We start from the raw sequence: 246,216 nt of genomic DNA on the forward strand, positions 1-246,216 counted from the left end.
AGGCTGCAGTCCTGCATGGCCCTTTAAAAAAAATACTATACTGGAAGCCTCCTCCTTTAATACTGATTCCAAGCAATTGTTATTTGTCCTTTCCATTCCATTCCTTGTAGTGGGCAATGATAGGGTTGTTCCTTCCTTCTCCACATTGAATCCTCCTTTTCTGTAACTGATTCCTCACCTCCAGCAGCTTGACCTTGGGCTTTGACCATCATTGATTGGTCAAACATTAGATATCTCACCTTAAACTGGGCCAATCAAATTTCTGTTTCCTGGGAATTTATAAGCTTTACCTAGGGAATGTGAAAGCTGTAGGTGGCTGACTGCTAAGCCTCAGAAGTGAGCTGGTTCTAGGGGAAGGTCTATAATTTTCTGTTGCTGAGGTTTGGGATTCTTTTCTGGGTCCCAACACTTACCTATCTTGAGGAGAGTGCCAATAAATATATATAACTCTCTCTTTTTTTTTTTTAAAACATCTTTATTGGAATATAATTGCTTTACAATGGTGTGTTAGTTTCTGGTTTAAAACAAAGTGAATCAGCTATACATATACATATATCCCCATATCTCCTCCCTCTTGCATCTCCCTCCCACCCTCCCTATCTCACCCCTCTAGGTGGTCACAAAGCACTGAGCTGATCTCCCTGTGCTATGCGGCTGCTTCCCACTAGCTATCTATTTTACATTTGGTAGTGTATAAAATATAACTTTCTTGATTAAGTTTTCTAATACTGGCTTATCTGCAATCAAAACAACCTTAATTCAATTCACAGTCTCCATGTGATAGAAGGCTCCTTGGAGGCAGGGCCGGATTTTCATTCATTCATCCATTTATTCACTGATCAAACATTTATTGGGGACTTCCCTGCTGGCGCAGTGGTTGAGAGTCCGCCTACCGATGCAGGGGACACAGGTTCATGCCCCGGTCCGGGAAGATCCCACATGCCGCGGAGCGGCTGGGCCCGTGAGCCATGGCCGCTGAGCCTGCGCGTCCGGAGCCTGTGCTCCGCAGCGGGAGAGGCCGCAACAGTGAGAGGCCTGCACACTGCAAAAAAAAAAAACAAGAAAACATTTATTGGGCACTTACTATGTTTCAGGCACTATGGTAGGTGCTGAGAACACCAAGAGGAATTAGACAATCCCCTGAATTCACGGAGCCTACTCTCTGTCTAGTTGGGGTATTAATGTCTTCAATCATTCATTCATTTAACAAGTAGTTCATTTATTCTAATGAATTAATCATCGCCAGCACTTATTGAATATTATGTGACAGGCCCTGGTACTAAATGCTTTTCTTATTTAATTCTCATAATTCTATGAGATATGTCCCAATTTACAGATGAAGGAACTGAGTCACAAAGAGGTTAGGCAGCTTTGCCAAAATCACAAAGCTTCTAAGTGCTGGAGGTGGGGCTCCAATCCTGTCTGACTACAGAGCTCTTGCTTCTAATCATTGTGTGACCTCACTCTCAAAATAAAGAATCCCAAAGCAATGTGACATATGCCTACACAGGTGTGTATAAGGTTCACAGAGAAGAAAGTGACTGATTTTGCCTAGAGGTTGGAGTTCAAGAAAGGTTTCACAGCTGAAGAGGTTTGAGCAATCTTGGAGGAAGAGAAGAATTGTAAGCCTGGTGCCTTGCACAGAACTTTGCACATGAACTCAGTAAAATGATGATAAGGCAGCTTATGCCTCTGGAAGGAGTTGTTTTCCTGTGTACATGGAGTCTGGGGTGTTTCCTACTGCCTTCTGAGGCATCCCTTTTGTGATTTAGCAATGGTGTGCAAGATCATCAGATCATTTATGTATTATATCATTCATGTTCACAAAAACTTTGTGAGGTAAGTAGTACAGGTATTAACTTCGTAAGATGCGTGAGGAAGCCAAGGTTGATGTTGCATAACTTGTACAAGACCACACATGGTGAGTAAGTGGCAGAACAAGACAAGGCCCTGGTGTCCTACCCTCTGGAGGGAGGGATTGCCTAGCAGGATTCCTTAATCTAGCCAGGCTCCTTAACTCTCACTCTCCAGTAAGGCATTGCTGTTTCCAGCCTCTATACCTAAGCTTCCAAAGGTTCCCTCTCCCAGGATCACCCACCCCTTCCTTCTCATTTCCATCTCTCCAAATACTGCTCATCCTTCAAGAGCAAGCTCATTCCACATCTTCCTCCCAGGCCTTCCCTAGCTTCATTCAGCTCACTGTCTAAGCCCCAGTTAAATCCGTTACCCGTGCTTCCAACCAGATTCCTGCCCTGAGAACTTCCTGTATAGAAAGTCTAGACTTGTCACTGTCAACCAGCCTTCCGCATCAGAACTCCTGTTGCCTAATCATTCCAGCCTTTGGTCAGCCTTTTATTGTTGTTTATTTATTTATTTAAACATTTTTATTGGAGTATAATTGCTTTACAATAGTGTCAGTTTCTGCTTTATAACAAAGCGAATCAGCTATACATATACATACCTCCCCGTATCTCCTCCCTCTTGGGTCTCCCTCCCACCCTCCCTATCCCACCCCTCTAGGTGGCACAGCCAGTATTCAAACCCAGACTGACTCCAGAGTCCATACTCTTAAACATGACACTAAATTCTTTTTTTTTTTTCTGTACGCGGGCCTCTCACTGTTGTGGCCTCTCCCGTTGGCGGAGCACAGGCTCCGGACGCGCAGGCTCAGCGGCCATGGCTCATGGGCCCAGCCGCGCCGCGGCATGTAGGATCCTCCCGGACCGGGGCACGAACCCGTGTCCCCTGCATCGGCAGGCGGACTCTCAACCACTGCGCCACCAGGGAAGCCCCGACACTAAATTCTTTATGGGTAACCAAAAGTTTCTTGCTACAATGTAAATCCATTTCTTCTCTTTCTAATAACTATGGGAATATAGAGCTAAAGAGATGAAAAATAATATGTATACATTATGCTCCTAATAGGAGCCAGGTATTGTGATAGGTGCAAAATGGCTTATTAATGTAATTCTTGCAATGAGTCTATGAAGCAGGAAGTATTAACTCCATTTTAAAGAATTTGGCTCCTAAAGTGGTTAAACACTCAAGGTTTAGATTCTGGTTACTGTCAGAGCTGGAACAACCAGGTTTCTTGTTTTTCAAGGAAGTGTTCTTAAAAGGAAGTTGTACAGAAAACCCTGATAGGGACAGATGTGAAGGGCAAAGAGACACCCGAATCATTACTTAAAATGTGTTAATGTATGATGCATATTGAAGAATGGTGAAGGAATGTCGAAAAAGGCTTACTATAAAAACCCACAGAAGAATTATCTAATTAAATTAAGGGCTGGGATTCAAACCCGACAACTTCCCGGGAGGCAAGGGTAGAGAGGGTGCCACCTGTCCAGAAGAGGGAACCCGCTCTAGAGACCTGGTCCCAGGTCCAAAGGTCGCTTCAGAAAACCCCCTTGACACCCGCGGGCCGTTTTATTCCATCCCGTCATTGGACAGGTAGGAGCCTGGGGTCCGCCTCCTCCTCCTCCAGATTGGTCAGCAGTCCTCAGGCTCACGACACTCCTGCGCGCCCCGCCTGGTCTCCAGCTCCCGGGCCCAGCCTACGGCGATCCGCTGCTTCGTGGGGGAGTGGGTCCCGCCCCCATGTGACGGCCCGGCAGGGAATTGGCGGCGGCGTGCAGCCATTTCCGGTTTCGGGGAGGTTGGAGGGGTGCGGAGGGGGACTTGGAGCCGCTGCCGCCTCGGCCGCCGCTTACGGATCCTGCCTTGCGCCTAGTGCTGCCGGGACGATGCGGACGGAGCCCGGAGGGTGCTGCTGCCGTCGCCCGGTGCGGGCGAACGACTGCGTGGCGAACGGGGAGGTGCGCAACGGGTACGTGAGGATCAGCGCCGCTACTGCCGCCGCCGCTGCCGGCCAGGTACTGTGGGACCAGGCGGCCGGGCCGGGCTGGGGGCGGTGGGCCGGGACCCCGCGGGCTGGCGCCCTTGCGGAGAGGCGGCGGGGCCGGGCGGGGTCGCGGTGACTGTCCGCGGGGCCGGGCGCGGCTCAGGTGTGTTGGTGGCAGTGTCCGGGCACTGACTGGGCCTGCCCCGGGCCGGAAGGCTCAAGGGCGGCGCTGGGGCTCCCCAGTCTCTCCGTGCCTGAGGTCTTCCTCACCTCTCCCCGGAGGTTGGGCTCTACTTCCTCTACCCGATCCCGCCAGAAGTGGGGTCTGCCCTCCAGGAGAGGCAGGGAGTGCCCCCTCGGACCCCAGGAGGATTCCCCCGAGCCTCCCTCCTGTGGCCTTCGGGTGGTTGCTTCCTCCTAGAGCTCTGAAGCCCTCCAGGGAAAACCACATTTAGGATCCTCAGGAGGCAAAGCAAGTTAGGAGGTGGTACCAGGCGGAAACACCCAGTCTTTTCCTACCACGTACCTACCCCCGTCTACAAGTAAGGCCTTGGACCACAAGTCTGGCAGTGAACCCGGTCCAGAGCCTAAAAAGCGTTACGGTCTTGGCCCGAGGTGAGACCCCCATCTCGGGCTCCAGGTTGAGTTAGGTGGTCCTGCTGACCCCTTGAGCAAGAGTGCTATCTCACAAGGGGATGGTTTAGCCTGGTGGTGACATGTGATGAGTCTGTACTAATTCACCAAGGCTGAATCACCAACCCAGTCCAGGCAGTTCCGAAATGTTTTGAAAAGTTCTGAATTCAAGGCAGTAATTATCATCAAGCTTCACGTTCTCTGGACTGACAGTTATTATGCTGAAATGTCTTTTTAACGATGAGCTGGTTAAAAAGATGCAAGGTCAGTGTTGGTGGAAGAGAGTGTTGAGACGTCTGCAGTTGACTTTGGTACTTATAAATCTCTTTAAGAAATTAAGGAAATCCTTTTTTTTTTTTTTTCACAAATAGTCCGTTCCCCACGGCAGGAAATGTGACTGTTGTAATTTGGCATTACCATAAATATCTGGCAGCCTTCTCCCTCGGTCAGTAGATAGGAGAGACAGGCCTGTTACTGTTTGGTGTGAAACAGAAAGTAAAGCATTTCTCCGGGTCAGGTTGAGATATTAAGACCACAAGAGTTGGGGGGAAATACATAGAAGAGACTTGACCTCCCCTGAAGTTGTAAGGTGTAAGGCAACATAATATACAGATTCAAAAAATTTGTTTTCATTTTTGAAGAAATAATTGTGTGAGACAGGAAGTGATAAGAATCAGCTCATTGTAAGCCATGGAAGAAGTTGTTTTCCCAGCAGTGTACATGGCTAATAAGACAAAATGGTTGTATAAATTGTAAAAGGGAAACCTCATGGTGGGAGTTAGAAAATACATTGCAGGCCAATGAGTGCGTTATGATTTTTAAGAGGGAGAAGGAAATCAAGAGCAAGGTGTCCACACGATAGAGGTGCTTTGTGTTTAAGTGCTCTTTTCATTTAACACACTTATGTTCTGAGTTAGTAGTAAATCAGATTTCTCCCTCCCATAATCCTGAACAGTTTAGCATTGGTGGGCATGACATTTCTTCAGAGATTGCTGACTGATAAGATGAAGAAATATCAAGTTGCTAGCATGAAATTTAAAAATCTGTATAACTGGAAAATCTGCCTGACTTTTTCTAATATATTTTAGTGAAAAAATTCACTCAAGCCACAACGGTGGCATTTGGAAGAATGGTCTGGTGGAATGCCCTAAAGAATGTTTAGGGGTGCAGTATCCCTTCTAGAAAACAATTTCTCGGGAGTCTTTTTAAAACAAAGACTTTAGGTATGTAGCTTTTACACTATAAGAGGACTATTGTCTGTGGGGTGTTTTTTTCCCCCCATTTCTTTTTCCTTAAGCAAAAGAAACTTCATAAGAGCAAGAGTATCTTTAAAATATTTTTTAAAGTTGTTTTTGTTTCGATTAAAGTGATGTGCTAGTGCTCCAAGCCCTGTGTATTTTTCCCCAGTTTCTGGGGGAAATATTGCCAATTATGCCGTAAAAATGCACATAAGATGTCAAGTGCACAGGCGTGTGTCTTGCCTTTTCTAAAATACAGTGTAACAGGGTTTTGTTTTGTTTTTTCTTAATAAACTTATTTATTTTTGGCTGCGTTGGGTCTTGGTTGCTGCACACAAGACTTCTTTAGTTGTGGCGAGCAGGGGCTACTCTTTGTTACCGTGCGCGGGCTTCTTATTGCCGTGGCTTCTCTTGTTGTGGAGCACCGGCTCTAGGCGGGCGGGCTTCAGTAGTTGTGGCTTGCGGGCTCTAGAGCGCAGGCTCAGTAGTTGTGGCACATGGGCTTAGTTGCTCTGTGGCATGTGGGATCTTCCTGGACCCATGTCCCCTGCACTGGCAGGCAGATTCTTAACCACTGTGCCACCAGGGAAGCCCTGTAACAGGGTTTTTAAACCCAGGATATAAGTTCATTTCCTCACATATACCACCATTTGCCTTTTAACGAACAGAAGAGAAGTTAGAAACTTCTAAGATCCCTCTACTTTCTCAGGAGTCTATATGCTTGCCTCTTTGTTGGATTTGGGTTTAGAGTTTGAGTAAATAGCTCCTGTGGTAGAAAGGATGTTATGAAACAATCAGACATTACTGTTTGGTTTTGTTTTCTGGTTTTTTTTTTTTTCCAAATTTTGTGTGTGTGTGTGTGGTAAAATACACATAACATAAAATTTACCATCTTAACCATTTTTTTTTCTTTCTTTTTTTTTTTTTTGCGGTACGCGGGCCTCTCACTGCTGGGGCCCCTCCCGCCGCGGAGCACAGGCTCTGGACGGGCAGGCTCAGCGGCCATGGCTCACGGGCCCAGCCGCTCCGCGGCATGTGGGATCCTCCCGGACCGGGGCACGAACCCGCGTCCCCTGCATCGTCAGGCGGACTCTCAACCACTGCGCCACCAGGGAAGCCCCATCTTAACCATTTTTAAGTGTACAATTCAGTGGAATTAAATACATTCATAATGTTGTGCAGCCATCAATACCATCCATCTCCATAACTCTTTTCATCGTGTAAAACTGAAACTCTGTACCCGTTAAACAGTATCTCTGCATTCTCCCCTCCTCCCAGTCCCTGGCAACTACCATTCTGCTTTCTGTCTCTAGGAATTTGACTACCGTAAGTACCTCATATAAGTAAAAGTACTTGTCTTTTTGTGACTGACTTTATTTCCTTTAGCATAACATCCTCATGGGTCATGCATGTTGTAGCATGTATCAGAATTTACCTCCTTTTTAAGGCTGAATAATATTCCATTGTATGTATATACCACATTTTGCTTAGCCATTCATGTGTCAGTGTACACTTAGGTTGCTTCCCTGTTTCAGTTGTTGTGAATAATGACACTATCAACATGGATGTACAAATATCTCTTAGACCATGAATTCTTTTGGGTATATACCTAGCAGTGGAACTGCTCGATCATGTGGTAATTGTATTTTTAATTTTTTGAGGTAACACCGTACTGTTTACACAGTGGCTGTACCATTTTACATTTCTATCAGTAGTGCACAAGGGTTGCAGTTTCTCTACAGTCTCACCAACAATTGTTCTTTTCTTTTTTTTTTTTTTGACAGTAGCTGTGAGATTATAGGGACAAAAAATATATGTATATAACTTCCTCTGCTGCTGGCATAGAGCTCCTAAAGCCTGTGTAGTTTCCTAAGTGATAAGAGCACTAGGAGCATCTTTTGTCCTAATGTTTCGTCTTTGGCCTCCAGTTTCTGACACAGAGCTCCTACATCCCTTGACATTTCTTAGACAATAGAAACATCTTCAGTTCTAATGAGCTGACTCTTGGTGGGCTCCTGGATGGGGTCACCAGAAAGACCAAGCCATGAATAGAAGCTTGGATTTCTCAGCCCCACCTCCCAGTTCTCCAGAGAGGGGAGAGAGGCTGGAAATGGAGTTAATGATCAATCATGCCTGCATGATGAAGCCTCCATAAAAGTCCCCAAAGTACTGGGTTTAGAGAGCTTCTGGGCTGCTGACAACGTGGAGATGCTGGGAGAGTGGCACAGCTGGAAGCTCTGTGACCCTCCCCACTTTCCCTGCCCTACATATCTCTTCCATCCAAGTGTTCATCTGGATCCTTTATAATAAACTGGTAAACAGTAAGTAAACAATTTTTCTGAGTTCTGTGAGCTGCTCTACGAAGAGAGAGTCCCAGGAACCTCTGGTTGGTCAGAAGCACAGGTGACAACCTGGACTTGAGATTGGCATCTGAAGTTGAGGTGGAGGCAGTCTTGTGGGACTGAGCCCTTACCTGTGGGATCTGCCGCTATCTCCAGGTAGATAGCGATAGAAGTAAGTTAAATTGTAGGACACCTACACTTGAAACTAACACCACGTTGTAAATTAACTATATACTTCAATTTTTAAAAAAAGGAAAAAACAATGTAGGACGCCCAGCTGATGTCACAGTATTGCTTAGTGGTGTGTACCCCCCACCTCCCAAACATCTGGTCAGAAGTGTTAGTGGCAAGGTAGTGTGAGAGTAAAGGAGAGACATCGCAGGAGAATTAGGTTTTTTCTTTACGGTAGCCATCCTTATGGGTGTAGACATTACTGTTTTTTAATGATGACGGTAGATAGAGTTTTCACAAGGAAGAGAAATGGTAGTTTTTCCTCCCTGCCATTCAGAGGAGTGAGAGAAGCGGGTCAGCCTTTCTTGAGGTAACAGGTGGCAATTAGTATTAAGGAAACAGAAAGAGAATTGGAAGCTTTGGCAGAATTAGAGCTAGAAGGAACCTTTAGGGGTTTATGTAATTCATTCCCTTTTCTATTTGTAGGACTTTATTAAAGCTAATCTTGATAGATGATTCTATCCTATTTTTAAAGACCTCTAGAGGCTTTGCAGGAAATTTTCTCAGCAGCGATTTGGAGTATTCAGTGATCTTAATTACCAAGAGTTTATTACTGTGGATTTAACATTTGATTAAATAAATGGCATATTTTGGTTGCACCTGAAATATAATACAGTTGGTTTCTACGTTTAAAGCCCCTTGTTAACATTACTTTCTTTTGGTCTTCCATTTCTTTAAAGAACTTTTGAGATTTGTTCACACATTTAACCTTCCTTAATTAGCTAACAAATATGGAAGAAAAAAATTATCTGCCTTGGAGAGAGTTTGGACCTAAGATTCTTCCCTTTAGGAATAGTTTTAATGAGATATTAGAAGAATGATAGCCTTCTAGCTGCCAGAATAAATAAGATTCTTAAGGAGGAATTGGGGTACAAGTTATGTTCTTATTTAAATGATAAGAAAAGTAGAAAGAACAAAGTGCTGGTTTTGCTTCTTATACTTAGAAGAAGGCAAATGAATAACTAATGAGCGGTGGTTTACTAAGTAGCGACTAGGCTTTTGTTTCCACTGAGAGGAAACATTACCTGGGAAAAGGAGAAGTTAGTTATGACAGAGGAACTGGAGGAGTAACTAGAATGGCCAGTATACCTGTTCAAGTTTTTCAGGGCCTGATGAGACATCCAAAGACCTCAAAGCTTTGCAAAAATAATGCTGTTAACTGTTTACAACTCGTGGGACTAGATTTTTGTTTCAAATGCTTTTTGTTCCAAGGGGAAGAACATTTCAAGTCTTACTAGTTGGATGTGAAAGATTCCAGAGTCATTTGAGGTACTCAAGAATTCTCTTTAATAAAAATTCTTGGGAAATGAGACCCGTGTTTAATATATAAACCACTGTATTCTTAATATAGTATTTTAGAACTTGGATATTCAGGGAATGCAGACTTGCCCACTTTTTAAGGTTGGACTAGGTGCCCCAGAAACTTCATAGTGTTCTGAACGAGTAGTTAATTGGTTGAGATTCAATCAGATTCCATTTTTCTTTTTCTTTTTTTTTTTTTTTTGCGGTACGCGGGCCTCTCACTGTCGCGGCCTCTCCCGCTGCAGAGCACAGGCTCCGGACGCACAGGCCCAGCGGCCATGGCTCACGGGCCCAGCCGCTCCGCGGCACGTGGGATCCTCCCAGACCGGGGCACGAACCCGCGTCCCCTACATCGGCAGGCGGACTCTCAACCACTGCGCCACCAGGGAAGCCCCAGATTCCATTTTTGAAAGAAAGAAGCAGTGTTTATTGGCAGAATAGGCAATTGAGAGGATGGGTAGAGGCTGTGTTTGCATTCTGAGTGGGTGTGTCTTATTTGATTAAATACATGGTTTGTGGCCTCTGAAAGCCAGTTGCCTTCTGAATAGCTTCTAAGAAGGCTTCTATAATATAATTTGTAATTTGTGACCCATTAAACCCATTAAGCAAGTAAGCCTTTTGCTCTTGACTGATTTAAGCTCAGAAAATTTAGCTTAACATTTGTTGTCTTTAAGACTACCTTCAAGACCCATTATGAAGGTTAAGGTGGCAATTTTTCCTTTTGTTTTAAAATAATTTTTGCTTCTGATTGTAGAAAAAATACATGTATACTCTAAGACCCTAAAGGATTGAGATAACCCCTGTGGTGGTGGGTCATTTTTATTTATTTTTATTATTATTATTTTTAGAAATATTTATTTATTTATTTGGCTACACCAGGTCTTAGTTGCAGCACGCGGGATCTTTCATTGCTGCGCAAGGGCTCTTCGTTGGCGGCGCAGGGGCTTCTCTCTAGTTGTGGTGCGCAGGCTCAGTAGTTGCGGTGTGCGGGTTTAGTTGCCCCACTGCGTGTGAGATCTTAGTTCCCCGACCAGGGATCGAACCTGCATCCCCTGCATTGGAAGGCAGATTCTTAACCAATGGACCACCAGGGAAGTCCCAGCTTTCTGATAATTTCTAAGTACAGTGAAATATGCAGTTATACTGAGACTATGGTTGTGATCCAGCCTTACTCCAAATAATACATATTGAGGTCGGGGAAAATATTCAACAATTTTTATGACTTGGAAAGCTTTAGAAACTACTGTACAGATGAAGTACTGACCTGTCAAATGTGGTGGTTTTGAATTATTCTAAATAAGCCTCTTGCTGCCTAATAAGTCAGCCCCTTCAGCAAACATCTGAGGTTTTACTGTTTGAATTGTGCCTGGTATGTAATAGGAACTCAGGAAATCTTAGTTGAAGGAATGAATGGGTGGTAGTTAAAGCCATGGGAATTGGTAAAGTAGATAGAAGAGGGCATTAAGCAAGAAGAGGAGGCACTAAGGATGTAATATTGGGGAATCAGTGTTCTTGTGAGAAGGCAAGCACAAACACACACCACTGCTGCAGAAGGTTGGTTGAGAAAGAACAGAAGTGTTGGCAAGTGGTGTGTGAAAGCCCAAGGAAACGGAGGGTGTTTCTTTTTTTTAAGAGAAATTATGTATTTAATTATTTATTTATTATTTATTTTTGGCTGTGTTGGGCCTTCATTGCTGTGCACAGTAGTTGTGGCACACAGGCTCAGTAGTTGTGGCTCAGGGGCTCTAGAGCGCAGGCTCAGTAGTTGTGGCTCACAGGCTTAGTAGCTCCGCGGTATGTGGGGTCTTCCCAGACCAGGGCTCAAACCTGTATCCCTTGCATTGGCAGGCAGATTCTTAACCGCCACGCCACCAGGGAAGCCCGAGGGTGTTTCTTTAAGCAGTGTAAGCAACATCTTGGTGGTCAGAAACCAAGAATAATAATGGTAATAGGTATCATTTACTGTGGCCAGGGCCTCTCCCAGCCTTTTAACCTATCTGATCTTCACAGGGCCCTTGGTAGGTGAATATTATCTCCATTTTACAAATAAGACTGAATTCCAAATCATTTAAATAACTGACCCAGTTAGGAAGTTAATAGAGCCTGGGTTGTATTCTTTATCTTACTCTATCATGTCACTGGATTTGGCAATTCAGAACTTACTGGTGATTTTTGAGGATTTTAAATTAGATATTAGGGATGACAGTAGATTTCATCTCTTGAGAGTTGATTATAGAGGCTGATCTTTTCTTGGAATTTTACTGAAATGTACTAGCCTCTCACTACTGCCTACCACACATACTAGAGAAAATAGTTTGGAGCTTCATGCCCATCACACAAGCTGTGCCACACTCTGAACATATATTTCCAGAAGTGTCTTCATTTTCTTGGCAGGCAAATTTTGAAAAGTTGGGAGTCCACATTTTTTCTTGCAATCAGGATAAGTTCCCGAATTTTTGTGGGTAAGTATCTCGTATGGAATGGACTAAGGAGTGCTTCCAAAGCCAGCTGTGAAAAAAACCTATATTTTGACATTACCATATTCCTACTGAAAACTCAAAAATGCAGACCTCCAAGTATATATGCATTGCAGGATTTCAGTCAGTGTCATCCTGTGCACTCTGGGCAGTGATGTTCTGCACAGGAGTTATTATTTTCACTTGCCACTCACAGCTCTGTAGCACTTCCCTATCTCTAGATAAGCATCAAGGTATGACAGACGGATGTAATAGGAGATTGGCGTACCAGTGCAGTTCTGCCACAAATTCCACGTCTTTTTCTGAGCTCTGTTCCACTTCTAACATGTTCTAGGCCTGTAACACCGTGCCCTCCTCTCTGGCTTTGTAGTTGACATGAACTGGAAAGGCAACCCAGTTTGCATCAGTCTCCCTTCTCTGGGAATACTCCCTTATACCAGGGGTGGGTCCCTGGTGGTCACATCTGTGCAATATGACCGATTTCCTGGGTCATAACTGACTGGCACAGCAGTAGGCACCTATGCCAAAATGAACCCAACAACCCTCTCTCGTGGGGATTTAAAATTTCAGTGGGGAGAGTTTGCCCTTAAGTAGACTAGCACCTGTGTTACACTCTTTACAATCGTTCATGTACTTGAAAGTTCTAAATTTTTTCGTTTTATAAAGAAGTATTTCTTGAAAATTTGCATACTTTCAATAAGATTTAAAATGAACAGATGTAGTGTTTCTCTTGTAAAGTCAACATACTTTACATACTATTTTATATGAAAATATAGGAGTTGGAAAAATACCATACTTGCAGAACATTAAATATGTTAATGTTTAAAGAAAATAAATTAAGAAATTAAATTAAAATATGAAGAAATATGAAATAAATGAAGAAATATGAAATATTTCTTAAATTATGAAGAAAATAAATTCAGTTGACCCTTGAACAACTCAGGTCTGAACTGCACCAGTTCACTTTTATGCAGATATTATTCAGTAGTAAATACTACAGTACTGCACAGTCTGTGGTTGGTTGAATCCGTGGATGTGGAGGAACCTTGGATACAGAGGGCCAACTATGAATTATACTGAGATTAACTGCAGCATTGTTCAAGGGTCAGCTTTATCTCCTGAAATTCTATAACCTGGAGATAAATACTGTAACATTTGGATATATATCCTGCCATGTATTTATATATGTGTGTGTGTGTGTGTGTATATATACAAATGTGAGAGGGAGTGGGTTACAATTTTACATAAAAGAGATCGTACTACATCTATTTTACAGTTTTTTTCTCTTAGTATCATGAATATAATCTATCATCAGTCAGTAGAGACAAACATCATTTTTTTACAATGTATTTTTAAAAACATTATTTACCTATTTATTTGGCTTTGTTGGGTCTTCATTGCGGCACACGGGGTCTTCGTTGCAGCATGCGGGATCCTTTGTTGTGGCATAGGCTTCTCTCTAGTTGTGGTGCACCGGCTCCAGAGTGTGCGGGCTCTCTAGTTGCAGCATGCAAGCTCAGTAGTTGTGGCATGGGCTTAGTTGCCCTGCGGCATGTGGGATCTTAGTTCCCCGACCAGGGATCGAACCCACGTCCCCTGCACTTGAAGGCGGATTTTTAACCACTGGACCACCAGGGAAGTCCCTACAATGTATTTTCTTTCTTTTAGTTGAATGAAAGATTCTGTAAATTCTACAGTGCTTTACAATTTTCAAAAGTTTCACACAGGGGAATTCCCTGGCAGTCCAATGGCTAAGACTCTGTGCTTTCACTGCTGAGGGCACGGGTTCAATTTTTGGTGTGGGAACTAAGATCCTGCAAACTGTGCAGCATGGCCAAAAAAAGAAAAAAGTTTCACACACATGATTTCATGTAATCCCATAATAACTCTTTTTCTCCTTACCCCTATATAGCCCCTCCCCCACAAACATCATTCTTTTAAAGGGTGCATAAATTCTATAGTACAGATACATAGCGTAATTTATTTAACCAATCCTCATGCATAATGTTTAGACTTTTCTCAGTATTTCTGATATATGAGCCCTTTGTACTTCTCTTAACACTTTTGGGTTTCTTTGTTAGGATAAATGCCTAGAAATGAGATTGCTCACTCAGAAGATGTGTGTGTTTGTGTGTGTGTGCGCGCGCATGTGTATAAAATCAGAATATCGTTTTGTAAAATAAAGGAGGTTTAAAGATTAAAATTTTTTTTCTGATTTCTAAAATGCAGTGAACCACCACTTAAGTGATCCAAACCGTATCTTTTTAAAAATTTTTTATTTTATTTATTTATTTATTATTATTATTTTTTTGCGGTACGTGGGCCTGTCACTGTTGTGGCCTCTCCCGTTGCGGAGCACAGGCTCCGGACGCGCAGTCTCAGTGGCCATGGCTCACGGGCCCAGCCGCTCCGCGGCATGTGGGATCTTCCCGGACCGGGGCACGAACCCGCGTCCCCTGCATCGGCAGGCGGACTCTCAACCACTGTGCCACCAGGGAAGCCCCAAACCGTATCTTTAAATGAATAAAACCACTATCTCAAAATATAATGTTACACAGAGTCAGCTTGGGTTCCTAAAATTCACAGGTGAAAATGTGTTACAAGTGTCAGTTTCCTCAAATTGATCTTTAAGACGATGCAGTTCCAGTTAAAATCCTACCCTCCAAGTGTTTTTCTCTTCTGTTTTTCTCCCTCCCTCTCTCTTATTCTTTCTTGACAAATTGATTCTAAAATGCATGTGCAAAAGCAAAGGGCCAAGAAGAGCCAAGGCAGTTTTGAAGAAAAATTAGATGGGAGTAGTCATCTTTATTAGATAATAAGACTTGCCATAAAACTACAGTTATTTAGGCAGTAGATTTTGATCAGATAGTATATAAATGGAGCAGAATAGAAAACCCAGAAAGAGTACACTATGAATATGGAATTTGATAGATAAGGGTGGTGGCATTTCAAATCAGTGGGGAATGGATTGCCTTTTTATTAAGTGGTGCTGAGACAAGTAGTATGGAAAAAAAAATAGATCCCAACTTCACACCACTCTGTAAAAATCAGTCCTAGGTTGTTAGATATTCATATGTGAACATCAAAAAATATAAAGCTATAGCATATAAAAGAAAATGTTTATGACCTTAGCATATAGAGTGATTACCCTAATGTCATCAAAGCACAACTTTTGCACACAATAGCATCAAAAAGAATTAAATGATTAGAAAAAATGCAATAGAAAAAGTGCAAGACTTGTACACTGAAAACTACAAAACATTTTGAAAGAAATCAAAAAAGATTTAAATAAATGCAAAGACATCCGACGTTCAGGGATTGAAAGACTTAATATTAAGATTAATCTACAAATTCAGTGCAACTCATTGAAATCCCAGTTGGTTTTTTTGGTGATATTTACAAGCTGATCCTAAAATTCATATGAAAATGTAAGGGACCCAGAATAGACCAAGTCTTGAAAAAGAAGAACAAAGTTGGAGATCAGTGGAATATAATTGAGAGTCCAGAAATAAACCCTTACATTTATGGTCAGTTGATTTTTTTTTACAAGAGTAGATAATTCAAGGGGGGGAAAGAATGACCTTTTTAAAAAAATGGTGTGGGGGGAACTGGACGTCCACATGTAAAAGAACTAGCTTGGATCCCTGCCTTATACCATATACAGAAAAATTACTCGAAATGGACCAAAGACCTAAATATAAGAGTTACAGCTATAAAATTCTTAGGAAAAAACATAGGTATAAACCTTTATAGACTTTGATCAGGCAGTGCTTTTTTGGCTATGACTCCAAAAGTATAAGCAACCAAAGAAAAAGTAGATAAATTGTACTAGATCAAAATTACAAGCTTGTATTTCAAAGGACACCATGAAGAAAGTGAAATGACAATCCACAGAATGAGAAAATGTTTGAAAATCATATAGCAGATAAGAAACTTGTTATCTGGAATGTATAAAGCACTCTTATAACTCAACAATAAAAAGACAACCCAAGGAAGTTCCCTGGCGATCCAGTGTTAGGACTTGGCGCTTTCACTTCCGTGGCCTCAGTTCAATGCCTGGTCGGGGAACTAAGGTCCCACAAGCTGCCATGCAGCACGGCCAAAACCGAAAAAGACAACCCAGTGTTAAAATGGACAGAAGACTGTGATAGAAGTATCTGTTGGAGACCTCTGCTGTTCATGCTGAAGGATAATATCTTTATCGCCTCCCGTACAATTGTGGCTTTGTATGTAGGCAAAGGAAGCAGGTTATTTCCAGGGCAGCTAAGTTAATTAGCGTTCATTCTGGTTTCCTAAAAACAGACATTTTTTTAGCAGGGGAAACGAAACTCATATAACCATTTATCTCAATCCATGTATAGCTGATAATATGAATAGCAAAAATAGCTAATTATATGAAATAGCAAAAATGAGCACGAAGGTTGAGTTTAAATTCTAATTTTAAGCCACTGATAATTTTAAAACAATCATTTTAAGTTGTATTATCTCTGAAATAATTAAAAGAAAATTTGATTCATAGAAAATCTCAGGAATATGACTAAGAAATGGTAACAAATGGAAAATGTAGAGACTTGGATTCTCGTCCTGACTTTGAATCTAACTTTCTTGTGACTGGACAAGTAGCTTAAATTTTCCTTGGTTTTGTCATTAGTAATGTGAAGAAGAAAAGTGAGACAACTTGAGAATTGCTTGTAATAGAAATGCTTCTCACTTTGTGTGCATTTTTCGTCCTCTGCATTTATATATAAATCCCTTTAGACAGTATCCCTTAAAATAGTTTCTTTATTCTTTTTTTTATTTGTTTTTTTGTTGGGGTATGCAGGCCTCTCACTGTTGTGGCCTCTCCCGTTGCGGAGCACAGGCTTTGGACGCACAGGCTCAGTGGCCATGGCTCACGGGCCTAGCCGCTCTGCGGCATGTGGGATCTTCCCGGACCGGGGCACGAACCCGTGTCCCCTGCATCGGCAGGCGGACTCTCAACCACTGCGCCACCAGAGAAGCCCTCTTTATTCTTTTATCTCAAAAATCATGTTGATCTTTGCATGTTTTTTCTCTTAAAAAATGCAGAATTCTTGAAGACTTGAAAAAGGACTGTCTCTTATTTGTATGGTCAAATACCTTGTACAGATCTTGACATATAGATAGAAATGAAATATTTGTTGAATGAGTGAAAAGAATGAGATGATTATGATGATTTTGAGCTCTTTGGTAAAAAGGGGGCTCTGGGTTCCTAGGGGAGTCTTTGATGTCTGAAAATTATTCTTGCAGTTTTAGAAATGTTAAAAAACTTTAACAGGAATCTACACTTCTGAGGACATGAAATTAAAGGGAGGGATCAAGGGGTGAGAGATTTCCCAAGACTAGCAGTACTGAAATATAAGGTGACTGTAGACTACTGTATACCGTGCCTTCTCTTTTTCAGTCATACTCCTATTTTCTCTCCCAGCCTCTTGGGAAAGCATGATTTTTTGATTGATTGCTGGACACTGTGAATAAAAGACCTGCAGAGGGCTCCCCTGGTGGCGCAGTGGTTGAGAGTCCGCCTGCCGATGCAGGGGACGCGGGTTCGTGCCCCGGTCCGGGAGGATCCCACATGCCGCGGGGCGGCTGGGCCCGTGAGCCATGGCCACTGAGCCTGTGTATCCGGAGCCTGTGCTCCGCAACGGGAGAGGCCACAGCAGTGAGAGGCCCGCGTACTGCCAAAAAAAAAAAAAAAAAAATACCTGCAGAGATTAAAGTCAGTGTTATTTTTGCCTTTTGCTATTTTAGATATGGCAAGGGCCTGAGCACCTCCATCTAACCAGGGATTGAGCTGGGTGGGCTGGGCTGAGTTTTTTTTTTTTTTAATAAATTTATTTGTTTATTTTTGGCTGCGTTGGGTCTTCGTTGCTGTGCACGGGCTTTTTCTGGTTGTGGTGAGTGGGGGCTACTCTTCATTGCAGTGCGCGGGTTTCTCATTGCGGTGGCTTCTCTTGTTGCGGAGCACAGGCTCTAGGCACGCGGGCTTCGGTTGTTGTGGCACATGGGCTCAGTAGTTGTGGCTTGCGGGCTCTAGAGTGCAGGCTCAGTAGTTGTGGCACACGGGCTTAATTGCTCCATGGCATGTGTGATCTTCCCGGACCAGGGATTGAACCCGTGTCCCCTGCATTGGCAGGCGGATTCCTAACCACTGCATCACCAGGTAAGTCCTGGGCTGAGTTTTTAGGTAGATTCAGTTCACTCTAGTGAGTACAGTGTCTCAAGGATGAGATCCATTGTGTGTTTGTGGTAGGCCCCTCCCTCTGGTATGACTTTACCTCTTAAGCATTGTAAGACTGTGGTTGATTTCAAGTCACCTTTCTAGTCCATCTCCCCAGCTTCTCCAGCACTTAGTAAACGTCCTATGCAGAAAACTGGTCACTTTTCTGTGACTCTTCATACTAACCTATATAGCTGTTATAGACTCTGTTGGTTTTTCTTTCTCTTGGTAGAGTTTCTCTGCCTTTGGCAAGTCCAGTTATGATCAGTTCCTGTTCAAACTCTGCAGGTACCACGAGGAGAGAAAATGACTAGCAATTTCAGCTCAGTAAGGAAAGGCTTTTCCCTCTTCGGAATTTTAGGTCATCTTGTTCTCTTTGCATGGAAAACAATTCTTCATTGTCTTTAAAACTACTTCTTGTTTTGAGTAATCTGTTTAGTTTTATGTAGTTTTTCTGTGAAAGTGATGGCTTGCCTCTACATATTATCTCCAACTTGGAAGCAAAAGTCTCAATATTGTTTTCTGATTTATTTGTTTTTGTTGCTATAAATGTGACATTTAAATAAACAAGATGGAAATGATTTCTCTTTGTGGAGTCTGGAGATAGACAGGTAGTCCTGGGCAGGTAGGTTATGAGGTATCTTCTCTGTTGTCTTGCAGTCTTTGAGGATGTTGTCTTCAGTTAGCATCTTCAACCACATCTATGTTCTAGGCCACAGGCAGAAGGAAAGAGAAGTGAGGGAAAGCAATTGCTGTTTTAAAGGATGTAATCCAGCCCTGGTACTCATCATTTCTATTCACTTCCTATTGGCCCAAATTCCTCACATGGTTACCTTTTGCTGCAAGAGAGATTGGGAATGTGGACTGTAGCTGGGTAGCCTTGTACCCAGCTAAAACTGAGAGAGTCTATTACCAATGGGAACTTACGGAGAATATATACAAGGGGCGAGTTAGCTGTCTCTTCCACAGTACGGTATGAGGAAAAGTTCTAACTAGGGGTTTGGGGTTTTTTTTCCTGAACAGTCAATTTTCTTAAAAAAATTTTTTTACATTTTATTTTATTTTTTTGGCTGCTTCGTATGGCTTCCAGGATCTTAGTTCCCTGACCAGGGATTGAACCCAGGCCCACGGCAGTGAAAGCGTGGAGTCCCAACCACTGGACCGCCAGGGAATTCCCTACATCTTAGTTTATTTCTTTGCAAATTAAAGGTGCATTGAAAAATAAACTAATGAAGAGAAATGAGAGGTCCAGAGCAGGGGTGTCCCAGGCTGGGAGCAGGCAAGCCTGGCCACCATCGAGCCTAGCCCTTGTCCGGCCGCAGCCAGGTCAGGTTGGGAGATAACCGTCAGCCACTCTGTCAGTACGAAAGCCTGAGTGGTGTCCTGGCAGGAGAGACTAGCCACCTCTGCCTCTCTCCCCAGCAGCCCCCAGCTTGGAGAGCAGTGTTTCCAGCAGCAGCTCAGAGTGGGATGCGGGCTGGCTCTGTGAGGTACTGCAAGTTGATGGCCAGGCTCCCTACAGAACCATCCAGTGCTGGGGCCTCTCCAGCTGGAAAGGAGGCTGATACCTCTCCCAGGTGTTAATACACTTTACAATTCTGTTCCCAAGCTCATTCATCTCTGATGATGTTCCTCTGTCCACCAAGCGGTCACCAATCATTGCAGGAGAGAGAAAGAACAGTGGAAGCAGAGCAAGAAAGCTAGTCAACCACCCTTAGTGACTCTTGAGTTGGCTATTGACTTCCAGGCCCTAGAAGACTGACCCCTTTTCTGTCTGCTGTGTATGGTCTATACCTGACTCCTGTGCACCTGTATGTATGTTTATCCCTAATAGAGGAAGTTGATTACACTGAGATGAATTAGCAGCCCCTCCCCCTGGGATCCCTACTCCTTCCCGCCTGCCCTTCTCTTCTTGGAGGCTGGTCCAAAGGGACACATAATATTGCGAGGGTCTGGGTGGCTCCAAATCCTCCAGCACCAAATCATATACAGTGAACTGAGAAACTCCATTCATTACGACAGGATTAGTTAGAAAAAGGAGGGTAAAGTGAGGGAATAGGGGCACCTTCCAACAGCAGGATGTGATAGAGTGGTAGGATACTTGAGCCCAGAAAAAAGGTGTCTCCTTATTCTTCCCTCTTCCTCCAAAGAGACTGAGGTCAACTTACATAACTTATAAGATATGGAACTGTCCCAATTTCTCTGCTGTCCTGGGGTATCTTCTGGAAGCTGGCCTGGACCCTATGCTGTTTACCCACTTACTATAGCTTGGTAGCTGCCAAATCGCCTTGTGCATATGACAGACAGGGTCCACGTCGGATCCTCCCCCGCCCAGGCTCTTGTCTTCTACTGGGAAGTGTTTGTGTGCATATGACAGACAGGGTCCACGTCGGATCCTCCCCCGCCCAGGCTCTTGTCTTCTACTGGGAAGTGTTTGTGTGCATATGACAGACAGGGTCCACGTGGGATCCTCCCCCGCCCAGGCTCTTGTCTTCTACTGGGAAGTGTTTGTGTGCATATGACAGACAGGGTCCACGTCGGATCCTCCCCCGCCCAGGCTCTTGTCTTCTACTGGGAAGTGTTTGTGTGCATATGACAGACAGGGTCCACGTCGGATCCTCCCCCGCCCAGGCTCTTGTCTTCTACTGGGAAGTGTTTGTGTGCATATGACAGACAGGGTCCACGTCGGATCCTCCCCCGCCCAGGCTCTTGTCTTCTACTGGGAAGTGTTTGTGTGCATATGACAGACAGGGTCCACGTCGGATTCTCCCCCGCCCAGGCTCTTGTCTTCTACTGGGAAGTGTTTGTGTGCATATGACAGACAGGGTCCACGTCGGATTCTCCCCCACCCAGGCTCTTGTCTTCTACTGGGAAGTGTTTGTGTGCATATGACAGACAGGGTCCACGTCGGATCCTCCCCCGCCCAGGCTCTTGTCTTCTACTGGGAAGTGTTTGTGTGCATATGACAGACAGGGTCCATGTCGGATTCTCCCCCGCTCAGGCTCTTGTCTTCTACTGGGAAGTGTTTGTGTGCATATGACAGACAGGGTCCACGTCGGATTCTCCCCCGCCCAGGCTCTTGTCTTCTGCTGGGAGGTGTTTGTGTGCGTATGACAGACAGGGTCCACGTCGGATTCTCCCCCGCCCAGGCTCTTGTCTTCTACTGGGAAGTGTTTGTGTGCATATGACAGACAGGGTCCACGTCGGATTCTCCCCCGCTCAGGCTCTTGTCTTCTACTGGGAAGTGTTTGTGTGCATATGACAGACAGGGTCCACATCGGATCCTCCCCCGCTCAGGCTCTTGTCTTCTACTGGGAAGTGTTTGAACAGCATCTCCAGCTTGTCCTCTTATTTCACCATGATAAGCTTCAGGTACCGTCATCTCTGTGCCCTCAAACTATCAATGAGGCCTTGCACCTTGGACAGCAGATTATCCAGAACTGGCAGAACGCTCCAGCCACTGGTGATCTGACTGAAGGAGGAGACGCCGAAGAGCCTCTGGACAACACCCTGCTGGACACTTGTTCCACGCAGAGGAAGAGGTTGAGCCTATTCTCCAGCAAATATTGGGTTGGCCAGAAAGTTTGTTCAAGTTTTTCCATAAGATGTTATGGAAAACGAACGAACTTTTTGGCCAACCCAATATATATCCCCGTTGTTTAGATGCTCTTCAGATGCTCGAACTGCCTGTGGTTCAGTGGTATTCTCAATGGGGAGACTTGGTTAATGGTAGGAGCTGAGGATAGAAGAAGACGTTGGTCTCAGCCATGTCCGTGGAGGTAACTAGCTGTCGGACACAGGCACGGTCATCAGTAGTGACTTCAGCTCCAGGCTGCAGGACGTCACTCTTCAACAAAGAGTTCAGGTAAACTGGGAGTAGCTTCATGTACTCAAGAAGGATCAACTATCCCACAGAGCAGGGGCTGGCACAGTTCTTTCTGTAACAGGCCAAGATCTGGACACACTGAGTGATGAGAGCGTCACAAATAATTTTCACAGGGCTGTTCAGGAGGCCCCGGTATGCAGACTTGGCCATGTAGTTGATGAGCACGTCAGTCTCACAGTTTCAGTACAGATCAGCCAGCTGGATGCAGCAGTTGAGGGCCAGGTTGTGGATGCGGAGCCATCACTGCCCTGCGCAGCTGGTGTAGAGCAGGGCACACTGCAGGAGGGCTCCACTCTCTTCATTGAGCCGGTCGTCGTGCTTGAACTCCACAGTCACCGTCTCGTCCCCATCCAGCCCAGCCAGCTCCACATCTTTTGTGTTGCTCATGTAGAAAGCCCCAAAGAAATCTACAGCACGGATACCAGTGCTTGTCGGGACCTTCTTTACAGCATCAAAGCCAGTGACCTTCTGTACATTCTGACCAGGTCACTAAGGAACTATTCCTGGTCATTCTCCACCTGAAAGCAAGCATATTTATGGACAGAGCCACCACTTAGCTGGGGTATGACAGAGAGCATGGCCACTTCCACATACTGGCTGGGGAAGAGGAAGAGGTCTACACAGCAGCTTTGGGCCACACACTCTTTGGCCAGTGTCTGACAGGCACCTGTCTGAGGCTGTAACAGAGTCTCCTCCTTGTCTGTGTTGATCAACTTCCTGTCGTCTCTGTTCTTCAGTTTCCCTGGGACCTCTGCGATGGGCAGGGAGGTGTGGAACAGAAATAGCTTCCCTGCACACTCAGCAGCCTTCAGAGCCTCCACGCCAGCCTGGATAACAGGAGCAAATACTGTCTCCGTCTCCCTTGTGTCTGCAAATGTTTCTGGAATCTGATCCAATAAGCCGGTGATGACTGCCCGAGACTCATTGACGTTGACCAGGAAGCCATCCAGCAGTGGCACAAACATGTCACCCACATCAGATACAACCATCATCTGTGGCTGGGCCAATGAGCTCTTCACATTGTAGAAGCAGAGCACCTTACTATAGGTGACAAAGCCAACGTGAATTGCTGACTTTTCTGCTCTGCCCTCCCTAGGCAGAAAGTCTAACAGTGACTTGAGCTCCTCACAGAGGAGCCTAACAAGACCACTCCTGATGCCATTGTAGGAGACATCAGTCATGAAGATAAGGCAGGAGGGCTGGGGAACTTACTGTTCTTGCAGCAATCTACAGTGGCCAAGAATTCATAAGAGCCCAGGGATAGCTCAGGACGGTCATAAGCATCCACACATTTGCCAGTACGATCCGGATGTTGAAAATACTGGGGGGGAACATCGTTGATACAGCTGCAAAAGCAGCACTGGAAATGCCTCCCTCCCTCAATGAACTGCATGAAGGGGCACATGTATGCTTTGCAGCGATTGCAGCACGAAGGACCAGGTTCCCCGTGGTCAGCAATATATGGTGAAGCCTCCTCTTGGGGCAGGCTTGCCAGCAACTTGATGACAGCTGCCAGGGGCTCCTGAGCCTGCTAGACACTTCAGATGTGCAAGGGATATTATAGGATGTGCATCGGATATATCGGGGGCTTGCATTTCCTTGGTCTCTCACCAGGAAGTTGGTGTTGACTAAGGGTGGCACCTGGCCCCATACACCAGCAACCATTGGCTCTGAACTCTGGTTGTTCCTATCATCCTCAGCAACCTGAATAGGGCTCGGGATGGCATCAGGGTACAGGCACTTAGGAGGCAATAGTTGAGGTGTTCCTGGCTGGCTGCCCAAAGTGTCTGCTCCTGGGTAGGGACTTCCATAATTGGGCTGAGGGCCCTGGGCTGGTCCAAAGGAACCATTTTGTTGCAACTGGTAGCCTGGCTGCTGGGAGGAGTGCATAGGTGGTGGTGATCCTGGGAGCCCAGTCATTTGGGTGCCAGAGGGCAGAGCTTGAGGAGGTGAGGACACATGGTTGGGCTCGCTCCCTGGGGGCCCCCCCAAACTCTGTGCAGGCAGGAGTGGACCAGTCATCAGAGGCATTCAAGGACCCCCTGAAGCTGGGATATGAAGCTGGAGGCCTGTGGTGGGACAGATTGCTGGGAAGGCTGGGCCCCAGGATGACCCTGGGCCTGGCTAAGGGGAGAAGCCTGGCCCTGAGAGTAGGAGCCATGCAGACCGGTGTTAGGGAAACTTCCTGAGGTTGAGGCAAGTGGTGTTGGCGGACCATAGGCTAGACCCAGAGCGGGAGGCACTGGGGCCACAGCACCACTGATCTGCATTCTGGCCAGCTGAGCAGTCACCTTTGTACTTGTCAGGGGAGGGCCATAGGGCTGAAGCACAGCTGGCTGGCGGACCACGGGAGCCAGTGGGACTAATCCAAATGGCTGAGACCTAGGGAGCCTCTGCATCTGAACAGTGGAGCTTGGCCCATTCTGTACCTCTCCTTGGCCAAACTGGCCATATGCTGTCTGGCCACAAGGGCCCTGTGTTGTTGAGGCTGGAGGTGCCCCTGGAGAAGGTGGGACTCTTGAAACACCTGGGGGAGGGGTTTGCCCACAGCCTGGCACTGGGCCACTGGAGGCTCCACAGGGGGTGGGGCTGTGGGTCCTGGTTGCCCACCACAGCCAGATTGATGACACCCTGGGTGGACAGGCTGAGGCTCCCCAAATGGCAGCACAGGTGGGGCTGACTGACTTGGTTCCACCCGGCTCCAGATCCAGGTTCGACTTCATTCCTAATGTCAAGGCTCCCAGGCTCCACTTCCAGTTGCCTTAAAATCTTGTATTAAGGCTTCCCTGGTGGCGCAGTGGTTGACAGTCAGCCTGCCGATGCAGGGGACACGGGTTCGTGCCCTGGTCTGGGAAGATCCCACATGCTGCGGAGCGGCTGGGCCCGTGAGCCATGGCCGCTGAGCCTGTGTGTCCGGAGCCTGTGTTCCGCAATGGGAGAGGCCACAACAGTGAGAGGCCCGCGTACCGCAAAAAAAAAAAAAAAAATCTTATATTAAATAGTCTATTACTTGCCCTTTAGTTTGTGATTTTTCTACTGTGAAAAGTTAGTCTTGTTTAACGGTTATGAGCATATTCTCTGTAGTTAGATGAGCTTAGCAGACAGATACTGTCTGAATTTTGATTTGAGGCATTATATTGCCCTTTTTTAAAAAAAATACTAGTTCTGACTTTTTTCCTCTTTTGGCTCTATCTTCATGGGTATTATTGAGAACCTGGGAAGAGGTTAGTTATAGCGGGCAATTAGAATCTGATGTCCCTTAATATAGGGAAGTAAGTACTTAGGATTTTGAACCAGGTATCCCTTATCCTAGATAAGACAGTCAACAATATTCCAAATGCACAAAATTGACAAAGTGGGGAGCCATTTTTTAAAATTTGCTAAAGACGTAAAAGTTTGCAGGCTATGCCAACATATAAAAACCTGTTCAGTAAGTGCAGAAAAGAAGTTCTAAGAATTTTAACATAGAGTCTGTATCTGTTAAATTTCTTTCAGTTGATAGCAACTGACTCTAGCTAAACAAAAAGGTGATTTGTTGCAAGGATGATAGGTATACAACAAAAGAAAAAGAAAAGGGAGGAATTGATGAACAACTCAGAAAAGGTAAAATGGCAGGAAATAACACAGCGCTTGACACCTTGGCAACAGGAGTTTATGGACCTTTTCTCCAGGACGTTGGCAGTCCAGTGTCCTTCAGACTCCTTCCCCACTGAAATTTTAAATCCCCACAAGAGAGGGTTGTTGGGTTCATTTTGGCATAGGTGCCTACTGCTGTGCCAGTCAGTTATGACCCAGGAAATCGGTCATATTGCACAGATGTGACCACCAGGGACCCACCCCTGGTATAAGGGAGTATTCCCAGAGAAGGGAGACCGATGCAAACTGGGTTGCCTTTCCAGTTCATGTCAACTACAAAGCCAGAGAGGAAGGCACGGTGTTACAGGCCTAGAACATGTTAGAGGTGGAACAGAGCTCAGAAAAAGACGTGGAATTTGTGGCAGAACTGCACTGGTACGCCAATCTCCTATTACATCCGTCTGTCATACCTTGATGCTTATCTAGAGATAGGGAAGTGCTACAGAGCTGTGAGTGGCAAGTGAAAATAATAACTCCTGTGCAGAACATCACTGCCCAGAGTGCACAGGATGACACTGACTGAAATCCTGCAATGCATATATACTTGGAGGTCTGCATTTTTGAGTTTTCAATAGGAATATGGTAATGTCAAAATATAGGTTTGTTTCACAGCTGGCTTTGGAAGCACTCCTTAGTCCATTCCATATGAGTTACTTACCAACAGAAATTCGGGAACTTATCCTGATTGCAAGATAAAATGTGGACTCCCTGCTTTTCAAAATTTGCCTGCCAAGAAAATGAAGACACTTCTGGAAATATATGTTCAGAGTGTGGCACAGCTTGTGTGATGGGCATGAAGCTCCAAACTATTTTCTCTAGTATGAGTGGTAAGCAGTAGTGAGAGGCTAGTATATTTTCAGTAAAATTCCAATAAAGAACCATTTCAGCAGAACTTATTTTAAGGAACAACACAGCATATCACTGGAAATGAATAGGGTTCATTTAAAGGAAAAGACATTACAGTCCTTTGATTGCTGATGCATAATGGGTGGTTCATATTGGACATTAATTTTTAAAATAATGTCCCAAGCTGTCTACCAGTTGGGCAGGTTCTGTTGTGATAGGCAGGTTCTGTCATCCTGCTGTCACATTAAGCGGGAATGTGTTTATTTGCTTTAAAAAATCATGCTTATGTGATTTTGTATCTATGTCAGGAATGTAAGCTTCTGTTTTCCAATAATTACTTCCCCAAAATTGCATAGTTACTTTGTGTCCTTTCATGGGATTCTCGAAACCTCTGCTCAGGATTATTCCTTCTAAGTCATTTTACAGAGTAATGAAAACCCCCTTTTTTTTTTCTTTTCTGAAACTAAAGAGAGAATACAATACATTTTCCAGGACTTTCTTTTGCTGCAAAGGACACTCTTAGGACGATTAGCGGAATCTAAATAAAGTACGTATTAGTATTCTAGCAATTTCCTGATTTTGATCATTGTTCTGTAGTTATGTAAAAGAATATCTTTGTTTTTAGAAATATGCACTGAAGTATTAAAAGATAAAGGTACAGTATAACTGCAACTGACTCACAAATGGTTCATGAAGAAATTCTCCATCATTCTGTCTCTCTCTGCACACACACACACACACACACACACACACACACACTCACTCACACTTATTTTTTCCTGAACCAATTGAGGGTAGGATATGTGCATTATGTCTCTTTACCTCTGTCTTAGTTCAGGCTGCTATAACAAAATACCATAGATGGGGTGGCTTAAACAACAGATATTTATTTCTCATGATTCTGGAGGCTGGTAAGTCCAAGATCAGAGGTGCTGGCAGGTTCAGTTCTTTGCGAGAACCCTCTTCCTGGCTTGTAGACAGCCACTTTCTCATAGTATGCTCACATGGCCTTTCCTCAGTGGAGATCTCTGTCTTCTCTTCTTATTAGAGCACTAATCACATCGAGAGGGTCCCACCCTCATCACCTAAACGTAATTATCTCCCAAAGGCCCAACCTTCAAATACCTTCACACTGGGGGTTTAGGGCTTTAACATATGAATGGGGTTAGAGACACAAACACTCAGCCTCTAACATTCTGCCCATGGCCCTCCTAAAAGTCATGTTTTATGGTGTGTGCTTAGTCGACTTTAAAAAAATTTCTTCCTTTGCCTTTTTTTTTTCCTTCTTCATTTTCTAGAAAAAATATTACTGTTCAGGCAAATGTGTCTTGGTATTCATTGGTGTTCTTAAACTTCTCTTGAATAATAATACAGAGTGTCACACTCGTGTCTGCTTAATGTGAAATTTTTTGACCTGGAGGGAGTGATATGCTAATATTTTTCTTGATTGCCTTGTCGACAGTGTAATTCTCAAGTTAGAGTGACTGAAAGGCCTCTTAAGAGCCCTCTTGCATGGTGAATCCGGAATATGAAATATTCTGTAAGGGTTTGTAGCCTGTGTTTGTTTAGAGTGAACTTGATCTCCAGTCCAGTTGAGACTAGAAGGTATCAGATATGGGTTCTAGAAATGTTCTAATATTAATTTTATAATCATCATAAGTTAACCCCTTCTGTGACAGAGCAAAGAGCATAATGTGTATTTTCATTTACAAATACTTGTTGAGCTCCTATAAGGTGCCACTTTCTGTAATACTAATAGTAATAAAAGGAAACGTTATTATTTTTCCTTTTTTTTTTTGGCCAGTCCACGCAGCTTGCAGGATCTTAGTTCCCCAACCAGGGATCAAACCCATGCCCTTGGCAGTGAAAGCTCGGAGTCTAACCACTGGACTGCCAGGGAGTTCCCAAAAGGAAACATTATTGAGTACTTATTATTTGTTAGCACTTAATAAATACTATCCTGAGTGCTAGTTGTGCAGTGAACAAAATAAGCCTGGTGCTTTCCCTTATAGAATATTATACACGTATAAGATGGTAATACCATTATTTTTATTTGAATCATGTCAGAGATAGCATTTAGCATCTGCATTTGAAGATCAAGTAATTTTGTTTTCTCTAAGACCTTTTCACCTATCAGAAGTTTGCATGTCAGTTGGTCTGTCCATTCTGACTCTGTGAATGATCATAGTGAACTGTGCTTTGAGGCCACATTGTAAAAGTTACTTCATAGTTGAATCTCAGTTCCTTAAAATGCATTTAATTTTATTAAGTGAGGCTATGATAGAATCACACAATATTTAAAAGCAAACTAATGATTTAACTTTCTCCTTCCTAGTCAGTCCAACCAACTGTATAAATATACTTGGTCTTGCTGGTTTGGGTGTGTCTGAAATAAAGGTGGATCTCCTTTTAAAGAGATCCACCCACAGCATTCCTGGCATATAAATCTGCCACACATTTGTTAGAGACTTAGGAGCTCTGAAAATTGCCTTACTTTTTACTAGTATGTTCAGTTGAGAGAAAATAGTGTAAACAATTTCAGAGTTACAGTGAGTTGGGTACTGGTGTGTTCTTATGGCAAAGTATTTTTAGATATAGTTTTTTAAAAAGATAATCAGGGGCTTCCCTGGAGGCGCAGTGGTTAAGAATCCACCTGCCAGTGCAGGGGACGTGGGTTCAAGCCCTGGTCCGGGAAAATCCCACATGCCACAGAGCAGCTAAGCCCATGTGGCACAACTACTGAGCCTGCACCCTAGAGCCCGTGAGCCACAACTACTGAGCCCACATGCCACAGCTACTGAAGCCCGCATACTTAGAGCCCGCGCTCGGCAACAAGAGAAGCCACCGCGATGAGAAGGCCGCACACCGCAGGGAAGACCCAGTGCAGCCCAAAATAAATAAATAAAATAAATAAATTTATTAAAAAACAAGATAATCAGAATGTTATTTTTCTTGTGTTTTAAGTGCTCTTGATTTTGCTTTTTCCAGGTTAATTGCTTGCTTACATGTTATTACTAATTTTTAAACAATTTTCTATATTCAGATATTGGTTCATTTTTAGCTATTCTGTTCTAAACACATTACAACTTTGCTCCTGCATGAAAGTTTAAGCAGTAAATGTTAGCACAGAATTCCACCACTGGGGAAGAGATTGATGAAGACCTAAGTCAGTTTTATGAATAGTTTTCAGAGGTTCTTTAGGCCATCAAATTGAATCATTACCAACAGATTTCATGTATCATGCCTATCCAAGTGTCTTTCCTTTGTCAAATACAGTAATTTGTTTCCAAACTGTTCTAACTTGTAGCATTCTAGTAGCTTTCCCAAACTAATATTTAGCTCTTCGATCAGGTTGCCTGAGAGGCCAAGAAAGAATCTTTTATTCCTTTCGAATTCTTCTTAACTCTAGTACAGTGCTCAGTAGAAAATATGTTCCTGGTAAATTGTGACTGACCATCCTCACAGCAATGTGTTGTTTCAGAGTTAAGATTAAAGTTGACGCAGAAACTACTTTAGTGGAATTTTTCTGTAAAACAACATTTCCATTAAAATTGACCAAAGAGTAAACAGCTTTCAGCTATGAGATCAAAGTACAGTACCTTGGTGTTTGTATGTTAAAATTTGGATATCCCTAAAGAGGAAAGTAGGGATAATCTTATGTTTGGAAAAGGTCACTTGGTCAAGATGAAGGAGGACAGAATGATTTCAGGACTGTTAGTGATCACTCTAACAGTTTTTCCCCTTGTGTTGGATTTCACTTTCTTCCTGCGTTATACAGTGCTGGATCACTTAATGTAAGCGTTTTATTTTTGTGAATAATTTATTTGTGTTACCACTGACAACAAAGCTAGTATAAACTATGTGTTTCCATAGATGCCTAGTGCTAATAATTATTTGAAATGCTGTGGCTTGGTGGCTTTAAGAATATTTAGCAGTAAAACATTTACAAATATTTTATTTTATTCTAAAACTGAATTTACTTTCGATTATTTGTAAGCTAATATACTATTTTCAGGATAGGCTTTCTCTTTGTTTTATATTTTTTATTTTCTTCATTAGGACAAAGAAAATTATGCATTCTCTAAGCATAGCATTTTAGGATCTCTTGCATAAAATCAAGTGATAGAAATCAGTGTTAAGCGTTGTTCTTACACAGTCCTTCTCCCCTTGCTTTTCTTTGCTGTTCATCTGAAGTATGTATAACTTAAAACTTATTTCCACAGAAAAAAATTAGGCCCCGCTTAGAACTTAGCAGATGTTTGGTAGTGGTGGTGGTGGGGGGTTGACAATTACTTAGAGAATTCTGAAGGTATGCAAATCTGTAAGGACTCAGATTTTAAGTAGCACTCTTTTTGTTACCATGACTGAAAGAAACATTTTTAACCTCCCTTTTAGATACATCATGTTACACAAAATGGAGGACTATATAAAAGACCGTTTAATGAAGGTTTTGAAGAGACGCCAATGCTGGTTGCTGTGCTTACTTATGTGGGGTATGGTGTCCTCACTCTCTTTGGATATCTTCGAGATTTCTTAAGGCATTGGAGAATTGAAAAGTGTCACCATGCAACAGAAAGAGAAGAACAAAAGGTAATTGTTAGTCTTTGATTCTGTAAATGGAAGCCTCTTATCTTGCGGTTTTCACTCATTTTTTTCTTTAGATATTTGGGTATACATTAAAATAAAAAATATTCTAGATGCAGTTAAATGAAAACACTCCACAAGGGAAGCTAAAAACAAGGGTAAAGCCATGGAGAAACCAAAGCATTTAACATGTTTTAATTTAATCATCACAAAAATCTATTCTTATTTTATGGACAAGAAAGCTAAAAAAAAAAAAAAAAAAAAAAAAAAAAAAAAAAAAGAAAGCTAAAGTTCCCAGGTTAAGTAACATTTCCCAAGATGCCTAATGTCAGAGCTGGTATGTGGACACAGTTCTGTGAAGAGCCAGAAGTCGTGTCCTTTCTGTTCACAATACCATACTGTATCCCAAGTTGTGTCTACAGTCTTCTGGAAAGATTGTGTTCTTCAGAACTCATGTTGTGTTTTCACATAGGCACATTACACATACATGTCTGGTTCATAGATCGCCTCTTCTCCACAAAAAAACAAGCCCTGAAGCAGAATTTGGCTGAGCTACTCTGTTTCTGTGGAAAACTATCTTGTTTTAGTAATGGTAAACAGATGATACTGATTGTCTCTGGGGAGGAGGACGGCATTCACCTCACTTCACTTTTCTCTGCATACTCCTTTATGCCTCTAGAGTTTTGTACAGTATACATGTATTATCTACTCTTTAAAAAAAATAGTTGTAAGTCAACTGTACTCCAATAAGATTAAAGAAAATAAAACAACCTAATTTGTCCTGGACTAAGGAACACTATGTTCTTTCCCAAACCAAAATATTTCTTTATGGGCATTTTTTTTAATGCTTTAAATTTTATTATTTAAAATGATAAAAGATTTTCTTTATCCCATAATAAAGTTTTTTTTCATTAAAAAAATTAATTAAATTAGAGTGAAAAATGCCTGATTTTATGAAAAACAAACTTGTTTGTTCTTGGCATGTGAAGTATAGAGAGGGTTGTCCTCTAGCCCAGGGAATGCACTAGATTAGAGAAGGGATTCAGAAGTTAGAAATTTTTTGTCTATCATACGTCTCACTTTCATGGGACATTAGAGGAGAGAGGCAGATGTGGTGGCATTAAGATCAACACTGAGAGGGGAGCCAGTAAACACTGGGAATGGATGATGGAGACATGGGAAGGGGGAGAAAGCACCAAGAAACATGGGAAAGGAAAGGACCTCATCATCTACTAGGAAGCCAAAACCAATCAGCATAGGGATTGAGGATCCTGAAGCTGGGAGAACTGAGGATCCAGGCGTTCTTCTCTCATCTCATCCATTCTGCACCCTTCGCAGCCCTGGTACCACAAGTTGGCCCTCTTTCTCATTGCCCTGAAATGCCTACAAGTTCATTTCATTAAGAAGGTATGTTTTGGATAACTAATAAGAACCTGCTGTGTATATATTAAAAAAAAAAGATATTTTTTTGCTAAAACAAGCAAAGCCCTGCATTCAGAACTTGGTCCAGTAGGCGAAACTAATTTTCATCATTGAAAAAAAATTAAATTTCTTTGATTCACTTTTTTCTACCCCTGTACATCCCAAACAGATTTCCTGGTAGGGTGCGTCCACAATATGTTGATTTTTTTACATCCCTTAGGTATGGCCTACTTGCTATAGGTTACTAGCTTACTATGTACTTACTGTGTTGTACAGTATTACAATGATTTGTGTACAAACCAACATCTTCCTGCTAGACTGAGGTGATGGTGGCTGTGACTGATGGGGGCTAAAGTTTTATTCATATATTCAAACTAGAAAGTCTTTATATACAGGGACCTCTCATAGTGTCTAAACACTATAGAGACCTAATAATTGACATGTAGAGATGGGGGTTGGGGGGAGTGCTGACTGTGGTGTAGACAGCGTTCCTGCTGAGGGGATAGAAGTGTACGCAAAGGCATGAGGAATGTTTGGGAGAACCTGGAAAGTGAATGTATGAGAAATTGTGTTTTGAATGTTTGGTAGGCAATGAGGAGTCATGGGCATTTTTGAGCAGGGGAGTGACTGGAGAGTTTGCACAGCTGGTGCTGTCTCAAAGTGTGATGAACGAATGAGTGAACCGATGGGGATGCATCTGAATTATTTTGTGAATGAGGACATTATCTTTGGAACTTTTTCATGTCTCTAGAGGGTAAATTGACTGTTTAAGTATTGGGGCTGCCTGTGTGTACTTAACTTTGTGTAAAAGAATTGGAGGGGTCTTCCCTGGTGGCACAGTGGTTAAGAATCTGCCCGCCACATGAATGGGTAAAGAAGATGTGGCATATATATACAATGGAATATTACTCAGCCATAAAAAGAAACGACATTGAGTTATTTGTAGTGAAGTGGATAGACCAAGAGTCTGTCATACAGAGTGAAGTAAGTCAGAAAGAGAAAAACAAATACCGTATGCTAACACATACATATGGAATATATATTTTAAAAATGTACTGATGAACCTAGTTGCAGGGCAGGAATAAAGATGTAGACATAGAAAATGGACTTGAGGACATGGGGTGGGAGGACGAAGCTGGGGCGAAGTGAGAGTAGCATCCACATATATACACTACCGAATGTAAAATAGTTGGCTGGTGGGAAGCAGCAGCATAGTACAAGGAGATCGGCACGGTGCTTTGAGATGACCTAGAGGGGTGGGATAGGGAAGGTGGGAGGGAGGCTCAGGAGGGAGGGGATGTGGGGACATGTGTATGCACGTGACTGATTCGCTTTGTTGTGCAACAGAGGCTAGCACAGTATTGTGAAACAATTATACTCCAATAAAGATCTATTTTAAAGAAAAAAAAAAAAGAAGAATCATCCTCCTGCCAATGCAGGGAACACGGGTTTGATCCCTGGTCCAGGAAGATCCCACATGCTGTGGAGCAACTAAGCCCGTGCGCCACAACTACTGAGCCTGCACTCTAGAGCCCTCGGGCCACAACTACTGAGCCTATGTGCCACAACTACTGAAGCCCATGCGCCTAGAGCCCATGCTCTGCAACGAAGAGTAGCCCCGCTCGCCGCTACTAGAGAAAAGACAGCATGCAGTAACGAAGACCCAACACAGCCAAAAATAAATTACTTAAATAAAGTAAATTAAAAAAAAAAAAGGATTGGAACACGTGGATTTTCTTCTTAAGTAGTTTCTAATTTTGTTGAGGGAACACAAACACTTCAAAATTATGGGCCTTTGCAAAGCACTATGCAGGTAAATAGTACTTGAATTGTATGCAGATGTAGAACAAAAAAGTAAACTGAGTAGCATAGAGTTAATCAGGAAATAATTCTTTTTTTAAAAAATTAATTAATTTTAATTTTTGGCTGTGTTGGGTCTTTGTTGCTGCGTGCGAGCTTTCTCTAGTTGCGGCGAGTGGGAGCTACTCTTTGTTGTGGTACGTGGGCTTCTCATTGCAGTGGTTTCTCTTGTTGTGGAGCACGGGCTTCAGGTTTACGGGCTTCAGTAGTCGTGACACACGGGCTCAGTAGTTGTGGCTCTTGGGTTCTAGAGCACAGGCTCAGTAGTTGTGGTGCACGGGCTTAGTTGCTCCGTGCCATGTGGGATCTTCCTGGACTAGGGCTCAAACCTGTGTCCCCTGCATTGGCAGGTGGATTCTTAACCACTGTGCCACCAGGGAAGTCCCCAGGAAATAATTCTTGAAAGAAGTAATAGGAGGAAATATGTAGGATGGAGGGGGACATTTGCCTCTAGAATTTGTTTAGGGGAGGACTGTACTAGTTTATTCAAATTCATTTTAGTAGGATTTTCACAGAAGATAATATTAGCAGTTAAAACAGCGGAATTCTGCCATTTTCTTATAAAAATTCAGCTATGAGAAGGGAGGGAAGGCTCATTTAGCGTTATGGCAGATTGTGTTTGTTTTCTGATGCTGGTTTAGATGTAGTGAGAGGGATAGGCCAGTTTTTAAGTGTTACACTGGGAAGAGGTGAGGGAAAGTGCTTGCTTAGGATCATAAAATGCAAATATAATGTTGCTACTTTCTCATTTCTCTGAGTGAGTAGTGTTCATAACCACATCCTTATTTTCTCCCTCATTCCATTATAAAAGAGAGCCTGTTTAAACTATTTATACAAGTTCTTCATATGTTGCTTTGGGTAGAAATGAACCACATGGTCATGCTAATAAAGATGAGTTAGCATAAATGTGTTCTATTTTATATAAATTGCTAAAATTATTGGAATTCTTTACTGCTTGATCTTCTGTTATTGGTGGTGTTTTGGATAAAAATGTTTTCTCTCAGTCTGGTTTCTTTTTTGTGTGAGGTGAGGCTAGTAGTTCAGAAACATGTATGTGATAGGTATAGTAAAAGCTTGAATTAATAAAAACGTTCTAGTATCTAGATAGGAAATACCTAGAAATCTAAGGAGTAAATTGTGGTAGATAGTTACCACACACTTACTAAACTTTAACATTTGCCTCTACAGTTCATGATCATATATTCAGAAATGGGAGGGATAGGATACTGGGAAGGGACATTATATGTCTATATCTTGATATATTTTAATTTTCAAGATACAAAAGAATTAAAATACATTAATTCAAATTCCTGGAAGGATTTATTCTTGACCTCCTTCAAAAAGTAGCTTACTAAGAATATTCTGATAATTGTCACTTTAGCAGTATCTTTGGAAACAATGAGTATAGTTGCTTGATATATTAAGCTGGGGGATTATCAATTGGTTTGTCTTTTTTAGTTCTGTGGGTTTAAAAAGAGCTCTACTTTCCATAGTTTTGTGGTAAGTGTGGAGCCCAGGACAGCAGTCAAGCAGTCACCTTTTTTCGGGGCCGCACTGTGCCACTTGCAGGATCTTAGTTCCCCGACCAGGGGTCCAATCCATGCCCCCTGCAGTGGAAGCACAGAGTCCTAACCCTCGGACTGCCAGGGAATTCCCTACTTAATTTTTTTTTAAATAGCTTTATTGAGATATAATTTATGTACCATAAAGTTCACCTGTTTAAAATGTACAGCTGAATGATTTTTATTACTATTTACAGAAAGTATACAGCCAACACCATAAGCTAATTTTATAACGTTTTCATTATCTGAAGAAGAAACCCCATACCCATTAACAATCACCCCTTCCTCCTGCACCTCATGCTAGGCAACCACTAATCTACTTTCTGTCTCTAGGCATTTCATATAAATGGGATCATACAGTGTGGATCTTTTGTGTCTGGCTTCTATCACTTGGAATGTTTTTGAGGTTCATCTATGTTGTGGTATATTTTGGTAATTCATTTTTTTATTGCTGAATCATACTCCATTGTATAGAGCAGTCATCTATTTCATCTTGGGATTTCTCACTGAAAAGCTATATCCAAGATAAACCTTTTTAAAGAGTTTTATTGTACACTATTACTGTGTGTGTGAATGTGTGTGTGTGTGAACGTGTGCTTCTTTGTGTGCTTGCACATACACACATGCTGGCTGTAGGCCGACCGTAGGAAAGGGGTGGGAGGGCCAATAGTCCAGTGGTCTTAACGTGCTTTGAATGCCGTAGAAAGTGATTTCAGATTGACTTAGTAGCAGCACAGAATGGGAGGCATTGTGGCTAGGGTTAGGAGCATAGACTCTGGGATTAAAAGACCTGGATCAGTTCCTGGCTCTGCTTCTGGCCAGGTCTCTAGGTGGGAAAGCCATTTTGCCTTTCTGAAAATGGGAGTAATAGCTTCTGTAAGAGAGTTCAGGGATACTTAAGAGAAAAAATATGTGAAGCCCTTGGCAACACATATCATAAGTGCTCAGTAATTGGGAGCTCCTGTTTCTATTGATGTGCTTATTCATCATCTTTATTCTCATCATATAAAAGTATCTGGGCATGCATCTGTGTTGGCCTGAATTGTCTTAACGAACATGGCCAATTTTTATAAAGTCAACTTCTGAAAGTGGTAGCACCCAACCTTTTTCCCCTGTGATTTTTTTTTGAAATTAGCTTTCAGAACTCATTTATGTGCAGAGGTTAACATGGTGCCTAAATATGTAAATACCAGAATAATACTTGCGTTACTGAACCAGGTCTGTTTGCCCAAGATGCCGCAAGCCGAACACTGAGACTCGGGTTGGTTTACAGCCAAGAGTTTATTCATAAGGCAGCCAAGCGAGGAGATGGAAGAACAAGTCTCAGGTCCACCTCCCTGAAGGCAAGGAGGTTGGGGTATTTATGGGATAAGCAAGAGTGGTCTTAGGCATAGAGAAAGGTGATTAAAGGCAGAGAAAAGGTGAGGTAATCCTTGTTCTGCACAGGCACATTTGGGTTACATGCTTCTTCATATTCAAACTAGAGTCGCTTAGCTTGGTCTGAGGGTAGAGTTTTCTGGCCCTCTGATGTTAAAAGGCCATTTACTGAACATCTGCGCAGCCCCAGGTTTAGGGTCAGTGGTCCCATGCAGCCCCCAGCCAGCTTACACTGGGCGGGAGCAGACTCCAAGTTCCTTTAAAACAACTGGGGCTGTGTGAAAGCTGGGAAGGCCTGCAGTTATAGAAGAGGCAAAAAGAAAGAAAGAAAAAAACTAAGGCGAACTTAATCAATGAAAGCAGTTTACGAGCAAAGGGTTTTTAACAAGCTGTTCCCTTATCTGTTGTTCTGTAAGACAAGTTCAAGACTTTCTCTTAGTTATCAACTTCTGTTAACTCTTTGGGGCACAATTTCACTTGTCAGGATCATCCTATACTTTTCCAGAAGGCTCACAGTCCCATATCTACAATCAAAACTCTAAAATATCTGAAAACCAAAAGTTTTTTTTAACACATTTGGTGGTAAAACCTGACCTGAACAGATGTGTTGCTCTTTACAGCTCTTTTTTATCCCACTTGGTATGAACAATCATAGCTTTCCTGCAGATATATTAAAGTGTTGGGTTTTGGGGTGCTGCAGATCCCACTGGTTATATATTAATAGATTACCCTGTGATCTTAAGGCCTGTATAGACAGTAGAATAGGTGCCTATTTATTTTAAACAATATATAGGATGTTTTCTACAAGACTTACCTCAAATAGGCTTAAATAATAAAGGATATTTATTGGGTAATTAAGATGACCCCAGACTACCTTGGGTAAGGTCTTTACTGATCCCTAATTAACAAATCCATGAATTTCAATTTTACCTTTCAGGCCAGTAGTAGAAGTCACTTAACTTGTGAGTACCTCAAGCCCAACAATCCAAGGTGGTCTCAGCTAGGTTTTATTTCTGCTTATCATGGATATGTGCTGGTATATGGGGTTTGTAAAGATCTTCAGAGGTGTCCATGAGGAGGGTATCCGTTAAGGCTGTTTGAATTTGACTCTGTCATTGCCACTCACCTACCAGTTAGGCTGTCTCTGGGCAAGCCTTCCTCTACAGTACTTGTTATATTGTGTTGTAACTTTATCTGTGTGCCTCTCCACTACATTAAGAGATCCTTCAGTGTGTAGAGGTTGTGTCTTACTCATTTTTATCCCCAGTGCCTTGCTTAAGTGCCTGGAAAGTACTGCTCAGTAAATGTTGGTTCAGTGCCTGAACAAATGAGTATTAGGTTGGCCCTGACTAAAGTCATTTCACAGTGACTAAACTGAGGAGGAAGAAGAGGGGGAGGGGGATGTGGAGCAGGCTGGGGTGTGGGGTGTCATTGTTTGCAGAGAGAACTCTCCTGTCCTTAATGTATCCTAAGTCTAGCAATGAATCAAACATATATAGAGTGTCCAATAAAAGATTTGAAAGAATGAATGAAAAGTCCTCTAGTTTACCCCTAGTCCTAAAATATTTAAAGTGTAAAGTGTATATGTTTTTAGAAACAGACGTTCTTATTGCCTAGAACTAGAACCTCAAATCGTGGTCCCCTTCCATCCCCTTTCTTACTTCATCGCAAGGCCGCAGCGAGTTTGGTTAGCATCCCTTCAGATCTCTACCGAACCTTCTAACTGCAGTCAAAGCTGCTACCCGGGCCACAAGTCCCTGTCTTCTACCATCTGTCTCACCTGCTTTGGGTCTCAAACATCCCTCACTGTGACAACTTCCTCACTGTGCAAGCCTGTTCCCTTCTCAGGGACTTAGTCGTTCTCTCCTTGTAAGGAGAGGCAGAGCTCCCTGATCTTGGCGGTCTCTCTGTTCAGATCAGAGCCCATCCCTGCCCTCCTAACCTCAGACAGCTCTGTCACAGGTTACCCAAAGCTCACCTAATTCTGGTCTGCAGCCCTTTTCTCTTTGGGGTTTAGTAACCCTTCTGGTAGATAGGACCGGACTCTTAAGTTTTTTCTGATATTTATATACTAAAAGCAAAAAATACTGCGTTTTGTCGCTAATAAAAACTTGTCCATGATGAAGTATTTCTCTCAAGTATTTGAGTTAATACCTTTAACATTGATGTGCAGTTTTAGGAAGTTGTAAAGAAATGAGATCAAGAAGAGTTAGTACTGTTTACCCATTGAGAAGGACTGGAGACTGGTTTTTTGTTTTTTCCTTTGTGAAATAAATGCATGGTGAATAATAGTTAAAGGAAAGTCCTTAATTAGAATTTGGGTGTCTCTGTTCCAGTTTTAATTGATCCAGTATGTTGAAAGAAAAGACTATCAAACGGGACATAGTATTTAAGTAATAAATTTCCAATTGTGACAGACACATTATTTATGGATATTTTCTCTTTAGGAAATGTAAATGTTAGAACCAATTGCAGGAGAGACGGTATCAGCTACCACAAATTCCTGAGTTCTTCGTGACTGTGCTTAGCTTTACTTAAGGAGGTTTTTATCTACTGTGAGGCTTATTTAGTAGGCACTTCTAGAGTCCAATGTCAGAGAAGGTGAATTTTAAACTTTTATGTAGAGCCTTCTTTAGCAATGAAAATCTTTTACAGAATAAGGCTTAAACTTTTAATGTTTTTGACTAGCTTATTTAAAAGATGAATTTAGATTGGCCCCAAGCCAGATCTGAGGGCTAGAAGCTCAGTGATTTGCTGGCTATCATAAAGCGGTAGTACAGTTTTCTTTTTGTTTGGTTTACTCTTTACCTTCAAGTAGACCTCGTGTGGTCTGGTCACTGTGTTCTGAGCAGAACATTGTGCATTAATTAAAGCTCCACTGTGACTTAATTTTTGCAGACTTAAATTTTAGCATAACTTATTTTCAGGGAGGAAGGGTGAGCTTTAAATCCCTGATCATGAAAATTCATTTTGAGATTTTTTTTTTTTTAATTATTTTTTGGCTGCACCGGGTCTTCATTGCTGCGTGCGGTCTTTTTCTAGTTGAGGCAAGTGGGGGCTACTCTTCCTTGCGGTGCGCGGGCTTCTCATTGTGGTGGCTTCTCCTGTTGCGGAGCACGGGCTCTAGGTGTGTGGGCTTCAGTAGTTGTGGTTCATGGGCTCTAGAGCGCAGGCTCAGTAGTTGTGGCGCACGGGCTTAGTTGCTCCGCAGTATGTGGGATCTTCTCGGACCAGGGATTGAACCCGTGTCCCCTGCATTGGCAGGCGGATTCTTAACCACTGCGCCACCAGGGATGTCCAATTTTGAGATTTTTAAAAAATGCCCATCCAAGGAAAGAAACCTCAAGTAGCTGTCTTTCTATAACCTACCTTTTAGTGTTTCTTGTTTATAATTTTTCTTTGGATTTGTTTCATTTTGATCCTTGAAAATATGCAGAGGATGAAATCTTAATGTTGGAATTATTCTTCTTGGTTGAAACTGGAATTATAGGGGTTTTTATGGCATTTCCCCTAATATATTACTGGTGGGGGTGGGGCAGAAGAGCCATGTTTTTAAGGTTTTTAGGAAAGAAAACCATTTAATGACAGAATTGTACAAACCAGGTTTATTTTTATGAGGCCTGCTTTACTAAGTTAAATTCTTTGGCTCTACTTTCAAGCTGTCAGATAGTTACTTGCAACCATTTCTTACAGCTCAATGGTCAAAGCTAAGTGAATTTTACCTGATTGAGTTGTTTAAAAATAACATAAGGAATTGATGCCTTTCCAATGTTTTCCATATCAATTAATTCTGTATAATTGACGTCTTAGTCTAAAGTGCTTTTGCATTACAGAAAGGGAAGTTGTAAAACTTTCAAAGGAACTCAGTTTAATTTATAGTATTTTCACCATTTTTCGCAGGACTTTGTGTCATTGTATCAGGATTTCGAAAACTTCTATACAAGGAACCTCTACATGAGGATTAGAGACAACTGGAATCGGCCCATCTGCAGTGTGCCTGGGGCCAGGGTGGACATCATGGAGAGACAGTCTCATGATTACAACTGGTCGTTCAAGTGAGTCTCAGTTGGGAAATTGTTTCTTGACAACAAAAAAAGAATTTCTTCACTTCAGAAGATGTTGTATTGCAATTTGAATATTCCGTCAAAATAGGAGTGGAAGCTGAGAGTACAATACAGCATGATTAGTTTCCTTTCATATTGTTCATTGTTACTGAGATTTTTAAAAAAAAATAAATTTATGTATTTATTTAATTTTGGCTGCGTTGGGTCTTCGTTGTTGCATGCGGGCTTTCTCTGGTTGCGGTGAGCGGTGGCTACTCTTTGTTGCGGTGCGCAGGCTTCTCACTGTGGTGGCTTCTCTTGTTGCGGAGCATGGGCTCTAGGTGGCTTCAGTAGTTGTGGCGTGAGGGCTCAGTAGTTGTGGCTCACGGGCTCTAGAGTGCAGGCTCAGTAGTTGTGGTGCACGGGCTTAGTTGCTCCGCGTCATGTGGAATCTTCCCGGACCAGGGCTTGAACCCGTGTCCCCTGCATTGGCAGGTGGATTCTTAACCACTGTGCCACCAGGAAAGTCCTGAGATTTTTTAAATGCATTTTGCTACTACATTTGTCACTGTGTTGGATTATAGTTGAAAACAAAATTTGACTTATTAAAAAAACTCACACAAAGAAAAAACATGCTTTCTCTTATGCCATTTACCAGAATCAGTTATCTGAATTTATTTATGGATATTTTGATTTCTCAAATGATTCAAGGAGTATTTTTACTTAAATGGATTGAATTGTTTAGAAAACTTTTTATATTCGTAAGATTTTGTTTTGTTTATATTGTACATGGTTGTATGGTCATTATTTTAAAAAAAAGACAAGTAATACAAATAAACTGAAGGTCCCCTATGACAGCTAACCACTATCCTTTTGCAAATCCACTTCGCCACAAATCCTCACTTCCCAGAGGTGACCATTGTTACCAGTTTACTGTATATTATTCCTCCATATGTTTTCTGTGGCGTGTATATATATGTATATTGTACTACTGGGGTTGCACACAGGTAGTTTTTGATTTACAAAAATAGGATCATACTATGGAAATTATTTTATATCTCGCTTTTTTTACTTGCTAACATACCGGTAACAGCATCCTTCCTGTGTACGTTCACAGCAGGCTCACTATTTGTAGTGGCTGCTTAGTGTTCTACAGTATAGATACATATAATGTAGAGTAGATTGGGCTACGCCATCCTGTGTTAAAAACCCCCAAAACCTCAGCGTTGAGACAGAAGCAGTTTATTTCTTGTCCCTACTTCATGTCCATCTTAGATCGGTGGAGCCTCTGAACCATGTTGTCCTCACTCGGGGTCCCAGGCTGACTGAGCTTCCACCATGTGGAAAGTCACTGGTCTGTGTGCCTGGGAAAGGGACACAGTAGACAAATTGTGTAGTGACTCTTAAAGGATCCTTAAGCGTATATCCTTTTATATGTGTGTAGGAATTGCTGAGTCAAAGATATGTATATCTTTTAATAGAGAAGTACTGTCAAACTGCCCTCCAAAGAAAGGTACTGACTGATATTCTTATCTACAGCGTATGAGAGTGTCCTGGCCAACACTGGATGTAGTCAGTTTTTATTTTTATTTATTTATTTTAAAAAATTAAAAAAAATGTTTTTTGGCTTTGCCTCATGGCTTGCAGGATCTTAGTTCCCTGACCAGGGATTGAACCAGGGCCACAGAAGTGAAAGCGCCAAGTTCTAACCATTGGACTGCCAGGGAATTCCCATGATATGGTCAGTTTTTAAACATCCCTATTGATAAGTAAAAACTGGTATTTTGTTTTAACTTCCGTCTTCCTAATTGGTAGTGAGTTTGAGTTGCTTTTCATCTAGACCATATTCTCTCTACTTCCTATAGATGGTGCTTCCTTTTGTATTATCAATAAGTTTATTATCACATGTATTTGATTTGCTTTTGAGTTTCATGAACTTTTATGCTATTGAAATACAGGTACACAGGGAATGTAATTAAAGATGTTATAAACATGGGTTCCTACAACTATCTTGGGTTTGCACGGAATACTGGACCATGTCAAGAGGCGGCTGCCAAAGTCCTGGAGGAATATGGAGTTGGAGTGTGCAGCACTCGGCAGGAAATTGGTAAGTGTAGGCTCTGTTTGGCCAGCTGATGTTCTTATTCTTAACTTTTTTACTCAGGAGGGAATAATACTGAGATAGAGCTAGAATACTGTATAGAGCATCCAAATACATACTTTCCCATGTAGTTCAGATCAGGTAAAAAGAATGCTTTATTTTTCTGAAGTGATGGATGATTTTAATGCTTTCAGTGTGTTTTGAGATATATTTATCTTTTCCATTGTGTTACACTTACAGAACATCTCTAGAGAAGTTCCATTAAGTATTTGTTTCATTTATAACTTAAATGTTGACTTTATTGGCTTTTGCAAATGATAGTGATTGAGAGTACTACTTACTAGTACTGAGCTCATGGGCATATGAGCATTAATCTGCTTCCATACTGGTAAATTGGGGCTAATAATAATTCCTACACTATAGAGATGTTTCAAGAATTAAAGAAGCTAATTCATGTAAAGTGCTTGTAACATGGTAAACCCTCAATAAACATTAACTCTTTTATTATTATTACAAGTCTATAAAATGTGAAAGTGAACAGATTGCTACAAAGAGATTTATTTAAGTTCAAAGGAGGACTCCTAATTTTTCCATTTTGTTCAAGAGAACTGATAACCATAAAAGTTATAAGGCAACTTTCTGGATGTTTATTACTGTGAATCACCCCAAAACTTAGTAGATTAAAACAACAATTCATTATTATTTCACATGGGTCTATCCCCAGTGATGTGGTTAAGGGAGCATTGTGCAGTGACGACATAGAGTAATCATACCTTACATCTTTTTTAAAAGGATACTTTTTAATTTTTATTTATTTATTTTTGGCTGCATTGGGTCTTCGTTGCTGTGCGCGAGCTTGCTCTAGTTGTGGTGAGCGGGGGCTACTCTTCGCTGAGGTGTGTGGGCTTCTCACTACAGTGGCTTCTCGTGGTGGAGCACGGGCTCTAGGTGCGTGGGCTTCAGTAGTTTTGGCGCATGGGCTCAGTAGTTGTGGCTCACGGGGACTAGAGCGCAGGTTCAGTAGTTGTGGCGCACGGGCTTAGTTGCTCCGTGGCATGTGGGATGTTCCCGGGCCAGGGCTTGAACCCGTGTCCCCTGCATTGGCAGGCGGATTCTTAACCACTGCGCCACCAGGGAAGCCCACCTTATGTCTTTACGGCGCTTTATATTGTATAAATTTCTTGAACATCTTATCCCTTCTGATCTTTACAACAATGTCATGGGGTAGATAGAGCAAATATTATTATTGGTATTTAACAGATAAGAAACAGGCCCAGAGAGGATAAATGACTTGCTTAAGCTTTAAGGACACAGAGTATCCAAGTTCAGCAGTCTTCTTTCTCTGCTGCTTTTCTCTCTGCATGCAGCCATTATCGTTAATCAGTGTTGTTCGGTCCTTAAGGATTTGAGCACTTGATGTAAAATTTGAGCATTTGATGTAAAATCATAATACAAAGTGAGGGAAGGTGTTTTTTAACTTGGCTTTTGCTACATAACAGATCATTCCAAACCTTAGTGGCTTAAAACAGAAACATGTACTTATTTGCTTGTGATTCTGTAATTTGGAAAGGACTTGACATTTTATCTCGGCTCCATGTGGAGTTGGGTGGAGCATTATGACTGACGATAGAGTATCCAAGATAGTGTCACTTACATGTCTGGCGCCTCAGCTGAGTGGTGAGCCCTGCCCCTTCCTTCCATGGTCCCTCATCCTCCAGAGCCCCTCCCTGTCCACATGATCTGTCTTTACAACAGGCTAGTTAGACTATTTTACATGGCAGCTGACTTCAAATGTATAAAAGCAGATGCTGCCAGTCCCCTTAAGGCATAGACTTGGAACCAGCATGTGTGAACAGGAATGGGAGAAATTGTTGGCAACCCTTTTTATAGAAATGCCACCACAGGTGCTGCATCTGATTTTATTCAACTATTGTATTCTTTATGAGCCTTTACTCTTCGTAATACTGACTCCTTCATAGACCTTAGTCTGAAAAGGTTATAACACATAGACTATGATTTCTTTTTATAAAGTAATGAGTAATTCTTAGATTTGGGGTTTGGTGGTATTGACTTCATTAACTTCATCACACAGGAAACCTGGACAAGCATGAAGAGCTAGAGAAGCTTGTGGCAAATTTCTTGGGAGTGGAAGCTGCTATGACATATGGCATGGGATTTGCAACAAACTCAATGAACATTCCTGCTCTTGTTAGCAAAGTAAGATTTAGTCTGTCATTTATGAAAACTCCCTCGTATATATCTTCTTTTGTTTTGTAAGGCATTCAGGCAAGCCAGAAGCTCTTGTAAACTTTAAACATAGTTTACCCAAAGATATTTCTATCATAAAATTTTATATAATTTGTGTGTAAGTGTATCCCATGGAGACTTTTATCAGTTGAAGCTTTTTCTCTGGAACCCATGATCTTTTCTCCTTCCATTAGATGACTCTTGCCTTCTTCGTTTCATACAGTTTTAAAGGGATTCTCATAACTAAATTCTCATAAAAGACTAAAATTATGGAAGAAAGGATGTTTAGTTTGGAAATTATTTATCAGGTGGTTTTTTTGTAATAGAAAAATATGAAAATATATAGGTCCCTAATACTTGTTCTTATGGTAATGCATGTTGATCAGAGCTATATGGGCCAATTATGTGTGTATATATATATATAATACATATATGTATAATATAGGTAATAATATAGGTTAAAAGTAATAATATAGGTAAATAATAAGTTAAAAGTAATATATATGTATGTATCTTATTTTCTGTGGGTAGAGTTTGTGAGGGGACAGTGGAAGAGATAAAAGATAAGAGACCTTGTAAATCACATTTTAACAGATTGGCACTATCAACTTGAAAGGGCCCTCAAGGGCTGGCCCTACACATCTCTTTTTAACATTGATATCTAGGCATGGTATATTGAAAAATCAGTGTATTAATGAGCAGAAGACCTGAGATTTTTTTGGTTGGTTATATGGTCAGATTTAGCTGTGTGACCATGAGCATGTCACAACCTTTCTGAGCCTCAAATTTTCCTTTTTGAAATGAGGTACTTGGACTACGTTAACATACATATATGGTTCCTCAAGGAATAGATGGGACAAATAGAAAACAAAAAGCAAGAGAAGAGATTTAAACACAACTATATTGATATCATATTAAATATGAATGGTTTATATATTACAATTAGAAGATAGAGATTGTCAGACTAGATAAAATTAAATAGGCTTCCACCAGAGACCTACTTTAAATTTAAAGACACAGGGAATTCCCTGGTCCAGTGATTAGGACTCAGTGCTTTCACTGCTGTGAGCCCAGGTTCAATCCCTATTTGGGTAAACTAAGATCCTGCAAGCTACACGGCATGGCCAAAATTAAAAAAAAAAAAAAAAAATTGAAGACACAGGTTAAAAGTAAAAGGATGGAAAAAGTTATAGCATGTAAACAGTAATAATGATTTATATAATATTTTATTATAATATAATAAACTAATAAATATATCAATATCATATATAATATTAATATAATAATATAAAAGATTTCAGAGCAAATTGATAACTTTGCCATTGTGCAGGCTTTCCTTAATAAGATAGAATTATTAATGATTTTAGCATTTTGTAGTTTGGCTAACTAAACCTTTCCCCCCAGCTTCTTACCTTCCTGTGCTTGTGGTTTTGCAGGGTTGCCTGATTCTGAGTGATGAACTGAACCATGCATCATTGGTTCTAGGAGCCAGACTCTCAGGAGCAACCATTCGAGTCTTCAAGCACAACAGTGAGTTTGTTATGGAATTTACTGCTGGCTTTAGTGTGTAATATTCTTTGGGTTAGTGGCAGTGGTAACATTAATTACATTAATAGGAAATACAAGTGAAACTGAAGTAGCAACATTTAAAATGTCTTTCTGGTCCAGTCTTTTAAAAGTTATTATCTTTCTCATTGGAATAAAAATAAAGGCTGAAGGAAGCCTTTTGGTACAAAGTAAAAACATTGAAAAAAAAAATTGTTCTTTTTTTTTACTTTGAACTTTTTCATCTTCCTTGTTTACAAGTCACTTGTTTAGTATGCGCTTGCTAGATGCCTGTGGTATGTCTTGCCATAACATTAGGGGTATTAAGGTGAATAAAGCAAGCTCCCTGATCTCAAGGATCTCTGACTGGTTGCTAAAGAGACTATAGACAAACCAGTAGTTAGAATACAACAGACGAATACTGAAATGCAGATATGAACAGGTGCTGTATAAGCACGGAGAAGAGTGGCACTAAGCCAGACCTTTCTCTCTAAATGGAAATATCTTTGTGCATTATTAAAATAATCACAATAAAAATGCATAACTTTTCAAGTTAAAACCCTCATGTAGAGAGGAAGGATTACCAAGCTGTTCAGTATCATCATTTACCAGACCGTGTACATGTATAGACAAAAGGCTAAAACAATATACGCCCAAATGTTAGGTCTGTGCCTCTGGATGGAGGTTTATGGATGGTAATAACTTTCTTCCTTTTGTCTTTGTTTTGTATAAAATGTTTTACAGTGAGAAAGATATATACAGTATTTTGTTTTATGTAAATGGGATTTATTAAACACTGTTGTGTGACTTGCTGTTTTCTTGCAACACATCAGGAACTTTGGAGTACGTGTGACTGTCCTCCTCCCATAATGCCGGGGTGGCAGGCAGTGCCCTCATTCAGTCCATCCCTCAGTTTGAACATCCAAGTTGTTTCTGAATTTTTCTGCTAGAAACAGTACTACTTAACATTCACATTTTTGCTCACTGGTCTGGTGAGTACCTTAGGATAAATTCCCAGCAGTCTTTAGAATGCATGGTTAAGTAAAGCAATTATACCCCAATAAAGATGTTAAAAAAAAAAAAAAAAAATGAAAAAAATGAAAAAAAAAAAAAAAAAGAATGCATGGTTAAAATGGTATAAATTTGCTATGCTTTTCCAGATTGCCTCCAAATCTGGTACAAATTTTTACACAACAAGTCAACTCAAAAACAGTGACTGTTTCTACTCACAGGCCAACATAGGCCATTATGCATCATTTAAAATCTTTTCTAATCTAATAAGTCCAATAACATATTAATTTTTCTTGCTTTGATTATTAAGTGTTGAGCAACTTTTTTTTTTTTTTTTTTTTTTTTTTTTTTGTGGTACGTGGGCCTCTCACTGTTGTGGCCTCTCCCGTTGCGGAGCACAGGCTCCGTCCGGACTCACAGGCTCAGCGGCCATGGCTCACGGGCCCAGCCGCTCTGCGGCATGTGGGATCTTCCCGGACCGGGGCACGAACCCGTGTCCCCTGCATCGGCAGGCGGACTCTCAACCACTGTGCTACCAGGGAAGCCCCAAACTGTTTCTCTTTTTACTGATTAATAAAGCCCTTTATGTTGCAGTATTTTTTATTTTTAACTTTGTTTTTAGTGTCTTGCTGTGTAGACTTATTAAAATGTTTATGTTGTCACATTTATTGTCTTAAGACTTTTGTTTGGATTTTGTGTAATGGCCTTCCCCATTTTTATCTAAATCTTTAGTTTACATGGGATTTGGAGAGTATACTATGAGAGAGATATTGAATTTTTTTTTTCCTGAGTAGATAATATGGTCAAGCATTCCATAGATATTTCCTTTCATCTAAAATTTTGAATCAGTGTTTATTTTTCCCTTCCCTTCTGTATATAAACAGAGGAAACTGAAACAATGAGTCCATTTTTACTTGTCTCCTGCTGTTTGCCACATGTCGCCCTCTGCAGCAAGACTAGTGGCTTCAGATGAGACTTTTTACTTTGTGGGAGCATCTCCTATCTCTAGGTTAGATAGCAGATAGATTATTTTGTTATGAATAACCAAAGGTGTAAACACAGTCACAGCTTTTGGCCATTTTGTGTTTGTAGTATGTGTTTTTATTATCTTATTTCTCTTTTCTGCCAATTTGCTCTCTTCTTTTATGAAGAGAGCAAATTCATGTAAGTTTGTAACCCCTTCCTTCAGTGATGAACAGTAAAGAATATAAAATCAGATTTATGGGATGCCTCCCACCCCTGGTAAACACACCCTAGACTTAATGTTGCATAGATTTTTGGGCGGGGGGTTCGTAGGGGCGTTGTTTCAGGGCAGGTATTTTAAGTATGCAGTCTGTAGTGGTGGTAGCAGTGGTCTTCAAAGCATTTGTCTTTAACAGGAAAATTATGCTCCTCATTAGTGGTAGTACTAGCCAAGTGTTTCCTGGGCCTGTTAACCACCTTAATGACCAACAGAGCCAGAAGACCTTGGTTGTGGACAGGCAACTGGTCAAGTCAGACATGGAACAGTCTCAACTGATGGCCAAGCTTGCTAGCACATAGATTCATGCTTGCCCAGACTGGTGTATATTCAACCCACTACCAAGATGAAGCTACTTAGCAGGCTTTTATTGAATATATCCTAGGTGAAAGGAAATGGGGTGTACACTTTGAAGCTTTTCTCCCATATTTTGCTTCTTAGGAGGTGCATGTATTTGTAGTACTTCATTCACACTTTCTTGCTCAGCCTTCTTTATGCATTTACTTCTGAGTGACTCACTAGGATTAAAGATACAGTTGATTGTATAAATACAAAAAGAGCTAACTGAATGGCAAGGTATTTCACATGAAACACTGGTCATTTCATAAGCATGCTAACCAACTGAATCACTTGTGCCACACTCATTTAGTCGAGTTTCTGTGGTTTTGAACACTTGTTACATTCTAGATGAGATTTTAATTCAAGCCAGCAGTAGCTTACCCATTTGGCCCTATCTTTTTCTGCCCAGTTCTAATTATGTTAATGTCCTTTGCTATCTGAGACACACTTCCTGAATAAGAAATGTATATTTGCACTTTAGGAATAAAGTTAGCAAAGAGGAAGATACTTTGTGCTGAAATTATTTTTTGTGTGCCATAGATATGCAAAGCCTAGAGAAGTTGTTGAAAGATGCCATTGTTTATGGTCAACCTCGGACACGAAGGCCCTGGAAGAAAATTCTAATCCTTGTGGAGGGAATATATAGGTAATCCTGCTTTATTATTCTTATGTCTGATTTGCGCCATGGAGTCATAGACTAATCTAGACTCCTCTGGAACTAAGGAGACAGGGTTTCTGACTTGTTAAAATACCTGGCTCTTCTTTATTCTTGCCATCATGCTGTATGATCTCCAGATCTCCTTTCTATTTGGCTCCTTTATTTTTTCCACTGTTTGTAGAGGGGGTTTATACATAGGGGCAAGAATTGGAATATGTTTCCTAATATGTCAGAACAGATTACACGCCATTTAATTTTAAGAAATACTTTATTTTGCTTACCTATTTGCAGCCCTTGCATTTATTCTCTCATCTCCTAATGTTTTTTATTCTTCTCATGTAATTTTAATTACACATGCAATGTGATGCAAGGTCTAATGTTGCCTATAATTACAAACTTCAGAAGAATCTACGGTGACCTCTGTCCCTCTGTGGTGAATTAAGATCACTTGTATTCTGGTGTTTGTTTTAAAAGATCCAGTCTCCTTTCCTTTAGATATCTGCCTATCCATGGCATTGTCTTTCTTTGCCAGTTTAAAACCAGAGGTATGCTTCTTTTAAGGCTGGCTAATTTCCTTCACCATGTGCTGCTTTGTAGTTTAGCCTTTGGAGGGTAATCTTATTTTTTCTTGTTCCCAAATCTTGTTGTAACTCTGAATATGGAAAACTAGTGTAATGAACTCGGCACCTTGTTGATGTTCAATAAATATTAATCCTTTCTTTTTCCTTTGGGGGATAAAAAACCATTGCAGTCTATTAATGAACAAAGATTTAATAAGTGCTGGAAGAGAGTAGTGAGTTAATAACAGAACTGCCTTATAAAATGTACTGGAAAAGTAAGTTAAGAACTGTTACATGTTTTATGTAGAAGACTAATAATATAGATTGCAACTTGGTTCCAATGGTATTGTTGAGACTGAATGAGAAGATTATGGACCACAAGTGTAATATATCTGGGGAAAATTTTTTTATTCTAAAGTTGTCTGGAAGTTCACCTGAGTTAGTATGAACCCAAGGAAATAAAGAATTGTTAAAACTGCTAAAAAAAAAACCACAGGCAGAGTTGTCAGACCATTTAGAAAGGCAGTAAACTTAAAAAATTAATAATAATAAAGTGTCCAACTCCTAATTTTTGAGAGTTAAGAAGTCTCAGTGTGTGTATTTTTTACCCTGTTTTGCCAGCATGGAGGGATCTATTGTTCGCCTTCCTGAAGTGATTGCCCTTAAGAAGAAATACAAGGCATACTTGTATCTAGATGAAGCTCACAGCATTGGGGCTCTGGGCCCTACAGGCCGAGGTGTGGTGGATTACTTTGGCCTGGATCCTGAGGATGTGGACATTATGATGGGAACATTCACAAAGAGCTTTGGTGCTGCTGGAGGATACATCGGAGGCAAGAAGGTAAATGGGCCCCGAGAATCAAGCAGTTAAGGTTCATAAAGGTACTGGCTACTAGATTTCGATTTGGTTACTCACATTTAGCAGATAGAGTCCCAAACTTGGATGTGGAGATCCTAAATTTGTTTGTGATTTAGGCGTATAATGCCAGCACACTTCACACTTCAGCTGCCTGGTGAGTGACTCTGATAAGCTGGTTCTGTTCATTGTTGTTTTCTTATTCGTTCTAAACTACATCCTGGTCTGAGTACAGAATACCCTCTTGTATGAAAGAACACACAGTGGTGCTGCCTGTTTGCCATAGTCTTCTATTGGGTTTGAGCTGTGCTCACTATTTCAAACATAGTGGGGGATGTCAGGGGAACTGGTGGGGGATAGAAGACCAGTTTCTTCCCCTACCCTTGGATTCAGATGCATCTTGGGTGAGCATCAAGACAGGAGGAAAAAAGATTACTCTGCTAGCTCTCGTGTACTAACAAGGCATTGTATTTTCCAATTCAAAAATTACGTAATGAACTCTGGGGTATTTGAGAATCAATGTAGCATGGTGGAAATGGTTCAACCATGGAGACAGAGCCCTAGGTTTGAGTATTTCCCAAACTTCATGAGACCTTGGGCAAAGTATTTAACCTTCCGATTTCCTTATCAGGAAAACAGAGATAAATGTGCCTGGCTTATAAGGTTGTAGTTAAGGTTTAAAAAATAATACATGTCCATGCTATAACGTAGAAATAACCTTGAAAGCCTTATGTTCAATTAAAGAAGTCAGTCACAAAAGGCTAAAGTATTTTTTTTATATGATATATCCAGAATAGGCAAATCATAGAGACAGAAATAGGTTAGTGGTTGCCAGGGCCTCAGGAGATGGGGGAAGTGGAAAGTGACTGCTAATGGGTATGAGGTTTCTTTTTGAGGTAATGAAAATGTTCTAAAATTAGATAGTAATGAAAGTTGCACAGCTCTGTGAATATACTGAAAGCCACTAAATTATACAGTTTGAAAAAGTGAATACTATGGTATGTGAATTGTATATCAATAAAACTGTTAGTTTAAAAAACTCTCCAGTATTAGGAAAAAAAACAGTGTATGTCAAGTATTTGTACATAGTACATGATAGGTGCTTAAATGTCCTTAAATAAATGTCCTTAAATTCCTCTTTAAAATTTGACGCTGGGAGTCTTAAAGCATGGACTTTCTCTTAATAATTCATTGTCTTTTAGAGAAACCCCATTATCAGTGGTTTTAGTCAAGTTCAATAGATATTTACTTCAATTTTTGAAAGGACCAGGCTCACTTTGGAGAATTGATTGGTTTTTGGTAAGATTTGTTGCTAAACAAAAGGATAGAAAAATAATACTCTGGGAGATCATTGAGGTACCGTGTATTTATGTTTTTTTTGGTTTTGTACAATTTTTGGTATCTACACTGTTTTCTGGCGGCATTTTCTGTCTCCTGTTTTGGTTCTGGAACATAAGCTTCTTTGTGTGCACATTTTATATAAAGACTTAGTGAAGTTAAAAGGTATCAGAGAATAGAGATATACAACTGATTGTTTTGAAATTTTTGTGACTGACAGACAAGTTTTTTTTTTTTATTCAGTGAGATGGCTTTAGCGTCCTTATGAAAGACCCAATGAATTTCTGTTTAACTTTTGCCACATTTATATCATTTTATAAATCTCTGTTTATCTGGAGAGGACATTTAGTGTCTTTAAAATTGATATTAGAGACCTGTCTCTTATTTGGGAATGTAAGGATGAGCTTTGCAGGCATGGGATAAGATGCAAATGATATTTTCTGTAATACTTAGAAGTAGGTTGTATCTAAACAGCAATTCAAATGCTTTCTTGTTGAATTTAGCATTGCAGAGCTGTTTATAACATTAAATGATACGTTCTCTAAGTTTAGAGGTCTTCTTTAAAGCTAGTTCTTCTTCCTTTCATGTTGTGGCACGTTTAAAAAACGAAACAGAGAATTCCCTGGCGGCCCAGTGGTCGGGACTCCTCTCTTTCACTGCTGAGGGTGCAGGTTCAATCCCTGGTCTGGGAACTAAGATCCCACAAGCTGCGCAGCACAGCCAAAAAAAAACCAAAAAAAAACAAAGCCTAAGGATGTTGCCATGTGTCTGACCCGGTTGTTGCTGACAGTGTGCTTTGACCGTATTGGTCGATCTCGTGTCTCAGATAGATGTGCCTATTCCAGTGCTATTGAAGGGAGGAGGCTTCTGTCACCTGGGAGGAAGGCAGTGACATTGCCGGTGAATTCACGCACTGCCTCTAATGACTTGCTTCTGTGAACTCCCCAGGAGCTGATCGACTACCTGCGGACACATTCTCATAGTGCAGTGTACGCCACGTCACTGTCACCACCTGTTGTGGAGCAGATCATCACTTCTATGAAGTGCATCACGGGGCAGGACGGCACCACCCTTGGTAAGTCTTTCTTTTCTTGGAAAATTTCCTGGGCTCAGTAAACACTTAGCAACCAAAAGCACTCTTTTTCTTGAGCTCTTTTCCTAAAAGGAGGAGTCAGGTATACTAATGGGCAGCGCTGGCAGGTATGTGAGGTCTTGGTTTCTAGGGACACTTTTCAGTGTGTTTACACACACCATGAGAACTAGCCTGGCTCGTTTCCTGTTGAATTTTCTTGTCTACAGATGGTGAGGCTTTAATCTCACTATCCTACGTATTCTCATATCTTAGGTGATAAGTCTTCAGGGTCTTTCTTTTTTTTTGCGGTACGCAGGCCCCTCACTGCTGTGGCCTCTCCCGCTGCGGAGCACAGGCTCCGGACGCGCAGGCTCAGCGGCCATGGCTCACAGGCCCAGCCGCTCCAAGGCATGTGGGATCCTCCCGGACCGGGGCACGAACCCGTGTCCCCAGCATCTGCAGGCGGACTCCCAACCACTGCGCCACCAGAGAAGCCCTTCAGGGTCTTTCTTGAATTGCATAATTTTATGTGAAGATGTAATTCACTGTGTAGCGATGTTTTGTTCCCATAGTATTTAAAAGCTGCTGTTTCCGTGAATTAGTGTCCTTGATTTAATACCTTTTAAAAGAGTTTCTAATTTAACATACAGTATATAATAAAGGTCATCCTGAATCTATTTATTCTGTCTTTGGTGGGATTTGTAGTCCAAACTAGATTCTCTGACTAAAACATACTCAAGTGAACCAACAGTGATGTTCGCTTTCTGATATTTGACTTTTATATCACTAGAGGGCAGTGTTGACTACAGAAAAGTTATAATAAAGGGGGAGCAATTGGGTTTTTTTGTTTTGTTTTTTCACTTTGAGAAGAATCTCCATTGTGAGTGTGAGACATACATTTGCTCTTTGCTTTTTTAATACTTCTAAAATCACTTTTGCTCTAGTGAAATATTTCATGTTATCAGCCTTGAGCTCTCTACTCTTCAGCTGTATAATATTTTGTGGTAGGATTGATCTGGTTTGCATTGAAAAACAAGAAAAAAGTAGTATGTCTCATTTTCATTGATTTAAGCCTGTTTTCTTAAATCAGAATTTTCCCTTAATATTTTTTCTGATCTGTGGTACATGCATCCTTGTTGTCTCTTGGAAGTGTTGATCATTTTTAGTTTCATAAATTGATTCTTTGGGGAAGAATATAATTCATTAATGTCGTGAACACCACATGGAGCCTTGTGAGAAGCTCCCTGCTAACAAAGCTACAGTGTTATCTTCTCTCTCTCATATAAGGCATTAACTAGAAATAGTATGCTTTGACCTAAGTGTACATATATGTTCATATATGTAAATGTATGTGTATCTATGCTTATATATATATATATATATATATATATATATATGTACGTAGCTAGCACTTAGCTAGTTATTTGCCATAGGTGCATCAGCCTTGTTGACTCAGCACACAGATTTAGGTGACTGAAAAACGAATGGTAACAGCTCTCAAAGTTACCGTAGATAATTTCTTTGCCCTATCCTAGAGCATGGATCCACGTGATGCGTGACCTCTGGATAAATGACCTATCTGTGCTAGATAATGAAATCTAGGCTCTACTGGCAGACAGAAAATGAAATATGGTAATTAGATATAGACTTCGGGTTAGCACTCATTTTCCAGTTTATCTGTTGCCTCTCTAACCACCCCCTAAGCTTAGTGGTGTGAAGCAACAGCCATCTTATTATGCTCACAGATTCTGCGGGTCAGGAATTCGGTCAGGGCACAGCAGGGATAGCTTGTCTTTGCTCCACAGTGTCTGGGGCTTGAACTTGGAAGACCCAGGCGGCTGGGGAAGACTGATGGCTGGGGGCTGGGATCATCTGGAGGCTTCTTCAGTTACACATCCCTTGGGCTGGAGTGACTTGAAGGCTGGGCTCAGCTGAGGCTGTTGACCAGAGCACCTTCACGTGTCCTCTCCATGTGGCGTGGGCTCCTCACAGCATGGAGACCAGGTATCCAGATAGGACCCTGCAGAGAGCGAGCATTCCCAGAGAACCTGCTGAAACCCCATGACCTTCTGTGATCTGTTGTTAACAAGCAAGTCACCAAGGCCAGCCCAGATTGCAGGGCATGGGGAATCAGACTCCACTGCAAATGGGAGGCAAGTTAAAGAATTTGTGGCCATTTTTAAAACTTGCCACTACCAGCCTTTAGATAATATATTTTAAAATTAGTCCCTAAAACTTTTAATTAGTGTGACAGACTTGTGCTGGTTATGTTGTTTCTCTCCCAGAATAGAGGATAATAAAAATCTAACCATTTCTCATAAAGCCTGCTACCTGATCCTATTTAAATTTGGCCTGATTTCTTTTAGATTTGAGTGGGTTAAGGCAGTGCTTATTTTTATGACATTTTTTTTTTTTTTTTTGCGCTACGCGGGCCTCTCACTGTTGCAGCCTCTCCCGTTGCGGAGCACAGGCTCCGGACGCACAGGCTCAGTGGCCACGGCTCATGGGCCCAGCCGCTCTGCGGCATGTGGGATCTTCCAGGACCGGGGCACGAACCCGTGTCCCCTGCATTGGCGGGCAGACTCTCAACCACTGCGCCACCATGGAAGCCCTATGACATCATTTAATGCATCTTTTCATTGTCCTTGAAGAAAAAAAGGTGGAACCAGACAGTAGCCTTTTGACTATGCCTTAAGGTGACCTTTAAAAAAGAGGTATCTGCAATTAATTATCTGAGTGTGATTTTATAATAGAAGTCACCTACCTTAAGAGAAACTTAATTTCATATGTTCAGAACATTGAATTTCATTAATTCCACAAACATTGAGTATCTCACTACATGTTAGACTCTGTGAATCAGAATTCATAGGCAGTGGGCATCCAAGCAGGTCATTTGAATGAGGTGTACACTTGGGGGTTACTGGGGCTGTAGAGGGTAGTGGGCTGTTGTATTAATCCCAGAGATTACTGTACCATAGAAAAATTGAAGTTTTATTAATCATTCACCAAATATTTGAGTGCCTGCAGTGTGTAGTAGGTGCTGATTCATCAAAGAATAAAATACCCCCAAATTCCTGCCTTGCGGGGTTTCTAATAAGGGAAATAAATCATACAGTTGCTAGAAAGTGGTAAGTACTCTGGGAAAAAGCAGGAAAGGTAGGTGTTGAGGAGTTCTGGAGACACAGTTTGTAATTCTAAATAGGGTGGTCATTGAGAAGGTAAGATTTTATGGAGCGCTTGAGCGAGGTGGGAATTTAACCCTGAAAATCCAGGGCTAGAAGGCCCCGAGATGTAGGTGACTCCATGTTCAGCAATAGTATGAAGGCCACTGTGGCAGGAGCATAATAGTATAGGTAGAGTGCCCGAGGATGAGTGAGTGAGGTGAGGACAGCGGGGAGACTCTTGTCTTGCAGGGGTGTTAGGTTGATATGAGAACACAGACACACTGGTTCTCTTGCCTTGTCTAGTATCAAACTCAAATTCTTGAATAGTTTCTGTGGGCTTTTTAGTATTGGCAGGCTTGTGGCCTGTTTCAGATAGGTTAAGAATTTTACTGCCCCTTCAGATTTCATGAAAAGTACAGAATATAATATACCCATGATTATATTTTGAAGAAATTTGTCTAGAAAGAGTCAGATTTGCCTAAGACCTATACGAGTGGTTTTCCTTTCAGTGAATTTCAGTAGCACTGTGAGTTGGGAATGGGGGAAGCAAAGTGTAACCCATATATGAACAGAAGAGACTGTTACATGATAATACTGATATTGCAAATGGAAGAACTCTTTCTTTACTTTGTGGTAAATATCTCACATATGATTTCTATTTAGGAATGAGAGGGGAAAAGATCATGTAATGTTAGGGTTTGGTCCTAGATTTAATGTTGGTTTAAGGGAATATTAAAAGTAAGAAGCTGGTTTTCTTGCCATGTCCGTACTATTATTCTCTGACTTTTGTTACCAGGCATACAAATATTAAGCATTATTTGAAAAAGCTCATTTTTGACATAATATCTTCTCCTTCTTGTAAGACATAATAGTTTTATATACTGCATGTTTTAAATTTCTCTGTTGTGTAAACTTATTTCATCATAAACAGTCCTTCCTGTGGGGCCACTCCAGAAGCTTTTCTCACCAAACAGGATGCCGAGCCAATGGAATTCCCTTGCAGATGGGACTAAAGACAGCAAAGAGTCACCAGGAACTTGATTTCCTTTATTTATGTATTTTTTCCTCCTGTTTCAGTTTCAAATAATTCAAAGAATTATAGGAGGCTTTAATTATAAATTATAAATTAATTTAAATTATAGAGGCTTTAAATAAGCTGTAATTAGCACAGCATTTATTTATTTATTTATTTTTATACAACCGGTTCTTTTTAGTTATCTCTTTTATACATATTAGTGTATACATGTCAATCCCAATCTCCCAATTCATCCCACCACCCCATCACCCACCCCCACTTCCCCCCTTGGTGTCCATACGTTTGTTCTCTACATCTGTGCCTCCATTTCTGCCTTGCAAACCGGTTCATCTGTACCATTTTTCTAAATTCCACATATATGTGTTAATATACGATATTTGTTTTTTCTCTTTCTAGCTTACTTCACTCTGTATGACAGTCTCTAAGTCCATCCATGTCTCTACAAATGACCCAATTTTTGTTCCTTTTTATGGCTGAGTAATATTCCATTGTGTATATGTACCACATCTCCTTTATCCATTCATCTGTCGATGGGCATTTAAGTTGCACCCATGACCTGGCTATTGTAAATAGTGCTGCAGTGAACAGTGGGGTGCATGTGTCTTTTTGAATTATGGCTTTCTCTAGGTATATGCCCAGCAGTGGGATTGCTGGGTCATATGGTAATTCTATTTTTCGTTTTTTAAGGAACCTCCATACTGTTCTCCATAGTGGCTATATCAATTTACATTCCCACCAACAGTGCAAGAGGGTTTTTCTTTTCTCCACACCCTCTCCAGCATTTGTTGTTTGTAGATTTTCTGATGATGCCCATTCTGACCGGTGTGAGGTGATACCTCATTGTAGTTTTGATTGCATTTCTCTTATAATTAGTGATGTTGAGCAGCTTTTCATGTGCCTCGTGGCCATCTGTATGTCTTCTTTGGAGACATGTCTATTTAGGTCTTCTGCCCATTTTTTGATTGGGTTGTTTGTTTTTTCTTAATATTGAGCTGCATGAGCGGTTTACATATTTTGGAGATTAATCCTTTGTCTGTTGATTCGTTTGCAAATATTTTCTCCTGTTCTGAAGGTTGTCTTTTCGTGTTGTTTATAGTTTCCTTTGCTGTGCAAAACCTTTTACGTTTCATTAGATCCCATTTGTTTATTTTTGTTTTTATTTCCATTAGTCTAGGAGGTGGGTCAAAAAAGATCTTGCTGTGATTTATGTCAAAGAGTGTTCTTCCCATGTTTTCCTCTAAGAGTTTTATAGTGTCTGGTATTACATTTAGGTCTCTAATCCATTTTGAATTTATTTTTGTGTATGGTGTTAGGAAGTGTTCTAATTTCATTCTTTTTACATGTAGCTGTCCAGTTTTCCCAGCACCACTTATTGAAGAGACTGTTTTTTCTCTGTATATCCTTGCCTCCTTTGTCACAGATTAGTTGACCACAGGTGTGTGGGTTTATCTCTGGGCTTTCTATCTTGTTCCATTGATCTATGTTTCTGTTTTTGTGCCAATACCATATTGTCTTGATTTTGTAGCTTTGTAGTGTAGTCTGAAGTCAGGGAGTCTGATTCCTCCAGCTCCGTTTTTTTCCCTCAAGACTGCTTTGGCTATTCGGGGTCGTTTGTGTCCATACAGATTTTAAGATTTTTTGTTCTAGTTCTGTAAAAAATGCCATTGGTAATTTGATAGGGATTGCATTGCATCTGTAGATTGCTTCGGGTAGTATAGTCATTTTTACAATATTGATTCTTCCAATCCAAGAACATGGTATATCTCTCCATGTGTTTGTGTCATCTTTGATTTCCTTCATCAGTGTCTTATAGTTTTCTGAGTACAGGTCTTTTACCTCCTTAGGTAGGTTTATTCCTAGGCATTTTATTCTTTTTGTTGCAATGGTGAATAGGGTTGTTTCCTTAATTTCTCTTTCTGATCTCTTGTTGTTAGTGTATAGGAATGCGAGAGATTTCTGTGCATTAATTTTGTATCCTGCAACTTTACCAAATTTATTGATTAGCTCTAGTAGTTTACTGGTGGCATCTTTAGGATTCTCTGTGTATAATATCATGTCATCTGCAAACAGTGACAGTTTTACTTCTTTTCCAATTTGTATTCCTTTTATTTCTTTTTCTTCTCTGATTGCCATGGCTAGAACTTGCAAAACTGTTGAATAATAGTGGCAAGAGTGGGCATCCTTGTCTTGTTCCTGATCTTAGTGGAAATGCTTTCAGTTTTTCACCATTGAGAATGATGTTTACTGTGGGTTTGTCGTATGTGGCCTTTATTATGTTGAGGTAGGTTCCCTCTATGCCCACTTTCTGGAGAGTTTTTATCATAAATGGGTGTTGAATTTTGTCAAAAATTTTTTCTGCATCTATTGAGATGATCATATGGTTTTTCTCCTTCAATTTGTTTATATGGTATATCATATTGATTGATTTGTGTATATTGAAGAATCCTTGCACTCCTGAGATAAACCCCACTTGATCATGGTGTACGATCCTTTTAATATGCTGTTGGATTCTGTTTGCTACTATTTTGTTGAGGACTTTTGCATCTATGTTCATCAGTGATATTGGCCTGTAATTTTCTTTTTCTGTAGTATCTCTGTCTGGTTTTGGTATCAGGGTGTTGGTGGCCTCATAGAATGAGTTTGGGAGTGTTCCTTCCTTTGCAGTTTTTTGGAACAGTTTGAGAAGCGTGGGTGTTAGCTCTTCTCTAAATGTTTGATAGAATTCACCTGTAAAGCCATGTGGTCCTGGACTTTTGTTTGTTGGAAGATTTTTGATCACAGTTTCAATTTCATTACTTGTGATTGGTCTGTTCATATTTTCTGTTTCTTCCTGGTTCAGTCTTGGAAGGTTATACGTATCTTTCTAAGAATTTGTCCATTTCTTCCAGGTTGTCCATTTTATTGGCATAGAGTTGCTTGTAGTGGTCTCTTAATGATGCTTTCTGTTTCTGCAGTGTCCATTGTAATTTCTCCTTTTTCATTTCCAATTTTATTGATTTGAGTCCTCTCCCTCTTTTTCTTGATGAGTCTGGCTAAAGGTTTATCAGTTTTGTTTATCTTCTCAAAGAACCAGCTTTTCGTTTTATTGATGTTTGCTACTGTTTTCTTTGTTTCTATTTCATTTATTTCTGCTCTGATCTTTATGATTTCTTTCCCTCTACTAACTTTGGGTTTTGTTTGTTCTTCTTTCTCTATTTCTTCTAGGTGTAAGGTTAGATTGTTTATCTGAGATTTTTCTGGTTTCTTGAGGTAGGATTGTATAGCTATAAACTTTTCTTAGAATTGCTTTTGCTGCATCTCATAGGTTTTGGATTGTCGTGTTTTCGTTGCCACTTCTCTCTAGTTATTTTTTGATTTCCTCTTTGATTTCTTCAGTGATCTCTTGGTTATTTAATAATGTATTGTTTAGCCTCCATGTGTTTGTGTTTTTTATGTTTTTTTCCCTGTAATTAATTTCTAATCTCATAGCGTTGTCAGAAAAGATGTTTGATATGATTTCAATTTTCTTAAATTTACCGAGGCTTGATTTGTGACTCAAGATGTGATCTATCCTGGAGAATGTTCCGTGCGCACTTGAGAAGAAAGTGTAATCTGCTATTTTTGGGTGGAATGTCCTATTAATATCAATTAAATCTGTCTGGCCTATTGTGTTATTTAAAGTTTGTGTTTCCTTATTAATTTTCTGTCTGGATGATCTGTCCACTAGAGTAAGTGAGGTGTTAAAGTCCCCCACTATTATTGTGTTTTCATTGATTTCCTCTTTTATAGCTGTTAGCATTTGCCTTATGTATTGAGGTGCTTCTGTGTTTGCTCATACATATTTATAATTGTAAAATCTTCTTCTTGGATTGATCCCTTGATCATTATGTAGTGTCCTTCCTTGTCTCTTGTAACAGTCTTTTTTTTAAAGTCTATTTTATCTGATACGAGTATTGCTACTCCAGCTTCTTTTGATTTCCATTTGCATCCCCTCACTTTCAGTCTGTATGTGTCCCTAGGTCTGAAGTGGGTCTCTTGTAGACAGCATACATTTGGGTCTTGTTTTTGTATCCATTCAGCAAGCCTGTGTGTTTTGGTTGGAGCATTTAATCCATTCACATTTAAGGTAATTATCGACATGTATGTTCCTATTACCATTTTCTTAATTGTTATGGGTTTGTGTTTGTAGGTCTTCTTCTCTTGTGTTTTCCACTTAGAGAAATTCATTTAGCATTTGTTGCAGAGCTGGTTTGGTGGTGCTGAATTCTTTCAGCTTTTGCTTGTCTGTAAAGCTTTTGATTTCTCTGTTGAATCTGAATGAGATACTTGCCGGGTAATGTAACCTTGGTTGTAGGTTCTTCCCTTTCATCACTTTAAATATTTCATGTCATTCCCTTCTGGCTTGTAGAGTTTCTGCTGAGAAATCAGCTGTTAACCTTATGGGAGCTCCCTTGTATGTTATTTGTCATTTTACCCTTGCTGCCTTCAGTAATTTTTCTTTGTCTTTAATTTTTGTTAAGTTGATTACTGTGTGTCTCAGTGTGTTTCTCCTTGGGTTTATCCTGCCTGGGACTCTCTGTGCTTCCTGGACTTGGGTGGCTATTTCCTTTCCCGTGTTAGGGAAGTTTTTGACTATAATCTCTTCAGATATATTCTCGGGTCCTTTCTCTCTCTCTCCTCCTCCTAAAACCCCTGTAATGCAAATGTTGTTGCCTTTAATGTTGTCCCAGAGGTCTCTTAGGCTGTCTTCATTCTTTTCATTCTTTTTTCTTTTTTTTTTTGCGGTACGTGGGCCTCTCACTGTTGTGGCCTCTCCCGTTGCGGAGCACAGGCTCTGGACGCGCAGGCTCAGCAGCCATGGCTCATGGGCCCAGCCACTCCGCGGCATGTGGGATCTTCCTGGACCAGGGCACGAGCCCATGTCCCCTGCATCGGCAGGCAGACTCTCAACCACTGCGCCACCAGGGAAACCCTCATTCTTTTTTCTTTATTCTGTTCCAGGGCAGTGAATTCCACCATTCTGTCTTCCAGGTCACTTATCTGTTCTTCTGCGTCAGTTATTCTGCTATTGATTCCTTCTAGTGTAATTTTCATTTCAGTTATTGTATTGTTTATCTCTGTTTGTTTGTTCTTTTATTTTTCTAGGTATTTGTTCTTTAATTCTTCAAGGTCTTTGTTAAATATATCTTGCATCTTCTCGATCTTTGCCTCCATTCTTTTTCCAAGGTCCTGGATCATCTTCACTATCATTATTCTGAATTCTTTTTCTGGAATGTTGCCTATCTCCACTTCATTTAGGTGTTTTTCTGGGGTTTTATCTTGTTCCTTCATCTGGTACATAGTCCTCTGCCTTTTCATTTTGTCTGTCTTTCTATGAATGTAGTTTTGGTTCTTTGGGCTACAGAATTGTAGTTCTGCTTGCTTCTACTGTCTGCCCTCTGGTGGATGAGGCTATCCAAGAGCCTTGTGCAAGCTTCCTGATGGGAGGGACTGGTGGCGGGTAGAGCTGGGTGTTGCTCTGGGGAGGGCAGAGCTCAGTAAAACTTTAATCCGCTTGTCTGTTGACGGGTGGCGCTGGGTTCCCTCCCTGTTGGTTGTTTGGCCTGAGGCAACCCAGCACTGGAGCCTTCCCGGCTCTTTGGTGGGGCTGGTGGCGGACTCTAGGAGGGCTCACGCCAAGGAGTACTTCCCAGAACTTCTGCTGCCAGTGTCCTTGTCCCCGTGGTGAGCCACAGCCACCCCCCGCCTCTGCAGGAGACCTTCCAACACTAGTAGGTAGGTCTGGTTCAGTCTCCAGACCTACCTATGGGGTCACTGCTCCTTTCCCTGGGTCCCGATGTGCACACTACTTTGTGTGTGCCCTCCAAGAGTAGAGTCTCTGTTTCCCCCAGTCCTGTTGACGTGCTGCAGTCAGATCCCTCTAGCCTTCAAAATCTGATTCTCTAGGAATTCCTCCTCCCGTTGCCAGACCCCAGGTTGGGAAGCGTGATGTGGGGCTCAGAACCTTCACTCCAGTGGGTGGACTTATGTGGTATAAGTGTTCTCCAGTTTGTGAGTCACCAACCCAGCAGTTATAGGATTTGATTTTATTGTGATTGCATCCCTCCTTCCGTCTCATTGTGGCTTCTCCTTTGTCTTTGGATGTGGGGTATCTTTTTTGTTGAGTTCTAGTGTCTTCCTGTCAGCGATTGTTCAGCAGTTAGTTGTGATTCCTGTGCTTTCGCAAGAGGGAGTGAGCACACGTCCTTCTAGTCCACCATCTTGAGCAGCACAGTATTTTTTGGTTTGCTTTTTTCCCTGGGCCAGTTGCACTACCATCTATGGGTTCTAATCTCATTACCACACCCTTACCCCTTTGAGACTCAGATTCACTTTTCTGAACATACAGTGTTTGAAAGGTGTGTGTGTGTGTGTGTGTGTGTGTGTGTGTGTGTTTTAAGATCATGAATTTTTATATCTTCTCTAAGCTACTCTGTTATTGGAGCTGTTAGCATTTTATATATGATCATAAATTTGAGGCACAATTTCATTTTTGAGACTGATTTAGGAACTTAAGGAGCTCATATATTACATCTACAAAAGTATTTATTTTCTTCTTTCTTGGCCCAGTATGGACCCTTGTGGATATGTAGTGCACGTCTCTTGTTGCTGTACAACGATCATCTTTCCTGTCTTTTATTTTTAAATGTATATATTATTTCATTTTTTGAAACTTCCTGCAACTTCTGGAAACAAATGGACATTGTAGGGAAAAACAGGAGCATTCTAATCTTCCTTGGTGTTCTTGCTTTTCCCTGTTGGCTTTAAGGAACTGGGGGCTGGGGAAGAGAACTAAAAATTATGAAAAAAAAGTCACAATAATTTCAAATGTTTGTCCCTAAATTCTGTGATGTAGACCTGTAGTCATATGGCAGAGTTGATGTTTCTCATCATAATTTTTTTTAATATTTATTTTATTTACTTATTTATTTATATTTTTGGCTGTGTCGGGTCTTAGTTGTGGCATGCAGGATCTTTCATTGTGGCTCGTGGGCTCTTCGTTGCGGCACGAGGGCTTCTCTCTAGTTGTGGCACGTGGGCTCCAGAGCGCATGGGCTCTGTAGTTTGTGCCGTGCACACTCCCTAGTTGTGGCATGTGGGCTTAGTTGCCCCGAGGCATGTGGGATCTTAGTTCCCCAACCAGGGATTGAACCCACATCCCCTTCATTGGAAGGTGGATTCTTTACCACTGGACCACCATGGAAGCCCCTCATCATAATGTTTTTAAATCTTTTTCTTATCCGTAAAACAATCACAAGCTTACATAAAAGTTGGAAGTACAGCCCCCAAAAAACCTTTTTTCCTGAACCAGTTGAGAGTTAGTTGCTGATCTGAAGCCCCATCATCCCAAATGCTTTAGTGTGTACTTCCTACAGAACTATAATACAACCGACCACAGCAAGAAATTTACACTAATATGTTATTTAATTAACTAATATGAACATGTTATGAATTATTTCAGTAACTGATAATGATACATTATTACTGTCTGTTCCTCAGACTAGCATCCTGAGGCTGTGGATGTGGTTTAGAGTCACCTTTTGTACTTAGTTGTCATGTCTCTTTACTCTTCTTCAGTCACAGTTCCTCGGTCTTTCTTTGACTTCTGTGACGTTGACACTTTTAACAATTACAGGCCAGTTATTATACAGAATATCCCTCAATTTGGGTTCATCTAGTGTTTCCTCGTGGTTAAGATTCAGCCTACGTATCTTTAACAGGAACAGCACAGAAATTATGCTGCTTTTTCTCATTGTATCCTCTCTTCATCTTCTCAACTAAATATGTAACTGTCTTCAGGTTATGTAGGCCTGAAATCGTAGCCACATTTCCCCATGTCTAAGTCAAAATCTGTTGATTCTGCCTGTCACTTCTGCTTATTCCCACTGCCATATGACTGTTTCAGGCCCTGTCTCCCTGTTCCTTAAACAGTTGCACCACTCATAACTGCATTTTCCTTGCTCCAGTCTTTCCTGTACCACTTATTAATCTTCCTAACATACAGCTTCTGTTGGTGTCTGCCTAAAGATGCCGAAATATAGAATAACAGTCTTTAGTAACTCCTAGTTGCCTACAGAATAAAGTTCAATTCTTTATATGATGTTTGAGATCCTCTATAGTTTGACTTTAGCTTAACCATCTTTTCCTGTACCCTCATTTAAACCAATTTGGTGCTTCTGACAGAATGCTCATCCTCCTGTCACCGAAATTCTGTTCATTCTTCACAGCAAAGTGAAATGCTGTCTTTTATGACACCTTTGTGCTGATTCATTTTTTCCTTCCAAAAGCCATGTTTCACAACTTTATATCTCACATTTATAATTTTGTCTCACAGAGCCAGTGCTTAATGTTTGAACACAATGTTTTCTTCAAAGTGTGTAAGTCAATCAATAGACTTATACGATAGATGTTACAATTGTTGTCCCAGTCCTAAAATACTGAACATATAATGAAATCTCTAAGCCTTTTCATTGCAATTCTCTAAGCCTTTTCATGCAATTTTTTAAATGTAAATAAGATTTTTTTATTTAAAAAATCTTTAACTTCTTAAACAATTTTTAAAGGTTACTTTCCATTTACACTTATTACTAAATGTTGGCTATATTCCCTGTGTTGTACCCTACATTCTTCAGCCTATCTTACACCCAATAGTTCGTGCCTCCCACCCCTCACCCCTCTATTGCCCCCCCTCATTGTAATTTTGACTATATATCTCAAGTATTTTATGTTACTGAATTTTGATTTTTTTCTCTTTAACATGTCGCTAATTGGCTAATAATAGCATAATTCCAGTGAGTATATGAAGTTTATTATTGCCACATTCAGCATGTCTAATAATTTTTGGGTTTGTCCTGAATGAATTAAGTTTGAGTCCTGTGTATCTTATTAGTATTCATACTTTATTTTTTCTCTTCAGAGTCAGTAGATACCGTCTTAAGTTTATAAACAACACATTTTGAAATTACGAAATAGTCTTTAGGGAACTCCTTGGCAGTCCAGTGGTTAGGACTCGGTGCTTTCACTTCTGTGACCTGGGTTCAGTCCCTGGTTGGGGAGCTAAGATTCTGCAAGCCACGCAGCACAGCCAAAAAAAAGAAAAAAGAAAGAAATAGTCTTTAAATTTATAAAGATAACTAGCCACTAGAAGAATTTTAAAATAGTAGTATTACAAAAAGTGGTGGTGATTAGTGGAGGAAACATGGAAAGTAGGAGTACAGATGCCTTATCTAAGCACCATCCATAATAAACTTACACCTCTGCTGCTGACGGAAGAGGCAGCAGAGGTGTAAGTTTATTATTCAGCATTTTGGTACTAGCCACGAAGAGAGCCAGAAACAGAGCCTGGAACTTCTTGCTGGGAGTGGGAATGGAGGTGGCTGGGTGGAGGAGGGCAACTTCTTTTTTTTTTTTTTAATAATTTTCTGTACTATTAGAATTTTATTTTACCAGATTGAATGTGTTACTTTTATATTTAAAACTTTTTTTGTTTTAGACTCCAGAGTACATTAATAACTTACATGAAAGTAAATCCTGCCTAAGATAAGTTTGAAAGTAAGCCTTAAACATACACACAAATAGTCTGTGGTTGATTATTGATAAATGTTTTCATCTTTTTTGTGGGAAGACTTGTTATTCTTCGGTGATGAGAGTGTAGAGCCTTCAGAAAAGCTGCAGCATGCAGGGGCAGTTGAGATCCTTTCCCTACCCTACTTTGTAAGCACTCCTTTCTTCTTTCTCCCAATCTTTTCCACATTTCCCCTCCAATTCCTATCCTTTTCTCAAAGAAGAGAGGGCCATGTGACTACAGTGATGGGTAGATACTGAGAGCCGTCTTGCCTAGGAACCACCTAAGAGCTGTCTTACCTAAGATAACAGTGGTTAGGAATTGTGTTTGTACCTTGAGTAGACATACTGAGTTAGAACAGGCTGGTGAGTAGAAAAAAATGAGACCTAGGAAATTCTGACAAATTACACAAGACATTTGAAATTCTAGATTTTACTTCACACGTCACTAATCCACGTCCAGTAATAGAAATTTAGCTGTAAGATCTATTTATGAATCAAGGCAACATGTCTGACCAAAGGAACTAAAATTGCGCTTTTCCATTTTCCAGAGTTGTGTTTTGATGTATTTTATTTCTGTCCAAAGATGTAGTTAATAACAAGCACAGCACCTAGCTTAGTGTCTGAAATCTAGTAGCCTTTTGATAAATTTGGTGAATGAATGAACACACACATGATCGAGAAATATTAGAAAATGGATGGGTTCTTAAAGTACGTTGCTTGTATACTTGAATGTTAAGCCAGAATGGCCAAATTGTGGAACAAAATAAACTAGATAGGTACATTTTACTAGATAAATTTTAATATGATGACAGAAATAACTTTCTTTGTAGAAAACTGCACTTTTTGTACTTCTTAGTATTGAAGGGAACTGAGAGCTCATTCAGGTGGCTGTTGGCATAGGAGGAAGAAAAAGAATACCTTGGGCAGATAGAGGTTTAATTAAAATTCGGTTTGGCTCATTTGAATTAATTCCTATAATAGACTTGTTAATAAGGTGTTAAATGATTACCTTGAGAATCCCAAGAACTGTCAAAAGCTAATTAGAACTGAGAAGCTTTTTTTGTAAATTTCTATTCAGATTCTCTGCCCATCCTTTTTTTAAAACTTTTTTTTTTTTTAAAAGCATTCCAGGATCCCCATGCTGAGGGGGCAGAACCCTTAAAGAAAACAGTCTTGAGAGAGGGTGGCGGTGGGAGTGGTCATAAAGAGAATTTCCTGCTTCTGGAGAGGGGGTGCTGACATCCGCTCGTTACCTTTGGCAGGCAGGCTTTTCATTTGGTTGAACCTGGGTACCCTTCTTTCCAATCCCTATGCTTTCTGAGCCTAGGAATATTTGGGTTCCACTTTTTTCTTTATTATTATGTATCTGCTTTTATGTAATTTGTTTATTTCACTATTAGAGATTCATCTAAGTAAAAATCAAGTTTTCTAGAGAACACAGTTTAATTCTTAGCCACAGTACAGTTTAGCAGTATATCTAATGCTGGAGAGTAGATTAGATCCCTCCTTTCTTGTAACTTACAGCCTAGAGCACTGTTGAGAAATACTTAATTCTTCATTTATCAAACATTTCTCAAGCACTCGCTCTGTATCCTGTGGTGGGTATGCTGTTGAGGGGTACAGAGTTGAACAATACATGATCCTTGCCTTTGAAAATGCGTATAGTCTAGTGGTAGGGGTAAGATTCCAGAAGGGACTGGTTTCAGAGCCACAAATAAATTCTTCTTTGTTTCAGCTTCCCCTTTTCTTGTTTTCCCTCCTTCCTTCTCCTCCTCCCTCACCCCCACCCCCAAAAAACCCCCTTAAACTTCCTTAAATCCAGCTAATTATTTGAAGCAAATTCAGATCTTATTGATTTTATGTTTCTTACTAATTTTTCTACCTAAATGGATTTTTCCTATGGAATATATATCACTTCAGTAAATTACCAGCAATCAAAGAAAAAGATTTTCTTTCTGTAAAGTAGCCTCTTTATTACCTAGCAAAAAGGGCTTTTTAACGAATAGCTAAAGCCTTCTGAAATCAGCAAGCAGTATAACCACTTTACAGGTAGAGAAAATTGAGCTCACACACAAGATAAGTTTTCTCAATATTTTGTCTTCAAGTAGAATGTGGCTTTTCTGAACTCCATCCACTTCATAATCTATTTTTAATTTTCTGATTTCTTGTCTGCGAATTTTCAAAAAAACAGCTGAGTTTAGTTGTGAGTAATCGCCCCTACAAATGAAAGCCTACCTCTTTCCTCTCCATGGATCAGTAACCCCTTTAACCTCCCTCTCTGCTTCAGAAATCTACCCTGAATACTCAAGAGCTTTTGTAGCACGGTCTGTCTATTACTTCTTCCACTCCCATTTATTTCTTCCAAATCCAAGTGCTAATAAAAATTTCTTGCCACAAGAGTGGTCTCTCCTTTTGCGTCTTGTTTCAGAGTTTGTTTTAAGCTGGCTGTTAAGATGCCCACAGGCAGCAGGCTGGAAGCTAACCTTTGAACAAATGTAGACTTGTTCATTTAGTAGAATGTTGTTATTAATGCACAACATAAATAAGGAGTTTGAGGATGTTCCCCTTGGACAGGAAAGGAGCCCCAAAGTCGATGCCCCTCATATTGGAGAAGATGTGGTAAGATGATATAAGGGAACTAAACTCTTAATTAAACTACTGTGAATCACATTATTATTATTTTTTTAAGATTGAAGTGGGTGAACTACCTTAGTTTTATTTCATAATAAAATTAATTTTAAAGATTTTTTTCCATGATTTGATTTGTTCATTTACTGTTTGGGTGAGATGAATGACCATTTCTTCTCATCACTTATAATTTTCAACTTTATAGCCCAGTCTCTGTTTTGTTTGTTGAAGAGGAATAACTTTCTCAATCTTTTCTTTTTTAATATGTATTTTATTTATTTATTTGGTTGTGCCGGGTCTTAGTTGCAGCAGACGGGCTCCTTAGTTGCAGCTTATGGGCTCCTTAGTTGTGGCATGCATGTGGGATCTAGTTCCCTGACCAGGGATCGAACCCGGGCTCCAGGCATTGGGAGCACAGAGTCTTAACCATTGTGCCACCAGGGAAGTCCCTTTCTCAATATTAACACAGTTGGAATTGCTTTTTTCCCCCAAAATTATTTTTTTATTTGTCTTTTCTTTTATTTAATTTTGGCTGCACTGTGCAGCATGTGGGGTCTTAGTTCCCTGACCAGGGATCAAACCTGTGACCCCTGCGGTGGAAGCACAGTCTTAACCTCTGGACCGCCAGGGAAGTCCCTTCCCCAGAATTATTATTATTATTATTATTATTATTTTTTTTGCATTACGTGGGCCTCTCACTGTTGTGGCCTCTCCCGTTGCAGAGCACAGGCTCTGGACACGCAGGCTCAGCGGCCATGGCTCACAGGCCCAACCGCTCTGCAGCATGTGGGATCTTCCCAGACCGCGGCACGAACCCGTGTCCCCTGCATCAGCAGGCGGACTCTCAACCACTGCGCCACCAGGGAAGCCCCCCCAGAATTATTTTTGAGGACTTTATCTAGGAGACTTGATCCTAGATTTTCATCAACTTTATTGCAGTTTATTGCCATAGGAATACTTAATATGTATAAATAAGTGACAAGATAGATGGACTCTTCTCAGTTAAGAACCCGATATCCTCCTTAAGGCTTTCCTTAAGATTTGAGAGCTTTTTGAAGAGCATTTGATTTTTTTTTTTTTTTTTTTTTTTTTTTGCGGTACGCGGGCCTCTCACTGCTGTGGCCTCTCCCGTTGCGGAGCACAGACTCCAGACGCGCAGGCCCAGTGGCCACGGCTCACGGGCTCAGCTGCTCCGCGGCATGTGGGATCTTCCCGGACCGGGGCACGAACCCGTGTCCCCTGCATCGGCAGGCGGACTCTCAACCACTGCGCCACCAGGGAAGCCCTGATTTTTTTTTTTTAATTGTCACCTGTGGTTTAGAAAAAATAAATTATCTAAATACTTGTATCTGCCTGCTATCTACGTTGACGTAGATACGTGGAATGAGTTTCAGAAGGATCTCATTAAGGTGTACTCTTTTAAGCCCCTGTTCTCAAACTTTGTCCATGGACCACCTGCGTCAAAGTTACTTTTAGTATGGTGGTTCCTAACCTTGGTCACACACAGGAAAGCTTAAAAATTAGTAATAATGCCAATGTCACGCCCCTTTGCAGACCCACGACTATCTGGGGGTGAGGCTCCTGCAGGATGTTATTTAAAAGCACCCCAGATGATTCTAATGTGCAGCCAGGGTTGAGCACCACAGTTATAGAGCTTGTTAAAAATGAGGATTCGAGTCTGTTTCACCAGACCATGAGTCTTGGTGGACAAAGGCCTTAGACTATGCATTTTAAATAAAATCTCAATTAATAATGCAAACTAACTTTTAAGAGGTTCGAGGATTCTCTCTCTCTTTTTCTTGAGCTCGTTTACATCAATGAGAACCAAAAGCCACTCTACTGATTGGTGGTAATTGGGGAAAAGAAAGGAAATTGGAAGACAAGATATTTGATCTGTTTCTTTTAAAAGAAAAATAAGGGAAATATTGGCCTGTGGAACAGGAGTTTGGTGGTGATGTTAAGTTGCCAATTTTCATTGTTTTTGGAAATCTAAATGCATTGATGCTTCCTTCTAAAGAGCTGGTGGTCCTTCCTGAATGAATCAGTGGCATAGGTGAAGTTAGAACAAATTAGGAGAGGGAAAAGAGACAACTAAGGATTCAGAGACCTATGTTCAGGCCTCTTAAGGATGGTTGGAATTATTTTTTTTTTAATGCTACTTGTATTTTTTATAGCCTATTAATTCAGATTCTCAAATTTTGTACGTAACCTACAAAAGGCCTTGCTCACTATATACTCTTTTTTTAAATGTTCAATACTAATCAGTTTTGTGAAATTCTTACTTATTGCCTTGCCTTCCGCCTCTGAAACTAGTTTAATTCCAAGCCTCGCCTTCACCAGTGATTGCTGTATCTGCTAACCCTCTTCATCTGTCCATGGGTGCTTGACCACAGTACGCATATTTCCTCATCCCTTCCTTTCTGTCTAAAAGTAGCTTGTAATATGTTCCAGTACCAAAGGAGGACAGTAGGACAGTCTGGACAAATTAAGCCTTTCTGTCCTAATTGTGAGCTGGCACCCTTTAAAACTCAGTTCCTTAATTTTTCAGAGGTACTTGGCCTCTTTTCTTCCTTTTGTTTAGGGCCCTGTTTCTGGCTCTGCATTAGCAACCATTTTTAAAAATTCTTGATTATATTGAATCAACAACTTAAAGCCTTGGCCCCTGCTGCTTGTTGCACATCCTGTGGCAGTCCTCAGGAAATCCTAGTTTGGGGCATTAAAACTAATTAAAGGATTAAACTACTACTAGGGAGAGGGTGATAAACAAGTGCTTGTGACAGGAATTCACTGTGCAGTGCTTGGTGTTAAGGAGCTGCTCTAGCTGTTGAGGAGAGAAATAGCAGTAGTAATAATGGGAGAGTAGATTCAAATACTTGTATGCATTCTTGTAGGGAGATAAAGAACCAAAGGGCTGCTTTAGAACAGTATCCCTAGGGTAGGGAGGGGCGGGCTGTCTCCTTTGATGTTCATTAACTTAACAATTGCCCAAGCTGAGCACTTTGATATTTGTTGACAGTCTAGCAAAACAGGGGCTGCGTCTAGAAGATGGTAAACCTAGTTCCCACTCATTTTGCTTCAGTGTTCCAAAGTTACTGAACTCTTGCTTCCTGAAAGTCCCTTATAAATATCCCTTTTACAAGACTGTTCACTGAAGCAGAAAGGTACATTTATTTTCCTCTGTTCCCTGGAACTCTTAAGAGCCTAACAGGAAGATTGTCTAGTGCCATTTAATTGGGACTTAAGTGTTATTAAAGTCAGTCTGCCCTGCCTTTTAGCTAATATTTCTTTTACTTTTGTTTTAGGTAACATTTTAATTTTTATATTTTATTTATTTAATAAATTTATTTATTTTTACTTTTGGCTGCATTGGGTCTTCGTTACTGCGCACGGGCTTTCTCTAGTTGCGGCTAGCAGGGGCTACTCTGTTGCAGTGGGCGGGCTTCTCATTGTGGTGGCTTCTCTTGTTGCGGAGCATGGGCTCTAGGTGTGCAGGCTTCAGTAGTTGTGTCACGTGGGCTCAGTAGTTGTGGCTTGCAGGCTCTAGAGCACAGGCTCAGTAGTTGTGGCGCACGGGCTTAGTTGCTCTGCGGCATGTGGGATCTTCCCGGACCAGGGCTCAAACCCGTATCCCTTGCATTGGCAGGTGGATTCTTTTTTTTTTTTTTTTTGCGGTACGCGGGCCTCTCACTGTTGTGTGGCCTTTCCCATTGCGGAGCACAGGCTCCGGGCACACAGGCTCAGCGGCCATGGCTCACGGGCCCAGCCGCTCCGCAGCATGTGGGATCTTCCCGGACCAGGGCACGAACCCATATCCCCTGCATCGGCAGGTGGACTCTCAACCACTGTACCACCAGGGAAGCCCCGGCAGGTGGATTCTTAACCACTGCACCACCAGGGAAGTCCCAAGGTAACATTTTTAAATAGGATACTTTATTCTTCTTTGTCTGAGGTCATGTGAAAAACATGAATAGATAAATTCAAGTTCCAGCATAGTGTGGTTTTAAAAATAGCTTCATTGATTTTTTTTTTACATCCTATGCTCTATTCTCTCTTCCACCACTACTTCCTTCTCCAGTCCCTTTTGGTATTTTAAGATATTTTTAGATATAATGATGTTAATTTTCATCTACATCTCTGCAGGTGTTCATGTAGAAGTTAAAGAACTAAGGATGACCATAAAGGTCAGTTGATTTGTGTGTTTGCTGGCATTCTTTTGTCTCTCTTGCTCCTTCCAGGAGGCCATGAGTTGCTGCTCTTCATGATGCATCCTGACTGGATACTTGTGACAAGTACATAATTTAATGATCTAGAAAGTGCTGTGGTGAGAGTTGAGAGCGTTGTCTGCTGCTTTGCCCCCTCACTTTAGAGCTGTTCAAAGAGAGTGACTACTGATGATTTAGGAAGATGAATGAAGAAGAGACTGATTCTTTAACGAAGAAAACTTTAGGACCTAGTTAAGGATTAATCCCTCTTCTGCCCAACTCACAAACTACGGTATCATCTAAATGTGAAAAAAATATATATCATGAAGTAGAAGTTCCTTCATGGTTTAACCTTGTTAATTATCAATATATTTCTGTTGGCATGAAAATCAACTTCAGTATCTATACATTTGTAAGATTCATAAAATAAGCAAAAAGTATCAAAATTTTAACAAGTACCAAATATTTGCTACTACTTGTAGAAAAGGTTTTTCCCCCCATTGTTACCTTTACTTACTCAGTTTTTTTAAACAAATATTTTGTTTATTTTAATGAAGCTGGTACAGACAGTGTCCATTTAAAACCCATATCCCAGGCCAAAAAGTACCAAAAAGAGCAGTGTTCTGTTGTATACACTTCTGCATGAATAACTTTAACTGCTAATGAAAAGTAGAACTTTTCTGGGATCTTCAAGCAAGGTGTTTTTTTTGTTTTCTTTTTTTTTTTATAATTTTTTATTTATTTAGTTTGTTTTTGGCTGCACTGGGTCTTTGTTGCTGTGCACGGGCTTTCTCTAGTTGCGGCGAGCAGGGGCTACTCTTCGTTGCGGTGCGCGGGCTTCCCATTGCAGTGGCTTCTCTTGTTGCAGAGCACGGGCTCTAGGCGGGCGGGCTTCAGTAGTTGTGGCACACGGGCTCAGTAGTTGTGGCTCGCAGGCTCTAGAGCGTAGGCTCAGTAGTTGTGGTGCTCGGGCTTAGTTGCTCCACGGCATGTGGGATATTCTCTGACCAGGGCTCGAACTCATGTCCCCTGCATTGGCAGGCGGATTCTTAACCACTGCACCAGCAGGGAAGCCCCTCAAGCAAGGTTTTTCTTTCATCTTAAAATGCTTTCTCTGCAGTGAAGCCATCTTTGGAGTTAGTCATTATTCTCACCACCTCTGTCATCTTTACTCCAACCTGATATTCCTGTTCTTTTGGTCCAGACCCTCAGATTTTAAAAGTAGCTTTAAGTTAAGGAAAGGGCATTTTTCCACAGTTCAATTCTCTGAAAAACTTCCATCTCCCACTGAAAGTCACAGTCCAGGAGTGAAGCAACCACATGCTAGAACTTCAGGGCCAATTGGAAAGTCATTATGAACACTCGCATTAGTCGCTGTTATTTATCACAAGCGTGCAAATGCACAGTCCTGGAAAAGGTGGCCTCTCTGTGCACACATGTAATTTTTAAAAAGGAGAGGGCAATATGAAGGGGGCTGAGGTTTGATCACCAAAAATCAGCACAGTGAAAACAAACAGTAATGAATAATGGGCACTAGAATTCAAATTACCAGATGTTTTAAAAAAATGGGGTGCCAGTTTTCAATTCTGTTTTGAACGCTACATTACAAAAGAACTTTTTTTTTTTTTTTTTTTGCGGTACGCGGGCCTCTCACTGTCGTGGTCTCTCCCGTTGCGGAGCGGAAGCTCCGGACGCGCAGGCTCAGCAGCCGCGGCTCATGGGCCCAGCCGCTCTGCGGCACGCGGGATCCTCCCAGACTGGGGCACGAACCCGTGTCCCCTGCATCGGCAGGCGGACTCTCAACCACTGCGCCACCAGGGAAGCCCAGAACTAATTTTAAAAATAAAAAAAGGATTGAGGGAGAAGAATAAAAAAATCTAAACCATTGAATGCCCCCATTTGTTTCTGATAAACTTCAATCACATCTTCTTCCTCCATTCCCAGTTCTTTTGGAGTGTGAGTGTCAGCAATTCTCTGACCTTCAAAGAGAAACCTGAGTGAATTCATGGGAACTCCCTGTCTTTGACAGTATGATTCTTTGAGTTTCTTGTGATGCGTCATCATTTTCACCTTGAAGTGAATCTCACTGCTATCCTGTCTGATGACTTTGAGTTTAGTGTTCTCTCCTTCCTTCTTATCCCCCAAGTCCTCAGTTGAAGGTTTTGCCTCCTGGTCAGACATGGTGACAGTGGCTTCCCCCAGGGTCTCCACCCAGCCGTCGCCTCAGGTAGGCAGAACCTTGCTCTAGGATTTACAAATCCATCTCTTTCCCACAACACAACACTATGGCTGCAGGGACTTCTGCTATGCCTCCTACTTGTTCAGTTTTTAATTATTTAGGAAGCCTGCCTGCTCTTGTGGGGATGTATAGAGAGCATGGCTACAAGATTTTTTATTCTAAGATATTTGCTGCTATATGTGATTTTGAGTAATGTCTCCCATTCAGTTTTTCCTGAACAACACCCCGTCAGTGACAGGGTGCTCTGTTCCCGGGTCCTAGAGAGCTGTTTGTTTTTGCAGTTGATAAAGGATAAAAGAAGTACTTGGTCATTTTTATATTTGATGTGGTGAGTGGTTCTTATCTCTTCTTTATAACCAAAACCATTTAAGTGAAGTACAGTAATTACATGGGTTAGTATTCTTTCCAATTCTATGCTTATACTTCAAATGATAGTACCGGGGATTGTGGCCATTTGCAGAGAGAAGTAGAAAAGAGAGTAGAAGATAAGTGGCTCTAACAGCAGTTAGAAATCGTTCTTAACTTCTAAGTAAAAGTACGGCCATTATTCAAGAAAATTTTCTGTTAAGTATCATCTAAGTCCCATTGGACCTGGAATAACTTGGTCAAATGAATAGATTGCTGTCTCTTGGAGAGGGTTCCACGCTTTCTAAGGCATCAGTGCTAAAATCATCATCATAAAGCATTTGCTGGGCTTTCCTTGTGCAGTATTTTTACAGGGAGGTAGAGGGAAAGAGGGAGAGAAAGATGTTATAAGGAATCAGCTCATGCAGTTATAGAGACTGACAAGATTCAAGATCTACAGCAGGCAAACTGGAGACCCAAATGATCTAGTCCAGATACCATCAGTCTCAAGATCCAGGAGAAGCTGACGCTTCAGTTCAAGTATGAAGGCAGGAGAAAAAAAAAAAAAAGTCCCACCTTAACAGTCAGGCAGGAGGAATTCCTTCTTACCTGGGGGGCCTTTTTGTACTATTTCGGCTTTCAGCTGATTGGATGTGGCTCACCCACATAGGGCAGTCAGCCAATTTAAATATTACTCTCATTCAAAACACCCCCACAGACACATACAGAGTAATGTTTGACTAAATATCTGGGGCCCATGAAGCCTAGTCAGGGTGTTACATAAAATCAGCCATCACGGGGACTTCCCTGGTGGCGCAGTGGTTAAGACTCTGCACTCCCAATGCAGGGGGCCTGGGTTCAATCCCTGGTCAGGGAACTAGATCCCACATGCATGCCGCAGCTAAGAGTTCACATGCCACAACTAAGGAGCTGGCAAGCCGTAACTAAGGAGCCCATGAGCCACAACTAAGGAGCCCGCTGGCTGCAACTAAGGAGCCTGCCTGCTGCAACTAAGACCTGGTGCAACCAAATAAATAAATAAAAATAAATATTAAAAAAAAAAAAGCCATCACAGTATCCTCAGTTGATTAGCCCACTTTTTTTGGATACTGAAATTTGCCTCTAATGTTTTTCAGCTTCAGGAGAAGTAAATGAGTGAATAAACTCTGTCTAAGCCTATCAACTTTTTTCCCTCCATATTGGGCTTGACAGTTAAGACCCAACTTTCGTTCTAAAGTCTGGTTCCCTTGGAATGTTGACAGTTTTACAATATTAAGTTCAGTTAACTTTATATTTTAGTTTCTATTCATTAATTCATTTTTAGTTGGTGCCATACATGATGTTTATACCCTTGGCAATTTGCTAGAAAGTAGATCATCAGTAACAGCCAAGAAGAACAAATGAATTAATTTGGGAACTTTGTTATATGATTCTAATTAATGAAAGTAAGAGACCAACAAGTAAAACTGATGGATATAGAGTTTATGTTTATCTGTACAAATATGAAGATGTGTTTTTATGTTCTGATTTAAGTTCTGATTTTGGAATTCTTTTTCTATATAGTTTTATTTTGTTTGAGTCCTCTTGCTGTATGAAAATATGCAATTCGGGGTCAGCCTGTTAAGGATTCAAATACAGAATTTTAATACTCCCTTTTTTTTTTTTTTTTTGGCCGCACCGTGCGGCTTGCAGGATCTTAGTTCCCCAACCAGGGATTGAACCCGGGCCCACGACAGTGAAAGTGCTGAGTCCTAACCCTTTAATACTACGTTTAAATGAATTTACCTTTTCATTCATTCTTGTTTTGTTTATAGAAGCAATACATGCTCATTTTCAAAAACCCAACTATATGTCACAGAAAATAAACAGGAATAACCAGTGTCAGTTATTTGGCATATAGTCTACAGATTTCTTTTGCACGCATATATATACACATATATACAAATAATATACATATATACAAATAATAATTTTATTCGCGTTACTTTTAGCAGTGGCACATAAATAACACCACAGGATTAGAAGAGTTTTGACTAGTAGTCATTTATGGGAGGGAAGAAAATGAGGATATTAATTGCCTATTTAGCAGTTTTGGAGGACAGTTTCATTCTAGGGTTGTTAGAATTTACTCCATAATTTTGGCAAGAACAAAAAGCTGATGAGTTGTGCTAGGATACTTCCCCTCCCACACAGTGTTTAATGGTGCCTACGAATAACAAAAGATAAGGAAGTCACATTGTGAGAGGTCTGTCAGCTTGTGAATCCAACATAAATGGGGACTCTGACAAAGCATAAAAGAACTGACAATATTTAAAACAAAAAGTCATAAAAATTATAATCATCTTCATCAGTTCATTTAGTCCCATGGAATTAATTCATGGTTTTGATCTTTTGTTAACAGTTTTATGAAGTCATCCATTTCTAAGTTAGAATTCTATAAATTCTTACCCTGGCATGGTTAGAGATCTGATGACAGTGCAGTTGACAAGGAAATTGGGTTATTTCTGTGACATACAATATTTTAAGATAACTAGAATTATGACTGATAACATTATTTCAGGACATACCAGATTTCTAGGAATTTCACATAGTTTCTGAAATATTTATAACATATATCTATACAGACATACAATAAAGAAGGTTTAGTATTACTTATTTGGAAATGCTTCCCATGTAATTTAATATATGAAATAAGCCTAGTTAGCTTAACATATCCCTTTTTATAAGGAGAGAACCAATCTTTGAGATATTTCAGGGGCCTTGAAATAATATTTCAGAGTTACTTCTAAGTCAAAAAAGGCTTTATTTAAAATTTTATTTTTGAAATTTGTCAAAAATATCAAAAGTTTTAAAAATACTTCGTCAAATAGGATCATAGGTCACTGTGGAACAATGCTCAGTTATCCATTTAATCAAAGTGACAAAGATTTCACAGGCAATTTTTTTTTTTTTTTTTTTTTTTTTTTTTGCTGTATGCTGGCCTGTCACTGTTGTGGCCTGTCACTGTTGTGGCCTCTCCTGCTGCGGAGCACAGGCTCCGGACGCGCAGGCTTAGCAGCCATGGCTCACGGGCCCAGCCGCTCCACGGCATGTGGGATCTTCCCGGACTGGGGCACGAACTCGTGTCCCCTCCGTCGGCAGGCGGACTCTCAACCACTGCGCCACCAGGGAAGCCCTCTCAGGCAATTATTGAAGGTTATATATTTAGTACTGTGCAAAACTTAGCTCTTTTAATATTGAGAGGACTAGGTTTACTTAAATAATCAAAGATCTGATAAAGACAACATAGAACGTAAGTGATTATTTTGACAAAACATAAGATCTGTCTTTTATAATCTTACTATCAAGAGCAGACGAATAGGGGAAAAAACGCTCGTCCTTTTAACCTAAGGAGGAACCAAATTTTAATTTTGCACCAGCTTACTCTTCGTTGCGGTGCGCAGGCTTCTCATTACAGTGGCTTCTCTTGTTACGGAGCATGGGCTCTAGGCACACGCGCTCAGTAGTTGTGGCTCATGGGCTGTAGAGTGCAGTCTCAGTAGTTGTGGCGCACGGGTTTAGTTGCTCCGCGGCATGTGGGATCTTCCCGGACCAGGGCTCGAACCCGTGTCCCCTGCATCGGCAGGCGGACTCTCAACCACTGCGCCACCAGGGAAACCTGGCATGTGGGATCTTAGTTCACCAACCAGGGATCAAACCCGCATCCCCTGCATTAGAAAGCGGATTCTTAACCACTGGACCACCAGGGAAATCCCTGGAAGCAGTAGTCTTGATATACTTAATTTTAGACCTTTAGACTCCAAAAATACTTGTTTCCCAAAATTGTTTTGTTTCTCTAAAGTTTTTAGCCTTTTCCATTTGTTTCCCCTCAAACCTGCTTTTTCTTTTGTGTTCCCTATTTCAGATAATGGCATCTTTTATTCATGAAGTTGTCCGAAGAAGAGATCATTATTATATTTTCTCTCCTTTTTTATTCCATATATTTAATCACCAGAGCCTGTGGATTATGCCTGCTTAATGTCTTGAACTTCTCTACTTCACTGTAATCCCCACTGTTATTTATTTTACTTAGACTCCTGTCTACTTTCACCTGGATTTAATAACCAGTTAGAGGGATCAGTCAAGCGAAAAATGGTTTAGAAGGATTCAGATAATGAACAATGCTGAAAATTAGGAATAGGAGCTATCCATGCAGAGTACCAGTAAAAAACCTTTCTTGAGTACTCTAGTTCACATTGGTTTCTCCCACCTTTCAAGATTCATTCTTTCATTAAATGTTTATTTAGCATTTTCTATGTGCTTTAAGCATTGGTAACAGTTTAGTCTACCTTCAAAATATATCCTCCCTCCACTTTTTACACCTATTGCTGTCACCCTAGTCCAAACCACAGTCATCTCTCCAGTGCTCTCTCTGCTTCTGTCTTTGACTCTCTTCTAAATGTATCACTCAGGGTGATCCTGTTGAAGCATAGGAGGTCATGCCAGTCTTGTTTTAAGAACTCTCTCAGAGGGCTTCTGCTTCTTAAAGTCAGAGTCTTAACATGAAGACCTATGAGGCCCTTCTGATTTGGCCCTCTGGACTTCCCTGGTGGCGCAGTGGTTAAGAATCCGCCTACCAATGCAGGGGACACGGGTTCGAGCCCTGGTCCAGAAAGATCACACAGGCCGCGGAGCCACAATTGTGGCCTGTGTGCCACAACTACTAAGCCTGTGCCCTGGAGCCCGTGAGCCACAAGTACTGAGCCCACATGCCACAGCTACTGAAGCCCATGTGCCTAGAGCACATGCTCTGCAGTAAGAGAAGCCACCAGAATGAGAAGCCAGCGCACCACAAGGACGAGTAGCCCCCGCTCGCCACAACTAGAGGAAGACCGTGCAGCTACAAAGACCCAGCACAGCCAAAAATAAATAAGTAAAATAAATAAATTTACGATTTGGCCCTTTGTTGACCTCCTTTGGTCCCACTCTTCCCTGCGTGGCTCGCTCAGCTCCAACCAGACTGGCTTACTTGGTCCTTGGAAATGCAGGTGTGCTTTGCTTTTGGGTCTTGACGCTTTATGGAGGCAGCGCTTGAGCAGAATGAGTGCTTGAGTGAGGCGTTCATCTTTTTTGTTGTCTGTCCCCCATACTGGAATGTAAGCTCGTAGCAGGCAGGGGTTTTTGTGTCTTTTATTCGATACAGTCTACCCAGGGCCTAGAGCAGGGTCTGGCACATAATAGATGGGTGCTCAGGATAGATTTGTCTAGCGTGTGCTTACCCAGCACGTAATGTATTCTCCCCTTTCTGTGTAGTCTTCCTGGTGAGACTTTTGCCTTTGGTGTAATGGCTATCATACCACTTTTGTATCTCCCGTATCTCTAGCAAATGTATACTGAAATAAACGAAATCTTTATTATTTAATTATTTTTATGTACAAGATTTCTGTTTTTTAAAAAATAGTTTTATATCTTAAAGTTAGGCTGCCCTGAGGCTTAAAAAATGTTAGTAGCCCCTAAATTCAGCTTCTTTAAGTTTCTCTGAGAAATCCTGAAGCATATACACAACTGCTGTACATGCAGGGTTTTTTAAAAACTCTTACTTGATAGACTTACCAATATAAATTGGTCATCTTTCTCAAATATGAGCACTTTTGTTTTAATTGACAATATTGAATGTGATGAAAGAGTTCATCATTTATATGGAGTAAGTAATAAGATGCGGAACAAATTTACATGTTCTGTTGAGTTTTATAGATGTGCATATTTATTTTTATAAAAATGGTAGCCGTTATAATAGGGATTCAAAATTCAGTTGGTTTCCACTGGGCTCCGCAAAATTTCAGAGATTACAGAATAATTCTTATTACTGTTGGTGTCAAATCTAAGTGTTCACTTGCCAACCCACTTCCCCTTTCTTGGAAGAAGTAAAAGTTATTTTTGGAACTCTGATTTCCTGACTAATTGGAGTCAGGAATCCCAGCAATTCCCCCTATTAAAGGATATGCAAATGTCCCATAGCTCTCCTAAAAGGCATTCTTACAGTAGGCAGTCTGAACCAGATGTGTTAGTAATACTTGGTGCCACCTTTTATCAGCCTATCTCTCCCTCTCTCCCTCCCTCTCTCTCTCTCTCTCTCTCTCTCTCTCTCTCTCTCTCTCTCTCTCTCTCTCTCTCTCTCTCTCTCGACAAAGTATGTATAAGAAAAACTGATACTAAAACATCCTAGGAAAAAATAACTTTATGGGAATGAAAGTAGATGCACAGATGAAAAATAAATATTTTTTGCCCAGTATTGTCTGATTTGTACGTTCATTCATATGATTTTTTAAAAATTTTACTTATGTATTTATTTTTGGCTGCATTGAGTCTTCGTTGCTGCACGTGGGCTTTCTCTAGTTGCGGTGAGCGGGGGCTACTCTTTGTTGTGGTGCGCGGGCTTCTCACTGTGGTGGCTTCTCTTGTGGAGCACTGGCTCTAGGCACCTGGGCTTCAGTAGTTGTGGCACACAGGCTCAGTAATTGTGGCTCACAGACTCTATAGAGTGCAGGCTCAGTAGTTGTGGTGCACAGACTTAGGTGCTCCATGGCATGTGGGATCTCCCCGGACCAGGGATCGAACCCGTGTCTCCTGTATTGGCAGGCAGATTCTTAACCACTGCGCCACCAGGGAAGTCCCCATAGGATTTTTTTTTTAAAAGGAAAGAAAGGAAGGGCCAATCCCTTTATGCTTTCATTTCCTGCCTCAGGGCAAGGGCTTTAACTCCAAAGTGCTGTTTTTATAACACTTCCCCTGTCTTACAAATTCCTGGAACACCCAGCACTAAAAAGTTTGGGTTTTTTTTAGATTTGTCTTAAACAACAAAGGCTAAGAGGAAAATGCTTGAGCCCACCCCTGTAATGTCTAGATGGTTCTGTTTTGGTTTTGTTTTTTAAGTAAAACGGTGATTATTAAATGGTAGTTAGATATACTTAAGATTATAAAATGAGAGATCAGACATTTAACCTCATTCCAGTTTTCTTTCCAGTTTATTTCCCAAATAATTAAAATTTATTTTTTTTGAAGTATTTACATGGATACAGTGAAGTGCAGAAATCTTAAACATACAGTTTAGTGAATAATGCACACTTGTCTAATCACCACCCAGATCATGTTGTAGAACATTTTCAGTATCCCAGATTATCTTGTACCTCTTCCCAATTCATTCCTCCTTGCCAAAGATAACCATTATTTTGACTTCTATCACTATATATTAGTTTTGCCTGTTCTTGAACTTCATGTAAATGGAATCTTACCTACAATACAGTACACACAATCACTCTTGAATTTAGTGTATTTTATCCATCATATGTCTTTGAGATTCATTCACATATTTTGGTGAAACAATAATTCATTTTCATTGCTGTCCAGTATCCCATTGTTTGCATATATCACAGTTTTTTCATTCTGCTGATGGAAATTGGGTTATTTCCTGATTTGGGCTGTTATTAAGAGTGACATTCTTACCCGTGCCATTTGGTACATAACTCTGTTGGGTATATGTACTTAGGAATGAAATTGCTGGGTCATAGAGTAGGCATATCTTTAGGTTCAGCATATATTGCCATTTTTAACAAAGTACCAGTTTACAGTCTCTCACTGGCAATGTATTGTTCCATATTTTTTGCCAACACTTGTAACCTTTCAACTACTTTAAAAACATTCCATTCCCATTAGGGGAAATTAGAAATGGAAGTAGAAAAAAAGAGAAACATTATTTATTCTTACTCCAAATTAGGAACATATCATTTTATATTTAATGTGTTTATTCATTTCCTCCTTTTGCCCTATCTTCCCAGCTCAATTCAGTATTTTGAGAATATTTACGTAATTCCACCCAAGGAAAAAAATATACAGAAATGAACAGGACGAAGACCTAAATAAATGGCAGGATATCTGTGCTCATGGGTTGGAAGACTTACTATGGTTAAGGTAGTGATACTCCTCAAATATGTAGATTCAACAACATACCTATCAAAATCCCAGCTGCCTGTTTTTAGAAATAGGCAAGCTAATCCTAAAAATCATGTGGAAAAACAAGAGACCCAGAATAGCCAAATCGTCTCGGAAAAAAAACAAAATTGAAGGACTCACATGTCCCAAAGCTGTAGTGACAAGACATTGTCATCCTGGCATAAGTATAGATATATAAACCGTGAAATAGAACTGAGAATCCAGAGGTAAACTTTTCTATTTATGGTTAGTTGGTATTCAGGACAATTCATTGGGGAAAGAATAGTCTTTTAAAAAAATGATTCTCGGACAACTGGATATCCACGTGCAAAGGAATGATGTTGGATCCGTACCTCACACCATATATAAAAATAACTCGAAATGGATCACAGGCCTAAATGTAAGAGCTAAATTTATAAAACTCTTATTTTTTTTTTTTTTTTGGCCATGCTGCGCGGCATGTGGGATCTTAGTTCCCCGACCAGGGATCAAACCCGTGCCCCCTGAACTGGAAGCGCAGAGTCTTAACCACTGGACTGTCCCTAAATTTATAAAACTCTTAGAAGAAAACATAGATGTAAAATTTTCATGATTGTGGATTAGACAGTGGGGTTTCTTAGTTATGACACCCAAGAGAACAAGCAACCAAAGAAAAAAATAGATAAATTGGACTGAATCAAAATTAAAAGCTTTTGTTCTTTAAGGGACACTCTAGCAAGATAGTGAAAAGACAGCCCTCAGAGTGGGAGGAAATTTTGCAAACCATATATCTAAAAAGGGTCTAGTGTCCAGAATATATAAAGAACTTTTACAACTCGAATTAAACAACTCAATTTAAAAATGGACGGGACTTCCCTGGTGGCGCAGTGGTTAAGAATCCGCCTGCCAATGCAGAGAACACGGGTTCGAGCCCTGGGCCAGGAAGATCCCACATGCCACAGAGCAGCTAAACCCGTGTGCACAACTACTGAGCCTGTGCTCTGGAGCCCGTGAGCCACATCTGCTGAAGCCAGCACTCCTAGAGCCCGTGCACCGCAACAAGAGAAGCCACTGCAATGAGAAGCCCACACACCACAACAAAGAGTAACCCCCACTCACTGCAACTAGAGAAAGCCCACGTGCAGCAACGAAGACCCAACACGGCCAAAAATAAATAAACAGATAAATAAAAGCAATCATTAAAAATAAATAAATAAAATAAAAATGGGCAAAGAGGGCTTCCCTGGTGGCGCAGTGGTTGAGAGTCCACCTGCCGATGTAGGGGACACGGGTTCGTGCCCCGGTCCGGGAAGATCCCACATGCCATGGAGAGGCTGGGCCCATGAGCCATGGCCGCTGAGCCTGCACATCCAGAGCCTGCGCTCCGCAACGGGAGAGGCCACAGCGGTGAGAGGCCCGCGCACTGCAAAAAAAAAAAAAAAAATGGGCAAAGAATTCGAATAGACACTTCTCCAAAGAATATACACAAATGGCCAAAAAGCACAGAAGAATAGATGGTCAACCTATTAGTCATTAAGAAAATGCAAATGAAAACCACAAAATCCCACTTTACACCCACTAGGATGGCTAAAATAAAAAAGATAAACAATAACATTGTTGGTGAGGATCTAATAAAATGGAATACTCCCATATTACTGACAGGAATGTAAAATAACCCAGCCATTTTGGAAAACAGTTTCCAGTTCCTCAAAAAGTTAAATATATAGTCACCATATGACCCAGAAATTCTATTGTTAGGTATATACCCAACAGAATTGAAAACATATGTCCACATGACAACTTGCACAGGAATGTTTATAGCAGCATTATCCATGATAGCCAAAAATCAAAAACAACCCAAATGTGCATCAGCTCATGAATAAATAAACAAAATGTGGTATATTTGTACAAGAATATTATTCGGCCATAAAAAGTAATGAAGTACTCATACATGCTACAACATGAATGAAACTTGAAAACGTTATGTTAAGTGAAAGAGGCCAGTACAAAAGGTCACATATTATATGATTCCATTTATATGAAATGTCCAGAATAGATAAAAACTACCGAATTGTACATTTTAGAAGGATGAATTTTAAAGGATGTGAATTATATCTCAATTAATAATAATAATTGAGGTGAAAAACTCCAAAGAGTAGAGGAACTGGGGAGTAAATTTTATTATATATAAGCTATATATGTAGTTTATAAATACAAGTAATTATATATATCTTATATATAAATATATAAATTACACATGCAATTATATATTATATGTAAGCTATAATAATTTGTAACAGTCCAGTTAATGAAATAGAAGTAAAATTCCAGAAAGGAATCCAAACATATATAAAGAAAGGGCCTACTGAATAAAGGCCCTACTTAACCATAAGTATATGGTACTTTTAATATACTGTTAATCAGTTAGCTTGTATTTTTATATTAGGTTTTCCTAGGTGTGGTTTTGTACTCTAAATATATCAAATTGCCCCACGTTTATATCCTCCTCTAGAATAAATGTGGTAATTGAATCTAAGGGACGTAAAAACATGCCCCAAATCATATAGCTAATGCATCTCCAACTCAGGTTTAAGGATACAAAAGAAAAGAAATCCATGGTTCCTATAAAGAAATAACAGGGCCAATAGGAGTTCTCAACCAACCAGCAACAGTGCTGCCTTCCTAAGGCACATTTGGAAGAGTCTAGGGGCATTTTTGATTGTCACAGACTGGGCTATGGAGAGATGTTATTGGCATTTATTGCCGAGAGGCCAGTGATTCTAAATGTTCTACAGGGCACTGGACAGCCTTAACAACAAAGAATTGTTATGCCCCAAATGCCAATAGCAGTCTTATTGAGAAACACTGGCAATGATTGACCAGAATTTTGTAGGATGCCCCCTTTTGGAAGATGGGGGAATGACAGAAATCTTACAGTGGAAATTGGGAAGAAGAATGCAGGATGAAAGGAAGTCTCTGGGCACCACATCTTTTCCTGAGAGCAGAGCCAGATAATTAATTTTTATTTTATATTGGAGTATAGTTGATTTACAATGTTGTGTTAGTTTCAGGTGTACAGCAGAGTGGTTCAGTTATACATAGTGTTTCAAGTGTACAAGCTGTTAAGTTTATTTAGGTCCCATTTGTTTATTTTTGTTTTTATTTCCATTAGTCTAAGCGGTGGATCTAAAAAGATATTGCTGTGATTTATGTCAAAGAATGTTCTGCCTATGTTTTACTCTAAGAGTTTTATAGTATCTGGTTTTACATTTATTTTAGGTGTTTAATCCATTTTAGTTTATTTTTGTGTATGGTATTAGAGAATCTTCTAATTTCATTCTTTTACATGTAGCTGTCCAGTTTTCCCAGCACCACTTATTGAAGAGCTTATCTTTTCTCCTTCGTTGTAGATTAATTGACCATAGGTGCATGGGTTTATTTCTGGGCTTTCTATCCTGTTTCATTGTTCTGTAAGTCTGTCTTTGTGCCAGTACCATACTGTTTTGATTACTGTAGCTTTATAGTATAGTTTGAAGTCAGAGAGCCTGATTCCTCCAGATCCATTTTCCTTTCTCAAGATTGCTTTGGCTATTCAGGGTCTTTTGTGTCTCCATACAAATTTTAAGATTTTTTTTGTTCTAGATCTGCAAAGAGTGCCCTTGGTAATTTGATAGTGATTTCATTGAATCCGTAGATTGCCTTGGGTAGTATAGTCATTTTGACAATATTGATTTTTCCAATCCAAGAACATGGTGTATCTTTCCATCTGTCTGTGTCATCTTCAGTTTCTTTCATCAGTGTCTTACAGTTTTTGGAGTACAGGTCTTCTGCCTCCTTAGGTAGGTTTATTCCTAGGCGTTTTATTCCTAATATTTCCTTTTAGTCAGTTCTACTTAATATAGAAGCCAAAGTGGATCAATGAGTAGTGGTTAAGACAACAGTCTGAAACCAGAAGAATCAGAGAGTTCAAATCCTGGTTCTTCCACTTGGAATTACATAACCTCTTCGGGTGTTAGGTTAGTTTCCTCAGCTGCAAAATAATTCTTAGAGTTGCCTCTGTTTCCAAAAGTGAGAGATGAGAATGTCTACTAATAGTCTGTTCTTCTCAGAAATTACGGATGTGGTGTATGAAAGATGCTGTGGTTTTAAGTGTTGAGCAAGAAAGGAATTTGAATTCTTCTTCTTAGCCCAGGTTTACTTGTCTCTTTTGAAAGTGTCATTGTGATTGCATCTGAGATTTTCTGCCATGCCAACTATTTACAGTTCTTGGAGCTGCTATAACAGCAGTAATTAAGGCACACCTAACTCCTCCTTTGCATAAGCCCAGAGTACTTCCAGCTGAGAAGGAGATGGAGCTGTTGTCCTAATATTGGATTTAGATATAGTACCACTAGTGCAAGAGGATGCCAAGTTCGTTTAAATTAATATAAATCAACACGTTCGTCCATTCACTTATGGAAGACTATAAAGTAGTATCTTATCAGGAAGTAAGGCTGGTTAGTAGTTGACTTGGTAATATTTAGAGATATAATAACTGAAGCTAAATATAATTTTCCCCTGATTAGAAATTGCTTTACCGGCAAAAGGAAAATGAAGAAGAATTTATTGAGCCTGGCACTGTGCTTACTATGTTACATGGTTTCTTTGCTTTAAAGGGAGTCAGTACTAGAAGCTTCCATAATTACTTTGGAAATAGCCTTTGAAAACATAGTTTGCATGTGATTTGAGTTACCTGATACTATAAAGACTTGTATAAGAAGTCTTCAAGATATAAGCTCCAGTTTTAGATATCAATGGAGACGTGTTTAACATAGGCAGAGTAAACACTGAGGATGTCTGAGTTTATTCTATTTTTTTAAAGAAGATGCTTTCCAAGAGAAAAACCACAGGAGTGAAACATGTTCCTTTTCACTCTGCAGTATAGTCCAACCAAAGTAAAATATTAGAAAAAGTAACCTTCCAGATAGTAAAAATAAGTCTTTGGACAGATGAATAAACTGAAAGATTGATAGTTAAGTTCAATTCTTAGACATAAAGTATTAAAGAGATATTATGTGAAGTATCCATAATGTAATGTCTTTGATAGTATAAATTAGAAGAAGGCGATGGGTAGTATTTTTCCATATTTTATCCTGCCTTATGTCCCATAACTCCTAATTAATGCTGAAAGCTAACTGAAACCATTCTTGGGGCTATGTATTCTGTTTTGGGAACCCTAAACTGAGAAAACCCGTATGTGCTTTGATATTATGACGTTTAAGAAGAAGTGGGGAGGGGGGAAGAAGCTCTTCAGTTTCAAATTCTTCTAGCCCATTATGATTAATTGGAGAGTATAAGTCTGAGGAATAGCAGTAACTTTATTTTATTTTTCCCAGGAAGGCAGATTATATCAGCATATCCAGGAAATCTAAGAAGATTAGGAGCTGTGTAATGGAGTATAATGTGAGTTAGGGGATCAACTCTGACTGAACATCAGTCATATTTGTGTCCTTTATTTTGAAAGATTTTGGTTAACACCGGAAATGTTTTTTTTGAAGTTGCAGACTCAAACTCATTTTGCTGATTATAAGTTATATAAAAGCTCATCAGCTAAATTGAAAGTTATATTGCTGTGTAAACAGGTGAGTACTTGCTATATTTTTTGAAGCCTGAGTTCTGAGTAGTTAGCACTAATGCCATTTAAGACAGAATATCTGCTACCTTTTGTATTTCTTGTTTTGTGCATAGATCTTATCTTTTTTTTTTTTTAACTGGCCCTGAGACTTCAGAAAATTTTTATCTCATAGAACACCATCTGTTCTGATTAGTAACTGTCTGGGAGGGCTTACAGAATTTTATTTGAGTAATAACAGAGTAGTTCCTTCAAACCCTAAGATTACAAGCCTGAGAACCCAGAGAAATCTGGATTAAGACTTGGTAAAAATATTTCTTTTGAAAATGTCTGGAATGCAGTTAGTACAACTGCAAATCTGTTTAGCAGTGGTTAATAAATATAACTCTCTTTGTAATTCTGTATTGTAAAAGTGATTTAAAGTTATCAATATATAATGGTTATCAATACGTAGATAATTGTGCTGTTCCTTCTACCTCCATCTTCCACCCTTTTTAGGCTTTCTATTTCCTTAAAAGAAATAATGATGCCATCATTATTTCTTAAAACTAATGATGCCATCACAACCTATTGATCCATCATATTCATTACTTCCCTCCTTAGCATAAAATTTATTACAAGAAGTTGAGGACTAAAAAATGACCAGTTAAAGTTATCTGCTGCATTTTCTGGGACATTAACTACACATATGTGTTTACTTTTCTCTCTTTCATGCCAGGCTGTAGGTTTTAATTGAAGAGATTCTAAAAATGGCTTCGTTCTAACAAATTGTATTAAGGAATTCCAGAAGGACAGCCAACACAGTAAGGTTCATTTGTGAACTTCAAGAGAATCAGTACCGAGGTTTTCTCTAAATTGCTTTTACGCTTTTTATCACCCTTAAAAGTAAAGATTTATGTTTGAAAAGTAGAGAAGAATGCTGATCTCTTACATTACCATCTGTGTTCTCTCTGAGGCAAGGATAAAGACCTTTTAAGAGTTAGTATCTTTTTTTTTAATATATTTTATTTATTTTTGGCTGCACTGGGTCTTTGTTGCTGTGCGCGGGCTTTCTCTAGTTGCGGCGAGTGGGGGCTACTCTTCGTTGTGGCGTGCGGGCTTCTCATTGTGGTGGCTTCTCTTGTTGTGGAGCACGGACTCTAGGCGCTCAGGCTTCAGTAGTTGTGGCATGTGGGCTCAGTAGTTGTGGCTCGCGGGCTCTAGAGCACAGGCTCAGTAGTTGTGATGCACGGGCTTCGTTGCTCCGCAGCATGTGGGATCTTCCCGGGCTAGGGCTCGAACTTGTGTCCCCTGCACCTGAAGGCAGATTCTTAACCACTGCGCCACCAGGAAAGCCCAGTATCTTTTTTTTTAACAAGGCTAACCTTTCTTTGTTTTTAAGTTTGTGTTAGACCAAATACTTGCTGCAGCTCTGCAGTAAGAAAACTCTTTAGAACTGAGCTAGCAGATTGGACTTAAGTACCATGCTTCTTGTATTAATATTAACTGGTATTTTATATGATATTTAATTCAAAATGGGTAACAGTGTTGTCTTTAAAATTCAGTGTCACTTCAGGAATAAGGGACAACCACTTTCCCAATACGTATAACTGCAAAAGCTTACTGATTTGTAAGTAACTTAACTTGGCTGCTTTTCCTATTATTATCTTTGAAATTATTAGGTTGAATCAGAAGAAATCGCCTTTTTAAGGTCAAAAATAGTCAAATATTGGCAGTTTCGTGGTTCAGCCTAGTAGTTTTGTTGGATAAACAGACCACTTAATTTCTGGGATTCACTATGACCACTATTTCTAATTGAGTTTGCTTCTTTCTCCAGCACTGGTCTTGATTCTCCCCCTCAGTCTTTATTCCCTACTCACCAGTGATGATTGCAGTTTGCTATTCCAGATGAGTTTATTGGAAGAACTACTTTCCACTTGTCTCATACTTGCCTTGTGTCTTAGGCTCCTTCACCCATTCATCCCTATCCTATTCATTGCTAGTAAGTGCCGTTTAAAAAGTAAAATACAGATATTGTTACCCAATAAAGGGTTAAACACTTTAAAGTTTGAAAAGTACATAATTTCTTGCTGTGGTTTAGAAGAAAAAGCGCTAAACAGGAGTCAGAACCTTGATCTTCCTCCTACTGAATGAAAAGCCTTAGAGAAAGTAGTTTAACATTTATGGGCCTGTTTCTTTGTGTATAAAGTATAAATACAGTTTACCTGTGAACAACAGAGGTTTAAACTGCCCGGGTCCACTTACATGTAGATATTTTTCAACAGTAAATGCTGCAATACTACGTGGTCCCTGGTTGGTTGAATCTGCAGACCTCAGCTATGGAGGGCCGACTCTAAATTATATGTGGATTAAGGGTCAACTGTAGTACATTCTTTTACCATATCCACCTAAAGCAGTTAGAAGCAAATGAAACTGAGCTGTTAGTTGCTAATTATAGTAATTCTTCCCTTATTTGGGCATGACTAAGATGCTTAAATAAATATTTAGGAGAAAATTTTTTTAATTGAAGTATAGTGGATTTATAATATTGTGTTAGTTTCAGGAGTATAGCACAGTGATTCATTATTTTTGCAGATTATATTCCATTATAGGTTATTATAAGATAATGGGTATAATTCCCTGTGCTATACAGTAAATTCTTTTGCTTATCTATTTTATGTATAGTAGTTTATATCTGTTAATCCCATACTTTTAATTTGTCCCTCTCCCCTTCCCTCTCTCCTTTGGTAACCATAAGTTTGTTTTCTAAGTCTGTAAGTCTATTTCTGTTTTGTAGATAAGTTCATTTGTATCATTTTTTTAGATTCCACATATAAGTGATATCATATGATATTTGTCTTTCTCTGTCTGAACTTAGTATGATAATCTCTAGGTCCATCCATGGTGCTGCAAATGGCATTAGTTCTTTTTTAATGGCTGAGTAATATTCCACTGTGTGTGTGTGTATACACAAACACACACACTTGCACACACACATCTTTGTCCATTCATCTGTCGATGGACGTTTAGGTTGCTTCCATGTCTTGGCTGTTGTAAATAGTGCTGTGAATACTGGGGTGCATGTATCTTTTAGAATTAGAGTTTTCGTCTTTTCCAGATATATGCCCATATAAGTGATACCGTATAGTATATGTCTTTCTTTGTCTGACTTATTTAACTAAGCATAATATTCTCTAAGTCCGTCCCTGTTGCTGCAAATGGCATTATTTCATTCTTTCTTATGGCCGAGTAATACTCCATTGTATATATTCCATATCTTCTTAATCCAGTCATCTGTTGATGGACACTTGGGTTGCTTTCATGTCTTGGCTACTGTAAATAGTGCTGCTGTGAACATTGGGGTGCATATATCTTTTAGAATTAGTGTTTTCTTTTTTTCCAGATATATACCCAGAGGTGGAATTGCTGGATTATATGGTAGTTCTATTTTTATCAGTAGTTTTTTAAGGAACCTCCATACTGTTTTCCATAGTGTCTGCACCAATTTACATTCCCACCAGCAGTGTACAAGGGTCCCTTTTATCCACATCCTCTATTTAGGAGAGAATTCTTTTTTTTTTTTTTTAATTTTTTGGCTGCACCACATGGCATGTGGGATCTTAGTTCTCTGACCAGGGATCAAACCTGTGCCCCCTGCATTGACAGCACAGAGTCTTAACCACTGGACTGCCAGGGAAGTCCCTCAGAGAGAATTCTTTTAAATCTGAACTTTATAACTGCCAAAATGAAAGTTGGTAATCTCAAGTCTAATGTCCATTAACACATAAATGGGTAAACAAATTGTGGTATATCTTTGGTAAGGAATACTATTCAGCAATAATAAGGATATATAAGTTGGGAATTTTAAATGTCTATTCTCAGTATCTTCCAGTTTTGCCTATGAATGTTATTTTAGATGTGTTTTCTTTTGGGACTCTTCTTGTCAAGGAACAGATGACAAGGAATGGTGAGACTGAGATTTCCACTTGCTTTTGTTACAGAGAACTTGCTTAGAATGATATAGCCATAGGTGGAAAAGGTAAGGTCTAAATCTCTTAGCATTTCTTCTTCTCCTTGATAATTTTTCTTGATAATCTTGGAATAAGAAAAAAATATTTTAACAAAAGGTAGTTTGTGATAAGAAAAAGGTAGCAAGTTGTAAAATAATAAGTGGTACAGGAAAAATTAATGTACACTAAATTAGCAGATGTGTCACACAGTTTCTAAAAACCTTTAATATCATTTATATACAATAAAATTCACCGATTTTAAGTGTGTAATTCCATGAGTTTTGACAAATGTATACAGTCATGTAACCATACCATAACTGAAGTATAAAATGTTTTTGTCGCCCCTGAAAAGTCCCCTTCATACTGCTCTGCTGTCAGTCCTCTCTCCATTCCCTGGCAACCACTGATCTGTTTTCTATCATTGTAATTATGTCTTTTTAAGAATTTCCTATAAATGAATTCACAAGAGTATAGTCTTTTGTGTCTGACTTATTTCATTTAACATAATCCTTTTGAGATTCATCATTTTTGCATGTATCAGTTGTTCCCTTTTTATGTATTTTCTTTCTGTCTTCATCATGTTTCCTCTACTTTTCTGAATGTATGGAGTATATTTATAGTAGCATTTTTGTATCCTTGTCTGCTAATATTCTGTCATTTCTGGTCTGTTTCTATTGATAGACTTTTCTCCTAGTTGGTGGGTCATATTTTCCTGTTTCTTTGAATGCCTAGAATTTTTTATTATACGTCACACATTGTGAATTTTACATTACTAGGGGCTGCATTTTGTATTCATTTAGGTAATAATGTTGGACTTTGTTCTTGGAATCAATTGGATCCTTTTAAGACTTGCTTTTAAGGTGTGTTAGGGTGGGCCAGAGCAAGTTTTAGTCTAGGGCTAATTTAGCTCCACTACTAGTGTGATTCTGAGGTCTTTCCATTTTGGTTGGTGAAAATAGAAGCTATTCCCAACTGTATGAGTGCTGGGAATTGTTCAGTCTGCTGCTTTCTGTTGGAGCTTTCTCCAGCCCCTCATAGTTTCTTCTCATACGTGTTCAGATCAGCACTTTGCCACATGCTCTTCTGTAGACCCCCAAAGGTCTCTCGTGCACCTTCCTCCTCCCCTGTTGTGTGCCCAGTAAATTCTAGCCACCTTAGCTTCCCCAACTCCAAAATCTGATGTCTTCGACTGACAAGACTAGGTCCCCACTCCTGGAGCAGCCCGGGACCTGTCTCCAGGTGGTATGAGGACAATCCAGACACTCACTTCTGTTTTCCCTTCTCTGCAGCAGCACAGTCCCCCACGGCCTGGGGCCCAGTGTCTGAAAACCATTTTGTAATATACTCTGTCCAGCTTTCTGTTGTTTACAAACAGGAAAGAAAATCCGGTTCCTAGTACTTTATCATGGCTGGAAGTGGAAGTCTCTTATTCTAAATGTAGAGTAAGCATGTGTTGGTATTTCTAGGGGAAAATTAGAGTACGTGGCTCATCAGTTGTCAACATAAACTTAACATACCTTAATGTCTGTTTTAATATGTGTAAGATGTATGTCATAACTTAAGTGATGTTCTTCAGTGTTCACACTAAACTAATCTAAGCTTGTATGTGCTTCTCCGGTCAACTTGAAATTATTTACATATAGAGTATTAATTTGGGGTTATTTGTAGCAAACTTATCTAGAGTAGTTTCCCGTCAATGACGGATAAGTTAGTGTTTTGATTCTAAGGACATTTGTTAGTCATCTGTATTTGCAATTGATTAACTTACCTTTGAGCTGTATGGTTGTATTTTTTAAAATATGAATTTGCTTGCTTTCTAATGTATGTGAAAATGACTGCAACCTTTTCTTATTTGTGAGTATTTGTGATTTAGAAAAACATAAAACAGTTCTTAGCCCTTTGCAAGCTGATCTTTTGAATTTATGTCTTGCTCTCTGTAACAGAACGATTGTTTTTGGACATCTGTTCATAGATTGACCTACCGTAAAGTCAAAACCAGGCCAAATATTTAGTCAATCAGCAGTTAGAGAAATGTGTGTCTTAATCCATTTGTGTTTTAGGGAAGATGAACAAAGTAGGATTAAAAATATGATTTTTACATTATTATATGTGTATGCTATTGCTGTCTGGTAGAAGTTTTAGGGAAATGGTAACATAAACTCTTAAGAGGAAAATATGGGGCTCTGAATGGTTCTGTCTCTGGTCTTATGTGTAAAATTATTTGCAGCACGGTGTTTGGAATGAATATTGAAGTTGAGAGGCCTAGCTTCTAGTCAACTGTGCCACTCATTATTGTGTAACTGTAGGCCACTCGCAACCTTTGTGAGTCTCCTAATATATAAAATGAGAATGATAATAATTATCCAACCTACTGTAAAGGGGTGGTAGAGTGTTAAATGAGGTAGTATCAATGAAAATGTTTGAAGATGCTAATGTGCCACGGAAATACTGGTCATTAAACTTTATTTTGTACATTACTATAAAATCTGCTATCAACACCTACTATGACAGAATACAAACGCAAGATATATTTGTTTCTACTTATATTCCATACAGTTTACTGTGCAAAAATATTTTATATGGGAAAGGAAGAAACAAAACATACAATTGATTGATAGAATAGAGATGGAGAAGATTGCTGTCTTTTTCCACTTCTTCTTTCTTAGTATTATTTTGTTTCCCTCCCCATGATTTTCCAGGCAAAGAGTGTATACAGCAGTTAGCTGAAAACGTCAGATATTTCAGGAGACGTCTGAAAAATATGGGCTTCATCATCTATGGAAATGAAGATTCTCCAGTGGTGCCTCTGATGCTCTACATGCCAGCCAAAATTGGGTACCTTTTTGCAGATTACAGATTGCCCTCTTATTAGACTTAAGGTTTACCATGATGTGAGACCAGGCTTATATATTTTGTTAGGTAAAATTGTCTTGGCCTCATTATGTTAACCTTTGTTTGCTAGATCTGCCATAGATTAAACAAGTGGATTCCAATTTGTAAAATATGTTAACTTGTTAGTCTTTCCTTAAACAAACATTTGAGTTTAATGCACTCTTCTGGGGGATTGAGATAGATCAGTGAACAAAACACAGAAAAACCCATGTCCTTGTGGAGTTTATGCTCTACTGGAGCAAGAGTCAGACAAACGTAATAAATAAAGAAATTAGGTAATATGCTAGAAGGTGTTAAGGGCTATAGGAAAAAAAAGAGCAGGATATGGGGTTTGAGGGTGCACTGTGGGTGGGCAGATTACAGTATTAAATGGGGTGGTCACCCTCGACAGCCTCAGGGGTAAGGGAAGATGACATCTGAGCTTGAACTAGCTGAGCAAGTTAGCCACTCGGAGGAAGAAGCTTCTGTGCAAAGGCCACAATGCAGGAACATACTTAGCTGATGGAAGACTAGCAGGAGGTGAGTGGAGCTGAAGTACAGTGCCCAAGGGGGAACAGTGAGCCATGAGGTCAGATGTGCACTTTACACCAGCCTCTCTGGCTTGTGCAAGGCGTGTATAATGGAAATCTTTGCCCTGGAATAGCTTTCAATGTATTTGAGAAGTACAGATGTATAACGAAACCAAAATATATATGAAAAGCAGATATGAAGTGGACAAATCTAATTATTTGCAAAATAATTATGTGCAAAATTGCACCAGAGATATAAAATAAAGGAGTCAGGCTTCCCTGGTGGCGCAGTGGTTAAGAATCCGCCTGCCAATGCAGGGGACACGGGTTTGATCCCTAGTCCAGGAATATCCCACATGCCGCAGAGCAGCTAAGCCCGTGTGCCACAACTACTGAGCCTGCGCTCTAGAGCCTGCGAGCCACAACTGCTGAGCCCGCGTACCACAACTACTGAAGCCCACGCACCTAGAGCCCACACACTGCAACGAAGAGTAGCCCCCGCTTGCTGCAACTAGAGAAAGCCCGTGCGCAGCAAAAAAGACCCAACGTAGCCAAAAATAAATAAATTTATTTTAAAAATAAAATAAAGGAGTCATCTGCTTAGTATAGGTTCAGTAAAAAAGGCACATCTTTTCAGATTTGTGAGTTTTGACTGGATTGTAAATATAAAATTGAGTAAGGATCATTTCTCAGGTTTAATGGAACTCATTAAAGGAGCAAATATTTCTATTCATCTTTGAATCCCCAGTGCCCACCACAGCCCCTTGCACTCAATAAGTGTTGATTAAAGTGAATATAGGAGGGAAAATTAAATCAGGGAACCTGGAAGTATGGTGATTCCAAAGTTAGTGAATGGGGGATATTGGGAAAGGGTGCTCATTGAGGGAAAAAGAGGAGTTTAGTTTCCAGTAGGAAGTCATATGGGCAATTGGCATTATGGCCTTCAGAGGAGATGGAGGAAATGAGGGAATCCTACACCAAAGCAGAGGTGTAGGATTTCCCTCATTCTTCTTTAAATGGAATTATCATCATAAATAAACTCAAAAAGTTACGTGTTCTGGAGGATTGACTTAGTCTAGAACGCTTTCTTTAGAGAGGACTGTGTCTAATTTATTCTATACAGGTGAAACTGACTATGTACGTTATAATTAAGATTTAGAGTAAGGCAGAATTGGAATAAAGCACTAGACAGTTCGGGAGCATGTGCTAAAGATGCAGGTCTTGGCCTGACACAAAGGAAACACATTGAAGAGGATGTACTGTTACTAGGAGTGGGGAAAGCTGGTGCTATTACTAAAGTGAGTGGAATTTTTTATTCTCAAACAAATGCTTTAAACAGCTAAGGGAAAAGTCAGAAAGGAATAAGGTAGGTCAACAAGAGAAAAGGACAAAGAATAAAATAATTTAGTAAATAACAAAATTTACATGAAAGTTAGAATTGTATTAATTAGGCAAGATACAGATGTAGAGTAAGGTCACATGCCACGAGTTTGACTTGGGATGGGGGGTTAAACAAGAACTGTGTGGTCTGGGTGGTCATCTGAAGTCTGGGGATGAGCTGGCCTCACAAACACCAAAGGAAACCCTGAATCACAAAGGCAGCTCAACACTTAAGTCGATCCAAAAAATGCCTGGTCTGGAAGGCTAGTGCTTGGCCTTTCTGCCAGCAGAAAGATGTCCAGATCCTTTGCATCCTTAATCTTAAGAATTTTTTAAACTGCCAAGCCTGCAAGGGCCAGGTTTTAAACTCAAGTTCATTTTGAAACCTCTGAACCACTGTTACATGTCAGTGACACCTTAAGGCTACAGTTGCAAATTACTTTAGGCAAGCCCTATTAAAAATTGGTCTGTGCCAACAATATTCTTTCACCTTTCTGAAGGAAACTATTTGGGAGAAGACCACTTTAGGATTGAATAAAAGAAGTCTTTGTAAACTGTCAATTTTAACTTTAATAGAAGTTAGAAGAAATTCCTCATAGAACTGTCTAGTGCCTGTATCACCCAAGAGTTTACATCATTCAGGCCTTTGTACTGTGTGATTTATTATTCTTCCTGGTTTCTTTTCTTGTTTTCCCTCTGCAGCGCCTTTGGACGGGAGATGCTAAAGCGGAATATCGGTGTAGTTGTGGTAGGATTTCCTGCTACCCCAATCATTGAGTCCAGAGCCAGGTTTTGCCTGTCAGCAGCTCATACCAAAGAAATGCTTGATACTGTAAGTAGACATTTTCACTTTGATATAATATACCTTATACTAAGAAGGCCTGTATAGCAGATGAAATTAATCATCTGTTGGTCCTGATGCTCTCTGAGCACCTGAGATATTTACTGGTGAAGTAGAGGAGGGAGTGCACAATGCTGCTTAATACATTGCTATTTACAAAAAATTGCAAAACTGTTAGCATCACCCACCAGACACTGCATGATCAGGGCTCTAGGGAATTTTCTGGCTTCATCTTGTTCCACTCTCTCTCATTATGATCTCTACAGCTCTACATTCTCTTTCTACTCTAGCTGTTTCTCCCCTGAGCTTTCTTGTGTGTTGTTCTGTCTGTGGCAGTTTCTCTCTTGACCTTTCTCTCCCCTTTGCCTGGCTGACTGCTACTCATTCTTAACATCTCCACTTAAAAGAAACTTGCTCAAGGGTTTTCCCAAACCCTCTTGGCTAGATATTTCTGGAAATCCTAAGACTCTCCCCTAGGAAATTCTTTACACCTGTAATTATTTAATGGCAATCTTTACCATTAGATAAATCTTTAGGAGGGACTAAGTCTATTTTTCTCATTCTGTATCCCCAGGACCTACCACAGTGCCAGGCACATAGTAGGAGCTCATAATTATTACTGAACGTAATTATTTATGGTCTCTTAATATGTTCTCATCTCTTGATATTCTCTTAATATGCTATTATTTCACACCTGAGACTTCAGACTTCTTTTTTTAGCATTTTTTATTTAATTTTTTTTTTTTAGAATTTCTAGTGTATTTTTCCCTTTTGAATTTTTTCTTATCCATCTGTTGGTTTATTTTGCTATTATTTTCTAACTTTTTGATTTGGATATGGATTTTCCAATGAACACCATGTCAGTGGAATCCCGCATATTTTAGTAAAGCACACCTTCGTATCAATATCAGTATTTCTAATGTTTTTTTTATTTCTCTCTGAATTAGGATTGGCTTATTAATTTTTAAAAAATATTTATTTTATTTTTGGCCGCGTCAGGTCTTAGTTGCGGCATGCGGGATCTTCGTTATGGCATGCGGGATCCTCCACTGCGGTGCACAGGCTTCTCTCTAGTTGTGGCATCTGAGCTTAGTTGCCCTGCAGCATGTGGGATCTTAGTGCCCTGACCAGGGATCGAAGCTGCGTCCATTATACTTTTAAATTCTAGTCCCTCTAATATGTATATTGGATAACATGGTGACTTTAGATTGTATTTCCCTAATCACAAATGTTGCTGAACCTTTTTTTTTTAATGTGCTCAGTTGCCATCTGTGTATCTTCTGTGATAAAGTATCTGTACAAGTTTATGTCCAAGTTTCATTGTTTATCTTTTATTTTCATATTATCAAGTTTTTAGAGGTCTTTTAGGCTATTATTCATATTCAGCATCATTTTTTGAAAAAAGGCTATCATTCCTCCATGTGTTTTCTTAACAACTTTGTCAAAAATCAGTTGAATATATTGTGTAAATTCATTTCTGAAAAGTCTGTTCTGTTTCATTGATTTAGGTGTCTGTCTTCTCACCAGTATCTTGATTATTTTTATTTTTTCAAAAATTTTTATTTTATATTGGAGTATAGTTGATTTACAATGTTGTGTTAGTTTCAAGTGTACAACAGTGATTCAGTTTATACATATACATATATCTATTCTTTTTCAGATTCTTTTTCCATATAGGTTATTACAGAGGAGTGAGTAGAGTTCCCTGAGCTGTACAGTAGGTCCTTGTTATCTATTTTATATCTAGTCGTGTGTATATGTTCATCCCAAACTCCTAATTTATCCCACACCCCCACCATTCCCCTTTGGTAACCATAAGTTCGTTCTCTAAGTCTGTGGGTCTATTCCTGTTTTGTAAATAAGTTCATTTGTATCATTTCTTTAGATTCCACATATAAATGTTATCATATGATATTTCTCTTTCTCTGTCTGACTTCACTTAGTATGATAATCACTAGGTCCATCCATGTTGCTGCAAATTATTTCATTATTTCATTCTTTTTTATGGCTGAGTGATGTTCCATTGTATATATTACCACACCTTCTTTATCCATTCCTCTGTTGATGGACATTTAGGTTGTTTCCATATCTTGATTATTGTAAATAGTGCTGCTAGGAACATAGGGGTGCATGCATCTTTTTTAATTTTAGTTTTGTCTGGATATATACCCAGTAGTGGGACTGCTGGATCATATGGTAGTTCTAGTTTTAGTTTTCTGAGGAACCTCCATACCGTTTTCCACAGTGGCTGCACCAGCTTACATTCCCACCAAGAGTGTAGAAGGATTCCCTTTTCTCTACACCCTCTCTAGCATTTATTGTTTGTAGACTTTGTAGACTTTTTTTTTTTTTGAAGTGTGTGCAGTGGTGAAGAGTACCATGATGTCTAGTCAAGCCTGGTCCACTGTTTTTTTTTTGGCTGCGTTGGGTCTTCATTGATGCGCCCGGGCTTTCTCTAGTTGCGGTAAGCAGGGGCTACTCTTCGTTGCAGTACGTGGGCTTCTTGTTGCGGTGGCTTCTCTCATTGTGGAGCACGGGCTCTAGGTGTGTGGGCTTCAGTAGTTGTGGCACGCAGGCTCAGTAGGTGTGGCTCGCAGGCTCTAGAGCACAGGCTCAGTAGTTGTGGCGCATGGGCTTAGTTGCTCTGTGGCATGTGGGATCTTCCCAGACCAGGGCTCGAACCTGTGTCCTTTGCATTGGCAGGTGGATTCTTAACCACTGCGCCACCAAGGAAGCCCTGTTAAGTAGACTTTTTGATGATGGCCATTATGACCGGGGTGAGGTGATACCTCGCTGTAGTTTTGATTTGCTTTTCTCTAATAATTAGTGATGTTGAGCATCTTTTCATGTGCTTTTTGGCCCTCTCTATGTCTTCTTTGGGGAATTGTCTGTGTAGATCTTTGCCCATTTTTTGATTAGGTTGTTTGTTTTTGTGATATTGAGCTGCATGAGCCATTCATATATTTTGGAAATTAATCCTTTGTCGGTCGCATCACTTGCAAATATTTTCTCCCATTCTCTGGGCTGTCTCTTTGTTTGTTTATTTATTTATTTGGCTGCGTTGGGTCTTCATTGCTGCACGTGGCCTCCACTTAGCGGTGACTGGGGTCTACTCTTCATTGCGGTGCATGGGCTTCTCATTGCCGTGGCTTCTCTTGTTGCAGTGCGTGGGCTCTAGGCATGTGGGCTTCAGTAGTTGTAGCGCATGGGCTCAGTAGTTGCGGTACGCAGGCTCTAGGTCACATGGGCTTCAGTAGTTGTGGCACATGGGCTTGGTAGTTGTGGCTCACAGGTTCTAGAGCGCAGCCTCAGTAGTTGTGGCGCATGGGCTTAGTTGCTCCGCCGCATGTGGGATCTTCCCAGACCAGAGATTGAACCCGTGTCCCCTGCATTCGCAAGCAGGTTCTTAACCACTGTGCCACCAGGAAAGTCCTGTCTCTTTGTTTGATTATGGTTTCCTTTGCTGTGCAGAAGCTTTTAAGTTTAATTAGGTCCCACTTGTTTATTTTTGTTTTTATTTTCATTACTCTAGGAGGTGGATCCAAAAAGATATTGCTGCGATTTATGTCAAAGAGTGTTCTGCCTATGTTTTCCTCTAAGAATTTTATAGTATCTGGTCTTACATTTAGGTCTTTAATCCATTTTGAGGGGTTTTTTGTATATGGTGTTAGAGAATGTTCTGATTTCATTCTTTTACATGTAACTGTCCAGTTTTCCCAGCACCGCTTATTGAAGAGATTGTCTTTTCTCCATTGTATATCCTTGCCTCCTTTGTCACAGATTAATTGACCATAGGTTCGTGGGTTTATTTCTGGGCTTTCTATCCTGTTCCGTTGATCTATAAGTCTGTCTTTGTGCCCATACCATGCTGTTTTGATTACTGTAGATTTTATCGTATAGTCTGAAGTCAGTATAGCCTGATTCCTCCAGGTCCATTTTTCTTTCTCAGGATTGCTTTGCCTATTCAGAGTCTTTTACGTCTCCATATAAATTTTAAGATTTTTTGTTCTAGATCTGCAAAAAATGCCCTTGGTGATTTGATAGGGATTGCATTGAATCTGTAGATTGCCTTGAATAGTATAGTCATTTTGACAGTATTGATTCTTCCAATCCAAGAACATGGTTTATCTTTCCATCTGTCTGTGTCATCTTTGATTTCTTTCATCAGCATCATATAGTTTTCAGAGTACAGGTCTTCTGTCTCCGTAGGAAGGTTTATTCCTAGGTATTTTATTCTTTTTGATGTGATGGCAAATGGGATTGTTTCCTTAATTTCTCTTTCTGATCTTTTGGTGTTAGTGTATAGGAATGCAACAGATTTCTGTGTATTAATTTTGTATCCTGCAACTTTACCAAATACATTGATGAGCTCTAGTAGTTTTCTGGTAACATCTTTAGGATTTTCTATGTATAGTATCATGTCATCTGCAAACAGTGACAGTTTTACTTCTTTTCCAATTTGGATTCCTTTTATTTCGTTTTCTTCTCTGATTTCTGTGTCTAGGACTTCCAAAACTATGTTGAATAAAAGTGGCAAGAGTGGACATCATTGTCTTGTTACTGATCTTAGAGGAAATGCTTTCAACTTTTCACCATTGAGTATGATGTTAGCTGTGGGTTTGTCATATATGGGCTTTACTATGTTGAGGTAGGTTCCCTCTTCTTTTGGCTGCACTACGTGGCTTGTGGGATCTCAGTTCCCCAATCAGGGATCAAGCCCAGGCCACTGCAGTGATAGCACTGAATCCTAACCACTAGGCCACCAGGCAACTCCCAGAAGTAGGTTCCCTCTATGCTCACTTTCTGGAGAGTTTTTATCATAAATGGGTGTTGAATTTTGTCAAAATTCTGCATCTATTGAAATGATCATATAGTTTTTATTCTTCAATTTGTTAATGTGGTGTATCACACTGATTGATTTGCGGACATTGAAAAATTCTTGTATCCCTGGGATAAATCTCACTTGGTCATGGTGTATGATCCTTTTAATGTATCATTGGATTCAGTTTGCTAGTATTTTGTTGAGGATTTTTGCGACCATGTTCATCAGTGTTACTGGCCTGTAATTTTCTTCCATTGTGGTATTGTTGTGTGGTTTTGGTATCAGGGTGATAGTGGCCTTATAGAATGAGTTAGGGAGTGTTCCTTACTTTGCAATTTTTGGGAATAGTTTCAGAAGGATAGGTGTTAACTCTTCTCTAAATGTTTGATAGAATTCACCTGCAAAGCCATCTGGTCCTGGACTTCTGTTTGTTGGGAGTTTTTATACACACACACACACAAAGTATTTTTATTTTTATTTATTTATTTTTTGGCCACGCTGCATGGCATGTGAGATCCTAGTTCCTCGACCAGGGATCAAACCCACACCCCCTGCGTTGGAAGTGCGGAGTCTCAACACTGGACCACCAGAGAAGTCCCTGTTGGGTGTTTTGGAAATTAGTTTATTGGAAATTAGTTTGGGAAATTAGTTAACTGCTATCAGTTTCAATTTCAGTACTTGTGATTGGTCGGTTCATATTTTCTGTTTCTTCCTGAATCGGTCTTGGGAGATGGTACCTTTTTGGAATTTGTCCATTTATTTTAGGTTGTCATTTTATTGGCATATAGTTGCTTGTAGTAGTCTCTTATGGTCCTTTGTATTTCTGTGGTGTCAGTTGTAACTTCTCCCTTTTCATTTCTAATTTTATTGATTTGAGCCCTCTCCCTTTCTTCTTGATGAGTCTGTCTAAAGGTTTATCAATTTTGTTTATCTTTTCAAAGAACCAGCTTTTAGTTTCATTGATCTTTTCTATTGTCTTTTTTAGTCTGTATTTCATTTATTTATGCTCTGATCTTTATGATTTCTTCTACTAACTTAGGGTTTTGTTTGTTCTTTCTCTAGTTGCTTTAGGTGTTAGGTTAGGTTGTTTCTTTGAGATTTTTCTTATTTCCTGAGGTAAGCTTGTATTGCTATAAAGTTCCCTCTTAGAACTGCTTTTGCTGTGTCCCATAGGTTTTGGATCATCATGTTTTCATTTGTCTCTAGGTATTTTTTGATTTCCTCTTTGATTTCTTCAGTGATCCATTGCTTGTTTAGTAGCATATAGTTTAGCCTCCAATTATTTGTGTTCTTTACAGTTTATTTTCTTGTAATTGACTTCTAATCTCATAGCATTGTGGTCGGAAAAGATACTTTGATTTCAGTTTTCTTAAATTTACTGAGGCTTGCTTTGTGGTCCAGCATGTGATCTATCCTGGAGAAATGTTCCATGTGCACCTGAAAAGAATGTGTATTCTGCTGCTTTCAGGTGGAATGCTCTATAAATATCAATTAAGTCCATCAAATCCAATGTGTCATTTAAGGCCTGTGTTTCCTTATTGATTTTTTGTCTGGATGATCTGTTCATTGATGTAAGTGGGGTGTTAAAGTTCCCCCACTATCATCGTGTTATTGTTGACTTCCCCTTTTATGGCTGTTAGCATTTGCCTTATATATTGGGGTGCTCCTATGTTGTGTGCATATATATTTCTAATTGTTATATCTTCTTCTTTGATTGATCCCTTGATTATTATGTAGTGTCCTCCTTTGTCTCTTGTAACAGTCTTTAAAGTCTATTTTGTCTGATATGAGTATTGCTACTCCAGCTTTCTTTTGAATTCCATTTGTATGGAATACCTTTTTCCATCCCCTCACTTTCACTCTGTATACATCCCTAGATCTGAAGTGGGTCTCTTGTAGACAACATGTATATGAGTATTGTTTTTGTATCCATTCAGCCAGTCTGTGTCTTTTGGTTGGAACATTTAATCCATTTACATTTAAGGTAATTACCCATATGTATGTTTTTATTACCATTATGTTAATTGTTTTGGATTTGTTTTCACAGGTCTTTTTTCTTCCCTTCCTCTTCTGTTCTCTTGTTATTTGATGACTATCTTTAGTGTTGTATTTGGATTCCTTTCTTTTTTGTTTGTGTGTACCTATTGTAGATTTTTGGTTTGCAGTTACCATGAGGTTTTGGTATAGCAGTCTGTCTACATACAAGATTGTTATAAGTTGCTGGTCTCTTAATTTCAAATGCATTTCCAATATCCTGCATTTGTACTCTCTTCGTGATTGTTGGTTTTGATATCGTATTTGTGTGTGGATGATTTCCTACCTTTACTGTATGTTTGCCTTTACCAGTGAGCTTTCCCATTTGTAATTTTCTTGTTTCTAATTGTGGCCTTTTATTTTCAACCTAGAGAAGTTCCTTATGCAATTGTCGTAAACCTGGTTTGGTGGTGCTGAATTCTGTCAGCTTTTGCTTGTCTGTAAAGCTTTTGATTTCTCCGTCAAAACTGAATGAGAGCCTAGCTGTGTAGAGTATTCTTGGTTGTAGGTTTTTCCCTTTCATCACTTTAAATACATTGTGCCACTTCCTTCTACCCTGCAGAGTTTCTGGTGAAAAAATCAGCTTATAACCTTATGGAGATTCCCTTGTATGTTATTTGTTGCTTTTCCCTTGTTGCTTTTAATATTTTCTCTTTGCCTTTAATTTTTGTCAATTTGATTAATATGTGACTCAGCATGTTCCTCCTTGGTTTTATGCTGTATGGGACTCTGCACTTCCTGGAGTTGGGTGACTGTTTTTTCCCCCGTGTTAGGGAAGTTTTTAGCTATTATCTCTTCACGTATTTTCTTAGGCCCTATCTCTCTCTCTTCTCCTTCTGGGATCCCTGTAATGCGAATGTTGGTTTAATGTTTAATGTTGTTCCAGAGGTCTCTGAAACTGTCCTTATTTCTTTTCATTCTTTTTTCTTTATTCTGTTCTGCTGCAGTGATTTCCACCATTCTGTCTTCCAGCTCACTTATCTGTTCTTCTGCCTCATTTATTCTGTTATAGATTCCTCCTAGTGTATTTTTCATTTCAGTTATTGTTTTGTTCAACTATGTTTGTTTGTTCTTTATATCTTCTAGCTCTTTGTAATACATTTCTTGTACCTTCTCGGTCTGTGCCTCCATTCTTTTTCAGGTAGATTGCCTATCTCCACTTGACTTAGTTGTTCTTCTGGGGTTTTTATCTTGTTCCTTCTGTGGAACATATTCCTCTGCCGTCTCATTTTGTCTAACTTTCTGTGTTTGCAGTCTCCATTCCACAGGCTGCAGGGTTGTAGTTCCTCTTCCTTCTGGTGTCTGCCCCTTGGTGGGTGAGGCTGGTCTAGAGGCTTGTGCAGGCCTCCTGGTGGGAGGGACTGGTGCCTACCCACTGGTGGGTAGAGCTGGGTCTTGTCCCTCTGGTGGACAGGGCCATGTCAAGGGGTGTGTTTAGAGGCAGCTGTGGGCCCAGGAAGACTTTAGGCAGCCTGTCTGCTGATGGTTGGGGCTGTGTTCTCGCTGTGTTGGTTGTTTGGGCTTAGGCATTCCAGCACTGGACCCTACAGGCTGTTGAGTAGGGCCAGGTCTTGGTGTCAAAATGGCAGACTCCCAGAGAGCTCATGCCAATGAGTACTCCCCAGTACTTCCACCACCAGTAACCTTGTCCCCACAGTGGGCCACATCCGCCCCCCCACCTCCCCAAGCGACCCTCCGAGACCAACATGTAGGTCTGGCCCTGGCTCCTATGTAGTCACTGCTTTTTCCCTTGTGTCCTGTGTGTGCCTTCCAAGAGTGGAGTTTCTGTTTCCCTCAGTCCTGTGGAGTTCCTGTGATCAAGCCCCACTGGCCTTCAAAGCCAAATGCTCTGGGGGCTCCTCCTTCCGATGCCAGACCCTCAGGCCGGGATGCCTGATGTGGGGCTCAGAACTCTCATTCTTGTGGGAGAACCTCTACCATGTAATTATTTTCCAGTTTGTGGGTCACCCACCCGGTGGGTATGGGATTTGATTATATCGTGAATGCACCCCTCCTACCATCTCATTGTGGCCTTTTCTTTGTCTTTGGATGTAGAATATCTTTTTTAGCAGGTTCCAGTGTTTTTTGTCAATGGTTGTTCAGCAGTTACTTGTGATTTTGGTGTTTTCGTGAGAGGGGGTGAACTCAAGTCCTTCTATTCCACCATCTTGTCTCTAACATCTTCAAGATTTCAGACTTTATATTACATAAGTATTACTTTCTGAGAGTTTATAGAGCTCTAGAACATATTTGCATAAAATTAGTTGATAGAAATATCATAATATTAATTCATTGGAGAGCTACTAATCTTAAAGAATATTATGAATGTATGTTTTTAAAAGTTTAATTGACATTTTAATTTTCTTAACTGCTAAAGATTTTGATTTTTCTTCCCTATTTCTTCATAGCAAAACTCCTACCAGTATGAGTATATTCTTAATCTTCTTCTGACACTGAAATTGAATTCAGTTTATTGATACTGTATCTTTGTTTTTCTTCTTTTTTATCTTGATTATACCTTTTGGATTTTTTTCCAATAGATTTTCCCTTTACTCAAAAATCTTACTGGTGAATTTCTTCATTGATTATTTTTTAACCCAGCAATATCAACTTTTCTTCCACTCTACTTTATTTGGGTGTTTAGGAGTTTCAGCACACCTTTTTTTCTTTTTCTTTTTCTATTTTTTTTTTTTTGCGGTACGCGGGCCTCTCACTGTTGTGGCCTCTCCCATTGCGGCGCACAGGCTCCAGACGTGCAGGCTCAGCGGCCATGGCTCACGGGCCTAGCTGCTCTGCAGCATGTGGGATCTTCCCAGACCGGGGCACGAACCCGTGTCCCCTGCATCGGCAGGCGGACTCTCAACCACTACGCCACCAGGGAAGCCCAGCACACCTTTTAAAAAATATCTGTGTCATTAAATGCAATGGCTATAGTAATTCACTGTGTTTTCTAACAGTTTTTACTCCTGATAACTGTACACATTCAAGAAATCATTTAGGCACTTCCCTGGTTAAGCGGTTAAGACTCCACACTCCCAATTCAGGGGGCCTGTGTTCAATCCCTGGTCAGGGAACTAGATCCAGCATGCCACAACTAAGAGACCACATGCTGCAATGAAGATCCTGCATGCCACAACTAAAGACCTGGCCCAGCCAAATAAATAAATAATTTTTTAAAAAAAAGAGAGAAATAATTTAGATGTAACCAGTATATCTTGTTAGATTTCTGTTGCCAACAAACGTGTTTACCAGTTGAGAGTGCTAATATTTTTCTCATAAGATCCACTTGCAGGATTATTTGACTTTGCCTTCCATTTAGGTTTTTTTTTTTAATTTATTTGTTTATTTATTTATCTATTTATTTTTGGCTGCGTTGGGTCTTCACTGCTGAGCGTGGGCTTTCTCTAGTTGTGTGAGCGGGGGCTACTCTTCGCTGCAGTGGCTTCTCTTGTTGCAGAGCACGGGCTCTAGGCACACAGGCTTCAGTAGTTGTGGCATGTGGGCTCAGTAGTTGTGGCTCACGGGCTTAGTTGCTCCACGGCATGTGGGACCCTCCAGGGCCAGGACTCGAACCCACATCTCCTGCATTGGCAGGTGGATTCTCAACCACTGCGCCACGAGGGAAGCCCCATTTAGGTTTTTTTAAGCATAAAGTGCATTTTATGAAACCACAGGTTTGTTGAAGTCAACAAACCTTATGATTTGTCTTATGATTTTTTTATGTCTTATGATTTTGTCTTATGACTTTTGTCTTATGATTTTTTTATGGAAGTAAACATGAAAATTATGAGATAAAAATGAACTTTCATTTATTAATGGGCCCCATGACATGATTCTGTATATAGAAAATGCTATACAATTCACACACAAAAAACTAATCTGCTAGAGCTAATAAATATATTCAGCAAAATTGCAGAGTAAAAGACACAAAAATTAGTGTATTTCTATACACCGGCAGTAAACACATGTAAAGGAAATTAATATTTCATTTATGAGAGCATTCAAAAGAATATACTACCTCGGAATAAATTTAACCAGGGGAGGTGAAAGACTTGCATATTGCTATGAAACATTGCTGAAAGAAATGAAAGAAAATTTAAATAAATGGAAAGATACCCTATGTTCATGGGCTGGAAGATTTAGTATTGTTAATATGGAGTACAGCAAGATCTGTGGATCCATTGCAATCCGTATCAAAATTACAATGGCTTTTTTTTTGGAAGAAGTAGAAGAGCTGATCATCAAATTCATATGGAATTGTAGGGGGCCCCAGATAGCCAAAACAATGTTGAAAAAGAAAATAGAAGTTGGGGGACTCAAATTTCCTGATTTTAAAACTTACTTCAAAGCTACAGTAATTGAAACAGCAGAGTACTAGCATAAAGATAGACTTATAGACCAATGGAATAGAATTAAGAGTCAAGAAATAAACCCAGACATCTATGGCTAATTGATTTTCAACAAGGGGCTAAGACTAGTTAATGGGGAAAGTATAGTCTCTTCAACTAGTGGTTCTATACAGCTGGATAACCACATGCAAACGAATGAATTTGTACCCTTACAACATGGATGAGCCTTGAAAACATTATGCCAAGTGAAAGAAGACACAGAAGACCACATCTATATGAAATGTCTGAAATAAACAAAGTCATTGGGTCAGAAAATAGATTGCTGGTTGTCAGGGCTTAGGAAAGGAGGAATGAGGATATGAGTATGGGGTTTATTTTTTGAGGTGATAATGCTTTAAGATTAGATAGTGATGAAAGTTGACAACTTTGTGAATATACTCAGAAGCACTGAATTGTAAACTTTTAAAAAGATGAATTTTTTGGCATGTGAATTGTATCTCAATAAAGCTATTATTTTTTAAAAGAAGAAGAGCAAGCTTATTAGCTCAGGGGTGCACAAGTATCCGAGAATATTCTCTTATTCAAGGGCCATACTCAACCCTAAATTAACATGTTTTTTCCCTAAGAACCCATCTTACCCTGTGATCTGGAGGTTCAGTGTAAGTGTAGACTATTTGTTAACAGTTGGTACTTGTAATGCTTCATTATTCCTAATCTAACCAGGTAACCCCACATCATGACCAGCAGTTTCTAGTTACAATTTTATCTCTTTTTTTCCTTTTTAATATTTATTTATTTATTTATTTGGCTGCACCAAGTCTTTAGTTGCGGCACACGGCATCTTCGTTGCGGCGTGCGGGATGTTTAGTTGTGGCACGTGGGCTCTTTTAGTTGTGGCACGTGGGATCTAGTTCCCCGTCCAGGGATTGAACTCAGGCACCCTGCATTAGAAGCACAGAGTCTTAACCACTGGACTACCAGGGAAGTCGCATAATTTTGCCTTTTATATAAATAAAACCCATTCATCTGAGATAGTTGGTGTGGTATCAGTCATAATCTTGTTATCTAGATCCCTTTGGGCTACTGTGGCTTTTTTTCTGTCTCTATTCATTTTCTTTTTTAATTGATGAAAAATATCATGTTCTTCTGAATATCCTTTACTTTGTGATCTTAGCAAGTCATGTATTGTTTTAAATTAATAAATCCTGTATCAGAGGTCAGGGGAATAAACAGTTAATGGGTTCGCTCAGCTGAAATTCAATCTTAAATTGTTTCTATATGGAGTTTTTAATTAAACCTCTTCTCAAAGGTACCACTGTTCAGATAGCATGTTGAAGTCCAGCTCTTATTTGCTTTTTATATTTTTCACATTTGGAGTGAAGAGTACTTTTTTCTTATGCTAGAATAAATAAGGAATAATATTTATTGGTGTTTCTTTTTCCTCTCTACAAACACTGATTTTTTTAAAGTTAAATTTAGGAACAGGTATATGTGTCTATTTACTGATAATCAACTGATTCCCTTTTCTGAACTAGAAGATGTACATTTTCATATGGGATTACAACCATGAGAGTGGACAGAAGATTTATATGATGTGACGGAAATTTGGAGAGTCAGACTTAGGCAATAGGGCTTCTACTGCCCACATTACCCTTTCTTAGTCTAATGAGATGGTGTCCTAGACAGAGCCATTGTCTCCAGAGCTGAGGCCTATTAGACCCACTAGGCAACATCCACATGTGCTTGGGGAGTGAATAACAGGGCTGGAGAACTGCCATGACCTGAAAATGCATTCTGTGACCTGAGCCAGGTGCTTTTATTAGAAAGCCTTAGAATCTAGGATTCCAAAATTTTTGCTATCTTCCATGGATTTTTCTGAGAGGTATCTGGGGCTTGGAATTTCCTTGTCCTTCCATTAAACATTTTCTAAGAAGTTCTGAACATATATGCCTTTCTTATATTGTCATTCTCTACTCTGACTCTCTGTGTGCTGCTTTTTGGAACGTTAACTGTGTGAACCATGAGTTGTGTACTTTGCTGTATGTATGTATACTTCAACCAGGAGTTGGGTTTTGTTTGTTTGTTTTTAAGTACATATAAGAAACCACACACAGATTACCAGGTAGGGCTAGTATTGCAATCAGGAAGAGACTTTTCATCACTTGTCTTAGTGTTTTAATTTTTATAAGAAACATATTTGAAAAATAAAAGAGCAGGTTTTATAGAAAAGAAAGTTATACTGAGAGAGTTTTGATGGAAAGACAAGATAATCTCTCAATGGTAGGATTTGGGGGTTTTAAATCAAACCTGAGTTTAAATGCTGGCTCTGTTTCTTTCCTTGCTGGCTTCCACTTTTTCTTACTAAGTCTGCACAGCAGCCCACTTTGGGGACTCTCTTCATCTTGCATCTAGGAAGCATCCCAGTGCAGACTTCTCACTTTTTTGGTAGTGTGATAACAGAAAGAGCAAGTACTGGAGGGTAAAAGGAGAAATGACAAATTATAGCCAGCCTGGCAAATTCAGGATACATATTCCTTCTTCTTCCAAGCATGTCATATATTTTTTAAAAATATTAAAATGCTCTTTCTCTTTTTAAAAAATATTTATTTATTTATTTATGGCTGCGTTGGGTCTTTGTTGCTGCGCGCGGGCTTTCTCTAGTTGCGGCAGGCGGGGGCTACTCTTCGTTGCGGTGCGCAGGCTTCTCATTGTGGTGGCTTCCCTTGTTGTGGAGCACCAGCTCTAGGCATGTGGGCTTCAGTAGTTGTGGCGCACAAGCTCAGTACTTGTGGCTCTCGGACGCTAGAGCACAGGCTCATTAGTTGTGGCACACGGGCTTAGTTGCTCCACGGCATGTGGGATCTTCCTGGACCAGGGCTCGAACCTCTGTCCCCTGCCAATCCCCTGCATTGGCAGGCGGATTCTTAACCACTGCGTCACCAGGGAAGTCCCAGCATGTCCTATTTTGATGAATTATACCCTTTATTCTGCATCCCTGCTCTTCACAACCTGTTCTTCATGGTCAGCCTGATGTCCTTGCTCAAAAAGCAGCTCTTTCCATTGCTAGACTCTAGTCTTCTCAGAGTAAATGCATTGGACATGGTCCCACCACAGGATAATCTTGCCATGATTGTTTTTAGAAAAATAAAGCACCAAATGTGTCTTCCTCCTCCTGGCTCTGACTAACCTCTGCTCTGTCTTGTATATTTTAGGCTTTAAAGGAGATAGATGAAGTCGGGGACCTATTGCACCTGAAATATTCCCGTCATCGGTCAGTACCTCTATTGGACAGGCCCTTTGACGAGACTACATATGAAGAAACAGAAGACTGAGCCTTTTGGTGCTCCCCTAAAGGAACTCTCCCTCACCCAGGAGAGTGTGTGGCCTTTCCAGTCCAGTTGCAGGAACCACACTTCTTGTGCAAGAGATTTCCTCAACTACTGACGGTGGCCACCTCCAATCTAAATGATATTTTGTAAATAGTGAAAACTGCTTCACATCCTTCCTTTGCTACATCACCTTTAAAAACAGAGGTGACTCACTTTGCTTTTTTGTCCATTAAAAAATGTTTTATTTTATAACTATTCTACTTGTGAAATCACACTGACCCTACCCTGTCTCTGGCTAACCACGCAGGCCATTTTCCTCTCCCAGCCGCCTCACAGATGTGGGCCCGTCCAGAGCTCCTGCTGGCCCTGGCACTGTAGCCTCGAGACTCACCTGGCCCTCCTTCCTGGGGAGCAAGTGCCTTCCACTTACTTCCAGTCCAGGTCTCAGAGGTTGCCAGCCTTGGAATCCTTGTTTAACCAGTCACGTAATCAACCAAAGCGTTTTAATGTGTCTTAAGTTTAGCCATTTAAGAAAAGTAGTAAACACTAACATTGCTGAAACTCCCTGTCATTGTATATCCCTCCCTGGCCAGGAGCCTCCAAGGCTTGGTCTTACTCCATTTTGTTCTGGTCACCAGATGATACCTTCCTTCACCATCAAATGTTTCTTCGTAATGGTCACCATCTGAGGGCATGTCCAGTTTCTGGGTTCTTCCCAAGCTGGAATCTAACACTCCCACCCCCTGTTTAAAACACTTAAATGTTTTAAAAGCACCCACACCCCCCTCTGGTCAGACCTCGGTGCCGAAGTCGACTCACACCGCACTCTTCTGTGTACACAGCTGCTCCACAGAGTGACGCGCCCTCCTGCGCGGTGAGGGCGGGGGTGGCGGGGAGAGGGGTGACTGCTCCTTGTAGAATGTCTGTGGTCTCCTTCTGACTGCTTTCTACTTTTCAAAACTATGACAGCCTCTGCCTGGGTTTGGGTCCATATTAGGGTTTCAACTGATAAAGGAGAACGTTGGTAAATCTCCGCTCAGAAATCATTTGTCATGTTCCTAATTTAAGGATTAAGGTTTATTAACTTACCCTTTTTAGAAGATGACCCATTTAAATATCACTCTGGGGCTTCCCTGGTGACTCAGTGGTTGAGAGTCCGCCTGCCGATGCAGGGGACGTGGGTTCATGCCCCAGTCCGGGAAGATCCCACATGCCCCGGAGCGGCTGGGCCCATGAGCCGTGGCCGCTGAGCCTGCGCGTCCGGAGCCTGTGCTCCGCAACGGGAGAGGCCACAACAGTGAGAGGCCCGCGTACCGCAAAAAAAAAAAAAAAAAAAAATCACTCTGAGTGTTACTTCTCTTTTATCCTTAATGTCCTAATGCAGTTCTAACCTGGCATCTGGGGCTTTTAGGGGCTCCATCTCCTTCCATTACCCCTTATTTTTTCCCTGAGAAATTCTGAACACTTATTTATTGCTAAACTGGGATCCTCTATTTTGACTCTGTTTTCATACCAAGTAAGGGGATTTCTTTCAGCGAGCTTTATACTGCTTGACCAAAGAGCAAATCTGAAAATCACCATGTTAAAGTTCTTACTTTCTTCTGTTGACCAAAGCTTAAGTGAAGAGAACTTTTGACTTTTTTTATACCCAAGATCAGCTTGTCTTTTAGTATTATAGGGGAAGGACTGGGAACAGAATGGAAAAACATTGTGTGAAAGTAGTTTTGTACATCTCTATTTTTGAAATCACTCCTTTTATTGGTAAAAATTTTCAGTCCAAATTCTCCTGGGCATCTTGTCATCAGCTGTGGTATTTTTGTGCAGATACATGTAGTGGAGGATGTAAGCAATGCTATTGTTTGTGAAGTTTTGTTTTCATGTCTTAAGTTATCTTTGGTCACTCTCAGCATCTGAGAGCCTTAAGCCCTTGAAATATTCCAAGGTTTTATTTTAATTTTTTAAAGAATAGAAAAAAGTGAAAAGAACCAAGTAGAGATGCCGGGACTGCATTTAGCATGTACAAGTTGAAGTAAAAAAGATTGTGGTAACTAAGTAATTAGTCCTGTAAAATAAAATACATTACTAACCTTTCCTGCACATCTAGGTCCTCACCATAGAACCCCGTTAGAACCAGAGAGCTTTTGCACTGAAGTTACTATTTAGTGATGTAGGGTTTGCAGAAGTCACAAACTTAAAGCAATGAACTTAATGGCCAGTCTTTTATTTTGGCTTGCATGAAGTCACTGCAACTTAAAATGTCACTTAATATGGGCATTTAAATATATATATATATCACTTTGCTATGCAGTTATTTCAGGATAAATGCAGTTAAGTTACAGATTTATTTTGAAGAGAGAAAACTCCTGTGATCTCTCTAGGACCTCTACTTTCTAGAGGACAAAACATTACACACACTGGTTGTCTCTTCTTGAAACTGTAATATAAATCTAGGGTCCAGTCATATCACAAATATCATTACTTAACCAAGCACTTGGGGAAACACAAGTGTATATAAATACTGTCATTGGGAATGAGTAGAAATCTGGGCCAAATAAGTATTGTTTAGTACATGGTTTAACACAGCCTACTTCAAGAATCTGATGGGATTCAAACAGGCATCAGCTAACCATTACTACCAAGGCTGGTCATCAGAGTTAGTTGATAGAGGTGTGACTAATCCTTATTACTTTTTCTCATCCCTCTTATTTAGCTTTGTCTTCATCCATTTCAGGTTTATACCACCTTTTTCTGCAGATCACATCAGAAACCAGGAAGTTTATAACTAGGGGACATCAAAATCACACCCAAAGAATGGATCAGGTGGCAGTGGCAGATTCTCCTCCCACCTTTATTTTAAAAGCCTTACCGTAGAATATGGCGTACGTTCTAGAGCACTGAAAGAGAATGTTCAGGGGCAGGGTCTTTGAAGCACTAAACGTTTCGCTTTGCTTTGGAACATTTTTTCCCTTTAAAAAAACATTCTGGTCTCCAGAGCCCAGAGTACTGTTTGCTTGTTTGAAGAACTTCTCGTCACTGTCTTAAACTTTCGTGATAAGGTGAGGATTTCATATGGTCAGACACCCCTCTTCCGCGTGTCGTCATGGAAGGTGAACAGAAATAACCCGACACAACTACTAAGGGCTGCGTGTTTGCCTGATGCCCTTTCAGAGGCCAAGACCCTATTTCTTCCCCCATGTGCCTCTTTCCAAATTGATGAGGATCTCTGGCCCCTTGTCATACTGGATTGGGCAGCAGCACAGAACTTCTAGTCATGTCATAGGCAGTGAAGAAAGAGAATTTGGGTTCTTGTTTTGTATGAATTTGTGGCAAAACCACCTAGAAAAGGTTAAATACAATTGACTGTCTCCTGGTTCTCTCTCTCTCTTTTTTTTTTTTGGCTGTGCCACGTGGCATGTAGGATCCTAGTTCCCCGACCACGGATCAAACCCGCGCCCCCTGCAGTGGAAGCGCGGCGTCTTAACCACTGAACCGCCAGGGAGGTCCCTCCTGGTTCTCTTGTATAAAGAATTGCTGTGCCCTAATTCCCAGGGTGTCTTTCCTGGTGTTCTAGGTAAGCCAGAATAGGTTTTAATCTGTACTTGCTATAACCCATGTGGTTAGAAAAAATGGGAAAGTTGTGGTTTTCCTCTGTCCACTTTCATGAAGGTCAAGAACTGCTGAGTACTTCACACAGGTAAAATCATCTTAGCCCAAAGGAGTTATGAAGAGGGAGTTACGAAAATCAAAGGATTCTTCTTGGCTGTTGAACAGCTGTTTTCTTAATCCATTAAGCCAGTTAATTAAAACACCTTCCACATAAAGAAAAGCTTGTCCATTCTCTCTTCAGCTTTATCCACATGAAATGCAGTGTTCAGGCTCCTAGCCATTTGCCATGTGCCCAGATAGCTGGGTTAGAAGGCTGGCTTCCTCCCTTATCATACAGAGGAAATGCCAGGACTGGCCAGTGATCCCTTTGCTTTTAATGTGTAGAAAATGCTGTTGCCCCTTTTGTCATTTCTAGTGACTTCTGTTTTTTAAGCACCTTTTGCTATAGATTGAGCCTTTTCTAGGGAGGAAACCGAAGGGGCTAGCTTGAGCCCTTATTGGAAATGTTTATTCTAATGTCTCTGCTGAGTCTGAGGTATCACATTCCCAGTCATCCTTGTGACTGACTTGGGGGAGCTGTGGGCAAGGTCTTGTTTACTGTGTAGTGCACGTGATAAATGGCCTTATAAACTGTGATTTTTTTGTGGTATGATGAGTTTATTAAACTGACCATAAAGAATTCAGTGGCTCTTAAACTGCCTTTACTGTGTTTTTAATGAAGCACACCCAAAGCTCTGTTCTTTTGGAGCAGTTACGGGGAGGTTGAATGAAAGGTAAAAATTGGAGCAGTGCCCTGATGTGCCAAGTGTCCTGCCTTGTCGCTGTCTGCGTGGATAGTGCATCCTTCCATACACAAGGAGCCTTAAGCCCACTCAGTGTCTGCTTTTTCCAACACAGTTCCCGAGTTTCTTGTGCAAAGCTTTGTCGTTTGGCCCAGGCCTTCCAAGGAAGTGTGGGATATATCACTGACTAGGGGGGAGTGGTGACTTGTCTTCCCCCTTGATGTTAGGTCTTGTTACCTCAGTGGTATTAATGGTTGGAACGATAAAAAGCATCCTTGACGGTTCTTCACAGGATACTGGTGAGATCACCATGTCAGCCAGCATACCAACAGTCTTGATGATCCCTCTCTGGATAAAGGTAGCTAACATTAAGAAGGGGGAAAGAGAGAAAATAAGAATAGAGAAGTAGCTTATGGAGAGCCGAGATCATATTTTGTTGGCCCATGTTTTTTCATTCCTGTAAACTGGAATTTGCAAGAGGTGCTGTGATAACCCTTCTCCAGTCCTGTAATGCTCATACAATCTGAGAAAGAGAAGGGGAAATATAAATAAAACCTTTTAAAATTTAGTGTTGTGTTAAAATGTCACTCTCTCCCTTACCCACACCCCTCCCTGGTCTCCTTTTTTTGCCAGATGACTTTTCGTTGCTGTTGTTGTTGGATGACTGTCAAGCTATAAATGATGGGTTGGGGGAGGTGTGTCCATTTTGAGAGTGCCGGTTAAGAGCTGAAGGGGAACTACTTGAGATGACTTAAGAATCATCCCATGAAATATATTGTTTTGCTCCAATAAAATACTCTGAAAGCTGTATCTGCCTCTATTCATTAAACCAATAAATACTGAGTGCTGTTTCCATGCCAGGCACTGCACTGAGCATTACCAATAACAGCGAACAGAAAGTTATGGTTCCTACTTTTGTAAACAAACAGGCACGTGAACCATATATGTTGTATTAGAAACTGCTAAGTGCCATGAAGGAAAGGTAAAGAGCCTGATAAGATTGGAACCAGTGTCTGGTTTAGACAGAGGTGATAGAGGAAGCTTTTCTAAGGATGGGAGGATCTGAAAGCAAGAGTGTGGTTGATGCACGAATGGTGAAGTGGGGCTCAGCAGGAGGTGGTAGAGGCTGCCGCACTGGGTGACTTTATCTTACACACCGGGGAAAACCAGTGAAAAGTTGTAAGCATTGAAAAAATAAATACCCATTTGGGACTTTGCTGGTGGCGCAGTGGTTAAGAATCCACCTGCCAGTTCAGGGAACACGGGTTTGAGCCCAGGTCCGGGAAGATCCCACATGCCGCGGAGCAACTAAGCCCGTGCACCACGACTACTGAGCCTGCGCTCTAGAGCCCGCGAGCCACAACTACTGAGCCCACGTGCCGCAACTACTGAAGCCTGCGTGCCTAGAGCCCGTGCTCCACAACAAGAGAAGCCACCACAATGAGAAGCCCATGCACCACAACGAAGAGTAGCCCCTGCTCGCCACAACGAGAGAAAGACCATGCGCAGCAACAAAGACCCAATGCAGCCAAAAATAAATAAGATAAATTTTTAAAAATTAAAAAAAAAATACCCATTAGCATGCTTTTTTGTAGACAATGACAAGTTGATAAAATTTATGTGGAAATGCAAAGGACCTAGAATAGTCAAAACAATTTTGTAAAGAAACTTATACTACCTGATTTCAAAACTTTGTACAAAGCTACAGTACCCAAGACTGCAACTGGCATTAGATTAGTCATATAGAACAATGAAACAGAATAGGGAGTCCAGAAATAGACCCACATGTGTATGGTTAGCTGATTTTTGACAAAAGTGCCAAGTTAATTAAATGGGGAAAGGACCTTCAACCTTACGTCACATACCACAGTTGACTCAAATCATAGACCTGAGCATAAAAAATAAAAAAATATGAAACTTCTTGGAGAAAATATAAAAGAAAATCGGTGACTTTGGGTTAGGTGGCAATGATTTCTTCAGACACAAAAAGCATGACTGAAAAAAACTGATAAACTGGACTTTATCAGAATGAAAATTTCAGAAGACAATGTAGTTTGCAGACTGGGATAAAATGTCCAGAGTACATATATCCGACAAAGGCTCTCTGTTTAGAATATATAAGGAGTCCTTAAAGCTCAATAAGGCAAGATTATGAAATTAAAAATTGGCAGAAGATTTGAACAGACACTTCACAAAAGGAAGTGTACTAATGGCCAATAAACACATGCAAAAATGCTCAATATCATTGGTCATTAAGGAAAGGCCAATTAAAATTGCAATAAAATTCTACTACTCACCCACCCTCTAGAATGGCTAAATAGAAGAAGAATTACAGGGCTTCCCTGGTGGCACAGTGGTTGAGAATCTGCCTGCTAATGCAGGGGACACGGGTTCGAGCCCTGGTCTGGAAAGATCCCACATGCCGCGGAGCAGCTAGGCCCGTGAGCCACAACTACTGAGCCTGCACGTCTGGAGCCTGTGCTCCGCAACAAGAGAGGCCGTGATAGTGAAGAGGCCTGCACACCGCGATGAAGAGTGGCCCCCGCTTGAGGCCCGCACACCACGATGAAGAGTGGCCCCCGCTTGCCACAACTAGAGAAAGCCCTTGCACAGAAACGAAGACCCAACACAGTCAAAAATAAATATATAAATAAATAAAGATTACTAAAAAAAAAAAATTACAAGACCAAGTGTTGCCAAAGGTGGGAATGCAAAATGGTACAGCCGTTGGAGAAAACAATTTGGCAGGTTTTTGACACCAATTTCACCCAAGAGAAGTGAAAGCATGTCCACAAGAGAATTGGCACTTGAATATTCATAGCTCCTTTATTCGTAATAGCCCCAACCTGGAAACAATCCAAATGCTATCATAGTTAATGGGAAAAGCAGCAGAATGGTCATATGATGAATACTACTCAGCTGTGAAAAGGAACAAATTACTGACACCTACAGCTAGATGGATGAACCTCAAAACCATGCTCAAAGAAAGAAGCCAAACAAAAGAATACGTGAATGTGACTACACTGATACAAACTTCTAAAAAGGCAAGACTAACCTATGATGACAGAGTGGAGAAGTGCTTACCAGGAGCCAAGGGTAGGGAGGTAGGGATTAACTGTACAAAGGGACTGTTAAAAGATAATTTTCAAAAACGAATAAAATCATGACTCTCTTACAGATGTAAAAATGAAAGATTTTATTTAACTCATTAATGAGAAAACTGTTAAGGGTATTACAGCCAATTCAAAGGAGATATTGAAAAACAGAAACTTTATAGGTCAGGAATACTGAAGTGAATGTACAAATGAAGACAAAACTGATTTCTTCCACACAGCGGGAGGGAGGTCAATCGAACCTCCACAGAACAGGACAGAATTTGCATTTATATAGACAAGAAGTATTTTGCTTTGCTATTAGTTACTTACAACCTACAAAGTTGTAAAACAGCCCCAAGACAATGAAAGACTAGAATCAGATAACTTAAAAGGATGCACTGTATGTAGACAATGCATTATTTTCCACTGAAGCATATTTATTTTTCCTGCAGTGCACAGAAGGATATTGGAGTGATGAGAAATTTCTAAGTCATGATGGTGGTGGTAGTTACCTGGATGTATACATTTGTCAAAACTCATTGAACTGTACAATTAAAATAGGTGTGTTTATTTTATGTAAGTTGTATCTCAATAAAGTTGATTAGAAAAAGAAAAGAATAACCAACAGCATTTGGGGAGGAGAGAGTGAGAACGAGTAGATATAGCAGGACTAATCGGGAGGCTATTATAGCTGGCCAGGTAAGGGGAAGGGCTCCCATTAGCGGTCGTTACTGACTTGGAGACGGATACACATGAATGAATGAATTCCTTATTTTCAAACTTCATGTTTAATCTGGGGGAAGGTTCAAAAGTTTGATGAAAAGACAAAATATTCGACTGGATGTGAAAATAGTTTTACAAAAAAAAAGTCCTAAAAAACAAAGAACACAGTGGCCTCGCATTTAGTAAAAGCAGTATGGCGTAGCAGGTTGCTCAAATGCTAGGTTTCTTTGGGCTAATATTTGAGTGTTTAGCATGTACCAGACATCTTATTAGGCTGAACCACATGAAATTGCCAACATTTGACCCTTTTGACCCAGAAGTGGCAACTTCATGTAGTTCATCCTAATATAAGTCCTTAGATTCTTATTTACTCCTCACATCTGTGAGGTGGGTAGCCCCTCCCTACACCCCACACTTTTACAGATGACAAAAGCACCCACCAAGGGGTCAAAGAATTTGCCCAATAATATCACCTTCTTAGTAAATGATAGAAGCAAGGTTCAAACCCCTGTGGCGGACTCCAGATCGGCATTGTAACTAACCCCTGTGATGCACTATTCAAAACACTGCAGAAAGACTTCCTTGGTGGCGCAGTGGTTAAGAATCCGCCCGCCAGTGCCAGGGACATGGGTTCGAGCCCTGGTTCAGGAAGATTCCACATGCCGCGGAACAACTAAGCCCGTTCGCCACAACTACTGAGCCTGCGCTCTAGAGCCGGCGAGGGAGAGCCCCATGCCACAACTACTGAAGACAATGCGCCTAGAGCCCGTGCTCCACAACAAGAGAAGCCACCACAATGAGAAGCCCGCGCACCGCAACAAAGAGTAGCCCCCCTCGACGCAACTAGAGAAAAGCCCGCACGCAGCAACGAAGACCCAATGCAGCCAAAAATAAATAAATTTATTAAAAAAACAACAACAACTGCAGAGTCCTGGGCAGTGCTGTTAGGGATAGGAATGGTTTCTCAGAAATGTGCTTAGTCTCCTAAGAGTTTCTAAGGCTAAATCCAGATCCCAAATTTTACCCTATGGCCAGGTTTCTGGCATCCTTCCCAGCACCTCCAGGGATCTGCTGTCCCTACCCAGAAACCAGGAAGACTTTGTGTTCCTCCATATGGCCCCTGGGTAGGCATCTTCCTAATAATGCCTTCTGACTGCTCCTCACCTACCTGGCCAAACTCCACCCCACCTGCCCTGTGTCACGGAGCTCACAGTCCCTAACAGCCCCCAGCCATGAAAATCGTCACTGCCACTCATAGTTCCTGATCATTATCATAAGCTGAGGTTTTATTTCATGACCGCACGCCCTACACGGGAGGATCCCTGCACGAGTGTCCCTCTGGAGGGAGTGGGTGGCCCCACTGTTTTACCTAGGATGAAACTAGGTGACACCCAGTGGCAGGGCAGGATCTCTGACCACTCCTTCAAACGTGGCTAGCTGCTGTCCTTCCGGGACTTTATCCTCACATCTGAGTCTCAGCTCTCTCCTGGCTTTTGAAGTGCTGGGAAATTGGGTGCAGAGTGGCAGGTGTTTTTTCGAGTCTCCACCTCCAGCAGGGGAGCTGGAAGAGCCTTGGGGGAGTTACTTCCAGGCTTTCCTCCCCAAGCCACCCTACCTTGGTGCACATTTGCGCAAGAGCTGAAGGCTCCCGCGTTGGGCTGCGGCGCGTCCCTAGCCCGCGAGGCTCTGGCGGTCGGTGAGCCCCGGCGTCGCCCTCAGGACCCCGCAGGAGTCGCACAGTTGGACTGGAGAGCGCCGGCAGGCGGGCTGCGACTTTCCCCGAACAGGAATTCGCTTGGGGCTGCGCCGGCGACAGCGGCGGGCACTCAGGGCGGGGAGGCGGCCAGATCAAAGGGAGCCGCCCGCTGGGCCAAGATTTGTCCGGGAGCGCGAGGGGCCACCCCTCCGGGGAGGGCGGGGAACACCCCGAGCGCTGACCCGAGAGCAGCCGGGGCGCCCACGCCGGGCCAGGGAGAGAGAGAGGGAGAGAGAGAGAAGAGAGAGAGAGAGAAGAGAGAGGAGAGAGAAGAGAGAGGAGAGGAGAGAGAGAAAAGAGAGAGAGACAGAGGAGAGAGAGGAGAGAGTAGATAGAGAAGAGAGAGAAGACAGAGAGAAAAGAGAGAGAAGAGAGAGAGGAGAGAGACAGAGAAGAGAGAGAGAGAAGAGAGAGGAGAGAGGAGAGGAGAGGAGAGAGAGAAAAGAGAGACAGAGGAGAGAGAGAGAGAGAGAGAGAAGAGAGAGGAGAGAGGAGAGGAGAGGAGAGAGAGAAAAGAGAGAGAGACAGAGAAGAGAGGAGAGAGTAGATAGAGAAGAGAAAGAAGACAGAGAGAAGAGAGAGGAGAGAGAGAGAGAGAGAGAGAGAGAGAGAGAGAGAGAGAGAGAGAGAGAGAGAGAGAGAGAGAGAGAAGAGCCGCGCGCCCCCGCCCCGCGCGCCCCCGCGGCCGCCGGAGCTCCCCTCCCGAGCCCTGAGCGCTGGCGCTGCCGGGCCTGCGCCGCCGTCCCAGCGCTCCCGCCCCCGGAGGAGGCGAGGCCCGGCGTCAACCGACTCGCCGGAGCGGCCCGGGAGGCGCGAAGGCGCCGGGCGGAGCAGCCTCGGGAGGGAGAGGATGCCTCGACTCCCCGGCCGCGCGGCGCTCCCCCTCTGCGTGGTGCTGCTGACCGCGCTGCTGGCCGCGGTGCGAGCGCTCCCCCTGCGGAAGCCGCGGGGCCCCGGCTGGAGCCACGTGAGGCTGGCGGAGGTGAGCGGCGCGGCGCGGGCTGCGGCGCGCTGGGTCCCTGCTCCCCCGGCCCCCAGCTCTGGCCGCGCGGGGAGCAGGACCGGGACGCGAGTGGTGGCCCCCGAGTGCGAGGGGCGGGACCGGCCCGGACGTCGGCGGGCATCGGGCGGTGGCCAGGTGCGCCGGACCTGCGGAAAACACCCCCGGGCTGTGAAGCAGGTCACCCTGGGGAGAAACGTTACTTCTGTGCTGAGTTTGGTGCGCAGACACCCTGCAGCCTCCCGGCTTCCTTTCCCATCCGCCCGCCGCGTCCCCGCGGCTGCCTCGCCCTGAGCGAACCTCTCCTGCAGCCATGAGGTTCAGGTGCGCGCTCCGAGAGGAGTCCGGAGGATGCTCAAGGACCGCAGCGCTTTGCGGAGTGGCGGGCGGGTGTTGCTGAGGTTCCAGCGGCGAAGTGAGCCCCTGGTGCAGCCTCTTCAATCAAATCTTCAAAGGATTTGGGTCCTTTAGGGTGTGAATTGAGAGAAGGTGAGGTAGTAAGTGGGGGCCTCCAACTTGCTGGGTGGGACCTTTATATCATTAGGTACTTGAACAAGCAGAAGAGGTCGGTAAGAGGTAGAGGAGCGCTTTCTGGGGGTGGGGAGGGGCTGTGAGTGGGCTTTTGCGGGCGACTGAAGACAGAGGAGTGAGACCAAGAGTAGTTTAGACACGAAGAGAAATCACCGTCTGTCAAAACCCGCGTCTCCCGTCGCCAGGGGTCAACGGTCCAGCCGTTCCCTCCTGGACCACAGCGGACTCATCCCCATGGGGACAAAGCCCGCCAGACTTGTTGCAGGGTTCACAGGAGCAGGCCTGTGTGGCAGGGGGTCCTGGCCTCTCAGTGCACGGAGCAATTCTAGGGGGAGGCCGCAGTGGCTCTTCTCATTTTCCAGATGAGGACACTCAGGGCCTGAGGCGGGTGCAGGAGAGCAGTGAAGTGGGCGAGAGCCTGAGCTTGGGGCCCTGTCAGTGCCCAGGCTGCTGAGGCCCTCCAGAGGCAACGGGAAGAAAGCACGTCCCCTGCATTTGAGGGGGGGGCGGTCTCTGTGGACCCTTGTTTGTCCATCTTTTTTTCATGACTGCCCTCCCTCCTAAGGAGATTTTTAGACTCTATTTGTTCTAAGTGCCTCCCCCATGAAATTTTAATACCACAGATATGCTCTCTATTCATGCACTAATGCCCTTTGGAGTGTTACAAACCATTGTTTTGCAATAATACTTAGATTTTTTTGCCTCCTCCTCCAAGATCTAATTTTTGCCCCTGTTGAGAGTACGTCCTGTAGACCAGGCGTTCTCAACCTCCGCACTACCATCATCCTGGGGTTACACACTTCTTTGTTGTGAGTTGTAGCATTGTAGGATGTTTAGCGGCATCTCTGGCCTCTACCCACTAGATGCCTGTAGCACCCGCTGCCCAGAGCCAGACGTCATTTCCTGTGGGATACCCACTCTTCCTGCCCGTTGTTAGGAACCACAGCTGAGGACAAATCTAGAGGAACTGAACAGCCTCTGGCCAGTCCACTTCCTCAGTGGAGATGACAATGGAAAATAAAATGAACTGAATTGGCATAAATACTTTTTTACTTACCCCTTTGACTGTAATTATTTTTAGTATGTTTGCCAGATCTTCCCCCAAGGCCAGCCCAGAGGATGAGTTACTTCAGAGCCAAAGTCACATCCCCAAGCCCTGGTACAGAGCCTGGCAGAGCCCTCAGAAACATGTTCAAACAAATTACAGGCATGGAGGAAAAACAGAGCTTGGAGCCCGAGGCCTGGGGTTCTGGTCCCAGCTGGTTATTAACTCATGTGTGACTCCCCTTGGACAATTTCCTGACATTTGAAAGGAGGGGCTAAGTCACCTCCATGGTCCCGTCCAGCTCAAACGTTGTTTCCCATGTGTGAATGATGTGTGCTCAAGCAGTCACACGTCGAAGGTGTGAGCTGAGGAATCATGTTGAGAGAGTGCACACTGCTATTCTAGGGCCTTGGTGATGTGTCAGACATCACTGACCGGCCCAGGGGGCTTTGTGAAGAAGCTGAGGAACATAAACTCCCCTGGATCCAAAGGTGTAGGATGACTGCAGGGCAGTTAGCATCGCTTGGGCCTGACAGACTCGGTACAAAGTACTTAACATGATGTCATTTCATTGTCAAATATCTGACATGGGCATCATTCCCATTTTCCAGATGAAAACAATCGAGGCACAGAGACGGTAAGCCTCACTGGGATTGGGAGCCAGGTCTGTCTTTCCAGAGCTACACTGAGACCTTTGCGTGTCATGCTCCAGCCTGCTCATCTAAAGTCTTGAAATCATTACTATCGTGAGCAAAATATGCCATCCTCTCTCTGGGCAGGCCCGTTGCTGAGCCTCAGTTTACTCCCACAGTCGAGTGGGAATGAGAACCCACTTTGTTGGGTGGCATGCGGGGTGAGAAAGCACTGTCCGCGTGGGTGGCCTCGTCGTTACAAGGGGCTGGAGCCACGCAATTTGTTGGGTGCTGGACGAGCAAAGAATGATACAGCTCTGCCTTGGGTATCTTCTATTCTAGTCGGGATCAGAACACCACCCAAACAGCTGCAGGGCATTTTGTGTTCCTATAGTCTTGTTGTCCTCATTTGAAGGACAAGGAAACTGACAATGGGTCCAATAACTAAGCCAGGGTCCAAACCCAGCTTTGCTTAATTCTCCAGCCCCTGGGCACCTAACCCTGGCACTCACCACCTCCTAGGCCAGCAAGGGAAGACCCTGGGGCAGGGCGGAGGGGAGCTGGGGACTTGCAGCCACAAGAGGGTAATGGAGCTTAGAACTAGGCAAGAGAGAAGAATTGATAGAGGGCAGCTCCTCGGCTTCAAGGACTGTCCCGCAGGAAGGATTCCCCCACGGGGCAGAGCTGGGCACATTTCATGCTGCGGCAGCAGGGATTCAGCTGCCATGGGAGGAAGTACTTTGTGAGGGTGCAGGCTGAGATGAAGGACTAAACACAGAGGAAGGAGCTCCCCAAACCCGGGTCAGCGTCATGCACGTGGTAGGGGTACTTAGGCGGCACTTCAGTCCTGGTGCGTCATCCAGCCAGTTACCTGGCAGCAGGGCCTGGACTGCAGGAGGGGCATGGTGGGTTGAAAGGTCTCATCTGCCAGGTGGGTGGCACCGAGAAGCAGGTATTTTTCTGAAGATAGGCCTTCTTTGGTTGGGGTCTTTCTGGCCTAATCAGTGAGCAACTGACAGAAGGGGAACTGGAACCCAGGTCTGTGTGAGGCGAGCCTGTGGCCCTGCCCTCCGCCACCTCCTGCAGCTGGGCACCTTCCCGCCTCTTGACTGTGAACTTTGTTCTCCCTCCAGACCATTCTTCTCCCTCTGAGAGGTCGGAACCACTGGAAAGGTGGTTGAGGGAGAGAAGGAAGGTCAGGAACTGAGACCTGGAGGCTGGGCTGCTCAGTGGTCCCAGGCAAGTCCCAGCCTCACTGGATCTCGGTCTCCTAATCGTCCCTGCCCTTCTCACCTCACTTGGTTGTTATGAGGATCAACGGGAAGGATGGATATGAAAAGCAGTACATCCTGTCCTAGTGTTTTGTTCATTCGACACATTCCGCACCCCGCAGTGGCAGGCAGTGAACCAGAAGGTGCTGCCCGTGCCCGGAGCTGGCAAAGCACAAGGATTAAGAGCACAGGCTCTCTAGCCAGATCATCTGCCTCAAAACCTGGTCTGCCAGCCCCCCGTGTAACCCTGAGCAAGTTCCTCCACCTCTCGGATCCTTGGCTGCCTCCTCCAGGAAGTGAGGGTGATGCTGGTACCTCGTGGTTGTGAGGATTCATTGGGTCCTACCTGCAGGGTGCTCGACAGCACTGGCTTCGTAGTTCATGGGGCCCAGTGCAGAATGAAAACGTGGGGTCTCTAAGCATTTCAAGATGGCAACAGCAGAGCAGTAAACCCTGTGCAGCGTGCTGTACAAGTGCACAGGTCACACAGCATGAAGCCAGCCCTGGTGCTTGGAGGGTGTGCTCTGAGGTAGGTCTCCCTCCCAGGCCAGGGTGGGCTGGGTTAGAACAGCGCACACCAGTGAGGAGGGTGACATCCAACCCCACTCCTCTGCCGGTGGTCCTCTGGCCTGTCTGGAGAAGCAACCGCCTTTGAATGATGGGGCTCCAGCACCTCCGGGAAGCCGTGGTGACTGTGTGTGCAGCCGGGCTCTGTAGGGATGCACCCGGGCCTCAGCAGTGGCTGCGCGGAGGAGAGATGCTGGACTGCACCTGGCAACTGGATTTCATTATCCGGAACAAGTTCCTGACCCCTGAGAGGAGGCAGAGGGGAGAAGGGAGAGTAGGGGGACTGTGAGGGGAGCTGAAGCAGGTTAGCAGGCAATGCTCAAGCAATGCAGTAAGGGTTTGTGGGTAGGGGGGGCTCTTATGTTAACTGGAAACACATGGGTCAGGGCTGCCCTGCCAAGCCTGGGAGCATATGCGTGGGCCCGTGTGTGTGTGTGTGTGTGTGTGTGTGTGTGTGTGTGTGTGTGTGTGTGTGAGAGAGAGAGAGAGAGAATGAATGGTGGGGACATATCTTGGTGTATATCTATATATCTCGTGTTTATCTGGGTAATGACACCATCCCCAAAAGAATGGAGCTGTGTATTTGTACACGTGTGAAACTCCACATTTAAGCATAAAAGATGTGGGAGGTGGTCCCGTGGGATAGGGCAGGTGTTCTTAAACAGGCGGGAGCCTCCGAAGTTGCTTCAGAATGTCATGGAAATACACCGCCCAGAGATCTGCATCAGTAGTGGAGGGGGGCGGTCTTCAAACCAAATAAGATGTAAAGAACCAACACCGTGCTGGTGAGAGGGGTGCTGCCCGCTCTCTCTCTGAGAACTATCTATCACCACCTCTAGGTAACACTCACTGCATGTGCCAGGCGCCGTTCTAACTCAACAGCCCTATGAGACAGGGATGGCCGGCCGTTTCCCTAATTTACAGGAGGAGAAACTAAGGCAGATTAAGTAACCTGCCCACGGTCATACAGCCAGTAGGTGTCCAAGTTGGGGTTTGATCCCAACTTGATCCAAGTTGATGTGGCCTCCAGCCTGCGCTCCTTACCACCACCTTCGGGGCCAGACAAGAAGATGAAAGCCGAAGCGCTTTTTGAATGCAGAGGGGGTTGCGCTTGAGGGGTAATTGGCCTGACTGTCTGCGCAGGCGCGTGTGCACCGATGCCTGGGCGTTGAGATCCGGCAGAGCTGAGTTTGAGCCTAAGCTCCCATAGTGTAACCTGTGAGACCTTATGGAAACCCCTTACCCTCTCTGAGCCTCCACAGCCTCATCGTTAACACAGAGATAGTCACACTCACCCCTCATCAGTGCTGGCATTCATTCAATCACTCAGAAATGATTTACTGAGCGCCTGTAGCGTGCCAGGCACTGTGCTAGGCACGCGATACAGCGTGACAAAGCAGACAGACATTTCTACCTGCACGGAGCTTACACCCTAGCTGGAGTAAGTGTCAGAAGGTATGTAAAGGGCCTGGTCCAGGCGCGGTACGGAAGATGCGCTCAGACGGTGCTTACACGTCAGGGCTCTGAGTGCTCTGCCCACATCCCTGCAGGCCTCACTTCCAGTTGCCTGAGGGCTTTTGCTGGCACTAGGGCCTGCTCTGAGCTGTGCACGGCCAGCCCGAAGCGCCTGGAGTGCCCATCCTCTCCCCCACCCAGCCTCCCTCAGCCGATGACCGACGGCGTAACTGAGGCGCCCAGTGGGATGCGCTCCAGTCGTGCACCGTGGTCACTGGCTTCATGGAGCATTCTTCACTAGCTGCCTCCCTCCCTGACTTGCTGCCTCACTCCCTGCTGGTGTCTCCAGGGATCACTTTCCAAAGGAACCACTTGCCCTTGAATCTTTGTCTCAGGGTCGGCTTCTCAGGGAACCCAAACTAAGATCAGATGTCCCCCTCCGCTCCAGGGAGTTCCCCAGGGGCTGACACACAGGGCAGGAGGCTCCAAGAGAGGAAGGGTGGTGCGTGTGGCTGTGATGTTGAGCCAGGGCTTTCTGTGGTCTCTGCTCATCGTCTGGTCCGATTGGGCACCAGGGTGGGGAGGGGTGGAAACGGACACTTTGAATGCCTGCTCAGTACCAGCTCTGTCCCATCACCGTTTCCATTTTACAGATGAGGACGCTCACAGAGGTTATGTCACCTGCCAGGGTCCCACAGGTCAGAAGCCAGGCCACCACTGGCATTCAGACGCAGGCAGCCTGACTCTAGAGCAGGGTCTCTTAACTGCAGCACTGTTGACATTCTGGGCTGGATAATCCTTGCTGTGATGTTGTGCTATGTATGCATTGTTAAGATTTCTGGTTTCTACCCACTAGATGCCAGTAGCACCCCCTTCCCTGCCCCAGCTGTGACAACTACAAATGTCATTGCCAAATGTCCACAGATGAAACCTGGTGTTTGTGCCCAGGAGGCTGGGGTATCTAAATCAGCTAGAAAGGCTGCAGACCCTGAACTGCTGCTGCCCCAAGTCTGCCTGTTTCTGTGCCCAGAGGCTGCAGACAGAGGAACTGCTGGGCAAAGTCTCGGGGACAGTTAGGGCTTCCGTGGAATGATGGGTGGGAACTGCTAGGAAGGTGGCATCTGGGGATGCTCCAGGCCTCCTGGATTGGCCAGAGAAGGGGTTGGGTTGTTCCATTACTCATCTATCCATCTTCTGCTCATCCGTCCCGGCTATCTGGACCAGAACACTTTCACTCATCGAGAGACTCTGGGCCCCGGTTGAGATGGGCCCACGGCTGCCCTGGGACCAGGTGTTTAGTGCAGGAGCCTTGTTCATTTTGGTTGTTTTTTGTTTTGTTTTGTTTTGTTTTGTTGGCTGCGCCACATGGCATGCGGGATCTTAGTTCCTTGATCAGGGATCGAACCCGTGCTCCCTGCAGTGGAAGCGTGGAGTCTTAACCGCTGGACCACCAGGGAAGTCCCAGTGCAGGAGCCTTGGAGCCAGGCCTCTGGGGACCACAGAAGGAGGGGGTCAAAGGGGAGAGACATGAGAAACAAGACTGATTCAGCCCCTGATTTGTGAAGTAGACTCTCAGCGCTCCTGCCTGCAGTGTTGGAGCATGCTGGTTAAGAGTGTGAGCTCTGGCTGGCTGGTTCAAATCCTGCTTCTAACAGTAAATGTCTGTGTGACCTCAGGCAAGTTACTTGCCTTTTCTGTGCCTTAGTTTTCATGATCAAAATGGAGATGACAGCTAGCCCTTACCTCTGAGGGTTGTTGGGAGGATTAAACGAGTGATTTAAGTGTTTAGAATAGTGCCTGCCACAGGGGATGCTGTGGAAGTGTTTGATAAAGAAAATTCTGACAATCCTTCCAGGTAGGAATTATTATTCTCATTTTGTTGATGGGAAATCATCAAATTGAATGAGCAAGTGAGAAGGAGAGCTGCGATTTGAACCCAAGCTGATCTGACTCTCCAGACCCATGTTTTTCAGCCGTACCACACAGTCCGAGGTATGAGGCGGGAGGTGGGCTCAAGGCTGTGGCCCACAGGTGAGGTCCACAGGCTCCTGGCCCCTGAGGCTCACCAGGCAGCCCTGGACAGGGCTCTTTCTGCCCTGGTGTAGAGGCAGAAAGAAGGCTGTGGCCTGGGTGAGGCTGTGGCCTGGGTGAGGCAGGGTCCACAGGCTCCTGGCCCCTGAGGCTCACCAGGCAGCCCTGGACAGGGCTCTTTCTGCCCTGGTGTAGAGACCTGGGCAATGGCTGCAGCCTGGAGGTAGGTGCCGACCCAGTGCTCCACCGTCTGAGCAGGGAAGGCCAGAGCAAGAGTCAGAGACAGCCAGGACTGCTTTCACTTACTATTTGAGCTGCATCAAGGACAGTCCCAGTGTGGACCTCATGGCACTGGCTGGTGGAGGGGATTCACTGGCAGACAGACGGCCACACAAGCAGCCTGGAATAGGAAAAGGGGCCGGGCCCCACGTGAGCAGGCGGAGGAAGGTTGCTATGGTCAGGGATGCCAAGAAGTACAGCCCCCGCACGGATGGCTTGGGAAGGCCAGGTGGCAGGGGAGTGTGCTGAGGGGAAGGGCCTGGGTCTGCTGCCCACGCCCCTGTCGGCCTTCCTGAGCCTTCCTGCCCTGACGTGGGAGGGCCTGGGTGTCTGTTCTCTGACAAGGGCCCTGGGGGATTCTGAGGCAAGTGTCTGCAGACTGCACTTTGGAGCCACTGCCTTGCACATCTCACTTCCCCTCTGGGCCTCAGTTTGTTCATCTGTGAAATGAGCAGGTTGGATTGTGTCTCTTCCACGTGTAGAAACCTGATTTGAACCCTCCTTCTCGTGCCTCGCGCTGGCATCATTTGCCCGAGCGCTTTGTGGACGCCGTCCACCCTCTGAGGTGTTAAAGCAGACACGTTTGGATACACGGTTTCCAGGCAAGTTTGTGACCTGGTCTGCTCCCAGGGCTCCCAAATCTCCCCCTGCTCCCGCCCCCCACCAGCCTTTTCCGGGTTCGCATGGGCGCTGACCTCAGGCACCCCTCCCTCCCATCTCTCCCTCAGGTCTCGGCCTCCCCAGACCCCAGCTCTCCTAGAGAAGAGGAGCCCCCTCTGCTCTCCAGAGCCCACCTCCAGGCAGGGCTGCGCCGACACAGACGCTGGGCTCTCACTGAGCCAGCAGCCCTGACCCTGGACAAGACCTCCTTGCCCGGGACCCTGGAGGACTCTCCCTTGCTGCTGGAGCTGCAGAAGCTGCCGGGATTGGCCAACACAGACTTGAGTGCCCCAAACCCCAATATCCAGGTGAGAGCTACGGGGGGGCCGTGGGCCCAGTGGACACCTGGAGAGAAGCTGGACTGAAGAGCTCAGCTCTGAAGTCAGGCGTCCCATCCGGTATTGCTTGGAGGGCAGGGGTCCTGTGCAGGTCGGAGAAGGTGACAGCCCCCGCCCTGCCTGTGGAGCAGTGGGTGGTGGCCTGCCCACCAGAGGGGCTTTATGGGAAAGAAAACTAGAGGGGTTGATGGAATTCCAGTTTACATACTCCACCATCAGTCCCGAATCCCTAATGACAATAATTCCTGCATTTTGTGTACCATTTATAGCTTACAAAACACTTTCACCAAAAGAGAAAACAGGTCACAAAAATATAGAACACACAACATTCTAAAGTTGTTTAAAAGTGTGTGTGTGTGTGTGTGTGTGTGTGTCTATATATCTAAACTTGGAAGGTTAATCACCAAAATGTTACCTGAGATGGAATATGGGTGATTTCCATTTTCTTCTTTATATTTTGCTTGTTCTTTTCCCCAAATTTTGTTCTGTGACCTCCTATCGCTTTGTAATAGCCCAAAGTGACGTTTTTAAAGTTCACTTTCACATAAATGGTTTCACGTTACTTCTTTCCTGTCCACGATGTAGTGGGCGAGAGCCCTCCCCAGGGCTGTTGTGCGGATCTGCTGTCATTTGGTCTCATTTTCCGGCCCTAGAATGAGGAAATGGAGATTCAGGGCCGTCCGTGGCCCCAGCAGTTGCTCAGCCTGTGGGCTGGTGGAGCCAGAATTCAAACCCAGCTTTTCTTAAATGAGTGGGTCTCCACCCTGGCACGTGTTAGGACCACTACGCCTGGCCCTACCTCACACACCAGTTAAATCCGTGTCTGGGGTGGGGTCAGGGGCTCAGGAATCGCCGGCAGATTCTGATGCACAGCCAGGTCTTACACTGTGACCCTCTGTGCCCGGGGAGACCAAGAAGGTGGACCAAAAGAATGGGCTGGTCTGGAGAAAAGGTCGGGCCTCTCTCCCTGCCCCTGCCCCTCCCCCCAGGCTTGTCCTCTCCCCTGCCTCTGGAGTCTGGCTCTGAGCCCTCCCTCACTGGCCGGGTGTGTCTGTACCTCTGCAGGTGACCATCGAAGTGGTGGAGGACCCCCAGGCTGAGGTGGAGATGGACCTGCTGGCTGAGCCTAGCAATCGCTGGTCCCAAGGGGCCCCCAGCTGGCTGCCGGCCAAGGAACTCTTCTGGCCCCTATTCTGGGGCTACCTGGAGGGCGAGGAAGGGAGGCCCGGTCTCAAGGGCAGAGCCGCAGGGGAAGAGGAGGACTACCCTCCAGAGTACCGTGAGAGTGAGGACCAAGAGGACCACGACGAGGAAGACGACGATGACCAAGAGCATGGGTTCAGTGGGGCCGCAGGAGGCTGGGAGCGGGGCTGGCTGTCCCCCGGGGACCGGGCCTTCAAGGAGCCTGATAGCTCTGGTGAGCTCCCCCATCTTGACATCCCCGGCCCTGGGGGTCCTGAGTGGAAATGGGGGTGAGAGCTTCCCGGGCAGGGGCAGCTGGGGAGGCCTGGAGCCTAGGCCTGTGCAGACGCCATCATCAGGCAAGCATTACCCATAGCTTGCAAAGTTTGTTTGTTTGTTTTTCAAACATTTGACCCTCACAACAGCCCTGAGATCCCCTAAGCAGAACAGACATTTGTTAATAATATATATATATTCATATCCGTTTCCAACAAATTAAGAAATATTATAAATCCCACCACTCACAACTGACCTCACCTTCAGATTGTGTGAGTTTGAACCCTGGGTCTGCTGCTTACCAGTGAGTGACCTTGGGCAGGTTAACCTCTCTGGGCCTCAGTTCCTTCTTCTCTAAAATGGACATGGGCACAACCCTGACTACGTAGAATTGGGTGTAGAGGGTAGTAAGTGAGTTAGTACTTTTTTTTTTTTTAAGATGTTGGGGGTAGGAGTTTATTAATTAATTTATTTATTTTTGCTGTGTTGGGTCTTCGTTTCTGTGCGAGGGCTTTCTCTAGTTGTGCCAAGCGGGGCCACTCTTCATCACGGTGCGCGGGCCTCTCACTATGGCGGCCTCTCTTGTTGCGGAGCACAGGCTCCAGACGCGCAGGCTCAGTAGTTGTGGCTCACGGGCCTAGTTGCTCTGCGGCATGTGGGATCCTCCCAGACCAGGGCTCAAACCCGTGTCCCCTGCATTAGCAGGCAGATTCTCAACCACTGCGCCACCAGGGAAGCCCGTGAGTTAGTACTTTTAAAGTGCCAGTACATAATAAAGTATTGGCTATTACTTTTTTTTTAGAAAGCAACATAACAACGTAGACTATTCAGAAAATATCGCCTAAAGCCTGTCCCCCGCCCCATGACAGGCATTTTTATTTTTGCATATTGCAGTTTCAATTTTCCCTGGGTACAGACATGTTTCACACACAGTTACAGCACTTCTCCCCAGAGCCCTGGTGTCTCATCGTTGGTTCAGACTAAGTCGTAGCAGGCTTTTTCCATTTCACCAAAGTCATGTAAGCTAACAGGCAGAATTTTCATGACTTTCAGCTTTTCTTCCATTGATTTTCCTTAAACACTTGGTACCAGCCTGCTCAGGCCTGCCTGGGAAGCGAGGAGAGAGCTGGGTGTGTGTGTCAGTACTTTGGGGGTTCCACAGAGAGCCCTGGGTCTCAGGCCCATGCAGCCAAAGGCCTGTGGGTACTGTCATGGTGCATTTTGGGTCCCTCAGACCAGGACGTGGGGAGCAGGGACATTCTTTAATACCCCCAGTGCCAGGGAAGTATTGTCACTCTTGGTTTTGACTGGCACAAAAACTGTAGCTCAGAGATGTCGGGGGACTTGCCCAAGGTCCCCTCAGCAGTGGTCAGGTGGCCTCCAGGTGGCTTTACCTCTTCGTTGCTGTGTGGGCACAGAGTGGGTGGCTGGGAGTTGTGACACCTCCTGCATTTGCCCGGGTGTTCACTGCACAGGGGTACCCAGATGAGCAGACTAGTGGGGCTGAAATTCAGCCCATGCTCCGTCCGCTAGGGGCGTCCTGGCCCGGGGTGGATCCTCCCAAGGAAGGGGTGCCTTCTGCTAATTCGCAGCAAGGCACCCCGTGGGCTCTGCTCCCTCACCCCTGGCTCCCTGCCTTGACGCAGACTCAGCTTCAAGAGGAATGGAGCCCCTGGTCTCCCTGCAGTGGGAGCTGCGGCAGCGGCAGCCGGCAGAGGACTCGGCCCTGTGGCTACACCTGCACTGCCACTGAGTCCCGTGCCTGCGACCTGCCCCCCGTCCTGGTGAGATGAGCCGCAGCTCCTGCAGACGGAGTGGCTTACACGCTGGACTTGGTCCCCTGGGAATGTGGGCGTGTAAGCATTGTATAGGGTGGGCTTGGGAGAGGGGAGGCAGGAAGCTCACACACACGGTGGTCCTGCCCCGTGCCAGGCCTGTCCCAGATGCCGCGGGCACCGAGAGCCTAGTGAGGGCTGGGCTCCCATCGGGAGCACAGAGGTGCCCTGCGGCACCACCAGCCTGGCCTCCTCTCTTCCCAAAGGCGCTGAGGACAAGGACCCCTTGGGCTTCCCCAGTGAGGGGTGGCGGCCCCTGGCCCACAATTCTACGGACATGCTCAGCCCAGGTCAGTGGGGGGCTAGGCCCTGCCCCTGGGGGTTTGGGGGAAACCTCTCTCGGGAGGGTGGAGCCTCACCGCGCGGGCAGGAATCTTGCCTCCATCCACTGAGGCAGAGGGTACATCTTCCAGGTGGAAGGTTAGCCCCCCCAGCAAGGGGACCGTAACATTTCCAAACCCCCTAGCCAGGCCCATTGGCCTTTCCCAGCCTGACATTCCTGCTGGGAAGAAGGTCTTGAGGGGAGCCCAGAGCTTGGAGACCATCTAGTGGGGTGTATGCTCCCTGGCAGTAGGATAGGCTGGGGACATTCTGGCTTCCACTCCCTGGTCACTCTTGGAGGCTCCTGGCAGGCTCTGTCTGGGGAGCAGTTGCCCTCAAAAACAGGTCAGGGTCCAGAGCTCCAGGACTGCCCCTTCCGGCAGCTTGGAGCGGGCCGCGCTTTCCCCAGCACACTCCACATCTGTGTCTCTTGCACCCCACAAGGAGGCAGGCAGCTGCCCACAGCCCCCTTGCAGATGGGTCCTATGCTCAACGCCACAGAAGCTCACTGAGCCGGGAGGGTGCACCCGGCCCTGTGTGGGGCAGGGGATTCCCAGAAGGCCAAGCCCAGTCCCTGCCCTCAAGGGGCTCAGGTCTTCGGCGGAAAGACACACACAACCAACTTAGGTACAGCACTGCCAAGTGGGCCCAAGGGTCTGCAGCAAAGAGGGAGGAGCAGTTTGTTCTGGGTGGCCAGGGTCAGAGGCCACATTTTCCAAGAGGCCACATTTTCCAAGGTAGGGAGAGGGGTGGAGGGCAGCATAGACAGAGGGGTCACAGGGGGCCCAGAAAGACAGAGTGAGCCTAAGAAAGGCAAAGTTAAGAACAAGAATGGGCCAGTGGTGAAAACAGTGAAACATTTTCTGACCAAGAGGCTAAAACTGCTGTCCCTGCCCCCACCCACCCCAGCTCATTCCCCACGATCCCAGGATCTTTCCCGCCATCCAGCATCTAAAGGGACAAGGCCTAGCTCCGCAGAGGGGCTGTAGGCCCCTCCTCCAGCCCCTTGGCCGATGTCCATTCGGCTACGGCCTGTTGCTTCAGCTTGCCTGGGTGGTGTGTGGTTGCCCTTATCTGTTAACAGCGGTGGCCACGTCAGACTGCCCCCCGCTCTGGTGTGGGTCCTTCCCCTCCTGCCCCTACGGCCCTACCAAGGCACAGCTTTGCACCAGCTGGGGCCTAGGCCTTCCCCCTCCGTGCATTGGCCCTTGACCAGTACCCCCCACCCCAGGGGCTGACCGGTCCCCTTCCCACGCTCCCCTGCCCTCTGCAGATGTGGACAGCTGCGAGAAGTGGCTGAACTGCAAGAGTGACTTCCTAGCCAAGTACCTGAGCCAGGTGCTGCGGGACCTGCCCAGCTGCCCGTGTGCATACCCGCTGGAGGCCGTGTCCAGCGCCGTGAGCCTGCAGGACGAGCACCAGGGCCGCAGCTTCCGGTGGAGGGACGCCAGCGGCCCACGGGAGCGCCTGGACGTGTACCAGCCCACGGCCCGCTTCTGCCTGCGCTCTCTGCTGTCCGGGGAGAGCAGCACGCTGGCTGCCCAGCACTGCTGCTACGACGCGGGCAGCCGGCTGCTGACCCGAGGCAAGGGCGCCGGCGCGCCCGACCTCGTCAGCACCGACTTCTCGCCCGAACTGCACTTCAAGGTGGACACGCTGCCCTGGATCCTGTGTAAGGGGGACTGGAGCCGCTACCACGCCGTGCGGCCCCCGAACAATGGCCGGGCCTGCACGGACAACCCCCCCGAGGAGGAATACCTGGCGCAGTTGCAGGAGGCCAAGGAGTTCTAATGAGGGCTGCTGTGCTGGAGAACTTTCCTCACGGGCCGCTCACCCTGCCTGGCCCAGACCTGGTGAGGCCAGTCTGGTGCCTCGAGCCCTCTGCTTTTGAACCTGAGGCGGGGAGGTCAGCACCCCAGGTGTTGGTGTGGGGTTGGGGAAAAGGTTGAAGAGTGTATAAGGCCCAGGGTGAAAGGAGGGAGCTCAGCTCCCAAGGCCCCCGGGGCTGCCCCGAGATGCGTAGCTGTGGCGGCCTTACCTCTTGCCCGCTGGGAGGCGCTGTCGCAGCCTGGACACCCATTGTCCTCCCTCTCCCTCTGTGCTCAGGTGTGTGCCCGGCTCTCCACACACCCTGATTCCCGGGACCTGCAGTGAGTCACTTAGAGCCCCAGCCGTGAGGGCCAGTCTCGTCATCCCGGCCCGCGGGCCAGCAGCCAACCAGCCCTGGGCCAGCAGCCCTCCTTAGCGCTGAGCGGTCGCACGTGGCCCACTTGCCCACCCCCTCAGCCCCGAGCGGCCTTTCATTGGACACCACTTCAGTCTAGGGCTGAAGGCCATCAGTGGGACCGTAAGTGGATAGACAGGCCGTGGCAGCCAAGACAAGGCAGGATCCAGGTGCAGAACGGATCAGTGAATGCTGGTCCCTTTCTTTGTCCAGCTCACCTCTGTTCTGTCCAGTTGTAGGAATGTGTGGGGCTGGGAGATCACAGCGCCCTGAATGAGCACAGTGGCCAGGCTTGGGGTGGGTTCAGAACCAGCCCAGAAGGATGAGTCATGTGCAGGGTGAGCTGGTAAATCAGCTCTCCCGGGGGGGTGGCAGGGGGACAGCCCCAATTTGTAGCATTTGGGCAATTTCTGTGGTGTAAACGTTCCCACTCTGGCCCACTTCAGGCTCCCAAGGTGATGTCGCTGAACACGCTGAGCTCAGAGTTGGGAAGAGATGCCCATGATCAGCTCTCCCAGCACACCTCGTGCCTCTTCCCTGCCTCCCCTCAGCCCTCATCTCCCCCTTTCCTCTGCAACCACACCTTCTTGCCTTCTGCGGGGTTGAAATGCTGATATCCCAACTGTCTCTGTTCATGAAAGCCTCCAAAAGTAGGGACTTCAGTCCTAGCCCCTAGGCAGCTGCCCTGAAACTCTCTGGGAACCTCAGCAATAAAGCACTTTATTTTCAAATTCTGTCTGATGAAGAATTTGGAGCCCCAGCAGAGCAGAGGGGTGTAGGGAGCCCTTGCTTACAGTCCAAGCTAAGCTCCCCTGGACTGCGTTTGTGATTACCTAACCCTGCTGGGCAGGCAGAGCTCCGGGGTGCAGAGTTTAGTTTAGACTAAACATCAGTTAGGTAATCTTTACTTGGTTATCTTTACTCAAACTCGTAAAGGGTTACCTAGGAGGCAGGGAAGAGCTAGCAGGACCTTAGGGGCACATTCACTCCAAGTCCTTTGGTCAGATAGATCAATTGCATTTACGCCAGAGGAAGTGACCCCACTTCCCCAAGCAACTTGCTGCAAGGGGATCCAATGCAGAGTTGTCCCAAGAATTACACCTATGAGAGACCCCTACCTTAGTTGGTACCCTTACCACACACTCCACTGTCACTTCTGGCATTTGGGGAAGTCACATCAGGAAGCAGAATGAGACAAGGTGTGTTCAGAGCCACTACCTGGAGAAACTCAGAAAGCCAGATATTTCCAATTACATCACACCTAGAGGGAGGTTTATTAGTTTGGTCCGGGATCACCGTCTAACAGCACTCTGGTGCAACTAGAATATCACAGGGTCAGAGAGGCCAGGATCTCGGGTCACTAGGTGGGAGCCAAGTTCCCTTCCCTGTCTCTTGTCTGGGGAGTTCAATACGATTAGCACAGGAATGTTTCAATTATGTTTTAGCTGAAACTTAAAAAAAATAAATAACAAGATAGAGATATCCCAGAGTCTGTTTTCACAGACTAATTCCCCTCCTTCCTAATATAATTTACCTTGACACTTAAACACACTGTCTAAATTTAATCTATACCTAATGCTTTGTCTATTACCCAGACTGAACTTAACCAGCCCCATTTTTAATCCAAGTGACATGCTAAATTGCTACCACGTCAGGCCACAGGTGAGAGAAACTAAAGAAAAGGGGGCTGAAAAGGAGCCTTGAAGGGGCTGGGGCGTTGATCAGCTATAAAATGGTGTTTATTCAAACTGTACAAAGGAGAAAGAGATGCTGTGCAGGTGGCTGCCGGCTTAGGGAACACCTGTGTGTGAGCAGAAAGAATCACAGAGGGGTCACTGACCCTGTTAAAGGGAGGATTTCAGGAGCCGCTGGTGTCAGAGCCAGGAGAGGCCCATGAAATCAGAGAGGACCCTCCCCCGCTCTGGTCCAGTGTAGGCCGTCCTGGCTCACCTGGCTGTTCTTCCCATCCCGGACACCAGGAGCCATCCGTGGCTACGCATCCAGCACGAACACCACAGCTGTTTCTAACTTAGCTGCTCCAGCCACCTGGATGTTTGTTTTTGCCCCATTTTTCCTCCTCTGGGTTACCTCGTAAAAGGTTCTAGGCTAGGCAAGACTAGTCACGTTGAGAGCTTCCCCGGTGCTGCAGTGGTTAAGAATCCGCCTGCCAATGCAGGGGACATGGGTTCAAGCCCTGGTCCGGGAAGATCCCACATGCCATGGAGCAGCTAAGCCCGTGTGCCACAACTACTGAGCCTGCACTCTAGAGCCCACAAGCCACAACTACTGAGCCCGTGTGCCACAACTACTGAAGCCTGTGCACCTGGAGCCTGTGCTCTGCAACAAGGCACCGCAATGAGAAGCCCACACACCGCAACGAAGAGTAGCCCCTACTCGTCGCAACTAGAGAAAGCCGGCACGCAGCAATGAAGACCCAACGCAGCCAAAAATAAATTTAAAAAAAAAAAAAAGACTGGTCACATTGAATTCTTACTAGGGTTTAAAACAACCAACAGTACAAACCTGCCAGATCCTGCTGGCCTCCCTCGTCTCTTGGAAGACAGGATGTTTCAGATCCTTTGTCTCATTCACAAAAGGGACCCAGATGTGCTTCTTTGGCTCCTCTATTACAATTAGATTTTCTTAACCTGTTGAAGTGCTTCTCAAAATCACCCCTGGTATCAATATCACCTGGGATATTAAAATGTAAGCTCACAGGCCACACCTCACACCCACTAAGAGTATCTAGGGGTGGAGCCCACTTTCCTGCATTTAACAGGTTCCCCTCAGGAGGTTCTTAGTTGAGGAGAACCCTTGGCCTAGGATTTGCAATTTGGCCAATTAACCAGATTTTCAGAAGATCAATTCCTGCTCAAGGGAAAATGTGTGGGCTTGGGAGCCCAGAAGTCAGCAGGTAACATGCCACCGGGGGCCAGAGCTCCTACATCCATCTCTAATGCTCTTATAGGTACCTATTATACTACCCATTTTACAGATGAGGAAATTTGCCCAATTTGTTAGGAAGTGACACATTTACAATTCAAACCCAAGTCCAAAGTTCTGTTTTTAGCTCTGTCATTCTGCTTTTTAGGCTCCGATGGCTAACCAAAATGTTATCGGTGAAATGGAAGTGGTGAAAATTGGAACAGCCATCAGTCCTGGGGATATGAATGTTACCGAGCTGTCATATAACAGGAACTTTGCCTGGTGCTTTGGTTATTACTAAGACACTTGTAAACTTCACTTCAGATTTTTCCTAGGTATTCTGGAATTGGTAACTCTCCCGCCAGGTGTGAAAGGGGTCCTTTTTTGTCACTGGTCTCTGTGTTAAGAGGGGTCCTTGATTTGCTGTTTTTGTTGATTTTGGCCACGCCGTGCAGCACGCCGGATCTTAGTTCCCTGACCAGGGATAGAACCCATGTCTCCTGCATTGGGAGCACGGAGTCTTAACCACTGGACTGCCAGGGAAGTCCCAAGGGGTCCTTGATTTGATTCAAGCTAGAGCACAGGTAGTTTATCAAAAAGTATCTGTTCGAAGCCCCAGGAAGCAGATATAATGCTGAACTAGATGCAAATTAGTTCAGCCCAGCACTTGTTGATTAATTCAAGCCGAAGGAGGATATTGGGGGTCTAAATTAGCCGGATCAGTACTGATTTCCTACTTTAATTACATTTTGGCCAAGTCATGTTGGTTGGATTAGCCTGCAGACCTCACTGCCACCTAATAAAACAGGCAAGGACAGATGAAGGAAATAGCTCTAACTGCAGGAGGTAGTGTCTGGATTAGAGGGTGCTGACTCACACTGAGGTCACCAGGGCAGGGCTTGTCGAGGAAAATGACCCTCCCTGTGAAGGTACAGTTTACCTCTTCCTGCAACGTGGCAATCTGGACCCCACTGGAACCCCTTCGTCAGTGCTCAGTAAACTTGCTTAATGGAACCAGGTATTTAAAAATATATTCGTTTCTTCCTCTTTCTGGGAGTAACAACAGGCCTGGAATTTCCTATTCCAGGAAGGATGCCTAACATGCTAGAAATGCAGCTGCTTCTTTTCAGGGATGAACGTGACGAGGCAGTAGACAGTGGTTTGGACTTGAGCACTGGCTCTGCCGTTATGGTCCTTGTTCCAAATTCCAACTCTGCTAAATTATCTGTTGTAGGGTCTGGGATATGCGTTAAGAAATCCAAGGACTAGGTTCTTGTAAAACAGAAATAATGCTAGTATCTGTTTCATAGGGGCTAAATTATGGGGGCTAAATAAGCTACTGTAAGGGAACTGCTTAGTACAGTGTCTGGTACATAGTAACCGCTCAATAAACAGAAGCTCAGTGAGCAGAAACCCAAAGCCCACAGTTCCCCTTGGTCACAGGGTGGGGAATCTCTTTCTACGCCTCAAACCAGCACCTGGTTGATCACCTCTTCTTGGAAGACGATAAGAGGCCATGCAGAGTGGGAAGCCCAGGATGCCACCTGGACCAGCGATAAAGTTTCTTGGTACCGTTCACCCCAGGGAAACTCCACCCCACATTTCCCTCAGTGAGGGGAAGAGACCCGTTTTGCTAGTCTGCAGTATGAAAGGACATGAGCTCAGGAATGCCTGCTGGTGAGAAGTAGGCTCTTTTCAGGCCTCTTAATTACATACACTTATGCAGAACGGAGATAAAACCCCTCCGTTGGTTTTTTTTGTTCAAAACCTTCAAGGGAACTCTTAATACCAGCCACCCCGTCAACACAGGTTCCAGACATGCACGATTTTTAAATTACGTTTATTTAGCGTATGTACACATAAAAGAGAAATCACCCTCTGTTCCCACCCAGCAGAAAACATGCACAAACCCAAGGTATACATGAAGGGAAGGGGCCCCGGCCCCAAGTTAGTGGTTGGGATGGTGCAATCCTGTAAGTCACAAGCCCCAGTCAGGAGAGGGCTGGACTGAAGTGTTCGGCGGGCTGTACCCTCTGCTGCTATTCCTAAAATAAGCGTGCGCCGTAGCCAAAGGTCTGTTTGATGCCCTCAAAGTAGTACCGCTGCCAGCCCTGCCGTGTCCTCTCCTCCTCAGGGGCAGGGATGCCTCGGCCTTCCATACACAGCTCAGTCTCTCCATTCTTGTCAATGAAGGTCAAGGTGATGGTGGCAAAGTGCCCTGGGGAAAGGCAAAGGGGAAGGAGGTTTCAGATCCAGGGTTTCCATGTGGGTCTGAGGCTAAGGGGAAAAGAAAAAGTTCTGGGGGCAATGGCAATAAATACATATGCTTACTTACCTTCTGGCCAAGATTTAAACCTCCACTTCATCACAATATGTTTCTCAGGGATCTAAAATAATCAAAGAGGTCAGCCTATACTATAGACTGCAACGTATCCAATCCTAGCAAGTATCACCCATCTGCCTTTCATACGGAGCCCACCATCTGCAGCTGTACTACTGATGAGGACAAAGTGGACCAGAGTTGGTAGCTCCTGCACTGACATCAGCCACAGCCTCTCCTCTTACTCCTAAGTTGGGTCCAGTCACCTGTGCCCACGTGAAATCTCAGTGCCACAAACGGAAAGCCGTAAGCCACCAATGTATCTAACCTCTCTTCCATGTTTGATTTTTCCAGGAAGAAGCAATTTTACCCCACTAAAGAAAAATTTATATGAAAGCAAGAGAATTCAATTGTAGCATTCTTTTGAAAAACAAAATGAGGTTTTACTAACCAAAGAGATTACAGCCTTAAATTTTATCTACAGAGCTGAAAAAGAAAAGGAGGAAATGTTATTCTTCTGACCAGACAAAAGCTATATCCTGGCAAGCACGTACTCACCAGATCAGTGAATTCTCCAGAGACATTGCCATCTACCAGGTGAAACTTGCCACCTTTGTCTGCTTCTAACATTGCAGGAGCATGGGTAAAGGCCTGAACAAGCTGCAGAGCAAAAGGAGGTAAGAAGATGCATGGCTCTCAGTGGGACCCAGGAGAAATGCCAGCTGACACCTGTATGCCTCAGCTCTCACTTCCAAAGACACTACTCTGCCCAAGAACCAGGTTTAGGCTCTTTTCTGTTCCACTAGAGACCAGGCTTCGACTCAAGTAACTCTTTCTGAACCTAGGATGCCATTATTTCGAATCCATTTACTTTTCTAACAAGAATGATTCCAGTGGTTCCCACTTACATGACCCAAAACTAGCATAAAAGGGAAAAAAGAAGACGAATCCACTTTGATGAGTGGGTTGAACAAAAGAGTTTTCCCTTTGCCTCTGAGTGTACAAGGAAAGCTTCACGGTTCCACTCAGCACTTCCTCCGCACAATGCGGGGATGTGCCCACAACTCCAGTCACTCGGGACAGCAGATGCCAGGAGCTGGAAGGACAAGACTATACTTACCTCCTGAGTGGTAAAAACTCTATAGAGCTCCTCTGGTGATGTCAGGAAGGTTTCTCTAAGGGTGATCTTACAAGTGGGGATTTTGACACCAACAGGTCTTGCCTGGGTTTTTGAAGGAGCAGACTTAGCCTGTGGAAGTGGCAGTGAAATTGTCAGTTTAGAGTAATGGTGAAACCTCAATTAACAGGTCTTCAGGGATAGCCCTGCTATTCATTCTCACAAACTTTTTCACCTCCAAGGCTAATTATTCCAGAGAGTTAGAGGAAATTTATGTGCATGGGCACTTCAGTCAGAAGGAGAACTTTCCCAGAAAATCCTCAATGCCACTCTAGGTGAAAGAAGAGTGACACTCATTTAAAAGCCCATTGCTGAAGGGCACACCAAATCATAAGGTACTTCTGAAGAGCCCCACGTGATTCTCAAGCAGAATTTCTATGCTTAAATAGCTGGAAGCAGCACCCCCAGAATATCCTTCAGTGTGCTGACAAGAGGGCAACAGGGCTGAAAACCAAGTGCTGAACCCAAACCACACAAGTTCCATCTCCAGAAAAAATATTTGCTCACCCTGCAAATGCAGCGAAATCGATCAGTCTCCTGTTAGGTGAAGTTAGTGATCTAAGTAACCCCTGATACCTTGATGACACCTTTAGTATCAAAGTATGAAATGTAGACATAATACTTAAGATGCATATAGGTGAAGACCACCCTGCGTTCATAACCTCCTCACTGGGGTTAAACGCAACAGTCGGACTCTGAAGTCCCTGATGGCTTCCATTTGCTCTAAGGGGTCTGTTATAAATGAATAAACACCAGGTTAAAGATGGGGAGACAGACAACTACACTCTGTGGACTCTCTACAAAGCACCAGCTCTGGGTCAGAGGTTAGGGTGGGAGAGAAAGAGCTGATATAGAGACTTATGAAGGAGGCAGTGCCTTAACTCCCTTTCCAGACAGCCTCCCGCCCCAGCACATGGGGACACCGGTTACCTTGTGCTCCTCAGTTTTCAGTGCTGGCTGCCCGGCTGGGTCTACTGACTCTCCATTCATTGTAGGCAAGATCATACCCTGCGTGAACTCTGAAAAGATAAAATCCCAGCTCTTGGAAGTTATTTCTTAGTAGCTGAGACTCAGGGTTTCATTGTAGTTTGACAAACATGGCCATCTTAACTCAGATGGAGGTCACGACAAGGGAGGGAAGAGTAATCCACTTTAGCGTCTTTAACTTTGATCTATGCCAGACAGGTATCTGAGTGTATGCTACAGAACACAGTATGTTCACTGGGATTATTTTAAACCCGACTCAATTAGAAGCATCACGACTTGTTAAGCATACGTGAGGTCTACTGTGGATGGCAGCCAATGAGCGCAGTGGCACTTCCAAAGACTTCAAGAGTGTGCCAAGATCCCCACAGCTGCAATTTAGTCCCCTTTCTCCACTCTGCCTTGCCTCTGTAGGACAGCCGCAACCAGTTATGGCATCAGAGCACTGGTTCCCACCAAAAAAGGTTTCCACCTCTATACCGGTTCCCTCTGATGATCATCTGTACTCCGACGCCAAGATCAGAACACACTGGCAGAACTAGAATTCTAGGGGACAGCTGAGCTGACTACTATTCACATAACCCTCTGAATGTCCCTGGAGAATGTGCATCAAAAATGGTGCAGGACACTATGCTCACGTGGTGAGTCTGGGGCTGCCAACTCTTTAGATCAGCAAGTCTAACAGAAATACAATCTCAACCTCAAATGTAATATTAAATTTTCTAGTAGCCACACTAAAGCGTTACAACAAACAGGTGAAATTAATTTTAACGATACACTTAACCTAATATATCCTAACTACCATTTCAATATGTTATCAGTATCAAAAAATTATTGAGACATTTTACTTTTCTTTTAAATACTAAGTCTTCAAAATCCATAGCGTTTTTTGTACTCGCAGCACATCTCAATTTGGACTAGCCACCTTTCAAGTGCTCAACAGCCGACACATTAGACAACATATCTCTAGATCTTTCCCTTACTTAAGGTTTATAGACTGATTTTTAGATGAAATAAGCCTCCTCCCCCCAAATTTTTATCCATTTGCCAAAGAAAGACCTGTCAAGCCCCTTAATTAGCATCTGACTGGTGGAAAACTATCTTCTCAAGGCACTCGCAAGTACTCAAGGGATACCTGTTTTGAGGGTGCTGATGTAAATTCCCATTGCTTCTCTTAGAAGTTTCACCCCTTCTTCCTTCATTAAGCCCACGAGATTTGTGTCAGGCTCATCCTTGGCAAGGCTCACACTAATCTGAGTGAAAGACCAGAAGTAGGTGGTAAATAACTTGAGAGGCACCCACATTGTGGAATGTCAGTGCTGAGCAATCAGATAACTGCTAACATTTCCAAAGGAAATGAGGGTTGAGGTTTTTGTACAATCCCCATGAGTGCTGCTTCTCGAGGTCTCTCTGCCAAGACAAAGGTGGCTAATGTTAGAACCCACACTACTCACTAAAGCAAAGTAATTAAATAAGCACAAGCTGCTCTGGGAGCTCCCGATGGCACCAAAGACCCAGAGAATCATCTGCAGACTGGGGTTCTGAATGCTGGGGCCAAGCCTGGCCTGTCATGTTGAATGACAGGTCATTTTTCTCATCTGAGAATAAGAGGATGTGGAAGACTCAGACAGATGAGGAAACAGAAAGCACAAACCTCCACTTCATCCACGCTATTTTCATCAGACAAATTGGGGATCTCCACATGGCCCTTGTACTGCACCCCAGACTTAGAGGTACCTGTCAAAAGTAATGCAATGTTATCAGCCTCCTTCTCTTCTCTCCTCCTCTTCTGCTCTGGAGTGCTAACTACTATTCTGCTTACGCTTCTTTTGGACAACTGAACTGACCTTCTTTATTCTGAGAGAATGCCATGCCGGATGCAGCCACTGCCCCCCACCCTGAAATGTCCTTCCCCATCAGATTTCTTGAGGCTGTGCTATTACAGTGTGGGACCAAGAATCATGTGAATTTGGCACCAGCATGAACTCTGCTAAGGAGGACTTGGTTCATAGTCAATACAGACAGCTCTGCTAGAACGCTTGTCTGGAAAATACAAATTTGTTCCAATACTATTGATATATTAAGGGACGATTTGGTCATAACATGAATTTCATGTTTGCTTATATGTGATTTCATCCTTGAGAAACACTAGGTGAACCCAAAGAAACCCAAACCCAGCTGAATGGAGCTGTATAGGAATACGCGAAATACACATCTCAAACATCTGTCTGCCAGTGACTTCAGTTCACAGTGTGTTAGGAGCCACGCCATCCACCAATGGTGTTATAACGCTCCTTCTCTTTTCAGGTGACTCCCCTTCCACCACCTCACAAAAACCCACATGCCCCAAGGCTTCTGACGCCCACTTTCACAAGCAAACTTCAGGTCTTTGTCAAGGTAAAGCATCATATTTATCATGTTATTTATGTATTTCTTATGATTTAACATGTGTAAACTGTGCCATCAATTTTTACATTCCTAAATTTAAAGAAAATCACTGATAAAACTTTTGAGTATAGTGTCACGTCCCTAACCCCATCTTCCCTACAAGCCCTGTGGTTTTTGTTGAGAGACTCTGCATAGTATGGTGATTTTTAGAAACATATGTGTCACGTTATAGCAGAACTAACTGTATTTCAAAGTTAACTCACACAACACTTATTTATCTTTACTTCTCTAGGCCTCAGTTTCTCAATCTATAAAAAGGAGACTGGGCAAGATGATACCTAAGGTTCCTTCCAGACTGCTGTGCTTTAGTAGTTTAAAAAACAAAAAAAGACGATAAATACATTTCCCCTCTTTATTAGCATTCACTTGAGAAATGTTTATTGAAACAAAAATTTATTTCATGCTTTGCCCCATACATGTACCCTTTTAACTTTACTGTCTTTTAAAATTCAGCCTCCCAACAGTCAGGACCATCTAACCATGGGCCCAATTCTATGTTAATATCTTCACAAAAGGGACATTAAGCTAGAGAATAAAACTGACCCAAGTTATAATCACATGCAAGCTTCATTACCACAGCACTCTGAACTGTTAGGGTCACACTGGAGAGAGTTAAAAAAAATTTTAAAAAAGAAAGAAAACCAAAAAACTCCCCCTCCCCACTTTAAAATCATCCAAGAGGCAGAAATAGCTAGTCTGAGAAATGTCACATTGTATGTCCCAACACAGACCAGGTCCAAAGATTCAGCAGCTCAGCTGCTTCATCACTGGGGACTTGTGAGACTCTGAGAGAGGAAACCCATTAATAGTGTCCCACAGTGGCAGAAGAATTTCAGCATCCAATACTGTTTTCAATAGGACTCCAAAACAGCATTATCTCCCTTGAAAAAAGTTCATAACCTCTCAAAAACTGTTCTCCCCGGCTCCTGAACAGGTCAATCAAAACGCGGTTAACCTCTGTCCTGAAAGCCAAGCATAGACTTACCTGTCCAGTTTAGTTTGATGCTCCACTCATAAAAGAAGATAAGTTTGCCTTTGCGATTGTTAATAGATGCCTCTCCATCAAGCTTATTCACTTCTGTCACCTCGCACTTGCCTTCCTCATTTTGCACACGCACTGCCAGGAACAGTGTTTTCAGCTTATCTGTGGACCAATTCGAAGCATCTCTCTCTGTCCTGCAAAACAGAAACAAAGCTATGGACCAGCAGCCAAATGAAGGATACAACTGCTCGCTTTATGCAAGAGCATCCAAGGCTAAAGGAGGCTGGAAAAGAACACAAAACCCTCAGCCCCACTCCAGCATGTCCACAAACGTGTTACTCCTTATTGACAGTATGGGACTCCTAAAAGGAAGACCAGGAGTCCCATATGTCAATAAGGACAACTGCTGTAATAGAGTGGTTTCAAACTAAATGGAAAATTCTGCTTTCCTTTCTCAGCATGATGGTGCTGGGGTCAGCATTAGACGCTTTAACGTGGCGCCCCCGTCTGACCAAGTGGAAAACTGTGCACATCTTGCTGAAGTCAGGAGCACACAACGGGGCCAACAGAATGCAGTATTGAGCTAAAAGGTCCAGTAACGAATAAACCAATAATCTTGATCTCATTAGCACAGTGTTTTGACCTGTCAAATTCAGGCTATGCTATAAAGGCTCTACACATTCTATGCCCTCTAAATGGCCATGAAAACAATGTAAGTCCAGCACTTCAAAACAAACAAAAATTAAGTCAAACACTGTGTTAAGAGGAAAGGAGGCAGGCTGAGATATAGAGAAGAAAAACTATCTACCTCCCCATTTTCTAACTAGTAGAGAAAACAACAGTAAAAAGAGCTGCAACAAAGTAAAAATACAGTAAAGACAGTATGAACAAAGTTCACTGGACTCAAAAGATAAGACATTACTTGTAGAGGATTTCATGAAGGACAGCAGACTTTTAAGAGTGGTTGGGTTATAAACCATGATTGCCCGGCAACCAGGGGCAGTCCCTGGAGCTACAATACAACTAACTTAATAGTTCCGGGTGACAGGCCACGGCGCCTTCAGGATCACTGGGCTCTGGACACCGGCAGAACACGTTCTAAACCTTAGCCTTCTGGAGTGAGGCAGCAGTCCCCTATGGCTGACTTTTAATTCCACCCGTAAGCCGGAAAATAGGAATTCCAACCCTCCCGAGACTAACACTGCAGTCTCCCAACACAATCCACGGCGGTTTGGGTCTCACTGACTCCTGCGGCCACGAGTGGGAAGCATCTCCCCGCTCAGGCTGAATGCAGCAGCCAAGGGGTTCTGTTCTCATATCTGAAACCCCTCGCCTGGGGCGCAGCCCTCCATGTCGTCCCCCCGCCTCCCCCGCCAATGAAACGGAGGCCGGAGGGTGGAAGGACCTGGGACTACGGACCCCTGTTAACAGGAAGGACCCACACCCATCTCCGGGCAGGAAAGGCTGCCTCGGCCCCAGCTTTGTCCCGGCCGAGGTACCAGGAACCCTGCAACCCTGGCCCGGCCGGAGCGCTCCCGCGGCCTGGCCCGCTGGCCCTCACCAGTGCCAGTTGTTGACGTTGGTGGCGTCCGCCCGCTCCTCCACGATCCAGCGTGGGTCGCCCTCACCCCACTTGGCCATCGGCTCTCCGGTCGCGCCGCCACCAGCTCCCGAGCAGCCACAGCCACAGCCTCAGGACCGCGCGGACCCAGCCGCCCGGCAGCGCCTGGAAACTACTAGAAGCGGCCGCAGAACCTCCTGGCTTGCTTTTCCCTCCACCTCCCCGCCCCCGCCCCCTCCCCGCCTCAACTTCCGGCTCCTCCTCCCTCCCACCAGGTGCTTCCGTTCCGCCTCGCCGGACCTTAACTTCTGTCTGTTCTAGGGATCCTTCAAACTCCTTCGGGTTATCGCCCAAAAGACACGAAATGCTACCGCTCACACGGTCATTCCTCACCCGTGGAGACACAAAGGACACTTCTCATTGTTTCCCTAAACCCTTAATCGGCCATGCTAAGCCTCATGGGAGTTGTAGTCTTGTTGACTGACCCGCAGGATAACCGCGGAAAATGTAGAGGAAAGGACTTAAGCACGGTACGCTGCGGATTCTGGGAGTTGTAGTCAACAGGCCCCTGTGGCCCGTCAAGGCAGCGCCCGATGACAGAGGCGGAAGGAACTACAACTTCTAGCATGCCCTGCGGCCGTTTTTTTGACCCCACAGTCTTCATCCCCACAGCCGACCGCCTCTCTCCGGAACTATCCCTTTCCGCCTCTTTTCTATGCCGCATAGCCTGTCTAGAAAGGCCGGTCCAACGGTTGAGGACTCTGACGCTGACCTGAGAGGGAGGGCTCGGTGTGGAAGAGGTGAGGGTGTCCCAAAGCCCTTGGGCCACATATCTGGCCAAGTCAAGCCTCTCCGCATCCATATCCTTTCACCCTGTTCTCTGAGGCGTCCCTAGGCCCCCAGGCCTGACTCTGTTACTCCAGTCCCGGCGACCCGTGGGCAGGCAGCCGCTGTCCACTCGGGGTTGGGGCCGCGAGTGAGGCCAGACAACGGATTTTGAACGAGCATTTACTGTACCAGGGTTCTGGGCTCTGGCCACTGCGGTTGATCCGTGTTTCCTGGACGTTCGCCCGTAGAGTCTTACTAGTTTAACCCACATTTCCTCGTCTCAGTTCGTAGCCTGGCTCTAAAAATGATAAATGAATCCGAATGTAACTTCTTAGTAGCTGGTTTCTGGCGTGTCCTAAGGCCGGGAGCGTGTTGGTTATAGATATTTTTGGTTGAATCGTTTTCCTTTCTTTGTCATGTTCCTGTTCTCCCCTCGGGTCTACTACCCTATATGGTGGGATCTCAGTAAACAAGCGACAAGGACAAGCCTTTGAAATATTTTAAATCATGTTGAAGCAGTTTTCTCAGTTCCGCTTAAAATTGTACCTGGTTGCTTTATAAATTCTAGAACCATTAAATCATTATCTTTTTACTTGCTAAGTAAATCTGTGTTCTGACTTAGCGCTAGAAATACAGATGAGTGTCAGATGTCCACTGCTGTTACATGGTTAAAAAAGATTCCGGAAATCCTCTGGTGGATTTTTGGGTTTGTCAGACACATTCTATGCCCATCCGTAGATATTTACATTTATTTACTGTAGTAATGACCTGCCCTCGTTTTCCCTAGAGTGATAAAAGGACCATGCAAATCAGAGTGGAAATGACCCTGGAGACAGAAAACCTGGATCAGCTAGGAGCAGCTAGCTTTAGCTTAATACTTCGATAATTAATCCTTTTTTGTCTCATTACCCTCATCAGTGAAATGGGATCTGCCAGGCCTGCGTTACAGGGTTGTTCTGAGGATGACAAAGTGCTTTATAAACCGGCATCTGTATCAGAGGCATTCACCTGCTGTATGCACACCTTCAGTGTTTGTGATGGCTACTCAGAATTTTTGTATCAAAATTTTTTTAAGCTTCAGGAATGCTTTGAAATATTCTTCTAGCTTTTTCCAAGACAGCGATTTATTAATAATAAAAATTAATACTGAACATTAATTTTCTGTCAGCATATGTGCTTTACATGTATTGTTTTAACTGGTTTAAGCCTCACACCAGTCTTAAAAGGTAGGTTTCTATTGTTATGCCCAAATTTTGCAGATGGCTGAGATAGAAAGATGGCAGAAGATATCCTATACTAAAAACAACTAACATTTAGTATTTACTTTATGCTAGGCAGTTTGTTAGCTGTTTCTTGACTCCTATTCTTCACTGCAACCCTGTGAGGTAGGATATCACTTTCTCCAAGGCTTAGAAGTAAATAACAATATTTACCCAGTTTGCTCAGAATTGGAGAAGCGACATTTGAATTCAAGTCTGCCTGACGACAAAGCCTATGCTTGTTCCAATATAAGGGATGATTTTATTGTTTCTGCTAGCTTTTTTATTTGGTTTTGACTCCCTGGATTAAATATACAAAAAGATTTTTAAGCCATATTTGGGTTCAGTAGAAATCAATTAGTGATGTCCGCAATGGGAAAGAACCAGATAGTAAAAAGTTCTCTTCCTACCTTTGCCATCCCTGGATCCCCTGAAAACACAGTGAGAGCAGAGTATGTTAAGGGCCATTGGGAGCCTCAATGGGGCTGCCATGATGAGTGTTTCTTAACCTTCTATTGAGAAAGGTGCTACTGAGATGAAAGAAAAAGCAAATTGATATTTTAGAATTTGACACTTTGTAGCCTTTGGAGTTATTTTGGGTGTTGTGGAAGGTTCAGTACCTGGTTCTTGGCTTACATCAGTTTTCACTCTAATCCAGTTGGCATTGATAGTTTAGTCTGTAATTCTAAGGCAAAACTTTTTTTCGGGGTGAAATCTAATTTTAGAGTAGTTATGAGAGGGACTTGTGTTTTGACTGATTCTTTATATACTTTTTTGGCCATGCCCTCATTTCCCACATTTTGGCCAATACTTGTTAATAAATTAATCATGATTTGAAGATACAAGGGGGATAATTTAGCTTCCTTTAATTGCTTGCTTGCCTTAAGGCATTTAACAAGCACACATGAGAGCAAGATATGTCAGTTTTATTCACTGTAGTATTCCCAGAGCCTAGAACAGTGCCTCAGAGATGGCACTCAATAGATATATGTTGAGTACATGAATGCAGTTATTATCTGTTATATTCTTGCTTTGATTGGTATTGTATATTCAGCAAAGTTTGTGATGCATTCTTTTAACACTTGCCTGCTTTGTACTATTACCTTTATACATAACCTGTGCTGAATACCCGAGTTCTATTGTAGGGTCCTTCAGAGAGGGACTATTTTTTGCACTTTAAATATTCCTTACAGCACCTGAGAGAGTACCGTGAAGAAAGTAGCAGCTCTAGGAATGAATGACTACTTGTGGGTAATCAGAGGATCAAAAGTATGATTTGATTGGAGACCCAAGGATCTGATTTTATATGGCGTGTTCAGTATTTGCTTTACCAGACACTTTCACACATCCCTGATTACTGTGGGGAGTTTGTAGTCTAGGAACTTAAAACTTTTGGAGCTCTTTTGAGGGGAATCCAGAAAGGGGCATATATCTATCTTCCTCTCACTCCAGATGAATCGGACAAAGGGTGATGAGGAGGAGTATTGGAATAGCTCCAAGTTCAAGGCTTTCACCTTTGATGACGAAGATGACGAGCTGTCACAGGTAGGTTTCCATGAACAGTTGCTGAAGGTCTCACCCTCTTCCACTGTGTACCCTTCCCCTTGCATCCTCAGTAACCTGTCTCCATGAGGCTCAGAAGTGTTTTCAGTCAGATCTTTAGAAAAATCTTCATGGAAAAGAACTCTGAGAAAAGAGGGGGATTGTAAAAATCAACTCTCTGCCCTTTTTCCTTTACATTCTTAAGATGATTGATTTCTTTGAGTTTTTTTTTTTCAAGAACCCTGTCTTTTATCATGTGGTATAATTTATTATTATTATTATTTATTTATTTTTATTTTTTTTGCGGTACGCGGGCCTCTCACTGTTGTGGCGTCTTCCATTGCGGAGCACAGGCTCCGGACGCGCAGGCGCAACGGCCATGGCTCACGGGCCTAGCCGCTCCGCGGCATGTGGGATCTTCCCGGACTGGGGCACGAACCTGCGTCCCCTGCATCGGCAGGCAGACTCTCAACCACTACGCCACCAGGGAAGCCCAATTTATTATTTTTGAAGGATGAACTGGATTGGAAGTTTGTCTTTATTGTGTCTATTTTACAAATGGGGAAGCAGATTCATTTTTGGAGAGATGGATAACCTCACTACAAAGCAAGTCAATACCAGGAGTGTGATTAGAATTCAAAAGCGGTTTTGATTCCTCCTGACCTTTTGTCGCTGGACTCCAGTGTTGGCTAAAAAGCAAATTGTTTTCTTGGCAAATGTCTAGCAGGCTAGGCTTTCAGTTGCAGAGGGTGAAAATGTTGGCCATCTTCAAGACCCAGTTCCTCAGCCTTCTTGGCTGTCAGAAGGAGAGGTGAGAAGTGATGACTGCCTGAGTGCCCTGCCTTATGTCTGTCTGCAGTTAAAGGAATCCAAGCGGGCAGTGAATAGCCTTCGAGACTTCGTGGATGATGATGATGATGACGATGACCTGGAGAGAGTCAGCTGGAGCGGGGAACCTGTGGGAAGTAAGTAGAAGAGGCCCTAGGAAGGATTACTTATTCAGGGTTCTTACCACTAGTAAAGTCTCCTCAATACTTGTCAGGGAAGGGAATGAGGCTAAACTATTTTCAGATGAGCACACATCTGGAAATTTAACCCAGGAGAAGATACTGGGGAAGTACAGCAGTAGTTTCCATATGGCTATCTAGGCCTGCTACCCTAGGGCTAATGCTTGGCTGGCTATTTCAGACTTATTTGGGGTGCTTGTTAAAATTAGATTTCTAGGTTTCACTCCAGAGACTCTGCTTCAGTAGGTCTTGGGTATGGGGGTGGTTGGGGTGTAGGGTGGGGTCTCAATTGATAATAAGCACTGTAAATGCTTCTGATATGCAGTCATATTTGGGAACTGCTGACTGAAATGCTCATAACTGGCTAGCAGAACTGATTTACTTAGCCACCAAGTCTCACTGCCTAGCTGTTCTGTAATACCACTTAACACCTTTGCAGAGTCCATCTGACTTTTTTTTTTAATTTTCATTTATTTATTTATTTATTTAGGCTGCCTCGGGCCTTCGTTGCTGCTGGCGGGCGGTGCTCGGGCTTCTCACTGCCATGCTCAGGCTTCTTGTTGCGGAGCTCTAGGCTCTCGGGCTCTACAGCACAGGCTCAGTAGTTGTGACGCATGGGCTTAGTTGCTCCAGGGCATGTGGGATCTTCCCAGACCAGGGCTCGAACCCATGTCCCCTGCATTAGCAGGCAGATTCTCAACCACTGCGCCACCAGGGAAGCCCAAGGTTTTTTTTTTTTAACTGGGAAATACTGTCACATGATTTAAAAAGTAAAAAGTATTTAAGGCACACAGTGAAAAGTTTCCCTTCCCCACTGTCATGCATCTACTCAGTTCTCAGGCCCTGGCCACCCAAAATACAACTGCTGTTGTTTGCTTTCTGTGTATTCATCTAAAGATTCTTTTTGTATTTGGAAATACATATAGGAGTATATATTTTTACTCCCTTTTTTACACCAGTGGTAGCATACTTTATACCCTGCTCTTTTACTTGACAGTATAGCTTGAAGATCTTTCCATATCAGTACATAAAGAGCTTTCTCATTCTGCCTCTTCCTTTTCAAAAATAGCAGCATAGTATACGTTGTATGGATTTCTCATAATTTATTTAACCAGTCCACTGTTGATGAACTTTAGATTGTTTCCAATCTTCTGTTGTTTATATTGCAGTCAATAACCTTGTATTTTGCCCATATAAGAGTGTCCGAAAGATCAATTCCTAGAGTGGAATTACTGGCAGAGAGTATTTGCATCTGTGTTGGTTAGATATTGCCAAGTTGCCTTTCACAGGGGTTGCACCAGTTTGCACTCCCACCAGCAGTGTCAGAGTATTCCTTTCTCCACCACAGCCTTGGCAACACAGGGTATTACCAAACTTCTGGGTCTTTGCCAGTCTTATAGGGGGCCAGTGGTATCTCAGTGTACTTTTATTTTGTGTAATTCTCTTATTAAGAGTGAGGTTGAGCATCTTTTCACATGTTTAATAGCCACTTGTATTTCCTTTTCTGTGATCCATTTATTCAGTTCCTTTGCCCCTTTTTTCTGTTGATTGGTCTATTTGATTCTGTCCTTTCTCCCTGCCCCAATTTTTTAAGTTCATGTTGACAAGAGACCAGAGCCTCTAATGAAAAGCTTTTAGAGTTTATTGGAATGCTGGATGCCAAGGCATTATTTTGGATGAGAATTACTGATCTAGATCTTATTATCTTGCAGGTATCTCATGGTCCATCAAAGAGACTGCTAGTAATAGTGGGTCAAACCATGAGCGTGAACAGCTAAAGAACCGAAACAGCTTCTCCTCCTATGCACAACTACCCAAACCTGCTTCTACCTACTCCCTGAGCAGCTTTTTTAGAGGTAAAGAGTGATGGTTAAAGGGACAGGAAGTCCTTTTCTTTTTTTAAAAAAAACCGCTGAGGCTATAATTTTCATTTACTCTGTAAGAAAAAGATTACTGAGGGACAAAAAATCTTTGGAGCTGGCCGTTGGGGATCAGGCAGGGCAGAAATGAGGGGAATTCACAGGGCTTGGACTGGGTTTCTAGAACATGATGAACAAAACTGACATTAACCCTGTGACAGGTACTGAAGAAATTTGCCTAGGTCAAAATTCCTCCCTACCCCTGTGCGTTTCTGTTGGAAATCCTTGTGCACTGCTGGTGGGAATATAAAATGGTACAACCACTGTGGAAGACAGTTTGGTAGTTCCTCAAAAAATTCAACATAGAACAATCATATGATCCAGCAGGCCACTTCTAGGTATATACCAAAAAGAGTTCAAAGCAGGGACTTGAACAGGTATTTTTATACACCAGTGTTCATAATACCATGATTCAGAATAGCCACAATATGGAAACAACCCAAATGTCCACTGACTGAAGAATGAATAAGCAAAATGTGGCATGTATATGCAGTGGAATATTATGCAGCATTAAAAAGGATCAAAATTCTCATACATGCTACAACATGGATGAACCTTGAGGACATTATGCTAAGTGAATTAAGCCAGACATACAAGGACATATACTGTATGATTGCATTTCTGTGAGATACCTAGAATAGTCAGATTCATAGAGATAGAAAGTAGAATAGTGGTTACCAGGGGATGAGAGTGAGGAGGAATGGGAGGTAATGTTTAGTGGGTACAGAGTCTCAATTTGGGATGATGAGAAGTTTCTGGAGATGGATAGTAGTGATGATTGTACATTGTGGATGTACTCAGTACCACTGAACTGTGTACTTAGAAATGGCAAAATTTATGTTATGTATATTTTAACCACAATTTTAAAACTGTTCCTCAGTGCCTTTTTTTTTCGCAGCACCTCAAATTTCTGAAGTTGAATAAAAACTTTTTTAAGCCTTAAGTTCTCATATTGCATAAAAAAGTTCTGTGTGCACTGCATCCTTAACCAAGTCTGAATGGCTCTGACATGAACTGTTGACCTTATGTGTACTTTACCTTTAGGGAGAACTAGACCTGGAAGTTTCCAGTCCCTCTCTGATGGTAGGCATTGACCCTCTTCTCTTGATTACTGTGGGAGATGTTACTGATCTGGGGTACAACCTGGGGAGTCATGGGGACAAGTGATAATTAGATGATGACATTTCTTCTGAATCTGTCATCATTATTAGAAAGATTTTCTGGTGCTGAGTAAGGAGGTCAAGACCATTCTGGTTACAGGGGCAAAGGGTAACTTCTAGGGATGCTGTCTTTGGGGGAGGAATGGGATCTACTTTGGGCCATAATGATACCTTGGGGGCCAAATGAAAAAAAAAAGTGTGCCTGAGAAGGAAGCAGTAGAGGAAGGTAATGGCAGGAGATGGTGCCCTTCTGAATCAGTTGCCTGTTCTTTTTCAGCTCTGTCGGACACACCTGCCAAGAGCTATGCTCCAGAGCTAGGGAGACCCAAGGGGGAGTATAGGGTGAGTTATATCCTACATTGTGTTATATCTTTACACAGTTTGACATACTTTGACCTATGTTGTCTTGCTTGATTTTCTCAAATCTTTGAGCAGGTATGATTTTAAACCCCTTTTATAGGTAAGAAAACTGGATTTCTAAACAGAACTTGCCTGGAGTCTCACAGCTAGTTAAATGGTAGAACTTGGACTCAGAATCTCTATTTTCTGGTTCAGTCCTGGCACACTTTCCTTACCCATTATGCTGCCTTTTTTAGGTTGTACTTTGAAACTTTTGATCACCACTGTGGTCTGGAAGCTTGGTGGAACTCATATTCCCATGAAGCACATAAAAAAGCAAATCGATTCAAAAGGAAGAAACGATATCATAAGGTCCAAAAAAGGAACACGTTCCTCTCTTTCCCTCTGTTGGCAAAGCCGTTAATTAGAGTCCCAAAACTGCATTTAGGGGTTGAAATCCTGAACCACTTAGGCGTAGCATTGCTGGTTTTGTTAGTTGATCCATTCCCTGTATGATCCAACTCCTCCTGCCTATATTGTCTCTGTTCTAGTTCCTTAAGAAACTCAGAACAAGACCATCCCAGTTCTTATTTTTTCATCCATTTCCTTCCACAAAATATCTTCCCTTTAGGGACTGAGTTTATGAGTTTGAGATGAGGAGCAGGCACACTTACAATTCTGATCCCTTAACTTCCTGGGATTCATGCATTGCTAATATTTCAGGATTACAGCAATGATTGGAGCCCCAGTGACACAGTGCGACGCCTTCGGAAGGGCAAGGTAAGGCCACTGGGGAGAGAATTCTTGTGAGATTTTTTGGGAAGCTGGGCAGCTTGACCTTTCTCTTCAGTTATATTTGTTAAATGAAGTGGTTTTCAGGAGGAAAATCAATCCACTAAGAAGACAAGTCAGCTGCAAAATTTGTGATTCTCCAGGGTTTAGTGTTGCTTTGATGGGGAAGGGGGGAAAGAGTGATGGATGAGAGTGAAAAGTAGTGCCTGTAAGCATGAGAACAATCTTTTATGTTTAGGTCTGATCCATTGTGAGTTAACTTTTGTATATGGTGTGAGGTAAAAATTGACATTCATTTTTTCCCATGTGGTTCTCCGTTTGTTCCAGCAGTATTTGTTGAAAAGACTATTCTTTCTGCATTGAATTACTTTGGTGCCTTTGTCAAAAATGAATTGGCCATATATATGTAGGTCTCTTTTTGGACTCTCTTCTGGTTGATTGATTTATTTGTCTATCCTTATGCCATTACCAAGCCCTTGATTATTGTAGCTTTGTGATAAATCTTGCAATCAGGTAATATAAGTTATTCAGCTTTATTCTTCCCTTCCAAAATTATTTCAGCTATTCTAGATCCTTTGTATTTCCATATAAATTTTACTATCAGCTTGTCAGTGTCTACAAAAGAGCTACTGGGATTTTGATTGGGATTGCATTGAATCTATATACCAATTTTGGGAGAATTGACATCATAATAATTAATGGATCAAAATGGATCATAAACCTAAATGTAGAATAAGTGCTAAAACTATAAAACTAGAAGAAAATATAGGTGAAAATCTTTGTAACCTTGGGTTAGGCAAAGACTTATTACCTAAGCACACAAAAACCATCAAATGGAAAGGGAAAAATTGAAAAGATGGATTTCACCAAAATTAAGAACTTTTGTTCTTTTTTTTTTTTTTGCAGTACGCGGGCCTCTCACTGTTGTGGCTTTTCCTGTTGCGGAGCACAGACTCCGGACGCGCAGGCTCAGCGGCCGTGGCTCACGGGCCCAGCCGTTCCGTGGCATGTGGGATCCTCCCGGACCGGGGCACGAACCCACGTCCCCTGCATCGGCAGGCGGACTCTCAACCACTGTGCCACCAGGGAAGCCCAGAACTTTTGTTCTTTAAAAACACTGTTAAAAACACAGAAAGACGGGCTTCCCTGGTGGCACAGTGGTTGAGAGTCCGCCTGCCAATGCAGGGGACATGGGTTTGAGCCCTGGTCCGGGAAGATCCCACATGCCATGGAGCAGCTAAGCCCGTGCACCACAACTACTGAGCCTGCGCTCTAGAACCCACAAGCCACAACTACTGAAGCCTGCATGCCTAGAGCCTGTGCTCCACAACGAGAGAAACCACCACAATGAGAAGCCCATGCACCTCAAAGAAGAGTAGCCCCCACTTGATGCAGTTAGAGAAAGCCCTCATGCAGCAACGAAGACCCAGTGCAGCCAAAAATAAATAAAATGAAATAAATTCAAATGAACAAACGAAAGAAATCACAAAAAGACCATAGCTAGGAGAAAATATGTGCAAAATACATGTGTCATAAAGGATTTTATCCAGAATATGTATATAAAATATAATGAATTATCTTCAATAATAAGAAGATAAACAATCCAATTTATTTTTTTTAAACTTTTTAAAATCTTTTTGGCTGCGTTGGGTCTTTGTTGCTGTGCGCAGGCTTTCTCTAGTTGCGGCAAGCGTGGGCTACTCTTCGTTGCAGTGCGCTGGCTTCTCATTGTGGTGGCTTCCCTTGTGGAGCACGGGCTCTAGGCACGTGGGCTTCAGTAGTTGTAGCAGGCGGGCTCTAGGTGCACAGGCTTCAGTAGTTGTGGCACACGGGCTTAGTTGTTCCGCAGCATGTGGGATCTTCCCGGACCAGGGATCAAACCCATGTCCTCTGCATTGGCAGGCAGATTCTTAACTGCTGCGCCACAATCCACAAACAATCCAATTTAAAAATTGGCTCAAGGGGACTTCACTGGTGGTCCAGTGGTAAAGAATCTGCCTTACAATGCAGGGGACGCAGGTTTGATCCCTGGTCAGGGAACTAAGATCCCACATGCCATGGGTCAACTAAGCCCACGAGGCACAACTACTGAGCTCGTGTGCCTCAACTAGAGAGCCTCTGTGCTGCAAACTACAGAGCCCACACACCCTGGAGCCTGCACGCCACAACTAGAGAGAAAACCCACACGCCACAGCTAGAGAGAAGCCCACGCGCCGCAACGAATAGCCCATGTGGCAACGAAAGATCCTGCATGCCTCTACCAAGATACTGTGTGCCACAACTAAGACCTGACGAAGCCAAAAATAAATTAAATAAATAAATAAATAATAAATAAATGTTTTAAAATAAAAATTGGCTCAAGATTTGACTAGTTATATCACAAAAAAGATACATAAGTGGCCAATAATCACTTGAAAAGATGCTCAACATTATCAGTTATCAAGAAAACATGAATTAAAACTGAGATATCACTATACAGCCACTGTAATGGCTAAATTTAAAAATACTGATCTTACCACACATTGGGAGGATGCGGAGCAGCTGGAACTCTCATACAGTACAAGCAGGAAGGTAGAATGGTAAACTACTTTGGGAAGTAGTCTGACAGTTTCTTACAAAATTAAACACATTTAGTTTCACTACTAGATATTTACAATCCAGGAGGAATGAAAATATGTTCATACAAAGACTTGTACTCAGATGTTCATAGTAACTTTATTTGTTACGGCCCCTAAAGTGGAAATAACTCAAATATCCATCAGTAAGTAAATGGATTAAAAACTCGTGGTATGCCCATACAATGGAAAACTACTCAGCAGCAAATAGGAGCAAACTACTAATACCACAACATATAGATGCATCTCAGAAACATTATATTGAGTGAAAAGCCAGATACGAAAGAGTACATATTGTATGATTCTGTTTTTCTGAAAGTCTAGAAAAGGCAAAATTTTAGTGACAAAACAGATCAGTGGTTGTTGGGGGGTAGGGATGGGAGAAGGGTATTGACATCAGAGTGGACAAGGGAACTTTCTGGGGTGATGGAAATGTACTGTATCTTGATTGCGGTAGTAGTTACATGGAATTATTTACTTGCCAAATTCACTGAACTGTACACTTAAATAGGGTAGATTTTATGCTATGTAAATTATGCCCCATTAAAAAGAGAACAAGTTGGCCGCAGATAGCTGGTCCCCCACTGTCCCCGGTGGCGTGGCGTACCCTGTGGAACTTCGGGACCGGGGTCCAGTGCAGAGAGCCCTTCGTCCTAGGACATAGGGCGCTGCTGGAAAGGCAGCCACCGCCTTGCCCATCACACACCACACGTTCCTGGGGAACCTGGTCCTAAACTATTCGTAGACAACCTGCTTCTGGATCAGCGTCTCGTTCGTAGCAGAGCAGCTCCCTCGCTGCGACCTACTGAAAGTCGGCCCTCGACACAAGGGTTTGAAAAAAAACAACCAAACAAACCGAAAAAACAGATTTAAAGAAAAAGAGGAAAAGAGAACAAGTGAGCTCTCTACCCGTTGACTTTGGCAAGAGTTCATCAGGACATCAGCATCTTCTAGGGCATAAGGCTGAACTAGGGAGGGTATGATGGGAATCTCTTGGCTCATAGAGTGCTGGGGGCTGTTGTGTAAAAACAAAGAAGCTCTCCTTGGGGACATTTTAGTTTATTCTTGCCCATTCTTCAGTATCCAGTGACAAAAGAATATAGGAAATTGTCTTCCTTGCACACCAATTCTGTTCTTACTCTGCCAGGTCTGCTCCCTGGAAAGATTCCGCTCCTTACAGGACAAGCTACAACTCCTAGAAGAAGCAGTAAGCATGCATGATGGAAACGTCATTACTGCGGTGAGTTGTGGGTTTTGTTTGTTGTTTAAGTATTGTTTTCATTTGTTTCTGAAAGTCTAATCAGAATAGATTTTTTAAAAACCTATTTATTTGAAGTATAGTTGATTTACAGTGTTGTGTTAGTTTCGGGTGTACAGTGAAGTGATTCAGTTATATATGTAACTATTCTTTTTCAGATTCTATTGGGTATAGTTCTCTGTGCTATACAGTAGGTCCTTGTTGGTAATGTCAAGTAGAGACCCTGGGTTTCCTCTTGAAGTGGAAGATTCTCAGAAGTACGTGTTCTAAGGCTTAGCTGGCAGGATATGCATTGTGTGTGGCACTCTTGATTATGACCCAGAAGCAGTAGGTTGGCCACTTCGTGTTCTCAAGAATAATCTGAAGGAGGAGAGATGTGAGAGCAGCTTCTCACACAGGGAGGGAGGTGCCTCTCACCAGTAGGGGCACAGGTATGTGGACTCCCAAGACACAGCTCATTCCATATGTCCATCACCTGTCCTTCTATCACATAGAGAAACCTATTGTATAGACCGGCAGAGATTCCTAATGAGTTGCTGACCTCATTCCTAGACATCAGGTGCTCAGGCAGGGCCTTGCGTTTGGAAGGTTACACAGGATAATTCATTCTTAGTTCTCTTTTTCCTCTAGGTTCTGATCTTCCTGAAGAGGACATTGAGCAAAGGTGAGCGTGGTTTAAGGGAAATCTTCAGTCAGTAAGGTGTCTACTACATTTGAAGGGAGAATGGCATTGTGGCTTTCATACCAGAATTTACCAGCATCAAGTCTACTTTAGGGACAGCTGGGATGGCCTGAGACTTCTGAATACACGTCACAACCCTGAGGGCAGTTGTTCTTCCTTTAGGGTGATAACTGCAGTAACTACAAAGCCCCTCCATTTATTGGACAGACAGATGGCTATGTGGGTTTGAGGACGTGAAAGTCCATGCTCAGTGCCTGATGTTTGGGTTGGTGAGAACTGAAAGTTAGCACAAAGGCTAAGCATTGCCCTGGACCATGGAGTATGTTGCTGGTGGGTTGAGCCATTGGGATGGGCACCATAGAAAACCATTCCTAGCTTCTGGTGGATTTTGAGGAGATCATGTTTGGAATGTGTGAGTAGGGAGAGCAATTTCCTATTGAGTAATAGGCTTTAATCTTTCCCCATCTAACTCCTTCTTCCTGCCTGCTAGAGATCCTCTTCCGAGAGCTGGAGGTACGGCAGGTTGCCCTGAGACATCTCATTCACTTCCTTAAGGAGATAGGGGATCAAAAGCTGCTTTTGGACCTCTTTAGGTAAGAACTGATCATCTGGTCTATAAAGTTCGTTAAGTACTTTGTTCAAAGCACTCTGGGCGATAATACAGAGAAAGAGAAGACACTGCCCCTCTTTTATGGAAATGCTTAGACAGGATATTGAGACGTGATAGGAGAATTCCTTGGCGATCCAGTGGTTAGGACTTGGCACTTTCACTGCCATGGCCAGGGTTCAGTCTGGGTTAGGGAATTAAGATCCTGCAAGCCGTGCAGCACGGCCAAAAAGAAAAAAAGAAACGTGACGGGATAACTAATAATGTACCACAACCTGTGATAAAGTGACCATGCAGCAGGTGGTTAAGAACCAGGCTCTGGAGTCAAGCACCTGCGTTGAATATTGTCTCCACCACTTAGTTCATAGCGTGACCTTGAGCAAGTTACTCAACCTCTCCAAGCATCAGTTTTCACATCTGTAAAATGGAGATGATGATACCCACCCCACAGGTCATTATGAAGATGAAAAGAGTTCGTGTGTATAAACACTCAGCATAATGCCTAGTCTGTAGTATTAATATTTATGACGTATTTTCTTACAAAAGACCTAGAATAAAGGTATCTTTTATTACTTGATCCCCAGTGATGCCAGTGAGAAGTACAGTGGAAGAGCAGAAGAAGCATATATAATTTTCAGTCAGGATATCGCCGAGAGCCTCATGGAAGTGATTAGGAATTGAGTTGGGCCTGTGAGACTAGGTAGGATTTTGATAGGTAGAGAGGCAAGAGGTAGGCGTATCTACTGGGGGCGGCTGTCTTCTATCATGTGTTTCTTCCCTGTCTCATTTCAACTGGTAGGGGCTATTTTATGTCCTTTCTTCAGTATCAGAGAAGGGGCTGGAACCTCTGTTTAGGCTGACATGTGGCCCAAGGTAACTTCATTTACCCCATGGCTTCAGCACAGCGATGAGCTGCCCCGAAGACTAAGGTGGGGAAAGCAGGTCACCTGGGCAGGATCAAGATTACAGATGGTTAGCCAGGAATTTGCAGAAGACATGTTCATCGAGCCAGGTTGTTCCCCCAACCCTTTCCTCCCTCCCTCCTTCCTTCTTTCCTTCCTTCTTTCCCTCCCAATCAGCAAGGCTTTATTAAGTATCACCTCTATGCCAAATTAGTGATGTTAATTATAGTGGTCCATTTAAGGTAAGAAGACAAGTCCTTGTTCTCCAAGGCCTTACCACCTTTGGGGAGAGACCAAACACATTGTATGCTGTACCTGAAAACAACAGAGGGCAGTATAGACAATCTGTTTCCAAGATTCTAATGACAGAGAAAAGTGTTTTCATCTTTAAAAAAAAAAAAAAAACACAACAGGGGGCTTCCCTGGTGGCGCAGTGGTTGAGAGTCCGCCTGCCGATGCAGGGGACGCGGGTTCGTGCCCCGGTCCGGGAGGATCCCACGTGCTGCGGATCAGCTGGGCCCGTGAGCCATGGCCACTGAGCCTGCACGTCTGGAGCCTGTGCTCCGCAACAGGAGAGGCCACAGCAGTGAGAGGCCCGCGTAGCACAAAAAAAAAAACCCCAAAAAACCAGGGCTTCCCTGGTGGCGCAGTGGTTAAGAATCCGCCTGCCAATGCAGTGAATACGGGTTCGAGCCCTGGTCCAGGAAGATCCCATATGCCATGGAGCAGCTAAGCCCGTGCACCACAACTACTGAGCCTGCGCTCTAGATCCCACGAGCCACGACTACGGAGCCCGCGAGCCACAACTACTGAAGCCTGCGTGCCTAGAGCCCGTGCTCCGCAACAGGAGAAGCCACCACTGCGCACCGCAATGAATAGTAGCCCCCGCTCGCCGCAACCAGAGAAAGCCTGTGCGCAGCAATGAAGACCCAATGCAGCCAAAAATAAATAAACAAATAAATACATTTATTAAAAAAAAAAAACTCTTCAGCTGTATTTAAAAAAAACCAAAAAACAGAAGACTGCTGTGGGCTAAGGTTTTGCGGAGGCTCTGAGCCTTTCTGTCAGATCTGTTAACATTACAGTTATTAGTGCCCTGCAGTGTCTTCTTTGCTCTTTGCTCAGCTAGGTAGATGGGGGAACGATGATACCTGATCCACCATGTGTTCTCAAGGTGTTGCTGATTAGTAGAGGGTTTAAGAAGAGAAGGGTTTATCTTATGTATAGAGGCAAGTGAGTTTGAATTGTGTTTCTTTTAGAGCAGTCATCCTATTTTGTGAGGTTATACTGCCACACATCAATAAATAAAAATGCCCTGCTGCCTTCTGCTTCTTCCCAGGTTCCTAGATAGAACAGAAGAGCTTGCGGTAAGTGTGGCCTTTGTTTCAGTTGGGGGCCTCTTTAACAGAAGTCTAAGCCAAAACCCAGCCTCCAAGATCCCAAACTGATTGAATATTTTCTTTCCTTTGGTATTGATTATATCCAGGAGAGAAAGGCATCTGGGAAGCCTAAAAACAATCCAAATGATGTACCATTTTGTTTCTTTTTATATGCTGTTTTGATTGGGCTTATGAATAATTTTTTTTTTAATAGCTGAATGAAAATTGGCCTGGTCAATTTGGAGTTTGTTTCTTAATTTCTAGTTGTTTTCAATTCTTGGTTTGTTGGAGCTTTGGGGTTTTGGCTTCTAATACTAAAGATAATACTGAAAGCAAAGAGGGATAAGAAACCAGATACAGGTCATGAAGGAAGATAGGTCAGGCTGCTGGTGGTGCACCCAATACACATTTTGGCTGAGAGCTCAATGACTGTTAAAATTGATTTGGGGCAAATTCTCACCATTAGAGAAGAAACTCCTGGAATACAAGAATAAATCTGAAATTTTACCAAAAATGTAATTGTATTATTCAGACTTCAGTGATCCATTTAAAAAGTTGAACATTATAGTGCAGGGGTAAGAATTTCTCAGTGCCGTCAATGTCAGGATTGTCCTTTTAGTCGCTGTACCACACATTGGTGGTAATATATTTTTAACCTTCTTTGCGCAACAGAATATAATTCAGGAAAATGTTTTTCAGTAATATTTTGTAAAAGGAACTTGTACTTAATATTCAGGGCATGGGAAAATCTCAAAAACCCTTTATCTAAATCTACTCAAAATGATTGGGAATCTGTAGTAATCATTTTGAAAACCTTTTTGTTTACATTTTTTATTTCTGTAGGTTCAAAACTATAAGGAATTTTCTTCAAATAGCATTCTTATAAAGTTTGTTATTTTGAAGTTTGATTAATCAGTGAAAATAAATGTGTTTTGCATAACTTATTTTTATCTAAAACTTTCTTATTTTCTTCATATTCTGTATTATGTTTGAATTGAAGATGATTTGTCATGCATGCTGTTGTATATAAATTGGGAGTTTTTCAACCTTGTAAACTTTGCAATTGGCAAAGCTGAGAGTCTGCTTTTAGTTTATCCCCGTAGAGTATGAAGATTTCCTAAGAACAACTTTTTCTTGAAACTAGTGGCTAGTGGCTACCATACTGGATAATGCAGTTAGAGATAATAATTTTGAATCATTCTTTGCCCTCCTCCCCACCCCCTGCCCCCTAATCTATTCACAGAGGAATCTCTGGTAATGAGAATTTAGTTTTTAAGCATGGGAAATCTACTTACAGAGCTACCTTGCCCTTCTGAGGAAAAGAAATAGCTCAAAGCCTTTCTCTGATTTTTGTAGCTAACCCATTATCGAGAGCATTTGAACATTCAGGACCCCGAGAAACGAAAAGAATTTCTTAAGACCTGCATTGGGTAAGTGGGGGAGAAATGTTTTTAACTATAAATACTCTTATACAGAGCAATGAAGAGACTAAAAAAGGGTAGAATGGATAGATGGTTGCAGGGAAAGGCTAACAATGGATCATACAAGCATCGTTAATGATCATCTCATTCAGTGGTTCCAAACACTAGTCCCCCACAGAGTTTTCTCTGATAGGTGGTAAGTTGAGAATAATAAGGACAATGTAGAGAGTTTTCTCCTAAAGCTATATTTATTTAATTTGAAAGCCTGCCTTTTATTCTGGGATTTTTTTTTCCCCTCGTCCTCCACCCCCTTTTTGGTAGAAAAATGGGTTATAATTTTTTTTGTGTGACCTTATATATTAAAAGAAAAAGTTGGCAACATTTTACCTTATATATTATTTTCAGTGTTACGGGTCCTTGAAACGCCACAGTCCAAGAACTACTGATTCAGTCCAGCTTTCATTCAGAATATAAATCCCTGTAAAAACCAGCCCCACATATTATTCTTCCAGTGATGGGGCACACAGTTCTCTGGAAAGTAGCTTATTTTATTGTCAGACAGCCTTCATTATTGGAAAGTGCTTCCTTATATTGAGCTAAAACTTGCTTCCCTGTATCTGTCAAGACAGATGTGGAGTCTACCCAGTAGACCTTGCTCGAGGTTCAGTGGTCACAGTTGTTTTAATCATTCCTCATGTGACATGATTTCCAGGTTTCACATTTAGAAATTTGTTTATTTCAATGCAATCTGTAATTTTAACTTTATCAGCTACTGAGCTGATGCGTCGTATGGCCTCTCGTAAACAAAGAGAAGTTAGAATAGTGAAGTAACTGGAACCTTTTGCTGGCTTCTTTATCTCTTCCAAAAATTGGCTGGGGATCACACTTATCTGGGAGAGTGTAATTGAATTTCAGAATTCTTCCTGGAGTGAGTGGAGTAGGGGAATAAGGCAGCACTTTCTGAAGGAAGGTCTGGGAACTGGGAGTTTAAAATCTGGCTTCTATTCCTGGCCTTACCCATTGACCTACCATATAGCTTTTAGGCAACACACTATTTGTCCCTCAACTTCTTCATGTGTAAAAATATAATGTAGTGTTGAAGATGGGACCCTTGACATATGTAGAGCTCTGAAATCTTTACTAATCTACAAACATACCGCCGTGCTGTGTAACTTGATTTTACCTTATTACTCTGCATTAAAAAATGGCTCACATGATTCACTTAGCTGTACAGCAGAAACTAACACAACATTGTAAAGCAACTATACCCCAATAAAAATTGCTCAAAAAAAAAAATTGCTAACAAATGTAAGTGCCCCTTAGAGAGTTAAGCATTGACATTAAGCAATGATAGGAACCGCTGTGCTTCACGGGGATGTGGATGACAGGCAGCTGGCTAGGCTCACTCACTAGGTAAGTGACTCGTTCATCAAACATTCCAGGGCTTCCCTGGTGGCGCAGTGGTTGAGAGTCCGCCTGCCGATGCAGGGGACACAGGTTCGTGCCCCGGTCCGGGAGGATCCCACATGCCGCGGAGCGGCTGGGCCCGTGAGCCATGGCCGCTGAGCCTGCGCGCCCGGAGCCTGTGCTCCGCAATGGGAGAGGCCACAGCAGTGAGAGGCCTGCGTACCGCAAAAAAAAAAAAAAAAAAAAAAAAAAATCCAACTCCCACAATGAGGGGATTCTAATTCATTCCTCAGCAAAATCACCAGTGACTGTATATTTCGTGGACTTTCAGGCTCCTCGAATTGACAAAACCTTAAATATAAAATCCCAGCCAACGGTCTCCTCTATTTTCTGCTTTCTCTCTCTCTGCCTTTCAGGGATGCTCTAAAGGTGAACTGAGATCAGATTTATGAAGCCCCATGAGCTTTTTATGCTTACAGTGGTGATTTGGTTTAGTTGGGTTTGTTTCCTGTTTGAGTAGAGAATGAGGTACTAACCTTCTGGCCCTCTCCCAGTTTGCCATTTTCAGCAGAAGATTCTGCACACATACAAGACCATTACACGCTCCTGGAACGTCAGATCATTATCGAGGTTAGACTCCTTGTCTCTACACTTCTGCTTCAGTGCCAAAGCTCACTGCCATTCAGCAGCTAGGAGACTTCTGCTCTGCCCACATAGGTCATTTCCTGTTACATTTTCTAAGAGCCTTTCATTCTCTCTCTCTACGTGGTAGCCTTCTGTCCATTGTCTTCAGGCATCCTTTTTCTTCTCACTTGCTATTAACCTGGAAGTATTTCCCAGAACTCCATTTCATCACTATTTCTCTGGTCTTCCTCCATCCAACTTGGGCCTGTCATCATTTTCTGGATTTTAAGCTCCTCTGGGCCATCCTAGGCAATTCCTTTTCTTTTTCTCTTCTTTGCCTCTTTCCTAGGGTAGGAAGCACAACTGCTGTAATATTAAAGGCTTCTCTCCTGCCTCTACTCCATGGACATTGTCCTTTTTTTCACTTGGCTCACGCCACCACAGGCAAATGATCGACATCTAGAATCAGCAGGACAGACTGAAATCTTCCGGAAGCACCCCCGCAAAGCTTCTATCCTCAACATGCCGTTAGTGACGACGCTTTTCTACTCCTGCTTCTACCACTACACAGAGGCTGAGGTACAGGCAGAACGTGAAAGAAAGGCCCCACACATTCTCACTGCACAAGACGAGCATATTTCAAAGCCAGTACTTCAGCATATCCTATTTACAATGGGTGCGCATAATTCTCGGCAATCCATCTGGGAAGCCTTCCCGGCTCTCAGCAGGGGTGAACCAAGAGGAGAAAAGAGGTCTGTAAGGGTTTGCATGGCTTCCAGTGAGCTGGCATGGAACGATGCTGCTCCCATAGCAGTCTTTGTTCAAAGGTTCCATTTCAAATGGATTCGCACAGTACAGAGAAGAGCAGCGGGGGGTAGTTACTTGTGGGTACTTTAAAAAAGTTTTTTGAAGAGGTGTAAATTTAATGACTATAGGTGGGCATGATCATAATGATAATAGGATTAGCATAAAGTTGGGAAATACACCATACCTGTTAATCCAGTCCTCTTAAGCTGGGTTATGGTGATATCCAGTTAGACCTGACGGAGCTTTTCTCTTAAATTAATTTCCGGGTTTAAATGGTTGCGGAGTGAAATGTAGACTGTCTATGTAGTGGAAAAGAAAAGGGGAGATTGGTAGTATTTGAGAAATACCACTAAAATTCCTTCTTCACTTTCATCCTAGGGCACATTCAGCAGTCCAGTCAACCTGAAGAAGACATTTAAGGTAGATATAAATTAGTCAGTGTTTGGTAAAAGTAGTATCAGAGTAACTGCATGGAGTGGATGTTGCTTTCTATCCCTGCACAGTAGTAAGTCCCTTAACATTCAAGGTTAAGGGGAAAATGGAGTAAGTTTGTGGGAAGTGAGGGAAGGCTTTAACCGAATGGCCTGCAGCAGTGCTGGGGCTTGGAAACCTGAGAGATTTGTGGATTTTAAGAGGCAGAATCAACACCAGGGAATATTTTTGCCTATCTTTCCAAATTCTCAAGCACATCCCCTGATGCATTTCTACTCCTCCTGAATTTCCCCTGGCCTCTGTTTTCTAGATCCCAGAAAAACAGTATGTGCTGACAGCCCTGGCTGCTCGCGCCAAGCTTCGGGCCTGGCATGATGTCGATGCCCTCTTTACCACAAAGGTGGGTGCCCTGGGACTGTTCCATGCCGCTGATGCCTTGGCAATACCATCTTGTCATCCCGTGCCTCCTGGGATCTCTAGTTCTAGTTACTGGTAGACATTTTTCCTTCAGATTTTTATTTTCCAAAGTTTCAAACCTAAAGAAAAGCTGAAAGAGTAGTTAACAGTCTTCACCTGCTTCACTAATTTGTTAACATTTTTGCCATATGCTTTTTTCTTTTGCTGAAACATTTGAAAGTAAGTTGCAGATACCATGATACTTTTCCTTTAATTACTTAAGCATTTATCTCATTTGTAACCACAATATTATCATTCTCAAGAAATTTAACATTAATATAAGAATATTATCATACATATAAATGAGCTCTTTAGAGCTGTTTTTTGTTTGTTTTTGTTTTCTGTCAGGATCCAGTCAAGGATCTTGCATTACATTTGGTTGTCATGTCTCTATTAGTTTATGTTTAAATATCCATTTTTCCATTATGGGTTTGACAGTTTTTTGTTCTCCCTCTTTGTTAGTTATTTAATTGGCTACATTAACTACCAAAGCAATATATGCCTGTGTCAAAATCAAACACGATATGACAGTGTAGAGGGTAAAGAGTGAAGTTCCTCTTCCATTGTCCACCTGTTCCTTTCTCAGTCCCTTCCTCAAGGCAAGCAGTGTGAAAAGTTTGACGGGTGGCTTTCCAGACCTTTCCTCATGAACTGACAAGTAAACATTTATATGAATATAAAGATGTAAAGGGTAGGATTAGTCTACCCAGATAAGTTCATACTACAAGGATTGTTAAGTAAATTGCTTATTTTATTTAGCCATATTTCACAGACATTTTTCTGCATTCGTGCCTATAGATCTAAGAATTTATTTCATACCTCTGACTCTTTTCCACCCTCCTGAGTTCCTTGACTTTTCTGAAACTCTCATCTCTCTTCATTTCTCTCTCCCCCGCCTCCCATTCATCCACTCCTCATCACCATGTTATTCTAGTCTGACTATAAAACATAGGGAGATTAGCTCAGATGTCTGGCCTACCCACGGCTGCCCCATCTTCCTTTTGCAGAACTGGCTGGGCTATACCAAGAAGAGAGCACCCATTGGCTTCCATCGAGTTGTGGAAATTTTGCACAAGAACAGTGCCCCTGTCCAGGTAATGGCTCTTAGAGGGTACAGGATCTTCTAGGAAACCTAACTTTCAGCCTCTAGTGCTCAGCGATGGGAGACTTGACCTGCTCTGGTCTTATCTTAAAGGCAGCATAATGGTTGTACTGTACCTTGACATAGAAAAGGCCAGGGAAGGAAGTTCTCTGCGCTTAAGAAGTAATCCAAGTCTGCCCTCTCTGAGGAGCATCTACTGTGTTTAGCCCGGGTGGAGTACTGACATACTATTCAAATGATGCAAAAAGAGAACTTAATGAGAAAGGACATCAAGGAGCAAGGGGGCACAGCACGGGGTCAGGTCTAGGGCATACCTGTTGCTGGCATGGGTATCTAGCTCTGGGATAAGGAGGAATGGGCCCTTCCCTTCTTTCCTGGGGGAGCATGGAGGTACTGCAGAGAGTCTACCTCATTTCTCTCTGCAAAACTAGTCCTGTGGTTGATGATGGGAATTGTAGACTGCAGATACTGACTCTTTTCCTTCTTCAGGATTTTTTTTTCTACCTTTCAGAGCTCTGGGTTTAATACATCTGGGAATCATTAATCAGAAGTACTTCTTTTCACAGATATTACAGGAGTATGTCAATCTGGTGGAAGATGTGGACACAAAGTTGAACTTAGCCACCAAGTTCAAGTGTCATGATGTCGTCATTGATGTGAGTCCGTAAGAAATGAAAACCCTGAGTTAGACCTCAGTGGGAGGTGGGAGATTATAGTCTCAAGTCCTAGATCCTGAGGTTCGTCTGTCAGTTTCAACTCAGTGGATAAAGTGGTCTGGCAAGAGTTAGTTTGGAGACCAGCACTCCTGTATGATTTTCCCAGCCCTCTGACTGGTTTCTCTCTGCTTTTATAAATTCGTTGCACTCGGAGAATTCATAGAACTGAATCAAGCCACGTAACCTCTGTAGACTTCTCTTCAGCATGAAGTTCAGTGGGTGCTTGACCCCACTGCTATCCCACTGTAGCTTCCTGGCTTCTCCTTGAAACTTAGCTCAAAACGGGAGTGACAAAAGGAAAAAGGCCCTTCTGGAGAAGGCTGATTGGTGGTTTTTATTGTTGTCTGTTTTGGTGATAGACTTGCCGGGACCTGAAGGATCGTCAGCAGTTGCTGGTGTACAGGAGCAAGGTGGATAAAGGATCTGCCGAGGAGGAGAAGATTGATGCCATTCTCAACAGCTCGGTGAGCAGCTGCAGCTTACGCCTCCAGCAGTGTCAGTAAACAGTTCATAGCGTAGCATTGAGTTTATATTCCCACGGCCTGGATGGGATTGCTGTCAGCCAAGCCTGTGGATCTCTTTTTTTTTTTTTTTTTTTTTTTTGCGGTACGCGGGCCTCTCACTGTTGTGGCCTCTCCCGTTGCGGAGCACAGGCTCTGGACGCGCAGGCTCAGCGGCCATGGCTCATGGGCCCAGCCGCTCCGCGGCATGTGGGATCTTCCCAGACCAGGGCACGAACCCGTGTCCCCTGCTTCGGCAGGTGGACTCTCAACCACTGCGCCACCAGGGAAGCCCTGTGGATCTCTTGATAAGGGTCTCCTATGGGCCTACAGGGCAAAAGCACTGGTTAGAACAGCAGAAGTCACTCCTGAGATATGGGATGACATAAGGGTGATGTGGGGACCTTGGCTGACAATTGTAGCCCTCTGATCATTGTTAAACCTAGCAGGTAGGAAGGACTAACTACTGGGTGTCTAGAAACAAACGTTACAGATTCAGAATATCCAAACTGCATAGTTGCCTGGGGCTGGATGTGACTTTCCTGTTGGGAGAGGGAAGTGGGTGAAATAGATTTTAGCTATTTGAGGAACACAGCTGACTCATCTCTCATAGCAGAAAATTGCTGAGCTTATTGTTAATGTGGAGCGTAGGTCCCTGTTAGATATTTTGGAACCTTCCACAAGCTAAAGCTAGTGAATCTTTGTCCTCAGGCAGGCAGAACCAGAATAAATGCCCTAAATCAGGCTTGTAAGATACAGAATAGGTATTTAATCCATCTCTAAATAAATGAACTCCCCCCCACATTAAAAAAATTTCTTTCTCAACCTCCCCCCTGCATCCTTCTTTTCCTTACATTACCTAGCTGTGGGCCTTGTTTTATCGAATTCCATCTGCCTATCTGTAAGGATCAGTGAAAAACTGATCATTGTTTGTTTTTTTCACAGCAAATTCGATGGAAGAATTAAGTGGCATCAGCTCCCTTGAAACCTGCCTCATTTCTTCCTTTCCTGCCTGTGAAAGTAGAGAGCGCTCTTCTTGGGAGAGTTAAGCATCACATCGCTTGGGCCCATCGTCAGCAGGCAGTGCCTGCTACCCGTGGGACAGAGACTAGCACCTGGGCGCCGACAGCTTCAGACCGATCTTTTGTCCAGGGGCCATCATCTGAGGGGCAAGATCTAAAGCTTTGCCTCATGAGAGAATCTCTCCACCTGGTGCTCATGTGAAGGTGGGAATAATTTCTAGATTGGGCCCATATTGGGCAAGATCTCTCTTGGTCTGCGGAAAGTGACTGCTCCAGAAAGGAAGTCTCCTCGACTGAGAGGTACAGGTGTCCTAGGGTGGCCACTCCATTCCCCTCAGCTAATTATGACCCTGGACTTGGTGCTGGACAATGGCAGTTTTGCTCTGAAGGAAGTCAGGACAGAACCGGAATGGCTGTCTCCCAGGGGGCCTCAGGAAGCGCTGCCAGTGTTGCCAGGACCTGTTGGAGGCGCCCTCACACTGTACAGAGTCCTCCGCCTCATTACAGAGATTGCCAGCGTCCCTCTGCTGCCATGGTCTTCCCTTTGTACAAAAACTGGTTCCTCTCTCACTTGCACCCCGAGGTGGCCTTGTGTGAGAGATGAGAGCATCCCCCTTACCTTTCCCTCCCACCCAGACCCCTAACCTTATATGGAGCTCAGATTCAGCATTGCTGGAGGAAGCTCTCCTTTTCTGCACAAATCTCATTATTTCACTAGGACCTTCCACAAGTTTCACCGGGGCTAAACTCAGCAGCTTTTCTGTTAGGCTATTAAGATGGAGGTTTTAGTTTCATGTTGGTTTTCGAGAGGATATTCTGTAATGCCAGTTTCCTGCATTCCTGTACCAATATTAGCCTTTGTTCTCTGTGACTGAACTGGGTTTTCCAGACATGCCTGGACTCCTAATAAAGCTGCTGCTTCCTTGGTGCCTTCTCTTTCCCTCCCAGTTATTTTGTACAGAACAGTGAAGCATCTGCCCCGTCTCTTGGGACCACTACAAATCTGCCTTGGTGACAGCATTCAGCAGCCTGTCAGCACTTCAGGTTGTGGAATAACAGTGCTTACGGCAAAGCAGGGCCGTGTGGTTAACAGAGGGAGCACTGCCCCCTGGCTGAAGACCCGGCCTCTCGTCCCAGCTCTACCACTGACAAGCTGTGTGGTGCTGGACGAGTCCCCTTCTCTCTGGACTCATTATCTTAATCTGTGAGGGGAGGGCACGATTCTCTCAGAGCTTGTAGGATTCTGTGCTTTTGTGGCTGTGTGGAGTGGGTGAAGTGGTAGGGGGAAGAGAAGACACCCGTACAGAGGCACACAGCAAGCTTTAAGGCAATGTGGTTCTCATCTGGAGGCAATTTTGCCCCCCAAGAGACGTGTCAATATCTGGACACGCTTTTTTTTTTTTTAAAGAATTTATTATTTATTTATCTATTTATCTATCTATTTATTTATTTATTGGCTGTGTTGGGTCTGTTGCTGTGCGTGGGCTTTCTCTAGTTGCGGCGAGCAGGGGTTACTCTTTGTTGCAGAGCATGGGCTCTAGGTGCACAGGCTTCAGTAGTTGTGGCTCGTGGGCTCTAGAGTGTAGGCTCAGTAGTCATGGTGCATGGGCTTAGGTGCTCCGCAGCATGTGGGATCTTCCTGGACCAGGACTCGAACCTGTGTCCCCTGCATTGGCAGGCGATTCTTAACCACTGCGCCACCCGGGAAGCCCTGGAGACACTTTTTGTTGCAACAACTGGATGGAGCTCCTGGCATGTAGTGGATAGAGGCCAGGGATGCTACTAACGATCCTACAATGCACAGGCAGCTCCCTACAACAAAGAATTATCCGGCCCCAAATGTCAGTAGTGCCAGTGTGGAGAAAGCCTGCTCTAAGGGGATCAGATTCCATCTTTTGCTCCTGTACTTTGTAATGGCCTTTGCAATTCCAGGTAACCTCATATTTGGTTCCTTTCCGGATCAACCCTCTTGCTATTGAAGAAACAGGAGTTTAATTTGCTAAATTGTGCTGAAGTTATTGACCGATCTTCAAATAAACAGTGGTGACCTAACTAGTGTATGAGGGTTCACTTAGAGAAGCAGAGCCACTAGGATTATATAGTCTGCCAGTCTGTCCACCTGTCTAATCTACATATGGGATTCATTACAGGGCTTTGACCTTGCTCAAGTGTGGCAGCTGGTACAGTCTCTGGAAGGTTATCTTCATGTCTGGTGGTAGAGCTAGAAATCCATAGGGCAGGCAGTGGGGAAGGGAAGATGGATAAAAAGTGAGGGGAGGGGGAGCAAGGATGAGCTGGAGCCCATGAGGATGGACTGGAACCCCTGCCAGTTCTCACCGCCCCCAACCTGAGGAAGTGGATGACCTGCAGGGGAAGCTCACTGGTGGCCTTTGTCACACAGCTGAACACACCCCTGGCCCAGGAGTGTGAGAAGCGACAGGAGGATCCCAGGGAAGGTATAGCAGTTGCGGGCCCAACTGCTGCCCCACAGCAACAGCGCTGCCCACAGACAGTGGAAGTGCCTGCCCAGCCTCGCAAGCACAAACGGCTGCTGCACTTCCACCTCCAGATCCGCACGAAACCTCTCCTGTGGTGGCACACACGTAGGCTGAAAATGTAGTTCAGCCTAGCCAACTCGATGTGTTACAACGCCACAAGCAGCAGATCCCCATTTTTGAGAATGCGTAAGTAAAGGATGGGTCTAGAATCCACGTTTATACAAGTTAATGTGTGCTGCGTTGTCATGCTGAGTTGGAAGGTTTTGAGCGTCTCTTTCCTTCGGATCAGGAAACATCACTTGCAACATTCAGATGGCCTACCCACTGTTACGGTCTAAGGAAGGGTTTCTTAGACTTGAAAACTTGTCTGCTCTTCACTTCAAGTGCTGGAGACTTTGCTTTTAAAGCGATTGACCTAACAGCCCTCCTACAAAAGGGATTAGAGAAGCCAGATACTAAAGGTCACGTTTTGTATGATTCCATTTAGGTGAAATAGCCAGAAAAGGTAATTCCACAGAGATAAAAACAGATATGTGGTTGCCAGGGGCTGAGTGGGAGGGTGGGGAGGAAATGGGGAGTAACTGCTTATTGGGTGTAGCATTTCCTTTGGTGGGAGTTGAAAATGTTTTGGAACTAGAGGTAGTGGGTGAACAACACTGAATATACTGAACTGTTCACTTTTTAATGGCTGTTTTGTGAATTTCACCTCAATAAAATTTTTTTTTTAATTTAAAAAGGTTAGAGAGGAGCAGTTTTGAATTCTGATCTCAATTTTGCCATTGCTATAAAATAGATTAGAGTTTTGAATATTATTTTTCCCAGCTTTATTGAGGTATGATTGACAAATAAATATTGTATATATTTAAGTGATAACAATATAATGATTTGATATACACTGTGAAATTAGTACCACAGTCAAGTTAATTAACACGTCCATCACCTCACAGTTACCTTTTTTGTGTGGGTGGTGAGAACACTTAAGATCTACTCTTAGCAAATTTCAAGTAGACAATACAGTATTCTTACCTATAGTCACCATGATGTATATTAGATCCTCAGAATTTATTTTATCTAGTTTGTTTATTTTATTATTTATTCATTGATTTCTTGAACACAAAAAGAAGGGGTTTGAAAAATAACTCTGAGTAGTGCTAAGATCTGTATGATATTGCAGTCTGCCAAAAAAAAAAAAAACTAGAAGTCTAGAAACTTCTGTTGGGAAAAGGGGGATCCCATACTGCCCTGGTGTAGTACTCCAAGAAGTCGTGAAGGAATTCTTGCCCTCATGTTGCAGGTCTGGAAAACCTCTAAGTGGGGCTGGCCCCTTTAAGGCTCCAAGACTGAAGTAATCCGGTAGCTAAGGAGTCATAATGACAACCTTCTTGGGTAATTCTCCCTGAAAATGTAGTTCTTACCCTCCAGTTCCAGAACCACTGAGGAGCAGAGCCATCTTCTCCTCCGTTTGGTTGGTGAGAGATATATGTGGATGGGCTTATACCTCTCTGGCTTCATTTTCTAAAATCTAGATGTCCCCGCCCTAGATAAAGGACCGTGATATTTAGTTTGGGTTCTTTTCTACCCTGTGGGGAACACAGAGTTTAGTGAAAGGGGAGAATTTCTGTGAAATGTGGTCTAAGTGTTCAGTCCTATGTCTAAAACCTAGGAGAGAATGGAAGGGAGAAATGTGCCTGTGAAACCCATTGTTAATGTAAATGCACCTGCTGAAAACTGTGCCTGGAGCCTATATGGATTTTGTCCAGGTTTTCCATGAATTCAGTATTCCTGACTCACGGGTAGTCAGTGCTTAGGAATCCTCCAGGACTCACACTCAGAGAAGTGGATGAGAGCTGCCAGTTCATAACCGGGAGGAGAGGTGCTGAAGCCACCATCAGGAGACCCTGAGACTTGGGCACACACACCCTCCTGCGTAGACTCCTTCTTCTTCCCGGACAGGGAGCCGAGTTGATTGGTGTCTGTTGTTGCAGGAGATGCTGGTTTGGAGATGGACATGCTAGAGGACCTTGAGACACTGCAGTTTGAGTATGGGATTCAAGAGGAAGACCACAGCTGGCTGTATTTGCTGGGCCGTTCTCATGGGCTGATGACCAAGGCCTGTGCCCATGCAACCTTCTTCTGCAAGCTACTCCATAATTTGAGGTAAGCTGGGTCTCCAAGGTCAGGCAGATGGAGAAGAATTTCACTGCAGAGACTCCAGATGACTTAAACTTTTTATATTGGAGAGTAACTTTGGCAGGGGGAGTGTCCTCCTACCTTTTACAACCCACACTCGAGTACTGCTGGTCTGAAAGCACCAGGGAAATGCATACCAGGGTCCCTTGGCTGTGTTTATGTAATAAAGCATGGATTAGTGGTGATTTCCTTTCAGTGAGTAGACATTAAATAATCCATTCATTCGTTCGTTCATCCATCCTATCATTCACTCCCTCATCAGGATGACCAGCTTGTCTGCCACAGCTACTAATCACTAGCCATTCCATGGCTACTGGCTGAAAATGGGGTCATTTTTTTCTTTTGGGGCTGAGCTAACAGTGGAATGCTTCCTCACAAGAAAGCTTCCTGGAAATTTGGGGGTCCTTATGGCTGGATGACTTGCCTGAAACCAGGAATACTGATTTCCAAAGAAGCTCTCAGTCCCGTCCTGGCTTCTGATGCTTAAGTAGGAGGTGTGTGAGAGCCAAGTACCTAGGACTAGGCTCCTGGATTCTGTAACTCTAGGTCACTCCTAGAGCATTTGTCCCCACCCCCCAACCCCTCAGTCTGCTTCTCAGTTTACTTTTCTCTGAAATTAGATTAATTCCTAGATGGTGGGACCAGATCTGAATTAAACATGTTATAGATACAGCACATACCCGAGGAGGCAGACTACTCAAGAAGTTTGCTGACTGGCTGACTGATAAGGATGCGTAGTAAACCTATTGGCTGTCTCCAAGGTGAGGGATGAGAAACCAATATGGGAAACTTCCAGGAGGCGTCTTCTGTTTGGAAGGATCAGGCACAGAGAGAAAATGCTCTCCTTTTAACCAAAAGAGAAGCCTTAACTAGAATGGGGCTTGTGATGCTTACATGGAAACTCCAGAGCTTTAAGACTCCAATTTTCACAGAAATACAGAACAAATACAAGATTGCCATATAACAACATAAAAATGCCTTATGTATTCAGAGGTCAGACTTTGTTCATCTTGGGTCAAGTGAACCTCCAGAAAGAGTGGCCTCAGATCCTTGATCCTCAGTTTCTTAGGTCTGTTTTCCCTTATAAACCATTTACTGTTATAAATCATTACGTTTGGAAAAAAGCTAAGTTACATGGTTTCCTGGGTTTGTGCAGAACTGAAATAACAAACTAGAAAGAGGAGGCGTATAGTAGGAGAGGGGTGCACTCATCCTGATGGAGATGGAAATTGACAGCTGTCTGCATGGGAAGCAATGAAGGAACTGGCTCCCCATGTTCCAGGATAAGGTGTAATTGTAATTAGGCTGTTCACAGTGATGGTCCTGAGTCAAAGAAATGGTTAAGTAGTCAGACCTTGTGTTTAAGAAGGCAGGGAAATGCACGATACATATAACCCAAAAAATGTTCACTTAAGAATGTTTTAAACAAGTTCTGATCCTTTGAAAGGGGTATGCTTTACTTCCTGGAAAATTCACTCAGGAGGAACATTTCATTCCATCAGTGAAGCTGGATCAGTGGGACATAATTGGAATTCTACTCTCTGAAGTACTTATGGTGTCACAGCAGGCTGCATGTGAGGAAGTTAAACCAGAGAACGTCAGAGGTTGACGGTCAAGAAGGACTAAGGGTCTGCGTTTACTTGGGTGTGTGTCTGTGTTCATTCTCCAGAGAATCATTCTCCAGAAAATCATTACAGGAGAAGCAAACTTCTAGATGTCGCTTGGCTGGATTGCGTGAAGACACTCCTGATGACGATGCGTTAAAGGTGGGCATCATTGGAGGCGGCCACCTTGGGAAGCAGCTGGCTCACACACTGCTTCAGCTTGTCCCCATCCCAGCTGACAGCCTGAGGATCTCCACTCGGAGGCCAGAGGCCCTAGGTGAGGAGCTCTGCGCAATAGAAGGGAGGCTTGGGTGTGCTCTTTAGGTGGTGACGAGGCCATTTTGAAAGGGTCCCTCAAAAGAGGAATCCTCGCATACAGCATGCCGAGTTCTCAGCTTGCTAGCCCCCAGAAAAGCCAGGAAGATGGTTTTTTAACTTGTTCCTTAAAGCAACTTTCTTCTCCACCTAAATATTTATATCCATATCTCCTCCCTGTGCCCTTGGTGGCGAGATATCTTTCTGGGTCTTTGATATAGAGAAGGTTTCCAAACAGAATTCATATTTTCTAACTGGACCAGTTAGAGTCTGAGTGGTGTTTACCAGTTCCAAATATTTGGCCTTATTCTTTTAAAATAACATTTACTGAAATTTTTTTTAAAGTTTTATAATGATTCCATTTATTAACTTATGGTGATAGAAATCAGAACAGTGGTTGCTTCTGGGGAGACTGAGAAGAGGCCCAAGGGAACTTTCTGGGGAGTTGGAAATATTCTGTATCTTGAGAGAGGTGTGAGTTACATAGGTGTATGCATTTGTCAAAGTTGATCAAACTATTTACTTCAGATCTGTGTGTTGCATTGTATGTAAATTATACTTCAAAATATTTTTAATGTAAAGTAATATATGAATGTTATAGAAAATTTAGAAAACTATAGGGAAGTAAATAATAACTACCTATAATTCTAGCAGGGTTATCATTTCTTTCCCATTTTTTCCTCTCATTATATCAGTAATTAACACTCTACAAAGCTTTTTGTATCCTGCTTTTTTCACTTAATGTATCATGAGCCTATTCTCATATTATTTGACAGTCTTCAAACTCATGATTTTAAGGTTGTATAGTATTCCTAAGTATGACTGTATGATAATTTATGTAACTGTGCCTTATTTAGTAGGACTTCCTTTTACATAATTTAAAAAACAAAATTACTAGGTCAAAGTACAGGTACAGCTTTATTAAGATATACTTTGTATATAATAAACTGCACATTTAAAAAAAAATTTCTTGGCCAGGCTACAAGGCATGTGGGATCTTAGTTCCCCAACCAGGGATCGAACCCGTGCCCCTTGCATTGAAGTGCGGAGTCTTAACCACTGGACCACTGGGGAAGTTCTAAACTGCACATTTTAAAAGTGGTAAAGAATCCACGTTCCAAAGCAGGGGACGCGGGTTCAATCCTTGGTCAGGGAACTAAGATCCCACGTGCTGCAGAGCAACTAAGCCCGTGTGCCACAACTGCTGAGCTCACGCGCCTCAATGAGAGAGCCCGCAAGCCGCAAATACAGAGCCCACGTGCTCTGGAGTCCGCGTGCCACAACTAGAGAGAGAAAATCCACAGCCACAACGAGAGAGAAGCCTGAGCACCGCAATGAAGAGCCAATGCACGGCAATGAAAAAAAGATCCTGCATGCCTCAACCAAGATCCCACATGCTGCAACTAAGACCCAACGCAGCCAAAAAAAATAAAATAAATAAATAAATATTTTTTAAAAAGTATACAGGGACTTCCGTGGTGGTCCAGTGGGTAAGACTTAGCTCCCAATGCAGGGGTCCCAGGTTCAATCCTTGGTCTGGGAACTAGATCCCACATGCATGCCGCAATTACGAAGTCCGCATGCTGCAACTAAGAAGCCTGCATGCCGCAACTGAAAGATCCTGCGTGCCGCAACTAAGGACCCAGTGCAGCCTAAGTAAATAAATATTTTTAAAATAAATTTTAAAAATAAAGTGTACAGTTTGATGTTTTGTGACACGTGTATGCTCCTGTGAAACCATCAACGTAATCAAGGTAATGAATCTCTCTACCTCCCTGCAGAACCCACTCAGGAAACCACTGATCTGATTTTTTTTTAATTAATTGTTTATTTATTTTATTTTTAGCTGCGTTGGGTCTTTGTTGCTGCACGCGGGCTTTCCCTAGTTGCAGAGAGCGGGGGCTACTCTTCGTTGTGGTGCGCGGGCTTCTCATTGCATTGGCTTCTCTTGTTGCGGAGCACAGGCTCTAGGCACGCAGGCTTCAGTAGTTACGGCTTGCAGGCTCTAGAGCACAGGCTCAGTAGTTGTGGCGCATGGGCTTAGTTGCTCCACGGCATGTGGGATCTTCCCAGACCAGGGCTCAAACCCGTGTCCCCTAGCATTGGCAGGCGGACTCCCAACCACTGCGCCACCAGGGAAATCCCCACTGATCTGATTTCTGTCACTACTGATTAGTTTGCATTTTGTAGAGTTTTGTATAAATGGAGTCATACAGTTTGTACTTCTTCTTTGGTCTGAATTCTTTTTATAATTAATTTTTTTATTGAAGTATAGTTGATTTACAATGTTGTGTTAGTTTCAGATGTACAGCAAAGTGATTCAGTTATGTATATTCAGTTATATGTATATATATATAGAAAATATATTACACAGAATATATTCTATATTCATATATTCCTTTTCAGATTCTTTTCCCATATAGGTTATTACAAAATATTGAGTATAGTTCCCTGTGCTATACAGTAGGTCCTTATTGTTTATTTTATATATAGTAGTGTGTATATATTACTCCCAAATTCCTAATTTATCCCTCCCCGCAATGGTCTGAATTCTTTCACTCTGCATAATTATTTTGAGATATATCCGTGTGTTGCATGTATTGATATTCTTTTTATTTCTGAGTAGTGTTTTATTGCATGGATACTCCATAGTTCATTTATTCCTCTGTTGATGGACATTCAGGTTGTTTCCAATTTGGGGCTATTACAAATAAAGCTATTATGAACATTTGTGTACAAATATTGGTGTGGAGAAATGCTTTTATTTTTCTTGAGTAAACACTTGGGAATGGGGTGGCTGGGTCATATGATAGGTATATTTAATTTTTAAAGAAACTTCTAATATATTTTTTCAAACTGACCTACAAAGGATGTTGTTCAGGTATAAACTTTCATCAACAGTGTGTAAGAATACCCATTTTACTACACGCTTGTCAATTCTGGGAATCTTTTTTTTAATCACCATTTTAATATGCCTTTACAATTTTTCTTATTTTAATATGTCTTTCACTGATCACTAGAAGAATTAAAATTTTTTATAGGCTTATTGCTATTTCATCATTTTTGAGTTCTTTTTTGTTCAATTTTTCTGTTGGATGCCTGTATGATTTTTCTTATTGATTTGTAAATGTTCCTTCTATATTAAGGAAACTAAAAAAATCTTAACCCCTCAAGGCAGATTTCTTAAATCTCATCAATAGGACCAGTATATATGACATTTCAATAAAATGCATATATTCTTCTGGGAAGCGATATGTTTATTAATAATAAAATTACAGTCATAGAATATCACTGTATGTTGTATTAAGGAACCAAGAATTCAAAATGCTCAGCATCAGCTTCTGTGCACTTTTGAGAACCACATATGGAAGCAAAGTGGATATGCATGTTTTCTAAAGTTCTTCTTTGTCCTGTGTATCTTCCTACCTGGAAGTACCTGAGTACCCAGATAACCTCAGCATCAACTTTATCACATACTTGTGGTGGTTAAGAGAAGAACTGACCTCTGCAATGTCTAACATCCTGTTCTCTGATAACACTTAAAACATACTACCGTATGTGAGTTCACATTTTTACTTTTGAGGATCCAGATCACAATAAGTACAATTAAATGATTAACTACCAAGAAGTGTTTTTAGCAACTACATGAGTTATATATTTCTTTCTACATTTATAAACATCTTATTGACATTAAATTGTGTATACTGAAACTGTAAGCATATTTTGGCAAATTCCTCCCAACCTCTGCCCTATACTCTTCCACTCTCTCAGTCTTTCCCATCATTTCAAGCCAGTTAAGCTGTTTAACTTCAGCCCAGTCACAGAATTCTTGAAGCCTCAGTTTCTGCATCTATAATATAGGAATAACACTAGCCTCTGTCTCATAAGGTCCTTATGAGATTCCCTTAGATAACGTATGTACTTTGTACATTATCTGGTACACGATGAATTCTGTTAATTGGAGAAGGCTTCATTCAGACCTTTTTTCTTCCTAAAAAAAGAAACTCTGAAAAATTCTAGCATTTGGTCTAAAACATAAGGTAGGGATGAATTATCTTACAATCTCGAGCACTGCTGCAGTGGCACCTCCTGCCATAGTCATGGGGTCAGGGCTTTGCTGCGTGGCTTTTAGAAGGCATGAGGGAATCTCTTCTGATTAATGTGGTGGCAAGACTTGAGATAAAATAATTGTCATCCTCTCCCCACAGCTGATGTTGAGTTCGAAGTTCTTTGTACTGTGATCTTTCTGACTTCCTTTATTCCCTCCCAGATGAATTCAAGAAACTGGGGATCCAGTGCTTTTACTGTAACTCTTCTCTGGTGGAGTGGGCCAACGTGATATTCCTCTGCTGCCTGCCATCTCAGCTGTCTAATATCTGTGCAGAAATTCAAACCAGCCTTGGAAAAGCCTGCATTGTGTACAGCTTTGTGGCTGCCGTCCCACTACCCAGGTATCTTGTTAGGGTGAGCACAGGATTGGCAGGACTGCTCTGTCTGCTCATCTCCACCCTGGCCCCTACCTCTTGGAGTTGGTCATTCCCAGTCATAAGGTGGAAGCAGCTTCATTGGCAGAAGGACCAGCCAGCCTTTGAAACTGTGTCTTCCCCGCTTTTCCAGCACTTGTGGGTGGGACCTTTTCTTTGATGTGCAAATGTTTAGAACTGCAGTAGAGCATTACTTCCAACTACTTGAAGCTGATGAGTGTTCCCCTTGTACGCCACTCAACAGCATGAAAATTGATGTGGAGCATGTGTCAGATATTATTTTTGTACCTCGAGTGTCTAGCTCAGTGCCTGGCTTGGGGTGACATTGAGTAAGTTTTGAGTGGATGGGTGAACAATCCATCTAAGATGTAGTGCCCCAGTGCCGACCCACACCTGCGTTTGCCTGTGAGCAGTGCTGTGCAGGGGACTACATTGTTGGGGCTGGATGTAAACTCAGTGGGTCACGTGGTGCTTTATTCTAGTCTGGGCCCTGCACTTCCTGCGTTGGTGGCTTTACTTTCAGGTTGAAACTCCTACTGAAGCACACCAATGTCTTGCGGCCTCAGTATCAGTGTGTTGAAGATCTTGCCAGCATCTGGGGGGCCAATAAGGAAATCACAGCTGCTCTCCAAGACCCTGTGATTCTTCAGGCTACCTGTCCCTACAGTCCTGCTGGTAATGGCTCACGGTATTTTTGGTACTTTTAAAAATTACCTTCCTCTTGGCCTACTGCTATCTTATTAAATCCCTGTGTGTGTGTGTGTGTGTGTGTGTGTGTGTGTGCGTGTGCGTGCATGCATGTGTGCTGAGGGTGTGTGTGTGTGTATAAGTACAAGCTAGATACATTCTCAGCTATTTAGGTTTTACATGGGAACAGCTTTGGTGGCAAAAAGTAGCCTTTTTAGGGAAAGCTAAGAAGTGTGATTAATCGGACCCTTTAAGGATGAATTGGAAACAACCAGAGGAGAGAGCCTATTTAAACCAGAGGATGCAGTGTCTGGGACTAAATGGCTTTTCCTTACTGTAACCTTGCAGTTTGCCTTATTGGCAAGGACCATTCTAGAGATTTCTAGAGATGCATTTGTCATCAGCAATGCCTACATTAACATATCTGTCTTCCTCTGGTAGGGTCAACATGCAATGTGTTATAAAGGGCACAAACAGGGTTCTTGGCCTAGAAAGGAAGAGCGCTTATCTTGAGGTTCATGTAACCAAACTGTCTTGGACAGAAGGTGGCTGTTCACCGTCTGGGGTTTGTCCTAGGTTCCCTGCAAACCTTTTTGGTGGTGCTAACGGGTATTTCCTTTTTCATTGATGTTTAGGGGGAATAATCCTCAATATCAAATGGTTGGAGGGAGTGTTCTATGCAGCCATAAATGTCTGCACAGAAAAGGACATGCCCCACTCACAAGTGCTGCAGCTTCTGAATGAACTGTTCCTTGCCAAGCACTTTGAAGCCTGTGAGAAAGACAGAGCGTCTTTCCAAAAATTTCAAGCACAAGATTTTGTCAGCAAAGCCTATGCCAAGAACCTGTCTCGGAAAAGGTAAAGTATTAGATGAGTGGCCATTCTAACTTCTCCCACACTGTTTTCTTAGAAGATGCTTTTATCTTTTTCCTTTCATGTTATCTTTAGAAATGTATAAAACGAATACATTCTTATAAAAAAAATCCAACTAGTGGAAAAGTGAGAGCCCTCCTTTGCCCCCCAAATCCCTTTTCATAGACTTTACCTCTGATGGTTTTTGTATTTTTGTCTTTCTACCTATGCATTTACAAACATATATTTATATTGTCATTATAATGTATATGCATATCTGTATCTATATATACATTTTAGAAACATGGGGATTATACTTACTACATCATAGGTACCATTCTATGTTAGTACAGTCATATCTATTTCATTTATGAGTGCTGTGCAGGCATCCATTGGATACATTTCTTTAGCTACATTTATTCATCCTATTTCCTCTTGATGGCAATGTAGTTCCTTTGCCCCACATTTTGCACAAAGGGCTGCTTTGAACATTTCATCCTTAAACTTTGCACACTTGTACCAGTAAAATTTCTGGGTCAGAGGTTATATATAGTTTATGTTTGATAGGTATTCCTAAATTGCTTATCAAAAAAGTGATACTTATATTTCTACCAATAGTGTATGAGAGTGCCATTTCACTATAGCTTGATAACTATTAGATCATTCTTTTTAATCTTTAATAATCTAATAGAGACAAATGGTTGCCCTTGTTACCAGTGACTTCCATGTCACTAAATTTATCCTTTTCTTCCTTGGCTATTGAACATGCCTTCCTTCTTGAAACAATCTTTTCTCTTAGCTTTCATGATACCCTCACATTCTCTTCATTTTCCTCCTGCTCCTCCGATTCCTCCTTTGCCAGCTCCTCTTATGCGCTATCCTTAAATCTGGGAGTTTTCAGGGCTCTGTCCTAGGCATTCCTTTCTTTTCATTCTACACTTTGTTCCTGGGTGATCTTTTCCACTTCGGGGACTTAGGTTGCCATTACATGCTCCTTTGTGGAGTTGTTCAGGCCAGAACCTGGAAGTAATCCTTGATCTTACCCCCCTCTTATCTTTTGTGTTCTAATTAATCACCAATGACCTGTGGTACACTTTCAGTTTGGGAATTTTCCTTCCCCCTTATCCTGGGATTCTCTTTGCCTCTCTCTTATGCTGGATCTCTTTTTCCTGGACCCCTCTTCCTCTGGATTCATTTCCTTCTTCATTATGGTGGAATCTGTCCTTCTCCAGTAGCTTCCTTAGAAAAGCCTGCGTAGGAAGTAATTTTTAGGGACTGTGTCTGAAAATGTTTTTATTCTAACCTAATATTTTATTGAGAACATAGCCAGGTAGAGAATCTAGGTTAGAGCAGAAGCAAGAACTACAGTCCTTCAGCCTGTGGAAAGAAAACCACATTCACAGAAAGATAGACAAAATGAAAAGGCAGAGGACTTTGTACCAGATGAAGGAACAAGATAAAACCCCAGAAAAACAACTAAATGAAGTGGAGATAGGCAACCTTCCAGAAAAAGTATTCAGAATAATGATAGTGAAGATGATCCAGGACCTCGGAAAAAGAATGGAGTCAAAGATCGAGAAGATGCAAGAAATGTTTAACAAAGACCTAGAATAATTAAAGAACAAACAAACAGAGATGAACAATACAATAACTGAAAGGAAAACTACACTAGAAGTAATCAATAGCAGAATAACTGAGGTAGAAGAACGGATAAGTGACCTGGAAGACAGAATGGTGGAATTCACTGCCACGGAACAGAATAAAGAAAAAAGAATGAAAAGAAATGAAGACAGCCTAATAGACCTCTGGGACAACATTAAACGCAACAACATTTGCATTATAGGGGTCCCAGAAGGAGAAGAGAGAGAGAAGGGACCCGAGAAAATCTTTGAAGAGATTATAGTCGAAAACTTCCCTAACATGAGAAAGGAAATAGCCACCCAAGTCCAGAAAGTGAGAGAGTCCCAGGCAGGATAAACCCAAGGAGAAACATGCTGAGACACATAATAATCAAATTGACAAAAATTAAACACAAAGAAAAAATTTTGAAAGCAACAAGGGAAAAATGACAAATAACATACAAGGGAACTCCTCCCATAAGTTTAACAGCTGATTTCTCAGTAGGAATCTACAAGCCAGAGGGAGTGGCACGATATATTTAAAGTGATGAAAGGGAAGAACCTACAACCAAGATTACTGTACCCAGCAAGGATCTCATTCAGATTCGAAGGAGAAATCAAAAGCTTTACAGACAAGCAAAAGCTAAGAGAATTCAGCACCACCAAACCAGCTCTACAACAAATGCTAAAGGAACTTCTCTAAGTGGGAAACACAAAGAAAAGGAACTACAAAAACAAACCCATAACAATTAAGAAAATGGTAATAGGAACATACATATCAATAATTACCTTAAACGTGAATGGATTAAATGCTCCAACCAAAAGACACAGGCTCACTGAATGGATACAAAAACAAGACCCATATGTATGCTGTCTACAAGAGACCCACTTCAGACCTACGGACACATACAGACTGAAAGTGAGGGGATGGAAAAAAATATTCCATGCAAATGGAAATCAAAAGAAAGCTGGGGGCTTCCCTGGTGGCGCAGTGGTTGAGAGTCCACCTGCCGATGCAGGGGACACGGGTTCATGCCCCAGTCTGGGAAGATCCCACATGCCGTGGAGCAGCTGGGCCCGTGAGCCATGGCCGCTGAGCCTCCACGTCCGGAGCCTGTGCTCCGCAATGGGAGAGGCCACAACAGGGAGAGGCCCGCGTACCGCAAAAAAAAAACAAAAAAAAGTAAGCTGGAGTAGCAATACTCATATCAGATAAAATAGACTTTAAAATAAAGAATGTTACAAGAGACAAGGAAGGACACTGCATAATGATCAAGGGATCAATCTGAGAAGAAGATATAACAATTATAAATATATATGCACCCAACATAGGAGCACCTCAATACATAAGGCAAATGCTAACAGCTATAAAAGAGGAAATCAACAGTAACACAATAATAGTGGGGGACTTTAACACCTCACTTACACCAATGGACAGATCATCCAAACAGAAACTTAATAAGGAAGCACAAGCTTTAAGTGACACAATAGACCAGATAGATTTAATTGATATTTATAGGACATTCCATCCAAAAACAACAGATTACACTTTCTTCTCAAGTGCACATGGAACATTCTTCAGGATTGATCACATCTTGGGTCACAAATCAAGCCTCAGTAAATTTAAGAAAACTGAAATCACATCAAGCATCTTTTCCCACCACAATGCTATGAGATTAGAAATCCATTACAGGGAAAAAAAACGTAAAAAACACAAACACATGGAGGCTAAACAATACGTTACTAAATAACCAAGAGATCACTGAAGGAATCAAAGAGGAAATCAGAAAATACCTAGAGACACATTACAATGAAAACACGATGATCCAAAACCTATGAGATGCAGCAAAAGCAGTTCTAAGAGGGAAGCTTATAGCAATACAAGCCTACATCAAGAAACAAGAAAAATCTCAAATAAACAATCTAACCTTACACCTAAAGGAACTAGAGAAAGAAGAAAAAACCCAAAGTTAGTAGAAGGAAAGAAATCATAAAGATCAGAGCAGAAATAAATGAAATAGAAACAAAGAAAACAATAGCAAATATCAATAAAACAAAAAGCTGGTCTTTGAGAAGATAAAATTGATAAACCTTTAGCCAGACTCATCAAAAAAAGAGGGAGAGGACTCATAACAGTAAAATTAGAAATGAAAAAGAAGAAGTTACGACGGACACCACAGAAATACAAAGCAACAAGGATGTCCACTCTTGCCACTATTATTCAACATAGTTTTGGAAGTCCTAGCCATGGCAATCAGAAGCAAAAGAAATAAAAGGAATATAAATTGGAAAAGAAGTAAAACTGTCACTGTTTGCAGATGACATGATACTATACATAGAGAATCCTAAAGATGCCACCAGAAAACTACTAGAGCTAATCAATGAATTTGGTAAAGTTGCAGAATACAAAATAAATGCACAGAAATCTCTTGCATTCCTATACACAAACAACGAAAGATCAGAAAGAATAATTAAGGAAACAATCCCATTCATCATTGCAACAAAAAGAATTAAAAAAAAAAAGAATCTAGGGTAGAAACAATTTTCCCTCAGAATTTTTTATTTTATTTTATTTTATTTTTAGCTGTGTTGGGTCTTCATTGCTGCATGTGGGCTTTCTCTAGTTGCAGCGAGCTGGAGCTACTCTTTGTTGCGGTGTGCCGGCTTCTCATTGCGGTGGCTTATCTTGTTGTGGAGCACAGGCTCTAGGCACGGGCTTCAGTAGTTGTGGCACACAGGCACAGTAATTGTGGCTCACGGACTCTAGAGTGCAGGCTCAGTAGTTGCGGTGCACGGGCTTAGTTGCTCTGCAGCATATGGGATCTTCCCGGACCAGGGCTCGAACCGTGTCCCCTGCATTGGCAGGCGGACTCTTAACCACTGCACCACCAGGGAAGCCCATCCCTCAGAATTTTGAAGGCATTGTTCCATCATCTCAGCTTTAAATTGCTGTTGAGAGGTACAGTGCCCTTCTAATTCTTCAATTCATGCTTGGTCTGAAATCTGTTCCTTTTCTCTCTGGAAGCTTATAGTATCTGTTGACTTCAGCATCCTGAAATTTTATTATGCGTCATGATGTGGGTCTATTTTAATGCACTGTGTTGGGCAGTTGGTGGGCCTCTCCCTTTTTCCCCTTAACTTAAAAAACAAAAGATTGTAAAATACGTACACAGAAAAGTACCTATTCCATACATTTATAAATATACAGTTTAATGACTTATTGTAAAGCAAATATCCATGTAATTGCCACCCATAAAAGAAACAGAACATTCAATGGTCCTTCTCAATCTGCATGTCAAGTTCTCTAATTTTCTCCTATTATGTCTTTGATAATTTCCCCCCCTTCCCTCTGTTTTCTCTGTTCTCTCTTCTGAATATTTTATTAGCCAAATATTGGACCTCCTGGGCTGATCCTCTGATTTTCTTTAGCTCTCCTATTTTCATTATCTTTGTGTTTTTGTTCTGCTTTCTGAGAGATTTCCTCAACTATCCTGTTTTTACTATTATATTTAGAACGTTTTTTCATTTTGCTATATTTTGACTTTCAAAGATTTTTTTAGTCTCCAAATATTCCTTTTTTATGTAGCATCCTGTTGTCATTTCCCTATGCAATACCATCTTTTATCCCTTTGAGAATGTAAATGATAGTTTTTTCTTCTCTGAGGAGTCTTTCCTTCAGGATATTTTTGACCATTTATTTTGGTCTCTATCATTCATTTTAGAGCTTTCTTCAAGTATATGGAGAACCTTGATTGTCTGCTCATATTTTTTAAAAATAAGTTTATTTATTTATTTTGGTTGCGTTGGGCCTTCTTTGCTGCGCATGGGCTTTCTCTAGTTGTGGCGAGCGGGGGCTACTCCCTGTTGCAGTGCAGCGCTTCTCATTGCGATGGCTTCTCTTGTTGTGGAGCACAGGCTCTAGGCACGTGGGTTTAGTAGTTGTGGCTCACGGGCTTTAGAGCACAGGCTCAGTAGTTGTGGTGCATGGGCTTAGTTGCTCTGTGGCATGTGGGATCTCCCCAGATAAGGGCTCGAACCCATGTCCCCTGCACTGGCAAGCAGATTCTTAACCACTGTGCCACCAGGGAAGTCCTGTCTGCTCATATTTAAGATCCTGGTTACTAAAAAGATGCTTGGAAACTCTGTGTTTGCTACTGTGGTCTTTACTACAGAGTGGTTTGATCAGCTTTTTCCTTGGGAAACCCTGAATATTGGTATCTTCAAGTCTTTGGGACCCAACTTGGGGAAAGAAAGCTGCACATGTGTAGGGAGAGGGGTGGTCTTATCATTCAGAATATATTTTTTCACTTTATTTCTCCCCTTTTCAGCATATCCTTGCCACTCAAACTGCCTGATAACCATGCCATCATCTGGGAGTTTGTTTAGAAATGCAGATTATGGGTCCCCACCCCAGATGTATGGAATCAGAATCTGCCTTTTTACAAGCTCCCAAGTGATATGTCCATTAAAGTTGGAAAAGTGCTGCTATATGGTCTTTTACATCAGATGACCTGTTAGAATGGGAGGCATGGCATATTAATATTTCTACTATGATTGTAGTTTCTCAAATTCTCTTTATATTTATAATCTTTGTTTTATAAAGTTTGAAGCCATATCATCTGATGAACAGAAGTTTGTACTTTTTACATCTTCTTGGTAGATTATACTTTTTAATTGTATCCCCCCTTTTAAAAAAACTTTTTAGATAATTTTGATTCACATGCAGTTATTAAGAAATAATACAAAGAAATCCCATGTACCCATTTATCCAGTTTCCCCCAATGGAACAAACCATAGTACAATAGCTATACACAGATATTGTAAAACTATAGTACAATACCACGACCAGGATATTGACACTGATACAGTCAAGATACAGAACAATTCTATAACTAGGCATCCTTCATCTTGATCCTTCCTCCCCAACTTGGCAACCATTGAGCTGTTCTCCATTTCTATGATTTTGTCACTTCAAGAATATTATATAAAAGGAATCATATATTATGCAACCTTTGGGGATTGGCCTTTTTCATTTAGCATAATTCTCTGGAGATTCATCCAAGTTGCTGTGTGTATCAATAATTTATTCCTTTTTTATTGCTGAGTAGTTTTCATGGCAGTTATGTTTTCATGGCATGTATGTACCATAGTTTGTTTAATCATTCACCTGTTGAAGGACATCTAGGATGTTTCCAGTGTTTGGCTATTGTGAATAAAGATGCTTTGAACATTCATGTACAGGTTTTTGTGTAAACATAAGTTTTAATTTCTCTGGGACAAATGCTCAAGGGTGCAATGACTGGCTGCATGTTTATTTTTTTAAGACACTGCCAAACAGTTTTTCAAAGTTGTTATATCCTTTTACATCATTAGCAATGTATGATTCAGTTTCTCTGCATCCTCACCAGCATTTGATGTTGTCACTAATTTTTGTTTTACCATTACATCTATAGATCAATTTGTGGAGAGTTGACATCTTTATAATGTTAAATTTTCCCATCCATGTACACAGTATATCTCTCCATTTATATCTTCCTTATTTCATCAGTATTTCGTAGTTTTCAATATACAAGTCCTGTACATGTTTTGTTAGATTTACATCTAAGTATTCTATTTTTTGTGTGTGAAAGGAACTGCATTTTTAGGGTTTTTTTGCCCAAGAGTTCATTGCTAATATATATAAATAAAATTTATTTTATGTTTATTTTATATCCTATGACCTTGCTGAATTCGTTTATTAGTTCTAGGAGATTTTTTCTTTTTTTTAGATTCCTTTGGATTATCTACATGGACCATCATGTCATCTCTATATAGCAACAGTTTCAGTTCTCCCTTTCCAATCTGTGTGCCTTTCATTTCCTTTTCTTGCATTATTGCACTGGCTACAACTTCTAGTGGTACGTTGAATAAGTGTGGTGAGAGCAGATATCCTTGCTTTACTCTTGATTTTTTTAATACTATAAAACCCTATGTCTTAATGCTTGTTAAGTTGAATTCCACTACAGACTAATACTTAACATTGCCCCATTTTTATTTGCATGTTAACTCCTACCTCTTTCCCTATACAGTTGAAGAGGGTATCTTTTTTTTTTTGAAGAGGATATTGTAAAAGAAATGAGGTCTCTTCCATTCCTAATGTCCATGATCCTCTTATGTATTTTCTTTCTAAATTCAAGGAAAATATACTGAAAAGGATGTTGATTTTATTGTCATAATCATTCTCTAATTATGAATTCCTCCCTAAATGCACTTAGAGAATTGTAAGTGTGAAAACTCATAAGTACAATTAAATCCACATGTTGAATAGACCCAGATGAATTTTTAATTTAACTAAGAATTTTAATTAGTTTGATATAGAAAATGAAGAACCTTATTTCCAAGTGGAGGAGAACTTTCTTTAAAGGAAATGTTTAACAGCAAAATCAGATGTATTAAACAGACATAAAAAAGTAACACTATTTTTTTCCTTACCCCAGGCCTTTCCCCTGGTTTGATCTGACTGCTGTGCAACTCAAGGAAACTCCCTTTAGCCAGTATCTCTCACACAGCACTACTTTTCAGGACAACCTTACCCACCTATACTGTGATTCATTTGGTATCACCCTAACCAAAGAACAAGAGCCAGAGGTTTCCACAGGTTTTTCATCCCAATAAGAGAAGAGACCTCAGGAATCAGGATGTTTTTCTCCCTCTACAGTGGTAATGCCCTGATTATCATAATTGACAGTGGAAGTCATGTGCCTGTATGGTGTTTGCCATATGTTAGGCAGTAAGGAATTAGAAAATTGTACTGATGGCTCTTTAAAATCTAGAATAAAACAAAAGGTTCTTTACATCAGTATATTTGGGTGTGTCTGGCTTTTGGAAGCAACTGAATGAAACCACATAACCTGACACACTTAAGTAAGCTGCTTCCCCAGCAGTTAATTATCAATTCAGTTAATTCAAATTATCTCGTCTAAAAGCTAAATTCAAGAAGTTATATTGTCATTATTAAATGGTTACATACTTCTTCTGTAGCATTCTTTTCCTACAATATGTAGCTACAGTATGTAGTTACATTCTTTCCCTTTAGCAGTATGTAGCTGACAAATGATACACCTTGATTGTCCCACACTTTGAGTAGAAAAATAAAATGTGTGGCAAACAATCTTAATTGAATTATGACTCATTTTAGGCTTATTTCAGCTAAACATGACCGTTCTGGTACTATCTTATTTAAAGCTGTTCCCCTTTAAACTATTTTAAACCATAAAACCATTTTAAAAAATAGCTGGCATTACAACTACTGGAGACTGCGTGCCCTGGAGCCTGCGTGCCCTGGGCCCACATGCCGCAACTACTGAAGCCCGTGTGCCCTAGAGCCCGCGTGCCATAACTACTGAGCCCGTGTGATGCAACTACTGAAGCCTGCATGCCTAGAGCCCATGCTCTGCAAGAAGAGAAGCCACCGCAATGAGAAGCCCACGCACCGCAAGGAAGAGTAGCCTCCGCTTGGTGCAACTAGAGAAAGCCCGTGCGCAGCAACGAAGACCCAACACAGCCCCACCCCCCCAACAAAAAAAAGCCAGCATTTATATTAAATGGCTAAAAATAATTCTGCAAAACACAGATTTTATACCTACAGTTCAAATTTATTTCCTTTACATTTTGCAATTACTTTATGTCAATTATAATAGAGTAGAAAACAAAGCAGTAACCATAAAGTTGAGAAAGCATGGCGCTGACTATGCTCTGTCACCGAACAGAACTATTGTTTGCCAAACGCTAAAGTACTTTGGAACAAAACCATTCACTCTACATGTAAACCACCACGGTCTTAGGTAAGTCATTTACATTTTTCTTTTTTGCATGCTTGTGAGCGAAGCAGACTCAATGGTATGGTGTTAAATGGTATAAGATAAAATTTTGCTAGTCCACTTGGGAAAAAATTAGGTTCATCATCAAACATTAACACGTGACATGAATGCTAATTTGAGGTACTGTTCTTTCTCTCAGTAGGAAAAGAAATGGATTCCTTTGACTATTCATTCAGATGTAAGGAACTGGATAGGGTACATCATTGCCCTTCTGGATTATGGTAGCCCTACAGTGGTTCTTAGGATTAAGAAGTGTGGCTGGGGGCTTCCCTGGTGGTGCAGTGGTTGAGAGTCCGCCTGCCGATGCAGGGGACACGGGTTCGTGCCCCGGTCCGGGAAGATCCCACATGCCACAGAGCGGCTGGGCCTGTGAGCCGTGGCCGCTGAGCCTGTGCGTCCGGAGAGGCCACAGCAGTGAGAGGCCCGTGTACTGCAAAAAAAAAAAAAAAAAAAAAGAAGTGTGGCTGGGAAGAGAAAGAGAAGTTAGTCTATAAAACTAGAGTGGAATTGGAGTCATTCAAGCAACAAGAAGTATTTTTAATTTCTTTTGAACAGTCCAGTCACAGGCAGACTCTGGTCTGAATTTCATTTTTTTTTTTTTTTTTTTTTTTTTTCCGGTACGCGGGCCTCCCACTGCTGCAGCCTCTCCCGTTGCGGAGCACAGGCTCCGGATGCGCAGGCTCAGCGGCCATGGCTCACGGGCCCAGCAGCTCCGCAACATGTGGGATCTTCCCGGACCGGGGCACGAACCCGCGTCCCCTGCATCGGCAGGCGGACTCTGAACCACTGCGCCACCAGGGAGGCCCTGAATTTCATTTTATAAAAGTCTGGAGTTACCACATAAAACGCTTTGTAAACAAACCCAGACCCTAGTCCATGGTCAATGATATACTTCTATAAGCCATGTTGTTTTAACAGGTAAATACAAATCTAAAAAAATATTTTTAAAATTTTGTTCTCTGATGCCAAAAAGGAACGAGAACTTCCCCTCTCCTTTTTCATAACACATTTCCTTTTTTTTTAAACATCTTTATTGGAGTATAATTGCTTTACAATGGTGTGTTAGTTTCTGCTTTATAACAAAGTGAATCAGTTATACATATATATATGTTCCCATATCTCTTCCCTCTTGCGTCTCCCTCCCTCCCATCCTCCCTATCCCACCCCTCTAGGTGGTCACAAACCACCTAGCTGATCTCCCTGTGCTATGTGGCTGCTTCCCACTAGCTATCTATTTTACGTTTGGTAGTGTATATATGTCCATGCCACCCTCTCACTTTGTCACAGCTTACCCTTCCCCTTCCCCGTATCCTCAAGTCCATGCTCTAGTAGGTCTGTGTCTTTATTCCCATCTTACCCCTAGGTTCTTCATGACCTTTTTTTTTTTCCCTTAGATTCCATATATATGTGTTAGCATACAGTATTCGTTTTTCTCTTTCTGACTTACTTCACTCTGTACGACAGACTCTAGGTCCATCCACCTCACTACAAATAACTCAATTTCGTTTCTTTTTATGGCTGAGTAATATTCCATTGTATATATGTGCCACATCTTCTTTATCCATTCATCTGTTGATGGACACTTAGGTTGCTTCCATGTCCTGGCTATTGTAAATAGAGCTGCAATGAACATTTTGGTACATGACTCTTTTTGAATTATGGTTTTCTCAGGGTATATGCCCAGTAGTGGGATTGCTGGGTCGTATGGTAGTTCTATTTGTAGTTTTTTAAGGAACCTCCATCCTGTTCTCCATAGTGGCTGTATCAATTTACATTCCCACCAACAGCATAACACATTTCCTTTTAAAAACTTGTAATATACATTCTTTTTCTCTGTTTTTGAGATGTATGCTACTCTTCTAAAAAGGTGACTAAACTTTCTGCCAGTTTTCCATCCCGGGACCGTCTTTTGGGGGAGGGGCCCTTGGAGCCGCCTCTTTGAAATGCGGGCATTTAGAAGGATGGCGCTTTGTCTCCCTGACGCTGGGGGTTTAGCCTAAGTGCTTGGCTCCAGGGAGTAACTTTCTGTTTGTCACTAAGATATGAGAACTTTTATTTTTCCTTTGGATACAGACAGTCAACATGTAAATAATGGATTACATCTGCCTGGCTATATAGAAGGGTGAGATTTCCTTGACTTGGCAATCTCTTTAGTGGCCTGCCTGTAATGTGCATCACAGTCTGATTTTATGCTGATTCAATAATACAACTGTTTCCTTGTCTGCACTTATGAAGAGGATTATCTGGGTTGGCAGGTGATTTTACTTTTAGTCTGTTTCTCCATCGTGCTCCTACTACCAGACGAAGTACTAGAATTTATCAGGAATTCTTACAATTACCCAGAAAGAGAAATATTGCTATCTTTGTTTTAACAAGGGACTAAATTGACACACAAATAAAGGGAAGGTGCTGTGAGTCAGTGGCAGAACTAGGAATGGAGCCAGCAGTTCTAACTCTGATCCTGAATGAAGAGAAAAAGAAAATGCAGAAATACCACACTTCTTCCCCCACATAATATAATTTGATTTTCAAGCTAAGTGAAACGGCTTGCCCTATGGTTCAATGGAACATAATGCTGCATCCTCTTCAGGGGTGGTTATTTCTGGAGCATAATCCTGTAATCCCGCTGCTTGCACAAATTCAGACAAGGTCAAGGAATCAGATTTAACTCCACTATGACATTTTTGCTCTAAAAATAAGCCAATATTGTCCCTGTAGGGAAGGCTGATGGAGCGTGTGAATAATGGCTCTTCAATTCCCAGTAGCTCCCGGGTATGCTGAGAAATTACCTGTAATGCAAGGATAATTTTTTAATGGGATTAACCTGAAAATACAACTAAATCAAGTAAGTTTTACTTAGTTTCCTAGACCTCTTGAATGCTAACCCCTTAAGCTAATTCTATGGGGAAATAATAACGAGATAACACATTGAAAGGCTTCCTACCCTGGCATTATCAAAACACAGTTCTTAAGAGAAACATCACATGATTTATCTTTTTAAAAGTGCCACTTAAAGATGTTTCTAGACCCTTGCATCAGATAGCCGCGGATGGGTTCATTTCTTTTTCTTGGCTGAGCAATTTGACCAATGATATGAGCAGATAATATGTTCAGATTAGGAGCCATGACTTTCTCTAGGAAGGTTAATAAATAACTTTATAAGGGACTCAGTTAACTAAGAAAAAAATTATTACTCAGTTATTCAATTTATTTGCCTGGAAAGAAATCTCAAACACTAAAAAGCAGACATTAAAGTTCCAGTTATTTTATTAGTGCCTATACTTGTATATTCTTTTAAAATATCTTTTGCCACAATTTCAGTGTCTCTAAAACATACTTTGTATTCATTGAGTACCATGCCACTTGGTATCCTAAACTGTCACTGCATTTTCAAAGTCTAGTTTTAATTGCAGGTCTGTTATAACACTGCTATTTGAATTCATATTCTGCCTCTGGGTGAGAATGTAGTCCGTGAAATTGCTGCTAGAACATAGTCAAAGGAGTATGTGGAATGGATTTTTGTTTGTTTAAAACTACTGGCCATAGTTACAAGGCTGGAAAATTCACACCACAGACAATTCTTAACCTGATGCAAAACTGCCCATTAGGAGTACATTTTAGATAGGTAAAATACCATTATTAAAGCAGATGTATAATGTCCTTAAGATCTGCTTGTTGATTCATATAACAGTGTGGATTAATCTTAAATGCATTTTGCTAAGGGAAAGAAGCAAGACTCAAGGCCTACATATTATTTGATTTTATTTGTGTGACATTCTGGAAAAACTATAGGGACAAAAAACAGACTAATGGTTGCCAGGGATTAGGTGGAGGGATAGGCTGACTACTGTGGGGACACGGGAAGTTTTAGGGTGATAGAATCGTTCTATACAGTTTTGTGGTGGTGGATACATGACCCTGTGCATTTGTCAAAACCCACAGAACTGTATACTAAAAAGAGTGACTTTACTGCAGGTAAAATTTTTAAAAGCCAGGATGTTGTGGGAACCCATGATGGAATATAAACTCTGCGCAGATGAATCTTAACTTTATTACAAATTAAGACATAAGCTCACTGAAGGGGGCTGGGAAGAAAGGAGCTGACCTAAATAACTTTCACTTTGAAAAACAGTGCTTTGTCTAGTTAGTGTAAGGCTAATGACAAAAAGAACCGTACACAAATACTGTACTCTTTTGGTAAATTTGTTTCTTATAGGGATACATATTTATAAATAAGCAGAGCCAGGTTTCTCACTGTCAGAGAAAGAAGTTATAAAGAAGCAAAGTGGGGTAGGGAGTAGGAAGGATGAAAGCTAGTATGAACCCTGTGGTGATGGACTAGAGTCAGGGATATCAGTACGAACACATGCTTACAGAAATAAGATAAATATTTGTGTATACATGGGTTAGTATATATACATATATTTCCTACATCCTTCTGCTGAGAGTGCCTAGAAGCAGTAACACCTCAGTAGCAACAAGCACAACTAGTGACCACATCTTAATTTCTAAATACCATTCTCTTATAAAAGCAACCAGGGCTCCTTGGAAACATGCCTGCTTCTAGGGCTGTAGCAAGGAAAATAGAAAATGAGTCTGAAGTAAAGTTTAGTGCCAGAAAATGCTAAAAAACAATAAAATGAAATAACGGGAACATGTCAAAAGGACACAGGAGACAAACTGAAAGAGTTCCCAAATAGGGAAGAAGGGACAATTAAACAGAAGAGTTCCTTAAGCAGAGTTCCAATTAAACATGGAAGGAATGAGGAAACCAAATTATCATTAGAACAACATAGTAATAACTGATGCAGGCAAGATACACTGATGAATACTAAAATTAGTGGGCAAAACTTTAAGAAACAGGTAATTTGCATAGCCTCAAACCACCTCCCCCAGTATATCTATTACTGTGGTATTTACTGTATGTCCATAAACTCTTTGATACTCTTCCCTCCAGGAGGTGGAGCTTAATTCCCCTCTCTTTGAGTATGGGCTGGACTCAGCAACCCACTTCTAATGAATAGAATATGAAAAGGGAAACACAGTAACTTTGTAGTGAAGAAACCTGCAGGCACCACCTTGACCAAATGATCAAAGTTAACATCTCCAGTAATAAATCACATTGATGCCATGTACTCCCTGATATGATTAGATGAGAAGGGCTCATCATCTCTGTGATACTCTCCCCACAAAGCATAATCTCATGGGAAACATAAGACAAACTCAAACTGAGGGAAATCTACACAATACCTGATCACTACTCTTCAAAGTAAGGTCATGAAAGATAAAGATCAAGAAATTGTCATATATTGGAGGAGACCAAGGAAACATAACAGCTAAATACAAGATAGTATCCCCAACTGGATCCTGGAACGAAAAAAGGACATCAGTGGAAAAATTGCAGAAATCTGAACAAAGTCTGTAGTTTGTTTAATAGTACTGTGCTGGTGTTAATTTCTTGGTTTTGATAAATATATAAATGGTTTGATAAATGGTTACATAAGATGTTAACATTAGGGTAAGCTGGGTTAAGAGTATATGGGGGACTTCCCTGGTGGTCCAGTGGTTAAGAATTGGTCTTGCAATGCAGGGGACGCCAGTTCAATCCCTGGTCAGTGAACTAAGATCCCACATTCCGCGGGGCAACTAAGCCTATGCGCCACAACTAGAGAGCCCAAGTGCTGCAACTACAGAGCCTGCATGCCACAATGAAAGATCCCATGTGCTGTAACTGAGAATGATGTAGCCAAAAAATAAATAAATATATATTTTTAAAAGAGTATATGGGAACTCTCTGTACTATCTTTGCAACTGTTCTGTAAAACTAAAATCATTTGAAAATTTTAAAAAATATATATTTTTGTTTAGTGACAATTGCTGACATGTTGTTATGAATTTGTGCTATTTAAATAGCTTGCAATAAGGCAGGTATAATAAAATTCCTGAGATATTATTAAGCTTATAAGGCTCTACTTTGTAACATAAAATCATGCATATGAAAGGAATAAGCAATTCATCTATATTCTTCTCCAAATATTTATCACAGAGTTCTTTTGTTCACTTGATGGAGTGAATAGTTTAAAATATTTTGTGAATTATTTTCTAAGACAGAAAGCTGAAGCAAGTGCTATCTTGTCTAGCTTGTCCCTAGAATAAATAAGATTGACTTTCTCTCCCCTTTTTACCAAGCTAGTGCATCACTATAAATGGGAAAGACAGGATAGTGGTTTCCAGTGCTCCCTTGGCCAGGTGAGAAGAATCAGTGTTTCTCTTTCACAGAACTAGAACAAAAAATCTTAAACTTTGTATGGAGACACAAAAGACCCCGAATAGGCAAAGCAATCTTGAGAAAGAAAAACAGAGCTGGAGGAATCAGGCTCCCTGACTTCAGACTATACTACAAAACTACAGTCATCAAAACAGTATGGTACTGGCACAAAAACAGAAATACAGATCAATGGAACAGGATAGAAAGCCCAGGAATAAACCCATGCACCTATGGTCAACTAAGCTATGACAGAGGAGGCGAGAATATAAAATGGAGAAAAGACAGTCTCTTCAACAAATGGTGCTGGAAAACTGGACAGCTACACGTAAAAAAATGAAATCAGAACATTCTTTAACACCATACACAAAAATAAAGTCAAAATGGGTTAAAGACCTAAATGTAAGACTGGTTATTATAAAACAGAGGAAAACATAGGCAGAACACGCTTTGACATAAATTGCAACAATATCTTTTTCGATCCATATCCCAGAGTAATAGAAAACAAATGGGACCTAATTTAACTCAAAAGAAACCATAAACAAAACGAAAAGACAACCCACAGAATGAGAGAAAATAGTTGCAAATGATGCGACTGACAAAGGATTAGTCTCCAAAATTTACAAACAGCTCATGTAGCTCAATATCAAAAAAACAAACAACCCAATCAAAAAATGGGCAGAAGACCTAAAGAGACATTTCTCCAAAGAAGATATACAGATTGCCAACAAACACATGAAAGGATGCTCAACATCACTAATCATTAGAGAAATGCAAATCAAAACTGCAATGAGGTATCACCCCACACCCGCCAGAATGGCCATCTTCAAAAAATCTGCAAACAATAAATGCTGGCGAGGGTGTGGAGAAAAGGGAACCCTCCTACACTGTTGGTGGGAATGTAAATTGATACAGCCACTATGGACAACAGTGTGGTGGTTCCTTAAAAAACTAAAAGTAGAGCTACTATATGATTCAGCAATCCCACTCTTGGGCATATATCCAGAGAAAAACATGGTTCAAAAGGATACATGCACCCCAGTGTTCATTGCAGCACTGTTTACAATAGCCAAGACATGGAGACAACCTAAATTTCCATCAACAGATGAACAGATAAAGATGTGGTACATATAATAGAATATTACTCAGCCATTAAAAAGAATGAAATAATGCCATTTGCAGCAACATGGATGGAACTGGAGATTATCATACTAAGTGAAGTAAGTCAGACAAAGACAAATATCATATGATATCGCTTATATGTGGAATCTAAAAAAAACGATACAATGAACTTATTTACAAAACAGAAACAGACTCACAGACTTAGAGAACGAACTTATGGTTACCAGCGGGGAGGGGAGGGGTAGATTGGGAGTTTGGGATTGACATGTACACACTGCTATATTTAAAATTTCTTTCCATGAAAAAAGAAAAGAAAAAAATTAGTGTTTCTTTCTTCCTGCACCCCTCACCAGTCTCACCTATACATTCTCTGTCATCTTAGTATTTTGTAGGAAGAACAAAGGGAAAGGTGAGTCAGTTCTGTAGGTGTTAGAGACATAAAATGTATGACAGCTTTGGAGGAGAGGTTACTGTGGGCTGGGAAGATCAGGAAAGACTTCATGGGGAGATGAGAATTGAGTTGGGTCCTGAGGGATGGTTAAGATTCATATTAGTCTTGCGGGGGAGGCGGGGAACTGAGCAAAGATGTAGAGGGAAGAATGCACAAGACAGGTTTGTGAGGTGTGAGCTGGACCTGTGAGACTGAAGCAGAAGATTCACATAGAAGAGTACCAGGTGAGAGAACAGTGGTGGGAGAAAACTTGTGGAGGGGCCTGAATCCTAAGCTGAGGAGTTGAGACTACCTTGTAAGTAGAGGGGATCCAAAGAAGCTTTGAGTAGTATGCTGTATAAATAGTTGGAAGGTGAAAGTCTAAAAGCAGGGTCCTTGAATCCAAAGGGCCTATAGACAGAGGCTAAAAGCAGGCTACTGGTACATTCTAGTAAAGGTCTGATAAAGGTCTGAACAAGTGGGAATGCAGAAAACCAGATGCTATAGGAGGAACTGATAGTTCTTGGGATCTTTGTGGGGATCAAAAGAAAGAGAGGAAGCAACCACTCTGAGCCTGGGAAACTAGGGGTATGATAACACCTTTGGGAGAAATTGGAGGCCACGTTGGAATAAAAGGAGGATGGTTTGAGGTGGTAGCACTGTTTCAGTGCTCTAGTGGGAAATTATACACAACTCACCTTCATGTCCTCGAAATCTGTTATACCCATCTGAGGGAGGTTTGAGCAGTTTACGTGGATGAGTTTTCGGCCACTGATGAAGTTTGTGGTAAAACACTCCTGTCAGTACAATGAGAACATTACTCAAAAGATGTATGGCAAATACAGGAAGAAAAAAAGCAAGAAAGAGAAAAGGAGGTGGGAAGGAAGGAAAGAGGGAGGGAGGGGAGGAGGAATAAATAAATCATATTTGTCTCTAGCTCTGTACTGAGAAAAAATTGTAATTTAATAATCCCACATATTTTCCATCTAAACTCTTGATTAAATTTCACACTGCTGCTTAATTTTTTTTTTTGGCACGATACAACCAGTGCTTCTTTCTTGCCTCAACTACATTTTTAACTACAGTGGTACCAAAGATTTCAGATCTTGTTTTGTTTGTGGAACATAGTTGGCAGTGAAATAATAAAAAAGAAAACTATCCTTGGTTAATTGGCTATATAAATTAGTACTGTTAGGTGATCATGATACGTATAACACATTTGGGGCAGACACTAAGATTAATAGTACAAGTTCAAGTTAAGGGAGTTGCTACTAAAACAACCTAACAAAGTACCAAAAAGTCTACCTTGGATGAAATCTTTTTGGAAATACAGATTTCTATGAAAAGAAACCTACATAAATTTCTTACTCTTTATTCAAGGATTGCAGAGAAGTATAATCACTGTGATGAATAGGAAAAACAAACGTGACCTTTCCTTCCTCTCCCAATATACAAATATGTATCAGTGGAAAGGCCAAAATTAAAATCCAAGTTACTACCATAGTCCATGCCTCTTCTACACTCCTTCTAGTGAAGATGCAAAAGCTCAGGTAAGGATAGAGGAATAAGAGGTAGAGGAATGAGAGTATACGATTTCAAAAAATGTTATTTTTGTATACCTTGTATTGAGGGAAGCCTAGCTGGCAAATCCACTCTGCAACTTTCTCTGGGCTCCATTCAAGATACTCAAATTGTAGGTCAGTACTTTTTTTTGGCTGCGTTTCTTTATCTTTAGGTACCAGTGTCACTGACTCTGGGGACAGATCTTTCTTTTCGTTAGAGGACTCTTTTAAATCCCTCTGAGACTCAGAGTAATATGAGTAGAATTCATAATTGGTATCAGAAAACTGAAACAGATTTTGGAGTTCTTTAGAAAACTCATAATCTATATTCACTGAGTCTACTTCACTTATTGGAAGAGACTCTAACACAGAGTCTTTTGAAACGTCTTTAGTTTCTTTTACTAACAACTTTCTTGTTTGATAGTCAGAGTACTCTGGCTCATCTCTGTCTACAGAACACTTAAGTCTGATTGGTTCTGGCCTATCTTCCTTGGCAAATTCTACACATGTCTCTATTCTAAGTAGTGGTTTGGCTTTATATGGTAACTCTGAATCTATCTTCTTAGTTAGCTCTGTTTGTGTCTTCTCTTGCACCTCTGGTATGATCTTCTGTGGTGGCACCTGACCTGTTTCTTCAGTTGACTTTCTCGGTTCTTTCTTTGGAAACTCTGGTTTAGTCTGTTCTGGTGGCTCTGGAACTTGCTCCTCAGTTGACTCTCCTAGTGTCTCCTCTGATCTGGACTTCTGTGATGGTGCTAGACCTGTCTCCTCAGTTGATTTTTTCTGCTTATCTTTTTGATCTGGAGATTTGGTGTCCTCTGGTGGCTCTAGAACTTTCTCTGCAGTTGACTTTCTTTGTGTCTCCTCAGTAGACATACTTGGTTTCTCTTCTGGAAACTCTGGTATGGCCTGCTCATGTGGCTCTGTCCTTTTCTCCTCAGGTGACTTACTTTGTGTCTCCTCTGGAATCTCTGGTGTGGTCATCTTTGGTGGCTGAAGATCTGCCTCTTCAATTGATCTTCTTAGTTTCTCACTTGGAAATTCCGGTTTGGTCTGCTCTGTAGGTTCCAGACCCGTCTTTCCATGTTGCTCTCTAAGTGACTCCTCCCAAACCTCTAGTTTGGTCCCCTCTACTAACTCTAATCTTGTCTCACTGATTGTGGCCCCTGGAACCTCAGACTCGGCTTCCTTTCGTAGCTCTAGATCTGTTTCCTTAGCTGCCTCTATGAGCATATCCTCTGTGACATCTGGTTTGGCTTCCTCCTCTGGCTCCCCATGCTTTTCGTCCACAAGGACCTCCAAATCCTTGAAAAGCTCTACTTCTATCTGTCTGGATGTCTCCGACTTTACCTCTTTGGGAATCCCTAGCTCAATCTCGCTAGAAATGTCTGTCTTGGACTTTTGGGGAGCCTCTTCCTCGGACGTCCAGGTGGGTTTCAGACGTAGGTGTATATTCTTAGCACTCGCCGGTGTCTCCTCTTTGAAGCCCTCTTCTTGCGTCTCTGGTTGTGGCTCTTGGTCAGTCCCTACAGGCAGCTCTGGCCCTGCCTCTTCCATGCTGCCTGGTTCGACATCTTCAGTCACCTTAAGAGACTGAAGTTTTGGTCTCTCAGGCTGCAGGTCTTCATCTTCACCGGGGCCGGAATCGTAACCTTCTGGGACTTCAGCCGTGACGCAGACTAGCCGACGCGCCCAGGCCTCCTAGCAACCCCAATTTCCGATAGCGTGTCTATGGATACCACGACTTCCGGCCGGGTCTCACTGAATCTTGCCCAGGTTTCGTTTCTTCTTTCAAGCACTGACTTTAAAAACCTGCGATCATAAGCACGCAGTAACCCTCCCCGAGCCTGCGTCGCAGGCCTCCGCTAGCCAGAGCTCTCGCGACCGCTCGGGGCCGACGCGCTGCCCCTTCCGGCCCGCGGGCTCCGCTCGGCTCTTCCCGGCGCGCTGGGCCTTCGGCTCTTTCCGGAGCCACTTGCGGCAGGCTGCGGAGGCGCTGCGGACGCGGGCTGCAGATGTCGGACCGGCGGGTGGCTGAGGGGCCGGGCGTCTGGAGCCCCGCAGCCCGCCGAGGGCCGGCGCACGGCGTCGGGGACGGCCCGGGAGTGGAGGGGAGCCAGGCGGCCGCCTCAGGTACGCAAGGCCGGGCGCCGGCGGGTGGGTGCCGCCGGCCTCGGGACCCCGCACCTCGGTGCGAGGCTCGGCCGCGCTCTGCCCCGCGCTGCCCGGAGGAGCGGACCGGCCTGGGCAGCCCCTTCGCGCGCGGAGACCCTGCCTTCGCTCCTGCCCGGGCCCGGCTCCCCCGGGCCGCGACTCCCGCCCCCGCCGCCGCCATCCTTCGGGCCTGGTCTTCGCTCGAGATTATTTTCTACACCTGTTTCGAAATGCCTTGGTTCCTGCCCCGCTTCCTTTATCAGAACAGCCCGGATGGTAGTGACAGGGCATCTCTGACCCTGGCGCCTCTTCACCTTCAGCACGCCTGCCCATCACTCCTTGGCTGCCGACCCCGACCCCACTGGCCTTGCTGCCCCTGCTTCTGGCTCCCCACCCCGATCCTCACCTCTGTCCCAGGTCCCAGCCTTTCCACGCGCCTTTCTGCCCCCATCCGAATAGGCAGCCTCGCCTTCCTCTGTCCAGAATCCCGTTTGCTGTAGCCTGCCTGCATATAGGGCCCCGCGCCTCACCTCGCATCCATCCTCTCCGCCTTTTAGAGTGGGCGAGATGAAAAGCGCAGTTGGAAATAGGTGGGCTCTGGGGTCTTTTGAATGAACATAGCGGCCAGAGCCAAGGCAGGAAATCGGGGCTGAAATAGGAACTTTGGCGACCCTCCCTCATTCTCTGGGACCCTCCTCTTGTTCCGGAGACTGTCTTACTTCCACCCACGCTAGTTCCTCCGTGTGGATTACCTCATTGTCAGTGTCCGAAGGCGAAAGTGTCCAGCGATTACACTTACCTTCCGAGCCTCCTTATCATCACCACACGGGATGCAACTAAAAAGATGCTCATTTGAAATACGGAAGGGTAGGTAGGGGGAGAGTACTGGGCTCACTAAGTAGCAAGTAAAAATTAAATTTCCAGTTCTGAAATTAAAATAGACACCATGAAGTATAGCGGTAGAGGTGGTACCATGATGCCTGGGTTGGAGTGTGAATCTTGAATTTACTTGGGCAAATCACTCATCTGTGTTTGTTTCCTCATCTGTAAAATGTGGGCACTATAGGATTGCATGGACCACTATGTATGAGGCACTTGGTGCCTAAGCCACGGTACACAGTAAACCGGTGTTATCCGTTATGAGAATAGGTCTGTTTTTGCTCACCGAAACTCCACGTGCTGTCAGAGGAGGTGTTCCTGGATGTGTATCTCCGGGTATGGTGACTTTCCCCGTCTTTTACTTCTATCCTAAATATCTCCCATTTCCTAATGCTGCTTGGGTCAAACACACACACCCACAAGCTTTGAATCACCCAGCTTTTTCATGTGACTTTATATTCTCTTACTTTAAAATATCTAACAATTGTCTTTTTTCCTTCTTATGAACTCTTATGCTTTGTAGTAAATTCAGAATTGCTGGCATGTATTTAACATTATAGCAATAGAAATTTTAAGCATACTTTCTGAACGATTAAGCAAATGAACACTTAGGAAGTCTCATAAACATCTGTCCCTTGCATGTGTTAATATTTATAAATTAAGGATTTTTTTTTTTTTACTTCCTCTTTAGATCCTTGTGGCAAATATACCCAAGCATTTTAAACAGAAAGGTCTTAAGAATAGTCCAGGAATGTATTGGAGGATAGTGGGTTTGTCTCTGAGTGTGTCTCTCCCCCCACCCCCAAACCTTGTAATTGGTTCCTGCATTCACATTTTCCTCCCAGGATGTTGATGGAAATACTTATGATTACTTTCTTCTTCTTGCCCTCAGAAAACAGGGTGAGTGTTGATTTCTTTTATGTCATGTAGGGGTTTGTTATTGTAGCTCAGAGCAAGCTCTTCCCCTTGAGGTAAGATTTGTTGCTAATAAAATAGCTAATAAAATAATAGTAATGATAGCTTACATTAATTGAATGCTTACTCTGTGCCAGAGTGTGGAAAAAGATTTCCTTGTATTATCTGACTTAATCCTGTCAACAGTCATTTCCTCCCCATTTTACGGAAGAACAAACTACAGCTGAGAGAAGTTAACTTATTTGCTCAAGTTAGGTGTGGAGTTTTTACTGTCTGTCTGAAATTGTCACCTTGTTATGATGAAGTTCAGAATAGTTTATTTTTATTTTTATTGGCCATTAATCAAGTATTGGCATTCTAGGGCAGGTTACGGTCTTTGCTGTCTAGGGGTTTTTAGTTTGGTAAGATGAGAGTACCCAGGAAGAAAAATCGACCATTCAAAACTTTATATAATTGGGTGTCTTTTATTGCAATTCTTGCCACACTGTGCGGCATGTGGGATCTTAGTTTCCTGACCAGGGATTGAACCCTCGCCCCCTGCAGTGGAAGCACAGAGTCCTAACCACTGGACCACCAGGGAAGTCCCTATTACAGTTCTTTATGTACATACCCCCAAGAAACCAGCTTAAGGGTAAGGACAGAATCTATCTTGTCTGTTTCTCTCCTAGAGTCCTTGATGTGTCCTAGAGGTTCTGTAAATATTTGCTGGATTGTGAGACAAAGTCTCAACAGGTTTGAAGGAGCATCAAATGAATATGAGGAATTAGGGTTGAGATATCAAGAATGCTCTTTAGGTGAAAGCAGTTGTTCTCAACCAGCAGCGATTTTGCCTCTCCCAGGGGACATTTTGATTGTCACAACTTGGGTTGGGGAGGAGGGGAAGCGCTGTTACTGACATCTTGTGGGTAGAGGCCAGCGAACCTGCTAAACAGCCTCCAATGCACAGAACTGCCCCCACAATGAAGAGTTATCTGGCCCAGATGTCAGTAGTGCAGCTGTTGAGAAACCATGAGTTAGAGTTCAGCTGGGTTTCCAAAGTGGTGTGCAAAGCATGCATTTGGCTTAACTCAGAGCTGTATAGGCTTGGGAGTAAACTCAAAACACTGCTTGGAACTAGCAGTTTGTTTGATTGGATCTTTCTGCCACCTTCCTCTGGAAAATGATCCAATGAGTAAGCAATAGAGGCCTAAGAATGAAATCAAAAGAGGTTTCGGGGGACTTCCCTGGTGGTCTGGTGGTTGAAGACTCCGTGCTTCTACTGCCAGGGGAGCAGGTTCGATCCCTGGTTGGGGAAATAAGATCGCACATGCCACGCAGCCAAAAACAACAATAACAACAAAAGAGGTTTGTGTCATTCTCTCAGCAATAAGAAATGAGATTGGAGTTGTTATTGAATTAAGGGTTTTGATTTTTTTCAATGTGTCTTGTTCTTCAAAGCAGGAATTTATAATTATCCAGAATAACCATGACTTGTTTTTTAAAGGTATTCTAGGCAAAGAATACCTTTGGAGGGTCTTCGTGTTTGTCAGCTGCGGTTTTGGTAATAAAGTAAGAAAAATGTTGATGTTCTTCTGAACTAAGCTCTCCATTGGTCATGGTGTTCTTGTTGTTTTATGAACTGTAATTGTTTTTAATAGTCTTTTATTTGGGGGCACCTGGGTCCTTCAGTTCCCAAGAGGAGAGAGAGATCACTCTTTATATAGTGAAACTCTCTGAGGCATATGTTACATCACTTAAGAACAGGGCTTTTCTTTCTTTCATCGTTTTTTTGTTTGTTTGTTTTTTAAGTTTAGGGAGCTTTGGGGAAAATAAAGGGCAAAATCTGTTATGACCTTGAAGTGAGCAGAACTTGGTCTGGTATATATGACCCTGAGAGCTATCGATGCATGTAGACGTCAAGGACTGCAAACAGGTCAGGTGAACTTGTTCATTATTCTTATGTAGGACTTAGAGCAGTGCAATAAGTCTTTCTGCAGTGATGGAAATGTTGCTTATCTGTGGCTATTTCGATTTCAATTAAAATTTAAAAATTGGTGGTTACTATATTAGGTGGAGCAAAAGAGTGGAAGTCTATGCCAAAGAGCCCCAGTGGTTTTTGGGTTTCTGTTTTTTTTTTTTAATTAATTAATTAATTTATTTATTGGCTGCGTTGGGTCTTTGTTGCTGCACGCGGGCTTTCTCTAGTTGTGGCGGGCGAGCGCGGGCTACTCTTTGTTGCGGTGTGTGGGCTTCTCATTGCGGTGGCTTCTCTTGTTGCAGGGCACGGGCTCTAGGCACGCGGACTCAGTAGTTGTGGCTCACGGGCTCTAGAGTGCAGGCCCAGCAGCTGTGAAGCTCGGGCCTAGTTGCTCTGCTGCATGTGGGATCCTCCCGAACCAGGGCCCAAACCTGCATCCCCTGTGTTGGCAGGAGGACTCTCAACCACTGCGCCACCAGGGAAGCCCTGTTTTCTCTCTGTTTAAAACAGGACTGCATCTTCCACACTTTAAACTTCTGGAAATAAACATATATTTCTTTCTCCTTTTCTTACTTCCTGCCTCTCTGAATCCAATTACAAGTTGTTTTACCAGTAGTTCTTACATAGTTTAGCGAATATATTTAACCTTAAAAATCAAAAGCAATATCTCTTTTCACTTTTTTTTCCCTGCATACATTAAGTTGTTAAGATGCTATGAGAAGTGGCTCTTCACATATGAAAGATGCTCAACCTAACTCACAATAAGGGAAGTGAAAATTGTAACTATGCTGGGTAGTTCAATATCTCACTATATGTTGGCAACGGTGTGCAGAAACACAAACTTTCATGTATTGCTGAGGGGTGTGGAAATTGATACAAATGCTATGGAGGGCAATTTGTCAATATCTTTCAAAATTACAATATATGTCCTCATTGATCCATTTTTTTCCAGGAGTTTATCCTATAGATCACACACCTATTTAATGACACAGACACAAGGTTATTATAGCATTGCTTGTGATGGTAAATGATTAGAAAGGGGCTTCCCTGGTGGTGCAGTGGTTCAGAGTCCGCCTGGCGATGCAGGGGACACGGGTTTGTGCCCCGGTCCGGGAGGATCCCACATGCCGCGGAGCGGCTGGGCCCGTGAGCCATGGCCGCTGAGCCTGCGCGTCCAGAGCCTGTTGCTCCGCAACGGGAGAGGCCACAACAGTGAGAGGCCCATGTACCGCAAAAAAAAAAAAAAAAGATTAGGAAGGACATAAATGTCAATAGGGAAGTGGTTAAATAAATTATGGAATATCCAGCTATTGAAATATTAATCAGTTGTGGAAAAGAATGAGGAAGTTTTTTTATATATAGTTATGGAAAGGTCTCTGAGATGTTAAGTAGAAAAAACAACGTGTATGCTAGCATGTCTAGTATGTGCATTATTTGTGTGAAAAAGTATATATATATTCTTTTTATACACACATACACACTTTTTTAATGCAAAATATCTCTGGAAGACTATCCAAAACCTAGTAACATTGGAGGTAGGGACTGAGGTGGGAGGAAGTTTTCACTGTATACTTTTATGCTTTTTGAATTTTGAATAATGTGCATATATTACCTATTGAGAAAAAAGTACACACAAGCATGTCATGAGATTCTTCACTGTGTTTATATTGTAAGTTGGAGCCATTCTATGTATCTCTTTTTGCCTTTCTGCTCATCAGGAACTGACCTCTTCTGGGGTTTTTTTATCTCGGATAAAGTTTCTATGAAATACAGTTTGTAAATCTCCTTAGGGATGATTTTCATACAATTCTGTTGTTGTTGTTGTTGTTTTTGCGGTACGCGGGCCTCTCACTGTTGTGGCCTCTCCCGTTGCGGAGCAACAGGCTCTGGACGCGCAGGCTCAGCGGCCATGGCTCACGGGCCCAGCTGCTCCGCGGCATGTGGGATCTTCCCGGACCGGGGCACGAACCCGTGTCCCCTGCATCGGCAGGCGGACTCTCAACCACTGAGCCACCAGGGAAGCCCTCTTTTTTTAATTGAAGTATAGTTGATGTATAATGTATAAATTACAGGTGTACAATATAGTGATTCACAATTTTAAAATGTTATACTGTTTATAGTTATTATAAAATATTTGCTATGTTCCCCGTGTTGTACAGTATATCCTTACAGCTTATTTTATTATGTTACTCTTTAAATCCACTACTGACTTCCTTTATTCTTGTGCTAATTTTCATTTCTGTCTAAAAATTCAACCTTATCGAAGTCTTCACTGTGATCCACTACTTACAGAGGCTGATACTGTTTGCCAGTGACAGAAAGAAGGCAGACTTGTAAAAATTCTATTTTGTTTCCATTTTATTCACTAAGGTATCTTAAAACTGAAAAGGGTAGAGGCAATGCAGGTTTCTGTTTTGTGTAATGTTAGACTAGGTAATTGGGATTATTTCTCCCACTGGGGACAATTAGGAAATAATTGTCAAAATATAAACATCTGCTTGAAGATCCTGGAAAGCTAGTCAGCTAGTCAGATAATGAATAATTATTAGGCTATGATCCATGTGAGGGCAGAAGTATAAAGATAGAGGTCCAGGGCTTCCCTGGTGGCGCAGTGGTTGAGAGTCCGCCTGCCGATGCAGGGGACACGGGTTCGTGCCCCGGTCCGGGAAGATTCCACATGCGGTGGAGCGGCTGGGCCCGTGAGCCATGGCCGCTGAGCCTGCGCATACAGAGCCTGTGCTCTGCAACGGGAGAGGCCACAACAGTGAGAGGCCCGCGTACTGCAAAAAAAAAAAAAAAAAAAGATAGAGGTCCAAGGATGAGAGTCCAATTTGGGGTTCCTTTCTCCTCTGAGAGGATATGCTGAACTCCTAAGTGGGGAGGCTTAATGGCAAGACTGTGGAAGTGCTTCTCTGAACTAAAGCAACAGGGGTTAATCAAGTAGGGGGAACCCTGGTTAACCCCCTTTTCTCTGGGTTAGGACCATGAAAGGCCATGTTCTAGAAGTAAGGGTAAGTTAGAAGCAGGCCATTGCAAAGACTACAGCTCAGCTTCAGAAACATCTGAGTTCATGAAATTGGATTAAGTTAACCCCAGGGTGCTAGTGCCCCCAGGTATGTGGAAGAAGCAAAGGCAAATCTTTTCTGAAGGGTCACTGTAGTCTTCAAATTATTTTGACAAACAGTTTTACTGGAACAATTTCTGGCATGTATCAAAAATGACCAAATGCATGAAAAGACACAATATGAACAAAAATCAAAAGAAATGACAGTAAAAATGGATCCATAGGAGCATCAGATTTTGGAGTTACCAGATACAGACTTAAAAATAATTATATTGTAAGTCAACTATACTTCAATTAAAAATTATATTTATTATGTTCAGGAGGTAAAAGAGAAAGTTGAGAAATTTGGCAGAGAATTGAAATTTATAAAAATAGAACCAAATAGCAATTCTGTAACTGAAAAATACAGATGAAAATGAAGAATTCTGTTGATAGGTTTAACAACAAGTTATTAGACCTGAAGAGAGAACAGTGGACTGGAAGAAAGGTCAAAAGAAAATATGTAAAAATACAACAATGGAAAATTCAGGAAAGAGATGAGACATAGAGGATATGGTAAAAAGGTCTAACATTTGTATAATTGGAGTCCTAGAAGGTAAGGAGAGCAAGAATGGACAGAAGCAATGTTTGATGAGATAATAGCTATGAATTTTCCAAAACTAGTGGAATCTACAGATTCACAAAGCCCTGTACACCCCAGGTAGGGGTATATAAGCCACAGTAGGTACACATTAAATTAAAACTCTATAAAACCAAAGCAAAGACAAAATATTAAAAGTAGCCAGAAAAAAATTACAGTTTGCCTTCAAAGGAATAATAATTAGACTGAAAGCTGACTTATGCACAGAGCAGTGAAAGCTAGATTATCTTTAGAATACTGAAAGAAAATAACTACCAATATAGAATTTTTTTCAGTGAAAATAGTCTTCAAGAATGAAGGTGAAATAAAGATATTTTCAGGCAATCAAAAACAGGATTTATCACCTACAGGTAACTGAATTCTTTAGGCAGAATCAAAATGATCCCAGATGAAAAGAAAATTGCAGTTTAATCTCCCTCATTAACATAGATGCAAAAAGTCATTAGCAAAAGATTAACAGACTGAATCCAGCAATATATATGACCAAGTTGGGTTTTTCTAGGAATGAAAAGTTGCTTTAACATTTTTTTAAAAAAAGTCAGCTGTATAATCACCATTTTAATACAGTAGAGGATAAAAATTATCAGTCTAGTAGAAGCAGAAAAAAGTGGTAAAATTCAGCCTCTACTTATGATTCAAAACTTAGCAAACGAGGAATAAAAGGAAACTTTCTTAATTGGATAAAGCATATCTACAAAGTCCCTACAAGCAGCATCAAATTTAATGGGGAAATTTGAAAGTTTTCCTTTTGAGATTAGGAATAGGACAAGGTTGTCCACTCTCACCACTTGCTTTTCATCATTTTACTGGATATTCTAGCTAGAACAGTCAGGCAAGAAAAATAAAATATATGAGGATTATAAAGGAATCCTATTCAGTCTGTTACTTGCAGATGATGATTGTGTACATGGAAATCCAAAAGAATCTATAGATAATTTATTGAAATTAATAAATTTGTCCAGATTGTTGGATATAGGTCAATATGCAAAATTCCATTGCATTCATGTATACTAGCAAAGAAGTTAAATATATATGTGTATATATATATATATATATATATGTAATTTACTATAGAATAAAGAAACTTCAAATACCTAGAAACAAATCTCACAAAATATATGCAAAAACTTTATGCAGAAGATTATAATACATTATTATTGAGAGAAATTAAAGAATAAGTAAATGGAAGGGTCTACCATATTCTTAGTTTGGAAGACTCAGTATTGTAAAGATGTCAGTTCTCCCCAACTTGATTTATAGATAAAATACAATCCCAATAAATTTCCTAGAAGGTTTTGGTGGGCCTTTTGGGTGGAGTTTGACAAGCTGGTTCTAAAATATATAGAGAAATGAAAGGCCAATACCAAAGACACTCAGTAAGAACAACAAGATGGGAAGATTTGGTCTATCAGGTATCGAGACTTTTTAAAAAAAGTTTTATTGAATTATAGTTGATTTACAATCAAGACTTATTTTAAGGCTTTTACAGAATAGCCCAGTTAAGCCCTAGGAATAGAAATAAGAGCCTAGAAACAAAATCTTTCATTTGCAACAAAGATTGTACTTTAGAGTAGTGGGGCAAGAATGGTAAATATTGCTGGTAAAATTGAATATCCTAGGAGAAAGAAGGAAAAGAAAAAAAACCTTGATCCTTATCTCACACACCATAAACACAAAAAATCAACTCTAGTTGGACTGTAGATCAAAATGTGAAAAAAAATACAATAAGCTCCTAGACAATAATAATAAAGGAGAATATTTTCTTGATCTCAGTGTAGGGAAAGACATCTTAAACAGGACACACAAAGACTAATAAAGGAAAAGATTGATAAATTTTGACTACATTAAAATTAAGAACTTTGGTTCATCAAAGGACAGACACCATTAGAAGAGTGAAAAGGTAAATCACAGAGTGGAAGCAGGTATTTATAACATACAATTGACAAAAATTTGTATCCAGAACTCCTATAAATAATAAAATGACAATCCAGGGCTCAGCTTTTGGCTCAGAGGAGGCCAAGGTGCAGCTTCCTTTGGTTGTCCCTAATCCGGGTTCACCTGACACCAGCTGCCTGGACCCCACCACGCCTTGTTTCTTTTTGCTTGAATGCATTATTTTCTGTCTCTGACAGTTGTCTCCTCTGCTTAGTCATCTGCTTTTGCATGGCATGCAAAGGCTTCTTCCAAAAGGTAGCCTCAGTCCCTGACCCGACTGAGGCTCTTCACAGTTTGTTTTGGGCTCTGGTACCAACCCCAGACTCGGGAGAAGAGAATTGGAAACTGTGGGGCAGATGTTCACCCAAAACCAATAGCCAACATAGTGTTCCCTGGTCACAGGACTGCCCCTTCAAGGCTGTGGACAGGCAAAGTTCTTAAGAGAGGATTGTAGACATCTCTAATATAACATAATTGTCTATAACAGGGAAAGATTTGAAACAGAGTCTAGCTCTAACAATAGGGGCTTGGGGATTGGTTAAAGAAATTATGGTACAGCCTATGGGGTAATATGCTGCCATTTTAAATTATTTTTTTAGTCCCTTTTTTTTTTTTTTTTTTTTTTTTCAGTACGCAGTTCTCTCACTGCTGTGGCCTCTCCCGTTGCGGAGCACAGGCTCCGGACGCGCAGGCTTAGCGGCCATGGCTCACGGGCCCAGCCGCTCCGCGGCATGTGGGATCCTCCTGGACCGGGGCACGAACCCGTGTGCCCTGCATCGGCAGGCGGACTCTCAACCACTGCGCCACCAGGGAAGCCCTAGTCCCATTTTTATTGACCCTGAAAAATTTTCATGAATAATGTTCAATAATATTAGGTACATGTCCTTTCGGAAATATAGGTATATAAATAGAATTTTTATATAAATACTTATATAATACATATATAAATATTATATATACATTTATATTTGTACTGAGCCTTAGAATGAGTAGAAACTATGAAACATTAATGGAATAATTAATGAAAAGCTGTATTCATACCTGAGCTAGTGGGTATTATAGTCCAACTGATCAACTCATTGTACAGTATTGTCCAGTAGAAACTGTGGTCTCCATGCCCCACCCAAAGTTGATTGCTGGGGATAGGGGGGGAAAATATATAAATATATAGATGTCTATACGTATACATTTATCTATATGTGTAATACATATAAATATGCACATATATGTGTATGTATATGTATAAATATATTTCTGAGAGGATATGCACCAAAATGTTAACAGTGGTTATTTTGGGCTAGTGGGATTGTGTTTGGTTGTTTTGTTTATTTCTTGTCTGTATTTCCTGATTTTTCTACACTGAATAATGGATTATTTGTATATTAAAGTCTGGAAGGGTAAATAAGGAATGTTTTCTTATCTGTATTTAATTTGTTCTACAATGCGCAAAGCATGTACTTGTGTCATTTCAAAAACCTAATTTAAAATCAGTAATACGGATACATGAAGTCCTGCGTTTAAGTTAAGAAGTCAGTTATGTTCCAAAAATCTGTTTCAAAAATAGAGCATAGGAGAGACTGAGCTTGGAATAAGTTTATTTTTATAAGCCCTTGGAGATCTTGATTGACTTATTTAGGCCAATGGGGTAAGTTTGCAGTTAAAAAAATCTAGTGCCCAGTTAATGTCTTACATCAAGAAATACTGTGTCCTTATTAAGAGATGATTGTCTCCATGTACTCTGCATGGTTTAGGACTCATCTGAAAAAGTTGTCCATTTTAGCTCTTTTCTTGAAATGGAACAAAGAGATGATGGAGAGAACTGGAGATGGTCGGCCTGGGAAGGAACTTGCAGGAAATGTGATAGCAGGCTGTAAATATTTGAAAGGATATTGTGGGGAGTATTGATCGAAGAGCAGAATTTATTAGGAAGCGAATTTTACTTAGGTCAACATAGGGAAGAACTTTTTATTCTCATTATCTCTTGGTGAAAAGGGCCTCTTCACAGACTAGGGGACCCTGGGGAACGTCTGACTTTTGTCTTAGACTCAGTTCCTTTGTTGAGAGGTGTAAAGAAAACCTCAGTCCTCCTGTGTTTCTCCTTTACTCTGTCACACAGCCACATTCTCAACACTTCTGACACCAGATGTGTGGAGCTTTTTCCCCACACCAAGCAACTCTGCAACACCAGCTGGGTGTCCTACAATTTAACTCAATTCTAAACACCATCTACCTGGAGACAGTGTCAGATCCCACTGGTTAAGGGCTCAATCCTACAAGATTGCTCCCATCCCACTTCAGATGCCAATTGCCAGTAGTAGTTGCCCAGGTTACCCACAACTTCTGTCAGACTTGACTACAAATTGGTAGTTCCCATGACTTCCTCCCCCTTGGGTTTGATTAAATGCCAGAACAGCTCAGAGGACTCAAGGAAACACTTACGTTTACCAGTTTATTAAAAGATATGGTAGGGTTACAGATGAACAGTCAGATACAGAGGGCGAGGTCTGGGAGGGTCCCAAGTGAAGGAGCTTCTGTCCCCACAGAGTTGGGGTGGGTCACCCTCCTGCTATAGAGATGTGTTCACTGAGCTGGCCGCTCTCCAAATCCAGTACTTTTGGGATTTTTATGAAGGCTTCATCATGTAGGTGTGATCAATCATTAACTCCATTTCCAGCCCTTCTCCCCTCTCTGGAGAAAGTATGGTGGGGTTGAAAATCCCAAGCTTCTAATCATGGCTTTGTCTCTTTCTTTACCAGCCCCCATGTAGGGGCCCAAGAGGTACCTCATTAGAACAAGAGACATTGTTATCACCCAGGAAATTCCATGGAATTAAGGAACTCTGTGGCAGGAACCAAATCAAAGACCAAATATTAGAACAAAAGGTACTCATAGTGCTCTAATCACTTAGGGAATTATAAAGGTTTTAGTTCTGTGCCAGGAACTGGGGGCAGAAACTAATATATGTATTTTCTATTATCTCACAAGAGGAAAATCAGGTAGCATAAGCTGTAAGGTCTTTCTACCTATGAGAATGTGAGTTGACAAAAAGAAAATAGATCCTATTCACATACAAAAAAAAAATGAGACTAAAGTTGAATCACAAATATTTACCTTTTATACTTTTATGTTGCTACCAAATTCTGAAATTTTCAGTGTTTGAGGTTTACATCAGTAAGTTATATTTTATATTGAGAAGTGAACTTTGGGCTTCAGTTTTTTTGCTGTCTTAACTAGAGGAGGTTCACCAGGGGTTATCTAAACACACTAAACCATATGCTTTTCTGAGTGCTCACAGGAAAGGCTACATGAATACACCATGAAACTTAGTAACACCTAATGGTTAAGAGCATAATTGCCTGGATGTGCATCCTATCTCTATGCCTTAGTTTCCTTACCTGCAAAATGGCAATGATAATACCAGTCACAGGCTTGTTGTGAGCCTGGGAAACTGGTCGTCATTGTACATTTCACCTGTATATTCCTTGACGATGCTGAGCAGTTATTCAGTAAGTCATTGGTGAATGAGTGAGTGAGTAAATGAATGAAATTACAAAAATCCTTTACCTGACCCTGGATACAGTGATGTGAGCTGATCGAATGTAGAGGTGGCACTCTCTACTTTGGCACTGAATTCTAGTTCATTTCATTCTACATTCCATTCTGTCCTTTACGTTCTGCCTAGTTTAACCATTTGCTTTCTGTGAAATGTGATCCTTTAATTAGGATGAATTCTGTGGGGACTTGTTTTGGAAAATGACATTTTTTTTATGAGTAGGTTATAATGGTCTGAGAATACTTGGACGTGATGACTTGAATAATTTATGTACTGGGGCTCCCAGAGTATAAAGTTTGTGCCTAGATTATTTTTAGAAAGAGAAAGTTGGTTGAAACTGCCAGATTTTTTAAAAAGATACAAGATAATTATGATTGTGTTCCTTCTCCTGTATTGAATTTTTCTTCCCATGATTTTCTAGAGAATGAAGATCTAGAAGTCACCAAGGTCACCTCTCTAGCAGCTTCTGCCTCTGATCTGGAACCCCATTCCTCATCCTACAGGTAGGGACAGCAACTACTTGGGATATAATGCTTCTCGGAGTTTTATCTTCTGAGATAGTAATTGATGAAAGAAGTAAACAGTGACTTTAAGGGGGAAGACAAGATGAAGTGAAGAGTATGGAGTGTTTTGTCATTAATTAATCAATCCTTAAGTGTGTTTAGGGGGAATGCAGGTCTATTTCAGGTTATAAAATTTTCTTTAACTCTCAGAGAATAGAACTGTAACAAATAGTGTAGTGTCTTCATTTATCTCCTCTTGAAGACCAGGTTAAAATGTTAAAACATTAGAAATGGATCCCAGGGACTTCCCTGGTGGCACAGTGGTTAAGAATCTGCCTGCCAATGCAGGGGACATGGGTTCGATCCCTGGTCCGGGAAGATCGCACATGCCGTGGAGCAACTAAGCCCGTGTGCCACAGCTACTGAGCCCGCACACACACCACAACTGAAGGCCATACACTCTAGGGCCCGTGTGCTGCACCTACTGAGTCCGCATGCTGTAACTACTGAAGCCCACGCGCCTAGAGCCTGTGCTCTGCAACAAGAGAAGCCACCGCGATGAGAAGCCCGCGCACCGCAACGAAGAGTGGCCCCTGCTTGCCGCGACTAGAGAAAGCCAGCGCACGGCAGCGAAGACCCGACGCAGCCCAGAAAAAAAAAAAAGAAAGAAAAAGAGTGTCCACAGATGGACTTTCAAGAGAACATGTGTTTGGTTTTTACCCATAAAATGCACACACACACACAAACACAGTGTTGCAGCCACGATGATGATCTTCAGGTTGTCATTCTTAATTTCCCTCTCCACCCATCTCATCCTCCTGCCATCACTGATATCAGAGTATATAGCAGAAAGGGAATAGTAGTACTGTGCCCTAGAATAAGTGGAAGCCACAAAACATTAATGGAATAATTAATGAAAAACTTATTTTGGAGAATGCTGAGCTAGTGAATATTATAGTCCAACTGATCAGCTCATGGTGCAGTACCGTCCAGTAGAACCTGTGGTCTCCATGCCCCACCCAAAGTTGATTGCTGGGGGTGGGGGTATGTTAAGATTTCTTTTTCTTTTGGCGATGCCACACGGCATGCAGTATCTTAATTCCCTGACTAGGGATCGAACCTGTGCCCTCTGCTGTGGAAGCGTGGAGTCTTAACCAGTGGACCACCAGGGAAGTCCCATGATATATTTAAAATGTTATTTCTTAAGTAGAAATTCTCTCTTCTTACCTTTGTATATGAAATAAAACTTTTTCCCCCAGAATTCAGACAATGGAAAATAATAATAATTAATATAATTTTAATACAGTTTGTGATAATAATATAATAGCCACTCTTTATTGAATGCCTCTTTGTAATAATGATAATAAAATAGTTACTTTTTATCAAATATTTCTGTTCGTTCAATACTGTACTAGGTGTTAAAATGTATTATCTCAGTTAATCCTCGTAACAAACTGAATAAAGTATTTTTTTTAAGATGAGGAAAATGAAACAGTGAATTTAATAATTTTCCCAAGTTCACACAGCTTTAGTTTTGTTTACTCTACAGCTTATTTCTCATAAGTAGCAACAGAAGGGTTTTGAGTTCTATGCTTAGAGCTACTAGGTTATTACATATAAGGATACTTTTAGAAGACATAGCCTCCTCCAGGCATTGATTATTTGAGATAATTCATGTTCTCATCAAATCCTGTGAGAAGAGTGTCCTTCTGTCCTTCCGTTTTCCTACCACCACGCTTTTTCTGCACGTGTTGATTCTTGTTTGTTTGTTTTGTGGCCATGGCCCGTGGCATGCGGGATCTTAGTTCCCTGACCAGGGATGGAACCCCTGCCCCCTGCAGTGGAAGCGCAGAGTCTTAACCACTGGACCACCAGGGAAGTCCCTGCACATGCTGATTTGAAGGATCCTTGGGAGATGGCTTTTGGTACAGAGCTGATGTTTTCATACTAACAGTAAATAAATTTTTTGAGTGAAGAATATAGACTATTCTTAGAAAAAAGGAGATAAAAATTTCAAGTTTTGTTTCTAAAATCTGATGCGTGAAGAAAAATAATCCAGCATGCGTGACGCCTGAAGTCTGGTGTTTGTGTTTTGTATATTTTAGAAATGGAAACGGCATGACTCTTGATCTTTTCTAGTGAGGCTGGCTGGCCAATCTCTCCCTCCCTTTGGGATGGCCTCCCTGCTCTGGGTTAGCATAAACCGGAAGGCTTACAGTGAGAGTTTTTCCTTTACATGGTTTATCATCTGCATCAAGTGATTTGCAATTTATCTTTCCCAAAGTACCTTTCACTAATTCTTCAGAGCATAAAATGCTAATGTGAATATTAAATTTATGCGTGTCCTGTTTAAAATATTTTTTAAATAAGCAGAACCATATTTGTGCAAAGTAGCATGCACAAAGGCAAAGAAGAAACTACATTTTAGCTGCCATATACAGTAACGTCAGGCTGCTGGTCAGATTAACTATTGTGTTCTCACATTCCGAATAGTCCTCTTTTGTTCCCAAACAAAAGTTAACTTATTCATTTATTCATTCAACAGATATTTATTGAGAGCCTGCTATTACCTGGCAGTGTTCTAGGCACTGAAGACACCACAAATGAACAGACAATCCACATCCCGGGCCTCATGTAGCTTATATTCTAGTGGGGGAGGTAGATGGAAAAAAAGTATACATCGTATTTCATAGAATCTAAGTTGTCATCAACTATAAGATGTACTGTTATTTTATATACCACCAAGAAAGGAAAGAATGCCCAAGATAGGCTAATAAGAGACCTCCCGCAAAAGCCTGCACCTTCAGTGAAAAGACAAACGAGGAAAGAGATTGCTCCACACAGAAAAGGAGAGCAGGGCAACTTGAATGTCTCAACCTTGGCGCTGTGTAAGGGGGGAAAAATACCTCCCCTGAGAATATGAGCCACAAGTCTGTTGTGTAAATTCACTCTGCCAGTGTGGTCCAAACAAAACTCTTAAACAGAACATAATTCAAGTCACCTCAGTTGGTAGCACTCCCAAGCCCTGGCAGAAGCAAATGCAAATCCCCTGAGGAGGGATTCCGTGTCACTCCAGGCCCGCGGCAGTTTTTAGGGCATCCTGTATTTCAGTTGCATTAAAATCTGAAAACAAATATGCATCTCGCAGTCAACAAAATATGGTGCATAATATGTCAGGCAGTCATCAGTGCAGTGAAGAAAAATGAACAGGGTACGGGTGTAAAGAGTGATGAGCCAGGGAGGGGAAGCCTCTCCCAAAGTGATGGCTGAGCAGAAACCTGAAGGATGGAAGGAAGCCCTGAGTAACTGGGGGAAGAGTATTCTAGGCTGAGGCCATAGCAGGCCCCCAGACCCTCAGTGGGGGAGTGCTTGAGGTGCTCGAGGACTCTCAGAGATTCAACAGGCCATTGTGACTGGCGTGGACTGGGCAAGGCAAGAGGAGGTCATTCTAGGAGATGAGGTCAGAGTGCAAAGGGCCTCAGGGTTCCATGCGACAAGCTTGGCCATGGAAGCTGTTAGTCTAGAGGGAGTGAGACCCAGTCCCTGCCATCAAGCTCACCTCCTAATAGAGGAGGAGACATAATAAGTAGTGCCAAGGAACCAAAATGGGCTCTAATTTCTGGATTTAAGAGAATAAAATAGACTCACAGCCTAGACCAATTTACAGTTCACACAGAATAATCAACCACAGCTCTGATTTTCATAGTAACTACCTCTTGTTTGTTCTGAGGTCAATTGGAGTGACTTAGATATTCCAAAAGATGGCTCTGTTTTATCTGAAGAAGAGGTAATTTATAAACTAGGAGTGATCTTTCTTGTTTATGTTAAAAAAGAAAGAAAGAAAGAAACTAATGAACTCCAAAATAAGCCCTCTGTTTCCCCGTGCAGTTCGTAGTGCTGTTTCCCAGTTGTTTGCTCAGCCTGTCTGAGGAAATGGACGATACCCTAAAGCAGCAGTTCTCAAAACTTTACACTCTTAAATTTATTGAGGACCTTAAAGAATTTTTGTTTATGTGAATTATATCTTACAATGTTTACTAGTAATTAAAACTAGAAAATTAAAAAATAGTTATTCATTTAAAATAATAAGGAACTCATTACATGTTAATATAAATAACATGTCCTTAATGAAAAACAATTGTTTTCCAAAGAAAAAATAATTTAGTGAGAAGAGGGATGTTGTAAATCTCTTTAATGTGTGTCTTAACAAAGGACAGTTGGATTCTCAGATCTGCTTCTGCATTCGTTCTGTTGTGATATCATATGTCATGTAGTCTCTGGAAAACTCCACTGTAAACTCTTGAGAAGATGAAAATGAAAAAAGGCAAATAATATTTTAGAATTATTATGAAAAGGTTTTGACTTCACAGACTCCCCTGAAAGAGTCTTAAGGACGCCAGGGGTCCCTGGACCATACTTTGATAACTGCTTGTCTAAAGACTCCACGCCACCTTTTGTTGGCAACAGACTTCCAAGAAGCCTGGGGTATTGTGCTACAGCCCCGGCTCTTAACTCACTTTCGGTCTCTCCAAAGCCAGAAGAAATGGAAGAGAGCATAAATTATTCCCTTGCTTCTTTAAAATCAGCTATTGGAATAGTGGTTTTCTTTTTTTTAATTTTATTTTTGGCTGCGTTGGGTCTTTGTTGCTGCATGCGGGCTTTCTCTAGCTGCGGCGAACGGGCAGGTGCACGGGCTTTAGTAGTTGGTGGCACGTGGGATCAATAGTTGTGGCGCATGGGCTTAGTTGCTCCATGGCATGTGGGATCTTCCCGGACCAGGGCTTGAACCCGTGTCCCCTGCATTGGCAGGCGGATTCTTAACCACTGCGCCACCAGGGAAGTCCCAATAGTTGTGTTTTAAGTTATTGGGATAGTAGATTAACGTGCTTAAAAAAGTGAACTGGGTGTGCTATGGATATCAGTGATAGGGTGTGAATGGAAACGCTGAATGCTCCTGGGATAAGGCGGAGAGGGTTGCCTTGCTAATCAGTCTGTACTTCCTTTGTTTTGTGATCAGCTTCTGGCTTAGGCGAGGCCTCCTCCCTTTGCTTCTAACAGCAGCTTTATGTGTGGAACAGACCTGGGATTCTAACTCTTCTTTTGTTGAAATTCTGTGCAGAGCAAATGGCATCGGTCCCAGACTGAGGAATAAAAACCAGACCTGCGGTCTATCTCAGATGACTGAGCTGTGTGTTTACTGTGGTTCTCGGAGCCTGGGATGTGGTGTTGTCAGTCCTGAGCCCTCACATGCTGTCACTGCTTCATTGTAGGCCATTTCAGCCCTGGGCAGTGGTCAGCTGAAATGACGGTGGGCCCAAATGCCAGAGGAAACAGGGGTTGGGGGTACCCTTTGAAGGTTTTTTTTCTTTCTGAGTTTCTCCAGGACCATTGTGCCTTTGAAAAGAGTCCTTGAGGGGAATTCCCTGGCGGTCCAGTGATTAGGACTCCATGCTGTCACTGCCCAGGGCCCCGGTTCAGTCCCTGGTTGGGGAACTAAGATCCCACAAGGGAACTAAGATCTCACAAGCCGCACGGTGTGGCCAGGGAAAAAAAAAAAGAGTCCTTGAACTGACATGCTCTCTTTCTCTGGGAGGCCACAGATGGTATCTCCGGTGAGGGAGGATGCCACAGAAGATCAGCAGAAGGCAGCCAGTGCCATGGAGTCACAGGCCTCGGTGGAACAGGAATTGCTGTCTGCAGACCAGGCCCAGGTCCTCAGCAAGGTAGGGCGCACATTCTTACTCTCTCTCTGAAAAGCACTAGTTTGTGACAACAGAATTCAGATGCATTTGGGTGGGTTGGAATTAGAAAGCACTGTCATCTCAGGTTTAATTATTTGGGGAATGATCATGTGTATCCTCCCCAGGGCCCATCACTGTACTAGGACCCAGTAAGCACCTATTCAAATAATGAAGTGTTATAATGAATGTTCCCATGTTGTCTAAAATCCACTCGATGTGAGGAAACTTCAACCATTGGATTATGTGTTAGTCTCAGTTTTCTTGTGGTAGATCTACTCGGTATTTATGGTAAAGATTCCATAGAAATGGTAGCAGTAGTAGTGGTCTCCCTGCCATGGAGGGATGGGTTGTTCATACCATTATTAACATATATATTAGAATAACAAATGGTGTCAGTAAAGACAATGCCGAACATTATAGTTACATTTGTATGATGCTTTAGAGTTTACAAAGCATTTTTATCCATAATACGTCATTTACTCCTGAGAACAACCCTGTGAGATAGGTACCATTATGTCCCCAATTTAAAGATGAGGAAACTGAGGCTCAGAGCTGTTAGTGACTTTACCAAGTCTATGCAACTAATAAGTTGCAAACTAAATCTTTTGTTTAACCTTCTGTAAGAGGAAGGACTCATTCAAGCAAGTTAGTCAAAGTCTGATTTACCTCATTTAACATTGGAAATAAGAGCTGAAGAACTTAACTCTTCAGAAACAGATATTATGAGAAAATAGTCTGGGAGGATTACAGTATTCATTTATTCATTCATTCATTTATTGCAAATATAATTCTGATTCCTTAACTGGACTGCTGTCTCACCGATGTGCTCTTCCGTGTTGGCAGTAGGCGTACATTTCTTCTTGAGTTGCTTGTCAACTGCTTGGAGGAGGGGCAGGAAATTAAGTCATAATAGCATGAAATAGGGGAATGGTAATCTGAGTGGTTTGAAGTGAAACCCACTAGGGAGAGACTGCAGGCTCCTGCCATGGGTCAGGGAGGGCTTTGTGAGTATCGAGTGATATTTGCACTTACATGCAAGTTAGATGTCAGGCAGCAAATATACTGTTTAAATGCAAATCCTGGGGCTGGTGTAAGGTGAGATTGTGATTATTTATACAACATTGTTAGTGAATGAGACAACCTATAGGGTGAGACATCCAAGGTGTGCCATGGGTGAGAGAGAGAGACAGAGACAGCCAGAGAGTAGGAGCCAGATTCTCTCTCTGCAGTACTTTGGTGAACTGATTGACAGTGACCTGGAAGTAACCTGTGGATGGAAATTGTAGCAGGAGGATGTGTGGCCGAGTGAAGGTTGAGCTAAAGCCCAGATGCAAGAGCTGTCCTGAGAGGAGCCGAAGGGAGAGACTGTGCAGGCATGGCCCAGAAACGCTGCGCCCAGAAATGCTGTCGATGGAAAAGTCAGTAGCAAATTTTGAGGATGTTCTTGGGCAAGGATTTTATGAAGGGTCTGAAGTGGGAAAGTTGCAAAAAGCAGGAGAGAACAAGAAAGAAGCTTTAAACTAGGGAACATGTTGATGGCATTAAAAAAAGTTGGTAGAATTTATTAGCAACCTGTGGCTGGAGGAGAGAGCAGGAATGTTGACTAGCACTCAGACTGTGAGTTGGGAGAGTGGAGGTAATAGGGCAGGGGAGGCAGCCTTCAGGTGGAAAGAGGCTAATTGGAATCCGCCTTTATATATGTCCTGTAACCAGAGTTCTCTTGTGCAGATGGCCAAGTACCATGGTCTGCCAAGGTCTGGGGACATCGTTATGATCCAGTCTGAGCACACAGGAGCTGTAGATATTCTTTCAGCTGATTTGGAATCTGCAGACCTTCTGGGGGACCACAGGAGAGGTGAGACCTTTGGGGGTGTGGAAGGTGTGGTTTTTTTTTTTTGGTTCCCAGTGGGTACTTAAAGAAAGGCAGACAGACAGATGGAAGGAAAGAAAGAAAGGAAGGAGAAAGCGTAAGATTACATAGGTGATTATATTACAAAAGGAGGAAAAACAGCTAGTGTCTGAATATTACATTCTGGATAGAGTACCAGGTATATATATGGTACGTAAAGAGACCTATTTCTTAAGCTGAGTAGCTGACACACCTCAGGGCAGTGCTCTCTCCTTCCTTGTGAAAAGAAGTCAGGGAAGCCAGTAGGAAGAATGTCTTCGACTATGGCAACCTCCCTAAGCAAAATGCCGGGTGTGGCAGCATTTCCTCCGGGTCTCTTTCTCGGTGGTGAGCTGCCTGTCCTTTCAGTCTCCCCGCCTCTGATAGCACCTCCGTGCATCTGGACCTTTGCCAAGATGAAGGAATTCAAAAGCAAGCTGGGCAAAGAGAAGAACAGCCGTCTGGTGGTGAAGCGGGGTGAGGTGGTGACCATCCGGGTACCTACCCACCCAGAGGGGAAGCGTGTCTGCTGGGAGTTTGCGACCGATGACTACGACATTGGCTTTGGAGTTTACTTTGACTGGACCCCTGTAACCAGCACTGACATAACGGTGCAGGTCAGTGATTCCAGTGAGGATGAGGATGAAGATGAGGAGGAAGAGGAGGAGATTGAAGGTAAATTTAATTTTAACATAATCTGCAGTTTCCTTTTCTGTCTCAACCTAATTTGCAGCGATCACTTCCTGTGTTGTACCAGTCGTCCTCTTCCTGAGAATGCAGGTGAAGAATCCCTTTCAGCATGGCAAGCTAAGTTGAGTGATGCAGGTCAAAGTCAGACCCTCAAAGAACATTCTGGTGGGGTGGCTTTGATGCCTTAGTGGAAAGCTTCTTTTCTTTTTAATCAGTACCTAGCCGTGTCCCCCAAGATCTCCTTGGGGACAGGGATAGGTTGGGGGCAGGAAAAGGGGTGGATCCGTGCTGGTGTATGTATGGGCAGTGGTTTTCAGATCACATGTATAAATCTGAGATTCTTTTATGTTTCTCTCTTACTTGTGGGATATTTACATTTATTCTTGGTCTGGAACCAAACTGAGTGATTACAATTTGCTAAATGTACCCATTCTCTCCGCCCTCCAAATGTCACAGCTGGTTGACAAGAGCAGTTTTAAAAATAGTCTCTGTGCTCTGTTCCAGCTGTTACTTGCGGCGCCTGCTCACATGGCCCTGAAGCCGCTTTTTTCTGTTTGTTTGTTTTGTAGTATAAGAGTAGGTTCTAAGCATTAGCCTTGTTCCTTTATTTTCCCGTATAATCTTACGGGAAAGATTAAGTCATTAAGTCATTCCCTTAACTTGCTTCTTCATGGAAAAGCAAGTCTGCAGGGAAATCTGCATGTGTTCAGGAAGGAGGAGAACCTCAGATCTTATTTGCTGCCCTTCCGGGGGACCAGTAGGAGTTCGGGGTCACTCCATATAGCACTTTCAGCATTTCAGCACTTTTCCACATTTCCTACCTCCTTTAGCTAGTTCTTTTACCTGTTGGATGAAAAGATGTCAGAATTTTCCCTTCTAAGTATCTTTTTCTCCCCCTTGGAAATTTCCAGATACTCTTGGAGCTAGGAAGGCTCTATAAGGCTAAATCACTGTTTCTCAGTGCAGATACTATTGGCATTTGGGGTGAGACACTGCTTTGTTGAGAAGGTACTATCCCTATATTTAGCACTCCTGGACCCTTGAGCACTAAATGCCCGTATCACCCACTGGTCACTCTGATGGCCCGAAGGCCACCAGACATTTCCAAATGCCCATAGGAGGGCAACAGTATCTCCCCTGGGTGAAAGCCACTGGGTTACCTGGTCCATCTTTTCACCCTCAGGTAGGCGTATTTGGTCTCTGAACTCATATCCAGGCACTCTGCCTTTTGCTCATGCAGACCCTGTCCCAGCTGGAGACGTGGAGCGAGGCTCCAGGAGCTCCCTGCGGGGCCGCTATGGGGAGGTCATGCCCGTGTACCGGCGGGACAGCCACCGAGACGTGCAGGCCGGCAGCCACGACTACCCTGGCGAGGGCATCTACCTGCTCAAGTTCGACAACTCCTACTCCCTGCTGCGCAACAAGACTCTCTACTTCCACATCTACTACACCAGCTGAAGGCCCGCTGGGACAGGGGGCAGGCGGTGTTTGCTGGCTGGAGCAGGCTGCCAGCTGGGGCCTCTTGTTTTGGATAGGCAAGAGCTCCCGACCCTCACGCCCTGGCTGGCGTGCCTGACTGTTGACCCCATGTAGCTTTTCCCCTGCCCAGGCTTCTGCAGATGGTGGTATAGTGCCCCTGTTCCGTGGTCCCTGACTCACGCTCTTCTGGCTTTAGACTCCAGCAAAATCTCTCTCTGGAGGAAACCATCAGGCAAAAGCCTGAAAGGAAGTTGGGTGTTGCGTTTTAAATATAGTTTTGTTTTGGTACAAGGTGTATTATTTCAGTTGCTGTTCTCTTCTCTTCCAGAGCTTTTATTGCAGATGTGTTTAGTGGCACCCACTCTCTTCACTTTTTGCAAGGGCTGGAAGAGAGCAAAGCACATTGTCCATGAAGGAGCCCAGTTTCCTGGATGGAGAAAGCTCTGTCCAGCCTCTCACCACTGCCATATTCCCACCTGCTGTTTCTTTGTGGTCTCTAGCACAGGCTGGGAGCCCTCACTGCCTCTGGAGGGGTGTTATTAGTCCTAGTGGTTTCACTCCACCTCTTTCTCTCCTCTTTTCCCTTTTCTAAGTCTGTGTCTTTGCCATTACAGCAAGAACTTCCATGCAATCCAAAATGATGATCACTGTAGTCTAAGGTCTTCTGGGAAGAAAAACTGCCTCCAGTTTTTCACTTCCTATTTCAAGATGCACTGGTGGTCGAAGGGGAAAGGGTAGAAATTAGGTACTGGATTGATGTCAGAACCCACATTTTTGAACGTCAAGTATTACTAAATTATTTTTTTTTGTATAATCGAAGAAGGAGGGGTACAGTCTGAGAGAGGATGTTAAAAAAACAAATAAAACAACACTCCAGATTTCCCACGACTGTTTTTTTTTTTTTTTTTTTTGGTCTTTAGGAGTGTTATTTAGAAATTTTGCTTTGGAACCAGTCATATTTCCAGAGTTTCTGGATTTAGGTTTCTTGCGTTGAGGGCTCAAAACTTTTGGTGTTCAAAGTCTCTCAGGAAAGGTGATAATGAAACTTCACTGTTGCTGCTGGTGTATTTGTTCTTTAGTCCCTGGCGACTGCATTTTCCACCCTGTGGGCCCTGAGGCCCAGGGTGCTGCAGCCAGTGTCACCAGAGCAGGGGGGTGCCCAGGGCCCCAGCGGAGGAGGGGGCAGAGAAGGGACCACTGCGATTATCTGTACCTCCTTCTTTCTTATCCCTTGTGTCAAGCCTGTTACTGCCTTAGGATTTTGAGGAATAATTAGATTTATTTATTACTTTATTTATTTTTAAAGCACATTTCATTTTGCCTTTGAGACAGTTTCCGTCTGTTTCTCAGAAGGCTTCCATCTGCTCTGAGCCATTGAGGGCACCTCTTCTGTGGAGTTAAAGCTGGCGATTTCAGGAGAAGTGGGGAAGGGATAATGTTCCACTCCTGCAGGTCAGTCCTGTAATGCTTTGGGTGGAGTCTGCCCCTTCTCAGATGGATGGATTACGCCAGCTTACCCCAGCGCTCCCTGTTAGGAATTCTAGATTGTGAGGGAATCTGCCCATTTGCCCCAGATTGTGCAGAGGACTTGACTAGCCAACCAGAGGCAGCCTGTGATTCTAGGACTTCAAAGTCCTTTGCCTGCTCTGAGGAGTCAGCTTCTTCACGATGTTTCCTTTAGCTCATTCATTCCTTGTGTGGGTGCCTCACACCAAGTTTTCCCTCTGCACAGAAGCAGAAACTCAAAGAACAGGGCTTCTCACAATAGGTCTGTAGTGGCACCTACGTTATGAACAAAGGGTGATACAGCCGCACCTTCTGTTCCTCTGGGGGCAAAGCCCCAAGTAGGAGAGGATGCTGTGGACCACCATAGCATCCGCCTCCTCTGAGCGGCCTCATACCTCCATTATTTTATATTTGAGTGCATTTTATAGAGGATTATACTGGCCCAAATTTATATACCTTGTAAGAAGTTAGAAATTATTTTAGTGACTGCCTATTTGGGCAGTGAAAGCAAACTTGCTCTGCGTCATCCCATCTGGTAACTGTATGACTGCTCTTTTCATCACTGAAGTTGAATCACGCCTTAGCTAATTGAGTAGAATCTTTATAAAATAATTTTCTACTGAGCTGTTCTCCAGTCAGCTAAAGCCTGGCTTATTTTTCCTGTTTATTATTGACTTCTGACATTCTCTTAAAATGGAGCTGTCAGGCCATCGGAAGCTCCCTGGGATAACATTTATTGTTGTTTATTTTTGCCATCAGAGCCTGTACTTACTTTCTTTGGAATCCTAGTTCTGTTGCATCAAGGAAGCCTGAGGGACTTGTTCCCATCGCCTCTGTGTGCCTCTCATTGTCTGGTCCCTTTTGAAGTCCTGGACATTGTTACATTTCATTCTGTACTGGTGTGTCATTAACAAGTCAGTGCTTCTTTGATCCATTCACAAAAAATAGGTAAATTAATTCACCATCCAATTAATTCACTATCCTATATTAAGTATCTGAAATTAGTGAACTTTAGGGACAAAATATTACTTAACAAACACAGGTAATTACTGAGAATTTCATAGTCCACCAGACCCTAAGAGGTAGTCACTTCCTTAGTCTCTCCCTATCTGAGTTTACAGAACCAAACAATCAAATGAAAATCATTGCTTTCACCTTCACCGTCTTCTTTAGAGGATAAATAAGTATTAACATACAATGGAAAGAAGGTACTTCACAGTAGGAGAGAGCCTGGAAGTCTCTCCACAGAGTGGCTGAGTTCTTAAGTTTCTTCAGTTTGTTTAGTTTTGCTACTTTGTTGAGAGACGGGGCTTTTAGAAAGTTTAGAGTATTAATTTTTCCCAACATTTTACTTTAAAAAATTTTCAGCAAACAAAATTTAAAAGAGGGCTTCCCTGGTGGCGCAGTGGTTAAGAATCCGCCTGCCGGGCTTCCCTGGTGGTGCAGTGGTTGAGAGTCCGCCTGCTGAGGCAGGGGACACGGGTCGTGCCCCGGTCCAAGAAGATCCCACATGCCGCGGAGCAGCTGGGCCCGTGAGCCATGGCCGCTGAGCCTGCGCGTCCGGAGCCTGTGCTCCGCAACGGGAGAGGCCACAACAGTGAGAGGCCCGCGTACTGCAAAAAAAAAAAACAAAAAAAGAATCCGCCTGCCAATTCAGGAGACACAGGTTCGAACCCTGGTCCGGGAAGATCCCACATGCCGTGGAGCAACTAAGCCCGTGCGCCACAACTGCTGAGCCTGCGCTCTAGAGCCTGCGAGCCACAACTACTGAAGCCTGCGTGCCTAGAGACCATGCTCCGCAACAAGAGAAGCCACCGCAATGAGAAGCCCACGCACCGCAACAAAGAGTAGCCCCCACTCTCTGCAACTAGAGAAAGCCCGCGCACAACAATGAAGACACAACACAGCCAAAAATAAATAAGATAAATTTTTTTTAAAAAAAGAATGTTTAAAAAAAATTTTTAAAGAAGTATATAGTAAACACCCTTATGTATATCCAGCACATAGATGTTAAAATTATAAACTGCTAATTTTTAAACAAAGATGATTCTGCCATTCTGTTCCTTTTGACAGGTATTCAATAGAGTATGTTCCCTGCACAGACATAAGCTCTCCTATGTCAGAGAGCTCCTGGTTTATTAGCAAAATTATTTCATTCAATGCCAGTTACCTGGGGAGGTGGTCCTCATAAAAATGTTTCGTGGTCTCCATCTTTCAAAACTCATGCTGTATTTCCTCTCTCCCTCAGGCTATAATTTCTAATGTTTTCTTCTCTACCTGGCATGTCAGAGTGAAGGTAATTGTGAAACTGCTCTGGAAGGACTTTATTCTAGTCTCTGTTGCTTTCCAACACATCCTCAGGACTCTGAAATTAAAACTCAATCCTCAGATAATATGTAGCTTTAAAAGGGAAGTAGGTAGCAACTTGAAATTAGGCCATTCTTAGTTATTTTTTTCTTAATTGATTCATGCACTTTAAAAATATTTTTATCTGTTATTTAGGAAAGAAAACCTTAGACTTTTAAAAAGTATATATTATCCCTTATAATATGTATATGGAAGAGTTAAACCTGAAAGCTCACTGTCTTATCTTGATCACTGGGTTTAGATATTGTTGTAAAACATCATTTAGAGAAAATACATGTTTGCATGTTTTTGATGAGCCCTATCCAGTCCCTCTTTGAAAGAATTAGGTGAAGCCCAAACGCTAAAGTCTGTATTTTTGTATTTATTTTAAGACTGCTTTTCTGCAAAAGGTTGCCTTTTAACCCCAAAGTATAAGGTTCTAAGGTACAGAGCTGAGTGACCCTAATATTTACACAAAAGGCTATTGTTTTAGAGGAAGGGGCAAGAGTGAAACAGTTCATGCAGCTTGTGAACTGACTTTTTATATTGATAGTAAGGAATGAAAACAATGAGAGGAAGAGAGAAAAGCTATCAAATGTATCCCAGAATTCTGCGCATATCCTGATTTTGTGTAGTTCTTTAGTTTGCATTTCATCCGTTGGAATTGTTCTTTAAGCCAGAAGCCTCACTGGTTCTCACTGTGCTTGTTGGAGAAATCCCAAACCTACCTGTCTTTTCCAACAGGATCGACTTTAGAAATATTTTTCAGTAGGTCTCCTCTGCTAAGTGTAATCCTGACCTGAAGATTGATTTCATCTCTATATTCTCTGAGACTTGTGAGTCCAGTGCCATGAAAAAAGATGGTGAGTTTAGAAAGTGGCTAGGAGGAGTTCCAGCTGTGTCACTGGAGCCTCAGTTGGTTTTGACTATGGCTAAAAAGGGATGACACAGGTTAATTTTGACCAACATCCCAGAAGAGCCTCAAGCCACAAGAGTGTGTTTGTGAACAAGCTTTGCCCTCTGTAGGCTGACTTCCCTGTGAGGTGTAGGAATCGCCATCTTCTTTAATCTGTGTGGGACAGTCATACACACAGCAGGCAATGGGACCAACCAAACAGACACAGTTTGTCCTTCCTTTTAGAGCTTCCATTTAGAATTTCTCCCGGGTCTAAAAGGTCCAAATCAACCACTTTAACTAGTCTCTCCACCTGGCCAAAAGTGTAGACCTTTTAGAAACCTGAATTTGCTAGAAAAGGAAAGAGCACCATCCATGTAGAATCTCAGTGGTTGAAAAGGGAAAGTGAGTTTCTGTCTGAAGGAAGGTGATTTCATTTTTTGTTGTTGTGAGGGGTAGCTTGTTAAGGGATTTATGCTCCTTAGAGAGCAAGTCATTGTATTCATCATATTTGATTGTGCCCACGGAGCCATGATGCCTGATTCTTCGGGGAGTCAATAGGGAACAGGTGTCTAAAGCCAGTCACAAGTTGGGTGCTCTCCAGCAATCCAGTAGATGATGAATATTCCTATGGCCAAAGTCCCAATTTTCATGCACATGGGATCCTGTCCCTAGGCCTTCATTTCCACAGCTGAGAGGTAAAGAGAGGGACGAGGTCCCCCTCCACTTCTCTCATTTATAGTATTGTTTAGCACTGGCAGCATGGTATCCAAGGCCTCAGTTTACCGGTTAATCAGAATTAAATAATAACATGAGTAGATAAAGGCGATCAACCTAGGTTGGAAGTAGGGCTGAGGAGGGATTATGACTTATAGTCCCACATTGGGGTAGATGGGTAACTCGTGTATGACTGTGTGGTTGGAACGCTTATTAACTTTACCAGGTGAGTGCAGAGGATGTGATAATGCTATGCTGATGAGGACGACAAATTAACTGAGTTGGCTAAGAAACAGAGCAAGGCCTCCATCTACGGGAAGTAGATTCTGTCACCGGCTGTGAGTGGAATCTCAGAGTGAGCGTGAGCTCTGCAGGTTCTCAGAGTCTGGCTTTAGAGCCCACTGAAGGAACCAGTCTTCTGTGGGCAGTGACTCTGGCTTTCTGCAAAGGAGAACCTTCTGGGAGTTGGTTCCTGGTGGTCTCTTTTCTGGGAATGGGTGGAGACACCCCGGCAAGAGCTGCTTTGGCTCTCTTGGTACCTGGTTATGGTCAGTGTTGCCCCTTTGCTCTGTCCAACCAGTCCAGCACCTGTGGGCATTCCTTTGACATCTACCCAGTTATTTAGGTAGTGAGGTTAGGGTAGGATTTGGGACCCAAAGGGTGAGAGAACCTTTGCTAAGTATTGCGTGGCCAGATTTCAGAAATCACCGCTCCCTCTGGGGTGTTGCATGTCCCTGCTGGAACCAAGAAGGCCAAACAAAACTCCTCCTATTTAAAAGTCTTATCACCAACCTGGGAAAACCCAATTAATTGCCTAAAGCCTTGATAGTGGGGTTCATTTACAGTCAGTCCCTCAAAAACTAAGTCCAAAGGCACAAGACTCTGGCTTTGAAATTATTTGTAGTCCCAGTCACTGGTTTGAACTCATGATCTGATGTCTTTTAGTCCCCCAGGCATGTGGACCAGAGTTCATTTCATGGCTGTTCTTCACTCTTAAGAGATAAGGAAGAGGTGCCCCAGAAGTCTAGAGATACAGACTTTTTCAAAATTAAATTCCACAGTTTTCTGTCATTTTAAGCAGATAGTTTTGACTTATCTAGGGATAAAATAATATATGTGAAATGATTTCCAGGGGACAAAATGTATTTTCTAAATGTTCTGATATAGGGTCATGAACAATTGTAAAGTTTTGGTTTGAAATATTATAGTATATGGGATTACAGAAGAGCCCTTAACTCACCGTCATGTAAAGGAGCTCTCTTCCTGAACTCTTTCTCTCACTCAGGTTTGAAATGCCTCATCTGTAATGTTACCTGTAAGTGACTGTTATTGTTGGTTTTCAGGTTCAGGCAAGAATCATCTGGAAAACATTATCCTAATTCCTTCTCTCATGTCCTAAGCAGTACATTTTACTAAGAAATTCTGTATTAAAAACACTAGCAGCCCTTTCTGAGATTATTGTCCCATAAATGGATTTGTTTTTATTTAATCAAGTTGAATTATTTCCATTTAGCCATGTTCAAGAGCAAGTAGAGTCTGGAGAAAGCGATCCAGTAACCCATGAATCTGGTGCACCCATTTCCCTTAATAATGGGAAGTGTTTTGAAATCCCCAGAAGAAAGCTGCTTTGTAATTAAAGTGATGGATTATAAGGAAGCCAGACTTTGGGTAAGGATTTTCCTAAACTACTTTATGCCATTTAGCTTATGTTTCTGAAAGGCCTGCTTTGGTGCCATGCACTGAGATCTATCAGTTGATTGAAAGATGATCACGCTTTCTTGGTAAATATTTAAGCAACTGGCAACCACAATGGCATTCTTTCCTTATCGTTCTGTATCGTGCACTGATGCTGACGTTACAAAAAGGGGTCTGGAAGGGAAACAGTGTCACAGTCTTTTCTTTAAAATCAAAGTATCCCAAGCGATCGTTTATTGAGGTCAACTTGTTTTACATGTACCCTATCATGAGGAATGCTGTCAGCATCTCCTATGATTTCTAAGAGCTCTTACCGAAATTGTTATTTGTTATGTCCTGCTGAGTGGTTTTTCCTTTAAAACACCATATTTTTACCACCCTGTGGCACTGAATATGTTGCTGAGATACATAGATGATACTGAGCTATGGTTCCTGAAATAGCTCAGTTCTTGTGTTTTATATTATGTAACAGTTTCGTGATGCTTTTGTGCATTCTTTGTCTTCTCTTCCGAATTTTGAAATCTGTCATAAATAAACTTTTTCACTATTCACCTGAAACATTTGAGTTATATCTTTTTTTTTTTTTTTTTTTTTTTTTTTGCGGTACGCGGGACTCTCACTGTTGTGGCTTCTCCCGTTGCGGAGCAACAGGCTCCGGACGCGCAGGCTCAGCGGCCATGGCTCACGGATGCAGCCGCTCCGCGGCACGTGGGATCTTCCCGGACTGGGGCACGAACCCGTGTCCCCTGCATCGGCAGGCGGACTCTCAACCACTGCGCCACCAGGGAAGCCCTTGAGTTATATCTTAATGAACGTGACTTAGAGTTAAAATTTTTTTATTCATCTCTCGTCTGCATCTTAAGAAAAGTATTCTTTAAATCTATACCAGTTATTTTATAATCTATTATTAGAAAAATTAAGAAAAATGGAGAATGAGATTAATGATAGATCTTTCATCTGCATTTAAATTTATGGCTGAGTATGAACTGGGATCTGGGTTTGGCCCAAGGGCAGAAAAACTGGGTTTAGAGTAATGATTACTTAATAGAATATTACTGAGTTTTGTTAGTATTTGGTCCCCAGTGATGTTCATTTTCCAGTTTACTGACTTACTCTTTCAAATTTGGAATTAGTAGTTTGGACACCACGGTAATCATTTAACATAGTCTAGGTGATATTAATCCAGCCTACTTTCATTTACAGAAATGACACCATAAGATATCTTTGACATCTCTCAAAATGTTGCCTCTGCACATCGTTGGTGCCTATTACAGAACAGGAAGGACTCACATCTGAGCAGAGAGGGGTGCCATTTAAATATTTTCTTCGGCGATATCTGTGGTCTAAGATGAGCCTGTTAGATCTTTCCCTGCTTTCCTTTGCCACATATTTTAGAGGCTGATGTATAAAGGAGGAAGAGATCTGAACTAATTGTGAGTTAAATGAGTATACTCTTCCCACCAAACTACACCACAAGCAATAATAAAAAGCCCAGGCAGACTACACATAGCTGGGGACCTTTAATGCCTTGTGTTTGGGTGAGCCAAAGGTAGTGTGTCACTGCTGACACAGAACATACTGGAGATTATTGCTAACTTTTAAAGGCACTCATATCTGCCGTATCACTGACCCTGACATAGTTCAGGATCATATAAATTTGTGCAGGCCACACATTGCAGCCTTGACATCCAGCCTGATGTTCCTTAGCCCATGAGGTTCTGGCTACACTCAGCAGCCATCTTAGTTCAGGTATTCGCCCAAATGGGATGACACCTGCTTACAACCTTGGAATCAAGAGCTAAATAGGTTATCTTTAAAAGTTAGGAGGAGCCAGTAGAGTGAGTACTTATCTTATGAATATGTGTCCAGGTACTGTCCACCACCTGCTTGTCCAGTAAGTTTACTACTTTCCTTAATGGTTATATAAAATTGCTTTGGAATAAAATCGTATGTATTTAACTTTGTTCTCAAATATTTCCTGGCAGCACCCCCTTCCTGCTTTCATCCTTCTAAACTATTTGCCAGGACTTACTACTTCCGTAGAGTTGGAAGATCCTCCACATCTAATTACCAGCATCAGGCCACTCCAACGTCTGTTCTTCATCCGCTGTGGCCACGCCCACTGCGGGAAGATGGCAGATCAGATCTCCCTGCGGTCCCTGGCGTCCCAAGATCAGGTGTCTGTGGATCGTTCTTCACAGATCTAACAACTGATGTGGAAATGAAGAAGGACCTGACTTTCACCATTCAGTCAGCCTTTGGGGAGAAACCCCTCCTGGAAAACATCCTCTGAATAGGTGATGGTTTTTGGTTTGAGAGATACATCTGACCCCCCAAAATAAGAATTTATTTGCAGACTTGAGGGAATTGCGGGGGGGTAGTTTTTAAAAACCCTTTATAGAAGCTTAATTATTGCTAAGCCTTGGAGCCATTGTCTGACCTCTAGAGAAAAGTCTATGCACTTGGGGAAATATTTGCTCCTTCATGATCTTCCAGGGCCCTGAAAGAGGAGAGAGACATTCAGGGAGGGAGGGGGTAGCCAGCCACGGTTGTACGGGAAGGATATCTCTCAGTTTCACATGCATTCATGGAGCAGGGCTAGTCATCTTGCTTGGTACTGGGGCAAGAGAGGTCAGGAGTGTAGCCCTAGAGGAGCTTGAGGGAGCTCTGCTCTCACGCAGGGAAGAAGGCTTAGTAACGCTGCATTCTCTTACTCCTCAAAGCACAGCTAAGTTCCTCTGGGAATAGAGAAGAGGCTTCTCTTCTCTCCCGTGTATCCAGTCCCAGGTCCTGGGAGGATGGTTCCCTAAGGGCAGGGGCTACAGTTGGCCAAATCCACGTTACTGAGCAGCAGGGCAGCTATGCATGTTGATGACCTGGACCCCACGGAGGCCCCGGGCCTGGAACATGTGATAGCCTCTCTGACATAAAACTGCAGGCCCAGAAATCCACAGAGGCTCTTCTTTCTCATGCTGTGGTCATTCAGTGAGGCCTCAACTCTACTCATCCCACTGCCCCCCCGCCCCCCCCAGTCCTTCCCATCCCTCAGGGGGTCCTGAGCCGGTGGCTCCCCTGGGCCTGCCTTCTCTTGGCAGCCCTTCTGAATCCATCCCCCCAGGTCCCCTCACCTCTACAGCCCCAGCCCCCAAAGGCCACAGGAGACTCCAGAAAGTTCTGGCAGGCCCTTGGGAGCTGAGTTGGTCCTGCGTTAGTCTTCTCCTTGGCTCCAGGTGAAGAAGTCAGCAAGGCTGGCTCCCAGCCCTGGCCTGGAGACCGGCTTGTGTTGCTACACACTGTGTGGAGAGCTCTATGGCTTAGGTTCTAGCTTTTTTTTTTTTTTTTTGGTCGAACCGCACGGCGGGGTCCTAGTTTCCCAACCAGGCATCACCCGGGCCCCCTGCAGTGGAAGCATGGTGTCCTAACTGCTGGACCGCCAGGGAATTCCCATGGTTCTAGCTTTAAAATACAAAAATCTCCTTCACAAAGGAGAAGGACTCCTTTGTGAAGTCCTTGAGACATCATTGAACAAGGAGAAGGGCTATAGTTCTCCTACAACTGAGAACCACCAAGGTTAGTCAGCCGTGTCTCTGGGTGGCTCAGGTCATGGATGTGGGGACACTTGAAGAACCCAGCACTTCCCAGGTGAGGCAGCTCAGAGGAGCCTGGAGTGAGTTTCTTTGGCTTAGACACATCTGTTTTTGTGAGGAAGGACAGGTTTGTCTGGGTTTGGAGAAAACCAGATGATAAAGGAGGGCCTCAGAAATGTCATGGACTCCAAGGATCTCACTGAGCCCAGAGGAAAACCCACAGCATTTGATCCCTCCCCTCCCCTACCCATGGCTGGTTTTCACCTCACACTCGGACACGTATCACAAAACTCCTGTTGAACTAGAGGACCAGAACTATGAGAAAAATATTAAAATGAGTTTTGTGCATTAAATGAGGATGGTTTTTATAAGTGCTTGATAACGGAGGCTGTATCGCCTCTTTACTTGATTTAGAT

General features: G+C 42.5%; 8 protein-coding genes and 1 pseudogene across 9 annotated transcripts; 5 read left to right on the forward strand and 4 right to left on the reverse strand.

Annotated features, from left to right (window-relative positions):
* Window positions 1–3,635: 3,635 nt before the first annotated feature.
* SPTLC2 (serine palmitoyltransferase long chain base subunit 2) lies at window positions 3,636–116,255 on the forward strand. Its single transcript, XM_060004119.1, has 12 exons — window positions 3,636–3,872; window positions 31,066–31,260; window positions 41,376–41,530; window positions 43,477–43,625; window positions 45,712–45,836; window positions 47,303–47,396; window positions 50,542–50,647; window positions 51,841–52,060; window positions 54,362–54,488; window positions 97,931–98,066; window positions 100,715–100,844; window positions 115,271–116,255. The coding sequence occupies exons 1-12, from the start codon at window positions 3,744–3,746 to the stop codon at window positions 115,388–115,390; spliced, it is 1,686 nt and encodes a 561-aa protein (XP_059860102.1). The 5' UTR covers window positions 3,636–3,743; the 3' UTR covers window positions 115,391–116,255.
* On the reverse strand, window positions 20,308–24,626 carry LOC132419471 (protein transport protein Sec24C-like; annotated as a pseudogene).
* On the reverse strand, window positions 76,747–79,262 carry LOC132420082 (small ubiquitin-related modifier 1-like). The gene has a single exon (XM_060004118.1). The coding sequence runs from the start codon at window positions 77,279–77,281 to the stop codon at window positions 76,937–76,939; it is 345 nt and encodes a 114-aa protein (XP_059860101.1). The 5' UTR covers window positions 77,282–79,262; the 3' UTR covers window positions 76,747–76,936.
* Window positions 116,256–126,033: 9,778 nt separating the features above from the next.
* Window positions 126,034–140,600, forward strand: ISM2 (isthmin 2). The gene is made up of 4 exons (XM_060003366.1): window positions 126,034–126,331; window positions 134,889–135,128; window positions 136,224–136,575; window positions 140,046–140,600. The coding sequence occupies exons 1-4, from the start codon at window positions 126,200–126,202 to the stop codon at window positions 140,561–140,563; spliced, it is 1,242 nt and encodes a 413-aa protein (XP_059859349.1). The 5' UTR covers window positions 126,034–126,199; the 3' UTR covers window positions 140,564–140,600.
* Window positions 140,601–145,748: 5,148 nt separating this feature from the next.
* Window positions 145,749–153,616, reverse strand: AHSA1 (activator of HSP90 ATPase activity 1). The gene is made up of 9 exons (XM_060004129.1): window positions 153,394–153,616; window positions 151,836–152,026; window positions 150,057–150,139; window positions 149,538–149,655; window positions 148,349–148,437; window positions 147,362–147,490; window positions 146,800–146,901; window positions 146,257–146,308; window positions 145,749–146,139 (listed from the first exon to the last, which is right to left on the reverse strand). Exons 1-9 carry the CDS (start codon window positions 153,471–153,473, stop codon window positions 145,967–145,969), a joined length of 1,017 nt encoding a protein of 338 aa, XP_059860112.1. The 5' UTR covers window positions 153,474–153,616; the 3' UTR covers window positions 145,749–145,966.
* Window positions 153,617–154,092: 476 nt separating this feature from the next.
* VIPAS39 (VPS33B interacting protein, apical-basolateral polarity regulator, spe-39 homolog) lies at window positions 154,093–179,093 on the forward strand. The gene is made up of 20 exons (XM_060004130.1): window positions 154,093–154,193; window positions 156,933–157,025; window positions 157,882–157,987; window positions 159,742–159,885; window positions 160,993–161,031; window positions 161,386–161,450; window positions 162,171–162,227; window positions 166,002–166,094; window positions 166,743–166,776; window positions 167,285–167,387; window positions 169,643–169,670; window positions 171,039–171,112; window positions 173,065–173,140; window positions 173,579–173,713; window positions 174,320–174,361; window positions 174,684–174,773; window positions 175,837–175,923; window positions 176,498–176,587; window positions 177,007–177,111; window positions 178,093–179,093. The coding sequence occupies exons 2-20, from the start codon at window positions 156,933–156,935 to the stop codon at window positions 178,111–178,113; spliced, it is 1,482 nt and encodes a 493-aa protein (XP_059860113.1). The 5' UTR covers window positions 154,093–154,193; the 3' UTR covers window positions 178,114–179,093.
* A 3,301-nt stretch (window positions 179,094–182,394) lies between these two features.
* NOXRED1 (NADP dependent oxidoreductase domain containing 1) lies at window positions 182,395–199,208 on the forward strand. The gene is made up of 6 exons (XM_060003368.1): window positions 182,395–182,824; window positions 184,542–184,738; window positions 189,047–189,227; window positions 189,784–189,935; window positions 190,583–190,805; window positions 198,895–199,208. The coding sequence occupies exons 1-6, from the start codon at window positions 182,670–182,672 to the stop codon at window positions 199,070–199,072; spliced, it is 1,086 nt and encodes a 361-aa protein (XP_059859351.1). The 5' UTR covers window positions 182,395–182,669; the 3' UTR covers window positions 199,073–199,208.
* A 2,265-nt stretch (window positions 199,209–201,473) lies between these two features.
* Window positions 201,474–211,478, reverse strand: SAMD15 (sterile alpha motif domain containing 15). The gene is made up of 4 exons (XM_069540296.1): window positions 211,473–211,478; window positions 209,714–211,357; window positions 208,793–208,891; window positions 201,474–203,066 (listed from the first exon to the last, which is right to left on the reverse strand). The coding sequence occupies exons 1-4, from the start codon at window positions 211,476–211,478 to the stop codon at window positions 202,830–202,832; spliced, it is 1,986 nt and encodes a 661-aa protein (XP_069396397.1). The 3' UTR covers window positions 201,474–202,829.
* Window positions 211,479–211,547: 69 nt separating this feature from the next.
* On the forward strand, window positions 211,548–242,762 carry TMED8 (transmembrane p24 trafficking protein family member 8). 2 transcript variants are annotated; one of them, XM_060004131.1, is made up of 6 exons: window positions 211,548–211,789; window positions 225,175–225,256; window positions 230,850–230,979; window positions 232,726–232,852; window positions 233,255–233,560; window positions 234,816–242,762. In XM_060004131.1, exons 1-6 carry the CDS (start codon window positions 211,672–211,674, stop codon window positions 235,031–235,033), a joined length of 981 nt encoding a protein of 326 aa, XP_059860114.1. In that variant the 5' UTR covers window positions 211,548–211,671; the 3' UTR covers window positions 235,034–242,762. The 2 variants fall into 2 exon arrangements, with proteins under 2 accessions (XP_059860114.1, XP_059860115.1); XM_060004132.1 differs by having other exon boundaries at window positions 211,759–211,789; window positions 230,857–230,979.
* Window positions 242,763–246,216: the final 3,454 nt, after the last annotated feature.

Source organism: Delphinus delphis, chromosome 2 (genome assembly GCF_949987515.2).
Source record: "Delphinus delphis chromosome 2, mDelDel1.2, whole genome shotgun sequence".
Lineage (NCBI taxonomy): Eukaryota > Metazoa > Chordata > Mammalia > Artiodactyla > Delphinidae > Delphinus > Delphinus delphis.

Coding starts and splice junctions, on each gene's coding strand:
- ISM2 (XM_060003366.1), top strand. CDS start 126,200: ATGCCTCGACTCCCCGGCCGCGCGGCGCTCCCCCTCTGCGTGGTGCTG. Junction 126,332..134,888: donor GCCACGTGAGGCTGGCGGAG/GTGAGCGGCGCG, acceptor TCTCTCCCTCAG/GTCTCGGCCTCCCCAGACCC. Junction 135,129..136,223: donor CCCCAAACCCCAATATCCAG/GTGAGAGCTACG, acceptor GTACCTCTGCAG/GTGACCATCGAAGTGGTGGA.
- SAMD15 (XM_069540296.1), bottom strand. Junction 208,892..209,713: donor TAGGCTTCCCTCAATACAAG/GTATACAAAAAT, acceptor TTGTACTGACAG/GAGTGTTTTACCACAAACTT. Junction 203,067..208,792: donor CAGATTTCGAGGACATGAAG/GTGAGTTGTGTA, acceptor CTTGCATTACAG/GTAATTTCTCAGCATACCCG.
- AHSA1 (XM_060004129.1), bottom strand. CDS start 153,473: ATGGCCAAGTGGGGTGAGGGCGACCCACGCTGGATCGTGGAGGAGCGG. Junction 147,491..148,348: donor TGAAAACTGAGGAGCACAAG/GTAACCGGTGTC, acceptor CCACTTCCACAG/GCTAAGTCTGCTCCTTCAAA. Junction 146,309..146,799: donor CTGGAGAATTCACTGATCTG/GTGAGTACGTGC, acceptor TGATTATTTTAG/ATCCCTGAGAAACATATTGT.
- VIPAS39 (XM_060004130.1), top strand. CDS start 156,933: ATGAATCGGACAAAGGGTGATGAGGAGGAGTATTGGAATAGCTCCAAG. Junction 166,095..166,742: donor ATGGAAACGTCATTACTGCG/GTGAGTTGTGGG, acceptor TTTTTCCTCTAG/GTTCTGATCTTCCTGAAGAG. Junction 177,112..178,092: donor ATGCCATTCTCAACAGCTCG/GTGAGCAGCTGC, acceptor TTTTTTTCACAG/CAAATTCGATGGAAGAATTA.
- SPTLC2 (XM_060004119.1), top strand. CDS start 3,744: ATGCGGACGGAGCCCGGAGGGTGCTGCTGCCGTCGCCCGGTGCGGGCG. Junction 41,531..43,476: donor GATTACAACTGGTCGTTCAA/GTGAGTCTCAGT, acceptor ATTGAAATACAG/GTACACAGGGAATGTAATTA. Junction 43,626..45,711: donor CAGCACTCGGCAGGAAATTG/GTAAGTGTAGGC, acceptor TTCATCACACAG/GAAACCTGGACAAGCATGAA.
- TMED8 (XM_060004131.1), top strand. CDS start 211,672: ATGTCGGACCGGCGGGTGGCTGAGGGGCCGGGCGTCTGGAGCCCCGCA. Junction 230,980..232,725: donor AGGCCCAGGTCCTCAGCAAG/GTAGGGCGCACA, acceptor TCTCTTGTGCAG/ATGGCCAAGTACCATGGTCT. Junction 233,561..234,815: donor GGAAGAGGAGGAGATTGAAG/GTAAATTTAATT, acceptor TTGCTCATGCAG/ACCCTGTCCCAGCTGGAGAC.
- NOXRED1 (XM_060003368.1), top strand. CDS start 182,670: ATGGACATGCTAGAGGACCTTGAGACACTGCAGTTTGAGTATGGGATT. Junction 182,825..184,541: donor AAGCTACTCCATAATTTGAG/GTAAGCTGGGTC, acceptor ATCATTCTCCAG/AAAATCATTACAGGAGAAGC. Junction 189,936..190,582: donor CTGTCCCTACAGTCCTGCTG/GTAATGGCTCAC, acceptor ATTGATGTTTAG/GGGGAATAATCCTCAATATC.
- LOC132420082 (XM_060004118.1), bottom strand. CDS start 77,281: ATGTCTGACCAGGAGGCAAAACCTTCAACTGAGGACTTGGGGGATAAG.